At 38.6% G+C, this 288,358-nt stretch overlaps 4 protein-coding genes and 1 long non-coding RNA gene across 9 annotated transcripts in view; 4 read left to right on the forward strand and 1 right to left on the reverse strand.

Moving 5' to 3' along the window:
- The first annotated feature begins 902 nt into the window (after positions 1–902).
- LOC308056915 lies at positions 903–5,635 on the forward strand. The gene is made up of 2 exons (XR_013925022.1): positions 903–1,014; positions 1,987–5,635. It is a non-coding gene; the product is annotated as an uncharacterized lncRNA (long non-coding RNA).
- Positions 5,636–18,867: 13,232 nt separating this feature from the next.
- On the forward strand, positions 18,868–123,727 carry RNF180 (ring finger protein 180). 3 transcript variants are annotated; one of them, XM_080372844.1, is made up of 7 exons: positions 18,868–25,144; positions 25,680–25,811; positions 28,109–28,204; positions 31,989–32,915; positions 72,209–72,434; positions 76,579–76,704; positions 95,618–123,727. In XM_080372844.1, exons 2-7 carry the CDS (start codon positions 25,710–25,712, stop codon positions 95,818–95,820), a joined length of 1,680 nt encoding a protein of 559 aa, XP_080228970.1. In that variant the 5' UTR covers positions 18,868–25,144; positions 25,680–25,709; the 3' UTR covers positions 95,821–123,727. The 3 variants fall into 3 exon arrangements, with proteins under 3 accessions (XP_080228970.1, XP_080228971.1, XP_080228972.1); XM_080372845.1 differs by having other exon boundaries at positions 18,868–25,811; positions 95,621–123,727; XM_080372846.1 differs by lacking the exon at positions 76,579–76,704 and having other exon boundaries at positions 18,868–25,811.
- Positions 123,728–129,304: 5,577 nt separating this feature from the next.
- Positions 129,305–182,990, forward strand: RGS7BP (regulator of G protein signaling 7 binding protein). The gene is made up of 6 exons (XM_080372860.1): positions 129,305–138,213; positions 140,885–141,051; positions 166,846–166,976; positions 176,816–176,963; positions 177,667–177,737; positions 181,977–182,990. Exons 1-6 carry the CDS (start codon positions 138,055–138,057, stop codon positions 182,066–182,068), a joined length of 768 nt encoding a protein of 255 aa, XP_080228986.1. The 5' UTR covers positions 129,305–138,054; the 3' UTR covers positions 182,069–182,990.
- An 18,734-nt stretch (positions 182,991–201,724) lies between these two features.
- Positions 201,725–212,073, reverse strand: SREK1IP1 (SREK1 interacting protein 1; the record flags this gene model as incomplete). 3 transcript variants are annotated; one of them, XM_080372861.1, is made up of 6 exons in its annotated part: positions 201,725–202,803; positions 204,318–204,396; positions 204,791–204,844; positions 207,105–207,245; positions 208,867–208,914; positions 211,917–212,073. In XM_080372861.1, 6 exons carry the CDS (start codon positions 212,071–212,073, stop codon positions 202,614–202,616), a joined length of 669 nt encoding a protein of 222 aa, XP_080228987.1. In that variant the 3' UTR covers positions 201,725–202,613. The 3 variants fall into 3 exon arrangements, with proteins under 3 accessions (XP_080228987.1, XP_080228989.1, XP_080228988.1); XM_080372863.1 differs by lacking the exon at positions 211,917–212,073 and adding an exon at positions 211,665–211,802; XM_080372862.1 differs by lacking the exon at positions 204,791–204,844.
- The window catches only part of CWC27 (CWC27 spliceosome associated cyclophilin), a 127,967-nt gene continuing 51,590 nt past the window's right edge, over positions 211,982–288,358 (forward strand). The window contains exons 1-10 of the mRNA XM_080372848.1: positions 211,982–212,113; positions 213,004–213,100; positions 214,632–214,744; positions 216,164–216,307; positions 217,004–217,102; positions 217,254–217,357; positions 218,497–218,566; positions 221,819–221,898; positions 222,844–222,877; positions 226,794–226,969. Of these exons, the coding sequence (XP_080228974.1) occupies positions 212,072–212,113; positions 213,004–213,100; positions 214,632–214,744; positions 216,164–216,307; positions 217,004–217,102; positions 217,254–217,357; positions 218,497–218,566; positions 221,819–221,898; positions 222,844–222,877; positions 226,794–226,969 (959 nt within the window). The 5' untranslated portion in view covers positions 211,982–212,071. The remainder of the gene's footprint in view (positions 212,114–213,003; positions 213,101–214,631; positions 214,745–216,163; positions 216,308–217,003; positions 217,103–217,253; positions 217,358–218,496; positions 218,567–221,818; positions 221,899–222,843; positions 222,878–226,793; positions 226,970–288,358) is intronic.

Here is a 288,358-nt window from a genome sequence, read left to right on the forward strand (position 1 = left end):
CTGAAAATGATGCAGTATTCTAAAATTTCCTTTTACCTTGTGCTTTGATCTAAAATGGCATCCTAAAGCATTGCCAATCCATACATTAAAAAGTTACTTGAATCATTGAATACTTGAAACAAGGCACATTGAATGCTGTTGTTCCCAATATTGACTTTGTTGAATCCTGACACTTACCTCCCCACAATTAGTCTGAGTAATTATTCTATAGTTCGCAATAATCAAGCCCATTAATTTTGTTTCTAATCTAGGCACAAGAGGGCTGTTTCCCAGCAGACATATTTTTAATAGAACTGAAAATTAATTTCAGTAAATTATGGAAGTGTCCTGGTTTCAGGTGGCATAGAGTTAATTTTCTTCTTAGTAGCTGGTGCAGCGCTGTATCTTGGATTTGGTGTGAGAGCAACGTTGGCAACCCACTGATGTTCTTAGGTGTTGATAAGTAAAGTTTATATTAAGTCAAGGACTTTTTAGTTTCTCAGGCCTGGCCAGCAAGAGGGCTGGAGGGGCACAAGACACTGGGAGGGGACACAGCCAGGACAGGTGACCTGAACCAGCCGAAGAGGTATTCTGTACCATGGGACATCATGCTCAGTATATATACCGGGGGGGGGGGCGGTTGGCCGGGGCTGCTGATCGCTCCCTGGGGACCGGCTGGTGTCAGCCAGCTGAAGGTGAGCAGTTGTACTGTGCGTCACTTGCTTTCTCCCTTCCCTTTGGATATTATTCCTCTGCCCCTCTCCCTCCTTTTCATTATAACTGTTATTGTCATTATTATTGTTAGGGGTTTTTGTTTTATTTTATTTCAATTATTGAACTGTTCTTATCTCAACCCTTGTGTTTTGCATTCCTTTCTGATTCTCTTCCCCATCCCTCTGGGTAAGGCAGGAGCGAGCAAGCGGCTGCGTGGGGCTTAATTACTGGCTGGAGTTGAAAAATGACAGGAAGGATGTGAAGATACCAAAGTAATCGCAAGCTGGTTTGGGTCAGTTTAATTCCTGGATTGTTATTCAGGTCAGTCCACTTTGTCTGTTTCTCATCTCCATTCACTCTCCTCTGATTCCAGTAAAAACTGAGAGAAACCAATAGCTAAATAACTCAGCACAGTCCACACCTTTCTTAGAGCTCATTACAGCTAGAGAGCAACAACTGCTTGCAAAATGCTGGCGGCAGTGGTAGGTCAGCCTGCCTTTCCCACTCACTCCCAGGAACGTAATTCAGAAACATCTTCAGAATCATTAAGAACAAACATTCTGCAAAAACATCCAGAGAGTCTTACCTTGTTACTTGCTCAGAACATACTGATCACAATGAGATTCTGTATGTCCCAGGCACTACCTGGGAATTAATTACTTATTACATGGGTTGGTTTTTATGAGTTGGGCTTTTTTGAATTATTTGTTTACTTAATTTCCATAGTTAGTGGTGATTTTTTTGTTAAAACAATAAGCATTTCAGCATGAAGAAAAATTATATTCCAGTAATGAAATAAATTTCCCTGTTAAAGACTTAACCAACACCTCATCAGTACTTGATTCGTAGCAATCACGAAACCAGCCACCACCATTGCTCAAAATTATTTCCTCCGTAACATCTCGCAGCTCTAGCCAGCTCACCCTTATTTCTGTATTATACTTCTCCTAAATTCCTCAGGCTTTCCCCCCAGTTAAACACCAGTCTCGCCCATTCCCAGAGAGCGCTTTGCGGCGGGGCAGTTACTCGCCGTGCCCCGCGGCCCCCCCCCCTCCCCCCCCGCCGCCCGTGCCCCGCCGAGGCGCACTGCCCGTGGGAGGCGCGCCCCCTGCCGGTCCTGCCAGCCCCTGCTCCCGCCGCAGCCCGCCCCCGCCAGGCGCGGCAATCCATGCCGCTCCCTCGTCCCACCCGCTCGGGCCCGCCGCCTGGCAGCGCGGTCAGCGCCTCTCCTTCCCCCACACCCCCGAGCACACTCACACCTCTCTTCATAGCGAGCTGCTCTGCTCTTCATAGGTGCTGCCCGCGTTTCTGCTGAGCTCAGACAATGAAGCGTGAGGGATGTAACAGAAAGAGGAGCTACCTGGTGAACAAATACAAGAAGAAAAGCCACGCCAGATTAAAAAAAAAAACAACACTGAAAGGAAATAAGAAAACGGTACATAAAAATCGGAACACAAGAATAATACTACCTTGACAAGATAAGAGATACAAAGATTGCAAAGGGGACAAAGAAAAACCTGAAGTGTACTGAGGGAGCTGGTGGAGGAGCTCGCCAAGCCGCTCTCCATCATTTGTCAACAGTCCTGGCAAACTGGAGAGGTCCCAGAAGATGGAGGTCAGCCAGTGTGATGCCCATCTACAAGAAGGGCGGGAAGGAGGATCCCAGGAACTACAGGACTGTCAGCCTGACCTCGGTGCTGCTGGGGAAGGTTATGGAGCAGATCTTCCTCCTGAGTGCTGTCACATGGCACCTGCAGGACAGCTGGAGATTTGTGAAAGGCAGGTCCTCTGACCAACCTGATCTCCTTCTATGGCAAGGTGACCCACCTAGTGGATGAGGGAAAAGCTGCAGATGTTGTCTACCTGGATCTTAGTAAAGCCTTTGACACTGTCTCCCACAACATTCTCCTGGGGAAACTGGCTGCTCATGGCTTGGATGGGTGTGCTCTACGCTGGGTAAAAAGCTGACTGGATGGTGAGCCCAAAGAGTGGTAGTAAGGGTGTTCCCCAGGGCTCAGTACTGGGGCCAGTTCTGTTTAATATCTTTATTGATGATCTGCATTAGAGGATCAAGTGCACCCTCAGTAAGTTTGCAGATGACACCAAGCTGGGCAGGAGCGCTGATCTGCGGGAGGGCAGGAGGCTCTGCAGAGGGGTCTGGACATGCCGGACCGGTGGGCCGAGGCCAGCTGGATGAGGTTCAAGAAGGCTCCGTGCCGGGTCCTGCAGCTGGGTCACACCAGCCCCACACAGCGCTACAGGCTGGGGCAGAGCGGCTGGAAAGGGCCTGGTGGGAAAGGGCCTGGGGGTGCTGGTCGGCAGCCGGCTGGGCATGAGCCAGCAGGGTGCCCAGGTGGCCAAGGAGGCCAGCAGCACCCTGGCTGGTGTCAGAAGCAGTGTGGCCAGCAGGGCTGGGGCAGTGGTTGTGCCCCTGTACTGGGCACTGGTGAGGCCGCACCTCAAATACTCTGTTCAGCTTTGGGCCCCTCACTGCAGGAGGGACGTAGAGGGGCTGCAGTGTGTCCAGGGAAGGGCAAGGGGCTGGGGAAGGGTCTGGAGCACAGGTCTTATGAGAAGCAGCTGATGGAACTGGGGTTGTGTAGCCTGGAGGAGACTCAGGAGGGATCTTACTGCCCTCTACAACTACCTGAAAAGAGGCTGTAGGCAGGTGGGGTGGGTCTCTTCTCCCAGGTAACTAGCGATAGGATGAGAGAAAATGCCCTCAGGTTATGTCAGGGGAGGTTTAGACTGGATATTAGGAAAAAACTTTTTCACTGAAAGGGTGTTGAAGCATTGGAACAGGCTACCCAGGGAGTTGGTGGAATCGCCATCCCTGGAGGTATTTAAAAAACACATATATGCAGTGCTTAGTGATATGGTTAAGTGATGGACTTGGCAGTCCTGGGTTAATGGTTGGACTTGATGATCTCAAGGGTCTTTTCCAAGCTAAATAATTCTATGATTCTATGAAAATATTTTAAAACTATTACTACAGGAAAAAAAAGAAAAACCAAACACCAAAAAAACCCAACCACAAACCCATAAAGGCTAAGCAGGTATCAAAAGTGTATTAAAATACCCAGTTAGGAGAGACATGGGAAATACAAAAGCCCAGGGTCAGATACTTGGAGCTGGATTCTGTGGCTACCTCAAGCATGCACTTTCTACAATGCAGTGTGAAAAAATTAAGTATCCTGTGTAGTGCAGAATTGTAACTGTGCAGGACCATTAGTTTAGAACAGGGCTGCACTGATCCTGATCGCTGACAACTGAACCTCTTGGAAGATTATGGACAGCTGAAAATACAATTTGCCTGAGATTTCCACTTTATTTAAAAACTGCTGCATTAAAAAGATGCCAAAGCACACATCTAATTTCACAGACTTGAAGATGTGTGGGCATGGTTATGGGCACAAGTCTTCTAATGACATCTAGTTGTTCCTTCCCTCAGATGCAGAAACAGCACCTTTAACTCTCTTGGTCAGTGATGTAGCACTTCAATGCCACACCACAGGTGGATTGCTTCAGGAGATGCTTGTGTCTCAGGATCATTCAGAAGCATCCAGAGCAGTGACAGATGTGCTGCCTACACACAGTGACGCATCAGGAACAGAAAACCAAAGGGCAAGTGCCTAGGAGCGAGAACTCCAGTCCACAAATCTCTCCAGCTGTTATCCTGGAGATTTCCAAGCACTAGCCTAACTAGGCTCTCACTGCCTGATGCTCTCACTCAGCCTGACTCATGCAATACTCCAGGTGGGGAATGGGATCCTTTGACCCATCTCCTAGCTTCTTCCTGGCATGTTGCCTGGTTGTGAGAATATGCAGAGCACAGAGGACTTTGTGACATTATTTAGATCCTTTTAGCCATCTATTTAGATGCTTTAAAGACTTATTTTTCCCAACGTTTTAGATGAATCCATGTTTTCAATGTAATAGGAAAACATTTTCTTTCTCATTTTTATTAATGCAGAATTACACTTTCAAGAATTCAGCTTTAAAGGACAGTAAAATATTACTACTACCTGCATCTCTACAGTCCCATGAACTGGACAGGGACTGCTGTAGCAAACTAAATTTGCTTGCAAAGTACTAACAGCTCTTATCACTTCACCTTACCTTACAATAGTTAATAAGAATTAAATGTTTTTGTGGAAGTATAGAAGGATTTTACTACTCATTATCAAAATTAAAGAACAGCTTCTTAAAATCCTTATTATTTACATTGTTTATTCATTTAAAAATATTTTGCTGTGCTACACTTAGCGTGAGAAACCACAAGCTCCCTTGTAATTTCTAACACTGTCAATACAGGAATCAACAAATACTGTTTCTCATATGTTAATATTAGTATTAATATTAACAATATAGCCAAATGTGGGGGAAAAGTGCATCAAAACAAAAACCTGAAACGTACACAATCACAGAACTTAGATTCTTGCAGCGGAGAAAAAGAGGTGCTGTAACAAATACTTAGCGCATTCTGAAACAGCAGTGTCATGGAAAAGGACAAAGCATTGGCTGAAGACTGCCATTTAATATAAATTTATTACATGCCAACTGTATATTGCATTGTCACTGTTATACAGTACCATTATTCAAGAGTTCCAGTCACAGATCCAGTCTCTGTCATGCTCATCCTTGAAGATACACACACACACAAATTGCTACATCTTCCCTGAGGATTTTCAATTTCAGTAGTGTGAGTGGACCATCTGGATGTGGGAAGTGAGCGTTCCATGTACTATTATGTTATAAAGACTGTACAGGTCACATTGATTGTAAAGATTGTAAAGATTACGTTGTGAAGATTTTGTGTTTCATGTTATTTTTGCTATGTCATGACTGACTGGACATCTACTGTGACAAAAGAAACTCTTCTATCATTTTTAGTATAGTTAAAATAACATAACTCAACAGCAAATTTATTAAGAGGGAAAAACTATGGGAAAAATTGAAAGTAAGAAAATCTCCTTTTAATTACCTGGCTAACTTCCAATCTTTTATGTGTGAATAAACAAGTCTTTCTTTAAGCTTGATAATTTTAATAAACTCAAGTTTAATAAACTCAAGTTTTATGTGTATCTGGTATTTATGAACTCAAATATTTCTGGAGGAATTGAATCTAGTATCATAGAAACATAGAATAGTTTGGGTTGGAAGGGACCTGTAAAGGCCACTGAGTCCAATCCCTCTGCAGTGAGCAGGGACATGTTCAACAAGATCAGGTTGCTCAGAGCCCCGTCCAACCTGACCTGCAGTGTTTCCAGGGATGGGGCATTTACTACCTCTTGGGGCAACCTGTGCCTGTGCCTCACCACTCTCATCCTAACAAAATCTCTTCCTTCTGTCTGGTCTGAATCTACACACTTTCAGTTTACAACAATTAGCCCTTGACCTGTCCCAACAGGCCCTACTAAAAAGTTTGTCCCCGTCTTTCTTACAAGCTCCCTTTAAGCACTGAAAGTCTACAATAAGGTCTCCCTGAAACCTTCTCTTCTCCATGCTGAACTACCCCAAACTCTCCCAGCCTTTCTTCACAGGAGAGGTGTTCCATCCCCCTGATCATTTTTATGGCTTTCCTCTGGTCCTGCTCCAGCAGGTCCTTGTCCATGAGCTGTGCTGAGGACTCCGGAGCTGGACACAGTACTCCTTGTGGAGTGTCACCAGAGTGGAGTAGAAGGGTAGAATCACCTCCCTCAACCTGCTGGCCATGCTTCTTTTGATCCAGAGCAGGGTATGTTTGGCCTTCTGGGCTGCAAGCACACATTGCTGGCTCACATCCAGCTTTTCATCTACCAGTACCCCTAAGTCCTTCTCCTCAGAGCTGCTCTCAATCCCTTCATCCCTCAGACTGTATTGATACCAGAAGTTGCCCTGACCCAGGTGCAGGACCTTGCACTTGGCATTGCTAAACCTCCTGAAGGTTCACATAAGATTACTGCTTGAGCTTGTCCAAGTCCCTGTGGATGGCATCCTGTCCCTCAGGTGTTTCAACCACACCACTGAGCTTGGTGTCATCTACAGACTTGCTGAGTGTGCACTCAATCCCACTGTCTATGTCATTAATGAAGATATTAAACAGTACTGGTCCCAATACAGACCCCTGAGGGACACCACTTGTCACAGATCTCCACCTGGACATTGAGGAACTGACCATTACCCTTTGAATGTGACCATTCAACCAATTCCTCATCCACCAAACCGTCCATGCATCACATACCACCAAATATCAAGTACCTCTCCAGTTTAGAGAGAAGGATGTTGTGGGGAACCATGCCGACAGCCTTACAGAAGCCCAGTAGACAACATCCATAGCTCTTCTCTTGTCCACTGAGGTAGTCACTCCACCGCAGAAGGCCACTAGCTTGGTCAGGCAGGACTTGCCCTTGGTGAAGCTATGCTGGCTGTCTCAAATCACCTCCCTGTCCTCTGTGTGCCTCAGCATAGCTTCTAGGAGGATCTGTTCCATGATCTTCCCAGGCACAGAGGTGAGTCTGACAGGCTGGTAGTTCCCAGGGTTCTCCTTTCTAGGCTTTTTGAAAATGGGTTCAATGTTTCTCTTTTTCCAGTCACTGGGGACTTCATCTGACTGCCATGACTTTTCAGATGTCATGGACGGTGGCTTGGCAACTACATCAGCCAATTCCCTCAGGACTCTTGGCTGCACTTCATCAGGTCTCATAGGCTTATGTTTGTTCATGTTCCTCAGGTGGTCATGAACCTGATCTTCTCTTACAGTGCGAGGGACTTTGCTCCCCCATTCCTTGCCTTGCAGTCAATCCACTTGAGAGGTGAGGGAAGAGACAATGTCAGTGAAGACTAAGGCAAAAGTGTTGCTGAGTACCTCAGCCTTCTCCTCATCTGCTGTTACTAGGTGCGCTAACACTTGTTTCCCTGATGATTTTTTTTTCCCCGTGGTATAATTCAGTAAGGTTTTTGGCTGGTTATTGTGAGAAGACAAATCTTTTGTAGAAATACATATTTGTCATAAACAAGACTTTGAGTTAAATCTTTTTTACAGTAGAAAATCCAAATATAAAATCCAAGACTACTTTTTTAAATAATGAGCATGTCTGTGTAATTAAGGCTTGAGAAATACAGTAATTCGTTATGGAAGCTAGAGTGGCTGCATATGCCACAGGGTGTACCTTTTTGTACCAACTTTCATCTCTCTATAGGTGTTTCTATATTTCAAAATTCAAAAAATTGTTGTTTGTTCCCATACAAAACACATACAAAAACATTTTGTATGCCAGGATGTAAGAATATGTCTTGCTACATTTAGAGATTGCAGGAATTGTTTCCTTTTTTCTTTCCCCTCCCCCTTCTCCCTTTCCTTTGCCCTCTCCTGTTCCTTCTTTTCCTTTTCTTCCTCCTTTCCATTTTTTAAACTTTTTTTTTTTATGGTAATCATGATAATTAGGTCAAGTTTCATACAGGATGAAGGCTTCCTGAAATTCAGTCTGCTATACCTTTTCTACCACATATCTTTTAAAGATTCTGCTGAACGGTGTCAAATATTCATCACCTGATCAGCTTGCTATAAATCCTGACTTTTTTCCATATTTGGAAAGTCTTGTGTTTAAACCATTATGACTGACTACTATACATTTTGGGCTCATTCAACAGTACCCGTGTCCCGAGAGACTGCCAGGAAAGCACATTTATCACAGTGTGGAACCTAAATGATGTATATGAACAGTCAACTCTACCGAGTTAATGAAAGCTGTTCAACATCAGGATGCTGAGTACATTTTAAGTCTGGGTTTGGCAAAGCAACCCGCAGTCAGGGGAGAGAAGGCAGATGGAAATAAAACTTAACTGCAGGCAACTGTTATCTTACAGAACAGTGTGCTGCATGATCACATTCTCATTATCTTGTGTGGAATGATTTTTACCTGCAGATTTTTTTTCCCCACTATTAACAGCAATCATTTTTTCAGTTCCTTGTTACTCATTGGAAATTTTGACATTAGGATGGTGCCCTGTGCCACATCCAGCTCCCACCGGTGGCCCCATTACAGTACCTGGTTCAGCCAGGACAGCAGGGGCTCAAGGATCTCTGAGCAGTCCCAGAAAAGGCCTTTGCAGACCTCAAGCTGGAAGACCCAGCCATGTAAGTCCTGGGCACTAGCCTCACAAAACACTGCTCATCGTGGTGGCCAGCAACCAATGGATCTGAGGGGTACTGAACAACCACATCAAAAAAATTGTCCTCTGACCACACAGAGTAAATGACGGTGTTGACAGCCTGCCTGCAAAGGGGGGGACCCTGGTTTCCTCTTTGCCCACCACACAACGCATCCCAGGCAGCACTGGTGGAGACAGGGGTCAGGTAAGTGACATCATCTTGGGCATTGCAGCAGATGGGGCAGCTCCACTCTGTCTGCACAGTCATGTTTACTTGTTGCAGCAGGCTGGGGAGAGCTGAGGACAAGGAGCTGCTCTGCCTCACTGGCACCACAGCAGCAGGTGTCACATGCTGCAAAATGGAGACAGGTCACTGTCATTCCCTGCCCTGGGGAGGGAAAGGAAGGGAGGGGAGGAGAGGAAGAAATGTCTAGGTCCCTAAGGACACCCTCCTGGCCCACTGCGGCTCAGGTATTTCCCAGGTACTTCCCACCTAGACAGGGTCAGGCTCAGTCTGTGAGGCCAGAACCTTCCCAAGCCCTATTGCCCACCTCATGGCCATGCCAGGAGGATTCTTCTCCAGACAGCTCACCTCTGTTGCTGCAAGCATGCCTTGTGGTGCCTGACTGCCTGAACCAGGCAGGGCTGGAGACAACGCGGGTGATGGCTCCAGGGACAGGCACCAAGAACTGCTGATGGCAGCCCCCAAATCAGGACCCACTACCAGCAGAGGTCTTGCTTGACCCTCCAGACATTGCAGGCAAGCTCAGCAGGAGTCCAGGCAAGAGCCAGGCTGGGGGCCACTGCAATGCCACTTTCCACTCCCCTCACCTTGTGTCTTCTGCTTGCCATTGGTGTTTCACATCAGTCACCAAGGCCTCAGCTGTGTTCTCCCAGAGTCCCATCAGGCTGCTCTGGCCATGGTGCTCATCTCTGGCAAAGCTGAGTCAGAAGGCTGTTTAACTCTAAAAGGTCTTACTAACCTGAACACCTCCACAGTAACTATTTCCAGGAAGTGGTATATCCCACAACATGTAAAAGATGGCTTGGTTTTTTACCCATTGCCCCCAGAACATGTCAGGTCTTATGAAAATGAAAGGGTTTAAAAGATTTCTGTTCACACCCAGTGAGTTAAATGGAGAGTCAGTGGAAGGCAAGCTTTGGTGTGATCAACAAAAAGGCACTAACCCCTCACTCAGCAGGGCACTAGTAAAGACACCAGGAGAAAACCCAGTGTGAAAGAACCACCTTCAAAAGCACTCTTTTCAAGCAGTGCACCTTGCACCTGCTCCCTGTTCAGAACTTCACCTATAGTTGGCTGTGCATTTTAATCAGCTTGGATGTTCTAGGTTATACTGATCTAAGCGGATAAAAGTTTCCAAAGGGATAAAACTTCTTGGTAAGTCTCAGGCCAATCACTTGCATATAATCAGATGAAGCATGTGTAGGAATGAAGATGCTTTAATATCTGGTTGCTTTTATCCCTTCAGGCCCTGCCTAGGGCTATACTGTACAGGAATACAGGACACAATGGCCAAGACCATCACAACATTTTTACATCAATTAGAGAGACGCAGAGAATTTTAAGGTACCTTAATTACAGTGAGGTATTTCCTCGTAATGTGTAAGGATAAGACAAGTCCCACAAACTAGTACAGGAAATCTTAAAATAACTATTCCACAGTTTTTTTTCAGTTTTCAAAAAGTGAAGTATAAAGTGGGCTTTCTTGAAAGAATACTCTTTGTATTAAGGAAAATCTAAAATGCTAGGCTGATGTCTAGCTTCTGCACTACCTACCTAGTAAGATCCTACAGAACTGCTGGGACGTCAATACCTGAGTCAATACAACATGATGTTACCATATATTTCAATTCATGCATAAGGCTAGACAACAAACACTATAAGGTACATGTGGGCAGATGAAAAATGCATTAATTCCCATATGCCTTGAACTCAGAAACTAGCCACTCTTTGTCCTGAACATGTTTGACTGAAAGCAGAAGGTGTCTCGATATGACATAGCTGAAGCAGGGCGGATGAGAAGAAGCCATCAATAACTTTACTGCTTAACTGCTGTTAGGAAAGCTCAAAAGCAAAGGCACAGTTTGCACCGAAATTCCCTTGATATGGTAGAAGCATAAACGTCACTTTCAGAGATGTGCAGAGTCATTTTGTGTATCATCCAGATACAGGAGCTGATGCCCAAAATGTTTTCTTTTACTTTCCTTTCCTACTCATCTTCCTTGAAAATTGAAATACTTGGGCACATAAGAACAGCTATTAAAGTGCCTGTAGTTTATAATGTCCACATTATGAACTACAGAATTGTCTAAATGTTTAAGCCTAGTGTCTCGCTCAGAAACTGTGGGCACATAACTTTGTCCTTAATTCTGCTGTGGCTTAAGCCTGAAGTGGGGATGTGACTAAACCATGTCAAAGGTCATAAAAGCGACCACTCTGATAGTTTGCATCATCTACCTAAAGGGAGTGCAGAGTCATGATTACATGGGTGTACATTCTTACTCACCAGCTCTGGCAGCATCCTGCTCCGTGCTGGAACAGAGAATCACTGTTTAAAGAATCTCACTCTTCACTGATGCTGCAAGGCACATAGCTGCGCTGAATCACTTCACTAAAGCAGGGAGTTTCCTTTCGGCCCATCAGTACTTATTTTTGGCAACCAAAATGGTCACTTTAATAGGTCCCTTTGTTGGGATAAACCAAAGTTCATATCTAAGGATTATAGAAGGGTTTCCATGGCAAAAGGAGTGAGGTAACACTCAATTTATATAGCATATGGTAACAGATAAATAACTAAAGTGAAAACATTGCTTACTGTAGCGTCTTACTACATTACACGTTTTAGATGACTATATGATAAAGAGAATTTTGGATCTCTGTGAGATCAGGCAGGAGAATTTATAGGCATAATATTTCAGTAATAGCAAAAATATTAGGCATAATCCCACATAAGTGTAGGAGGTTCTTTAGACTACAAGAGAGTATTTACATACAGTATCATGTTAGAAAAATAAAGATTCAAAGTCCTCTGCTTTTGTTATGCCATCTAACTGCAAACACCAAGCACAGCATAGTATTTGTCAGACATAAAAGTGATCACTCTGATAGTTTGCATCATCAGTGCTCAACTCAGAAACTGTGAATATAAAAAATTGACATATTTTTCCAAAATGTAAAGCCAGAAAATACCTCAAAATTATTTATGTCTTCAACTGAAATGGGTATCTGAATGAGGATACCATCCTCTGAGTGCAAAACAAGTAAGTTTCACATAATTGAACATTTGGTCATGTAACTTAAACTGGAACATGTACATAAACAAGCTAACTCCAAATTAATTTAAAGATTAATTTATTCCCCATTGATTTATTACATACCAAGTTTTATAGTTTATAAATTCCACCAATGTAATAGGCTAAAAAGAGTACAGAATGTCATTAACAGAAGATAAAAAATAATACAACTGCAAAATCTCTGTAAATCATTATTTAAGCAAATATATATTCACTTAAACAGGTCTTATAAAATTATTATTTTGACTTGTTCTCAAGAAGAATGAGATAACCTAGGGTGTCTTCTAAAATGAAAAATAGATTACATTGCTTTCTTCAACAGTCAGACAACTTGTTTATTCTACTTCTTATGTATTTAATATTTGGAGTATACAAGGTTACATATATCAGGGATACATACATTTATGTAAAAGAAGAACAATACTTAAAAGCTAAACTGATTTAATGATCCTGTACACTAAAAACAATTTTCAGTTTAACAGGATAATTTATTTGTATCTCAGCCTGAGAACAAGCCTGTTACATGTAGGCATTAGCACTAATGAGTGAAAGAAACTTTCACTGCTTTCTATCAACCTACTGAAAAAATGAAATTGGTAATTCTAGAAGGGGAATTAATTTCAGGCTACTATCATAAACTATGTAACAGTGGAATTAAAAAAAATGCAAAGATTTAATTTAGACAATGGTAAAACAGCAGATGATGCTGGAGTCATATGAAAGCTAAAACTTCACCAAATAGAAAGTACTATGCAGAGCTGTTCAGAATGTTTGAATGACAGCATCACTGGAAAAAAACCAATCTCCTTTATATCCCTTCTGAAGGATATAAAATATATTTTTGTGCTTCTTGGGAAATTGTATTTTATATACATATTAAGCACTGACAAAGCAGTGCCTCTCCTGGGACAGGAAAATCAAAACTAAGCACAGACACACTCAGTTACAAGGTAGCAAATTACGAAGGGTAATCTCCTTTTCCCTGAAAAGCGTAAGATTTAAAAAAGCAACAAAAAACCCAACCAAACCAAAAAACCCAAACTAAACAAACAACAACAAAAAAAAAACCAAAAACAAACAGCTGGGAGTCTAGTAAGACAGGACTGGAACAAGCCTTCCAAAGCATCAAGTCCCACCAGCAGCTGCTGTAGGCTTCATATCATACAGCTGTACTTCATTTTCAAGTAGGTTGGTGGTTTTGTCCAATACTTTTCTTACGAAGCTTTTCCAGTAATCCCCCTGGTGGAACAGCTACAACTTTTCCATTTCCACCCTAAATTTCTTAATGGCCAATTCATACCTACTTTTTTTTTTTTTTTTTAATGCATCTTCTAGGGTATGTAAGACTGTCATAATCTTTTATTTCCTCACTGATGAACTACCAAGGAAACAGTTCCACAGTATTTGTTTTGCTGAACCGAGTAAGCAAAGCTTTTTCTGTTTTCCCATAAGGCAGGCTCTATCCATTTTGATCATCTTAGCATTACTTCTTTGTGCTTACTCTAGCCCAAATATATTTATTGAAAAATGGATTATTACAACTATCTGTATTATTTCAAATAAAGACTTGCTAGAGCATGTACTGGAAATATACCCATAGTCCAGGTCACAATTTGCCTTTCCAGAGTTACATCGCACTGTCAAAGCACAGACATCCTGTGACCAATTAGTATACTCCAACATGTATCTTTATTGCTTCCATTTGATGAGTCCTTGACTGACAGTAGATAATCCTGTCAGCAGCCTCCAAGTACATACCCCTACACATTATTCACCTGAACCTTATTAATTTTCCATATCTCTAATAGCCAAGGTTGTAAAGTTCTTTCTTAATACTCTGCAAATTCTATTCACCTTTGATTTAAACAGTTTTTATTCCTGCTCTATATTCTAAGAAGTAATGCTATTTGCTGATGAGTATTTTTTAACTCCTTTCAGTTTTTTCTATTCCTTTAAGTGTTCATGTATTTATAAAATCCTTCTTTAAGTAACTATTCATTGATGTCTGGCATTATTTCTGGAAGTCTTTTCCTTCCTCAGATGTAAATTCTTGGTATTTCACATAAATCTAACTTCTATTTCAGATATCCTCCACATTCAAATTGTTGCACAGTTCAGGCTGCCTGAGTTATGATTGCAATTTCTTTAGCTTATCTAAGCTCACCCTTCAAGTCAAGCACTTTACTCGAAGACATACTTTTGTCTTTCCATTTGAGCTAAACTGAATCAACTTAGTCAAAAGCCCTGATCAAAATTTACAGTGACTGGCTTAACTGTAATGTTATTCTTAGTTACCCAAACTAAATATAAAATAGTACAAAACCCTCGCCAAAACGTTGTTGATATATTTTTACAGTCTGCTTAGTGTAAAACACTTAAGCTGGTCCTTGAAGGTCCCTGAAATCCCTTTTTCCATGTAAGTTCTAAAATTCTTTGGGCACATGTTCTCTTCCATCCCTTATAGTCCCACAGATCATAAATTCTTTGAAGCTGTGGCACCATCAAGAAAAAGAAAACATGTTTTTATCTTTATCTGGGTAACCAGTATGTTCTCCCAAGTTATGGGAAATGTGGGATGGATAAGCAAGTTATAGAGGGAAGTGACCTTTGGTCTCTTTTCTTTATGAACACTTTCACTTCTGGGAACTAGTTCTCAAGAGGTGATAAACATAACACATCTAGTAAACTTCACTGCCCTTACTCATTTGCAGCACATGACTTCTTCATGGCATTTTCTTTTATCCTACTTCAAAACAGAAGGAATGCTTGATTAGCAGGATTCTGAAGCGCAGAGAGGATCCCTGTATTTAACACAGTTCTGGATTCCATTTCAAGGAACAGCAACCACAAACTAAGAAAACACCATTAAGAATTACCTTATTAGATCTAGTCCTAAGTGACTTAAAGTTCCTAGCTCTAACTCAGCCTATGACCATACAAAGGAATTTTAGATTGATCTGATTGTTTTTAAGAAACAAGCAAAAGGAAAGCAAATGATTCATTCATTGACGTATATTATGTATAGGCTTTAGACTTCTTATACGAGTATGACGGGTTTTAAAAATCAGATTTGGGACCTTAACTGCAAATATAAACCATAACGTTCAAAGATAAAGGAGAAGAAATGTCTTTTTCTTACAATTTCCATTGTAATAGGAAAAGCTCTTCAATGGTAAGTTAAATTTAAAATCAGGGTGTATTTTTGAAAGGGCAATAAAATGCAAGAAGATGCTCATCTCCACATAGTGAAATGTTATGCTTTATGGCTACTGTAATGTTTTGTGTTACCAAAGTTTTTCCATTAATGAATCCCATAGTGAAGGGTGAAACAAGTCAGTGTTGCTCAGTAGGCTTCTCCTGATACAATCCTGTTCAAGTATGCAAGCCACTTACAAAAACCAAACCAAACCAAACCAAACAACATATTATGGCAACAATAAATGTCCTCCTGTGCTTGATACCAAGTCCCAAAAGTTCTACCCAACAGCTTTCATGTCTTCATTAATTTCTCTTCATGCTCCCTCTCTCACCATATTCTAAAATATTTTCCTCCAGCACAGATGATCAAATAGATATGCAGGTCTCAGAGATGACCCCAGCTGACGGGAACAGCCTAATGGGTCAAGGATAAGGGATTACGTAATTAGTGCACTATTGAATATCTGGAGAACATGTAAATTCTTCTATTGGAGAAGATGTATTTGGGGAAAGAATGGAACTCTACAGGAGTAAAAGTCAGGTCATCTATTGTCCTAGGCAGCTAAGGATTATTTCTTCCAGCTTCATCAACACTATTGGCAAGGAAAACAACATGTCCCTGCTGTGGCAACTGGAATGCACCACCACGTATTAGAAGTGTTCATAGAGCACCTGTGAACTGGATATACTATCCGTGTGCCATGGATGTGAACACAGTATGTGCCACTGTCTAGGCACAAATCACTACACCATTGCAGTATTTCACAGCCTGCAATATAATCTTCCTGCTACACCATCCTTGTGTCAGAACAGCAAGTAAAAAAAACCTCTGGATTGTGTTTTACTGTGTGTCAGTTTGGCACTGATCCTTGGACTGCTCACTATAGACTCAAGGGGCTATCCCAGTAAAAACCACTTCATATAATAAAATTCTGCCTTGGAATTAACTTCTGCACCAGGGTGTCATGTATCCTAAAGCCACAGCACAAGCAATACCCATTAACCCTCTTAGTGATCACTTTACTCACTCTTAACCCACTCCCCATCCAGTGACACTCTCTGTAAATCAATAAATACAGATAACCACACAGCTGAACGGCACATTCTCCTTGCTTAACAAAACCAAATATGCTGAACAAAATTCTCAAAATAGGATCAAGGTTTTATTTTTCTCATTCTGTTTGCTCTTACTGTGACATGAGCCATATGGTGAGTTTCATTTTTTATTTCTAGTGCCATCTTCACTGCTATTACTCCTTAACCATGGAATGCCATTAAATTAGAATAGTCCAACCCTACATCTTACTTAAGCAGAAGCAAATGAGATGACAAAATTTTAACAGAGTGGAAGATCTCTCCCCTAATAGTTTCAATATTCTTTTATGTCAGAAGGTGAAGCCTTAAATTAGCAGCTAGTAATTTTAACCTGTATTTGATTTCCTTCATTCATCTCCCTATTTCTCTTGTTTCCATACGCCTTTACCAATTAAGTCTGCTAGAAAATGACTTATAACCTGCGGCGAATGAAGAGACGGGACGCAGCTTGATGCAAGCAAATGTCGATTTATTGTACAGAAGCACGAGGTTTTATACACTTTCAGAAGCTGCGCGTTTGAAACAGATTGGTTCTTGAAGCTAAGCCTTGCATACTAGGCAATCCCTGATTGGTGGTTAACTACCAGCAATTAACTGCAAGGTGTTATCTTTCCTTGGCGCCACCCGTCTCCCACTCCCCTGTGCTCCGCAAACATGCCTCATCATGTTAATTGTTGTCTAGACAAGCTCGAGCACACTCCCCTCAGCTAACTGATTGCCATGCATGGTCCTAGTTTGCAGCCCGCTCCTGCAATAACCTGCAACTCTATGACTGATAAATAGTGCTTTTTTCTAAGTAGTCCTGTAAGTTTAAATTTGAGCATGTTGTACCATGCTACAAATTATTTCAAAATAAGTTTGTCTCTTCTACAGATAATTACTGTACACCCATGGCAGAGCAAAACAGAATTTAATTATTGTGAGCATCGTACTTGTGAACTTCTTTACGCAGATCTTCTTTACAGGGTCTACATTAAGCACGAAAAAGTGGCAATTACCACAACATCTCACCAAACATAATAATCACTAAAAAGACCCTAACAAACCTCTCTCAAAAATAAAACCAACATCTTTCCTAACCATGGAGTGGGAAAATGGCAGGACAGAAAAATGGTTCGTCATAGCCTAGGGTAATTTGTTGGGGGTTTATTGTGTTTGTTGTTTTTTTTTTAAACCATCATATCCAATTACTGTTTAAGCAAAACCAAGTATAAAGTAATTTAGCTAGCTGTAACTACTGAAAAATGTAAGCCTTTCTGAATGAATAATTCTGCTGTTACAAGGCAGTCTGTTAGAATAGTAATGGGGTAGCAAAGATTAGCAAAAAAAAAAAAAAAAAAAAAACCAAAAAACCAACCAGGTAAATGAGAGCAATGGGGGAAAAGAAAAAAGAAGTGGTCGTAGTGCACTTCTCCATCCGTGAGAGCCCAAATCTTACGGTGACTCCAACATCATTCAAAATAGCTACCTGGTAACAAAACTTTTTGTTCACCTACAGGAAATGTACATTGAAATGCAAGAAAAATCACAGGAATTAGATACTATAAATGCAGGAGAAACAGTGAAATGGAGGTTTCAGTGTTTCAAACCATGACCACAGGCCAACAAGTGGGCAGACTCCAAATTTTTTTTTCCCCAGCGATTTTCCAGCCTTTCTTACCTTCACACTGTCCCAATACTCCGAACCCTTCCTGTGTTTGAAGCGGAGCAGTTACTATCAGCAGATTGTCAGCTATAAGCACGTTAGCTCCCGATCGGGTCAGGCTGTTACCAGGACAGGCGGCAGCGCAGCGGAGGCGGCAGCGCAGCGGAGGCGGCAGCGCAGCCCACCAGCTCACCGCGCTCCCTTCCCCACCGCGGTCCAGGCGGCACCAGCAAGGCCCCGCCGCGCCCCCCGCTCCCTTGCCAGCCTCCGAGCGCACGCCTGCCTCTCCTCCCGTGCAGCAGCTGCCCACACAGGTCCCCAGGTTTACTTAACCCCCCTCCCCACCTCATTCAGAGCTTCCTCTCTGTTCCTCCAGCCTGCTAAAACAGGGGCTACTGACGGCAGCGCGGCCAGTATGTGACTGCTTGCTTGCTGCGCTCGGTCCCTCTGACGTCGCTGGCCCCGCTCCGTGCACGCTCTCTGGGCCTGGGCTTGCTCCTCGGGCCTGGAGGAAGTTATTTTGTGTCCCGATTTCTACGGCAAAGCGTTCATTCCGTTCCCCCTAACTCCCTGCCGCGCCTCCCCACCCCTGTCGCAGGCCGCCGCCGGGGCTGACCCCACCCCGGCTCCGGCTCTGCCAGTCAGGAGACGGGAGGACGTGCCACCCCCGGGCCTCGGCACGGCGCGGCTGGCGCGGCCGCTGCCCTCCCGCCCGGCGGCAGCAGGGCTGGCCCCGCAGCCGGCGATGGGCCCGGCCTTCCGCGGGGACGCGGCGCGCAGCGGCGGCCTGCGAGGACCGGCCTGCCCGGGGAGGACTTCTGCGGCCGGCCCGGCGCCGCGCTAGCGGAGCGCTTTCCGCCGCCGTTTGTCTCCCGTCTCTTCCCGTTCGCAGGAGCAGCTGCTGCTGCTGCGCAACCCCTTCCCCACCCGACCGCTCGCCCCAGTGGCGTCGCCGCCTCCTCTCAGCCTCGCGCGGCGCGGCCCGGTAAGCTGAGCGGGGCCGGCGCCGGGGGCGGGGGGGCGGAGGGAGCCGCCGCCGCCTGTTGGGCCGAGCGGCGTCCCGGGCTGGGGCTCGCCGGGCAGCGGGGGCGTTGGGGCCGTCGGGGGCGCGGGGCGAGCGCCGTGAGGTGCGGACACCTGCGCGGGGCTGGGTGGGCGGCGGGGCTGCCCGTCCCGGGGCGAGCCGGGCGCCTGCCTGAGGGGGCGCCGGAGCGCGGCAGCGACAGCCCCGACTTCTCCTCAGAGTTAACTTAGCGGTGCCGCCGCCGGCTGTCAGCAACCGCAACGCCCGGGAGCCCAGCGGCGTGCGGAGCTTCCCGCGCCGCTCGGGGGGCGGCTGCCGGGCCCGCCGCGGCCCTCCCGCCCAGCCGGGGGGCGGTTCGTGCCCGGCCGCCGAACGGGCTCGCAGCCGCGCCGCTGCCCCGCGGCGGGGCCTGGCGGGCGTAGGGGCTGTCCGGGCCGCCCTTTGCCGCCAGGAGCGAGTGTTACGCTGGGAGGCGGCACGGTGTTCCTGCTCCTTTCGTCTTTTGTGCAACAGCTGGTGTTCGTACGTGCAGCAGCGTGGCCGGTAGTGGTCTGCGGGGTCTCATGGAAGAGGCGACACGCCAGTTCGTGGTTTTCCGTTGACCTGCTAGATCTGTTCCCAAAGCGATTTAAGCAGTCCACGTTCTCTTGCTGAAGTCAACAGGTCTACCTGCAGCATGCACTAGGATTTTTTTTAGCAAGTGATACTTTGCCAGTAACATTCTTTCCCATTTTTCTGTTAACTGTCTTTTAATTACATGGGCCACTCTTGCTGTAAGAGAAGGAGTGCCACACCCGGGCCACCCTCTGTCATCAACTAGAGGTCGCCAGTATGGAAGCTGATGACACAACAGTGTGCTGAACTGGTAGAAATGTTGATCATTGAGCAGAAGCCACTACAGGAGGAGATGGCACAGCTCTTCGCTCATCTTACTGCTTTGCTTCTCTGGCAGCCTGGAAGCAGTTCTTTAAACTTTCTTTTCTGTCTTCCCATCTAAGTGCTATGTTATTGAGAAACATGGGTTAAGTATGCTTTTAAAAGTGTCTCTTTTGGATATCAGAAGCTAGCAGCAAGTTTTTTATGTCTACCTGAATGCCTTCCATGATTGTTTTTCGCTGTCCAGCAGTGTCAGTTCCTCCTCCCTTTCTGTGAGCAGGAATTTCTGGTATGGACACTTGTTGGATAGGACAGCTCATCTAGCTTCTCTCTGTTATTCTCCTTCAAAGCTGCCACACATCTAATATTTTTTCAAGACTCTGAGTAACTAATGCCCAGGTTTCTGTGCCCTGATTTCTTGCTGCAACCTAACTATTATGTGGTCTTCATGACTGCTGTGTTTTGAAGGGGTCACAGGTGACTTCTGAACAAAAAGGCATTGAGAACCACTTGTCCTGTTGTACTCATTTTCTTACTTTTATGTATTTGAGGATGAGGAGCAAGCTAGTTGAAAGGAAATTCTAAACCAGCTTTTCAACAGAAATTTAGGGGTTTTTTCACATTGAAAACATGAGAATTTTTTCTTGGGCTTTTACTTCATGTTTTCTAGCAATCTTTTTGAAGAAGAAATGGCCAAAGCTTAATGCATTACACATTTTGGACTGTATAAGAAACTTAGATATAAGTATCAAAGGTGACTTCCTCCTAGTGAGAGATGCCAGAAGGGAAAGCGTCCCATTCAAGGAGTGATGAATAAACAGGAAGCTGATCAGCTCTGTACCATTCCTCTGGCTATGTTTGCTGCTTGATCCTTCACCTGTTTTTTGTTGATTTCTTTGTGAACAATTCCACTAACTTTCTGTGGTGTTGCTCATAGGGTTTCCAGATGGAGTGGTACAAGGAGAAAAAATACAGTTCCTGTTTCCTCTTCCCTTAACATATTGATGAGCATGTATGAATCTGAAGATCTTAAGGATCTCATGCTGAAATTACTTAAAAATTGTTTGCTGCTGGGGAGTTATTTAATCTTCCTGTGTTTTTCCTGCCCTTTTAAATGTAAGAAACAACACTTTCAAATGGATCTAGTGAATTTTGTGTTAGTTTCTACCCTAGCAAGGCATTCTCTGTTCTTCTTTCCCTTGAAAATGTATAGACTGTCTAGACCACTCAGTGATGGTAAAGCTTCATTTTGAGTTCTACATCCAGATTTGAACACTCCTGTGCAAGAACAGCTGACTCATTTGAAAGAGTTCACAAACTAGCAGTGCAGGTGGTGATAAAGAAAGAATGATCTGTGACAAAAAAAAAGGAAATAACTGGATTTATTTAGCTCAAAGACAAGTTTGAAGGGGAGCTAATATATAATAAGTGTTTAGAGTTGTAAAATATTCTTGCACAGAAGAAAAGGAGCCATTTTGTTCTCAGTATTCACAGCAAATAAGGGAAATTGCAAGAAAATTCAGGTCAGATGTTAGGGGAAAAGGTAAAATCATAGAAGATAAGAAGGTAATGAAATAGTTTGGGAAGGCTGTGAAATCTTCATCACATCAAAGGTCTGTAAGAGAATGTTAGACAGTTTTCAAGAAAGGGAACTGGGACTGACTTGGGAAGGAAGTCTTAGGACCCCCTGCTTCTGGCTTTTATGGGACTGAACCACAGGAAAATATGTGAAGGACATAAAACCAATAGTCATGGAGGAGTATAGGCTTTTAAACACTCGGATATGTCTACCTGCTATTTTGAAGGCAAACATGAGCTCACACAAAGCAACTGATCTGAAAGCAGTGCAGCAACAGCATGGCCCAGTGCCAAGCTGGAAAGGCCCACTGAGAGTGATACTATCTAGCTCCTGAGTGCCAAACTGGAATCTTTTATCTTCATGTTGGCATTGTTTGCTGAAAGACAAAGCAAGGTGAGAACAAGATGTCTTCTAATAGTTTCAGGTGCAAAACAAGACAAATAAAAAACTTAGTAAAATATATCCAAACCACTATGGTTAAACTGTGTTCAACTGTAAAAACACTTGAAAATCTTGTGTTTGTATGCTTTTATTTGAGTTCCAGTTGAAGTTATGTGCAAATCAAAATAAAAATTAATGCTTATGTGACAAATCAGAAATATCTCATTTGCTGTTTTCTAGTGTGATACATGTGGAAATGTGTACATCTGTAGTGGGTTTGCATGGCAGAGTTTTGGTAGCAGGGGCGCTATAGGGGTGGCTTCTGTGAGAAGATGCCAGAAGGTTCCCCATGTCCAGTGGGTGGAACCAATGCCAGCCAGCTCCAAGATGGACCCACCACTGGCGAAGGCTAATCCCATCAGTGACAGCAGTAGTGTCTCTGTGATACCATATTAAAGGGGGGGGGGGGCGGAATCTGTGCCAGCAGAAAACAGGAGTGAGACTGTGAGAGCAGCTCTGCAGACCCCCAGGTCAGTGCAGAAGGAGGGCAGGAGGTGCTCCAGGCACCAGAGTGGAGATTCCCCTACAGACCCTGCGGAAGATGACGGTGAGACTGGCTGTCCCCTGCAGCCTGTGGAGGTCTACAGTGGAGCAGATATCCACCTGCAGCCCATGGAGGACCCCATGCTGGAACAGGTGGATGCCCGAAGGAGGCTGTGACCCATGGGAAGCCCAGGGGGGGGACACATGTTGGAACAGCCAGTTCCTGCATGACTGCACCCCATGGGAGGAACCCATGCTGGAGCGGTGTGTGAAGAACTGCAGCCCATGGGAAGGACTCACACTGAAGAAGTTCATGAAGAACTGTCTCCCATGGGAGGGACCCCATCCCATGCTGGAGCAGGGGAAAAGTGTGAGGAGGAAGGAGCAACAGAAATAACATGTGATGAACTGACCATAGCCCCCATTCCCTGTCTCCCCTATGCCGCTTCTGGGGAGAAGGTAGAGAAATCAGGAATTAAGTTAAGCCCGAGAAGAAGGGAGGGGTGGGAGGAAGGTGGTTTTTTTTCTAATCTGGGTGGTAATACTTTAAACTAGTTTTCCCAAGTCAGTCTGTTTTGCCTGTGAAGGTAACTGCTGAGTGATCTCTCCATCCTTATGTCAACCCATGAGCCTTTGTTATATTTTCTCTCCACTGTCCAGCTGAGGAGGGGAGTGTTAGAGTGGTTTTGGTGGGCACCCAGCGTGCAGCTAAGGTCAACCCACTGCAGCATCTGTAGAGTTTCTTCTGTCCTCTATAAGAACTGCAAAAGGCACATACATGCAGAATTTTAATAGATCCACAGGAATTTTCATTTTTAAATTCTGCTAGACCAGAAGGACACTTCAGCCTACTGTAGTAGAGTCTTAAAAAGCATTTGCATATTGAGATTCTTTTTCCATATAGTTCACTATCAGCATTCTTTGTTACACAAAAGACAACCTGTGTTGTGTGGGTTATTATATGTATTATATACCCTATATTAATTTCTCTTACGATTTTTTTTAATTGAAATGTATTTTTTTTTAAAAGAGCTTTTATTTTTCATTTTACGGTGGTAAAACAAGTGCTCGCTTGCTAGGTGCTGTTTAAGTGAGGGGGATGTTTACATCACTTCAGATGCCGGTGATCCTTGAACAGCCTCTGTTTGCATGACTTGTCTTTTAAATATAGCAGGTGCATTTATCCATCAGTCCTTTATCTGTTGGTTCAGAGGACTTTCACCTATTGTTTTATATGCAGCTCTAGTAAGCATCATCAGCCTCAAATGAAGCAGCTGTTCAACAGATTCAAAAACAGCTTTTTCTAAAACAAGTTAGCAAAGGGGAACAGAATGTATGCAGAGACTTAAATATATACCATTTGAATACACAGATACAGCAATAAGGTGTGTGAAATGTGTATCACTATCTGTAGTATGTTTCAAGAATGTATTTTAGTAGATGGGGATAGAGCTGTACTCGCAAGGCACGTCTGAGATAGCCTTATGCAAAAAGTCTGTCAGTCCTTCCTGGATGGTCTTACATTTGAGGTTCTTACTGAGCTGTTGTAAGATTAAATGCCTTCTAGGAGTGTGTTATGAAATTCTAAGCAATAAATTAATTAGAACAGCTTTAATGTGTTTGAGTGATGCAAATTTGTAACTGGTAACCATTTTTTTCAATACCCTGTGAAGTCCAATGCTGTATTTATCACAACAAAGTGATACACACTGCTTTTAAAAATCTTTCAGAGCCTGAATTTACTCTTTTTTAAAGTCATACATAGAGAGGTCCAGCATTTTTACACATTGCAATTTCAAAATGGGTCTTGTACAGAAAGTAGCAGCACTGACATAACAAGGTTAATAAAAACTTGAGAGAGATTCTGCTTAAGTCAGGGTATTTGAATCATCACAGTTTTGTCACGAATAAGACAGGTTTCCAGTGTAAATTCTGCCTTTTCTGTAAATGTCTCTTCCATGATCTTTTGCTTGGCCATCTTAACTTATGTTAAAATACTGTAATGGAATCTTAACAAAAAAACATTTTAATTTATTGTGACATTACAAGAAAAGATTTGATGTTTACCTTAATTTCACTTTCTAAGCTTATTGTGGATTTGCTTATTAAAAGCTGCTTGTGCACTTGAGCTAGGCGTCTAATGTATGCGCATGTTGTTTCTGTTCTTCCTTGTCAAACTGTATTTCAGACTTTTCACATATGTAGAAAATGTGGGAAATCTGCAGTATAGGCTGTCTGAGGACCTCAGAGTTGCTTTAGTTAGTGAAAACTAAATAAAAATTACATTGTTGAAATAACTGCAAAATCAGGTGTTTGTACTGTGGAAGAACAGAAATACTCTTTTAATACTGGTTTTAAGTTTTATGTCCCAGCTTTCCTGTCAGTAAGTGCTGTGCACTTTAGCACTGTGAGTAGGCATAACCCTAGCACAGTGCCTGAATTGAGTGTGTTGATGTAAAAAATTTTCTTATGTATTTTCATGTAGCTAGCACAAGTGGCTAAAACCAGAAGCAGGTAGAAAGAAGTGTTGGAGAACTTTTGGAGAAAGCATGGCAAAAAGGGAAAGCTTTGTAAACATATTCTAGAAGACGAGAGAGACATCAGAACACAGCAAGGCGCAAAGAAAAAAATCTTTGTCTTGTCCTCTGTTGTCTTAATGTAAGTCTCTGTTTTATTAGGATGCTTATTCAGGTCTGTGAAAAGCTCTCTTGCACCAGTAATACTGCTCCTCCCATGCAAAATAATTTAAGAGAGCAAGCCTGCAGGGCCACATTAAGAAAAGAGTCTTTGTCTTTTGTAGTTTTATGTTGCCATTCATTTTTGTTATGTGCATCGTGTGTGTGTGTATGTGTGTATTTAATGTGTCGGATAGCAATGACTTATTTCTGTGGACACATTCTGGGAAAGCTGGAGATTTCTTGTCGTTTGTCCAAACATCAAGGGAGTTAGTTTATTTTTTTATTCGTTTTGGGTTTGTTGTTTTCTAGTTCTGTATGCAACCTGGAAGTAAAAACTGTTTTGCTTTGCTATTTAAAATGTCTAGGTGTCATGCTATACAAGATCAGAGGGTGTTTGTAAATAAAGTATTAGTCTCCTCTGTGGTGAGGTGACTACTGATAGACTTCTCGGCATGAGAGGAAAGTATGTGTGGTTTCAACAGATGACTGAATTGTATGTTTTGTGGTCTTTACACATAGACATACAAAGCTGAAGAATCACAAGCCGAAATGAGTAACCAGGAGGATGATGTTCTATGTTGCTGGAGATGTAGAAAACACATAGCAAATTCTGTTTGCCTTGCTAAGTGTCATGGAAAAGAACCATCTGAAGTAAGTATAGCATCTGGATGGAGTTAGTAACTTTTTCAGTGCCATTGGTTTCAAACAAAGGAGAAACATTAGACTTGCCCTCACTTAGTAATTAATCTCCTGTGGAGATAAGTGCTAAAATTATGGACGATTCCATAAAGAGCAGTGGAAGCAGTAATGCCAGTGAAGCTGAGTAGGCAGTGATCGCCTTTATGTTCTGTGACGTGAAGGCTAGTATTCATGATACATTTGACTACTAGCTTGTGTAGAGTATATAGTGTTACCATTTTTCACATAAAAATGAGTTCTGTTTTTGACAGTTTTAATGCGGTCATTTTTTTTTGTTTGAATACTTCTTAACAGAGGCTCTTTGTTTCTAAGGTGTGTTTTAAAAACTGATACTAATTTCCACTGCAGTCATTAACTGTGTCTCAAATATTCCCACATCAGAAACATTTGCTCTTGATTTTGAAAAGGGATAGTCTGTGCCCAAAGATAGTTCAGAGGATAGCCTGCCCTGAGGGGGGATGCCCTGGCAGGCTAAAATACTGCTTAGTAATTTACATCATCTTTATTAAAATGAAGAGAAAGATAATTTTACAGAATAAAATAACGACAGAGTATTTCTTGCTGGTGTATAATGGCAGTTACTAATCACAAAGAGTTCAAGTCTTTCCAAATATGCCAAGAAGACTATGCTTACATCCTATGACCTTGAATCACAGCAAGAAAGCAAATAGAAGGGAAGGTGTTAATCTTTTTTATTAGTGCACTAGAAATGCAACAACCTTCTTTTTGGCACTGGAAAAGGGTATAACCAATAGAGGTGGAAACAATATAGTTATTTTTAAGATCCTGATATAAGTAGTATTATTGATAAACCCCATTTTAGTCACTCCGCTTACAGAGCTTGAGGTTCTGGAATATTTGTCATGCTTTACACTTGAGGAACTTTTATTTTGTGCATGGTTTCAAGTGGATTTTTAATTATTTTTTGGGGGTGGTGATGGTGGAATTTCAACTACTTTCATGGAAAAAAATGTAGGGAAAAGAAGGAGGTATCTTTGTCCATGCTACCCAGTGGAACTTTTAATTGCTAGTGGAGACCCACCGTCATTGTGCACAAGACTGAAGTAGTGCCTTCTCTAAGTATGTACATAGCAGATTAAAAAGATGTAATTTAATGCTGCTTCCCAAGATACTGAGAGGCAAAGATTCTACTCTGATGAGAAGAGTAATGTTTTCAGTATGTTGGCTTTCTCTGATGAATTTTAGACCTTCAGTCAAAGACATAGCTGATATAGGAGTAAAAGAGAAAAATCTTGCAACAAATCTTGAAACCAAATGTTGAAGTTACAAATGCAGTATAAATACTTTAAATCATAATTATATCTAAGTTGAAGTACAGGTACTCTCCACACATAGGAGGAAGACGATAGCATAGACATGACAAACAGATCTATCTGTCTTGGAGGATTTCTAGGAGTTTCTGTCTTCTGTGTATAGCCCCACTTTAAATTTTCAATAATGAAAGTTTCAATAATGAAGCTTCTATTGCCATGAATTTTGTAACACAGCAGTCAGTGATTTTCCACATTCATAAATTTATCAAATGATTTTAAGACTCTTAACACTCATCAGAGTTTCCGTTATATTTTTAGCCATCTTTATATATTTTCTGACATTCTAAACCATATTAAAAGATTCAATTACACTTGTGTCACTTCTGTGCTAAAAGGTAGTTAGGTAGTTGGTTTTATATTATTATGAGTAGTGAAATGCTACAGTTTTTAAGATTTTGTTGACCAGCTCTTCAGCTGGTCACATCATTGCAGTAAAAACTCAAAAGTTGCTGAGTCCCTGTTTTCTCTGCTAGTTATTCTAATAAGCATTAGGAAATGAATTTACAACTCTTTTGGGATAGTTGTCTAGTACTGACCACAGTCTTCATATAAACTAGAACTTAAAATTTTCCTGTCTTTACTGGAAAATTGTGCCAGCTGATAGTGCTTCTGAAATTGATTTCTGAATATATTTGGAAGATCAGCAATTGCATACTTTCTGTTGTAAAAAACCCAAACCCACCCCCAAACATCTCCACCTCCACAATGGAGTCCTCCAGTATCCTTAGATTCAAAAATAGAGAGTTGTTGACAGCATCTACCTGTTTTTAGCTTAAAGAATGCACCAACATCTTTTGAGTTTTGTCATTTGTTAATAAAGTATTTACTGAATTTGGGAAGGTGACTTCTGGCTATACTGAAATAAAAAAGCTTACATGAATGTTGAAAATCAATACAATAATTTGTTTATAACAGACATCACAACGTTCAGCTGCTGCTCAGGACTCTTGCAACGTATGGCATGTGAACACAGAAACCGTTCCAGAGTGGGTGAAATGTGCCATTGAAAAGGTAAATCTTTTTTTGCTTGCATCTTTTCAAAATGTGGGATAAGTAAAGGGAACAAATTGCAAAAGTGTAGCAGCTTATGATGTGTCCAAACCTTAGCGCAGCACCTGAGGGACCATCAGCACTCAGACTGTCATGGAGAGGAAGGCAAAATGGCAGTTTATTGAAAGACACAGGCACTTATATACTAGTAGCAAAGCCAGCCCTTTGTGGGTGGTTTTCTACTTAGTTCCTACATTTCCGTCACAACATGTGATCTTCCGCATCGCCACATCCCTATGCTGCTACACAAGAGCACTTTTCTGCCAAGGTCCATGTATATTAGAGACCTTGTAACTGAAGGAATTCTTCTCAGTAACTTCTATCATTAGCATTTACAGAGGCTTTTTTCTGTCTTAAGTGGTTTTTTATGTATGCACAACACCTGCAAGTGATAAATACTCTTCATGCTTATGTAGAGATGGATGTATTTGTGATTGTCCAAATAACTGTCATGGACACCTCTGCATATTTTGTCAATGCTTGAAATTATATTTATCTGTGCTCTGGGTTTTGATTTGTCTTAATCATCATATCTTGCAGTAGTAATGCATATGTTGACAATAACAGTAAGAAGCATATTTCTCCAAAAAACTGGATTTGTGGGTTTGTTAAGGGATCTGTTGTTGGAATATGATGTAACGGCTTTCATATTTAAAATGCTATTATGTCATATGAATAGAGAATAGTTACCTTTCTGCAAATTGAAAGGTCTGATGACAAGCCAGCATCACTGCTTTTGAGTTCTAACTGCCCGTTTGAAATTACAAACCATCTCATAACTTCCTTGTTGTACTGATTGTTTCAGTTCAGTATTTTCCTTATTTCAATTTTAGAAGTTAATATTGTTGCATAGATACAGTAAACAGGAACAGTGCTTTTCTTTTGGCCCACAGTTTTTCTCTGATGAGTCTTTGATTTTGAGAGCCAAATACTATCTGCATTCCTTTCTGCTTAGACTTCAGTGTTTGTTTTACTACATTGCAGTTAACTTCTGATTTAAGCAATTCCACCCTGACAATGATACACAAAGAAAAAAATTGTCATGACTGTAAAACTAAGCATTCAAAAATTTAGAAAATTGGTTTTATCTTCATTCGTTGTTCTGCCCTATGTTTTATTTTGTTAAACATTAAGCTTTTTTTAAAAATTAATGATCTCTTTTACTTCAATAGTGCTTGACAGAATAGTGTATCTGTTTCAGAAACAATGATCTTGGGGGATGTGTGTGAAAATTAGGGGTGGCAAGGTATTTCCCCACTTCACAGCACTACCTAATCTTGAATGTCTGATCATAAGCATGCAGTTTGTTACAGTACTTTTTATGTTATGTTATTTCACTAAAATTGGATTATATATTGATACTGGTATTATTCTTTTTACCTTTAGCTGTAAATAGCCAGCCTTCAGCATTTTAAAGCCTAGAGGGACAGGCTGGAGACCTAGGAAATACAAAACCCATGGACTGCTCAGAAAAGTTTTAACGTATTTGCTCAAAATTGCAGAGGGGCAATGCTGCTCTGGTGGCAGAGGCAGCAAATGCAATTCTTTATGAACACATTTAATATCTTAGTGTTAATTTTATCCTGTAATATCCTGGGAACTCTTACCTTATTGACTTCTGACTTCTCTGGAAGGATCCTGTGGATTTATGGATAAATGTGTGGGGTTTTTAAAAATTCTGGCTTATTGCCAGATCCTCCTGGCTCTGAATAATTTTGTGATCATGTGTTATTTTCTCCTGTATGACTCCCGAATCAAAGGCTAAATCATTATTACATAAGCACAAAGTCTATTTGCAGGCTGTAAAAACCCACTGCTTCCCAGCCAGTTCTATTTTGCCATCTGTCCCTGTTCTTTGGGTTTCATGCACACATTAGTGTATAGGTAATCTTCAATAAATATAAATATCTGGCTAGTGCTGCTAGTGAGCTTTATTGACCTGCATTTTCTTTTCTTCATCACTTGTAGCTTCTTTGGCTAACCCTTCCCAGTTTTTCCTCTTTATGCAGTCCATCATTAAATCTGTGTACCCTCAGCTCCTTTTCAGATCTTGCTGATTTTCCCCCTACCACCTCCTCCACTAGTAGGCTGTTCCTTCTTTTACTGAGTCAATGCTTCCACAGTCCATTGCCAAACTTATGCTAAATCGGTCCTGGACTCCCTTATACTGCACCTCATCTCTCAGGCTCTGTGCACACAGGACATAGAGATGTCTTTTTTATTCGCTGCTGTCTCTTGCACTTCCATTTTTGCCAGACTCTTAGCTTTCTCTAACCTTCATGAATCACTCCTCTCCATTTGGAGATCCAGTATTCCATAGCGCCTCAGTGCCAGAAAGACTCACTAAAGGCACTAGAAAGTGCTTTTCCCTGAATTTTAGTGCCTAGCCCATGGCATCTGGGGAGTGGAGTGTGGGAGACTTACTGTACATCTCTGAACCAACTTAATTCTTCATTGGGAATGGCATATATACACATTGGACAGCCTTATAAACTGAGAGGGACTGTGCATGTTCAAGGAATTTTCAGGGATTTGAAAGCCTTTGGGCATATGTAAACCGATTTTTTTCCCCCGGATTATAAAGATGACCTGATTTAAACAGATTCTCATAGGTGCAATGAAAGTCATGTCTTTGATACTTCATGAAATTTTGAGGTTTTAACCCACAAGGCAGGAGGAGTAAGTTACTCAAAGAAGTGTTTCCAGAACTACTTCTAGTATTGCATGTGAAAAATAACCTTTTCTTTTCACACAAGTTTTTGGTTTTTTTTCTTGAAACTGTAAAATTGGTTTTACTGAAACTTTCTGAAGCTTTCAGTCAGATGAGTGTCAGTCACAGAATCATCTTCCCAAAGTACCCTGAAAAGCATTTGCAACTGAAAGCAATGCTTTAGCTAGAAATCTTGGGCGGCTTCTGTATTCACGGCTCAACCCCACATCAGGCTCAAGAGTGAGTAATGTGTGACTGGAGTTGAAAATGTTTCTTGTCTGGGCTTTGATCTTACACACACTTGCATAATTTTAATCCTCAAAAATCTTTCTGCTGACAGATGAATATATTTACTGAAAATACTAATATTTGTGCAAATACATAGGAGTTTATAGATCTTTAATACATAATTTCTTCTGAAAAAGTGCCTTTAGGATTGAAATAAAAGTCACAGAATTACAAATAATGAAAAGAACTGTCTCCGTATAGATAATGAAGGATTTGTCATGGTATCTGCACACAGCTTATGTTGTAATACTACATATACCAAAATACAAGTACAATTTCAAGCTTTCATGGGCTAAGCAAAGTAAAAAGCTGTATTCTCTTGTAAGAAACCTCCTTCCACTTTACTTACTTAGTATGCAGGAAATGTATCAGCACTCAGAACACTCAGCTGAGAAACAGCTTGCCAATTCCAGATTAACATGGTAAATGATTTCACTGCTTTAAACAATCTAATGTTTTCATTAGTATTGCAGCATTATTCTATGGCCAAATTGTAAACATATTTCAAAGCCTCTACATTTTGAAATGTGTGTTCTAGATTTCCTAGAATTAGTTATCACTGCAGCAAGCAGAGTTTTGACCAGAACATTATTTATGGTTTATTTTCTTTCTGCTGTGAAATCTCTTTAATTATGTTTGAAAAACAAAAAGTAAACCCTTTGATTAAAGGAGAAAAGTAACTAGTAATGATTTTTTAATCATTTATTTACAATGAATGCATTGGCTATTTTTTTTTCTTATCAATAGGCACAGTGGACAACTGGAAAACTGCGCTGTCCATTCTGTGAGGCCTGCTTAGGGGGCTTTAACTTTGTTTGCAACACAAGATGTTCGGGTGGACAGTTAGTAAATATATATTTCTGCAAAAGTCAGATTGACTATCAGCCAGATTTCTCTGTTAAACTGGAAAAATCATCAGGAAAACACTTACCTCTTCTCAAAATTCAGTCTGGTTTTAGCAAGGATACCTGCCATGAAGTGGTAACTGCAACTCTGGAAGTAAAAAATCAAAGGCTTTCATACATAGCCAGAAGTAATATTGGTACTGGAAGATTAACAGAAGCACTCTGTCTAGAAGTAAGAGCTCCCAGTTTTGAGATGAAAAGTAAAAAACTTCCTTTAAAGGCATTAAATCAAAAAAGAAATATTTCTGCTTTATATCCTATGGATGATTCATGTGCTGTAAAACCTTTTCACAGAAGATCACATAGTTTGGATTTAAATATCGGAGAGAGACTTGTTTTGCCACCTGTGTTCTATGAAACTTGCAGTATGGGAACTATTTACCATGGCCAAAATGAAAATCTACCTGTTTACACACAAAGTGGCTTGCAGTTAGAGTCCAATAGGAAAGATGGTAATTCTTTTCAGGATCTATGTAGTTCCAGTGCTGACAGACTACAAAAAAGGTTTCAAGTTACTTCCTTTACTGCATTACTACATAAAGAAACAGAAAGTGAGCGTGATTTTGAAGCTACTGGACAGTCTTCTGGGAGTGCCATTGCTGATGGGTCACCTACAAGTGCTGTAGAAGAGGAACAATACATCACATCTGTTGGTCTTGTGCAGCCTTTGAGTATTTCTTTCAACCAAAAGCTGAGTAAGAGCGAAAGAAACAAATTGAAAACCTTGAGAAAGAAACAAAGAAGGCAAGAACGGTGGCTACAGATGCAAGTAGGTGTTTAAAATTACTTTGTGCTACTTTTTAAAAAAAAACTTTGTCTTTTATAAATCATTCTGACTTCTTTTATGCTGTCTTTTAACACTGGTTTAACATGGTACTGTGTCGAGTCATGTATCTTGCAAGCAAGGATTTATGACCTCTTCCTACGTGTAGTTTTTCTAATTCAACCCAGTCAGGTTTTTTCTGTGTAAAGTCAAACCTAGGTGGGTATATATAACTATTTTCTGTTGGCCTTCTTACTGTTTTATGACGTAATAATACATTTGAAATGGGAAAAAATACAGAAAAGTTTAATCAGTGTGATTTAGAAAATGAACCATTCAAATGTTCTAAATGAGAAAGTCCAGCATTTCAAGATTTCCTGACTTTTAAGTAACAGCATTTTGAGTTAACTTTACGGTTAAGAAATATTTATGCTTTAAAAGATGTTTGCTTTTATTATTTATTGTAACACAAATATTTTTGTTTGAGTAAAGAATTGATTGTTGCAATTTAAAATATGGTCTTTAGTAGGTTAATATTTTTTCTACAAATCTGAGAGCAATGTTACATGTTCTTACCAATTACACAGCCATAGTTTCCTTCTTCAAACCGCCTAAAGCAAAACAGAATTAAAGACCATAGTCATGCAATTTTTGTTGGGAGACAAGGGAGAAAGACCAGGAATATATCTTAAAATGAGTAAAACGGGTTTTTTGCTATGAAATTCAGTAGAAAAACTAATGACAGGTGCCTTTAAAAGAAAATTTCTCATCATAAAATTCCTGCTACAAAATACTGTGTGGCCAGCAAGAACAAACATACTAATTCTCATCAGAAAAGGAGTATGTACTCAAGAAATCATTCTTGCTTTGGGTAGGTGTGTCCTTGTGATAATCTTAGAATATTCCATAGATTAACTGTAGTGACATGTAAAGCTCATGTAAACCTTATTTCACAGATACTTATTTTTAATGTGATGCTTTCTATTTTATAGTAGCCAAATCTAATGTAATATTTATGCCTGACTGAGAAACACTAAGGTTATTTGAATGGACTATGTTTACGTTAGATACTAAATTCTTTTCATTGCTTTGCATTTAAGTGCAATATGATATATAGGACCAACAGTTCATGTATGGATCATTTGTTAGTCCTTTGTACCTATATGATTTTAATCCTTGATATTTTCTGCTGTGGTTATACAGTTCCACTCCGGTCAGGCACCCAGTGACTTCAACCTCTTTCTTACATACAATCAAGACAGCCTTTAGAATATAGTACAGATTTGAAGCAGAGCCCTGAATACAGATAGAGATACATACACAGAGGCTGTCATGGTTTAACCCTAGCCGGCAGCCAGGCACCACGCAGCCACTCACTCACTCCCCACTCATCCAGAGGGATGGAGAGGAGAATCAGAAAGACATGTAGAACTCGAGGGTTGAGATAAGAACAATTCAATAGGTAAAGCAAAACCCATGCATGCAAGCAAAGCAAAATAAGGAATTCACTCCCCACTCCCCACGGGCAGGCAGGGGTTCGGCCATCCCCAGGGAAGCCGGGCTCCATCACGCGTGACGGTTACTCGGGAAGACAAACACCATAATGCCAAATGTCCCCCCCTGCCACCTTCTTCCCCCAGTTTATATACTCAGCATGACGTCATATGGTATGGAATGTCCCTTTGGCTAGCTTGGGTCACCTGTCCTGGCTGTGTCCCCTGCCAGTTTCCCGTGCCCCTCCAGCCCTCTGGCCAGCAGGGCCCAAGGAACTGAAAAGTCCTTGATTAAGTAAAAACATCACCCAGCAACAGCTAAAACCATCAGTGTGCCATCAACATTGTTCTCACATCATAGCCAAAACACAGCGCTGCACCAGCTACTAAGAAGAAAGTTAACTCTATCCCAGCCGAAACCAGGACACTCTCTCTATTAAATGTAAGAACCAGCTTGGAAATGTGATGGGTCTAGGACATACGAGACTTTTGAATACAGTGTAAATACATTCGTTCAACTTTGGGAAGTTTCTTCTTTGTTTTGTTTAAAGTAAGATGTAAATTGGCATTGTGATATTTTGTAAAATGCTTCTCTGAAACTGAGAGTAAAAAAGCTTTACAAGATCTGAATTTCGGAGTATTGAATACTTGTTTTCTAGTAAGTCTAAAGATTCTTAGGTGTCTGAGTCCCTAAAGTGCATTTTAAAATTCCAGGCATCATTGTTTCTATGAAATGAAATGATGGTGCAAAATAATAGTATATATGAGCATTTGGACCTAGTACTAAGAAACCGAGAAGGACTGATTGAGGATGTGAGGGTTGGGGGAAGCCTTGGCTGCAGTGACCATGGGATGGTGGAGTTCAGGATCCTGCATGGAGGAAGCAGGGCAGTAAGTAGGATTGCAACCCTGGACTTCAGGAGAACTAACTTTAGCCTCTTCAAGGACCTGCTTGGAGGAATCGCATGGGTTAGGGCTGTAGAAGGAGGATGGGGGTCATCTAAGAGAGCTGGCTAATATTCAAGCATCAGTTCCTCCAAGCTCAAGGCTGGTGTATCCCTATGAGTAAGGAATCAAGCAAAGGGCCAGGAGGCCTGCACGGATAAGCCAGGAGCTTCTGGCAAAGCTCAAACGGAAGAAGGAGGTTTATGGAATGTGGAAAAAGGGACGGGCCACTTGGGATGCATATAGGAGCACTGTCAGAAATTGCAGGGAGGTGACAAGGAAAGCTGAGGTCCCTTTGGAAATAAATCTGGCAAAGGACATCAAGTGCTTCCTTGAGTACATCAGTAAAAAAAGGAAGAGCAGGGAAAATGCAGGCCTGCTGCCGAATGAGGTGGGTGCCCTGGTAATGAAGGACACAGAGGAGATTGAGTTGCTTCAGTCTTCACTGCCAGACTTGCCGCCAGAAATCCCAGACCCTGGAGGCAAGGCAGAAAGTCCAGACAAAGAAAGACTTTCCCTTGGTCAAGGAGGATCAGGTTAGAGATCCTTTAGACAAACTTGACACCCCCAAGTCCATGGGCCCTGATGGGATGCACTGCTGAGTGCTGAGGGAGCTGGCAGATGTTGCTGCTAAGCCACTCTCCATCGTCTTTGGAAGGTCATGGAGGACAGGAGAGGTGCCGGAGGACCAGAGGAAAGCCAGTGTCACTTCAGTCTTCCAAAAGGGCAGGAAGGGGGACCCAGGAAGAAGCTACAGGCCAGTCAGCCTCACCTCTATCCCTGGAAAGGTGATGGAACAGCTACTCCTGGAGAAGAAAAACAGGTTATCAGGTGTAGTCTACACAGGTTCTTCACCAAGGGGAAATCATGCCTGACCAATCTGATAGCCTTCTATGGTGGAATGCCTGGCCGGGTAGATGAGGGGGGAGCAGTGGATGTTGTCTACCTTCAGCAAGGCTTTTGGCACTTTCTCCCATAACATCCTCATAGGTAAGCTGAGGCAGTGTGGTTTGGATGGGTGGACAGAGAGGTGGATGCAGAACTGGCTGAATGGCAGAGCTCAGAGGGTTGTGATCAGCGGTGCAGAGTCTGGCTGGAGGCCTGTAGCTCACGGTGTTCCCCAGGGGTCAGTACTGGGACCAGTCCTGGTCAGCTTACTCATCAGTGACCTGGATGAAGGGACTGAGTGTCCCCTGGGCAGGTTTGCTGATGACACAGAGCTGGGAGCAGGGGCTGATACCCCAGCAGGCTGCGCTGCCATTCAGTGAGACCTGGACAGGCTGGAGAGTTGGGTGAGGAGGAACCTGATGAAGTTCAGCAGAGGCAAGTGTAGGGTCCTGCCCCTGGGGAGGGACAACCCCACGCACCAGCACAGGCTGGGGCTGACCTGCTGGAAGGCAGCTCTGCGGAGAAGGGCCTGGGAGTGCTGGAGCACAGCAAGGTGCCCATGAGCCAGCAGTGTGCCCTGGTGGCCAAGGTGGCCAGTGGGATCCTGAGGGGATCAGGAGGAGCATGGCCAGCAGGTCGAGGGAGGTGATCCTCCCCCTCTGCTCTGCCCTGATGAGGCAGCACCTGGAGTGCTGTGTCCAGTTCTGGGCTCCCCAGTTCAAGAGGGACAGGGAACTACTGGAGAGGGTCCAGGGAGGGCTACAGAGATGCCCTGTATGGTACAGAGATGGAGCATCTCCCTTCTGAGGAAAGGCTGAGGGACCTGGGCCTGCTTCGCCTGGAGAAAACTGAGAGGGGATCTTATCAGTGTCCACAAATATCTGAAGGGTGAGTGTGAAGAGGCTGGGGCCAGGCTCTTTTCAGTGGTGCCCAGTGACAGGACAAGGGGCAATAGGCACAAACCGCAACAGAGGAAGTTCCACCTGACTATAAGGCTGAACTTCTTTACTTGGAGGGTGACCGTGCCCTGGAACAGGCTGCCCAGAGAGGCTGTGGAGTCTCCTTCTCTGGAGACATTCAAAACCCACCTGGATGTGATTTTGTGCGACCCAGTCTAGGTGAACCTGCTTTTGCCTGTGGTTGGACTAGGTGATCTCCAGAGGTCCCTTCCAACCCTGACCGTCCTGTGATTCTGTCATGTGCAGAGTTGTGTTGTCTGCAGTCTCTCAAGGTACTTTACCCATTGTTAGATGTTACTTTCAAGAATAAAATGTTGTATAAATTTTCCAAATTTGTGGTAGCTAAGAAAGAAAAGTATAATTTCAGATCTTTTTTGTTAAACAATTCTTAACCAATTCCTACATTATTTTTAAGTTTCATATAGCAGATGATGTATATATATTAAAACGTTATCTGTCTAATCAGTAAACATAGGGTTAAAAAAAGTAAAAAAAAATAAATTAGTATGGAAAATAAATCTTATCAATCATATAGTTTCAAATAGTAGTTCCGATGGGAAGATATTTTGGTTTTGCATTGATTTCTCTAACTTTGGTGAAAGTCTGTGATTGAGGCATGGAATATTTAAACAGTCTACTTCTCAGACTCTGTGTCAAGCAGTATGTGTGTCTAGTGCAGCCATGTTTGCCATCACTGTGGTATCTTCTTAGGAAAATGTGGATCTAGAAAATCACATACTCTGTACAGTCTGACATGTCGCAGAAGGGGGTGCTCCTCTGCCACACACTCTTTTTTGTGGCTTCTCCCATCTTGTGTGTCAGTCTAGATATCCTCCCCTTTCCTGCAGATTTCACTTGCCATCCTTTTTCTTCAGCATTCTGACAACCCTTCTTGTAAAATTGTGCATTTGCTACAGTGGTATTTAGAATAGGAAGTTGATCTTTGGTACTTTGTAACTGTGATTTCCAGCATACTTAGCACATATGCTTAAGTAATCAGATGATAGAACTTCAGAAAGAAAAAAGCATAAGCCTCTGAGTGAATGGAATGAGAGTTTTGATAAATGACAATGGGAAGTATTTAATATAAGTGTTGTTTTAAGAAGTACTTCTAGCACAGCAGAACCCTGATATGAGGTGAATCTCTTCTAAGCTGTCTCTGTTAAAGGTACTGTGCATCTCATTTTTATATATAATTAAAGCTTTTCTGGAGACAACAGACCTGTTCAGACTTTGGAATTTCTTTGTAAATGCATAGGCTGCTTCACAGAGTTTATTTTGTAATGTGATAACTTTTATCTGTCAAACGTTTTTTTCTGTCTTGCAGTAAGCCAAACCGTGCCCCTAAGTGTGGTGTTGCGGCAGAGTGCCCTCTGTTATTAAGCTGAAGTGTGTAAGCCTTGGATAGTGAATAGGAGCGATTTTGTGAGCTCCTGACCCGCGCTTGCCCCCGAGGGCTGCACTGGTGCAGGCTCTGTGGTGCAGGTGCAGGACTGAGCTAGCCTGCTGACAGTAGAGGGACCCAAGCTTCCTCTGCTATACAAGGGAGAGCTCTGAATGCTGGTGAGCTGGATACTTGCATTTCGTGCGTGTGTGAGTGTGCATGCGGGATTTTTAGGTCTCTGGTATAGTGTAAGGGTATGATAATAACTACTTAAGTCTAGGGATTGCCAGTATTAATAATGGTTCTTGTTCCTGTTGCTATAGCTAAGAAAATGAAGTATTTCTGTTATAAATACCCTTTTGTGTACATCTTGTTATACATTTGCATTGTTTGTTGGTGTCTGAAGCTGATAATAATTTTCTGAAAGATCTTAGAGATACCATTTGTGGCTCCTCCAGTTTTATTTCATTTCTCTTCACAATCATTTTACATAGAGGAAGACTATGTAGCCAGCTTTTAAATTGCAGTATCCTCTTGGAAACGGTCCTGATCCATCAGAAAAAAATATTATTGGTCTTTTTGCTTCATTTTATAACTTGACACATCACCGGTTCTTTTATATCTTTTTTAAAACATGAAAGTTTTGTCTTACAAAGGTGACTAGTGGTCAGTTTCCATGAAGTGAGTTTGCTTTCATGCTCCCAGTATTAATCTGAACTCAGGATGAACAGGTGGGTGAGATACTGCATTGTTTATCCACACTGTCAGATGCTGTTATCTTACCCTGCAGTCTGAAGTTTTCAAGTCCATACTGATGTTCTCTAGCAACTGTCAGTCTATAATGAAGGTGCTAGGCTTCAAAGGTTTTAACTTAAGATCTTAGTTTGCTTAATCTGTGCTTGTCTCTTGTTCATCTATACATTGGTTTATAATTCTTTTTCTTGCACTGGCATATTTGTATTTAAATTGTGAATCCTTCAGGTGTCTCATTATGTGTTTAGGTACTTGGATTTCAGTCACTCTTTCTATGATGGTACTCATAACAATAATTATGCTCAGGCTGTATATAGATTCCTCAGCTGGCTGCTGGAGAGCTAAAACCGTTAGTGTTAGTATCAAAGTAAAGCAGGAAGAGAAGGAAGGGAAATGAAATTGCAGCTGGAGGAGGCAAGCAGTAACTACAAGGTCTCAATTATGAGCTTTGTTAGGGAAGTATGAGGCCATGGAGAAGCTGCTTAAAGTAAGCAGAGAGGAAGAGGGGGCAGTCATAGTCCCATACGCTGAGATTTGTACCAAAAGACTGTGGATTTAATATGAAGTAATAGTTGCAGTCACTGACTAGCTGTGAATCTTCAGAATTAAGCCTGAAGGATGCAATTGTGGGAGAGCATTTTGACTCTGTGCTGCTCATGCTGTATCTGCACCAGCTTTCTCATTGACTTCCTCAAGTGACTCCAAGAGAAATGAAGATCAAATATTAATACAAACCTTGCCAACTTGGGAAAGGTAGAAACTTCTTTCAGTGTTCAAAACCACTCCTCCTCTGGATAAGATCTCAAAATAACATAGCAATTTTTAGAGTCCTATATTTAACTGGTTGCATTTATGTTAAAGTTCAGAGCTAAAGAAGACTGAAGTGCTTCTGTGTTAACATGCAGTTGCAGAGTTCACAGTCCCTGGCCTGATGCGTTAGTGATTTACTTGTTCTGAAACAGTAGTATTGCACTGATAGTGCTATAGCGTCAATGGTTTAAAATCCACGGAGCAGCAAGGGTGCAGGGTGTTACATCTTGTTCATGGGTATCATGGTTTAACCCTGGCTGGTAATGAAGTACCACGCAGCCGCCCGCTCACTCCCCCTCACCCAGAGGGTTGGGGAGGAGAGTTGGAAAGGAATGTAAAACTCAAGGGTTGAGAGAAGAGCAATTTAATAGTTGAAACAGTATAAAAATGAAAGAACAATAATAGCAATGGTGACAATAACAGTTATAATGAAAAGGGGGAGGGAAAGAATAAAATCCAGAGGGAAAGGAAGAAAGGAACACACGGTGCAGCTGCTCACCACCGGCTGACCGATGCTTGGACAGTCCCTGAGCAATGACCTGCCCACCATGGCCAGCCCCCCCTCCCCCCTGGTATATATACCAAGTATGACGCCCCATGGTATGGGATACCCCTTTGGCTAGTTGGGGTCAGCCGACCTGGCTGTGTCCCCTCCCTGTTCCTTGTGCCCCTCCAGCCTTTTCACTAACAGGCCCGAGGAACTGAAAAGTCTCACACCAAAGCCAAAACACAGCACCACACTAGCTCCTAAGAGAGTAATTAACCCCATCTCAGCTGAAACCAGGACAGTAAGCAAAGAGGAAACACAAATTGTGTATATAAAGCCAAGAATTCATTCTTCATCTAACTCAAAACTTAAGACTGTGATTATTGTTAGTCCAGACTTAATTGTTAAAGAAAAAAGAAGGAATAATACTCTCACTGAGGCTGTTACATGCACTCATTTGTTCCTCCTGGTTCCTGCGGTTGTGCCTGTGCTGCGCATCAAGGTCTGCAGGCTGGCAGCAGACCTTGGGGTCTGGTGGTGGTGGGTGTTACTGCGGCTTGCCAACTTCTCTTTCACTGGGAGCAATAGGGTGTTCATGTTGCTGGTTTCTTTTTCTTTACTCCAGAATCCACTTGAGGTTGTTTTTATGTTTGGTAACACACTTTTATACCTTTGCTCTTTCTTCACTGGTCTGCAGCTTTAAGCTCCATCCAAACTACCTTATGTGGTTGCCTTTCATGCGTGTGAGAGACAGTTCCTTCTTTGTTTGTTACCCTTATGAACAATCCTGTCTGGGCCCAAGTCTGCATTTCTTTTAACAGACCCCTAGGAAGTTGCCCATAGCTGCTGCGGTCTCTAGTGCCATCCCAGTGCCCCACCCCATGTGATCCCGTGCCTGAACTCCTCTGCACTGTGTTGTGGGTCTCCAGTTCTGAAGACCTCAGCTATCCTCAGCGGGCCCATATTTCTTTATACTACATCATTATATTAGTTATAAATATCTCATTCTACATGGAATAACTGCTGACAATGGTTGCACCATAGAAAGGTAAAAAAAGTAAGACAAACCAGCCACACACATCTGGTCAGTTAGAGAAATTGCTGTCACAGCTCAATGGAGGAAAACCAAGCGGCAGGCAGGGCAAGGGAAGTTCAGCCAGAGCAAGCGCGGTCAGCGTCAGCCCAGAGGTGTCACGAGTTCCATACACAGCTCGTGGCTGATGCTGGCAGCAGCAGCACTGCATTACAGGGCTACACAGTTAGAAATAAGAAGCAGAATCTTTTTTAACTAGCTGACACAAGGAGGGGAGAAAACTGAGGCATGACAAACTTCTGAGTCAAAGCTTGTCTGTCTTTGCTTCTGCTTTGTTACTACATGGTGACTTTTGTAATTAGGAGATTAATTCTGTCACTGATTATAAACTGGATTAACAAGAAGGTACTAACAATGATGGATTCATATCCAAATGCTTGATGTACCTTTGTTAAATTGCAGTTGTGGTTTCTGTGGAAGTTGTACCTGAGGGAAATAGCACACAGAAGCTACTGGTTTGTGAGGTGCATCTGGAGCTCCTGTTGCAAGCCTTCAAACCCTAGCACTTTAGACTTTAATTACTTTTAGCTGCAGTCTTTTCATGCTGTTTTTTTTGATTACAGCTTTTGAGGGCATTGTCTGACCTGTCTTTTCCTACTGTTTGATATGTCTTTTACACAACTGAGTGTTAATAATAACCAGTGGGATAAACAACCTTGCAAATTTGCCAGGGAAGTTTATCAGAAAGAAATTCTGCTTGCCTTCTGTCATGGATTGTATTGTAAAAGACTTAAAATTTCACACATATATTGGCAAGGAGGGAAAATTACTCAGGGAGCTACTGGATAAATATAACATCAGGATTGTCTCAGTGTATCTGTATATAGTCTCAATTTTTTTATGATCATCTTGAAGCTAGAATATATAGACTAGAATATAGTGGAGCTACACTGCCATAATACAGCTTTACAGAAGGCCAAAATAGTTGGCTCTGGTGTGAATATATTCCTTCATTTAAGTGAAATACAGATGAATTTCAGAATGTACAGATAACTGTAGAATAATCTCAGCAGAGCAGAAGTCCATGAGCTGTTGTGCATTAAGTGCCCGTCTTGCAAATGAGGGGATAATCTGCTATGTCATATATCAGGCCACCTTTAGTGGCTAAGAAGAGGCAGTGGTTTTCACTGATATTTTTTTTTTTGGTGCTTTTCCAGCATCCTAGACACAGAGTCACACAGTCTCCAAATGCAGCCACCTCTACCTGAAATAGTAATGTTGTACTGGTAGTGCTACAACCCTAAGATTCAACAGCCAGGGTAATATGCCATGCCATGGGCAAGATCCTGACCCATCCTGACCCACCCAAGATACAGTTACTGTATCTTGCTGGACAAAAGAAACACAGAAAAGAAACTAAGTCCAGTGAAATAAATTTATATTTTATTGTTGATGATCTGCTAAAAAAAGTGAGGTTTTTTTAAAATAAATAACATTGCTGCTGTTCAAAGCTTATATAGATTGCCATTCCAAGAAAATATTGATGAACAGCTTATAGCTATAGAAATATTGTATACTTTTTTCTTGTATAAACTGAAAGTATTAGAAACTGTTATTTTAGGTTTTCTGGAATCCCACAGACAACTTAGATTGTAACAATTTCTAAGACCTGCTGTCCCTCAGCTAAGAAAAACGATGACCCATTCATGGAGGTATGTTGCAGTGGTGGTCAGTTAGGCGCCTCCCATAATTTCAGCATGGATTCTTATTTCACAGATAGAGTGAAGAGCAGACTAAATTGCAGTTAGATAACATAACTTGTGGCAGATAAAAATCAAAGTTCAACAATGGTTTGAACAAGAATATAAGAGTAGTTTCATATTTATGAGATTTGCTGTGTGTTACCAGAAGGACCGCATCAAATGCACAGTAAGTAGGGAGTTTAAGATGAGAATTTACATATGAAAAGAATGGGTTGTTATAAATCTTGTAGAATCTTGTGCTCCAGGCCTGCAGTCCTTCACTTCTAGAAATTGTTATTGACTCAGTGACTAAGAATTTGAGTAAGTTTTATATTTCTAATTGGTTTTCATGATACTAAACTCTCTGAATACATATAAACTGAGTTAAATTAAATGCTGCTTGCATGGAGATTTAAGTAGAGTGTAAGGCATGTTTCTTCAAATTAAAAAATAATTTTTCTCAGGAGAACAGAAATTCCTAACATCTGGGAGAATTTAAGCTCCCAATCTTTTTTTTTAAAGAAATATTTATTCATGCTTGTAAGTGGTCAATGTATCTATGAATGTTTCTCATCCATGAGCCCTCTTAAATTTTACAGTATCCAAATTCAATGATTATTTTTTTCCTTCATGTTTTTATTTGGGAGAAAATAATGCTATCTGAAAAGACTTAATTTTTTTTTTTTTTACATTTCTTCAAATACTTTAGGTAAAACTTCAGGCAGTCGCTGAGAAGTAGAAGTCACTGTATGCATCAAAAAGATATATACATAGATTTCATACAAACTTACTGTTTCTGAAGTTGGTAAGCAAACAGTGATTCTAGAAGGAAATGGCAAAATTAAAGTAGCGAATTAGTGAAATGAATTATATCTACTCAAAATGCTGAGGAGATGCTGTATGGTAACTGCATTTCAGAATTAAAAGTAAAGAAAGATAACATCTACTGTTACAGCTGAGGAAGCTGTCAGTCTTTTGGGCACGGGAACATCTCTTTCACATCCAAAGTACAAGCTTATACCAATAAGTTAAATAAAACAGAAGTTTCCTATGTTATGATCTAACACCCTTATGGCTGTAAAGCGGTGACAACATAGATTTTTTAAAACTACCTATCGCCAAGTTTTTATTTGGTACAGCGCTTTTTCTGATATCATGTGCTTCCTTAATGCATTCTATCAACACCTAAATTAAAGTTATTACATATCAGAAGGGAAAAGTTTCCTTTATAGATGACTTAGCTAAAAAGGTGTTTCATGTTGAATACAGTCTAGGATTATGGGGGATGGAAGGTATGGCATTTTTTTTTTTCTTTTCTGATTTTCTTTCAAGAGTGTATCTGCTTTTTATGAAGATGTTACATTTATGAAGGTGTTAGTTCCCATTGTTAGTAATTTGCAATCAAGTTCCTAATTAAAATTATTTTACCTTTCATTTGAGCATTAGGAGATTTGATGTGTTATTTCTAAAGACTGGAAATTGGAGTATGAACAAAAAAACATTTGGACATAGTGAATATGAAGAAAAGAAACATTCTGATTCATTAATAATCTCACATTTTTGAAAATGCCATCAGTCAGAAATAAACATATTCATCTTCACTAAGTAATGCTTCCTTCTCCTAGTCTTTATAAAAGAAGTCCAACAGTTTGACAAAAGGGTAATAAAATCTTAATCTTTTGTAGGTCAAAAAGTTGAAAAATTTTAAGTGATCTTGTTTCATATTTTGTAATCTCATTTTCTTCTATGTACAGAGTGAGGAGAGCTTGCACTACTTTCACTAAAGAATTTCTTATGATTAGTAAAAGTATGTAGAATCAAACACGTATTTGACATTATGGACACTTACTCAAAGAAATAAATTATTCTATGCTTTTCCCAACTTTTAATGGCATTATCTATTTAATTTATATTTTGTTCAGTAGTTTTTAAAGACTCTTTCAAGTATTGGTTTGTGATTTAGACTTTTTGCTGAAGTGCACTGCTAATAGAGATTCTGAAGCTAATTGCAAATAATTAACTAGCAACTTGAGAACTAAAATGGGATCTTAGGTAAGGGAGACTGGGGAAGCAACTGGTAGAGAAAGATGATTCTCTAATTCTTCCATAAGTGCAAAAATTTTAATTCATAGTTTGGTAAAAGCTGTATAGAAAATGAAGAAATGTCTTAACAAAAATAATGGGGTAAGAAAAAACAATTCCATGGACTTTTTAAAAAAGTAAAATTAGAAGATACAAATACATTTAATTTGGAATATCTCAGTTCCATTTGCAGGTTAAAATTAGTATGTCAGGAAGAGGAGAGCTAGAATTATGGTGCAACTGTGAAATGCACTTTACTGGAGTAACAAAATTCTAACTCCTACTGTGTGCCTACTCCACTACTATCCTTGTCTTACTAGTTTTCATGCAAAGCAATCCACAAGTTAAGAAAAGAAGTCATAGAAAGCTATTTAATTCATAAGAAACAGAGCAAAAATCATTCATTAAAACATGAAATAGGGCTTGACTGCAGACATGGTAGGAAGAAGCGTTAAGTGGTGAACAAAACAGTGCAATGTGGAGTATTACATGTGGTGAGCTCCCTGAATTGGAAAGAGTAGATTATTTTGAGCATTCTGTTTTCCAATTGAATATAACAGAAGGTTTGTTACCAAAAAAAAAAAAAAAAAAAAAAAAAAGGCATGTATGATTAGAACAAAACATTACATCTGAGATTCTGGAAAAAGTTAGAAACCAGGTGCCAGTTATCCATATGGGAAAAAACTTCCATTCTTGCCTTTTTGTGAGTTTCCTCAAAATGTTTTAACCTTTTTATTAATTTCAGCCACAATTTATGGTGTGGTAACTTTTATCTTCAGGTAATTGCTCATATTTAGGAAATTTTAGGAAGGTAGGTAAATATAGCAGACTCTTAAGTGCTCTAATGTGGGAAATGTTGTACGTGAACTTTGCAAAAGGGAAAAAAATACCAGTTATAAAACAAAAATCTGTGGAAACCAAGACCCACGGCAGTAGACCTGCCAGCAGTGGCAAATCCAGAAGCAGCATGTCCTAGAAAGGACCTGCTGTTCTTTAGTCAGATTAGTTTGCTTATATTCCTCAATTCTGATGCATACCATATAACTTAGCATAACAGGTAAGATCACAGAGACTTAATATTATTCTTTACAGAAGTATATAGTATTAAGTATATTCTTCCCTGTTAGCAGCAGAGTTGGTAGGTTTTCTATAGTTTAGAGAATTACTTGTTTATTTTATTGACAACATTGGAAAAATAGGATTCAAAAATAGCAAACCAGAAAATGCAGCATTTCAGGTGTATGGTTTTTATTAATTGCATTTTTTCCGGGTGTTGAGTGGGTTTGGTGCTCAATTTCATTTGCTACAAAACAGGTAAGGTTGTATGAAAAGATAGGTAAAGAGATTGTTTGAAGATTAGATACAGGCAGACCTGGTAGTTGCTCTTGATTGCATAATGGCACAGCTGTATTGTCAAGTAGTAGTCCCCTGAGGTGGGTCCAAAATCCAGACTGAAATGAGAATGTTAACTATGTTACAGTAAAGAGGACTACTGGTTTTGATACACTAGCAAACTGAATTTTGGTTTTATGCATTAGAAAAAATGCTGAACAGAAATAGATTTCTTCTGGATGATCAAATCTCTTCTACAGGGGACTACAAAACTGAAAAGCAGAACACTGTAGTTGCTGTGGCAATATGTTGTTTCCCTCTGCAGCACAGCACAACAGACCAATCTGGTTTCTAAAAGTAAGCTGTTTTAGGAGGATATAAATAATGCATTAGAATTTCTACTGGATGAATCTTTCTGGATTGAAATCTGTTAATCTGTGGAATGTATCTGTATTTAGAATGGTATTAACCACTGTGTGGATGTCTGTCATTTGGATTTCTTTTGTTCTAATAGTATCCTAGTTCCCTTTAGCTTAAGCATGTATGTAGCATTAACTAGTCCACTGAAACTATTTTTATAAAAATGTGTGAGCAGTACTTAATTTTAGAAACAAATGCTGAAAAATACAGTATGTGACCCACTGCAGTAGGGACAGAATGTGCTGAGGATCTCCTGGGATTAACTTGATCCATTATTAGTAAAATATAATCTCACTTTTTAATGGAGAGCTGTGGTAGGAGGTGGTTGCTCAGCCAGAGTGCTGAGATGGGCTCGTAGTTCATACGTCCTCTGGATAACTTCTGTAAAACCTGTCTCAGGCAATAGCAGTGGAAGATCTTGCTGAATTTTATTTCTTATCAGCATGTTATATGAATTCTCTGTTTCACTTATCTATACCACTATTTCATCACCTTCGTCACCTACAAAGATATACTTTTCTCTGGCTTCTAACACAGATTTTGTTCTGCTTTTTAAATTGCAACAAATCCAGTGATCTGGTTAGATGAGATTTAAAGCATCTGGTTATCTGTCCTAAGTTTCTCTGCCTAATCTTCTCCCTGTGCTTTTGGTGGCAGTTTGTCTTTTTGCCCTTCCAAGTGCTACACATATGGTACCATATCAAAAGACTTTGGACCACTGCAGTTGCTTTTTTGAAGTCTCAGGTGCATTTTCTTACCATCTTTTCTTCAGTTTATTTGCTCTTTAAGACAAGGTTTTTTTCCTACTTGTCTTCTGTCAGCCTTCTGTCATTTCGAATATGGGTGTGCCTGTTTTGTGCGAACAGACATGCTGTATTTTTCCATGCAGTATGCTTTTTATCATCATTTAGAGCAGGTAGAGTTCAATTGTTTAAGTAATTCTTCATGAAAAACAGAAAGTGGGATTTTGGGCACTATGGAAGAAAGTAGTTCTTACAGCTCAAAGTGGATACTGTAAGAAATGTCAGTATTTCCTTTGCCATATAGATGATGTATAGAACATGCAAGACTCCTCAGATAGTAAACTGTGGCCCAAACGTAACTCACACGTCACCTTCTGCGCTCCTTTGTGCCCCAAATACTAGTTTGTAAGGGGTCCTTTGTGTTTGGAGAGGGAAGACCTGGCACATGTCGAGCTAGCTGGAAGTTCCCTAACAAACTGTGAATCTTGAGTCCAAAAGTGAGACCACATAGTCTAAGAAATTAAGGGGAAATACACAAATTTTTCTTCAGCTCTCTCTTGTCATGCTCCTGCCATATTGGATAGGCCTGCCAAGTGGTGGTGGAAGAACAAAAGGTAGTGGAGCTGGAGTACAAATGCATGTTTGTTCCCTGCTTCTACTGTGCTTTCTTCTGAAGCTGGACTATAAAGAAGGAAGGGGAGTGGGGTGAAGTGGAGCAGGGTCTCCGGAGGCTATGACTTCATATGTGTACAGAAGTGAAATCTAAAAAGTAGAAAATGGAGACAAAGAATGGTGCCTATCAAGTTGCACTTATATTTGGATGTTGAAGAAAGAGGCCAGAAACTTGTGAGGGGATGTGGAACACAGAGTGGAGAATGTCTTTTGGCTTTATGTGTCTACTTTTAAGAAAAGGTAAGTTAAGACATACTAGTAAAAAGCAAATTGTAGCTATTTCCATGGTTTATCCAACAACATCCTCTGCATTTTCCTATGATCTTAGGAATTTCCCTAAGGAACCACCCCTAGTTTAGCGTAGAGCAATAATGCTGACCTTCTTTGAGTTTATGAAATTTTTGTGTTTAGTGTCAAATTTATGCAGAAAACCCCAGTGTCAAAATTTTGTTTCATCAAAAAATTGTACTGAAATACAAACTTCTTATCAATGCCAATACCTGACCTTTCCTGATTTAGAGCCTGTTGGTGCAAGATGCATCTTCTAAGGGACATTCTTCTGGAAACTCACTAGGAGTTTAAGGTTCCTGCTACTTTACAGGATGTTCCTTTTGACAAGGTAACCAAGCTAGATTTTTGGCATAAGACAGAACAAAAGGTATGAAACTTGTACTACCCTGAATCACGTGCCCTCCTGCAAGATTCCTACTAGTTGACTTTGTTTAAGCTGTCTGAAGAATGCTGGCCTGTTAGAACGGTGGACTGGCAGTGGATTTGTGACTGAGCAAGAGCTTTCCAGGAATCAGTTTTACTTTTGCAGAGCATGAGCAGCAAGGAAGGTACGTGACTCACATGTCAATGAGACACTATTGCAGCATAGTTTTATGAACAACTTTCTAGGCAATTTGCATAGTTCTTTGTTCAAAATACCTACATAGTCAGAACCACATGGCAGCGCAAAAATATGCCACTATCTAATTATCTTTTTAGTTTAAATGATGGTGTGAACAGGCAATGTAGGCAGTGGTTTCATGTTACAGCGGTTGAAAAGGAATTCCCATACAATTCTGGTAACAGCTGTCTACTTCTCTCATCTCATCTGACTCCACAGTGTCCCGATTCAGAGAGGGGAAAAAAGGCAAAACTGAAATATTTTTGTATTGACTTTTCTGCCACATCAGCTCATGGGTTCAGTAGGTTGTTGAAGCCAGCGTAGGAGTGTATTTGAGAACTGTGTTGTGGGAGGTAAAGAGATGTTAGCTGATCACCTGAGCTATAACATGAAAGCATGGCGTTATACTTATGATTTTTGCTAACTATTCATTTGTTTCATATTCTAACAATCCTGCTAGAAAATGCAGTGTTAAAAGAGTTTTGGTTGTTTGCAGTCATACTGTTTCCTATCAGCAAATCATCTTTACTTGATGGATGTTTCTTACAATGGCTATAACAGTGTAATTATTCTCAGTGGAAATGTGTGAGACATTACCCAGAACTGATTTGTTATGAATAAAATTAGGTTGAGGGCTAGTGCATTATCACATTGTATTGATATCCTGACTCTATAATGTTAATATATAAAGTGATCCGTCTATTATCTTCATAAATTTTTAAGATGGACTTTTATATCTGCTTTGGAGCATTTGTAGCCTTACATATTTAACATATTTAATAATCCATACTTGAATAATGAATTATAAACTAGCATGTGTACTGATACATTGCTTTGCAGTACACTCGGGGAGCTTGCATTTTGGCTTGTCAGCATTTTTATACTGCTATAGAAATTAATGGGTTTAGGTTTGGGGTTTTTTTTTAGGACTGCTTTTTGAGCAACAGAATCTGAAACATTATTCAAAAAATTAAGAACTCCAAAAGTAAATGTTTTCCTATGTGATATATGAAAACTTAAAATACTTGGGGAGGAGCAGTACCATGGAAGCTGTTGCAGATGGAGTCATGCACTCAGTGGTAAGACAGAGGCAATAACATACTGTATTGATACAAAACAGTGAGTTAACAAAATTCAATGGTGAATGCAACAGTGGTTTAACAAGTTTTGATGGCAAGGTACACTTGATTATTTACTACATAGAAGACAAGGTCAAACAAACTGTCAACACAGACCCTCCCATTCAGTCGTGAGGTTCAGAAAGGACTCCCTTTCTAAACTGCTACTCAGAGAGGAGTCTAGGTGCAGCTGGATCCAGTCCTAGTCCCAGAGTTGGTCAATGGTTTATGTCTAAAGGATTACACATGCACAATTAATCCTTTATATCACTTAACTAAGATTTCAAAGTTCAGCTTGCTATTAATCACTTACAGAGGATCTGTTGCAGCAAGGACTCTGTCAGCCTCCAAGAGTAACCTTGAGAGGGGAGATCCTGGCATGCAGCCCGCTGCAGTGCAGAGCTCAGCGGGCTCTGGGCTTTTGACTTATGGACGTATTTGCATACTTGCAAGACATCTGGGTCACTGTTCCAGACAGCCTGTGGGAAAATTACTTGGGGGGTAGGGGGGCTGGGAGGTTGGAATTAGAGAAAACTGGGACCTAGTAGAAGCATGGTATTACAGAAATGTTTTTAGGGTAAAATGCAGCTATGGCTTTCAGGATGTCTGGCACGGACGGAGTCTCCCTGGCCAGGGCTCCCTAACCACACACCCTGCCGTCTGAGCACCTGCTGGTGGGAGTAACGGAGGCTGGAGCGGAGCGGAGACCCCGCGGCCAGGCTCTGCTGTGCTCCCTGCGGGAACGGGAACTCGATGGCACCACACAGCTGATACGTGCATAGCGGTTGTCACACCAAGAATACATGAGAAGATGTCCACTGCTGAGCCGACCGTTTTTATTTTCTTAGATGTAATTATTACATTTATTTTTTTAAAATTATTAAATTTAAATTATTTAATTATTAAAATTAAATAATTTCCTTAGATGAAACATTCTCATTGCAACACCAATGCACACCTCCATCCCAAAGTCACCCGCCTCTGGGGCACTGCCACACCTCACTGGGCAGGCGACACCAGCCCGTAACAGAAGTGTGTGTGACTGGAGTCACTCAAGCTCCACCTAAATGCAAAGAAAACGGACTGGCCCTGAACTGGAATAAGTCCAAAGGGGGGGCAGCTTGTTATCTAAACTCACGAATTATCACATGCTGTTTTAGTGTTTAACTATGTGTTAAACGAATGTGTGCACAAAGTTTAGGTCAAGCTGACTCTCTAAAGTTGTTGAAAGTGAAGAAGGAAGGGACTTTTAATCAAGGGAGTCAGCCTTGGGAAGGACGGGAAACAAACAATGGATGGTGAAAAGAACACTGTTATCTCAGTTATGCAGAAAGAAGCTTTCAAGTGAGGAAAGCTCTGGCCACAAAAGGAGACAAGCTGATAGGTGTTGCAACCCCCCCACATCAACAGAAAATTAGTTGAAAATAGGACAGAGGTAATTGTGGCAGTGGGAGATTGCGACCTCTGACTCAAATAGCCCCCCGAGAGAGGGCAAAACCCCATCTGGGGAGCACGCGTAGTTAGCAGAAAGCTTCCGTAGTGCTGTATGAGGATGCGCGCTGATCTGCATTAGAAGCGAGACACTTGTAGCCAGTCCTGTGTATGGTCAATGAATGTGCAACGTACTGTGAAGTACAAAAAGTGGATAAATGAGGGGAGAAGTTAGGGAAGACTCCATCGTAACTCCTGGGATCAGTCGATGGGCTGAACCTGTCCCGCATAGGGACACCTGTTGGGTAAGAACTTGATTCTGTGACTAACCCATGCTAGCTGTTACTAAGTGTGTTGTTTTAAGCTCATTTTACAGTCAGTGTATTATCACTGGCAATCTTTGAACTTGATTCTGTCACAAACTTGTACTTTGTATAATAGAAGTCTTCAGCTGAAGTTCGTTTTGTATAAAAATCTTCAGAGGTTTGAGTAGTTGTTGCAAGGGACTTGACTCAGTGATGCTGTCTGTGGCGGTCCCTGTGTATGTTAGTGGAATCACCCTGCGATACAGTGGGCTGTCCAAACACAGATAGACAAACTAGTCAGACACAAATGTTGCATCTTGGGGAACTGGCAGGCTGATCAAATATAAAGGATTCAAAGAAATCTGCCTTTTTAATGTGACACAGCCCTTGGCTACCATGTTGCCATCTGTCCCCCAAAGCCCAGAGTACTCTGGACAGAGCCATCACACCCCACTGGTGGTTCTGGCTCAGGCAGGGGGCAGAGGGCGCACACCACCACAGAAGCATATATTGCTTCTTCTTTAATTAAGGTCAGCCTCAGTAACTATGCAGTACCATTTGTGTGTGGGAATTTGCAAGATATATTAATAGAAATATTTGTTTAATTCTGAATGGGCAAATCTGAGACCCCAGTTCCAGCTGTCTGTTCCGTTTCTGTAATAAAAAGTAATTAATAGCACTCATTTTACAGAACAATTCCTAGGCACTAAGAACAGCCTGCCCATCTAGTTATTGACAGCCTTCTTTCCACAAGGCACTGAGCACATTCTTGGGTTAAAAAACGTGCATGGTAACAAACAAGAAAATTACAGGACAAACTATATGTCTGGTGATTGCAGTGTTTCCTAAGAAAGTAACATATCAAATTCTGTGGGGTACATTTTAATTCCCACCCAGTAATGTGAAAACAATGAATAGGAGCATCCTACCTAACAAGTGTGCCTGGGTGACCTGCATGCTGATAATAATGGGTAACTGAAGTCTGAAGATGTACCTTGAGGTCAAACTTAGTCCTCAGTTTGTTCTAGAAAAGACAGGTTCTCACTCTCATGTTTGGCTCCTTACTTCTGTGCTAAATGTAGCCTGAGTGGACATGGCAATACATCATAGACATAGTTACAATTAACTACTGTCTACAAGTATTTTAAAAATTAATCTGAAAATACAGAAGTTACTGTATTTTTATACTTTGATAGCAGAAAAAATGTCCACCCATGTTTTAGAAAACTTCAGTCAGTGGCATTTTAATTTTATTTCCGTAGAAAAATTTTAATGCCATAATGGAATTTCTGAAAATGAAAATATGCTCTGGAAAAGAGAATGTGTTCTAGGAATCATAGAATCATAGAATGCTTTGGATTGGAAGGAACCTTAAAGATCATCTATTTCTAACCACCCCCCTGCCATGGGCAGGGACACCTTCCACAAGACCAGGTTGCTCCAAGCCCCGTCCAACCTGGTCTTGAACACTTCCAGGGATGGGGCATCCACAGCTGCTCTGGGCAGCCTGTTCCAGTGCCTCACCACCCTCACAGTAAAGAATTTCTTCCTAATACCTAATCTAAATCTACCTTCTTTTGGTTTAAAACCAGCACCCCTTGTCCTGTCACTACATGCCATTGGAAAAAGTCCCTCTCCAGCTTTCCTGGAGGCCCCCTTTAGGTACTGGAGGGCTGCTATAAGGTCTCCTTGGAGCCTTCTCTTCTCCAGGCTGAACAACTCCAACTCTCTCAGCCTGTGGTCATAGGAGGAGGGCTCCAGCCCTCTGATCATCTTTGCAGCCCTCCCCTGGACTTGCTACAACAGGTCCCTGTCCTTATGTTGGGGGCCCCAGAGCTGAGTGCAGTACTCAAGGTGGGCTGGCCATAGAAGGAGAGCAAGATGGATGGAGATAGTGACGGTTTAATAGGAAAAGTAAAAGCTGTGTGTGCAAGCAAAGCAAAAAGAGGAATTTATTCATTCCTTCCTGTCAGCAAGCAGATGTCCAGCCACCTGCTGGGAAGCAGGGCCTCAGCACACAATGGTTGCTTGCACAGAGAAATGTCATAACCACAAATGTCCCACCTGCCTCCTCTGCTCCCTGAGTATTTTTTGCTGAGTGTGACACCCTGTGGTATGGGTCAGCTGTCTTAGCTATATCCACTCCTCACTTCAAGGCTACCCCCAGCCTACTTGCAGCGGCAGGGAGAAAGGCAGCATTGGCGCTGTGCAAGCACTGCTCAGCAATAGCTAGAACACTCTGTGTTACCAGCACTGTTTTGGCCATAAATACAAAGAACAGCCACATACCGACTGCTATGAAGAAATTCTCTTTTCTCTCACTGGTAGGGTTTTTTGTACACACTTTTTTGCTTTTCTGTGCATTTTCTTCCCAGCAGCATCTCCAGTTCCCTGCTGAGTCTGTTTCATTGCCATTTCATACCCCTATATCCACTGAATGATCCGTGGTTAAGTGACTCAATTTGACAGTGATTGGACTTCAGAGCTAAAACTGCACTCAGGCTTAAGAAGCGCAGAGTTCGCATGACTGAGTTTTTCTTTCAGGTTGTCTTCACCAGTTAGATTTTATTACTTTTGAAGGTTTATCTGCAGAATGAGGGCTAGGAACTTCTTTTTAGTAACAAAATGTTGGGTGCTAGTGGATTTGAATTTGTCGTGTGCACTCTTAAGTATTTGTGCTGGTTGTACCCTTCACAAAAGCTTTATGTTGGATCTTCTGCTTGAGGGCTTTATCTTGCATCCTTTAAGACCCAAAATAAAGTCCTAGCTTCTCATTGAATGCACTGTGAAAGCCATAAAATTAAAAGTAGGTAGCATAACAAGTTTTGTTCTTTTTAAGATAGGCATGTCTTTGAACAATATAAAAGTGAGAGTTGTTCCTCTAAACGTGCCCTGCTTTTGCTTGAAGAACTGACTTAACACGATCACAGTTTATCAGCTATAAATTGACATTAAGAAGGCAATCAACCCAGCACAATTAAACTAAATGGCATTGGCTCACTTTGTGTGCTTCACTTTATTTGGTCTTTTGTCTTTGGCTGTTATGTTTCCTCATTAGAAAAGACTTTTTCTGTTCTGCTAAACAAGGACAGGGCGTGCTGCCCACATTAAGGAAATTAAAATTAGTAGCTAAGATCAGAAAGTTTCCAAGACCTTACTTGAGAGTCCTGAATTATGTGTGATGCTCTTGTGCAAGATCTGTCCTCTGCTGAAGTCTAGTAAGATTGTTTTGATAGTTTCTCCTTTTTCCCTACTGTTGTACCAGACGAAAAGTAGGAATTAGTGTCTTTTCTTACTATCAGTACAGATAAATAAAAATAAAACCATTTTTAACTAACATCAATAATAGTGGGCAAATTTATTGAATTTTTCAGAAAGGGGATATTATTCTGGTATCAAACTAAAATACAGTGCTTTGTCATGAAAAAACTTTGCAGTTCCTTTTGCATCATTTAGAGCTGTGAGTCTGGAATAACCCTTTCTGATGTTCCTTTTTTCCTTCTGTATATTTTGATCTGTTCTTCACATAAAAACATTGTAAGCTGTGTGTCCCAGTTTTGTTTATATTTCTACAGATTTCTGAAGTCTTTTATACTTTCTTAGTGTCAGTCTTGCAAGGACTTTGAGGCTGCCGGCAGTGAAATTTTTGAGATGCCTCGTCTACTGGTGATGAATTGTTTTGTGTGTTGGCTACCATAGTCAGATCTGAGTATTCATTTTTTTCATATAACCAAGTCATACAACAGGTTAAATGGGTGAAGTATAGGACAGTGTATTCACTTCTGTAAATCCAGGTATCCTGAGACTTTTAATGAAAGTATATAGCGGTTTTGCTGCATGAGCAGTTAAGCTTTTAGATAAGGTATACCAGGGCTAAGATAAATTCAAAAGCTTGAGATCCATTTTAGATACAGAGAACATGATCATGTTTAAGGGTTTTTTTTCTGGACTACTCTCTTAAAAATTTTAACCCTCAAACAAGAATCTTGAATGTATTTAAGGATCACAAATAATATTTCTATGGTAACATTGCTTTTGTTGACAGATAAATAACTGCTAAGACTAACTCTGTGCCTCTGCTTATATATAAAATTAATAGCTACATCCTGTGCATTTATAAATACAATTTTTTTGTGTAGTGTTCTAAATGAATGCCTTCTATAGTGCTGTAATAAACTCCTACTAGCCTGCTTAGTCATCTAATGCTGCAGAACAAAATCCTAGACCTATCCAGGTGACTTTAATGGGATTTTGGTTTCACCCTGTTGTTTACCAAAGTGCCAAAAGTACTGTGGCTTTAAAATGCAGTTATAATTACAGAAGATTTTGTGTATTTTATAAATTTATACTTGCTGTTTGATGGAGTTAAATCACTTTCTTTCCTGTAGTCTTATCCTGTATTGTATTTCAGGTTTTCAATAACAGAAGTTAGTTCTGTCTTATTAACTTATTTCCTTCATATCCTCTTGAGTCTTGAAAGACAGGGCCCAGCAAGCTTTTGGAATTAGTGAGTAATCCCAGTGGACATTGTCTCTGCTCCTTAACTATGAGAATGTTCATATGTAACATGGCTTTGAATTGGATCTTTCCTGTAAGAGGTTATCCTAACATCTGAGTATGATTTTTTTGACTGACCCAAAAAAGTACTGTTTGAGTGAAACAGTATATTCCCAGGAAATTCAGTGACAAAAAAAACCCAGCAATGTGAAGCTTATCCATTACTCCCAATATCCTTTTTTTTTCCTTAGTCTTTGTGTGGCTGCTGGTTCTGTTGACTAGTGAATTCACCAGATACTTGCTAATTGGTTAATTGAATATCAAAATTATTTGCTTTAATTCTCTGTCTCTGTGTGCTCACTGTCACAGCCAGGAGTATGTGCATTGTTTTCAAATTCTATTTATTACTATTACTTTGTATCAGCTGTATTTTTTGGAGTGCTAAATTATGTTTGAGCATTTCCTTCTTATTTTTTTTAGCAGTTTCAGCAGCTGTGGTTCACAATTTGTCATCTTCTCTATTCTTAATTAGAAAATTGTGTTCCATGTATGTTCTAGTTGACCATAATTTTCTGTAACTCTTGGGGAGGTCTGTAAGTGAAATGGGATCCACTGAACACCCTCATAAGGGAGATTTGAGAAGACTGACCTAATCAATCTGACTGATAGCTTCAGCAAAAGCTGATGAAGATATCTGTGGCAACTTAATTAGCTATAGAGATTGTCATTCTTTTAGGACTGAATTTCTCCATTGAGTTTTTTCTAACCTTTTCATAGGGGATCTTTCATTACTCACTGTCATTTACCAAAGTATTTTTGTTCTTTTGTAGGGAAGCTTTATCATTTTAATTATTTGTGCATGTAAGCAAAATGAGAAGGAAGAAACTTGGTTGAAACTCTATTTGGAGATGAACATAGATTGAATGTAAAATTACCAATAAATTGGAATTCTTAAATTATACAGAATGTGTTGGAGTAGCTTCAGTTTCTGAAGATGATACAATATAAGATACTGTAGTAAAGTTTCGCTTACAGTGCAATCAATTCACAAGGTTTGAAGCACATTTTCTTCTTACAAAGACATTATTTTATCAAAATAATAATTTGTAAGTGAAAATGAGAACACAGAACAGAATTTCTGTACAGATCCCTTCCGTAATGAAATATATTCCTGGTTTATATTTTGCTAACGGTAGAAAGATAAATTCCAAGTTAGTGTGCAGTATGAATGTAAGTGTTAAAAGAAAGACACAAAGTACACCTGAATGAAACATCTTCTATGGTAGCAGAATAAAACTTAGTGCTAGGCACATTTTCCCAAAATTAAACATTTGTTTCTGCTGTCCTATACAGCTAATTAGAATGTGGATTAATTCCATTAAGCGTAAGAAGATCAATTCAGCTTCATCCTTCCACCAAAAAAATAATCTTTTTTTGTTGAGCATTGCAACAGTAGTGCTCCATGATGGCTTTTCCCCAGAAGATTCCCCTAAAAAAAGAGAGACGTGGGAGCCTATCTTGAGGAAGGACCCTTGGTCCATACCCTGTGAGTCACAGGAAATGGATTATGTTGTCGACAAGCTTGTAGCCGTGGATCTTGTCACAAGTGAAACTGTAATGTTACAAGCAATGGATCATGGTTTAGTAACTGGCAGTGAGGCTTCTTCTGGAAGTCTGTTGTCCGAGATATTCTAAGCAAGAAGTCTAATTCTACCTCCTGAATACTGCCTGTATCAGAGCACCCTGAAATGCTGATCTGAAGGCAGGTTTTGTTGCTTCCTTATCCAGCTCATTCTTTACAAAACTTTTTCTGCCACTTCTGTCATCTATAGGGTTATATATCCTTTACACAAAGACAATAGAAATTTGGAATTAAATTCCTGTGCAGATGTAGTCAAATGCTTGTTTCCTTTGCTAATAAAATTTCATCAGCAGCGTAAGTAGAAAATAAAATCTTCTATCACCACTGTTCTTCTGATTTTTTAATCCAGAAGTTTAGTGTCATAGCAGCATGTTGTTTAAACAGAAACTTATGGCATAATAATTAGCAAATAGCATGTGTATCATAAATAAAACTGTGTATAACAACTTCATGCCAGCTAAATAGGTGCCACATACCATGCCTAGCCATGCTGATACAAGAGAAGGGGACAGCTGGTAGGGCTTATCAAAAGATCTTGTCATCTGTCTGCTTCTTACAATTCACAAAACTTAAATTTGTGGACCATCTAGACCAGGGGTCCTCAAACTTGCATAAAGTAACATCTGAATATTGTAATACCTGTTCAAGGAATACAGTTTGCTCTGTATAAAAGGAAATATTTATAGGAGTGTATAATGAAATTACTAATTATTACAGAAATATGCATACGTGCATACAAGATTTTTCACTTATACTGAGAAATAAAAAATAAATAAAAATTTCTGCTGTGTTTATCAGATAGAAAAGACTTGGGTAACAGCAGCTTAAATCAAGTATCTGGAAAGAATTTATTTAGGTATCAGTATAGTGAAAGCTGACCCTGCTGAAGCCATTCAGCACTTTCAGACTGAGACATCTAATGGTTAAATTTGAGGTAAACAACCTTTTGCACAGTTTGGATGACTTTGGGTATGTGAATAAAATACCAAGGAAATAATGTAGTGCTTATTGGTGATAGCTGCCATCACAAAACTGTAAGTTATGATAAAATTTCTGGTAAAACATCAGAAGGAATAAAAGCTGAGGAGAGATTGATTATCAAATTGAGCATCTAGATGTTATTTGTCAGAAAAGCAATATATGAAACAGTTGGATTGCATTTTGTTTCTGCAGATCTGTCTGGATTGGTTTTTTGTTAAACAGTGTAGGATCAAATTTGAGTATCACTCTCCAGTGTGAGAGTGAAGAAGGGACTTTTTTTTTTTATTGCTACATTAAGACATCTGAAACATGTTTGTATTTTGGTGGTTTATTGTTTTAATTTTGCATTAGAATGTCTATCTACTCCAAGTGGATTACAAACGGCAATTTTTACTGAGTCAGGGTACCTATGTAACCAAAATGGAAATCTTGCATCTGTTGTTGATGCAAGATCTTAACCTTATGTAGATGTCTTAACCTGATGTAGAGTCTTAACCTTAAATCATTTTTTCTTTTCAGTGTCATTTACAAAATAGATAAAATTTCCAGAAAATCAATACAAGTTCTGTAGGAAAGCAAACAGATTTGGATTTCTTGCAGATTTGTAGTAATGGAAAATCTACCATAATTTTCCTGATTTTTTGAAGTAAAAGCTTATATTTATGTATTTCAGTGATTTGGTTGTTTTCATTTTAAGAAAAAATTGTATGATTTTTTCAAGTCATCCTGGAACTGCATAAGAATTGATTTCAAAGATTTGATTCTGCTGAAGTTAGTTATTCAGTAGTGATTTTACTAGGTATAAAAAATCAAGTAATAGTGATAAAATCTGAATACCTTTCCCCTAAGTTTCTCAGATACATTCTTTTCTGAAACTCTTTACTTGTCTTTATTTTCCTTCAGTGTAAGTGAATGCTGTACTTTAAACACTGTTTAGAGATGAAGTCTATTTATTTAATCAATAATTAAACTGAGTTTAAAAAACTCCACCAAGATGCTTTAAATAGGTGGCCTGATTGTTCTGAGCAAGGTGATCACCCAGTCACTCCGTCCAGGTAAGGAAACTTTTGAAAACTGTGACGATCATTTAATTGTCTAAATATAGTTTTAGGTTCCTAATTTTAGGCCAACTTATTTGCCAACTTATTTCAAAGCAATACATGTGACATGGGGACGTGGGAGGTGGGACATAGAGATGAGGGTTCTCCAGGGATTCCCAGGGGTTCCTCAAGATGGGACGGTCCCCAGGGGACCCTTCTTTTACTGTAATATTTCACAAATTGTGCCTCAATTGTGGAAACAGAGGGTAGGTACTTGCAGATTCATAATTCTAGGGTGTCCTGCTTGTGTCTTTGGGGTGAGAGAGAGCCATGTCCCAGCCCGATGAGAAGGACACTGTGGGCACCCGGGCCAGACGGAAGGTGGTCACGTTCCACCAGAACCCAGCTGAAGGATCAGGGCTGGGCATACCTCAGTGTGCATCCAGGTGAATACAAACAGAGGCACAGTTAATTTATCTGGGTTAAATTCCTCTTTTGAGTCATATTGTGGTGGTTCTTACTTAAATTCTCTTCTGAGTAATGAAAGGCAAGAGCTTTCTCACTTTGCCCTAGCCTGTGTTGGAAATCTGTGTTCCTGTATTAATAAAATTTTATTGGCCATGTAGCCACCACAATTAATGTCTGAAAGGAGGGTCATGCTTATGTAATACTGCTAAGGAATTTGTGTGACATTCATGTAAAGACATTTTTGAAAAAGCCTGTGGTGAGAGTTCAGTTCAGCAAACCCATTTTTTCTGTCCATAACAGTTGTAAGTCTTCTACAACGATATCTAGCAGCCATAAAATCTCTGTAACTCTGATTGTGTAGATCCTTGGATAACTGTTAGCAGACGAATCTGTGCAGTTGATGTAGACTGTATGAGCAGAGAGAACTGTAACTTGGAGCTGGCAAATCCCAGAAACAGTGAGGCTTTTGTAGGAAACTTAAAATTGTAGGTTGACGTTGTTATTGATAGAGCTGTTTCCCAGAAGATGAGATGCATTGAGTTATAAAGAGTTTGTAAGTGCTGTTCAGAACAGGAGCATACGTCCAACTCTGAGCAGCACTCTTCACGTGTCACCTACTATGCTTCCTGCTGTAGACTGATGGGGAAGAGACTTACTTTAATGGTAGGAGTAGGTGTTCTGCACAAAAGGTCCTTTTGTGTGCTGTTAACTCAGATTGTGTCATGCATCACTGTAATTTGCTTTAGATTTGTGCTGAATGACAAGAAGAATTTCAGATGTGTTGTTTGATATACTATGACTATATTTATGCAAAGCTGCCAAAATATAGCAGCACTGTTCCAGACATTCTTTTACAGACACTTTGTTAGGAGTATTTTCCCTAACAGAGTAATATGATACACATTCATGCAAAGCCTAGAAGTAGAATGGAAAAATGAATGCATACAAATTGCCTGTCACTTCAGTGCTGTAATTGCCTTTGTTAAAACTAAAAGCTATGCTATTTATACAGGTATAACAGAAATAATTTATTGATTCTCAGCTCTTTATGTATGTGAATTGACAGGATTGTTGTCTTTTTACCATGGTTGCACTGGAGAGAAGTTGTGCTCTTGTACTAGACAGGTGGATTCTTCACACGCAGGTAGCAACTGCTTTGATCAAACTAACAGAAGGAAATACTCATGCTTGCAACTTGTTTACTGCTTCAGTACTATAATTTAACCTTGCAGTCCAAGTATGTGTGTAAGCCTCAGCAGTATGTTTAGCACATGTTACTACCAGTTCTACATTGTTTCAGTTTCCAAAATGCAAAGGAGATCTGTAATAGCAACAATACTCTCCTTTTTTTTCCCTACAACTTCCGTGAGAAAAAAGTTGTTAAAAAAGATGTTTTCTCTGCATGGAGTTCACACCAGAACCAACCTTTTTTCGGCACTGCATCAAGGTTCTAGGCAATTCATAGAAGTTTCTGCAGGCCTCTGTGAGTGAATTTTCATCTTTCTTTGAAATACTCGGTACAATAAAGATACATAATAATTAATATTTGCTTTATTGTTAGGTGTAGTGACACTAATAGCTTTGCCTGGATGCTGTACTCGGCATATTTATTTTTGGTGTGAAGCTTCATTTGCTATAATGCTTTCATCATTGTTCTAAGTGCCTGAATAAATAATGTGTGTATTTTAATGCAAGCACAAAATGCAAAATCAGAAAAATGAAGATAAGCTTGTAACATGGCACTTATTTCTTATATACTAGTTTAGGGGTGGGTATAAATATCAAAGCATTAAGATAATTGTGGTTCAAGTACTTTGAGTAATATTCTAGTGGCTTGTCTCTGAATTCATGTTGATAATTAAATTATTTTAATAGGAATAATATTTTATGATAAATCAGTTAAGTAGTTGCCATGATCTTCAAAAGATCTTCATAAAAGCTGCTTTTATAGATGTTCCTTAAACAATAAATATGGTTCTCCTAAGACAAATTTCCAAGAGGGTAATAATAGCTAGCGCTGCCAGATTAGATGTATATTCCAAAAGCTTAAAGGCTCAACTACTCCACAGAAGGAGATGCAGATATCAATCAAACTGCATAACAAAAAATGCTTCAATAATTTCAAATCCATTATAACAAGAAACTGAAATATATTATACAAGATGCTTGGAAAGAAAGGGGATATGTGCATAATACCTATGTACAACACCTAACACAAGGGATATTCAGTTCTGTGCAGCCTGTTTCAATCTGATTAAAGCAGTATGAATCCTTAATACAGTAAAAAAGTTTTTATTCTATGTCTGTGAAGTGTGTACAGAAATAAAAAAAGATACTGGATCATTTTTTTCTCCTTTATCTGTTTCTCTGACTTTTGTTTTACACTTCTTCCACAAAATAATTCTTTATCATCTAACATAGGTAAGATTAAAGATCTGCTGAAGTAAAAATATGTCATTGAGACAAATTGGTTAACTTGCCATCTATCAAAGCATGTTAGAAATTTATTTTTCTTAAGGTACTCTAGTTATGTCCTCAAATTGTCCTTTTACTTAGAAGAGATTATATTAAGAATGCATTTATTAATATTAAATACGTTAACAGGCTACTGAGGTTATTAAGTTCTGTAAGTCTCAATGAATCTCTAACTAGAAGTTTTAAAAATGCTCTAAATAATGTTCATTAATCAATTTGGTAATTAATGAAGTGTGTAAAAAGGATATGCTTCCTGGATTAAATAAATTTACTCTGTAAAACTTTAAAATCATGGTTTTTATTGTTTCTTTGTAATAGTTTTAGGCCTGTGAAAGTCAGATGTTTCCGGATTGTCGTGATATTTTCTGAATATGACTGCTCTCCATAGGAGAAAAGTGGAGGCTGAACCTACTCAGACTCTTTTGAAGTGCCCATGTATGAGAGTGGGCTTTATTTTCCACAGAGTGCTGAGTTAATCCAGTCATTTCAGTGCTGGTACTGTCTCATAGGTGACTTCTGCCTGCAGCTGGGCTGTAATAGTTACACGCTGATAAAACTTTGCACTCAGTGTCGTACACCTACTCCACTAACAGGCCATAAGATTAGATACTTTGGAAAAAAATAGTCTGCATATATGTAGTCTTTAAGTGGTGGAGAGTTTATCACATTGATAATCCATTTAAATTGTTGTTCTCGCTTCATATTTGTGGCTTATCCAGTTTGAAGTGTTAATTGCATCTATAAGATGTCACATCTTATTCCTTTTTGTGGTAGATTTTAAAGAATCAAGTTGACAGAATTTCTTTGCCTTCTGTTGTAGGATGTATTTTAGGCTTTTATATGTTTTTGTAGTACCCTCTCTGCTTTGAAATGTCGATTTTAAATTGCAGATGTTCAAACTTGGGTATGTTATTTTAGAAGAGATCTCGGTAACAACCTGTACAGAACTTCAGGACAGCCTTTAAAAGCAGTCTTATGTAGGCAGCAAGAGAAGAAATTCCTCCTGGGCAAGCACAAGCTATGTTCTTCCAGTGTTTTTCTATGTCCACATTTACCCTGTGGTTGTGAAGGTGTCCTGGCCTTCAATACTTGAAGAATTTTTTGGCCTGACAAGGCTCCAAAGAACTAGCAGTTTTTTCATGTCCCTGCATCTTCCATTGATAAGGCCTTTGCTCTACTAATGATGTGAATGGCCTCATCAGAGGGGCAACATCACATAGGTTAAATGAAATGCATAGTTCCTTGGCTCTGGGCACTTGACACAGTCATAAGGAATCGTTCCCAGTGCAGCTAATCCAGACGGTGTTGTTAAGCTCTGAACCAAGGCCCTGAGGTGTCCATGTGTATCGATTGCTTAGCTCCTAGTTCCCAGTTATCCCAGGTGTTTCTATCTGGGACCAAAAAAACTGTGTCCTTTCCTATCTCCTTATTTATGCTTCAACAGTATCTTCAAGAGCTAACATTTCCAGGCCAGCATATGACAAGACTTACTTATATTAGAGTGTGCACGACACAGCGTCTTTTAACTTGAGAAACGTAATGAACCAATAGCAGTTTTCAAAGATTTGTTGACTACCTGCAGATTTGTTGGCTGTGCCTAGCCTTGTCAGCACCTTCGATCCTTCCAGGGAACTGTGTCTTATTGCACCTGAACAAAACAAAACAGTACTAGTGCTGGCTCCCACATCAGGGTTCATAACTAATAAGCATCATTTGCTCTCTGTGAGCACCTCAACTTCAGGCTATTGGCTTATTGTTTTAATCTCTAGTATCTTTTCTGTACGCTATCTAATTTTTCTGCATGCATTTTAGTTTGTGGGTAACAGGCTTGGAACTTCTAATAACTCCCTGGTGATTAGTGCAAAGGCAGTCACCTAGTCAAGTCCAAACAGCACTTCACAGGTTTATCATAGCTGAGTAGGTTGGCAATAGTACAAAGTCACAGTAGGAAAGTATAAGAAATTGTAATGAATCTAAAAAATGCATGAAAATAAATTCAGCTAACCAGACAAATTGTGATAACTTGCATTCATTAAGTGCTGAGATACTAAAATAATAGACTGGATATTTATCTTAGGCAGGGGTACGGTAAGCTCATGGAGTACTAACCTGGCTCTGTTTGTGGCATGCGTAATGTTTGAATACAGCAAACGTTAAAAACCTGATAATTTTCTCAACTATGGCCTATGCATAATAATTCAGTAAACTTTAACTAGGTAAGAAATTTAACTTGCCTGTGTTGTTCACTATGAGATCATTCAGGAGTAAGAAGAGATTGTAGTAATGCTGTAGTAGCCTTCATTACCTAAAGACAGAAACTGCTGGAGATTGATAAAGTTAGTATGTGTACATATATTTGATTAAACAAATAAAGCATATTTGATTAGGCAACCTGCTAAAGTGTAGAAAAACAACGTTTGGAGGGTCAAAAAGTATTTTCAGGTCTAAAAAGCAATAGCCCTCATGAATATACATCACCTCAGAACAACCTTTGATAGCTCAAATAGAGAGAGAAAGGGCATTAAAGTGTTATGGAGTGTATCTTCTCTGAGAAGCAGGATAGATGATTTATTTTCACTGGAACATGGCAGAGGCTAATGAGGTTAGAGTGCAAATATCTGTTGAGAATATTCTGATTTTCATTTTCATTGTTTATTCTGTTTATTTATGGTTGTCTCTTTAGAGCCCCATATACGTAAAGCGTAGGTGTCCTACAAGTAGTTGTCTTAGAAGCCTTGGTCTAAAAAGCACTCAATGACACAAGATGAACAACTCCACTGCTTAAAGATTCTTCCAAATAATACAGAATTAAAAAAAAAATAGAGTTAGCTTTAAACAAAACTTTATAGAAGAAGAATGAACAAAATGTCCTTCAGCTGTTTTCCTTTGAGCAATTCACCCAACCCAAATGCAGCAGAAGGGGTATGAATGTAGGATGTGGCAGCAGGTAGCTCCAGAGAGCTGCTGAGGCAGCTTTGCCCTGCTTAGAAGTGTTTGGCTTGCCTTTGGATTCTTCTGAGATGTTGTATGGGGAGAAATACAGAGTGCAAGGAATTCAGACTGAATTGTTGATTTGTACAGATATTGAAACCATGAGCATTGGCACCTCTGCCCTGTTATGATGTGTATGTTTCGAACCTAGGTTTGCTAGACACCTGAAAAGATGCCCTTTTGCATTCATCATATCAGTCAACCAAAACTGAATGCTCAAAGTCATATAAACCCCAGCAGACTGCATGGCCTGATTTGGAAGAACTTCTGCCAGTTTAAAGATTTTTGGTAGGGTTTTTGCTACGTTTTAAAATTGGACTTGAATTTGTTTTCTGAGTTTGCTTTTGCAACTCCATAAAAAGTCACCAATTTAGTCTGTAGAAATTAAGCTAAATAAGTTCTGATCAAAGCAACAAAGCATTTGCAGACTTTCCCATAGCAATGGCATTCATTTCAGTGTCTCTACTCGACCTAGCTATCAATTTTTATGAAATTTTCAGGAAGACAGTGTACCTGAGGTCACAAGCCATGTGTCAGGTTTGGTTATAACTGACTAACAGGTTCAAAAGCTGTTGTGGGACAACCTTACAGATGGATAGTCATGGCACTCCCATAAGCTGCATTTCTGTTGGAAGTCAGGCTAAACCCAATGGTTATTTTTTTCAAGCAGCAACCAAGAAGTATTTCTTTGGTTTTGCTTCATTTCTGTACAAAACAGGATGTATGTTCATTCTTTCCAAACTTTTCAGCCCTGGGGTGTATGATTCTGATTATAATAGTGTAACTGGAGGCTTAAAGTCTGTTTTAGAGCTGTAAATCATTGCAGATTTATTTGTGTACAGCTTACGAATAGCATGGAACAGATTACTGAGAAGCAGCTTCCAAGAGAACAAAGGAGAATATGCATACTGCACTCTTTCAAAGTGTGAGGTGTGCGAATGCGCAGCAAATCAGGTCTTCCTCCTGGTTTGTAAGGTGAATATGTGGCTTCTTGAGCCTCCCACACCAGTGGTCCCCTTTTGATGTACTGTATGAGGTATTGTTCGTGTAAGGGAACAGCAAAGGAGTTGCCTCTGCAAAGACACTACAGGTTTATCCATCTTTACATTAAGCATAAGGACGGAAAGAAATTTTTTTCATCTCCTAACCAGTTTATGTAACACCTAACAGATTATGTATTGTGATCACCACATATGTCAGATTCTTATAGTAAGGAATTGCTGAAAAAGGGTTTTATTGCCCAGTGGAACATGTAGTCACAGTTACGTTACAAGTGCAGTCTGGAATGGGATCCCCACAGTTTTATGGCAAAGATTAATAACCTTTCTCATTTTAAGAGAACTTTTGGATATATTTGGTGGGCCTCACACTAATAATGCATCTGTCTTGTTTCCCCCGTCTGTTCCACAGGGCTTTCCATCATTCTTACACAATTTTTTGCACCAGCTTGTGCTGTTTAATTTCACAGTGCGCATCACTACTCAGGCATCTCACACCACTAGGTGTTTCTCTGGTCCTCCATACTGCACAGCACTGTGCTACTTGGCATATCCCATCCCAGACTATACAGGTTCTTTCTCATTCTTAGTACCACAATGCTGCAAAGCACTCACCTGAAAATGTCATGTCCATGGTGAATGGCTTATCCCTGACTCTGCTCTCACACTGATTTTGTTTAGGTGGGAAAAAGAGAGTCCATGGCATGCTTCTATTTTAACTCTTGGTTAGCAGAAGAATGTAGCCCTATAAGGCATTTAGATTCTTCTGCTGCTGTCACTTAAGGGCAATTTATTGGCACAATTATTATGCACTACTAGTAAGTCACTACTAATTAACTTGGAGTTGAGTTTGCATTGACAAAGCATCAACAGGTATCTTTTGGCTTTCCTTCTGTTTAAAAAGTGAAATATATTAAAAATTTTCTCTAATGAACTTCAAAGCCTTTACAAAAAATCCACCTTTGATCATTGATCTTTTCTGAGGTAATATTTCTATAAATACAGTTTTATGTATTTTTTCCAAATTTTATTTCAGGCAGTTATCTCTGCAAGATAATAATATGAACTATAGAACTGATTTTTTTCTTGATCATCATTCCCTTTAACTGTGGAAATTTTTGAGCTTACAAAGCATTCTGAATTGGTCAGTTTAAAATGAAGGGTTTTGCAAAGTTGTTTTTTTCTTTGCAGTTTGGCATCTTGGGGCAAATATTATATGTGCTTTATTTAGTTTTGTAACTGTTCTGATCATACTCCCAGATTTTACTCTGAGCCTCCTTTTTACTGGTAGCATACATATGGAATCTTTTCTTGTTAGTGTCTACATCCACTAGTGATAGGTCTTTCACATGATTACAGGTAAATCTTGCATTAAATATCGTATTATTCATTGGTGCATGTGTTCTTTCTGAATATGGGACTGAATCAGACACTTTCATGTAGTCCAGCCAAACTGTGTTAGACTCCTTGTTAGTTAACATTCTTTATAGGCTTTTCAAGGCAAAATTGGTCCTCTATTCCTTTCTTCTTTCTTTTTTTTTTTTTTTAACATCCTTCTTGCCAGTGAAATATGAGAGGTTGCCATCAGCTGATACAGTCAGTATTAGCAGTTCCCAAATCACTTGGGAAGATGGAAACTTTTGTCACTCTTACCATTCTTTCTTTTCTTAGGAGCAATAGTTTTGTTTTCAAGATTTTCCATAGTATTTGGCAGCCTTACTCCCATCACTGTCCTTGATGTCTACATGGCCTTTCTCAATTTCGTCTGTACTATAATTCTGGAAAAACAACTTGTAAAGCTCTCAAAACACTGAAGCTCTGGTTCTAGTTGGAACATACAGGCACTGCTTAGTTGCAAACAAAAAACAGTGCCTGTTTAAATTATTTTGCGTTAGCTTCTTGTGTAAAGAAGTTGCTCTGATTTTAGCTTTGCAGTACTAAATTCTGCTGTGCATCTAAATATGTCTTTTGAGAAGGGGAGCAAAACTGTAGAAAAAACAGCTTTGTTTTTACTGGAGTAAACTCCAGTACTGGAGTTTAGTTTGCACATCAGAATAGTTTTGATCTTCTTTCTAATTGCAAATGGCTCTGAGATTCTCCTCTCTGTGCATCTTACCTTGATTACAAACCTATGTCAAAACCAGCTATTACCCTTGAATCCTCAGCCATTTTGCCTCCAGCTCCCTTATTTACTTAATCATTGGCTGTTGTTTAACTTGCAGCCAACAAGACAGCCAGCTCGTCTATACACACTCCATCTTTCCTTTCTGATCAGTGCTTACCAAAACCAGTCAGCAAAAGCTTGCTTCCCCACCCCAGCCCACCTTTTGGGTTTGTGCTAGCTTTTAATTACAATTTTTCCCTTTCTTAGCATCATTTAGTTTGGAAAAGACCTTTAAGATCACTGAGCCAGGCAGTTAACCTAACAGTGCCAAGTCCATGTGACTGGGTTGGAGTGGGTTCTTACTGTCGCAGTATATTAGTGTTTTCTAATTTCTGCTGAAGTAACCTCTGTCATGTGTTAAGCTCGGACTGCCTTCCTCACCTTCTGTGCCAAATTACTTCCCACTTTCTGTCAAAGAAACGATACTATGAGGCTTCCTTCATTCTAAAATCACCTAGCTGTAATCAACTCTCAATTAACCTTTTGCCATCCTGTGGTGGTGCAGGTTGTCTGTGCTGTAAGTGTGGAGACAGTCTGGGTTAAACAGTGTTATTGATTAGTTGTAATACAGCGCTGCTCTAACACTTTCCTACAGTGTGGAGCTATAAGTAATAGTCCCAGTTGTTACTGTCTGGGACTAGCTTCTATAGATACTACAGAAGCTAGAAGCTAGTTCCAGCCAGACCTACACTGGCTGCTTGTCAGTACAGCCCAGTTGCCTCTGCAGTAAATTCCAGTACACACTGAAGTTTTCTGGGCCTGTTTCAAGTCTGGCACAGGGAAAATCAAGGTGGAGTAATAAGTGCTGAGGTAAGTGCTACAAGGGCCACACAGGTATGGACGCTTAGGGTTGCACGAGAGCTTGCAATTGGACATGGCGCTAAACCCAAACTATCTCCATGCATTTGTATCACAGCAGGCCAGAATTTGCAAACCCTTCTTGGCACCTGGCATTCTGGAAAGTGCGATGGATGCAAAGGCTGATCCACATTGGCAGGATGAGTCCTTATCCAGAACTCCTAAATTCTGGGTAAATGCTTCTGTTCTGTAATTTTAAATGCATTCCACAGTACCTAATCTGTTAGGGCTTATTCATAGTGTTCGATATCCCAGGTAGAAAAGGACTAACTACAATGAGAAACAACAGAAATTCAAACCAATAAGCCAATGTAATAATCTCTGAAACGGATCTAGGGAATCCCATCTCTACAGCAGGCACAAAATAATTGCCATTAATATTTGGTGTACCGATACCAGGCGGTGGTTGTCTGCCATAGCCCGTGAGTGTCAAAAGTGGCCTGTGTAACATACAACTAGTGGTGTGTAAGTTGGATGCTAGTCAAGCAGCTACTCTAGCACGAAGTAGTATTTATTGGGTAGAAATGCATCAATAGGTGCACTTAATGTCAATGACACATGTCTGGAAGGGCTGCAGGACTAGTGTTGCAGGGCTTGCAAAGAGGCAGGTGCGGAGCAGTGATTGATCAAGGGGCATGAGGGTATTATGGATATTGGATCCTACAAGAAGTCACCGGTATTACAAGGCAGTGTAGAATTGAGATACTTAAACGGAGATCATTAGGCAAGGATTGTGAGTTCAGAACAAGGGCCATGAGAGAAGCGTTTTGACACTCCATAGTGTCTGAGACCCTCCTCTGTCTTGGTTCTTTCCTGCCAGGTCTCTTGGATATTGGGCTGTGTTGGGTTCTGTTAACTGTGAAACAGAGAGGATAGACGAGCTATAGAAAAGTCAATGTGTTTTCTGGGGCTCCAAAAAAATACCTTTTAAGCCAAAACCTTTGGATGCCATTAGTATGAGTTCTTCAGATTACATGGAAAAGTTTAGTCATCCTACAAGAGCAAAGCAGGAACCTGGCAGTATACACATGTTGTTACACTCCTATGGCATGTACACCATTTGGGAAGTCCAGCTGTGTCCCCCTACAAATATGTCAATGCAAGGAAATTTGGAGCATATGTGCTGGTGAAAACAAGCAGTTACCAGAGTTGTTAGGGGTTCCTAGACTTTCTACTCTAAGGTTTAGATTCTGCATTGTAGTAATAAGGTTGTGGCTTGTTTCAACTGTGAGTCATTATTCTTGATCAAACATGCCCTCCACAAATTACCTTTCAAGGGCAGAACATTCCACAGATTATTTTTAGAGATTTTTGTTTTGTTCTGCCTTTCTTAGCAAAGTAAGCAGGTGTTTTGGTAATAAAGTTACAAATAAATTTGTTAAAGTTCATTTTAAAAGAAGAAATCGGATGATAGTACAGTTTTACTTACCCTTTTTGGTTTTGTTATTTCTTTCTTTTACTGTCTCATACAATTTTTGTTCTCCTTTCCCACAGAGTGCTTGTTCTGACATTGCTGTCTTATCAGGATGTTTCATCGTCTCTTTAAAAGTAACCTGTATTAAAAATTAAGAATATCACCAGTGTTTACCAACTTCTTAAGCTTTATTTAAAGTCACCTTCCTGCCAACTAGCTTATCCAAAATAGTTATGAGCTAGCCTGTAAAAATACCTTTTCTGTTTCTTTTTCTTCTTACAGACTGCAAGTGATACCCTACATACAGACGATGAGCATGAACTCGGAGGAGATAAAGAAAGCTATCTCTGTGCGGTGTGCTTGGATGTTTATTTCAACCCTTACATGTGCTATCCATGCCACCACATCTTTTGTGAACCTTGCTTAAGGATGCTTGCCAAAGACAATCCAGCCAGCACTCCATGTCCGCTGTGTCGCACTACAATTGCCAGAGTCTTTTTCCAGACAGGTATAGAAATGAAAGTTTTTGCAATATAGAACAGTTTTCGTAGATTTCCTTCCCGTATTTCTGGCCTGAATACATAGATAGTTAAAGTATGGTAAAACTTTACTAACCAAATATAGTCATAAAAAGAAGAAAGAAGTTGTAATATGCAATGGGCCACATCCCAAATGCATGTAGAGCAAAATTCCATGATGTTAATCCACTGTGAGGTTTTCTTTGCTTTTAATTCTGCCTAGGACTATTCCATGCAGGCTTTCTCTAGGGGCAAGAATCTTGTTACAGATGTGTATTTTAAGACTTGCTGATTTTTGAAGTGAGGTTCTCATATTTTGCATTTCTTTGTTTTCCTCTTGCTAAATAATCACAAACTCCAAACATAATAAACATTTTGTCAAAATTCCTGCCAGAAAAGCATTCTTAAAATTACTAACAATGACACACAAATAAATGCTCTTTTCTTGGTTTTATGGCTTTAGTTTAGCTACAAGTGAAAATAAAGGCTGGCGGAACTATAGAATCCTCCTAACTAATCTTGTTTTTAACTTCTCCTTTCCTGGCCTCTTACGCCTTCATCTCTGATGTTCCTGACATAGCAGTAGGAAAACTTGGTGAGCAAGGGGTGTTTGATGTCAGAATGAGTACTGGGATAGAAGGAGGGTAAGTAGTGCTCTAGATGGGATACTTGGAACAGCATGAATTAAACTTTTATGCCTGGAGCTGAAAAAGGCAAATTTAAGCACCGTGAATAAAATTTCAGTATGATACCTGGAGTGAGGCCATTTAGAGCACTTAAAACTGTGCATAGACAGGTCACAAAGTAATGGAAATGACTCAGCCATGAAGGAGTGTTTTGTTTGTTTTTGCACGCTGCAGAGACCTTGCAGTGATCCTCTTTAAACTGGGCAAGTGCTGTGATGATGACAGGTTGGTATTGCAGATTAAAGTATGATTTCAAATTGACGAGCAGAGCTGCCCAGCTTCTATTTTTGGTTGTGCACAGACTCTTCCTCTGCACGGACACAACTTGGTACAATTTGATCACAAACCAGTTCAAGGAACTGACTGGGCTAATAAGAACTCATTTAGGTGGGAAGGAGACATTTTTCAAACAAACTAATTGTCCCAGAATGGTTCATTGGGGAGCTGCTGGTTTCCAGGGCAGGGACTGACTATGTCAGCAAGTCAGCAGAGAAAATGGATGGCAAGCTGCAGCCTGAGCTCTCAGCATCCTGCCTGGCTGGTGTATAGGGGTTTCAAGCTGTTCTCATTTAATTTGCTTCATGTTTAATGCTTCTTGGATTTGATGTACCAGATGAAGTGTGTTTCAACAATAGAGAATTACTTACAGTTGTTTTAGGGCTATTTAAATCTTAAAAAAGCTATTTAACAGATTCGCTGCAGCAAAATAGTACTGGGAGAGCACAAAGAATATAGAAGCCTGCTAAAAAGTATTTGCAAAACTTTTCAAGGCATTTGAAGTACTGCCATTTAAGTGAAATGTCACAAGGATTATTTGCAACCTTTGAGTACTTCATATACAATGTGTAAAAATACCTGATGGGAGGGAATGAAGAGGGAGCCAAATTCTTCTCAGTGGTGCCCACGGGCCCGACAAGAGGCAGTGGGCACAAACTGTAACACATGAAATTCCATCTGAACACAAGAAAACACTTCTTCCTGTGAGGGTGGTCAAACAACTTGCTCAGAGAGGCTATGGAATCTCCATCTGTGGAAACACTGAAAACCCAGCCAGACACGCTCCTCGGCAACCTGCTGTAACTGACCCTGCTTGGGCAGTGTGGGTTGGACTAGCTGATCTCAAGGCATCCCTTTCAACCTAACCCATTCTGTGAAAATACTAAAAAGCTATGTAGTTTTGAGGAAAGGCATTTGTCTTGCTGAAGTGTTAATACAGTGTCATAAGTGTGTAAATAGAGAGTCTGCTGTAAACAGAGAGCTGTAACAGTGGGTGAGATTTATTTAGTATTAACAACTTCAGATAAGAGAAATCTATACGGCCTTACAGGAGATATCTGTATATTGCTATGTATGCTTAGCTTAGCAATGTATTTGAAAAGAGGTACACTAATTTTACTTTGTTTTATTATACATACATTAAGAAAAATATTTTGTAATTTCCCAGTGCATAACATACTAAGCAGCTTCTAAATCAACACATTAAGGAAGATGAGTGGTGCCAAACCACTGTAAAGGGTAGTAAGTGTTTTTTTTTTACTTATTTATTAAGCCTTTTAAAAGTTATGTTGAAGTATGCTGCTATACTTTTTGTATAGCAGCCAAACAAACAAACAAAGCAAAGTCGCTAGCATTCTTTACATATTTCTCTAATGCTGAAACTGGGATGTCTTATTTCCCTCACTAATTTATTTTGGATACTTCATGCAGCTTTCCTTTTGTATAACTGCATTTTATTCTACAAGGACATGTCAAAAAGAAAACATTTATTGGTATATTCAGAAGTTCACGTTCAGCTTGTACAGTTTTGCACCTGAACATAACTGCAACAGAAGGATGCATGTAACATGTCAAAAAAAAGCTGAAGGCTAACAGGTCAGTTATCCACCAATTGTGAAGAAAAAATTGTGCTTAACCGAGAACTACACAAAGCTGGATGCAATCCACGAGGATACTTCCTCTGGCCTGTTGCCTTCACCAAGTCAGCTTTTTTCACTGATTCTCTTGAGACTTGAGTTCCAGTCCAGATAGGTTGCTCATGTGGTGTCCACCATGCATTCCCATCTTTCTCAAAGATTTTCTTAAAAGCCCTTCTTTGATCAGGATAAAGTCACATCTGGTCAGATGACAGGGTGCCCAGGATACATCTACAACAACAGCTTTTGATCTGATTGCAGCAGCCCACTTCAAGTAACTCTGTCTTTCAAATGCCTCTCATATATGCTCAGTAGCATATAAAGCACTTACATAAAAATTAAAAACCACTAGTGAAAAATACACAGCTTGTTCCTTTTACATTTAGGAAAGAAAATGGCCTCTTTCTCCTCAGTAACAGAGGTTTATGGGTGCAGTAGCACTCTTCTCACATAATGAGATAGAAGGATTTGGAGATTTCTGTACTCTGCATGCATTCTGTAGCCTCGTCCCACTTCCATTCTGACATGGTGAAATACAGAAAAATTTTTAGAATAAGACCAGCATATTCTTTTTTGCTTGAAATCTGCTGATGCCTCCCTCTTATATAGAAAAAAGCTACTGCAACCAAAGGGCATTCGGAATTTTTTCTTCTTCCTGGAGCCTGCTCACAAAAAGCTGAGCTTTCTCAAATTTGCCAGAGAAGAAGATTTGATCCTTTCATAAAATATCAATTATTGAAAAGTATGTACAATTGCAATGAACCAGGTAAAGCAATAATACATAAGCCTTTTCATAAGATCTGTGAAGGGCCTTTTCTTTCTTTTATGGTAAGAAGGAATTATGGTAGCAGCTGCTATTATTAGCATTTATCTGGAGCCATGGTGGTTTGAAGGGTCAAAATGGGGGGTTTTGTAATTTTTCTGTTAGCAGCAGAACACTTCTGTGGTAAGAAAATATGGTTATTATTAAATTTATTTCCATTTCTGTATTGCTATGGATAGGTTATTTTTGGCAGGTTCAAGTTGTAGTCCACGTAGCTGTTTCACCAAATTATATCCCAAGAAGCTAATGATTTCTTGAGATTAATAAAATACGTCAACCCTTGAAATCTGTCAGTAGTCATTCTACAAATGTGTTCTTAATTCCTGCTAATCCACCACATTTTAAAAAATATAAAAAATAATTTTTAGACTCCACCTCTCCTTGCATTACTATTACTAAGTAATAGTGTTAAAAACCAGTATCAACTGAGCAAACATAGCCTGCTTTATTATATACTTAATTTTGCTAGAATTTGACATCATCTTTCCTTAATGCTTTTTTTCAGAGGAACAGAATCATAACAGGATGTGTAAGACTTGTTCTTGCTATATCTGGAAATGCTTGGGTTTGTGTGATTTTAAAACAATTTAAAAGATGTTATAATCAGAAAATGGATTACACAGTAGATAAGGCATGTTTATTTTGTAGTAAAAATGTATCCAAATTATTGCTGTATTTACAGCATTGATGTATACATTCTTTCCCACTGTAGATCTGAACAACTCTACTAAATCTTTTTTCCCTATGGAATATTTGAAGTTAAAAGAAAATTTTCAAAAATCAAATTCTGCAAAATGGCCTTTACCAAGCTGCAAGAAAGCCTTCAGAGTTTTTGAAGGTAAGTTTTTTCATTTTTTCCTAAACTTCACTCAGTCTTGAGTATCACATTTGAACATAAACCTCTAGCTCTAACACATGCAGTAGAAAATCAGAGATGGATATTGAAGTAGAGCTGAGTTAAATTCTCCTGGGTGACTCATATAAAGACTATCTCTGTGTATACCTTTTTATTTATTCTTAAATCTTTAATTTTGTGCACACTATCAGGATAATTGTATGTAGCTTCCAGTTTGGAAAAAATTGTGTCTGCATAGTGGAATAAAGAAAATTACTGGAAAATGTTTAAGTTGGATCACTGAAATGTAGGATTCACTGTTTACCCATGTTTCCCTGTTTTCAGTCTAGTGACCTTCCTTCACCAGGTTTCATCAATGTTTACCTACATACTTACTTTCTGTAGTGCTGAGTCTTGCTAGCAGATATATTTTTTCTGTTTCTAAGAACAAAATAGATTCTAAAAGTATATGGAAAAAATAAAACAGAACATCTTTTTTATATTCCTTTTGTGAGTCTACACAGACCTTTCTACAAGTAAAAGTTGATAAATTCTGGTACTCCACTTCTAAAACTGTGTCATGCAAAGTCATGATTTGACACTGAAATGCTCCTACCTATGAAAAATTAGCAACTTGAGATGTTTGAGGTATTAATTAATTAATTGATTAGTTAATTAATATTGATCATCTTTGGTATTATTCAGAGGGGAAGCTGTTGGCAGGAAAAACAATGAGTATTTCTTTTCTCTATCGGCCACTAATGTAGTGTTATTGATGCAGAGCTTATTGGTCTGCTGTAATACATTACTGTATGTATATGACATAGTTCATACATGTTCCATAGTGTCATATGAATTGTGTCTTTTGTAAGTATGAAAAGCTACCACACTGAGCTTTGTACAAACATAAATAATTAAAAATAAAAGGAAGATCTGGAGAGGTCATACAGCTTCAGTATCGTGCTGCCTGAAAACTGGGCATGTCATTCCACAAATGTAGTTCAGAATGCTGGATTTACATGTCTCCAAAGGATAGCCTAAAAGTCCCACACCATGTGGGAGCACGATTTGATCTAATTAATAGGTGACCAAACCACATAGCTGTCTGAAACTTTGTCTTTGCCTTCTTAAATACAAGTGTCACTGCCCTGTCTCTCTCTTCTGAATTTTTATTTGACTAAAAGCTCCTGCACGGTTTGTGTCAGTTCAAAATGCAAGTGTATAGTATTTTCTTCCTGGATGGTATTTTTGGGCTTACATCTAAGTTTTGCTTGGCAACATCTAAAGTTCCATATTTGATTTTCCTAGCTTTGTTTATGTTCCATGCCTCAGGAGGCTCCCAGGGACTTCACAGGTGTAGAAGACTGAGCATACTGGCAGCAACAGCCTTCTTACACTATAATAGATGCCTTCACAAATGCAGAACAATATCGCTGAGAGTGTACAGGAAAAGATGGTACTTAGATTAATTTTTGTTTAATTAGGAAGATAACAGCCTAATAACATTTTAGAATTGCAGGAAGCAAAGTGCAAAGATTAGGAAGAACAGAGTAAATACATGAGTAGAGTGAATGGAGTGAAAAAGGATATGATTACAGTGCTTAGAAAGCAATGAAAACATGCAGCTTTGAACATGAGAATAACTGGCCCTTTGCAAGACAATACTGCATTGTCAAGGAAGAAATTCTGTGGCCCTGTTAGAAATGTATATGCTTCGTTGTCTAGTTCATGTCCAGCAGATTCAGTGATCACTGAGAGTCTAGTAGCTCTTTTCAAACTTCATATGATTCCAGTTTTCCATATGACAAAACTTCTTGCACAATATTAATACTCTGGACATAAAAACATTGAATTTTCAACAGTAAACTACTCATTAGAGATGCTAGGTCTGATTTTATCAGACCTCAGAATTAGATTGGGATGCAAGGAGAGAAAGATGGCTGTTGAAAAGCCTAGATTATGTAGTTGATTTATAAGTTTGAACTAATGTAGACTTTCTGAATGTTGTAGGACTGCTGGATAAAATGAAACATTTTCTCTTTTTCCTTTTTTGCCTGAAGTGATTCACTGAGCCAGATTTGGTAATTAATATCTGAGTTTTCTTTCATATGAGATATTCATGAGGAATGTAAAACTATCTTCTCACTAAAAACAATGCCAAACTTTTGTAGCTTTTGAGGTTTTGTACAAAAAGTAAGAGACTGCAGCACTGTAGCACTTTTATGCTTCAGGGCAGATGCAAGTTGCTCCAGAATAGCTTGTCCTTATAATGCACTGCATTTTCTTCCAATTATAATTATTAACATAATTCCCATTTGTTTCATAAATATTGCATATGGCATTGCTTTCTATATGGTATGCTCTATTTGGTCAAGGATAGGTTAATGGCAAAATGCTACTCAAGAATGAAAGCCGATCTTCTCTTACCATTCAGATTTGTAATATATATGAAAGTTAAGAAGCTAGGTTTAAATATTCCTCTAAAATGAGAAATGAGCTAAACAAAGATATTACTTTTGTTACTGTTTTCAGTGTTGGTAACTTTTAAAAAATGTAATTGCACAATAGAAATAGCATCTCAAATAATGATTTCCCTAAATAGACTTAAAAATAATTAAATAGTGTAGTTTGAGTAGGACAGTTAAATAGCAAATGTGCTCAATTGGATCCCGTTACCATATATTTATAGTTTAATAACTTTGTAAGTGTAGCCTTTGCATGCCATTAAATGGGAGTTGCATTCTTTAACCGCAGTCACAAAAAGTTCACAAATTAAGGGTAAGTCTCCAAAAGTAATTTGAGACCAAAAATGTGGACTAAAAGAAGTGATAAAGATAATTTAAATTGAAAATAACGATACTTAATTTGAGTGACTATGGTGTAGTCAAATGCAGGAATTATAAAAAAACAGAGACATTTAGTGCACTGGTCCTAAAAGGATTATTTGAAAAGCGTTTGCATAAATCTGAGACAGAAATACATTGAAGAGACCAGATAGAGTAATCAAGATAGTGATGGTAATGTAAAAGGGTGCTGACTGACTGCTTATAGAGAAAGGTTGTAGCTACACCTGAAGATAAGTACATAGCTGGGCATTCAGAATGGAGGGGAGGGGGGTGATGAAACCTCTGAGTTACAGCCCTTGGTGACCATTTCAAGATATAATTATTACCAGGCTAATAGGAAATCCTTCCAACTGTTTTTATGCTAACTTTATTATTTAAAATATGATGAGTAAATTGGAAGTGGAAAAGCCTATTTAGAAATAGAGTAATTCTTTTTATCTGTTTTTTTTTTTAAAAAAGCTTAATCTAGAAAACATTCCCCCAGTGCTGCATCCAGTGAAATCTGTGCTGGTTCTTTACTGATCTCATCTGTTTAGTGACTTAATAAAAAGCTATTGACTTCTGCATCAGTCAAGGATTACAAGAAACTGTTTTCAATGCCTGCTAATATTAGTGGCCATTCCCACCACCTCAGTAGGTCACATCTGCCATGTCCTTTTAGGTAATCATTCTCTAGAGAAAAGGGTGTGCAATCTCCTACCTATTTTTTAAAAAAAGAAATGTTATGAAAGCTTTTAGTAATATCTGTTGATACATTTTTGTATCTCTGTCTTTGAAATCAGGGTACAACACTTTAAAATCTGCTTTCCTGATTCCATATTCTTGTTACCATGATTTCAGTTAGATAGGCAAAGGAAGGAAGTTAGTAGCTGTCAAAATTTACAATGAAAAATTACCTCAATTAGGTTTTAATATCATACTTTTCTGTTTAGAAAAGAAGAAAAAAACTAATACTGTTTTTCAAGTTTCTGATGTGGTGATCTGCTGAGAAGAGAAACAAGATAGGTGTTAACTGAAAACAGAAGGTGCAGCAATGATATTAGCTAGAAAGAGTAATAAGTCTCTCAGAATAATCTTTATATTGAGCTATTTTTTCCAAGTCTTATTATTCCATCCTTCCTCATTGCAATTCCCCCCCCCCCCCCCCTTCCCCCAGTTAATTTCCTTACTTCCTTATTTCTTTGTTTTAAGTTGTTTGTTCCTTTGTCGTACTACTCATGACTGCAGTAGTGGAACCATGCAATGCTGCTTCACCAAAAGGCTTTCCTTTTTAAGCCAGGATCCATCTGATTCTTCAGTATTGCTTGTGGAATCACAAAAAGCTAATTTGCACACATACATTTCTCTTAAGATGCATTTACAGTCTATAGTCTTCACAGTAAGTGAATTTCTGCCTCAAGGAGACACACGCTACTGGGAGGTGTTGTCTTTGAGCATCTGTTATGCCTATAGTACACTAAGACGGAAAACACAGAATCCAAGCACTGCTGGTTGAGTTTGTCTTAGGTCAGCTGGACTGATGGCAACTTTTTCATTTTACTGATTTGTCAGAACTTGGACTCTAACATTTGCACCCATTTTCTTTACCCCTAAGTCCTTACATCACTGATAAGAAACACAAGACTGGTTTCTTGGTTCCAAGGTCCCACTTGGGTCCCATGGCGAGTAGCCTTCAAGCCTTCATTTTTCCACCTCACCAAGCAGAAGTGAATCTGAAAGATAAACAAAATAATATAGAAGGGGAACTTCAAGGTACAAAGGTCAGTGCCACAGATGTGTCTTAAGCTTCAGCATGCTAGCCCTGCCACTTTCTGTCCCTGCTGTTTTGCCAACAGTGTTAGTACAAAGCATTGTGTAGGTATCAATAGCCGCCTTTATCTTTTAATCTGTTTTGCAGAGGCTGTTCTTTAGAGACTTCTTCAGAGCCACAGTCCCATTGGAAAAGATATTTCATAGCATTTTCCCAGTCCTAAAAACTGCATGCAGAGCTAGCCTGTGTAGGGGAGTGATATACCTCTCAGAAATCATGGCCACTCAGTTGTTTCTATTGGTTCATCAGTGCATTGAAGGGAATTAAATTCTAGATAATCTGTATGTGTCATCAGGATTGCTTGTTTCCATTTAACCATGATACTATAAGAGTGCTGTACTAGGAATATTGATAGCTATAATTATGCAACACCAAGGATTGTGATAGAATAGCCACGGTCAACAAGCACATTGAAGCTTTTCCCTGTGTATTTCTTGATATGTCCTTGAATGAATGTTAGATTGGCATCTTTACTTCTGCTTGGTGAGCAAAGTGTTCACACTGGCCAGTAAGACAAACCAAAATCATTTTAGACCTCTAAGGCAACCATGGTCCCACAGCTTCACTGGAGGGACACAAATGAACTTGTAGGGCAGTTAGAGGTATTGCATCTTTCACCCTGCAGACTGCAAATTCCAAAAGTCTTTTAAGAATGTTTTTTTCTGAAGATGCTTGAAAAACAGCTGTGTTAAGGATAAGAGGGAACATCCTCTCATCCATTAATAGCTGTTTGAAAGATACAAACAAAGGATGGAAATAAATAATTCATTTTTTCTCACCGGAGGGACATTAGCAGTCTGGTCCATATGGGTATATGGTACAGTTTGTACTATCCAGCATATTTGTCACAGAAATGTAGGTGATAACATTTGCTTACAGTACTGAAATATTGGGGATAATAAAAATGAAAGCAAAGAGCAAGCAGTGACAGAAGACTGTCATGGTGCTGAGTGATCCTCAGCAATGTTTAAATCATTTTCCTTTCATCACAGAAGGAGGTAGTAAACTGGAAGGGTGCAAAGAAGATAAATAAGAACATCAGTTTTAAATTACTTCCTGATGAGGAATGTGTAAACAGACTAGGACGCTTCAGCCAAAACAGGAAATGACTAAAGAAGGAGGATGATAGAGGTAATTAAAATCATAGGAGGCATGGCAGAAGTGAATGGGCTGCTGTTATTCACTGTCTCATAATGTCCTGCTAAAGGACATTAAATAAAATTATAATTACCCCAGAGCATGGTTTCAAATAATGGCAGATTTTTGGAAGAAAAATGGAGTAAAATGTATTTAACTCAAAGATAACACATTTGCCTGTAGAGATCCATGAACTGCAAGTCCTGGGACCTGAGAGAGAATACCACGAAAATACTGCAATATGCTTGCCCTCTTCTTAAGTTCTTTCCTTGCCATTCATGAATTCCTCATCGTTTGGCTTTGTCAGTGGAGGAATGATATGGTAGGAAGAAGACCTTCAGCCTACTCTTAGTATCCCTGTTCTTATGAGATATCCTACAATTTGATGACAATCAAATAAGATTGCATAAATATTTATTATTTGACCTCTATAAAGACAATGGAGAACAATATGTAATCCAAGTTAAACCAGCCTAGGTAAACTTTGAATTAGTAGCTTTTTGAAGTGGTTCATCACAGAATCTGTTTAAAGCATAATATATCTCTTGGTCTTAAATTTTGTGTTTTCTGTAAGATCCTGCTGAAACTAGCTCAGGTTATGACAGGTCTCTGTGAACAAGTGGAAGCAAAAATGCCTTCCATCTTCATCACTGGCAGGAATTAGCATGTATCTTCCTGTGCATTTTGGTGAAAGTCGGGAATGATCCTTGCCAGCTACGCCAAACAGAATAGCAGAAAGATTGTGGCCACTGAGTAATGACCAATAAAATTGGTTATATTCCTAATTGGCTGTGAACTGATTATGTTTAGTAAAGACTATGTCAGACATGCTTCCCCAGCACACTCCCCCAGTCCTCTTGGCACTGAAATGCACTGCATAGGAGAGCAGTTTGTACTGAAGTAGCCCACTAAGAGTCTCAACTCAGCTGTTGTAAACATATCTTGCCTTGAAAGTTAAGTTTGCCTGGTATTAAATCTTTTGGTTTGATGCCTCATAGAAATCCCATTTACTGTAAGAAAACAAAGAATTTTTGGCTGGGAATAGATTGTAGAGATACCAGTTGGCTTCATCACTATCAATGAGTTAATAGAGAAGAAAGTAGGATGAACATGTACATTGTCTCTGCTACCTAACATGCCTGTGATTTCTGTTTTGTACATCTGTACCAGTGACACAGATAGATCCACAGCATTCCAAAATCTGGACATGAGCATGGGTTGAGTTTGATCCTAGATCACTTACTGGGTAGAAAACTCCTAAGATTTCTGAAGGAATGTGTACTTGCATAGCATAATTATAAAAAGTGAGGCAACATTTTTGGGGCAAGGCAAAGTTTTGGAGACCCCTAAAAGTGAAAACAAAACTTGAAATTTTAATTTGGTGAAGGACAAAAGAATCATGAGAGAACTTAAGGTGACATGTAAGAATAATAAGAAAGAAAAGGTGATTGTAGTTTTCAGAGCCAGATTAAGCGTACCTTCTCAAAGAAGCAAGAGATGAGCAAACAGCAGACTAAGGTGAGGAGACTTTAGATTAATATCTTAGCTGAATAGATAAAGATGGATGTTTGAAATGGTGTCAGAAAAAGTCAGAGATAACCATTACAGTTTTAATGAAGGATTAAAGGAGTTTTTTAACAGTTCATAAATATATTTTTTAGATTTTAAATAGCTTACTTCTTGAGAACTCTTCAAGTAACTTTCCTTGGTGCGTTTTTTTTTTTTAACATATATGAGTGCTTTTCAGCAGCTTCCAAAAAACTGTTTAAGTATTGTCAGCACCAGAAAACTTTCTGTTCAGAAAAACTGTGCCAGCTTTCTCAAGATGTGTTCTTGTGCTTTGTGTTTTTCATTCTCTGGAGGATTTAATATATATTTTGTTTGCTGAGATGGGAAGTAGGAATTTTGGGGGTTGACATTAGCTAAAGCTGAGTATGAATTTGTTCAAAGACAGTAGTATGTGTCCAAGATAGGTCATTCACCCGTTTTTCTGGAGCAATTAAGGGAGGCATGTTGTCAGACAGCTAGATCTGCAAATAAACTTAAATGCTTTGTGTAGATATACACAGCCTTGTCTTACAGAGGGGTGTGGTGAGGCACTGGCATGCCTACCCCGTGTATTCCCTCTGACCTTTGCTGTCAGACTGACCCTGTCTTAAGACAAGTAAAGCCAATTCATTAATTTATTTTAAAGAAAGTATTTGTATTACTGTTCTTACAGTGTTCCAGTAAAGTAGGCTTAAAACATCAAAGTTTTAAGCACTGAAAGAACTGTGGACAGCAACGTGTATCAAAACTTCGCAAAGTTTTTGTTAAATGACTTTAACAAAATGTAGCAATTGTGCAAGTCAAGAAATAAGCATCTAAAGACAATTAAGCAGTATGCCAAGTAGCATTCACACTAGAGACAAGCATCAGTATGAAATCCTTTCTAATGTTATTTTATACTTACTCACTCATCTGGAGCTACCTTTAAGCCTATCTGTGAATATCAATAGCATATTTTATGTATTTTATACAGTAGCAGTCCTAACAAACGGAGCCTAAAGGGTTGTAAGTAATTAGAGAGGAGTTCTGGGGAAGAATGAACCTAGAGGGAGGTGATGCCATTATAGTAATATGACATAAAAGGTTAAAGGCTGTTATGATGATAATTTAGCAAGGGTTGCTGACAGCTGAAATATAGTATGTGATCAGCTGGGGAGATGACAAATGTAAAGAAAACATAAACTTGTAACATGATTTTTAGAAATGTTCAGTGATAAAAAGTAGGAACAACAGAAGAGAGTGCTGATAATGAATAGAGTTCAAGACCATGGTGAGTAAAAGATTTAGTAAAGAGAGAGTGGAAGAGAAATAGAAAATATATTAAAAATTAATAAGAAAGTTCATAGAGTCAGAATATTCTGCATACTTTTAAATTTATTTTTTTTATATAGGTTATTGGTGCATATACCATGGAAAGTTAAATACATCATGTTGCTGTTTGAAATTCCCTGCTTTTCATTGTCTGCACTGTCATGGCAAGGAGAGAAGCTGTCCACAAGTTAAATTCACTGTTAAGATAGAGTTTTTCTACATGCAAATGTGAACAAAACTGATTACAAATCCCTACTTCAAGACAAATGTGTGAAAATTACCATAACTATATGTCATCAATATACATGTAGAAAACCTACCTTTAAAATTAAAAGAAGACATTTAATGGTTTTGAATGTGTGCAGACTGTGAATTTAGATCCACGACATGCTCTCATAGGGAGACCATGCAGCTTCATTTCTTGCTGTCAGTCATCAACACTATATGGACTGCAGTCAGAACAGGTGTGGTGAAGGGGAGGGTGGTTAAAGAAGCCAATTTTCTTTCAAATATTCATTTGATAGTCAATATAACTCATTGAAATTCAAATAAATTTCATTTATTCACAGAGCTAGTTTGCACCCTGAAAAAGAAGGACGTGAATTCCAATTACTATATATTATTTTTATTTCATGACCACTAATTGAATTTTGAAATAAAGTGGTTTGAAAGTATGAGAGTAGATTTTGCTATAAATATTTTTTAAAAACTGTTGTATGATGTCCTGCCTGTTTGGTACTTAGTGTGTTATGGTTTAGGGAAAGAAAGAAAAAGCAAAGAAATAATTCACTCAGTTACTTTAAAAAAAAATCTGCTTGCAGACTGGCTATCAAAATTCCTTCACAGCTTCCACACTCAAATGACTTTTATATTGTGAAATGTGAGATTAATTACTCCTGTTCTAGTATGCATCCCAGCACTTAAACTAGCCAATTAGCTTCTTTTTATGAGTATTGATATTTATAGAACAATAACATATGTTTGGACAGAGTATGTTTCCTAAGTTCATTCTGCCCTCCCATGGTCCTCTTGCTTCTTGATTCATTTATTTCCAGGGAAATAAACAGCCCAAAATCAAACCCACAAGTTGTTCTAGTTTTGCTTTGAATTTATGAGAGAGGCTGGGCACAGTAGTTTTTAAATATTTCTCATAAAGTCGGTAAATAGATTTCATATTTAATAAATAAGCAACAATGCTAGCTATGCAAAATAATGTACAATGTGTATGTGTGCATTGATTTATGGATTTTGACATTCATTTTTAAATCTTTCTCTTGTTTCTCTTTCAGTAACATGATTCTTTGATATATTAGCTAGCTTTATGGTTTGTGTTTTAATCAGTAAAAGCTGAATTATTAGCCTACAAAATAGCAAGAGGTAACTGCTTTCACACATTTTTATTTGGTTATTTACTTAATATTCAGAATGTTATTGTTAATTTATGGTAGCAGCACTATATTTATGTTTCAGAATTCAAACAAATGGTGGGAACATGCAAAAAACTTCAGTTAGAAGTAGTTCTTCCTGAAATACAATGAGCTGTATTTTCATGGAAAAAAATCTCATTTCCTGTACAGACTAAAACCGTCAGATCTTTTTGTCAACTGTAAATATTTGTAATTTTGAATGAATAAAATTCACAGTATTTCACAGAGGAAAAAGGCTTGAATGAGAAATTGTCTCCTTTCTGTCCTGAAGGCCTTAAAGGTGATAATTGCAGTGATTAACAATAAATTGTCCAAAGAAATGCTGAATTCAAGTACAGCTTTTATGTACTGATGTGTAGTATATAACCTTAAATCTTGGGTTTATTTTGATTACATACCTCTGTGGAAAAAGTCAGAGAATCCTACAGAAAAGAGGAATAGATGATCATATTTAGAATCTTGAAAAAAATATGGAAAGTTAGAGCAATATGAAATAAATATTTGTCAAAACTGTAACTGCTGCAAGAACTTCTATGGATTATTTTGGGTTGGGTTTTTTTTTTTTTTCTTTTAATTGCTAAGTGATTTCTGGTTCATTTGTGTATTTTCACTTCCCAGATCCATGTAGGATTTATTAGTTTTTAAGAGAGTAGAGATGATTCTTAGAAATAAGTGCCAATAGTTATGTTGATACTGATGGGTGAGAAGCAGCGTTTGCCTGGTAGTTGATTCTGTAGGGCTGCGGCTTTTATAAGGTTTTTGCTTCAACAGATGAAATAAATGTATGCCAGTTAGTGGCACTGCCACGTTTTGGGATTTCTGCATAGTTTAGTCTGTAGCGTGATGTTCTTTTTCTTATGTCAAATGCCTTATGGAAGTCACAAAACAAAAAGTAATTTGTAACGGGAGTGAACAGTGGTTCCTAACCACTGTTATAAAAAGGAGTGCCCCTTATGCAATCAAATCCTATATGAAAGTCTTCAGGACATGGCTTTTTCAGATTTTCACAGTAATCAGTTGCTTTTCTAGACCCTTTGCAAACAACATTCTTCGGCATCTTGAGAAGCAATTACTGTGTGTCCCCTGCTAAATTGCCTGCATGCTGCTAATTTGTTCAGGTGCAGAAGAACTGTATTGTATGCACAGTGAGTTCAATAAATAGCACTTTATACACATGCAAATAACTGCTTAAACAGAATTTACCTCTTGGGACTGTCGCAGATTTCAACATTTAAACCAAAAGCCCTGCAGAAGTCCTACAGCTAGCAAGACAGTCATCACAGTGAATATAAAAATGGTTTCAGATAAGGATTACGTCCGGTCTCAATACATTTTACATCCAGGTTTTCTAAAGCCTAACTGCTAGCAGAAAGTAGGACTTGGATTTTGGGGATAGAAAAGGAATGCAGAGATGTTTAGACCATCATGTAAATTTAGTCACACATGGGTATAAGGTGCTGACAGCTCATGAGAGCCCACAGATGAAATCAGAAGGGCAAAAGCAGAGAAGTGTTCAAAGAGAGCAGAGAGGAAATGAGGGGAAGGTAGGAGTAGGATAGCGAGGGAGGTTTGGGAAGATGATTGGACTTGACAGCGAGAAAGGCCTTGAAAGGTGGTGGAAGAAGTTTTAACGTAGGAAAGCTGGAGATTCTGGTGTGCATCCTGGGACAAGAGGAGTTTGGAATTTGAGGGCTCTCTCTAGAAAAGAAAGAGATTTTGACTTCTGATAAAATCAGTGTGTGGAGCTGTAATATCTGAGATGGGAGGATAGGGAGGTTTAAGCTTTTCATGCAGGAGGAGGAGAAAAGATAAAACTTTGGATCTGACAGGATATTAGTTGGGTTGAATGGCCTTGCTTTGGGAATTTGAGTTTGCCAGAGAGATTGAGACTGAGTTAGAGCTTGGGTGGGACACAAGATCTGAAGTCAATAGTATGTGCTGGCAGGCATTCACACAGGGTAAGTGCCTCATAAACTTCTCTAGTACTATATGCTTTTTGCTTTGTTGGAAATACAGGTCTCATAGCTCATTTTAAATAGCAAATCTTGCAATCTAGCTATTATATTAGCATAACTAGAATGTGATGTGCATGTTGTGCATATGGGAGAAGGCTGGTGTTTATGCAAGAAGTTTGGGATCATACCTTGTTTGTGAAAGCAGTGTAGAAACACTCTATCCTTGAAAAAAGTACAGAATGCTGGGAAATTCTGGCCCATTTCTCCACACTATCATCGGGTCTGCAGATGACAAGAAATTGGAGGACCAGTTGGTAGATTCAGTGGTGGGGCTGCTATTCAGAGAGACCAAGACAGGCTGGAGAAATGGGCTGAAACACTAAAGCAGGTGCTCCAGCAGATTAAGTCCCTTACTAATCATACTAAATTATTCAATTCACTGATGATAGTAAATAAGGACTCAATATCTAACAGTTCTCTTGGTCAGTGACCTCAAGGAGGGAACAGAATGCACTCATATGAGGTCTGCAGAGGGCAATAAATTGGTGGACAAGTTGATAGACTTAGCAGCAGGGCTGCTGTTCAGAGAGACCTAACAAACTGCAGAAATGTGCTGAAAATAACCTTGTGAAATTCAACAAGGACAAATGCTGAGTCTTGCACCTGGGAAGGAAGAGCCCCTGGCAGTGAGACAGGTTGGGCACTGAAAGCCTGGGGAGCAGCTCTCTGTAAAGGACCTGGGGGTCCTGATGGAGAGCAAGCTGCTTATGAGCTGGCAGTGTGCCCTGGCAGCAAAGAAGGCCAACAGCATCCTGGGCTTTATGAACAGGAGCGTGATGTATGAACAGCAATAAATGAGGGAAGTTTGTCTCCCCTGCTACTCAGCAGACCACATCTGAAATAACTGCAGTTTTGCCCCACCTCAATACAGGAAAGAAGGCAGTAAATCGGAGCAGGTTTAGCAGAGGGACATTAGGATGGTCAGGCAACTGGAGCACTTGACCTGTGAGGAGAGGCTGAGGGAACTGGCTTGTTCAATCTGGGGGAGGGTAGGCTTTGGAGAGGATCACCAGGCAGCCTTTACCATACCTATAAGGAGACCACCAAGAGGACAGACCAGCTGTTCACAGTGGTGCGTGGCAGGAGGATGAGCAATAACAGGCATGAGAGGTTCAGACTGCAAGTAAGAAAAACACTTTCACTGTGAGGACAGTCAAGTGGTGGAGCAGTTGCCCACAGAGGCTGTGCAATCTCCATAATACATAATATTCACTATGATGAGCTGTAAATTAGCTATTGTCACTTAAGGAAAGAGATGTGGGCAATACTTTGATTAGATTTCTGAAAACATTCAATGCACAGCCATCACCAGAAGGTAAGCAGGAATGATTAGGATCATAATAAAATGGAAAACGTTACGTCATTATCTAGATTTATGGTGATCCCATATCTCCAGTTTTGCATATAATTTTAGATGACATCATCACAAAGAAGGGTAAGTCAGGATGAAGCATAATGTGGAAGGGAAGATCAGAAGTATGGAAGCTTTTCCATACAAAGGGAATTTACAAGTTTTTTGTTTGTAAAGGATATAACAGAAGACAGATACAAGAGGTCTGTAAAATTATGAATGTCATAAAGATGTTTTAGGAAAGATTGTTTGCCGTATCTCAGAGGTATTCTTGCATTAGCAGTTATATCAGCCACAATAGATAGAGCACAACAATTGGTGCTAAGGGTCAGGTGTCCACATTTGCATTTTAGGGAATGGAGCAACTTACTTCCAATAACAGGGCTGAGTGCCAGTTTGTGGTTCAGGCATATTACTGGAACACATCAGATTCTTGGAGCTCATCTTCTGGTTTAGTTTCGCCTGAAAGGAAATTGATTTATTTGCTTTAGAACAGCTCCACGGGGGACACGAAGAGCAGTAAGTGGAGGCCATATGAGATCTGGTTCAAAAGTACGCAGAGACACATATAAGGAAAGAAAATCCTATCAGTGCTGTTTTAATGCATTGTTCTGATTACAGCTTCCATAGCATTGGGGTCCTAAGCTACTGGTTGCTGCAGGGGCATATATAGGAAGATGTCAGTCTGCACTTGCCTTTTTTCTTACACGCTTTCAGTAGCTTTATCTGCTGCAGCTCATAATCAGAAGAGGCTGAATCAAAATGACCTTGGTACATCTGATTACCTAAGAACACTTGTTCTTAGGTAAGCTAATTTTACAAGAGCACTTCTAATGTACACGGTTATTATAGCTAGCATATTATTCATTTGGGCACATTTTTAGAGTACAGATTTTTCATCTTCTGTCTTATATTATTTAGTCATAGCAAAATGAGGTCAGTCGATTTGTAAAATGGGAAGAATATTTAGAATTGTTTGTAGTCTTATTTTCAGCATTGCCAGTACCTGAACAAAAGGTTGCAAAACTTCAGCAGGGACATGTGCAACAGATGTGCTTATTGATGCTCTAGCAAAAATTCTTTTTGATTTGCGCACTTTGGTGGGTGTAAAAGTGCAATTTGCACACAACTTTATATTGGTTTTCTAGTAAAGGGTTTCCAGTAACAGTTTGCCGGACTCTGGTGGCACTGTGCACGCATATTCAAGTGATTTGAGTGGAAGTTCTTGTTCAGAGTATAGCAAAACAGGCATGCACAAAACAGTTGAATAAAATACATGTTGTAACAAATACATGCCCGTGTAGAAATTTTGTAAGTACTGTATTGATCAAATAAGATAGGATTTCTTTTGAAAAATTGAGTGAATAGATTAGAAGTGATTTGAAGCTCCCTCATCTTTTCTGTTTCATAATTCAAACCCCTACTCCATGTTGCTGTACAGTTTTTGAGGAACTCTATAGGTCTTAGTATTTATCTGCAGGTGGCTAGAATCAGATGCAGAGACATGGCTTATTTCCATTCTAGCTGGAGAGACAGACATCTGAAGGTATTTTTCATGGCAGAATTTAAGACAATGCTCACAGTATGGGTCACAGAGTGTGTAGCAACCTTTGTGCACGTTCATACAGAGTTTCTAAATCCAATTCTTGGTTTCAGTACTATACGCAAGTTTCTTTGGTAATATACTTCAGGGAAAAAGTTCTTTTTCTTCATTAGCGTCTGTCAAGTCATAGAATTCAGTTTACATAATAGTTGTACTATTGACATTTTCAGCTGAAGCTTATTTTATTTACAAATGATGAAAAAGAGACTACTTCAGCAACGGAATTGAAATCTATTCCACATAACTGGCTGTCAACTTTCAATAGCTTTACTCGCACTCAGGGAAGCCATAGGGATTACACATGGTGTATAATAACCAGTTCGTAATTGTATACATATCTTTATATACATAATATATAATACAGCACCAACAATTTTTCTGTGGTTTTCTGTAGCAAGAGCAGTCAGAGAATAGCCAGTTTTCCATACTGAAACTGCTCATTTTGAATGTAGAATGATTACATTACAAAGTCCAACCTGTGATAAACTCCATGCATGTTTGCTTAAGGTGCATTGCTCAGACTTACAAAACAAGACTATTACTTGTCCAAATCCTCTAGAAGGTGAGGGCTACCATTCCAAAACTAATGTAGCTACATTTTTGCATAATTCCCTGATGATCCATGTTGATCCAAAACCAGCTTCTAGCATTTTGTGTTATTTTTACTTTAGGTACAGAAATAAATAAAAAGAAAGCACAGATAGCGGTCTTGACCGAGACCCTCCAGAGAGGGTAATGTACACTAAAATTCATGTGTAAAAGGCAAAATGAATGATACAGCATTACTGATAAAATTTAATGACATTTGCTAATTGCATTTGCAAATTACATTTTAAAAGCAACATAAAACTATATTGCTATTTGACAATAATGTTTAGAAAGTGTTAGAAAAGAAATTAAGAAAAATACAGGTTTGAAATTGAGGTAAGTTGTTAAATGAGCATTTTTCAAGCAAGTTACATCTTGGCAGAAAGACATTTAAAGAAGACGAACATTTTTCAGAATTCTGTTACTGATGTTGTTTTCCAGTAATCAAAGATAATATTTTAAATTAATGCCATTTTAAATTAACACAATCTAAAGCATAACATAAAGAACAAGGAGGTCTATATCATGCTTTAAACAGATCTTCAGCATCTTTAAGCAGATATTTAGCTCATGCACTTGCATAAAATTTTGCGGTATTATAACAAAACTTTAAAAGTAAATACTTGGAATTTTTTACCTATTTTTTCCCCTGCAGTCAGTGTAGTATATTTAGCCTGGGGCAAATCTTATCCCACTTGGAGTCACTGAAAATATTTATAAAACCTCATCACTCTTTTGACCAGATTAAGATTTCATAGTCTCCAAAATAAGATAAATTGTTAGAGAGATCCTGATGTATACAGATATAGCAACTTAGTATTTATACATGACAAACTGATCCAAATTGTCATGAAAAAATAAAAAAGAAAAAAGAAAAAAAAGAAAAAGAAATGCAAAGATATCATGATGTCTAACCATGAGTGATTCTCCAAAAGAAGAATTTCTGTGTCTCAGTAGTCTAGTCAAATTTCTAAATAAAGCATTCATTAACTGAATACAGGAGAACCCGTTTGCCTGTGTAATTGAGAGTCAAAAAGTCTCTGATTAACTGTTTTGAAAAGGATACCAAAAAGAGAGAATACTTTCATTTGGAAGGCATGGAAACAATTGTGCTATAAAAGTTCTGAGCAAAACAGTAATTCAGGAAAAACAAAGAAATAGTCAATAGCCACCACTGAAAAGGAAAAATATTGTAATTCCAGAAAAGTCCTGTATTAGGATACTTTCAAAAAACACATTTCTCAATTATCTTTAATAAAGTCTGAAAATGCTAAAATTACAATTACTGGCATGTGAACACCAGTTATACACAATTATTTATATTAGTCGCAACCAGAAGACTGAGAAGCTTCAAGGAGTCTTAATCAAGCTGGACTAGAAGGCAGCACCGTAGTAGATTAAAACTGAGGAGTGCCCACTGAGACACACTGGTGTGTGGTCGTGCTCACTGAAGGGGACACGTCCTATCCACCTTGAGACTCCAACAGCCATGGTGTCAGTGCAGGAGAGAAGAGTCTGGGCAGCTCAGCGAAGACCTGTTTTCCAAAATCAAGGAATGCATCATAAAGATTGAGAGTTACCTGAAAATGGAACAAAAATCCAGACCAGTACTACTGCATTCCCTTCTTGTCCTTTATCAGCATAGGACAGGACTCCAGCCTTTGCGGCGCAGCTTCTGGCCTCTTCCCTGCGCCACAACCTGCTGTCTAACGCAGCTGCACAGACACTTCTCTAATCTCACGTGTGCAAGAACTATGCTCTGATAGTCCTTCTCTTACTGTTATCGATTTGTTAATAAGTTAAGATTGATTGATTATATTAGATTGATTGATTGATTTTATAAAATCATTTAATAGAATTAAAATATAGAGGAATAAGAAAATTTTTATGGAAAATTTACAGCTATATAGTAGAAGTAGTTATGAGATCTTTTGTACGTCCTGTACCAAGGCTAGAAGAAGGGCCTGGAACTATTGTGAAAACTTAGGTAATAACTTTAGGGTTGAAAGGTTCCTTTGTACTTAACCAGTCTTCTGTATGTAGAGGTGTATTGAAATGTCAGAGTATGAGATTAATGGGAACTGGGGAGAGTCGACTGGAACAGCTTGTAGGTGCCTGCCAAGAAACCGTGAACTTTAGTAAAAGGTAATTCCGGCAGGGGGAGATTGCGACCACCGACTCATATACCACCTACCCAAATCGTACCCTAGACCCATTTCTAGACCTTTCTAAGCTTTACTGCGCAGAATCGGATATAGGAGGAGAGTATGTAAATGATTTACGGGAAATGTTATGATTATGCATGAATAACTAATGAATATGTATGAAGAAGTTCTATATATGGAATCTGAGTTTGGGACCTGGTGTGCGTTGATCGTGAGAGGACTCGCTCACGCACCCGGCCGTCAATAAAGAAGTGTCTGCTTATCTACATCACATTGGTGTCGATAAGTTCTTCATTCCGAGATTTCGGTAACATTACTACGTGGAGAAGTCAGGGGGGAATGAAGAGGAAAGACCTTTTGGCAGGACCCCACACTCAGGCCATTCTTGGAGTTGCAGTATTTCTACTTCCACTCAAAAGGCTGTGTTTGTATCTGCCTGTATATTTTAAAGGTACTGCCAACATACAAACAGTAATTAAAAAAATTAATTTTAACCTGATATATATCATATACTAAATACTAATACATAATACTAAAGAAAGTAGGATTTATTTAGAAGAGTGTTTTTAAAAAAAAATCAAATACTAGAAACAGGAGTTCAAATGTATTTGAGCTGTTGAACTATGTGTGTACACATATGGGTGTGTCTCGATTGCTGAAGAATTCAGATAAGTAGACCTGAGGAATCCAGAGATTAACTACACAAGAGATTAACTACAGTATAATATACATATTATATATCTGTATATATACAGAGCCTTTCACTTCTAGATCACTGAATCAAATTCAGTAAAAGAAGGCATGAGAAGTGTCCATAGGTCTGGATAACTAGGCAGTTAGTGTTACTTTACTATAGTAGAGTGTGCCAAATCCAAACAAACAAATGTATTATTTTCCAGACATGGAATACAGAGTTACTTTTTAAATTTTTAAAAATCAAATCCACAGAGAGGTGCTTGTCCCACAAAGTGAGGAAACCTGTAGTGAGGTGTGAGATTTCCTGCTTCCATTTGTCATGTAAATAACTTGGGGAAGAAGAGTTAATTTTTTTCTTTTTTTTTTCCACTCAGTTTGGTTGCATTTATAAAGGTTTTTATCCCTCATCTGTTTTTCAGCAGGTTTTCAAAGACACTCCAATACTGTAACAAGGAGGCATTTCCCACATGCTGCTCACAGAATGGACTACATGGACTTTGAGGATGATAGCCGTGGATGGCGTTTTGATATGGACATGGTGATAATCTACATTTATTCTGTCAACTGGGTAATAGGATTTATTGTGTTCTGCTTTCTTTGTTATTTCTTTTTCCCTTTTTAGTCTGTAGTAACCACAGTTAAGGAAAACAGCAGTCACGAGCTACAATAATGTGAATAGAAAAAACTGAATAAGGCAAAATGTTTGTTTGATACTGCATTTTTATCATTCAGAATTGTAATAGACTTCATCCAGAATGCTGTGAGGCTATCTGATACTTTTGCTATGTATGACAAAGTACCTGGGTTTGGTTCCACATACAATGTGAATCCAGATTATACTTCATTCAGTGGGAGTTTTGCCTTGGTTTTGGTGGGAACAGGATTTACCCCTAATGTATGAAATAGTTACTCTGTAGAAATATGGAATCGTACTTGTTCTTAGGGGAGTTCTATGTACTACAACAGAATATGATCCATAGAGTCATTGTGGGGTTTGGCTCTTATGTTAACACACTTCACTCACTTATTGGCGCTTTAATTCCTCATACATAAAAGCAGTAAAGATGCTTCCCATTTATAGTCAGATCTTTTGGGAACAGGAGATTGGAAGCAGTGCAGTGCTGCACAATGCATTATATAGACATTTGCGAGAGCTATTTCAGTGGTATAATCCAAATCCTGGAAAATTTTGACAATTGATCGACCTGTCAGCATTCTACTTTGGAGATGTGCTGTATTCAGTGCCTGAAATTTTGACCCTATTAACCAAAAAGAGAAATACTGCAGTGTGCTGACAGTTGATATTTTCAGCAAATGGCAATCATAAAGAATCAACTAACAACCCCAAGTTCTGCACATTAAAGGGACTATTTTTGTACGGATTCCCAGACTAGCACCATACCTTTTTTTACCCATCCAGATGAGTCTGTCTGGATCCAGCAAGACACCTAATGAAAGGCAAGCAGCGGGCCTGCTGCCTCTGGTGCCACGAGACACTAAGCCCACTAAATACTGGAGAAAGAAGCATTCTTCAGTGTAAGAAATCAGTATCTTTATTAAATTGCTGTAACAATTTGAGGATACTCTCAAGTGTGGGCTCACCAGGACTATGTCTCCAGGGACCTCACGTGTTGATTTGCACCTTTCATGTGAAACAATCCTAAAGCACTTTATAGTTATTCTGTATATAGATTGCTGAGTAAATAGCAAACTGCAGCCAGTTCAGCAATCACTCCATACTTGCTGCTTTACACAGTATTTTCAAATGAAAGTGAAAAAGCATCTATTATGTTATAAAACAGTATTAGAAACTATTGTGAGAATCAGGTGCTGAAGAATGGTACAAAGTAGTTCAGGCGCTTATTTTTCAGGAAGGTATAAGGAAGTTTTTATTTCTAAGGGCATGAACCTGCCAAGTACACTGTGGTTTCATCTAGAAAAGCATTTGAGTGTATGTATGTAGTCCCTCTGGTATCAGGATTTGTGTGGGAGACCTGTGGTTTTTCAGTAGGTGGTGTACTCCCCTGTTCTAGCAGAGAACAAGGAGAAATGTGTTGTGGAAGGTACCATCTGCCAAATGTGATGAAATAGAAGGAATTCAGGAGTTTTATTAAGCATGTGCTTACACTTATTTACTGAAGCTGAGCCAGCATGGTCAGTCTTTTGTAGGCTATAAAGAGATCAGCACCAGAAACTTTCACTTAATCTGAAAAACAGCAGTATATTGGCTACTAATATTTAGTTTTCTTACAGGCTGCATAAAATTATCTGTTTGAGAATATATGTGCAAAATTAAAATGTACAAGTCTAGCTACACTAATTGGACTAAGTAACTTTTGCCATCTTTTTTAATATATACAAATCTAAGAAGGTATAATAATTGAAATTCACCATCACCACATTTTCATGGTTGTGACAGAAATACATTTTCTGTAATTACAGTACACCTAGTTACTTTGTCTCTACCTAAAAGTGATTGCCTCTATTACTGGTGGCATTAGGTATAATGTTTTAAAAGCTTTAACACTGTAGTAAAGCACTTGGTGAATTTCCCTCTTTATTAGGAGTTTTAGGTCATAGGCTCATTGCTACATGCAAATGTGTAGGTTTGTGTCCTCAAATATTATCCATTATTCAAAACATTTTTCACATCTATGTGAGGACTGGGATTCTAACTGCAATTTTTGTCTTTCTCTCTAATCTTATTAATTTACTGCTCCGTCTCAGCAAAGAAAGGGACTGATGCACTTGTTAAGCCAGAATTGCTTCTACCTTTTGATCTCAGAAAATACTAAAATAAAAAGATGTCATGAAAAATTACTTTAACTTAGCTGACATAGTCTGAAGTTCCAGTAATAATGTAATTTAAAATTATTTAACCAGGATATCTGATAAAGCAATATCCTTGAGTAAATATTCCAAAATATATGGAAACATAAGAAATGTAGTATAGGTACTAACTAATAATATAAGAAAAAATTACTTACATAATTTTTAATAGCATGTTACCATGGTTTTATTCTGAAAAAGACAAAAAAGGAGAGTAAAAAAATCCGATGTAATATTGGCCCTTTTTGTACATTTACAGCAAGAATTGATGACTGAGGATGGCTGCATTTTCCTAAATTTAGTAGAAGTGACAATTTTGTACGGCATTTCTAACTATGTAACTGCGTTTTATCAAGGCCTAAACAATAAACTGTTTCTTGGGCTATATTGTTTAATTTTGTATTGGTTGTTATTAATTCCAGGGGACAATTAGTTTTAAAAGATTATAAATGTACATAATGAAGACTGTTGCAGCTCTGAGAGACATCCTTCATAGGGAAACACTTTAAAGGCATAGAGTGGAGGTATTTTTTTTCCTTTATTGCTTTTTTTGAGATACATACTTTTGTAAAAATACAGTAACAATTCAAATGCCCAAATTTGGTTTTCCTTCAATCCTGTCTGTAAAATACAGTTGATATATGTGGGAGCAAGAGCAGGTTCTTTATAAGCAATTCTGTGGTTAAATTGATCCTGTTCTGCAAGCTTGTCTTTCTTATCTACAATAGTATTAAAATGTTTGCAATAAAGTTCGAGTTGTTTGTAATATTTTACAGTCATTTCACTAGATTTTGCTTGGTGGAATTAAATTTTAATATTTTTTTCAATCAGTGTCTTGTTTATTATCCTATCTATTCTGTTTCTGCTTGGGGTACAGCTAGGGTCTGTTGACTTTTTTACTATTGTGATTAACTCTTTTCATACTAGCAGCCTTTTATTTGTTTCAGTACTTGCCAGGAAATGGTCAGCTTTTATCAGAAGTCTTGGGGCAAGGTCGGGATCTTAACACATTCTGATAATGAAGTGCTGGTGCTGGTGCCGTTCGTCAGTACCGATTAACTGTTGAAGGCAACAGAAGCCCAGGAAAAGGCTAAGCTCGGCTGTGACAGGCAAAGGGGTTTTGTGCACACTCAGAACTTTCTTGCCTAGCAGTGGGTATGTTTGTAGCTCTCCTACGTGCCCAAGGCCCAGTCATCTTGCTTCTCTCACACAATTAAAAAAAAAAATAAATCCCAAGCAGTAGCTGCACAGGGAGTAGCTGCTGTGAAGCACAGTGGATTGTTTCACAGCTGTGTACCTGACCACGGAAACTGAGATCTAAGTTAAGCTTTTACCAGTACCCTGCATACACACCTGAAATATTTGCTGTATGTTAACAACAGCATTAGCACAGTTACTGATATTGGATGGAAAAGGATGGTGAAGAAGCTAGGTTTCTTTTGTCATTTTTAGAGAAAAGAAGTGCTGATAACATGAACTTCTAGGAGGAAGGTAGCTATTGTAGCTATCATGTGACAAGTAATTGTCTTGATGGTGTGTAGTGTGGCTTTTGTGGATATATTTTAATCATCTGTTGTCCTTGGCAATCCTGACCACTTCATAACAGAGGATGCCCAGTCCCTTCTGGGGAATTCCAGGTCTGTACAATGGGAGTCACAGGCAGATGGAAAAGGTGAAGGTAGGACACTGGGAGCATTCTGCTGGTGTTTAGACCCACACCCAGGAGGATGCTAGGAGAAAGGAGGCAAGATACTCTGTGGATTGCTCTGGGCTAGATGTGGAGCAACCTTAGAGATACCCTTTATTTATCAAAAAGTGCTAAGACAGTAATAGCAGACAGTGAGGTGGATTTAAAACTGAATAGCTAAGCTCAGAGGGTTTTAATCAGTGGCAGAGAGTCTGCCTGGAGGCAAGTCACTAGTGATGTACCCCAGGGGTCAAAAATGGGTCCTGTCATGTACATCATCTCCATTAAAGATGTGGATGATGGAGCAGAGGATACTCTCAGCAACTTGCCGAAGACAAAACTGGAAAGAGTGGCTGATACATCAGAGGCTCATGTTGCCATCCAATGGGACCTGGACAGGCTCTAGAAATGGATGCCCCAGTATGTGCTGCAAGTCACCCAGCTGGAAAGCAGGACTGTAGAAAAGAACCTGGTGGGCACCAAGCTGAATATGAGCCAGCAGTGCACCCTTGCTTTAAGACAGCTACTGGTATTCTGGGATGCATTAGGCAGAGTGGGACCAGCAGGTCAAGGGAGATGTTCCTTCCAGTCTACTCAGCACTGTTGAGGCAGCACCTGGAGTGCTATGTCCAGTTCTGGACTCCTCTGTACAACAAAGATGCAGAGCTACTAAAGAAAGTCCAGCAAAGGGCCACCAAGATGATTAAACGACTGGAGTATCTCTCTTATGAGTGATTCTGTGCAGTCATCACAGAAGACTTAACCAGGCTGGAAACAGAAAAAGTGGATCCTTCAGTAATGGGCAAATAAATCAGAAAATTCCAAGTAGAACATCATGGTTTCCTTTAATAACACAAGGCAGTACATTGCCTCAGTTTGGCCTTCCTTCTAAAGGCACCTGATGCAGAACTGAAAATCACCTTTCTCCAAAACAGGTTCTTCAGGATTTCTCATGCTGGGAGCCAAAGCCTGATAAACCTTAAATACACCTCTTTATGGTGGATTTCAGCAGTGATCCAGATCCCAGCACAATCAACTGGAGCCGTCATTGTAAATACCTAGTTTCTCATACATATCTGCAACTGGATTTTTGTCTTACAGTCTTTTTCCATTGCTGTAGAACATATTCTGATCAAATTTCTGAAATTAGTTTTCAGAATTTCTTGTGGCACAAGCACGTTCAAATTTCATATTTACTTACACTTGATTACCCTATGATGGAAAGTGAACTAAACCTCCAGTGTCTTAGAAATGTTAGGATTTCTTTGTTGCTGTGATGTAACCCTGAAAAATACATACTGTCAAAATTAACTTAATAAAATAACTTAGTTAAAAATAAGTCAAGTTAAAAATAACTTAATAATAATCTATTTCATTTTCCATCAAACATTTTCTTCAGCTGAAATATTTCTACATTTCCAGTAAAGCATTAAAATGTAATCCTATTTGAAAGTACTTTCCAGTCTTATGCTGTGGAAGTTTAACCATAAAATGTAGTGTGTAATTTAGGACATATCACTGTTTGGTTGACTACATTTTTACAGAGTGATTTCTTCTTTTTTAAAAAAATAATGTTCCTGAAAGAAGACTGAAGGTATGTGTAATTCCATGTTGTAATTCCATTACTTTATTACAGACAGATCTGGAGAAAATGTGCTGAATAAACTGACAAATCTGATCTGAGGAATGCTTGTGGGCAAGTCAGCAGATTGACACTCTAAAACAAAAAGCACTAGGTCTTGTTTCGCAAGGAAAGGCTCTCAGCAGTACAGAGTTACGTAGGAGACCAGATGGCTTTCCTTGCCCTCTGAATGCAGGGCACTCCACATATTCAGATACACAGTCTCCATGGGCATTTCAGGATCAGATTTTGTCCTCTAATGCACAAGTGTCCCGTGCAACTCCTTGGAAGTTACCCAGGGCATCTGATGGCAGACATTGATTTTCCTTTTCTTCTTCACTAAAACATTCCCAAATATTGCCAGTTTTCTTAAGGTCTTTTGCTTGACCTGTGACTGCTGAACTCTACCCAAAGCAGACAAGATGATGTGCTATTATTTTTCATCACTTTTTGCCCTTTGGGGCTGCTCTTCCATTTCAATCAGTTGATGTGCTGAGGCTTGACATACACCCCACCCCACCCTACCCCCGAAATTCTGAATCAGTGACCTAATTTATTTTGTAGCCTTTAATGAAAATTGTGGCAAACCTACACGGAAGGAAAATCTATACCCTGCCAGAGAAGTGCACAGAACACTTTGTAGCATTAAATATAAACAAAACACCAAGATCACTTCAAAGTGACTTCAAGGTCCCTGTATAGAAGTTCTCTATAAAGTATTCCAGGAGATAGAGCATGGTCGGTTCTTGGAAGGAACCAGCCATGAAGGTGTAAAGTAGCAGAAGAGCAAAAGACAGCAAAGCTGCCACCGCCAGGGAGGTAGTGGATAGCTGCACTGGGTAGCAGTGACAAGTACTGGATCCCTTTCAGCCTGGCCTAGAAAGAGGAAGGTTGGTGTTAAAACAGCACAAAGCTGGTCTACTGCCCACTGCCTAGAAAACAGCTGACTATTCCCTCAGCTTCATTTGAGGCTGATAGGAAATAAGAACAAGAACAGAAGAGTACGTTATGAACCTATTTCTTCATTATATCTGTGAAAATGAAAGCCCTGGAGGTCCTGGCTCAGCCTGCCTGGACCTGGTTTCCTAAGGGCTCTCAGAGGCATAAGACCTTCACACATTCATCCTTGGGTGGGAAAGCATGCTCCTTCATTCAGGATTGCTCACGAGAAATAAAAAATGTTACTACTGAAAAAGACCCTACAGGATTGTTTGAAATTTCAAATATACCTGTTAGCACTTCCTTTAATATTGTAGCAGCAGTCAGTATCCCATATGAATTTAACTAAGTAGTTTTTGAGTTTGAAAAATGTTCTAGACTTCAGTACTACAGCATATCCTAACTAGATACGCCTCTGGCACCCATCAACAATGCTGCCTTCTCCCAACCACATTTTTTAATGTCCATTCTACTTTATTGATTTGGAAAGACTCTTTCAGCTTCATGCCCCTGACATCTCAATACTACTTTACAGGGTGAAATAAAACTGTTCCCATGATTTCTAGATTGATGTTATACAAATGATACATAAACTATGATAGTGTATTATTGGTGGCTTATTTAAATTTGCAGTTTGGTTTGCAAGATGAGAAAATGCAGTAATTATATTCTGACTTTTCACTAGATATCATTTTAACTTAATAATAATCCATTTCATTTTCCATCAACCAGTTTCAACATTCAGTTGAAATATTTCTACATTTCTGGTAAGGCATTAAAATGTAATCAGGCAATCACTTAAAATATAATCCATATGTAATCTTTTATCCTCAAACAAGATGATGAAGCAGAAAAAGCAAATGCCACCAATAAAAAGATCATGGTAAATCATTTGATACTGATACAAGCATTAAAATTTAATTATTTAAAATCATTTTTACCCTGTCATTTACAAAAAGTATTGTAATGCTAATCATGTAATGTACTCCACTGTTTCTGAGCCAGAGAATGAAATTCAGACTGAGCAGAAGGGATATCTGATGTACATCCACTTATCACCTGAACAAAATAAAGGATGACAGATATTGACAAAAATCTAGATGGCCATCCTGTTCAATGCAAAGTGAAAAATAATACTTTAAAGAATCCTATGTAATCCCAATCTCCCTAAAACAATCCCTGGTTTGGGGGTATTAACTTTATATAATCAGGTTGCTACCCAAGAAATATTGTTTAGACTTACAATCAAAGTGTGAAAATAACAGAAATTCACGAAAGCTTGTCCTTGACCCATGCAGATTATAAATCCTTGGGGATATACATGATTCCAGAATTCACTAGCACTCATAGCATGGCATCTGATGGTGCCTGAAAGACAGCATGTTCCAATTAAAAACATATGAGGTAAGAACATGTTTCTCTTGCAGATGGTTCTAGCTAGCTAATGTATGCATTTCAGCTGTCAGAAGTTAAACTAGTTCTAAAATAATTTGAATTAGACTTCAGGGGAGTAAGAATATGTTAATTTTCTTATCAAGAAGAGAATGTTTGCACAAAGTTAATGTTACAGGCAATTTATAGCCCTATCTGGTTTCATTTAAAGAACTGGACCCCACTTTTTTATCTTTTTAAAGACATCTGAAATAAATGAGCATAGAAGTCAATAATTGGCTGTGTGGTCACAGATTTTTCCAATGCACATAGTGCATTTTTATATGAACAGCAATTGCATGACCTACAATTTGTCTGATAGTTTTGTATTATACTCATCTGGGAGTTAAGGCTCCCAAACTCATTTTTATTTGTCATCTAGACTGTGACTTAAATTCTAAAGTACAAAAAATGACATAATGGCATTAGATTACCAAGATGTACTGGTATTTTTCTGTAATTCTGCTTAAGACAGGAATACAGTATAATGATAACAACAGCATAACTTGAGATGGCCCTCTCTTTTCGTATCTATAATTCATAACGTGCCTTATTTTCAGGGTGATTTACAGGTCAAATTCTCATTATTTTTAATCTCTAAAAACAAGTTCTTCAGAACTTCCATTTTCCATGCAGAGTCTAGTAGCAACAATGCTCAATGTGCAAAGCACTGAGAGCTTGTCAAGTGAAAGGGATTTTTACAAGCACAAGATGATATTTAAATGCAAGTATTACAGTGTTAATCCAACAGGTTAACACGTATTTTAACAACAGTAACTAAATTATCATTACTATCATAATTTAAATCAAAGGACAGCCACATTATGCATACGTGGCTTGTGTAGATATGAACTAAATTCTTTACTGACTTAAAAAAAAAAAAAAAAAAGCTGGTTTAGCGTTTAGCATGTACTGCTTTACAGAAGTTTAAATTAAAAGTTTTTCAGGATTTGTCTTGACCCCTTGGTCAGGAGATTTCTGAAAGATTCCCACTAGCCTCCACATACTGCTTAGCTAAGTACCCTCAGCAGGAAAAGGAGAAAATATCTAAACCTTTAAATAGTGCAGATTGCAGATTGCTTCAGGGAACAAAATATAAATCACAATGTGATTTATTAAACATTTTAATGGAGTTTTTACTCACAAGAACATGTCTAAGCTTTTTAACAAGAAGTTAAGCAAGCCAGCAGTTATTGCACAAACCTAAGAGTAAGGAAGACTTCCCATTGTCAGCATCACCAGCTGTGTGATCATAGCAGTCAGACAACTTCTGTTGTACAAAAGAGTGCTCATAAAAACTGTTGAGCTGTCTTTTTGAAAAGCACTCTAAGTGTAATTCAGCATTACATTAGAAAAGCAGTGCAATTGTGATATATGGTGAATATTAAAATTTTTTTAAAAATGAAATTACTCACTTTTTAGTCATTAATAATGGGTGGATTTCAAAAGCAGGGTAACAAATTATTTAAAATATAATGAATGGTATCGTATTTTATAAAAATCTTCAAATGCAACACTGTAATTCATTTATGTTTCTTCCTGAAAAATAAAGCAGTGAGTCCAACCACTGCACAGTAACCAAATCATGGTGTACCTAAAATCAAGGATTTGAAGGAAAAAAGGACAAGCTGTAGTAAAGAGAACCTTCCAAACAGGTAAGGATGAAGTCCTGATTCAGCAGTGAAAGTTGTCCATCAGCCTCTAGTTTTTAACCTACTGTTATGGGCAAATCCAGTCTCTCACTAGTCCTTTTGCTGTGCCGCTGCAACAGCCATACTGCAGCTGAAATTGCTGTGCTCTACTCCGCTTTTAGTGCAGGAATCCTCACATGGACCAGAGCCAGCAGAGCTGGCTGTGTGCAGTACGGCTTGGCACTAGGAAATCATACAGATGGCAGGGACCATGGTCAAATGACACTGCACACTGCCCTTGCACTGCCAGAACAGGCTCTAGGGGACTGTTCAAAAAGTGGAAATTAAGTGGCTGCAGCTCTCCAAATAAATCAGGCCTATATTCTCCCAAGGTCCTGGACACCTGACTCCCCTTAGAATAGCAGCTTCTGTTATGTGTAATGATCTGTGTGCTTGTCACTGATCATGGTAATATTTTTCTACAGTGTCGTGGCCAAGAGCATTTCTTGGAAAAGGGTTTAAATTTACCCTCCTAGAACCAACACTTCCCTTGTCCACAGCAAACGCCCCAAGTACTAGGTGATTGTGTAGGCATGTGAGGCGGGGGCAGCAGCAATGTACTGTCCAGAAAGATACTGGATTATGGTTGGACTCAATGATCTTAAAGGTCTTTTCCAACCTAAATGATTCTATGAGTCTATCTGAATTTAAATACCTTATTAAGTGCAGAAGATGGAGTTTCTATGTTCCTGTTTCACAGAAATGTAATCTTCTAAGTTACATGCTTTAGTTGGGGGTATATGGGAGAAGGGGAAAAGAGGGAAATGTAAGTCTCAGATATGCCTTTCATGTTTTAGGGGCTGATTCCCCCAGTCACCATATGACTATGGTGAATCCCGTTCTGCATCTGATCTTCTCTCTTCTAGATAGAGGGAATTCTGTCAAAGTCCTATTTCGAATTTCAGTTCCCTTGGTAAATGCCTGGCTTGAAGATTTGAGTATGTTGATACTTTGAACCCTTTTTAATCATGATTCTTCATTAATCCAGCTCCTAGAAAACAACTTTTCTAGTACAAACTTTTTTTGTTTGTACTTTCAAAAAAAACAGCCACCAACATCCCAATGTTCTAAAAGCAGCAACAGCGTGATGAGACTTCTTTCAGTACCTTTCTGGGAGGTCCCATAAAAATTAAATAAAACTTAAATTCTGCTAGAACCGCTTTCTATTTAAAACTTCTTAATAATTAATTAATAAAATAGTAGATTTGAATGTGCTTACTGGTTTTTTTTATATGTTGTTATATATAGGGGAAAGTATAATTACTAAGTGTATTAAAAACACAGTATATCAAAATAAAAACCCGATTAAAACTCTGGAGATACTTCTCTTTTAGATTTTAAATAGTCATAAAAAAAAATATTGTGGTGATCAGTGGACTGAAAGCAGCCCTGCAGAGAAGGACTTGTGGATACTGGTGGATAAAAAGCTGGATGTGAGCCAGCAATGTGTGCTCACAGCCCAAAAAAGCCAAGTGTATCTAAGGGTGCATCAAAAGAAGCACGGCCAGCGGGTCAAGGGAGGTGGTTCTACCCCCCTACTCCACCCTGGTGAGACCGCACCTGGAGTGTTGTCTGTGTCCAGCTCTGCAGTCCTCAGCACAGCAAAGACACAGACCTGTTGGAGCAAGTCCAGAGGAGGGCCATGAAGATGATCAGAGGGCTGGAGCACCTCTCCTATGAGGAAAGGCTGAGAGAGCTGGTGTTGTTCAGCCTGGAGAAGGCTCCAGGGAGACTTTATAGCAGCCTTCCAGTACTTAAAAGTGGGCCTACAGGAAAGATTGGGAGAGACTCTTTATCAGGGAATGTAGTGGGATAGGACAAGGAGTAACAGTTTTAAACTGAAAGAGGATAGGCTTACATTAGATACTAGGAAGAAAATCTACTGTGAAGGTGGTGAGACACTGGGAGAGGTTGCCCAGAGAAGCTGCAGATGCCCCATCCCTGGAGGTGTTCATAGCAGGTGATAGGATGAAAGGAAATGGCCTCAAGTAGTTCCAGGAGAGGTTTAGGTTGGATATCAGGAAATATTAGGGAAAATGTCTTCACTTAAAGGGTTATTGAGAACTGGAACAGGCTGCCCAGGAAAGTGGTTGAGTCACCATGCATGGAGGTATTTGAAAGACATGTAGATGGGGCACTTAGGGACATGGTTTGGTGGTGGACCTGGTTTTCTTAGGTTTGCAGTTGGACTCCATGATCTTAAAGCTCTATTCCTTAATTCTCTGATTCTTGCCTTTTCAGATCGGAACTGATGATTCTTTCCCCTTAACTGCTGGTGTTTTGGGGACTTGCCTGTGGTACTGAAGCCCAGCCCATGGGAAGAGGTCATGCAGAGCGGCTGTGTTTCTGGCTGCACCCTGAAGAGCTGCCACCCACATGCACTGAAAAGTGGATTCTGAGATGGGCTGTGTCCTTGGGAGGAAGCCTGTGCCTGTGGGATGCTCAGCCATGGGGTGAGAGGTGTAGGGAAAGTCTGGACTGCTTTCATGGGGCAGTGTTTATCTCCAGTCAAGTGAAACAGTGCTGTTGGAACTCTCTGCCTTGTTTACACTGTGCATCTTGGTGCTCTGCCTCATCGTCATCTTGCAATGTTCTGGCTGAGGCACAGACATGACATGGAAGGAGTTGATTGTCCTCACTTATGCATACCTTCTCTCCCCAAAGCTAAAGGGGAACAGACAAGATCTTTGGGGTTATGTTGTTTTATTGGACTCACATCGGACATATTAGAGGAGCTGTAGAGAGGGAATGCCAGAGTCCAAAAGTGGGAGGAGGTGCCTGGGGCTTGGTCAGTGTCATCCGGAAGGGGAGAAGTAAGAAGCAAAAAGGGTGACCATCGTGCTCTGTTCTCAAGTAGACTTGTCTTCAGTGAAGGCTGTCTGGCATAACGAGCTGATTTGTGTGCATTTGCCCTTTGTTGTGCATTGCTGTGTGCATGCCTGGGCACTTGTGGCTAACTTCCCCTGTCCCAGTGGCACACTTGTTGGCAATCTTGCTGTGTTATCAGGACATTTCTAATGGTGTGATGCTGTTACTCACTGGCATTTCTTCCCTTTTTGGGGAGGAATGTAAAGACAAGAGAAAAAAGTTTAAGGGCAGGTGAAATACATCCCTCAAGTGTTTTTAGAGTGCCACTTAAAGCAATGATCTTGTGTTTGAGACACAATGGAGTGACATACCTGATCTATCTGGCAGGGCAAGCTCGTGGCTAAAGATGAGCTGGAACTACATCTTGTTCAAAGTCCAGAGCCCTTCTAGTTCTAGACAGACTTTGCTAGATGCCCCTGCCCTCCTAGATGATCCCCAGAGCATGAGAAAGGTCTGCTCTTGAGTCTGCTTATCCCTTCTGTGGTGGTGTGTCCTCCTGAAGAGCTTGTGGTGTGCGAGCACATATCGGCATGGAATGGCTGAGCTAGTGGAGAGGCAAAGCTGTTTTCTCTGGACTCCCTTTGCTTAGCTTTGGACCAAGGCAAGGCAGCAGGCCTTGCTGTCCTGCAATATGTCACTCCAGTGAGGTGTTCTTAAGTTCTTAGAAGCCCCATTGGAAGGGGGAGATGCTTAAGGGCTGGTTGTTTCAAAGCAGAGGAGAGGTGGGCAGGCTGCCTTACCTTTCCCAGGCAGCAGTTTGCCAGCCCCAGCTTCACTGTTTTGTTGCCTCCAAGTCTACTTCTGGTTCCCATTGTGTACATGGGAGCCCTTTTTTTGTAGATGTCCAGTTCCACCAGGGGGAAGGCAGCGGGACCTGGCATCTGTAGGAGAGGCAGGGAGCTTGCTGGGTACAAAAGGTAAGTGTTGATTCTCGCTGAGTGTCCAGGCGGGCTGTGCTAGTTGAGCTGGCTGGCCGTAGGAGTGGTGTGAGAGGCATGGAGCCATTGGAAGAAGGGCAACTTCTGTTCCTCTGCAAAGAGGCCAATTTTTGGAGAGGGAGGCGGGAGATTCCCATTAGTGCCAATGAACTTCACCCCACCAAAGCTGTTAGTTTTGGAAAGCAAGGGACCGCAGGTGTCGACAGAGCCTCCCCTCTTCTGCTGTTAACAACAGGAGAGTCAGGAGACTTATGAGTTTTTGGGTTTTGCTGCTAGCGCAGGGAAGTGTGCATTAACAGCAGCTGCAGCAGGTGCTGGAAACCTTCTGCCCTGAGGAGAGCAGCTGAGCTTCAGCTGCTGACATGAGAGAGCAGAGCAGCATAGCTCACCTTGGAGAGGTCTTCAGCAAAGCCATTGTGCTTAATCTTCCCTTTCATGGAGTAACATGGGCTGGCATGGGTGAAGGCTGTGCTAGGTCCCATCAGCCTAGGCAGGGTGTAAGGTGTCCCACCATTACTTACAAACACAACCAAGGATAAGGTTACAGAGATCCTGAAACAGGTACTATTACACCTACAGGTCCACATAGCAGTGGATGCCCTGCCCCTCCCAGCCCGGGCAGTGGGTTATAGTGCAGTGAGCCCTTTGTGACCTCCCTCTGTGACACTCCACAATGTGATACTTAGCTAGCGTGGCCATGCCCTGCAGTGTCTGATGAGACAGTGACTGGACAGGGCAGGAGCATGGAGCACAGTCCTGTGTCTTTCAGTGTGGTGGTGAGGGACAGCAAGAGACAGATTAAGAAGAACCTGAGCACAGTCGATGTCTTTCACTGATGCCCCTGGCAGCCCCACAGCACTGAGGTGTTGCCATTAAGCTGCCCTCACCTCCTCCTCATGCTTTCCCCTACTTTACAGGATGAGAGAGAGAGCCCCCAGCCACCCCGAGGTGATATGAGAAGAGGGGGCTCCCCAGGAGAGCAGCTCTTTACCAGAGCCCTGTGAAGTGGCAACAGACCAGTCACAGCAGACCAGTGACTGATGAGCACCCCCAGGGCTGGGCAGGGTTGGGGCCAGCAAGCAAGTGGCTCGATGCTGGGATCCCGCTTCCTCAGCACGCTGGCAGCAGGGGTCCTGTGGGCAGGGGGCATAGCAGTGCTCAAATGCCAGGGCTGCAAGCCAGTCCCAGCACAGCCGCCCTCCTTAGCCATGCGGACTGTAAAGCTCTTTTCACCATTTGGGAAGTTTGTTGGCAAAGATGCTGTGTCCTACTGACTCTTCAATGTTGCCCCTCCATGTAGGTGAGACACTGCCAGAGGAGAATCCAGAGCATCCAGAGCTCCAACCAAGATGGGATTCTAAGAGCACCTGGTTGCTTTCTTCACTCGACAGCAGTGACATGACTTGATGAGTCCATGACCAGGAGCTCCTGCCTTGCTGGGACTCTTGTCCATGGCATCAGCAGGAGGTTTGTGTGAGCAAGGGGACCCAGAATCAGTAGGGCTGCCACGGACTCACTGTCCTTGGGAAGAGGGTTCCTGTTGTCCTTGAGAAGGGACTATCCAAGGGTGGGAATCCAGTGTCCCAGCAACAGTTAATGCCCTCCTGGCCACCAGCAAGCCCTGGTTCTTTGTAGGACAAACACACAGTGCACATTATCGAACCTTCCTTTCTCACCCTGGGGACCCTCTGTTCTCATCCTCTGCCCTGCAGAGACTGCAGTCTCTGCTTCCAGCTTTTCTGCGGTCCCTGCTGCCAGCACTGCCAGGCATCTCTTGCCAGAGCTGCTCATACTGCCATCGCGGCTCTTGGCATGACATGTCTCTCCTCCCTTCCTTCCTCTCATAGGTGTTTGGAGAGCATCCAGCATTCTCAGAGGACAGACATCATCCTTGTGGCCACTGAGGCCTTGACAGCACACAACATGTATGACAGGCAAATGGCCATAATGGCCATGGCCACAAGAGACCTTGCCTCCTGGCTGACGGATGTAGGTGCACTGTGGCTGGATTGCCCTGCCCGTGAGCCCTGCCAGGCGTTGTTCCTCCTTCTCTCCCTAACACAGCTGTTTTGGGAACCTGAAGCCATTTCAAGGCAGCAGAGATGCGTGGGAAGGGCAGCAGTTTCAGTGGCTGCTGGGGAAATGGCTGTACTCCAGTGGCAGCACCATACTCACCTGTGTCCCCTCCAGGTGCCAAAGATCATGGCATACATCACAAAAATGTGAAGTGCATCCACACAGAGCCAGCCAGGTACAGCCTGGACTCACTCCTTCTCCTGCTGACTGACCATCACCTCAGGGAAGTGTGCAGGAGCTTGTTGAATACCTCTCCAGCCTGGGACAAGTACTGGCCCTGACATCCCTGAGAGCTTCTTCCCTGTGAGGGGAGGGGCCCAGAGGCTCTCTGGCTGCCAGGCCCATGAAAAAACTGCAGGGAATCCATGCGGACCATGGCCCTCCATCCCCATCCCACTGGGCTCCCCAGCCCCAGTGGATCGGTCAGGCCTGCAGCAGCCAAAGCTGGCCAAGCCAGAGCCCTGCCACCACGGTCCTCCCTGCCCCATGGGGAACACCACCTCGGCCCCCTCCTGCCTCCTCAGGCAGGGTCCCCGGGCATCCCAAGTGATAAGGGCAGGAAGGGCCAGGGCTGCCCACAGCCTGGTTCTGTCGAGGCTGGTCCTGGCATGACACAGTGGCTGCAGCTTCCCTGATGAAAAAGCAGTCTGTATCTGCAGTGCTGTAATGCTCTCACTGATGTTCAGACGCCTTGTCACTTTGCAGGATGATGGGCAGAGCATGGTCAATTTAATGCAGGTCCGGGTGGTTTTTCACCACTTCACAACAAATGAAACTGTGTTTCATACAGGCAGAACAAATGCAGGTCCTGCTGCCAGACATCATGCAAACCCTACAGTATGCCACCACTGACACCAAGTTGAAGGGCCTGGCTGTCTTCAGGAATGTGTTGCGGGTTCTGAAGAGGCATGAGGCCAGCCCCATCGCTCTGAAACTCTCTGAAGAGCCCCTGCATCTCTTTGATGCTGTAGGGATGCTATGGGAGCCTTTGCCCCACCAATGGGCACTGGGTAAGGACAGCTGCCACTGGGCCCAGTCCTCCAGCAGGGCTGCTCCCCTCCTCGCTCCTCTTGTGTGGCCCATTGGAGGCCTGAGGCCATTCAGCCATGGCTGCAGGTGTGGCCTACAGCTCCAGCACCCAGAGCTGACCCTGGAGCACCTCCCTTCCCATCAGCCACACTAATGACCCTGCTCACCATTGGGCAGGGAGCAGCTTTTTGCTGAAGTCCTCCCATCCTCCTTCCCACCAGAACTCCAGCCAGGTGCAGCAGCTCTCCATAATCCTCTGTAGAGATGTGATCAGTGTGGTGGTGAGGGACAGCAGGAGACAGATTAAGAAGAACATGCAGAAGAGTCTGATCCCGTTGTTCTTCCATATGAATGACCAGATCGAGAGCATGAGCAGTGGTGTGGGGAAGGGTGTGCTGACACCACAGAGGGGGCCTGAGCATCAGGGGTGAGGGCTGCTGGCAGTCAGACTGTTGGAATATATGTCACCTTGGAGGCCTCATGGCCTGAGTCACTGGGGACAGGGCAGATCTTCCCTCCTTCCCTGCACTGGGCCTACCACTGCCTTCTACCCATCCCCCATTCAGCCCTCCTCCAGTGCAGCCTGTAGGAAAGGTACCTGCAGACCCAGCACAAGCAGGGCTGGAGAACCTGGCACAGACATTCCCCAGGTCTGCCCTGCCTGGTCCAGCAGGAATTGGCAGCAGCCTGTGGTCACCACACACACAAGTACCTACAGGCTTCCTAGCTGTCCCAGCAGGTGCCAGAGGACAGGGCTTGGAGCTCCAAACCCTGTACCCCAGGGCTGTGCCCAAAAGACCTCCATGCTTTGGGCCAGTGCATGTCCCAGCTCCCAGAGAGCAGGACAGCCCCAGGAATGAAGCCCTGCTCACCCCAGGTGCTCCTGCATTGGGCCAGTGAACTTGGTCTGCAGAGAGGGGTGCAGCACTTGCAAGGGGTGGAAAGCCAGCTTGTTCCCCAGCCCGGGGCAGGGAGGGTGGTGGGAAGGGGTATCAGCCAGAGTGGGACTGGCCCTGCACCCTGGAATCAAAGCTCTGTCTGCCCAGAGCCTGGGCATGAAGGAGACAGGGCAGCCGCAGCTGGAGAGCCAAGTGCCCTCCTGGGTTATTCCTGTGGGGAGGTGCTGCTGGTGCCCATCCTGCTCCGGTAGCTCTGGAACTCCAGCCATTGCCGCCTACAGCAGCAGGCCTACACCTCCTTTGCCCTTCAGTCTGCTCCCCACCCCTGGCAGCGGCTCAGCAGCTCTTGAGAATCTCTGTTCTGTTGGATCTCCTCACACAAGGCTGGGAACAAGGCAGGAAGGTTGGAAGTAGTTGCTCTTTAAGATCCCTTCCAACCCAAACCATTCTATGATCTATGACCTCTTGAAATAAACATTTTCCCTTTCTATGTCAATTTATACCAGCTGTCTAAGCATCCTCCTGTCATCATCACTGTAACCTACATAAGCATTATTACGATCATACTGGTTATTTTTATATTGGAAACCAGTAGATTTCTCATTTATTTTTATATTGCTAAATATATTTCTTACATAATATTATAAACAAATTTATTCATGCTACCACTTTCAAGTAGTGGACTTCAAAATTAATCAAAATTTTCTCCAAGAATAGGAGAAAATTGTTTAATAAAACCACCAGAATAAGTCAATTACTAACTATCTGAACATTTGTTCTCTAGTTTTAAAAAACCTTAAAAAAAAAAAAATAATACGTTTCCTTTGTCAGATAATGGATGAACGCAAAAAATGTTCAGGCTATATTTCGAATAAATGTTTATAACAATGAAACTGTTCAACTTTAAGGGAAAGAAGAAACAAAGTAACACAATATAATTATGCTGAGTGTTCATTAAGAAATTGGTGTTTGACATTACCAGTTTATAGAAGATGCAGTTTTTAGGTTCTGTATTAGCCTTGATGCTGTTTATCACATTCTGCCAGAGTCAGAGTTGCTGCAGTCCTTGCTGAGAGCCATAGGGAGCATGTGCAAAACCTCCTCTCACCATTCCAAGTTCTTATGAGTGTTCGTCTTCTGGGAAGCGTGACAAATCCTTCCTTCTATAGCAGGCACTGCATTTACTGGTATTTTTTACTGTGTTTTCTTTGCAGGCTCGTGGCAAATTCAAAATATGTTATAATAAAGTAATACAAAAAAAGAATAAAAAATAATTGCATTAACTATTTTTCATTTAACTTAAATATTGATCTGTTTGTATGGTACCTCTGGTATATTTAACAAACACTTTAAACCTCAGGTTTTTATTATAACCTATAATTTAGATAAGTAATACAAACTTCATGGGTGACACAAGACCATGATTGTGGAATTACTGTTTGTTCAGGGTTTTGTAGGATGAACTATTCATTACCAGATCTCTACTTTTGATCTCACACAGATGAGTTGAAGCTAAAAGTTAAGCTTCAACCTAACTGCTGCTGCTTTTTGCTAGATATTTCTGACATGCTGGTTACACACAGTGCTGTTTTAAGACTTTGGCCCTCAAATCCATAGCTTGAAAGAAGACCGTAACAGTAGTCCTATACCTCCTATCTGTTCCTTCAGAAATACCTTTAACACACCGTGCAGCAAGTGCACTAGAGCTCTACGTATGGGTCAAGTCTAATGCATAGGGTGCACACAAGCACCTAGTGCCCAGGAACTTTCAAAAAACTCCTTCTGATCCACAGACTGAGAACAGTACGTATATGTATTGTGCAAAGTGCATATGATGATCAATTATTCTAACAGAAAAAAGTCATCAGGGAGTTTGAATAGTATGACAAGGAGAGAGGGATAATCATGAAAAACTAATTTAATTTTAATTTTCAGTGTGAGGAAAAAGAGCTTAAATACAATGCATTGATAAGGAGGGAGCCAGTATGGGATTCAGAGAGGGCGAATAACTTGGCTTGACCTGTATGCATGTATCAGGAAGTCCATTAGAGATCCTCAGCCCACTGTTCTGGTTTAAAGTAATGTGGGGGCTGTATTAGCTGTGGACAGGCTGTGAATAGAATGACTCTTTCCTGCACCCAACATGCCAGCTGCAGCAGGATCAATTGGGAAAGATAAGGAAGACATCAATTAGGCCACTTTTATTATCCATCAAAGGGTGCTTGTTCTAGGAGTAGGTTCAACAGAAAAAAGGTTACATTTTTTTCATCGGCTTTTCAAAGACAGAAAAAATAGGTATAAAGCAATTCACACAGCTGTACAGAGATCAAGAGGCATAGCCAGTGAACCTAAGGGAGGATAGTTAAAGAAAAAGATTTAGAAGAAAAATGAGGAGCTTCTGTTTCTCACTGAACTTCTAGACATCTACTTTCATCAGAAATTAGATCATCATTGCATTATCTCAAGCTCTCCATTGTGAAATGCTAATAGTATTTCTAGGTTTTGTTCTGTGGCTTTGACCTGATTTCCTTCATACTTTCTCAAAACAAAACGATCTACTCCCAGCAGAATTTTTGAAGCCTTTACAGATATAGGGTTATAAATTGCTTTGGCAAAATTACAAATAGAACATCTTAGCTAATGTGGATGCTTTGAGACAGACTTTTTTCTGGGTTTTGGCACCACTCATAGAAGCTTGTGATCCTTTGTCTGGCTTATCTAATTTAGATCTATGAAAATGGTTTCAACTGTCTTCACTTTTCACACCGTTCTTTAGAATCAAAAGTCCATGTGTAACAGGTGCTTATCCCAGAATGTCAGCGTCCTGGTTTCAGATAGGACAGGGTTGACTTTCTTCCCAGTAGCTGGTAGTGCTGTGTTTTAGATTTAGGATGACAATAATGTTGTTAACACGCTTATGTTACTGCTGATCGGTGCTTTCACAGAGTAAAGGCCTTTTCTCTTCTCACACCGCCTGCCACCAAGTGGGCACAAGAAGTTGGGAGGGCACACAGCTGGGACTGCTGACCCCAACTGACCAAAGGGGTATTCCATACCATATGACGTCATGCTCAGCATATAAACTGGGGAGGAAAGCTGACAGGGGGCTGCTGCTCAGGAACTGCCTAGGCTTCAGTCAGCAGGTGATGAGCAATTGCACTATGCATCCATTTTTTTGTATATTCTAAATTTTTTTACCATTATTATAATTATTCATATTTTCCCTTCATTTTCTGTCCTGTTAAACTGTCTTTATCTCAACCCATGAATTTTAGGGTTTTTTCCCCAGTTCTCTCACCCATCCCATTGCAGTGGGTGTAGGGTGAGTGAGTGGCTGTGTGGTGTTTAGCTGCTTGCCATGTTAAACCACAACAGTCTGATAGACTTCCCTATCCTATTTTGGAACATATTAAAAGATATTTGGTATTGCATCTACTACTGACTTCTCTGTCCCTCTTTACAGTCAGTTTAAAAACTGTACACCATATTCTGCATTTCCTCTCTATGAAGCAATGAATTTTCTTAGAAAGAGCCATCAAATCAAGTTCACAAGGTGAGACATATGATACAAATAAAATACGAGTCGTTTATTCACAGTCTTTTGGGTATGGGAAACATTGAACAAGATGCAAGATAGCCAGCATTAGAACATGCCATGAACTGTTCATTTAAGTGCAAGAACATGGATGGCAAACAATAATGCTTCATTTCTTGAGTGTTTTGTATGTCTTTGACTAAAGGAGAACTGCTTTCTGAACTACTAAAAGGATTTGTACTCACTGTCTTAAACTGCCTGTAAGTAAATTCCATTTGGGGGGTTTTTGCTTCTGCATTTCAAATTTGGGACAGGGCCATAGCTTACTGGTAGAAGAATGTATTTCAGCCTGGAAGTTTCATGGATTGATGGCAAGAGTCTCTTCGAAGAGTAGGCCTTTAAGTTAGTATTGTAGTCATCTAAAAAAAATTCCTTAGCTCAGTATCTGTCCCTTCTCATAAGTAAATAGTGTTCTGAATGAAACAGCTTTATCCAAGCATCACTGAGAAGAACCTAAACCACCTTAAAGGGCTGTATTCATGGCTGTAAAGAATAAAATCTTAGGTGGGACTTTTCAGACCTGCCCAACTAATTCAATATTTAAAATACATATATCCCACCTTAATCTCAGTTATATAAGAGCTGAAGGGGGTCTTCCAGTAGCAATATGGTCTTAGCTGCTTTTAAAGCCTTCTTTGTCATATTGAAGTTATTTTAAATTAATTGCAACTTCTGTAACTATGGAAAAGCCAGTACAACAAAATTTCTGTCACTGGTGCCTAGAGGAAATAGAGTGATGCAATCTTCACTCTCTCCAGACGTTTATGGATGTATACGAGACGTTTATGAAAGGCTAAGCAAGAAAAGAAGATTGATGGTGACAGTGTCAGGATGTATCTATAGACCTAAATACTGAAAAAATAATTTGTGAGGGTAAAATGGGGACTTTATCAGAAAGGCTTTTGTCCCTTGAAAGCCTCATACACTAAATCCAAAGCCTCTGAGTGTTAAATACACTTCCCTAAAAGGGGACTAGAATTTTAAAACAGGATTTAACATCCTTAGGAGTCTTTCTACCTCCTCCATTTCCATGTCCTTTCAGAAACCCATCTCTACATGCCTGCAGGAGTGATCATCCCAAAAGGATCAACTGTGAATAATCTGTGAAGCAGCTTGTATTTGACAAATCATTACCATATTCATAAAGTAGCAGCTCTGTGGACTTACAGGGCTGGGTACCCAGAAGCTGCCACAGATCTTTCCTGCCTTTTCTGAGCTGCACTCTGATAATGTTCCCATAGACTAATGTCCTAATATTTAGTATTTTGTGTATTATATAGCTTTATTTGCATTATTCAAAGTCCCAGTAAACTGGATGACTAAAAGATGACCACAAAAAAAAAAGTCTCTGAGAGAAATAAATGGTCACATTCTCATATATGACAGTTCTGTAAATGTACACATTTAAATGCTTATTTCAAAATTACTTTGAACTGTAAGGCTGCAAAAGCATTAGTAATAAAACTATTGAATTTTTGGTTTAGTATGAATTTTTTATTCATTGGAAAAGTGAGTTGAAATTGCTTGGAGCTACCTTCTTAAATAACTTCCAGATTGAACATGTAGATTTTGCATGCAAATAAGACTGAGAGATTGTGGCTACAAATAGCTATATTTAATTTGAATATGCAAAAATAGTATTTGCATGTGTGAACTTTACTAGAAGGCGAGTAAGAGAGTTTAAAAAACAGGCTTGATATCTGTGTCTACTAATCTTCTGCAGGATGGCAGGAATATTTATCAAACAAAAGACATATAGGAATATCAGGAAATTAAGAAATTTGAAAACTAATGGAGGAAAAAAGGAAAAAAATATAATTATAATCCAGTATACCCATAATTCAGCAATCAATCAGATTGTACTTTATGAAAATAAAGCTTCACAAGCATGAAAAATAACAATAAACATATCACAACTTACATTAGCCAAATATTTGTCAATGGCAAGTTGGTAGATCTTGCTTTACTTCAGATACAGTCCTTGGTTTTTTACTGAGTGTCTTACAATTCCATGCCCTGGTTCTGCATCTGGATGAAGTTCAAATTCTATTCCTGCTACCTGAGGAAATCTAGAAGTTAAGAAGACAAATACTGGAGAGAAAAAAGGAATAAATAAATTCAGATCAACCAGACTCAGAGCACAGAAGACATATTCTTAAAATAACAAAATTAGTAAGATCACACTTGCACCAAATATCCTATCATTATAAGAGTATATAAAGGAGCAGCTGTTACTTTTCTTGCCAATAGTCCAGCACTGATCACCTATGTTAAGGCATTACCAAATGAAAGGTATCAAAGTTTTTATCCTATTTTTTATATTTGCATAATCCAGTAAAAATATTTAAAATGTTTGTTGTAGGGAAGTAATCATTATACTTTGTACTAATATGAGGTTTGTGATACCTTTATCAGCATTAAGTGAGACATTTCAAGTGTCTAAGACAACTACTATTTTCATATATGGGTAGAACAGATGGGATGATCGCTTTACAGACTTTCCATCAAGAGCTGGATCTGTAAAACTCCTTTTAAAAAATGTCCAATAGTTGTCTTCATGTAATTCTGACTACTAGCACTGGATCTGCAGCAGGGATGACAGCAAAAAGATGATCCATAGTGAAATCTTCTGCTTGGTATATTCAATTTAAACAAAGGGTATATACAAAATCATAACAGACAATAATGAAAATTCCTGTAGGATTTTTCTTCCATAAACATTTGGCTAAATAATATATTTCTGTGCTGATAGATTTAAGGTTAGGTGTGGTTTAAGGTTATGCTAAATAAGAAAGAACATGTGTTAAAAATCTGTTGAAATAACAATGATGTAGGAGTCAACGCTGCAAAGATGTATACACATGCTTAACTTCATGTGCACTAAACACTTTAAGAAAATTAAGCAAACATCTTGATTTAATGACTTCTATAGTTAGAGGTGTGTTGTGGGTTTTTTTTAAAATGTTGCACACAAGGGTAGATGGAGAAGCCAAATCTCAATCATAATCCCTTCCATCATAAAAAAATGACAAAGCCAACTTATAACCAAAGCCATCTGGGCACTAGGTGAAAAAGTGATTTAAAACCAAAAAGACTAAACCAAACCAAAATAGTATACAGACAGTAATTATTAGCAAGGGAGAAACAGAAAATGAAGACAGCAACGCAACCAAAATTGATTGTATATGAAGACTTGTAGAAGCTTTCATTTTTTAAATAGTTCGGTAGCATTTCGATTTAAAGCATACTTGGCAAAACCAATTCCTCTGCAGATTTAATAAGATCAGGGGTTTATATGTGGGAAATGTGTTCTCAAATTGCTTCTTATTTGATTGAGGAGTGGAAATAATTGCAAAAATATGTTGCTGTCAAGACCATAACCGGAATTTCACCCAAGCTATTTTGTCTCATTATAGTGCTGCTGTAGGAAGTATCATTCTTCACTCTTACCGTATTTGCTCTACAAACACAATATGCTTGATTCCTGCCTTGGATACCATATACTTTAAAAGACAAACAAATAAAAAACCAATCAATCCACAAATACTGCATAAAAAATCACATATTTTAAGTAATGGGAATCACCAATACAATCTAACCTATAAATACCAATTTTTAAATTATTTCTCATAAGACTATGTGGTCATATATGCACCAGTACAAAACTTTAAAAGACATCTCTGGAGTTTATCTAAGCAGGGAGCATTCCAGTCTAGCATTTCTTCTTACTATATCTGATATAAATGATTTGCAGATAATGATAATGGACAGCAGAAGTGATCAAGATCTGCTGTAAAATGATAAACCCAAGACATTCCCGCAAGAGTAATACAGTTCTATCCATCATTGTCCTTAGGAAGAAAGCTTGACTGGACTGCCAGAGGTGACTGAACTATGGAACTCCATTCTTATGCAGGGAATCAGTTCTCATTTTCAAAGGATATCTGTGTTTTACTTGTGAGCTTTGAAAAGTTGAAATTATCTTCTTTTGGGTTTTTTTTTGTGTTGCCTTTGCCAAGGGGGAGGTAAAAAGATTCAAATGATTGTACTAAGTTCTATAAGAAAACTGAGAAGAATTTAGTCAGAACTTGAGAATACATGATAACAGCTGATAACTATGTACGTCAGATTAATAGGTAGTAGCTTTTTGCTTAAATCCATTCTTAGAACCATCACTACCCACCATGCATTTCCTAAGCAATTTTTCTAACTATTCTCCCAGTCAAATGTTCAAAACAAAACCAACTGTGGTCAGCATCAGAAATGTCTTTGCAGTTTAAAGACAGTTAAAATCAGGGATTACAATCAACTTCACAGTCAACCTAACTTTCAACATAGTTTTACTGTAATGTGTGCTAGTATTTAGAATCTCTTGTGAATACCAGTGATCTAATTAAAATTGTCTTGTAATCTCCAGAGTCCCCTCAGGAGCTGAGAATATAGCAGATGCTGTGCTACTACAACATGGCAAAGGCTGCTTTATAGGAATGTACCTGTGGTTGACTATAAATGGTATTAGTGCTGCATTTCAGAGAAAACAGCTTTTAAAACTTAAATATTGTTGTGGTTTAACCCCAACCGGCTTCCGGGCATCACACAGCTGCTCGCTTACTGCCCCCTCACCCAGAGGGATAGGGAGGAGAATCGGAAAGGAATGTAAAACTCGAGATTTGAGATAACAATTTAATACATGAAACGAAAGCCGCGCACGCAAGCAAAGCAAAACAAGGAATTCATTCACCACTTCCCACGGGCAGGCAGGTGTTTCAGCCATTCCCAGGAAAGCCAGGCTCCATCGCACGTAATGGTTACTCAGGAAGGCAAACATCATAATGGTGGATGTCCCCACCTTCCTTCTTCTTCTCCCAGTTTATATACTCAGCATGACGTCATAAGGTATGGAATGTCACTTTGGCTAGCTTGGGTCACCTGTCCTGGCGTGTCCCCTCCCAGTTTCCCGTGCCCCTCCAGCCCTCTGGCCGGCAGGGCCCAAGGAACTGAAAAGTTCTTGATTAAGTAAAAACATCACCCAGCAACAACTAAAACCATCAGTGTGCCATCAACATTGTTCTCACACCAAATCCAAAACACAGCGCTGCACCAGCTACTAAGAAGAAAATTAACTCTATCCCAGCTGAAACCAGGACAAATATTTTGTCAGAAATATTTTATTCACGGTAGGAATACACCACACAACTCAACAGCAACAATCACTTAAGGGATTTAAGTATAAAAATCTAGGGATTAGGGTGTTACAGCTGTATTACTAATAAATATCTGTAATAAAGGAAGGTTCTTATCGATGGTGATCTTTCAATTAGAAAATCCCAACATCCATAAAACAGAATGTTATTGATTGCTGCATTCTTTCACTCTGTCATTGCTTCTGCCTGTTGAATGAGCAGCTATGTCAAGGATAAATTAATTCATATTAATCTATATACCATTCATATAATTCATATGAGACATAATTCACATACTTTTATAAACTGATTTTCTCAAGAATTCAGGAAGTAACACACAGAGGGATGTCAAGGGTACTGTCTTCTACTATGAGCTTTCCTATGTTCTGCAGATACAGTAATATTTTAGGATCAAACTGGATAAACAACAAGATTTCTAAATGCCATTTTCATAGGTGATCTTAAAACTAATTTTGATAAGGTGATGTATTTTAATAGTAATCAACTCATGGATGCACTAGAGTAACCTTCCATTAAAAATTTAACTGAAATAATTGGAAAAAAAAAAATAGGCCACATTCCTCTGTGGTCTAAGTTTACTGAAGCCAGTCGAGTTGTGTTGGGAAGAAATACGGATCTCATTTCAAGATAGAAGGGCAAGTTCACAAACTCCTGTTAAAAATAAACTGTATTTATAAAAGCAGGAAAATCCCATGGCCACAATGTAAACACCATATAGTTAATTGCATCTAGAATAATACAGAATAGAGAGCGCTTACAGCTTCCCACCCCCTAAATTCACACTCAGATACAGAGTCAGGATGCAGGCATGGTAAAGTTCTAAATCCAGGAATATGGAGATGCTTTCTGGCCCAATATTAGTGATATGGCCATAGAAAACTATTGTTTTTTTAAATAAATTTTAACCTAATTCTTATTAGCTGTTTATTTTTTAAATAACTAATTAAGAAAATCACACCCACCTGAAGGTTCTGAGTATACATACTGATCACTGATTTTATACATAAATGTTTTTCTGAATTTCCCAGAACATCAATTCTTTGAAAATTATACTGAAAGAATTAACCAAAGTTTATTTTTTTTAAAGAAAATTATAAATTCAGATTTTTTCCATAATGTGTGTTCCATTAATCTTTTTCATTTCATAATCAGTCACGGCCAACTAGTATCAGATGTACTCCATGTATATGCTGTACAAGTCTGACACTTCATTTGTGTCATAAACTGTGAGAAGTTCTGCTCCTTCTGTTTTAAGTTTTACAGATGTTTCATTAGCTGCTTTGATATAACCTGTATAGTTTAAGTTAATTTGTTTCTAGTAGCAGAGATATCTAGCCTGTTAATCCAGTTTTTATACTATTCCATTTAACTACTTTATTTTTATTGTGCTGTGACCTAATGGTTCCAAAATAAATCTGTCATATACATTGCAGAGGAAACCTGGAAAACTGCATTTGTTGTACATACTCATCCACAATATCCAACACCAAAATAAAACGCATGGTTTCCTAAACATAAGTTCAGAACATACTTGTTAAAAATTAATACAAATAATTAAATTTTAGCCAAGTGCCACTTTTTCTTATCATTCCCCATAAGCTAGAGATTGAAGAAATATAAACTTCAGCTTGTCCTTAAAATAGACTCGATAGGGGGACTTAGACTGTCTTCCCCTTATTTTAAAAAAAGCTGGATCAATTCAATTTATTTTTGCAGCTATGCTAGATACACAATTGTGAAGACATTTCTGTTCACCTTTCAATTCACAAGTTATATAAATTGAAACAGTCCTAAATCATTCTTATAGGAGCATTATATTATAAAGGCTCAAGGAAAAGTTTGCATTTAATGCCCAGCCAGATAGTTGAGGTAAAAAAAAATCTCTCATCTTAGTACGGTATTATTTTCTGTATTGAACATGAAATAATATGGAGGGGAAAAAAAACCCAACACTATCAGTAGCCTACAAAAAAACATTAAATAGTACAACAGTAGGCATAAGAAATACTGGCCACAGTATTCTCAGATCTGTGTATGTTACAGAATCCTACATAAAGGCAGCACTAAGTGGGCTTTTGGTACAAATCCTGGATCTGCTACTGGTGTAGTCCCTGAAAATGTCCCTCTTCAATGAATTATCCTAGCAGGTTCTGGATGCTAAGCTGCTTCTGCAGAGGATTTAATTGCTAAGGGCAAAATCCCAATTAAACTGGAAATAGTACTAGCATGAGTAGAAGTACTATTTAATAATATGGATATGATGTTAGTGTGTACACAGGCACATTTTTTGGATACAATTATGGTACGTTTCTTTGAAAAATATCATCTTTTCATGTTTCATGTTGTACACATTCTTGTTTTGGATTATATGTAAAACAACAGCAGGAAACGAAATTTCATTATAAGGAATTAGATTTACTTCCTAAAAATTAACTAGCCTCTGAGCTTTGCAAAAGAGTAACCAGAAATAGTAAGGACTGAAAAAAGACTAGCTGACGTCATCCTTCCACCCAACTAAATCCACAGATACATTAGGAAATGCAGAGCAAAACAAAACAAAAAATCCATAATGACAAAGAATCATCTATTTGACATATTTTTGTTTTCCCTTTTTGGCCCATAAGAAGCTTAGCAACCCTAAAGGACCTTTGCCTTATTTATACAGGCAGTTGCCAAACAAACTAGCTTGTGTTGCATTATTTCTGGGTTACCGCACTGTTGTTTTTGGTAGCCAGTTTTGTTGTCTACTAGTTCTGAAACTATTTGTCACAATCTCATTTTGGAGTCTGAATACCTGCTGCCCCCAAAAAAAGCAAAGTCTGTCTCAACTAAGAGTCAATTACTCTGTTTATTAAACATTATTTCCTTAAAAAGCACACTTTGGATGGTTTTCCTGTGAATTTTCAAAGCAGATTTAGGCCAAACTGAGAATCTCACATAGCACTAAATGGTCTTCGATTTACCTGCAGTAATGGTCCTAAAGTTGCTACAAGAAGCACTTAAGAGTAGAGATGAGCCATTTTCTTTCTCAAAGAAGTTACTGCTGATTGGTGAGTTTATATTATGGCCTCATACTTGTGGGATACAATTTTCCTTTTACTTCTGCAGTCTTAGAGGCAAATTGTGTCTCTTCTCTCATTCCTGAAGAAGGCTGTCCACTTGTAGGAGGAGTTTTAGGGAAGAGTCTGCAAAAGTAAATGCCCTACAGCCTATGTATCCTATGAGGCTGGGCTCTGCAGAGCACAGACATACTGTAGTACACTTCTAACAGGGAATGGTACAGCCACAAAGATGCTGCATTTACACAAATTACATGCTTGTCCTGCTGCGACAAGGTCTATGCTGAGGATTGCAGAGCACTGCTTCAGACATTGGATCAAAACAATGTCTTTTTACTCATCACATCAAGAATTCAGGCTGTGTTGACAATGCAAAGACCACAGGCTGCATTAAGGTAAGAACACGCTGCAGATGAAAACACACAACTGGGAATAAACCAACAAAATACAGGTATTACGAAATTCAACTTACCTTAGATTCATTTACCAAAGACTGCAAGTGGGCAGCACATTTAGAATAGGAATCATGTATTTTCCTTTTTTGCTACACATAAAGGTGATGGATTTAAGCAGTCTCCACTAAAAATACTAAGTGGATTCAGGGAATCGAACTTTTTATATCTGTTGCAAGTCTACAAGGAAAAAACAAAATAAAACCAGCCCCACTTGAAACACTTTTGTGGCTGTTCATTCATACTTGTATCTTCCTTTTCATTGCTGAATTAGTGAAGTTTTCATTTGGCATTTCCTCAAAATAACTGAAAATATTTACAAATAAACCAGATGAACAATGCTTAGAACACTCCATTATTTTTCAAATGTCAATAGCAGGTGGTGTGTCAGTAGAACAGGAGCAAAAAATAGAGAAAGTCTACAGGAAAATGTGGACTTGCCCTTTTTAAGCATCCTACTGACTTGCGTTTTCTCACTTTGACCTTCACTCCTAAATAGCTGCTTTCTTAACATTTTCCATTTCACTTTATTTCATCATTCATAAGCATTTTCTGTTGCTGCTTAGTTTTTTCCACTGTTTCTTCATGTCAGTATGTATTTCTCCTTTTCTTGTCCTTTGTTTCTTCCCCACTTCTTTATTACCCTTCTCTTTAAAAGCTGTACAAATTTCTGGAATATTCACTACCACTGATACTGCTGTCATTAAATCACTTTGCCAGTGCTCTGTTGGGAAAAGGATTTCCAGTAACAGAATGTTAAGAAATGTTGCTTCCAGCAGTACTGAACTTGGAAAGTGGAAAAGATGCTGAAGTAAATAGTAGCAAATACACTGGAAGAAAGCATCTGTCTCATGAATTGAGAAATAAACTTCCATGAAGTGAGAAACCCTTTCATAAGACTGGGGAAGGTTGCAAAAGCAGAAGTTTTTACCTCCTATAGGAATATTTATAAGTTATTATTTCTTATGAAGCTGACAATATTTTTTTAATCCCAAAAAGTCTAAGAACAACAGAGTTGAAAAGGACCTTGAGGAGTCTATAATCCAATTTCTCTCCCAATCCCAAGGGGTGATTAACAACATGTGCGTAATTTCTGGCAGATTGTCTACACTTCTCTTAAAAACCTTCAGTTAAAGTCTTCTGTGGAAAACTAATCCAGTCCTTCACTATCCTTAACATTAATAAGAATTTTCAATCTAACCTGAATCCTTCTGCTGAAATTTATTATATATTTCTGTGATGCCAGAAAAAAAAAACACATTACTCCTTTCCTTATGCTGTAGCAGGTTTTGTACTTGAGAACTGCTGTTTTCCCTCAGTCATCTACTTCCAATACTTCCAGTCTCTATGGAGTTCACGTTTTCTAGCCCATCTTACAGTTTTTTCTCCCTTTCTGTTCTCTCTGAGTGCCCTACATCTTGCTTGAAGTGCAAGGCACCAGACTGGATAGGTCTTTACCAACTGGTAAAGCCAAGACTGAGTAAATACTAGGTAGAATTACTTCACATATCTTCCTATCTGTAATGCTAATTCTGCCTCCTGTGTGATAGCGGTTTTCTTACTAATAGCTTCACCTTCATATCAACAAAAATGCCTGGCTGCTGTTCTGCAGGGTTTTACCTACACCAATCTTACCTTTGTATGCTGGAAAACAAAGTGCAGTATCTTACACATTCCCTTACACAATTTCATAACATTTTATCAGAAGGTATCTTTGATTTGTCAGGATCACAATGAATTCTCATCGGTCTAAGTTCCAGCAGCTATCCTTTTCACATTCATGTCATTTGATTTAATAAACATATTCCCAGTACTGTCATCTGAGGGATACGGGAAACACTGAACAGAGCTGGATTCTCAGCAGGCCTCTGCTGAACCACACTCATGTTAACCTCATGTTAAGAGTCACCCATTGATCACACCTTGAGCTGTTCAAACAATTTTGTCCTCCCTTAGCTTTGGCATTCCACAGGGAGAAGGGGAAGAAACAGTATATAAGCAGATATTAATCCATCATATAGATAGATAGATAGATATAGATATAGATATAGATAGATAGATAGATATAGATATATATTTTAGATATATGTATCTGTAGCATGTATTCCAAACAATTTCTCCAGTCTGCTGTGGTCATTTGTGATTAACAAAGGCAGGTTTAGGGATCTGGCCCTGTAAGGCTACTGTATATTGTAGTCTGTGTCTGTATATGAATTTTTATGTAATTTTAAAGTTCATTTATATAATAAATCTTCCCCTCATTATGCGTTTTAGTTTAAGCAGGGTAAGTTTTTGATTTTGCTTATATTAGGAGATCTGACACACTAACTTCCAAACTATAGTTCCAACTGTCATTTAGAAGAACAGAACACAAACCTATTCTTTGAACACACAGAGAAAACAGATGGGAATGAGGACAACAGAGAAATAAGTGAGAAACAGAATAAGAAAAATAAGGACAAACTATAGAGTAGAAGGATAATATGAGACTAGAAAAACAAACAGAAGATGAAAACAGGCCAATTTAAAAACTGTATGGCATAAAGCATGAAAGAATTAAAGCAAAGAAACAACAGGACAAGGTTAAAAAGAAAGAAAAAAGAAAAGGCACGAACAAAAATGCAAATCCATGAAACAACACTGAAACCAAGCACTTATTTCTTTGCCTTTATACAGTAATTCAGTCCTATATTTTTAGGATAGTAGTCATACATTCTGTCACATTAAGAAGAGGGGTTTCCTGAAACCCTTTATATTTGATCAGCCTGTCAGTTCCCCAAGATGCAACATTTGTGTCTGACTAGTTTGTCTATCTGTGTTTGGACAGCCCACTGTATCGCAGGGTGATTCCACTAACATACACAGGGACCGCCACAGACAGCATCACTGAGTCAAGTCCCTTGCAACAACTACTCAAACCTCTGAAGATTTTTATACAAAACGAACTTCAGCTGAAGACTTCTATTATACAAAGTACGAGTTTGTGACAGAATCAAGTTCAAAGATTGCCAGTGATAATACACTGACTGTAAAATGAGCTTAAAACAACACACTTAGTAACAGCTAGCATGGGTTAGTCACAGAATCAAGTTCTTACCCAACAGGTGTGCCTATGCGGGACAAGACAGGTTCAGCCCATCGACTGATCCCAGGAGTTACGATGGAGTCTTCCCTAACTTCTCCCCTCATTTATCCACTTTTTGTACTTCACAGTACGTTGCACATTCATTGACCATACACAGGACTGGCTACAAGTGTCTCGCTTCTAAGGCAGATCAGCGCGCATCCTCATACAGCACTACGGAAGCTTTCTGCTAACTACGCCTGCTCCCCAAATGGGGTTTTGCCCTCTCTCGGGGGGCTATTTGAGTCAGAGGTCGCAATCTCCCACTGCCACAATTACCTCTGTCCTATTTTCAACTAATTTTCTGTTGATGTGGGGGGGTTGCAACACCTATCAGCTTGTCTCCTTTTGTGGCCAGAGCTTTCCTCACTTGAAAGCTTCTTTCTGCATAACTGAGATAACAGTGTTCTTTTCACCATCCATTGTTTGTTTCCCGTCCTTCCCAAGGCTGACTCCCTTGATTAAAAGTCCCTTCCTTCTTCACTTTCAACAACTTTAGAGAGTCAGCTTGACCTAAACTTTGTGCACACATTCGTTTAACACATAGTTAAACACTAAAACAGCATGTGATAATTCGTGAGTTTAGATAACAAGTCACACACACACACACACACACACACACACACACACACACACCCGCTTTGGACTTATTCCAGTTCAGGGCCAGTCCGTTTTCTTTGCATTTAGGTGGAGCTTGAGTGACTCCAGTCACACACACTTCTGTTACGGGCTGGTGTCGCCTGCCCAGTGAGGTGTGGCAGTGCCCCAAAGGCAGGTGACTTTGGGATGGAGGTGTGCGTTGGTGTTGCAATGAGAATGTTTCATCTAAGGAAATTATTTAATTTTAATAATTAAATAATTTAAATTTAATAATTTTTAAAAATTAAATGTAATAATTACATCTAAGAAAATAAAAACGGTCGGCTCAGCAGTGGACATCTTCTCATGTATTCTTGGTGTGACAACCGCTATGCACGTATCAGCTGTGTGGTGCCATCGAGTTCCCGTTCCCGCAGGGAGCACAGCAGAGCCTGGCCGCGGGGTCTCCGCTCCGCTCCAGCCTCCGTTACTCCCACCAGCAGGTGCTCAGACGGCAGGGTGTGTGGTTAGGGAGCCCTGGCCAGGGAGACTCCGTCCGTGCCAGCCATCCTGAAAGCCATAGCTGCATTTTACCCTAAAAACATTTCTGTAATACCATGCTTCTACTAGGTCCCAGTTTTCTCTAATTCCAACCTCCCAGCCCCCCTACCCCCCAAGTAATTTTCCCACACATTCTCAAATCTTTAGATCTTTACTGGCAGCACAACAGCTTCAGTGGGATTGTAAAAACATATTTCAAGACAAGGATATGCTATATCTTTCCAAATCTCTGCAAGTACTCCCACATGCTGTGTCCTTTTCTCAATCTAAGTAAGATACATTAAAACTGAGCTGCTTTGGTGTTTGATTTGGGGGTTTTGCCTTTGAAATACATTGTCAGAAACATTGGTCCCGCTGAATATGTCTCCATAAACCCTCCCCCTTCAGGATTCATAATCATGTTTAAATATTTTTTTACTCTTATAAAACTGTTTATTTCGCTATCATCCAAAGCCCAAGTCAGAATTATTAGAAAAGGCTCTTATCTCCATCACCTGCAAAGCAGAAAGGAAGAGGAAGAATTAGAGGAGATGGAGGGTGCCAGCCAGAGCCTTCATCCATGTGTTTTGCAAGTTCCAAGCAATGCAGCTGCCACCACAAGGAGAAGGCCACTTCTCTTACCCATAAATCTCTCCATCACCTCAATAAGCAAGCAACAAGGTAAAACTGCAAGCCTGCAGCAGCAAACCAGCACAACCACACCACAATAAGTATTACCAAACTTCCTGCACAGGTAAAGAGAGAAAATTAAAGCAATCTTCAACTTACTATAGTTTGCAGAATTGTGCATATAATAAAACAACAAAACTGAAAATCCCAGACAGCATCTTCTGAGAAGCCACCATTCTACCATTCTAAAATACTGGGGTGAGAGGATCTTTCATTTGCTTCCATGTGGATAAACATGCTTTTTTTTTTTTGGTTGATTTTTATATTCTTTTTCTCATATTCTTAAATTCCCTAGTTCTAGTTTTCCTTAAAACTCTCCCTGCTTTCAGTGAATGTCCCTGGAATAACATCAGGCAGTACCATCATTCTTAAACCTTTTCTAGATTTTTTTTTTTAAATGTAATATTTGAAGGTCAGGAAAGCAAAAAAAGGAAGGTCTTCATTATTATCCTTGTATGTCACACACGCATAGCCAGATTCTCAGAAGTGCCCAGCATTCATCAAGAACAATTACAGGTTTGGGTTTCTTTGTTTTCAGTTGAAAATTATACCCATGAAATGAAACAAAAATGTGAATTTAGCAGACTGATGGGCTTGGTTAAAGCAGGTTGATTGCTGATTAAGGACAAGTACAACAAAGGCACTTGGCAGTATGTTAAGAATGGCTTGGCTTCAGTGCAGCTACTCAGAGGGGCAAGGCTAAAAAGCTTCTAAGGCAGAACAAGAGCTCAGGTTTCCCTGCTGAAATCACTGATCATTTGATTCAACCCACAGTGCATTTTCACATAAAAATGAACTGTGCTGCACTTACCATGTACCAAAAGTACATTAAGTCATTGTGGTGAGCTGTAATGACACTTTCATGGAAACCACATAATTTTCCATGTGATTTAAGCTTTCATTAAAGAAAATATGAAATTGTGGTTATTAAAATAATCTTCTAAATGTGAAAATGTATTGAACCTGCAGGGTAACAGTCAGGATGATGGCTCTTAAGGGGATGTGAACCATTTCTGTCCCTTTCCATAAAACATTAATTCCAAAGTGAAGTAATGATAATTTCAAAAATCAATGTTGTATCTCTTCTGACCATTTAACATAAATGTGCAACAACAGAATAACTGAAATTGAACTCAAAGTTTGCTTTGTAGGACTACAGTATCTCTTTCAAGCATGCAGTTAGTGAATAGTTATCAGGACAGGAATGAGTCGAGATAAGAAGTAGCCAGTACAAAGGCCAAATTCAGGTGGCAAACAGAGGAGGTTTTGGAGTACTGCTGCCTCCAATAAATTTAGTAATTTTGAGTTGTATTTTCATCTTCTTAATAACACAGAATTTTATCAAGATGACTAAGCCTGAATGTCCAGTTTGATTTAGTTTCCAGATTTTCATTAATTTATTAGCTCTGAAAGTTATATTTGGATTACTCCTTGTGATAATCAGTGAAGCAGTGAAGTTTTACTATCCCTGACCTGCTTCTGAAATCTGAAAAGAATTGTCCTTCTTTAAATGTTACCAAGCTTTTGCTTTTTAAAATCTCAGAAGAGAATAGCAAAAATATTACAAAAATAGTATTTCTTTAAAAAATGTACACATGCATCCTACTAGCAAGATTCCTCTCATTGGTATGGTTTATGTACTTGCTATTTCATTTCTGAGCGCCTGAGCCATGTGACTAGAAGATAGTATAGACACAGTGGCAAACCATTTCTCATGCTGAATAAACAAGAAATTTTGTATAGAACTTTTATTTCTAGTAACCACATGGGTCTACAGAACAACCATGGACATGATTATGACTACAATTTTTGCTATCTATTCCACTTCTATAAATCATATGACTTTTTAAAACATTCCTGAAGATGTATTGGAGGGTCTTTGTATTGGGCCAGGCATTTTTGCTGTAGGACTAAAGGGAATGAAGATTATTTGGGTTTGGTATTTATGCATTATTCTCAGATCCTCAAAAGACTATACTTGGGGGTTTTTTAATTAAGTATACGTTCTCTGAATACACAGGTGATTGCAATTTATGCTTTTAATAAAAAGCCACAAACCCCACATATTCCTTCTATGCATTCATCGAGCAGTTTCCAACCCACTATATGCCAAACATTGCATTTTTGAAGCAGCAAAGCACTGGTAACATCTATAGGCATTGATTTCTTAAACATCCATGTCTTACAGCTCCTCACAAATCCATGTTTTTTCTTTTCCATAGGTCTTCCTATTCTACTTTAATAATACCAATGTTTTACTTTAAGAGTTTAATCTTCACCATGCCATAAATAATGTACAGATTTATTATATTTAAGACTTTCTTTTAATATTTTACTACCCAGTCATTTACAAAATTTGTCATGGGATTTTTGATTCATAAGGAATTTAAATGATATCATAAAACTTAGCTTGTAATTGTTAGCTCCATTTTTGTGCTTTATGACCTCAAAGATAATTTTCTTGGTTTTTTTACAGACATTTACAGGAAGATTTATCAGTGGTCTTTTTTATCTTCCATTCATTGTGGGGTTTGCATTTATGCAAGATTCTCTATCGTAAAAAGATAACATTAAGGCAAATTTAGATTTATTTATTGCAACCATTCTGTATTCTACTCACTACACTAAAGCTAAAGGCAAATTATTCCATTGATACCTTCATAATGAGAAACTAATGTTAGCCTTGTTCTTTTCAGAAATAATACTTAATTTCTGCACTTCGAAGTTTTGTTATGTTAATGTTTATTTTTTTGAAGTAGGCATTTGTTTTTTTCTCATAATAACAGAAGTGCTGATTACATTAGCATTATTTTAGTAGTATTATGTTTTTAAAAAATAATTCTTTATAAATTATTAAATAAATTTTATTTTAATAAATTCACCACTCAGAGGTGAAAGCAAAAAATATCTGTTGTATGGGCTATTTTCTTAGATCTCTTTGTCATTAAATCCTATAATGTGCTGGGCAAATCTGCCTAAATATGAAACAGTTATCTAGCTACCTGAGTGTTCCCACAGATATTTCCATATAAAATCATGTTGAAATTACACATTTAAATACATATTGTACACAAAATAGAGAAGGTGAGAACATATCCTGGATTATCTGATATAGAATTTATTTCATTCTCTGATTTAAGGAATACAATAGTTTTCAAGTGCCTAAAATCTCACAGTAATAATCTCTAGTACCCTCAGTACATGACTTAAGTGTTATAAAACTGTCTTTTGCAACACTGACAGAGAAGACCGGCAAAACAGACTAAACCATTTTGACATTTTTGCTAGCTTAAGCATGTTGTTTCATGCATTCATAACCAGGAGCAACATGCCTATACCGGGCTGACCTGCAGACAGACTCACTAATCACTGTCTTTTTTAAAAACTTTCAGTGACTACAAGGGAAATAAGCCTCTTCCTCGGCATCTCCACTGCTAATACAATGCATGGACATTGGTTTTCTTAGTAAACTTGGAAATTGTTGAGACTGACACAAGAGAACTTAGGAAAATATTACTTTTCTTTACAATCTCATCAAATATATTGCTAGTCTGTGTTGAACTGTGGCTATACATTTCACAGGACAGAGATGTCTTTGCTTTGAGGAGTATCTACATAAATTATCTTTAGACATTTCACAAAAAAGATTCAATTACTGTATTTGGAGTCAAAAACATTGTATTGACTTTTAAAGAGACTATAATATTTTTCTATATATTGGTGTTAGACTAGTAGACACTAAAAATATACTAATGTACAATCTTTGCTACAAAATGATTTGGCTTGCTAAGCCCTGAACAGAGCACAGGCAGAGGAGAAGGGATGCAGGGATCTGGCACTGCTGGACTATCTCTGAAGGTAGGAGGGTCAACACCTTGGATACATAAAAGACTTATTTAAGGAGCCAGGCCAGAATAGTATCTCCTGTGGTACTCCTTTCCCAATATCCCAGCCTGCAGGAAATAGTTACTAAAAAGAAATGCCCACTGAAGCTGATATTCTCAAACGCGTTATTACACCGCTGTTTATGAGGGTTAAACAGTCTTACTCCACAGTAAACCTGGTACAAAAATGGAGCACTTTACCTCCAGACACTGATCTGACCCTGCCTTTCCAGGGAATAAATTTGTGCTCTGTTTAAAACATACTATATTTACTTAGAAAGGCAGTTCACTTCCTTTCAAAAAATATTTTAAAGAAATCTGAAAAAGTCTCTGTTGTTATTCTTAAGTATTTGTTTTCAATCTAGCTTTAAAACTTGCATTTTCTTTTTCTGTCCTAATGAAATCATGCAGAATTACTTTATTTCTTCAGTGCCTGTGTCATGATTTCCTGTTCTTTCTCTCTACCTCTTTCTACAGAAATGGCCTTTTTCACCTTCTCTATTCCTTTGTCTCTTTTCCACTTTATTTTTTTCCTCCAAAGACATCTCCTCACATTTCTCAGCTAACCAGCATCTCTTTCATAACTTATCTAGTCCATTACATTCTACTTTCTCTTGGAAAATATTACCAGATGCCAATGACCAGAGAAATAAATGGATTAGACAATGATTACAACAAAACAGAACAAGAGAAACTCCCAAGCAAAAAGTTATCTCAATTCAATTTTTAGGATAACAATATAGGCTTGGTATAGCAAAAACTACATATTTATTTTTATTTAATTATGAGCTGTGGAGTTGCCAAAGAATTTGACTATGTAATGGGTCAAGTGTTCTCTGAATTTGTTTCCAGGTCACCTACCTATGGTCTTGAGAGGATGCTGCGGGAGGGAGCAACAAGCCCCTGCTTGTTGCAATCCATTAAACATTAGGAGACGAAGCTAGCATAAGGCCATTTGTGACAGGAATCCTAGTTTGAACAAGAGGACAGAATCATGCCTGTCTTTGCAGGAAAGTGTTGCAACATATATACCCTCTGTTTTCTCAAGAGAGCATTTTGTTTCCTGGTCTTTTACACTGTCAAACTGACTCTTACTGCTCCCGCAGCCGACCCTGTGACAGCATTTGGTGGCTTAGCTTGGAGCTTTTCTCCCCAGCCCCAGAACTGGGACACCTATAAAAATTATTGCATCTTACATGTCCCAGACTGACTTGTTCCCTGTCACTCCTGCTTCTCCAAGATAACCCCGGGATGCCATCACATTCCATGATGATTTCAGAGATCAGCTGGAAGAATTCAGAAAACATGCAGTCTTATATATTACTGGTATCACCAGAAAGAATCACCAGATCCACTTCTAAATGTGGACATATTGAAGAAACAAATACTCAAAGCAAACACAGGGTAGGTCACTGGGACTTCAAAACCGTTCCAGATGTTGGCTGAAGGGCAAAACTCAGCTGTGACTCAGCTTTATACAGGGCAGACATATCCACAGGAACTAAGCTCTAACATTTCTTAAAAGTCACCGAGACTTCTGTCATTGACTTCAAGGGACCAGAAATTCAGCCAAGACAGGTAATGTACAAGCAAACATGCTGCACTCTATGGCAGATTTATTATTATTGTTGTTGGGTTTTAGAATCAGTGTCATTTTATTGTTGCTATAAGACTAGAAATACACTGAAATAAGACTAAAACATACGGCTAAAGTGATACATAACCAACGACTGAAACAGTAGCATTAATGTGGCATAGTACTGTGTTTTAATTTCCCTTTACAAATATATATTTTGTTCTATGTAGGTGTGGGGACATGTGTTCATTTTGCTTATTGCCAGTATTAAAAATATTTTCCTTGTCATGAGGCTATGGTTTGTCTGTATATAGAAGCAATATGATGCCCTGGCTCAAAGCTTGTGTTCATGCAGCACCAAATTCAAGGATTCATTTCCTATGAGTAATAAAATTAAGTCTGAAACAAAACAAACAAAAAAAAAAAAAACACAAAAAAACCCAAACCCAACCAACCAACCAAAGTGGTGCCCTTAAAATAGCACTTGCAAACTCCAAGTTCTTGCTGCTCTGGATGCTGAAGATCTAGTATGTTTACAACAGTAGCATCATAATTACAAGGTCATTTTAGTTTTACCTAAAGTGATGGCAGTGCTTGGAAGCGCTGCAAATCCATCAACATGCATCAGTAGCTTCCATTTCTGGGAAAACGGCAAGAAATGTCTAAAAAAAGTTTCAAAGTAGACTAATAGGCAATGTCTGGACTCAAGTAGATACCAGGTGTCTGTGTTACAGTGATGCTCAGCCCAGCCTGAAAAGAAGCTCTCAACCTGCCAGAGTGCCATCGCTGGCATATTCCGAGCTCCTCAGGAAGACTGCGTTTCTGTGTGTGGCGCGTTTGCATCCTTTTGGTATCAAGAACATTACTGAAACATAAAAAATCCCTTTTATTTAATGTCCTGAGGAACTAAAATTGTACCAGAAGTGAGCTGAACAGCCATTAGCTACCCGGCTACGGAGAGGTGCAGGACCAGCCCTGGAGCTGGAGCTGGCCCGGGCCACAGGTTGCCCCAGGGCAGCGCGGTCCCCTCGGTCCCCGGCGAAAGCGGCTGGGACACGGGGCCGGCACAGCCCCGCAGCCGTCTGCTGGAGGGGCTGGTGCCAGGGCCGGGGGCGACTGCGAGCATCAGCCTGGTGAACTGCAAGCGCACCGGCGAGCACAGCGGGAACAACTTCTCCAACGGATTATTATTTAATCTTTTCTATAAGGCACAAGTACGATCTACAGCGTAGCTGCACCTCACTCCCCAAACATTTTTCTCTAGGACGTTTTCTAGCGGCAGAAAACAAGTCTGAGCAGCGAGCCAAGCCTTTGCTAAGGACAAAAATATCTCCTTGGTAGGCGCGTCGAAGATTAGTGCCGACAACTTCGGCAGAGGCGGGACGGGCGATGCGCGGCCGCCCGCAGGCACGCTGCCCCGCCGCCTCCCGCAGCGCCGCCGGCCGCCCGCAGGGAAGGCGCTGCCGGGCCCCTCCCCGGGCCGCGCACCGGCAGGGCGCTTCGCCCCGGCCCCGGCCCGCCTCCCGCGGCGCCCGGGGAGCGAGGCCCCGCCGCCGGCGGCTCGGGGGGCGCGGCGAGACCCGGGGGGCGGCTGCCGCCCGCGCTCCCGCCCCGCGGGGGCGGCGCGCTGTTGACAGCGTCAGGCCGCCGGGCCCCACCGGCCCGCGGAGCCGCTGCCGGCGGGCGCCGAGGCGGGAGCGCGGAGTGGCGGGGCGGGCTGGGCTCCCCCGCCGGCAGCATCGGGCGGGTTCCGGCGGCCGGGGGGAGGCAGCCCCGCTCCGCCGGGCACGGCCGCGCTCGGCCCCCCCCGCGCCGGCTGCTGGAAGGAGGGCGGCAGAGCATGCCACCGGCGGGGCGGTTCCGCGGGGACTGACATGCTGCTGAAGGAGGGAAGGCGCCAGCCCCTCCGCCTCTCCCTGCGGTAGCGGAGGCGATGCCGCAGGGCGCTCCCGGGGCTCTCCCGCAGGCGCCAGGCTATCGCCCGCAGCAACCGCGCTCGCTGCCGTGAGCGGCGCCGTGCGGCCGGGCCGAGGCGAGCGGCGCGGGCCCGCACCCCTCCCCGGGGCGGCGGCGGCGGCGGGGGAAGGCGCTGCCCGCGCCCGCGGGTCCCCGCGGCGGGCGGCTCCGCGCGGCGGATGCGTGTGCATGAGCTCTGCACCGAGCGGGCGCAGGAAGCGCCCCCGCTCCGCCGCCTCCATCTTCCAGGGCAGCAAGACCTCGCCGCACGGCCGCGACAGCGAACGGCGGGGCAGCGGCTCCGACAGCGCCTACCAGACCCAGAGAGCCCTGGACGACTGCAAGATGGTGGGTACCACCGGGGGCTTGCCTTGATTCTCATCGTTCCCCAGCGCTCCCGTGGCTGGCGGCGGTGCCGCTCCTCCCGCCAGCTTGCCTATTCTCGTCACGTGCAGCTGCACTATTTTTAAAACTGCGGTCCCCGTCGTGGGGTGCTGCCCTGTCGCCTCACTCGTGGCCGTTCGAACGCGGGAGAGGGGAGGAGGGAAGGGAGGACGAGCCCCGCGGGGAGCCGGGCGGGTGGACGCTGCGGGACGGCCAGGACGGGAACCGGAGCCGGGCGCCTTGTCCTGCTGTTCCCGGAGCCATCGCCCCAGTACGCGCCACCTTCGTGGTGCTGCCAAGCAGCTGGAGTTGCTTTTTTATAAATCCGGCCAAACCTCCCCCCAGATTTGGTGCTCGCTGGAGCCTAAATAGGTAAATAGTTGCTTCCGCAAGGTCGCTGCACTCGCTGCTTGCTGTCTTATGCAGCGACCACGCTCTGGCTCTAAAACCCTTCTAAAACAGGACTCGCAATTTGCGGCCCTGAAATTCTGTCCCTGGCGTACGTGGTACCTGCTTCCAGTTGCCCCAGAGCAGCTGGTTGCAGTTGTAAAACTGTCAAGCACCTGCATCCATATTATTTTTGGACTGTCACGTTGTGGTGTGACATTTTCCTCCATTCGTGTTAAAAATGTTTGGATCCTGACACTTTCTTCCAAACCAGCGCCATATACCACCTGTCCAGCTCCTTGAGCTACAATCAGCTGGACATTGGGCCCCAGAATTGCTTCTCTAACCAGTGACAAAAAGTAGAAAACAAATGAAGTTGCAGCTACTTTACTTGCAAAATCTGGATCCTGCTAAAGCTCTGTCCAGTAGCATTGGAAATGTACCTGCTACAAAAGCTGCCTCGGTGGCTCCATAAATACGCCCAACAAGTGGGTCCTGCTGGGGCCTGCCTTTTTTCTCACTGCTGACAGCATCATACAGCTAGTTAAACAAGTGCTAGGTTTGTAGAATCCACTGAATAGAAATAAAATATGGTTTACAGATGGGTTGTTAAGGTGCAGTAAGAGCTGGGAGATAAAACCAGTGATGGGGTTTTTTTCTTGTTCTTTGTCCTGATGCTGCAACATCAGTGGTTTTGTTTTCCATGGCAATGCTGAGGTGGCTGAATGTGTCTGGTTCAGACAAGGGTTGTCAAGTGAGAACTGGCAAAATGTGTCTGGCACAACCAGTTACCAGCTGCAGGATGGAACGCTTTTTGCTTACTGCAGTATAATTATGCTCTGACACAACATAGTACTATTTTTTATTTCTCTCCATTGCTTTCATGCATTCTCTTAAGCTGCAGAGTAAGAGAGTTGAAGCCAGGTTTAGCAAATACTGTGCCTAGAGCTTTGTTTGGGGTGTGCTTTTGGTTTTGTTTGAGGTTTGGGGGTGGGAGGGTACAGGTGTACTGGATGCACTGGGGTTGTTTTGCTGCTCCAGAAGCAGAGAAACCTATTGGCTACTCGTTACAGTGAAATTTAAGCGTGACCAAAAATGGGTCCAAATACTAGTTCTCAGTTATATAGAGTAATTACAGTGGGATCCATGAAGAGTCAGAATGTAATACTGCAGGAGAAGCAACTCATTTGTTTTCTGAGTTTGAGTATTTGAGGTCTTGACTTTAAAATTTGGTAGATCTGCTAGAAGCCAGGTTTTAGCATGCTTGCATATTGGGATATGTTGAACTCCCAATGGTAATGGTGGCTGCAGAATTAGTTAGTCTTGTCTGGTTTTTTGTAGTTTGGAAATTAAGGTAAAATTAGCAAAACACACATAAATAAATATCCTGTTCTATTGCTCCCAGCCTTCCATCCCCTCCACCATGTGGAGCAAATGGTCTGATATGCTTTCTTTCAAAAGACAGCAAATGCTTCATTTGCTTAAAATACAATCCCACATATGTGGTCAGTGGCATTACACAATAATGAACTTTCCATCACAGTAAAAGTTACCCATTTATCCAATAGCATCCATGTGTATCTGCTGAATATTAGATTTCTGTAAAGGCTGAAGTGTTTATTTACTTCTTTGTCTGTTTTTCCCACCCATGCATTGGAAAAAGTGCTTTCTAGAATCCTAACTGGAAAGTGCCTATCTGCCTATTGCCTTCTCAGAGAGTAACTTCGTATCTGGGTTATTGCAATTAACTCTGCAATCTGGGTTAGAGGCCAGTGACAGAACAGAAATTGTTACAAAATAAATTAGCAAAATCGCCAATGTAAAAGCAAATGCTACATTCCAATGGCTAATTGTGCTGTTAATCAGGAAGCAGGAGGAGCAAAGGCAATAATTTCTGGAGATATTTTTGTCTTTTGTGATAGCAAAAAATAAACTTATGCTACTAGTAAAACAGCTGGGGGTTTGTCTGCGTAATATTTAAGACTAATAACTTGAACACTTTCAGAGATTAAAAGCAGAAACACTACTTTCCTGCAAAGGAACATTTCTAGCTCACAGAAGAGGCAGCTGCCGAGGAGGCCCTAGTCATTTCTTAAATCTTGGTCTCTTGATCCTGTATGCCATGAAATTGAGAGCAGCAGGAACAAGCCCCTAGATAGGACGTATTTTTTTATTTTTTGAAAAAACTTCATTGTTTTCACTAGTGTAGTTAAATGTCTCATGTAAGTAAATCCTCTTTGTTTTTCAGCTTGTCCAGGAATTCAATACCCAGGTGGCTCTGTATCGGGAGCTGGTCATTTCCATTGGGGATGTCTCAGCCACCTGTCCATCTCTGCATGCAGAAATGCACAAAACTCGGACTCGAGGATGTGAGATGGCCTATCAGGCTCATCAAAAGCTAGCAGCAATTTCTGGGTAGGAGTCTACTTATATTTAATTAAAGCTGTACTCATATGCACATCTTTGCTAAATACTACAATTTGGGAACTTACAGCAAAAGCATTAACTTGTGTTTCTGTTTTAGGCATAGAGACATATGACCATAAATTCTTATAGAATGCTCATATCCTTATGATAGTGCAATTTTGGGTCAAATTCTGGTCCTTTTACCAAGATGGTATCCTACTGATTTCAGTGGGTGCTTCTGTGTAAGACAAACAGGATTTTACTCTGTATCGAGTGAGAAGCCTTGCCTTTCGAGTGTGAAATAGCAATGGCTTTCAGCCCAGTCCTTTGTTGGATATACCTGTTTGAATAGTTAGAGACAACTAGCTCAACTAGAGACTTAACAAAATCAGGCAAAAATATAATTCGGTGAAAATTATTTGAGGGAGAGGAATACAAATACTATTGTGAAAACTTGTGTTTACAGTCTGCTTGTATTTAAATCCTTATTTGTATTAAAATAAGGACTGAAGCTTTGCCAGCATATAATATTTTCATGTATTGTTTGATATGGCATCATATACATTCCTTTCCAGGGTGATAGAATGTATCATCACATACTTGAGACTATACCTGAGGAAAAGATAAACGAGCATAAGTGGCTGCGTCTTACAAAATGGGAATTCATGCTGCTTACACAAAGCCTAATTATTTGTACATTCTTCACAGTATGGTGGTCGGGGCATTTGTGTTAACACATGTGCCTCCTGAGTTGTGCCTCTCTGACTATACTTTGTTAGAACTTTCTGCACCTGCCTCATCCACCATATATTTTTTTGCAGCTCTGCCTAAACCCTGTTGAAATTTCTTTCATCACTTCAAAGTATATGAGAAATCTGTCATAGGTTTCGTATGTAAGGGAAGACGGCAGTAACAAACTAAACATAAGAAAACACTAGTTGGTCATTTTAGAAGAACTGTCAATGTTTTGAGATGTGATTTTGTGCAAAGATTCTTAAGTTGATATTGTGACTTCAGATTGGTTCCTCAAACAAAATATGTGCTTTTAAGTTACTAAAGTCTCTGAGAATTAAAAACAAACAAACAAACAAACAAACCAACCAAAAGATACAGTTCTGTTTAACCAGTGCACTAAAAATGTGGAAGAAAACAGTAGTGAAATTGATCTTGTGCACTTTCAGACTCAAAAGGGAGACTAATACAAACCAAAATAATATATCTGAATAGCAGAACCTAAGTTGTATTTTCTCTTTTTTTTCTTTACCATAAAGAAAAACATCGGTACATGCTCATTTAGAAGTGTGGAGTTTTTTTAAGTAATCGTTTCACAATTGGGAGCCTGTCATATACACAGAGATGTCCTGAAGGTTGTGCAGTTGCTGTGAGATTGACATTTAGCTAATCTAAAACTGTTTAAAATAACTGTGATAATGATGTGATATCCGTAACAACTGGTAGGTGTTAGAAACCCTCTGGAAATTACTTATTTGGTTTGACAGACATTTTACAAGATGTGCTTCACATCCCCACCCTCCTACAGCTGAGGAAAGCCGTATGAGCCAACTTAACTTGGTTGGTGTATCTGTGAGAAAAGATGGGAGATGAAGGTGCAGAAAGGATTCATGGTAGAAAAGAAATAGAAGGAGAGGAGTAATAAATGGTCTAAGAGGTTCAGTCTTTTATTTCAGCACGAAGAGTGATGTGCCCATGGCATAGGATGTGGAATGGGAATCTAATTTGGTAGGAAGAAAAAGTGTCAGGAAGAAAAATACTTAAGGACAGGAATGTATTAATTCATCCTCAGTATTAAATAGGCAGGAGGGTAGTGTATTTGCTCAGAAACCACTGGTAGTCAGCATATGGGACAAAGGCTCATTTAGTTCACAGCTTTAATTCAAAACGCTTAGCACTACACTGTGTGAACTTCTGGGTAACACAACCAATTCTGTCTTCCAAGGCTTGTTAAAGAAAGCCTGTTGCTTTCCCACCCAGAGAGAATGATAGCAATTAGCTAATTATGTTACTAGACTGTAAAATTTCATTACATATCAGCATTCTATTAGTTAAGCTCATCAGTAATGTTCAGTTAGTCTCTAAGTGACCTGAGCTGTTTTCCTTTCAAGAAGTTGGCATCACTATCTAGGATAGCATTAAGTTCATTAATCTTGTTTGTGCTGGTATCTTCCTTGGAAAATTAGCAGACAGCTTAATTTTATGCTTATTAGGATTTGAGGCTCTTAAATACATTCCTGATTCAGGCAGTTGCAAGGCACTTGTTCCTGTTCCTAACTCACCTGTTCTACAAGACTAGGGAAGGTAACAAAGAGGAAAAGTGCAAAGACTTGGAAGGAAAGAAACAGGATTCACTAGAACTGAGAAAGGCAGTTCTGGAAGAAAATCTCAGAAATGTGGGAGCGGAAAGAAATGCTGGGAGGAAGATAGGGCATTAGGAACTAAACACAAGATAGAAGTCATGAGGAGGAAAAAACTTTGATCACGGGCATATCAGTTCTGGAATTTTGGACGGACATCAGGGTAGAACAGTGGTATAACATGAACAAGAAGATAAGACTGCAGACCTAGCTGTAGAAAAAGTATACACTGATATGCCAAGAAAAGGAAGGGGAATGGAGGAAGTGGAAGCCACTACATTTTTTTAAAAACAGAGAAAGAAAGGAAAACAAAGGATATGATGAAAAAGATAAGGAAGTAACAAGGAAACAAAATCTTACAAAATCTGCACTGGATTAGACCATATCACCCCATCTAGCTCAAATCTGACAAGTGCTGGTAGCAGAGATTTCATAAAAAGTCATATAAAAACCAGGCCACACATAGAATGATGCCTTCCCCAGTATACTTGCCACAGCACAGCAATCAGTAATTTAGGGGTTTCCTGATCCAAGGCTGCATCTGAAAAATTAAATCTGACAAAAACGAGTTTTCACAGATTTCAGGATTTGTCTAAATATGAAGGCCTTCTACTCAGAAAATGCTGAGGATTAATAATGACATCTTTACACTGTGGTGTGTTTAAAAGTGTTGCAAATTAATTTACGAAAAAAAGATTATTGAGAAAGGAAACTTCACATTCAACCTCCAGCTTAATAGGGCCTCATAGCTATTACATCCTCTTCTTAACTTGCTCTCTTATGATTTTTCCTTTTAGAAATAGATGACATTTTATCAAAGAGCAGATGCATGCCTGAATTTACCAACACTATCATGGCTTTCAGGGACTAAAGATTAGAAATAAAAATAATTTAAATTGAAATACACTAGTTCTAGCTGACAATCTTTTAGGAATGCAAGTCAAAATAAACTCTTCTTTCAGTGTTGATTTTCTCAGGACTTCAGGTCAATTCCTGCTCACCACACTGATACTAAAAATTCTTAGTGATTTTTAATTAACTGTCATCTGACAAAAGTGTGTAAGGATTGGTCCTTTTATTACATTTTCTGCTGTATTAATGTATCAGAAATATCTCAAATTAATTACATTGTGGGCTCTTGCAGTCTCAGATGTCATAGTTGAAACTGGAGAAAGTAAAGGAGCAAGAAAATGAGTCAGCATTATTTTTTCTGAAGGAAAAGAAAGGAAAAGTACTTGTAACAATAGGAAGATGGGTGGAAGAAGTGTGAATCTGTTTTGGAAGGGGGTCTTCTTTATGGGATGATAAAAAGTAGTGGTATTTTAGAAGTCATCAAATAGAGAGCCAGCTTTATTGGTGAAGTATGAGTCTGGGATGTAAACAGTAAGATGACTCAGAACTGTATTTTAAGATACAGGTCTGCACAACTGTGTACACACTTCTGTAAACGTCCCTTTCATATTCTCGAGCACTTGATATGCTTACATAATGCAAGTACTTCTGTGTGCACTTGGCACACTGAAACTAGAACTGGCAGTATCTCTGTGACAGTCTGATATGTATGTTGACAGTGGCATTTTTTTTCCATAAAATGAAACTGTGTGAGGAGCTCAGGGGTGCATGGCAATGTACATCTGGGTGAACATAGCTTTGAAAGTGGTTGTCCTCTCTTCTTCAGACTGGTGTTGCAAAGTCCAGAATCTAAGGTGAAATAAATCCCTACACCAGTACAGGCTGGTGGCCAACCACCTGGAAAGCAGCCTTGCAGAGAAGGACCTGGGGGTTCTGGTGAACAACAGGTCGAACATGAGCCAGCACACTGCCTCTGTAGCAAAGAGGGCCAACAGCATCCTATGCTACGTTAGGAGGAGTTGCCAGCAGGTTGAGGGAGTTGATCCTTCCTGATCCTCAGCACTGCTGAGGCCATATCTGGAGTACTGTGTCCATTTGTGGGCTCCCTGGTAGAAAAGAGAAAGGGACATACTGGAGTGGGTCTAGTCAATGGCCATGAAGGTGATTAAGAGCATGCCACATCTAGCATAGAAGGAGATGCTAACAGACCTAGGATTGGTTTAGCATGAAGAGAAGGCTTGGAAGGGGATCTTATCCATGTGTGTAAAAATACCTGATGGGATAGTGTAAAGAGGACATAGCCAGACTCTTAATCAGTGGTATCCAGTGAAAGGACAGCAGGCACAAACTGAAATTTAGAAAATTTGATTTAAACATTTTTAAAACCCTCTTTTTTTACTGCACAGTTGGTAGAGGTGCCCTGAGAGGCTGTGAAGTCTCCATCCTTGGAGATACTCAGAACTGAATTGGATGTGGTCTTCAGTCGTCAGCTGCAGACGACGTCACTGCTTTGAATAGCACTATGTTAGTTCTGGATGTCCCTTCTGGCCTGTAGCAAAAGTCACTGCTGTAAATCTTCTCATTAGGAAAATTCCAAGACAAAGTTACCTTATTTGGCATTGAGATCCATATGTTACTTTTATAAAACAGTGGTTAATGTGACTTCCCCTGAGTTCAGGAAAAGTTAAAGAAGTAGACCTAAAAAATCATGTCCTGATTGTATTTCTGTCTTTATTGCAGTACAGAAAAATGTTACCGTAGTGTTGCTTTAAAGTACCTAGGTTTAGGTAATCTCTACTTTTCCTTTGCAACTACAGTAGACCTCTGATGTTTTCAACAAGCAATAGAGGGTGATTTTTCAAACCTAATTAATATTAGATAAATTCCTAAGGTTTTCTTTTGACTTTCTATTGACAGCCAGTTATGGCCAAATTCTTATTAAACTGTCTGAATTCTGCCCAAATTATGACACTTTAAAATTATTATCTGCTTTCTAAAGTAAACAAGCAAACAAAAAAGACTGCTCCAAAATATTTTATAAATTAAGAGAAAAGGAGACTTCAGGCTTATAACTTAATGAAAGCTGCATTAAAACAGACATAACAGAAACCATTTCAACTGTTTAGCTTCAAATGTTAAATAAAGCACTGCTGGCAGGCAGTATGGTTGAGCAGAAAAAGCTTAGCAACACTTAGCTCAACAGGGAAGAATATTTATAATCCTGAATCAAAAACAAGGTTATGCCAGCAGACAGAGCAACAAGCTAGAGCTCTGCCTAAGCTATATACCGGTCAAGCAGCACGTGTGGAAATCTCTGCCCTCCCTATATGCCTTTACAATAACTGCCATTGTACTCTAAACATACATGTCAGAGTGGGGAGAGTGAGTACTAATGTTGTTCCCTGGAGTTCTGAATTACAGGCACTGCCCCTGTATCCTACCTCGGTTACAGTTAGCATTGTGTCAACAGCCAGATGAAAGTTAAGAGCAAGGTAAGTGCTTCACAGTGGTTGTACCATGATAACAGTATGTGGCCTGATGAGAATGTAATTAAATATTAAAAATAATGTGAAGACATGTAAGAAAACAAAGAAAGTGGTTGATATTCAGTGCAGGAATCAATAATGTTATACATGGTAATACCAATAACATAACAACGCCTGAATTCATATGGGGCTATTTGCCAAAATACTGCAGATACTTTAAAGAGTAAGACCTTAAAAATCCTATAAAGTACAAAATGTGGAGATTCTCTGCTTCTAAAAACTGTTGGAAATATAAAACGTCCTGTTTGCACTCACACGTATATACTAAGATCATCTCAGTAAGTTGTTCCAGTCTGGCAGGCCAGGTCCCACAGTTCTTATAGTCATTGAATAGTACCTTACTCAGCAAGTTGTCCCAGTGACTTAACTGGGACTGTCCAAAATGAAAAGAGTCAGGGAAATTTTTATCTCCCTTCAGAGAAGAGCTTTCAGGATCTGGAGCAAGTTCATTACTGAGCACTGTTATTGTACAAAATGTCATTTTCTCTCAACCTTTACATTCAGCTTCTGTAAACATTTACTGTGACTTTCTTAAATGGTTACAAATTTCTTGTGATTTTGAGCATACCACTTTCTAGGGGCAAATTCTTACTGTGCTAGTTCTACTTTGTCTGGAATATCTTCTGATATGTTCTGATTTCTAAGTCATGAAGTGACTCCAGACCTACTACTGTGTATCAGGGACTGCACCTATTCCAGTGGACTCAAATCACATTTTTGACTAATGGGAGTTGCTCTTCATGGGAATGTTTTGGGAAGTAAGCTCAGTTACAGGTATTTAGTGAACATACTCTTCATGGGCAAATTAGTGCACAATAGTGCACAGAGTATACCATAGCTTACTCCTTTCTCAAGAGAATAAGGTGCACATACAAGTATTCTCACTGGATTCCTTTGCAAAAATTTCTTTAATTACACAAGCCATGTGCATCTAAGATGGTGGAAAGGGATACTGAAAAGCTAAGACCATTTTCTACGGAACTGAGCTAAGGTGGGTTCTGTTGTTGAGAATAAAATTTACTCACTTTAAGTTGCAGGTTGAAAAATAATTTTAGTCAGATACTTCCAAGTTTTAATAGGCAAATCCAGAAAGCAAATAATGGAGGAGAAAACAAGGTTACTTACTAAAGCTAAAGTTCTCAAAATAGCTAACCTCTATAGACTCACTTTTCCTTTGTACCTTTGTCTTTGGAACTGTGCTTTAATAGGTAGTTGGGACTTAGAAGATACAAAGTATTAGTATCTCCCTTTATAGATGTGTCTTTCATAACTGAAGGCTGGATTTAGTAAAGGACAAATACACCTAAAAGTGAGTTTAGTATTTACTTCTCTATGTCCAAAACAGCGATTCTGTAAATCCTGGAAGTTCTACATCTGCAGTTACACAGTGTAATTTAGTTTTGACAAAGTGGAAGAATTTAGCACCTTGCTTAACAGTAAACCTAATCAGCAGGCAGAAGTGAGGCATTCTTACTTGTCCAAGCTCTGATGAGCTTGATCTCAGAGGTGCTGTCAGAGCATCCTCAGAGCCTGATGCACACTGACAGTTTTGGACTCCTCACAAAACACAGTGGCACCTGCCACTTTCTTTTATAACAAAGCTGAAGGTGAGCCAACTTAATTTCTAGACCAGTTATACCTACCTCCCAGAAAAATGCCCAGACTACAGTCTGGGGAAAGTGGAAGCTAGAAGTAGTACAGATATCATCTTTGTCAGTCACTTATTTGCCCCTTTCCTTCACCGCACGCTCCACCGGCAAATGCACAGCACTTTCCAGTGCACCACTGCCACTGCCAAGACACTGAAGGACGGCACATGCTGGGTAAGCCAGACAGGTAAGCCTGCCACTTGTGTGAGGGGTCCTCTACAGAATAGAAGCTGTGTCCCAGCCTGGCAGCCAGGGACTCTGCCCCATGCTCAGGGGTCACCACAAATAGTGATATTCTCCCTGACAGGCACAGAACAACGTAGCTTTTCCTCTGTGACATGACCTTAAGCTGTGAGGTAACTGCGGGAAAGGAAGGGGCACGCTGCCATCATCTGACCCAGCAGGCAGAGGATTGTGCACAAGGGAGGGAAATGATGTAGGGGTCTGCACTGTTCTTGCGTTTCAAGCACTGCCAGTGCAGGTAAACACTGAGGACTGACTGTTAAGGAACTTCCTTCGTGGTAAGGAGATCTTGTATCATAGTCCTTGCTCCCATAATTTTTTTTTCTGTGTTTTAAGCAGATAAAACACATAAAGGTGCAGGGGAGCAGGGATTCAGAACTCAACATACATGCTGAGTATTCTTCAGCATTCTGCATCCTCAACCTGGTGAACTGTAAATTCATCTACACAGTACCGTGGTCTAGGTTTGGAGTAGGCTGCAGGTTTAGGGTGGTTTGGCTTCCATTTTGACATGCCTTCTGCATTCAGCACTCCATTCTGGGTCCCCAACTCCAGCTTGGAAGAGGATACTGAAAAGGTGTCGGTGTATTTTCAGTCCTGCACTGGAGTGCCCTTCTCTGCTGTGCACAAGCAGCATTCCACTAGAGCTAGATTCCAGGCAGTTTGTTTCTCTAAATCTAACTCAGCAGTAATGGAGTACTCCAGTCATAAGTTACCCTGTTTATCTGTAGCAATGGTTGAAATAATCACTCTATTTTACACTCCTATTTTGATGGTACAAACCTTTTACATCAGAAATTGAAGTGAAGAAGAACAACACAGGAACCAGGGAGATTTGGGAACTGAATAACATGGGCAAGGTCACTTTAGAAATGCTGCAGAATCAGAGCTGACCATTTTCAGACAATTCAGTGTTTCTGTAAGCATTCTCCTAACTTCGTGCCCTGTTTTGTCCTTCCTTCAGAATATCTGCTATCACTGTTGGACATAAAAAGCTTTTGAGATGTCTTCTGTAAAAACAATTTTCTCAGGGAGTAATCAGCCAGAGGATCCAGCTGTTAGGTATATCTATAGAAGCAGGAACTGTGGGGATTTTGAGAAGCCTACAGAATTTAAGTGTTGACTTTTTTAACAGTCACTGTTACCTTCGCTTCACTCCAGATTTTCTCATACCCTCGTCTCCCTTGTCATCCCTTCAGTGGTTTTTTTTCTTGTCTTATTTTTGTCATAGCCCATCTCCAAACAGTAATGAAATTAATATCACGTTTGCTTTGTCACATTAACTATTTAGAAACTTTGGAGGGCAGAGAACTGAATGTACTTACAACAAGCCCTTTGGAATCCACTTACCATTACATATGTGGCATTACTGTAATAAACATGATTAACAAGAAGAATTAATGTTTTGAATATTTTTTTGTTTTGGGAAAAATCTTGAAAATCTTTTGTTCAGCTTCTGGCTGATGTTTTAGATGATTCACGTATTAAATAGGTGTACCAGTGGTTATTATCTCAAAAAAATACTGTGTATTATTTAATGTTTTTACAACATATTTCAGTCTTTCAAGGAAAGGCATAATATTCAAATCATAGAATCACTTAGGTTGGAAAAGACCTTTGAGATTAAGTCCAACGATTAACTGTTAATTTGTCCTGTCACTAGTGATCTGGGAGAAGAGACCTACCCCCACCTGCCTAGAACCTCCTTTCAGATAGCTGTAGAGAGCAGTAAGATCCCTCCTGAGTCTCCTCCAGACTAAACAACTTCAGCCGCTCTTCTAAAGACTTGCTCTCCAGACCCTTCACCAGCCTCATTGCCCTTCTCTAGACACAGTCTGGCACCTTTATGTCCCTCCTGCAGTGAGAGGCCCAAAACTGAACACAGTATTCAAGGTGCAGCCCCACCAGTGCCCAGTACAGGTGGACAACCACTGCCCCAGCCCTGCTGGCCACGCTGTTTCTGACACCAGCCAGGGTGCTGCTGGCCTCCTTGGCCACCTGGGCACCCTGCTGGCTCATGCCCAGCCGGCTGCCGACCAGCACCCCCAGGCCCTTTCCCACCAGGCCCTTTCCAGCCGCTCTGCCCCAGCCTGTAGCGCTGTGTGGGGCTGGTGTGACCCAGCTGCAGGACCCCACACTTCTGCTTGTTGAACCTCATACAACTGGTCTTGGCCCCTCAGTCCAGCCTGCCCAGACCCCTCTGCAGAGCCTCCTGCCCTCAAGCAGATCAGTGCTCCCCCCAACTTGGTGTCGTCTGCAAACTCAGTAAGGGTGCACTCAATCCCCTCGTCCAGATCATTGATAAGGATACCGAACTGGCCCCACTACTGAACCCTGGGCAACACCACTTGGGACCAGCTGCCAGCTGGATGTAACTCCATTCACCATCACTCTTTGGGCTCAGCCAGCCAGCCAGCTTTTAACCTAGTGCAGAGTACACTCGTCCAAGCCATGAGCAGCCAGTTTCTGCAGGAGAATGCTGTGGGAGACAGTGTCAAAGGCTTTACTGAAGTCCAGCTAAACAACTTCCACAGCCTTTCCCTCATTCACTAAAAGGGTCATCTTGTCATAGAGGGACATCAGGTTGGTCAAGCAGGACATGACTTGCCTTTCATAAACCTGTATTGACTGGGCCTGATCCCCTGGTTGTCCTGCCTGTGCCATGTGGTTGGCTCAGGATGATCTGCTGCATAACCTTCTGCAGCACCAAGGCTGACAGGCCTGTAGTTCCCCAGATCCTCCTTCTTGTAGATGGGCATCACACTGGCTGACCTCCATCTTCTGGGACCTCTCCAGTTTGCCAGGACTGTTGACAAATGATGGAGAGCGGCTTGGCAAGCTCCTCAGTACCCTCAAGTGGATCCCATCCAGCCTGATAGACTTGTGCACATCTAAGCGGAGCAGCGGGTCACTGACTTTCCTCCTGGACTGTAAGGACTTCATTCTGCTCCTCCTCATCCCTGTCTTCCAGCTCAGGGGGCTGAGTACCCAGAGGGTAACTTGTCTTGGTATTAAAGACTGAGGCAAAGAGAACATGAAGTACCTCAGCCTTTTCCTTGCCCTTTGTGGCAATGTTCCCCACCATTTCTAGTAAAGGGTGGGGATTATCCTTGGCCGTCCTTTTGTTTCTAATGTAATTGTAAAAACATTTTGTGTTATCTTTTATGGTAGTGGCCACCCTGAGCTCCAGCTGGGCTTTCACCTCTCTAATCTTTGCCCTGCATAACCTCACGACATCCTTATAGTCCTCCAAAGTAGCGTGCCCCTTCTTCCAAAGGTGCTAAACTCTCCTTTTTCCCTGAGTTCTAGCCAAAGCTCTGTTCAGCCAGGCTGGTCTTCTCCCCCACCAGCTCGTCTTTCAGCACATGGGAACAGCCTGCTCCTGCACCTTTAAGAGTTCCTTCCTGAAGAAGCCTTGGCCCTTCAGAATGATCCTCCAAGGGACTCTGTCAACCAGGCTCTTAAAGACCCAAAGTTGGCCCTCCAGAAGCCCAAGGTAACTGTTCTGCTGACTCCCCTCCTTACTCCAAGAACCAAAAACTCTTCCATCTCATGATCACTATGCTGAAGATGTCCTCTGACCACCACATCACCCACCAGTCCTTCCCTGTGTGCAAACAGCAGGCGCAGCAGGACATCTCCCCTGGCTGGCTCACCTACCAGCTGTGTTCAGACATCTTCCACATATTCCAGGAACCTCTTAGACTGTTTCCACTGTGCTGTATTTCCAGCAGACATCAGTAGGTTGAAGTCCCCCACGAGGACAGGGGCTAACAATCCTGAGACTTCTCCCAGCTGCTTGTAGAATGTTTCATCTGCCTCTTCATCGTGGTTAGGTGGTCTTAACAGACTCTCACCAGGATATCCACCTTCTTCGCCCCTGCCCCCACTTCTTACCCAGACAATTTTATTATTGCTATAGTATTTCCTAAATAAAACATGTAAGATTACATTTTTATCATACTGTTTTCCTAAATTCTTTCTTCAAAAAATTAAAAAAATATTTCAAATGCCAATTTGCTGGAATTGTAGGCCCTAACACAACAGCACACAGTAACGCCTGTATGTGTCTTGGCATGTCACAAGTACAATCAGTTAATAAGCACTTCCTGAGCAAAAACCTGAGTGATACTAACTTATATCTGTAAACATAGGTTTAAAATGGGATTTAGAACTAAATTTTAAGAGGTATATAAAAGACTTACAAGTGCTGCTAATTATGAGTCTTCCGTGTCATGCTAATGATCCTATACCCAGAAAAATCAGGGGTACCAGAGAACCTGGTTCAAAATCATTATTAGACCAATCCAAATTATTTTTTTCATTTCAGTATTTCTGAAAGAAAATTTCTTTCTTGGCAAAATTTTGCAAAAAATACAGATCCAATTAAAAGTTGCAGTTGCGCCGATCTATAACCAAGACAGTCAAGAAGAGCACCTTTATGCCCCTCCTTTAAGCCCACTGCTTTGAGATCTGTATCACCAGCATATTTCAGTAATTTTCTTCTCTAGATTTTTACTGAAACATAGCTGATGTCAAAGCTGAGAATTTAGCCATGAGTTTTAAGTGCTTCTTTCCTGATAAATCTCTTAAATACTATTTCATTAAGAAATCCCAGATGGCTGCAATTTTTAGTGTTAGAGACTCTGTTTACCTTGGTTCTGTATAACTTGGGTTATATTGTTTTCAGAAAATTACTTCTGATTCTCACTGAATCTTACAAATCCAGACTATGTTAGCAGTATGTTCATATATCTTACAAGAAGTGAGAACATGAGATAATGAAGTTGTGTGTTAGAAAAAGACTTCAGCATGGGCTCTTAGAATTCCACATATACTAGGTTTTTGCTTGTGATTTCTTAACTCCCTTTTTATGTTTTGGACTGAATTGTTATTCCTGTTAATGGAAATATTTTTACCAATTCTTAATAGTTCTCAACATTCTGAAACACTTTTCTCTAATTCAAAAAAACTGTTGTGATTCTGTGCCCCTCACTGAAATCAGCCACTGCAGTTGCTAAGTTAATTGTGCCAGGACCATGCAATAAAGTGCATGTGCTTCTCACAACCCATGTTCTGTTGCGCCCTGCCAAGTGTTAGACTTCCTGCGGAGTCATCTAAGAAAAGACTTTGTATTTATCATAAACTTTGGTGCATGGAGGTTTGCTCTAGTAAGATGTTGAGTACCAAACAAAAAAGGAGAGCTGCTCTCAGCATCAGCATCAGTAACTTGCAAGATCAGTCTCCAGCCAAAGCAGATCTCAGATTTTTCAGGTTTACACAGGGAAAATTCCAAGCAAATCCAAATTTATTATAAGGTGTGTAAAATCTGTTCTGATTTTTCTAGTTGCTTTATAGTTCTGTTCTGTAACAATTAAATATTTGAAACCATACCTGGGCATTAAGGTCTCAGTCTCATCAGAACAAAGCATTAAATTAAGCATTCCTTAATCAGGAATCCTTCCAGTACTATTAATAATATTATGCATAATTTCACATTTAAAATTTAACATATACTGAAGTGCTGGTTGTTATTGAATACTGTTTCCTTTTCGCTGGATACATTTGCAGATCTACATTTAGATTTCCTACATAATCAATTTGTATTCAATGTAGTTCTTCATTGTCTCTCTTACATTTCATTTTTTACCTTGCTGTTCTTGTCTTTCATATGAATATTTTCTGCATTAACATTTCTTGCCAGCAGATTTGGCATAAGAGTTCAAATACTGTCATATGATATTAAATTATGTGCTCAAAGTTGTTGAAGAAACTGCTTTCCCATTGCAGAAGAAAACAAGTTTGCATTTATTGGGTGAACAAAGAGATGCTGACTCTTTGTATCTCCCTCATGGCAAAACAGATCATTGCAAATGTACTGTTGGTAACCTCCTCAGCATGGCAAATGGTTAAGTGGCAAAATCCTTAAAAGTGCCTTGTTTATATAGCAGCCTCCAATTATTTCTGTGAGTTCTGGAGCTGTTACTGTGGTAAAGCAGAGCTGTCCACCCATATGCATTTACATCCCCTTGCAAAAAAAAATCCAAAAAAACAAGAAACTGATGCTTTGGGATAGTACGACAGCTCTAACCATAGCCCTGTACATAGACTGAGCAATGTGAGGCTGTGTGCTGAGGAACCAGTCTCCTGCAGGCTGAATAACACCAGGACCCTAAAGTCATGGAAGTTTCAAAGGCTGGGCATTTGATTTAGCTGCAGACCTGCTTGAAGTAGTGTGTGTACAGCCTTGATATTCATTTTACATCATTCAAGATATGGAAATGAGTAGTATGTCTGTACAGCTGCTAATACAGCATATTGGATGCCCAAGGAAGACTTCATGGAGGCATACTTGTTTCCCAAGCAGAAATAGGCATTTCAAAGAGGAAAAAACAGTAACACCAGTTTGCAAAGTCAAGTGGAGACTACAGCAAGATTCAAAAACCTGAAGTGAAAAAAATGCAGAGTTCTTTATGCTAAAGTACTGCTTCCTGAACACATTTTATCAACAGATGGTTTTAAAAATTTCTTTCTCCATATATAAATTTAAATTCAGGAAGCTAATCTATATCTTTTTTCTCTTTCCCTTTTTTTTTTTTTTTTTTTTTTTGACACATTCAAGTTTTCTCACAGTCTCTCAGCTGTGATTTTTAACTTGACTACTCATACAGATTTGGTTTGTGAAATATCTGGTAGGGCTGTGTGAAATACTTCTACTAACACTGTTCCACAATTTCTTTTTCACTTGGAATACCATTATATGGAGGTATGTGGATATTTGTGTTCAAAAAGATAAAAACATACACCAGCGCGTAAGAATGACCTATTCAAAGCACTCCTGGAAGCATGTGATACATTCAGAATCCCAAATGCTAACTTATTCTGAGCAACCTAGTAATGATCTGCCTGGGGGATTGCTTTCCTTCCAGTTTAGAATTGTAGCAGTCACATTGTTTGACTAGCAAAAAACAAAGAAAAGGTATGAGAATGCATGGATCTTTTCAGTAATTGTTAATGCAATATAGCTCTCATCCAAATCCCAGTGAAGCTTACAGAACATTTTTCCTTTAGTTTCAATCAGTAGTCCTTAGACCAAAGTGTTCTGTCATGTTTTTGAGGAAATGCAAATACATTGTTCCTTACTGCTTCTCATTTTACCATCTCTTCACATCTGCTCTGTTTTTCTCATTTTGAAACACAGAAAACCAGAAATCTTAAGTTACAAATAACAAGTATCCAGATCACACAAATGCTTTATGGAATGCCCTTTGAAAAAAAAAATATATTAAAATTTGTATTTTAAGTAGGTACTAGAGACAGAAAGAAATTAAAAAGAGAAGTATAAATGAAAGCACTGATCTGGTTTAGTGTCCTGTGTATGGTCAACAGCAGATGGCATCACTTGCCTGCAGCAGAATTCCTTTTAAATCCAGTATGTTAGTATGTTGTGACCTAGATCCTACAGCACCAAATACCCAAAGCATTTCATTCATTTTCAAGCCTTTCTGGGAAGTCTGACCCTACTTGTCCACACAGATCAGAACAAGTATCATAGATCACCCCACAAGATAGTTGTTTTGATAGTTACCAAAACATTCTCTTCCCAACTGTTCACCGGAGGAACTACACAGGAGTACGGGTTTTGCAGACTTTTGAAGGAGAGTTTATAAATCGTTTATTAATAAGTAGTAAGTGATTAAGGGACATTTTAAAGAACTTAGAAACTTAACTAAAAGGGGAAATCCATAGGCAGCATGAGTTTCAGCTGTCTGCCGTCAAGTTCTAAGAGGCAGTATGGAGGTATAATGGGCTTGAGCCTGGTGGTTATCTGTGCTGTCACTACTGTTTATCAGAGAAATTCATTTGAGAACAACTTGCTGATGCTGACAAGGCAGGATTCTGAATAGTAATTTCTTTGGGAAACTTGAAATTTTTCACATATACCACTAATCTGACTCTTTCTTGGTTAACAGACCTTTTCTGAAAGGTCTGTGTTGCAGTTTGGGTTTATTTTTTGCTTAGTATCATACAATTTGAGGAAGTGAGGAAGTGAGATCTTTTGTCCAGCTGAAGCTAGAGCTAAGCAAGGCTGACTTGAGCACTCACCCAAAGATTCCTTTCATCTAACTGGACACCACCTCATCTCAACAGGGCGCCCGATAATGTGCAGGGAGAAAGATTCTGTTCAGCTCATTTTTGGCTAGTGCAGAAGTCTTATGGATTTCCCTAAAGTAAAGGCCAGGGACAGCCAACTGAACGAAAGAAAGATGAAAAGGAGGCTTAGAGTTAGCTTCTGCACAGGTTTGGTGGTTAAGCCCTGCGTTTAGGGTTTTTTTTAAATCTTAAAATAACTCAAAAGCATAATTGAAGTTACACAATTTTGCTTGGAATTCTGAGTGCTTAGAAGTATCTTGTCGGGATATGAAGCTTAGCTAGTGTGGTAGTTTAGCCTTGGCCAACAGCCAAACTCCCACCCAACTGCTTGCTCACTCACTCCTCAGCAGGGTATGGGGAGAAAACAGGAAGAACAGGAATGAGAACGCCGGGTAGAGAGGGATAAAGACAGGGACATTGCTTACTGACTATCCTTGCAGGCAAAGCAGCCTTGGCTTGGGGAAGATTAATCTTATTTATTGCCAATTAAAATAAAAATAATTACTGATATGGGTAAAGGGAAGCAAAAAGGTAAACATTAAAACAACACCTTTTCTGTCCCCTTTCCGGTGCTCAACTTCACTCCAGCGGCTCCCCCCACCTAAGCAGTGCAGGAAGGGGGGGGGGGCAGGGGCTGGGGGGGGAGGTTTGCGTGTTATGGTCACCCCCATAAGGGTTTGCCTCTCCTTCCTCCTCACACTTTTGCTCTGCTGTAGTGTGGGCTTCTCCACAGGCTGCAGTCCTGTCAGGGAAATCTGCTCCAGTATAGGCTCTCCACAGGTGGCAGTTCCTTCAGGAATATCCATCTGCTCTGATGTGTTCCTCCCTGCAGGCTGCAGGGAAGATCTGCTCTGCCATGGAGAACACCCTCCTCCTTTCTCTGACCCTGTTTCTCACTCTTTGTTCCCTCTTCCCCTTCCCCTGTGGCGATTTCTGCCGGTTTTTAAAATAAGTTTTCAAAGAGGTGCCATACACATGGCTGATGGACTCAGCTGTGTCCTGCTGTGGGTCTGCTACGGAGCTGGCTGGAACCGTCTGGAACCAGCTGAAACCAGCTGGAACTGGCTGGAACCAGCCATGTCCAGCACAGGGCAGCCCCTGACCTCCTGCCACAGCTGGCACCCTGCCGCTGCCACCTACACCCAACACACTGTCTTGCCTAAAGTGGAGCGAGTTTAAATACAATTTCTTAATATTAGTGCTATTTTACTCAAGCCCAGGAAGCTTTACCAAGTGATTGTAATCAGTTTTGTTCTCTACTTGAATCGTTTGGATAGTCCTCTGGTAATTTATTTCTTGCCCATGGCTGAGTTCAGCCAGCCAGTAAAATTGACTTCTGAGGGAACAAGTCTAGAAAATTCTGGTCTTTGATTCTAATAATTTCAAGAAATACCTGCAAATACTGAATACACTTCTAAGTACATGCATAGCTTTTAAAAACAGTGTGTGATAGTTGTTCCCCTGATAACATAAACTCAGGGGTGTGGAAGAATCACAGTATTTATTAATTAGTAATTAAAAATCCTTTTTAAAAGTAAGGTTACTTCATCTGTAGTCATTGTCTCATGTAGTGAGCTTTCAAAAGAATTCTGGGAATTCAACATAAAAAAAATAATAGAAGACTTCAGTAATATAAGTGATGCTGTATTTTTTCCTTTCCATATTGAAAATTACTGTAATTTGCAGGTTTATCAAGTAACTTCTGTGTAAGTCAGTGAGATTTTCTTGTGTAGATAAGAAAAGTGTATTTCCTACTGTTGTGGCTCAATTGTTCTAGCATGGAAATATCTAAGTTGCCATCAACTTGGCAGTTAGAAATTTCTAAAATGTAAGTCACTGCCCTGTGCTTTTATTCCGCTTGTATTATCATATACCCAGATTGGCTCTATCAGCCTTGTCAGAGTAATTGGAGATTTACACTGGTCTAACTAAACAAAATCTGATTACATGTCTTCTGTTACTGAAAGTACTGTTGTAACGGCTTCAAAACAGCAATCTGTTTTAACAGAAACAACCTTGCAACCATTTATGGGTCTACTAGAAGGAACTATCCCTGCTTTTCCTCTGGCTGGACTGGGATGTGATATAGCAGTTGTATCACGGTATTGCAGCACATTAGTAGAGAACAAAAAAGAAAACCCACGTGAAGTGAAACTGGCAGCAGCTTGTTTGAAAGACATATTTAAAAAAAAAAAAAAAGATCTCAGCACATTAGAGGAATACAAATAAGAATGTTTTCTCAAGATCAGTTTAGAAGAAAATATTGTTGGATGACTTTTCTACTTACTTTCCAAATGTATCGGCAAGTCTTTTGTTACCTTTAAAGATGAATGGTTAAGTGAATAAAGGTAAGCGATGTGTTTAAGATCAAAAGCAGAGGCAGGTTTGGTAGGCTATTGCACCTAAGCTATAATCAGAGTGGCCTCTTGCCTTCAGTGTCTATAAGGGGATTAAGTGTCTATCTCTGCAGTATTTGTCACATTTTCATTCTAGCAGAAGAACCATAATGTCTGAGGTAGGTCTTGTTTCCAGATCATCTTTGTAGTTGCTATATATTTCTAAACTGCAGTGTGCCTGATACTAGATTAAAAGACGATCAGCAGCATAGTATTTGTGGACAGTGATTTTCCACAGTTTATCAAGCCAATTTACATTCCTTTTTGTGGGAAGTACATATATGGGGCGTAAGGCAGAATCTGATGAACTCATTTTCACTTTGGATTTGCCAAACCTTTATTTTCCTGTAGCTATGTCTAGGCAGTTCTTTCAGCTCATAACATTTTAGAACTATTGATATTGTTCATAAAAATCATACTTTTCATTAGTTAAGCATAGAATTTGTCAAAAAAAAAATGTTACAAAATGGTGTATCAAACCCTTCATATAAACTAGCTACTTTTTTAGCCAGAGCTAATAACGTCAGTATGTATTTTTAAATATTGTTGATAGTAAAAGTAAAATGCAGCTCTGTTGTAAATGTGTGACTAACATTTTTAAGTTAAATTCAGAATTAGACTATAATCTTTGTTCAGTTTTAGTAGTCTTTAAGTTTCACTAATTCCAGTGAATACTGGATACCTGTGGGAATTCAGGAAAACCTGAAGGTGTTTTTCGGTTGTAACCAACATTTTGGCAGTACAATAAAGTAATGTCAACTATATTGGAAAAAAATTTAAAAATTGAATGGATTTTTCACTCTACCTTTTCATGTTAGGGAGGGGCATTTAAATCTTGGGGTTTGTGTATTTTAAAATTACTCTCCAAAGAGCTGCATTCACCTTTCTTATATACTCTATATACACTCTATATCCTGGGTACTATATGGTTGGTATAAGAGCTCCCTCTCTAGGTTTTATTTTAAATATCAGCTTAGGAAAATACAAAGGAAAGTAAAATCCACCCCTTGTCAGTGCTTCATAAACATATTCAGTTGTACGTGACCTGATTTTAAAAAGCAGGTTTTTATGGAAAAAAACCCATAACCATTCAATTTTATGAATGGTTAAAGTACGAAAATGTAATGTTTTAGATTTAAGTTGTATTTACAAAAATTCATACTTTTACTTTTCATAGCAGCCTGGTAAACTGCATAACTTAAGCTACTGTTATATAAAGGAATAAACCAGAATTTTCTCTTTTGTAACTACTTTTAATACATGTCGATATCAGAGCTCTGAAACTGTAGAAGTGTGGCTCACAGTAGCACGAGTTTCTTATCAACTGAGTAGTGTTGGTGTCTTTGAATAAGGACTTCTACCCTTTATGACGCCCTGGTGGTATAGTGTCCATGTGACAACTACAGAAATTCCTAGTAAGGGAGGGACATGATATTTGAAAGTATTTAATATACAACCATCAGCATAATTTAGCAAAGACAGAAAGAAGGAAGATCAGAGCCAAATGATCTGCTAGTTTTCCCTAGGCATCAGCAAGTGTTTCTTGGTCAAGTAAGTAATAATACAGACCTCATGATAGGAAATGCCATTGTTAGTGTTAATAAGCTAACCATCTGACTTTCTTTCATACAGTTCTCTGTATGATGTAACACATTCTCATAGTTCTATTTGAAAATCAAAGACTAATTTTTTCTAGTGAAGATCAGGCAGGAGAGACATGTGACAGTTATTATGCAATATGCCAGCTTGTATGGACCTATAAATTTTACCCTACATGCAGAATACTTGCATAAGCACATGTACACCCATATCACCATTCCCCCTTCCTCATGTATAGGAACACATGTGTCTTGCCACTTCACTGGCAAATCAAGAGGCTTGCTCAGAGGCGTAGAATTCCATAAATTCTATCTTTCATCCCTTCCTATATGAGCCATTCATTGCATTCATTTTGTGAAAGGCAGCAATGCTCCCCTGTCAGATGAAGTATCCCCAAGAAGCCACAAACTGCATATCCAGATCCTCTAAGGTTTACCAGTACTTCTTTATCTTACCTAAGTGGATAGAAAGAAGCAAGAAAATTTCTGCTCCATAATGGATGCAGGAAGCGAGTTCAGTTTATTTTCACAGCCTTGTGGCAGCTGTGCTCAGAAGCCAGAGATGAGGAGCTGGACTTTGGCTCATGGGCCAGTACTCAGTGCTGTGCTAGCTCCCATGTGGCCAGCTGCACATAAGCTATTAGCTCTGTTGAGAACATGATTTAGCACAGTAGTTGTATGAGATTGTGTTATGTGAGATTCTCTTTAATATCTAAGTTGTTTTCATAAAGAAATCAGCTGGACTGACTAAAACAGAGGTAGCTGACTTTGGGGGGTAATAATACAAGTTTGCATTAACTTTTTTTTTTTTTTGGTAAATAAATACAAATTGGGTATAAGCTATTTAATAAGAAACATACCATAATCAGCATTCTAGTCCCACTAGTCCCCTGTTCAGCATTGCTCGTGGCATGAGACTGAACGTATTGAAGTAAAAAATTACCTAGTGGAGGGGAATTGTTGACACTTGTAAGGGAAATTTTAAGACCACTACACAGAATGTACTTCAGGGATTATAGAAGAAGTCTTTATGTTCATTATCATCAGAGCATGTGTCTTTCAGAAATGAAAACGAGGCCTGTATGCATGCATAGAAGAACATTGTTCAGCTGCAAGCTAACGGAATTCTTGTGGTCATTACTGTAATTAAGCACTAATTAAACAGTTTGAGACAATCAGTGAGGGTAGTAGCCTGGAAATAATTCTTATTGTATAAACTGTGGATAATTAAAAATATTTTGCTTGGATATCACTGCTGTTACCCTGAATTTGCATACAAGAGAAGAATTTTGCTTGCAGTTCAATTACAGATGCTCCATATTCTTGAAAAAACAAGAATGGGTGGGAAAATACATCTATCATATGCTGCGATGGAGAGACGGGGCTGCTTGATGCAAGCAAATGTCCATTTATTGTACACAATCACGAGTTTATATATGTTTTCAGAAGCTGCGCGCTTTAAACAGATTGGTTCTTTAAGCTAGGCATTACATACTAGGCAATCCCCGATTGGCGGTTAACTACAAACAAAGGACACTTTAAGTAAGTGTTTACAGTCATCAATTAACAGCGAGGTGTTACCTCTCCTTGGCACCATCCATCCCCCACTCCCCTATCCTCTCTCGGCATGACTCACCCTGTTAATTGTTACCTATTCACACTCTGCGTCCTCCCAGGGTTCCTGACCTACGAGCTCAAGCACATTCCCCTCAGCTAACTGATTGCCACCCATGGTCCTGATTTCCAGGCCCCCTCCTGCAATCATAGACATTTCTAGTTCTTATTCTCATGATATTCATTAATATAGCCTACAAGAAAAATAAATCAGATTTACAGCAGCAAAAAAAACTCAATTAAAATACCTATTACTGTGCTTTCCAATTACTTTTCCAGCTCATTTGTGAATAGGAAGTCACTGATAAATTTTAATTGGCTTATAAGCCAATCATCTTGTGTATAATATCTGCTTTCTTAGTCTGCACAATTAAAAATGTGGTCAATAAGACCAAAGACATTTTAAAGAAAGGTTTTCACCATTTTTGCTTCTTAGAAATCAGATAGCTGTATGAGGACAATACCACTTTCTTGCAGCTGTGTGCAGACCCTCAGTGTTTTTGCCAGTGACAGCCAGAAGGGAAGAAGTAGATTCAACATCGTAAACAAAGTTCATGTAATGGCCATGACTTCTAAAAAATCAAAGTATTTCTAACACTTGAAACGATGCAGAGAAAAATAGGACAACCATAATCCAGTGTTATCTGATTGTGATACAAGGAAATTATATTTCCATGATACATGTCCTTTTAGTGATAGACTTGTGGTTAGAGAATCCTAGCTTTCAGAGGAGTTTCACAGATTCAGCTTTACTTGCATAGAAGAGTGGAGTAGATCTGTATCTCCCTGTCAGAAAGAGGTCTCATCACTGAGCAGAAAAAGGTTATCATTACCATCTGTGGTGGCTTTATTTCCACTTAGTGTGTGAACATTGATGGGGCAATGCCCTGCAGGTGGAATAGGCAAATCAGTGACTCATTTATCCATTGCTAGTAGTTCATCTGCAGGACAGAGGAAATCCTGCTCAGAAAGAAAAGTTTAGGCAGCTAGGAAATATGCAGAAACTGAGTGTGCTTGGTTGTATATTGGTGGGACCTCAAGACTTGGGTATTACATGAAATAAACAGTGAGTCTGAAGAGCTATATTTTGGGCCTGGGTGCTAAATGTGGAAAGTGGAAATGGAAAGAAAGAAAAAAAAAAAAAAAAAAGAAAAAAGAAAAAAAAAATGGAAAGAAAGAAAAATTTAAAAAATGGAATTCTGCACTTCTAAATCTTTTAGTAATCCTTCTGTTGGTAAGGATAAAGATGACTGTTATGTGTGCTCATTGGGAAATAAGCTGCAACAGTAAGTGATGCAGACAATGGGGGGAAATTAAAGCTGTTACCTCCATCTACTGCTTTAATTCCATGGTGCTGAGCTTGAGAACAGTGTTAAATGCACATGTAAGAATACATGACACTAAAAAATATTAAAAAATCTTACCTGTAAGCTAAAAGGTAGGACAAATCAGGATAGTAAAAGCCACCAAGAGGCCATGTATTATTTAAATATGTATTGCATGGTTCTTAGATTTAGCTACCAGAGAAATAAAACTGGGTATATAAGACCAAAAGTTCAGAAAGTTAAAATACTATTCCAGAGGAAGAAAACCTTATATACTGTACTTTTGCTGTAATTGGCTAGTTGCTTGTTTATGCTGTGTTTGGTCAGATGTATTCTGTAAGGTTACATTAATTCCTGAAACTGCCTTTTACATCAGAATCCTGTTCTGCTCTAGATTCATCCAGTTTTGTAGTAACTCTTTTACCAAAAATGTTGAAATCATTAGGAGCAGTACATGCAAAACAAAGGACTAGATCTGGCCTTGAAAATGCTGGTACAATTTAGAAATAACAGTCTGCTTCTGAAAAATTGCTCCTGATTTATACTAAACCAAATTTATATCTAAGCAGTATGTGTTTCATCTGCTTTGGTTAACACCAATATGATTACATTAAAGCCCCTTCTTGCCATCTGCCAATTTGAAAATAAATGCTATTAAATTTATGGTTATTGTTTATGCAGAGAGAACAGTCCATTTCTAATCAGCAAAGTGATGACAGATTGAGTTCATACAGCAAATAGGTAGGTTACAAATGAAAGAAACAGCACACGCAACTGCAGAGAAAGTTAAGATTTAACTCTTGTGAAACCAGGACTAGATACTGTGTATCAATGCAAGATAAAAAGTACTACATACTTGATGCAAGGTAAAAAAGTGTAAAACATTGTAATAAATAGAGCTTCTAAGTGTCTTGAGGAATTTGCAGGTAAGTACAGTCTTTAAAAAATGAAGTTCAGTTTATCCCAAAGCCATTTTGTTTGCATGTATGTGTGTTATAATGCTGTGTGTCTTCTAAGCATAATTTTCAGCATTTGAGAACTATAATTCTTTATTTTGTTACACTACTGCTTGTGCACTCACTAAAAAAATATGTATGTTATTCCTATCCTTTGAAAAGAATGTGAGATTTCAGCACGAATCCATTTCTAGGAAACATGTGTTTTCATACGCAGCACAGGACTTGATTCTGAATAAACAAAATCTGTCAGGTATCTTAATTTTTCAGGAAAGTTATTCAGGGTCTTAAGGTTATTAAATGTTTTCAGAGTCGGAATCACTGAGGATAGGAATAAATACTATAGGAAGCATCTGAAAAGACATCCTTGAGTGTGATTGCTGTTTGTTCTGCCACCATAGCTTTATTCTGTATTTATGACAAGATGCAGGAAATGGCATATCATGCATGGTATAATTTGTCAACAAAAAGAGACTTCACTTTAAAAGTAGAGATGTAGATGTGGCTTAAGAGAAGTGCACATATTATAGTCTGGCCAAAAGAAATAAAGCTGCTGGGGTGGGCAGGTGTATGGTATTGCTCCTGAAGTAACACGGACCACAGCAATTGTAATTTGTACTCCAGTCAGTTTTGTAATGAATTAGCAGGTGGGACCAATCTTCCTTCGTTCCTTCTGATGTAAGTCTAGCATGATTTCTTTTCAATCTTCAGCCTTTTCCAACCTTGTCTTTTTTTTTTTTCTCCTTTTTTGACTTCATTTTTTCCTTGTTTAAACATTCTTGATTGTACATCTTACCACTACAGTGGTTCTTAGCAGGTCTCATTGGCATGTACAAACACCAGTAGTCCTCCTTCATGTGCTGTGGAAGTGCTAGGGTTGCTTTTGCCTTTTAGGAAGGTTCTTCCCAATTCTGTGAAACCTTCATGGTCACATTTAGGTTCTGATGCCACCTGGGGGGACTCCTGTCCTTGAGGACCCTTGAGAGCCTTGGAAAACCACAGTTTCTTACTCACTGGGGGTAGATTATGGCAAGTCCTTGCATCAAATGTTCCTTAAGATTGCTCCTTTCTCCTACTCACTGAGTCACACGCATCATGGCCTACCTTATACCGAACCTATTTTCTTACCCCGGGATATGACTAAGTCTAGTCTTGGTGTCACTGAAATTGGTGGCAGAAGGTGCATGCTTTCTAGGCAATGTGTGGTCTCCTTCATTAGAAATAATGGCGAATCTCAAACAGAGGAATTAAAATGCTTAGCTATTCAGTATTCATTTGAACCGAACTTCAGTAGGACTGTATCAACACAAACTGATAGGATTTTCCTTAAAATTGAGTCTTTAAGCTTTGTTCTTAACAAAAGACCTGGAGTTAACATTTTGAGTGGACCCTGGATCTAGATGCAAATAATCACCTCTTACCTTAGGTCAGAAAGAACCTATTTTACTGGTTAAAGTAGACATTGTCTGCTGTAGGTCTCAAAGCCTTTGGCCTAGACTAGTGTTAAGGAATTATTTGACCATAGCAGCCCAATCTAGTGTTGCTGCACATAATTTGTCAGATAAATTGCTTTTGTTCCTGTGTGGAAATCCACAAGTCTACTTCTACTTCATATGCAGGAGGGTCTTTTGAAGCATCAGTTTAACCATAGGAAGGTCAATCACTGTAAAGAACGTTAGCAATCTTTTTATGGTGAAAGCTTCATTTATATTATTCATAGGCTAGAAATCTGAAAACATGCTGAAAATGTTTTTTCATTTCTTAGCAGTAATATTCAGAAGTACCATTAGATTCAGCTTATTTAGAAAAGCAGGTTCCTCTAGTTACAAAATATAGTTTTGAGGGTTATCTTACCATTTAACACCACTATGTAGCAAACCAATAACAAGAATGTCTGAGCATGTAATGGCTGAAATCCTAAATCTTCAGTCTTACCATATGCTTCCCTATTGACAGTACCTTTGGAAGGAGCATTGAAAACCTAATTCTCAGGTAAGACTGGGTAAATCCTTGGTTAGCACTTACAGAAACAGTTAAGTTTATGAAAAACATACTTCCAGTCCTATTCTTAACTACTTTTTTTTCTCCTTTACTGCAGCCCAGAAGATGGTGAAATTCATCCTGAAATCTGTAGACTATACATCCAGTTGCAGTGTTGCTTAGAAATGTACACAACAGAAATGCTGAAGTCCATATGTCTGCTAGGATCACTGCAGTTTCATCGGAAAGGTATTGAATTGCACAAATATACAGACACTCGTTTTAAAAGATTACAGTCTTTGGGGCAGGCACTGGTATTCATGAAAGACAAAGCACTGTGCTGGTTTTGGCTGCAATAGATTTACTTTTCTTCATAGTAGCTAGTATGGGGCTATGTTTTGTGTTTGTGCTGAAAACAGTGCTGATAATATGGAGATGTTTCTGTCACTGCTGATCAGTGCTTACACAGAGCCAGGGCCTTTTCTGCTTCTCCCACCACCCCACCAGCGAGCAGGCTGGGGGTGCACAAGAAGCCGGGAGGGGACACAGCCAGGACAGCTGACCCCAACTGACCACAGGGCTGTTCCATACCATATGATCTCATGCTCAGCATTTAAAGCTGGGAGAAGAAGGAAGGGAGGGACTTGGGAGTGATGGCATTTTTCTTCCCAAATAACTGTTACAGGTGATGGAGCCCGGCTTTCCTGGAGGTGGGTGAACCCCTGCCTGCCCATGGGGAGTGGTGAATGAATTCCTTACTTTGCTTGCCTACGCAGCTTTTACTTTACTTGTTAAACTGTCTTTATCTCAACCCATGAGTTTTCCTACTTTTACCCTTCTGATTCTCTCCCTCATCCCAACCGGGGGGAAGTGACCAAGGAGCTGTGTGGGGCTTAGTTGCCAGCCACAATTAAACCACAGCAAGCACCAAACTGTAAAATGAACTATACCACTGAAGCTTTTCAGCTACTGAAGAAAAGCCGTATTTCTGTTTCATTATCATCATTCTTACAGAGGTATATCATATCAGGTACTATCACTAATGTCCTGACAGTTTAGAAGTCTGAGATTTTTTTTAAAAGCGTGGTCCCAAACGTTTTAGTTGTCATTAGTCAGATTGGTGGGCAAACTATCTTAGTCATTTTATTAGAGGCATTTGTTGGGTATGATATTTGAGGGAAGGTGTTTTGTGGAGCAATATGGTATGGGTTTAGTACTAAATTGATCCCTTACTGCCCAGCAATGCCAGCTTATAGCATAAGACAGATAAATACAGCTAAAATCAGCCCACCTTTCTAAAACTAGATGCTAGATGCAGAACTAATATCTACCTCATAGAGTATTTTTACACACAAAGGAGATGTCCTTGCTTTAGTGAAAATGCATCTTTCTAATGATTATATATATGATTAGCCACCTACTGAAAGGAAGATGTAGAAATGCAGATAATTTACTAAATAGGGGCATTGTAACCTCTGTTACTCAGTGGTGGCATACACTGATTGGGACTATATCTGTGCTGATTCTAACTACTTTTTCCCCAGATAGTATCTCAGCAGAATATACTAGTTAAAGACAAGACAAAGTTCTGTAGTGAACTGTGATGATGATTTTGTAATGAACCTTACGTACTTCCTGTCATGTTGAAAGATCCCATAATGTTTTTTTCACATCTAGCTATAGGATACAGCTAAAGCCACTGGTATTTTTGATATGAAGTTAAGAACTGGAGCTTTTTAACTGCTCAACTGAGCTTCTCAGTGATTTTCTCATGTTGGAAAGAAATCTATAAAATAGGAAGAGACAGAAGTAACAGAGACATTGTATAACAACATCCCAATAGCTGCTAAAATTAATCATAATTTTTTATTGTGCTACATTTCCTAGCATTGGCTACAGTTGTCAAACCACTATCTGTAATTGCAGAAAAGAAAGTAGCCTGAAGTGACCTGAGTAACCCTGATATGTCTTCTTTCTCCTTTTTACCTCTGTATGGAGACTACATTAATAACTTAAACTAAACACCAACTAGATGTCTAAACTTGAATAAGATGAATTACAGCATTACACTATGGGCCAGCTTAGTTCCTATCTGGCAGTACTTTTGATATACACTGGTTCATCATCTTACCATAGAAGAAGTCATAGTAGCTGTTCTGCCATTGCTAAATAGAGTAATTTTTGGCCTATATCCATATAGAGACTTGGCTCCAAGTTTTTCTGACATTCTTTGAAAAAAAATCGTAATAGGCAAAAATTCTATAATCACAGAGATTCAAATATTTTTAATTTTGGAACTGAACCAATAGAACATTGCTCTTGTATATTAAATACTTGGTATTTACAACACCTAGAAGTATTGTAAAAGCATCATGCAACAAGGGAAATTCCAGTTATGTGTTAAATATTTTTTCACATTGAAGGTAGTCATATACTAGAATAGGCACCCAAAGAGGCTGTGTAATCTCCATCCTTGGAGATACTGGTAATACTAAGAGCCTTGAGCAATCTGATGCAAGTTGGCCATGCTATCACTAGGGTATTAGACTAAGTGACCTTGAAACATAGTTATTCTGTGTTCTGCCAAAACATATTATTTTCCAAGGAGTAGAATGAACCCATACCTTTCTTTAATTCCTTTACTTAGGGCAAATGGAACTGCAGTGTAGGCAAAATGCAGAAATTTATCTCTAGGAATGAAAGGAATGATAATTTCACCATTATAAAATATATTGTGTTGCTGTTCATATATAGCTTTTTTATTTTTTCACCTGTCTAGTTTTTCACCAAGTGACCATATTAAAAAAATATTCTTTTCCTTGTGTATGAAGAGTACTACCCTTAGAAAATTTGCTTAATTCATAAATTATTGTGTATGATGTTCTTCCTGTGTCTTAAAGCTCATTTTTTAAGGTATTTTCCATTTGGATGTAATATTTTCCATTTTCTAATCCTCTTACCTGTTGGGTAAGTGGTTTGTTAGTTTTTTAAATCTTCCATGAGATTTCACCTATTTATGTTTTCACTTGGGAGCCAGCAGAGATTCAGGTAGAATGACATGCAGGCTGTTCTCAGCAACTTGCAGCTAATTGGTAGTAACGTGGATACTGGTATCTTGACCAGACGTATTGAACCATACTATAGAACTGATAAAGTTAAGGCAGTGGACTGATGCTGATGCTCTTTTCCCAAGAGAAACTCAGCCAGTGCTCCCTGAAATGCTACACGATGATCTGAAGGGCTGAGCTTTGAATATTTTCACTTTCACATCACTGATCTTCTCATATTTTCTTATCTTTCTGTTCTACTGAACAAACATTCCTATATATACTCTATAGTATATATCAAGCTTCCTGTACAGAAAGGCCTTGCACATTTACAGTGGTTTAGATTAATTTACTGCTGTCATACAACCTCTGCTAGAAAAGTCTGATAGTTTTATTTCTTTGAGATATAACAGTCATAGCGGGGCCAAAAGCCATTAATATTTCCAGCTGTGTTATGCAGTAAGTAAACAGAGGTAAGTGCTCTCTAATAAATTTTTTCTAAGACACATACACCACAAAAACCCAATGCTGAAAATATGTTATGATTGCAAAGTTCAACATTCAGAAAGTTTGCAGAGGACACAGTGAAATGTGCTCAAGTAGCTTTAATTCAAGCTTTTTGTAGTTACCATGACTTTTGTTACCTGATTATGTATTTTATTACTTTTTCCACAATCCCAAGAGTCTAGCTAACTAACTTGGCTAACTAATTTGGCAACATTTACTTGTGCATACATCTTTCTTTTATCCTAATTGTTCAGTGTCATGTATTTATTGCACACAGTTCTGTGCTAAAGGCAAAATCCTTCTCTTCCTCAGACCTTTCTCAGTAACTCATACACTGATGGGAATGTCTTCAGAACAGCCTTGAGTAGTGAGGTAGCAGCAATTTTTCCCATTGTAAGGAAGGAACAAAGAGAGATTAGGATTGCTAATTTAGAATCTGAGATTGCAGTGCACTTTATGCAGTGCTGTGTGTTCATAGAATAATTTTTCAGTAGCTTCATGTGCAGCTGAGCACAAAGAGTCTCTGGGTTGAGCAACCAGACAATTAGAAATACTTTGTCAATAACTATTTTGAGGTTCTGAGTTTAAACAACTTGAATAGGATCCCATGAAAACTTTGGGTACATATAGAGTCCATTTTTCAGAGTAGCACTCTGAGAAACTCTCCTGTCTCTTCCTGCAGTCCCTAATATGATGGTTTTAAGGATCTTGCTGTCCCTTTTGACATAGCAAATACCTGTTGGAGATAACTACAGCAAAGACCTATTGAGGGGTGGGGAGTGGCAGATACGGGAAATGGTAGCTCATGTCCCAGCTCTTCCAGGCAAACTTCTGAAACTTCTCACTGCATTTGTTCACCTAGTTTTCTTCTGCATCATTATCACACTCTGGCAGAACTTCACTAGATAGAATCATCTTAGACTTTGTCAAGCAACAGATGGGCCTGCAGCTTCTTTCATAATTTTGGTTTTGCTTTTATTTTTTCCCCTGCATCATTTGAATTACATAGCTTTGTGCCTTGGGGAGCACTGTCAAACACAGTTCTTAAACCTAGTAATACTTACTAAAATTTGAATTAAGAGTTTCATGGAAAGTAAGATACTCCAAAGGAGCTTAGGTACCCCTCTGAAGTGTTTACAAAATTCAGCTCCAATTCCTTTAAATGTTATATGTCTACTTTATTGCCATTGCATGTTCCCAACATTGACTATTCTTTGGATTAAATAATCAAAGTGTGGCTTAGCTAGCAAAGTCTTAGAGGAAGTAGTTGGCATAATTTCTGTCCATGGAAGCTGCTGAATGTGATTATGCTTTTTCCAGATTAATACAGAGGTTGTCAAGGTCCCACACTGAGAAAACTTAGAACTACCTCAGAGTTCTTAAGTACACTTCAGCATACATTGCTGTATTCAGCCACAAATATTTTGGGGTCAAAGGTTTTCACTGATACCTTATAAAGAACTTCATTGCATTTTTAGTATGTAAACATAACAGATAAAAGTGCTTTGCGGATTCGTGTTTCCACAATAATGACATATTCCTTTCATTGTTAGAAACTGTAAAATATTATTATTATAATTGGATCATTATAGCATGTCACTGTGAAAGTGTACATTATGGAAATCTAATGTCTATAAATGTTTATATAGAAACTATTAATTTCTTAGGATGCTCTACAGATACAATTGACTTGTTTGGTTATATCAATACATATATTAGAAGATGTCTTAAAAAACCGTAAACTGGAGATTGAATTCATTCTATTAGCTAGCTATGCACAAGGCACTCGTTGTAGTAGTTAAGGGAATAAGCCCATATAACAAATCAAAGGCAAGAGGGGACAGTTAAAATTAGCTGGAGGTGTTTTCCAGAGCTGAAAACATGCTGTAAAATTAGTTAAAGCTACCTTGTCAGAGAAGAACAAGGTTTGAAACTGGTTGTCATTTAGGCTGAGTTTGAACAAAATAAGTCACTGCTCATCTGTAGTTATAAGAATATCATTATTATGGTCCAGAATCAGTTCAACCTGTTATATTGTTTGTAACTTGCTGGAAAAAAAAACGTACACACATGGAGAGGTAATTCCTGCTGCCAGTTATTTCCACATAGCTCCAGTCATTTTAGTAGAATTTGAATATCTATGGGAAAAAATGAGTCCAGGATACATTAGATTCCCAGAATGTTACAGTTTCTTGGCCTCAGAGTGTTTTTTTTTTTTTTCCTGTGTGTTTTTTCTTAATGTTTATACTTTAATAATTTCTCAGAACAAGATGCAAAATACTTTAACACTTATAACCTATATATTGTTTATTCTTACCGTAAGCCTATTTGGAAGCCTTGAAGAAAAAATTACAGTTCCGTCACTGTAATTGTGATGTGTGGTCCCCATGTGACTTAAATAAATGTAGCCGAGGGCAGAATCATACCAGCTGAATACTTAAGTAAGAAAGGGAAGAATTGAGTCTTATGGGAAAATCATTAGGCTTTTGTGATGTAAATTCAGACTGAACTCATTCCTGCATTGTTGGCACATCAGAATGATAACAAATCACAGATAACTGTGTATCATGTGCCATATGAGAGGTTCAGAGCATAACTGCTGTTTTTCCAATATGTTTTGCAATAACAACATGTATTTCCCTAAAATAGTGTGTAAGAGCCTGTGATAGCTTATATTGGAGATTACAAAAATAGACCCTACGCTTAGTAAAGGGATTTTTGTTTTATTTGACTTTGTTTAAATTACATGCTATTCAGAATTTTGAAGCAGAAAGGCAGGGTTGTTTAATGGATGTACTACAATCTCAATTCTATTTAAAGACTGGAAGATATGTGTAATCACTTACACATATTACACAAGAGGGATAAGGTATGGGAGAGAAGAGAAGCACACAGGTGTGGAGAAACAAGCATTGAAAAAATCCGGAGAACCACCCATTGTCATGTGGACACCGTGAAGAGGCCAAACTAAATAGAACAAAAAACAGGCATGGAAGGAGGAAAACAATTTCTATCACAGAGTTGTTGCTCCTGTTGCATTTTCCTTAATAATATTTCCAGTGAGACAGTCTATGAGTTCTGAAGGTCCCAAGCATAAGTCAGGAATGTTGATCAGGCTGTTAGCCGTATTTGCCACATCTCTTTTTTACTTTCTGCACAATTCTTTCCTACTCCCCTTCTTATGTTCTCCTTTTCATTTACCTTAGCTGTGATCTATAGCTTGTGCATTTATCCTTAATGGCCAATTGCCAATCAGAATTGTTAGAATTCTGATGCAAATGCTGCCTTCTTTTTGAGAGAGGGCTTCTCTCAGCTTTGTTAAATTCTGTTACTCCCCTCAAAGATGTTTTCAGTTCATCTGCAGTGAAATCTGACTAGCTCTGAGGCACCTATAATAGATGTTTTTTTCATTGTGTAAGTTTCTCTGCGAAGTAGGTGATTACTAAAAGTAGGCGCATAAGGTAGCACAACTGAAGCAAACACAGAGGTCACCACAGAAACAGTAAGGAGCACAACAGGTGAGACACATAAAGCGTAGTGGTCACAGATGATGTATGTAACCTTACTGAACTGACAATTTTCTGCCCTTATATTTATCCTCACTCAAGCTTGATCTTCAGCATTATTTAATTAAATTAATTTCATACCAAAGGCATTTTCTGCTCCTTTAAATAAAAATTATATGATGAATTTATAGCATATAGCATAGGCTAGAAGACAGTACTCTGTCTAGTCAACTGGCAAGAACAGCAAGTGTATGTGGATACTTCGGACAACACTGCATGCATGATCAAACTCCAACTGAAATTAATGAAAGTCTGTTGAGTAAGTTGAAAGTAAATTTTATGGTTCATATCCCTACTTTAAGAATGTGTAATACAAAAGCTACCCTTACTGCCACTACAAGGATGAGAAGATCAAAAAGCTTGTTTCCCTACATGCTATACCATGTAGAAATGTTAAGTCTGAGTCATATACATTATTCAGGCAAAGCCTTTATGACTACGTGATTCTTTAACAGTTTTCGAGTGATTGAGCAGATGCTCTGAAATTCAAGAAAGCCTTCATGAATTGTTCATATACAACAGAATTACTGGTAAAGAACTCTTTTCAGTTGAAATCTGCACCATTCATTCTGCTAAATGTGCAAGACCTTGCCTTTGTGCTAACAAAAAGAACATTAAGCCTCAGTGCTTCTGCTTTCAAGTTGCAAAAAAGAACCTTTACTGTTATTTCATCTAGCATTTTTATTGTTTCCATTGAAACACCTTTCACATCCCTGAAGGATGCATCTATAGACAGGGTTGTTCTTGACAGCATGTCACCGAAGGTCAGGTCAGAGTTCCAACATAACAGTTCAAAATAATGGGAGAATTAACTAATACCTAGTCCAGCAGTAACACCTTCAGATATTAGTTGCAAATTAGATCGTTTCCCTGGGGCAACCTCTTTTACAAAGAAGTGGTCTTTGAGATATATTGGTAACAGTATGTGTGTTGTGCGCTTTTTGTAATGGAAGAAGTAATAAATAATGAAACTTACAGAAATTAACAAAATTGAACAATATGAGCTGCCTTCAAATAACAGCATAAGCTGCAGTTAAGAACTAGAAAAATTAAAAAGTTATACCTACAAGGTGATACTGAGTAAAACATATAATCTAGAAATTAGGTTTAGGCTGCTGTTCCACAAGCAATTGAGTTAGCATAATAGCTTGTTACCACCAGAAAGATCTCGACCCTTCCTCTCTGTCTCCCCTTCCTTATCACGCCTTCACTTCTTTCCCCCTTCCACTGATTCTGGCCATGGGATCCTCATCCTCCTGTGGCTCTTGCTCTCACACATGTAGGGTGCTTTGCTGACCTGACTTAAATCAATGCAACATCAGAAAACGTCACATTTTACTTTTCCTTTTTATTGGCCTAATCTTCTACCATTTGATGAGTTAAAGTGGCTCACAGAGATCTGGCAAAGCAGAAGTTAGCAGTGGGTGCCAAAGTAAGCAGCAGAGAAGGGATGCTGAACATCATTCTTTTATAGATGACAAACTTGTTATGTCAGGTCATGCAACCTCTTGGGATCATAGATGACTTAGCTGGGGGCAAAGCAAGGAAAAGGGCTTCCTACTGGCTCAAAGAGTAATGAAAACATTAAGAAAGTTATCTTCTGTAGTGTAAGTAATGTCTAGTTTGGCATTCAGACAAGTAGCTAAGAATATGGGTTTTTTTTCAGCAAAAGAATAATTTACCAGAATACAATAGCTAGAGAATGTGCCCAAAAGGAGTTTCTTAAGATCCAGGGATTTTAAGATCTAGTTTAAAAAAAAAAAACAACAGGGTTACAAGCCTGATAGTGGGGATACTTTTATGTGTTGTGGAAAAGTAATATAGCATTGTTGGCAGCCTTGGTCTCTAGTGTCCCAGAAAAATGGGCTAAGTGACCACTACTGTATTAGCTGTTCTTTGTCTTTCTGTTCTTTTGTCAAACCTTATAGGAACTACTCAGGTTCATCCCAATGTGAAAATTTTTCAAATTGCAAAAATTGTCAGATGGAAAAACATTTTGCTACTCAACTCTTCATACCACTGGCTTAAACATTGACTTTTTTTCTCCGTTTTTGGAAAGTTTTGTTTCTTTCTGAGATTTTTCACTCCATTTCATAAGTCAGAAAGGGAAAAAAATTAACTTCTCAATAACGCATCTGGGATGCGCTCCAGTTTGAATTTTCTCATTTAAATTTATTTGGTGCCAGGACTGTACTTGTCACTACAGAAAAGGAATACTGTCAGACAGTCCACAGGAGGTTTGCAAGGACACCAAAAAATCCCACCAACACTTAACTCTTGCATGCTCTACTGTCATGGTCCACATCCTTTATTCCATTCTCTCCCTGACAAAAGCCCTGGCAAATCTGTGAAGACCCCATTCAAGTCTGACACTGCACTTCATTTTCATATAGTGAGCATGAATTAAGCAAGTGTAAGCATGAAAATTCAGAATATAATGCATATTGGGTTGTGAGTAGTGGCAGCTATGTAGCACTTTTAAAATCACCAAGTAAAGAACTGCACGTTTTCGTGTTTTCCCTTAGTATTGCTGTAGTACTAGGAGGCATGGGTCGCAATGTTGTTCAGCATCAGAGTTTTTGAAGTTGCTTTCAGAATGTATGCTGTAGTTTATTTGCTTCCTTTGTTCTGGTTTGCCCTCTCTGACTCTTATTTTCATGTCACGTGTAAGCCACTGGAGTTTAACTGAAACCCTTCATAATACTCACTATGTAAAATTCTAAGGTCCACACATGCCTGTGTGGGAGTTCACTTAGTTTTGTTTGGTAAGAGTAACATATAGCAGCACTCTGATTAGCAGATTGGTGTGGTCTGCTGTCTTTCTGAACAGTTCTTATTCAGAGTTTGCATTCGTCAGTCTCTTCATTTATACTGTGCAAGATCAAGATCAAAACATCAGTGATAGAATCTAAGTATAATTTTAATTGATAAATAATGGGAATGTATGTTTTGTTTAAATATTTTAAAGGAAAAGATCCTTGTGCTCCACCCAAGATCCTAGATACTAAAGTGGAGGAGAGTTCCGAAGTACCTATTTTAGAAGACACATCATCATCACCAACAGATATTCAACAGCATTTATGGCAGGTTTCCACAGATATTGAAAACACTGAAAGGTATGTGTAGCACTTCATCCCTAAATAAAACAAGCTTCTGTCTCGGGTTTATTTGGTCTTTTCCAATTAGACAGCCAGTGTTGCTACTATAAAAGGTATTAGTAAACTAAATATCCTGTTAATGTTTCTGTTACATTTAACCTATCTGAGAACCACTTCTAAAAGAAGGACAGAGAGAAGTGTCATTCTTAATTAGGCTAATTACCAGAGGGTAATTGTCAAAAACAAAGGGTGGAAAATTATGTTGCAGCGGGCCACATTCTCTAGAAGAGGCAGCTTTTGTCTCACATTGAGTGGTTTCTGATTTTGTTCCTGAAATCTGCGGGCTTCCGGTTCTGGATTCATAAATTGAAAGCATAGAATATAGTTCATTTCACTTGTTTCTGCCTGTAGTTACAAATGTGGAAGCCTTAGGAGGGGAGGGGAACATCATCCACAGGTTTCTGAAGGTGGACTTCTCTTACCCTCTCAACTGTGCAGTTGAAAGACTCCTTTATTAAGTTGAAAGTTCTCCCTTACTAAATCTACTGCCCTTTATTTTGGTATGCATCATCTGATACATGTATGTAAACCAAATACTTGCCCAATAGATCTTGTATTTATTCCACCATTATTTCAGCACCTAAAGCTATACTGTGACCCATTCCCCATTCAGTCTTCAACTGCTGTTCTATTGTATCTCTTTCAACTTTTGCTTCCACAGAGATATGAGGGAAATGAAAAACCTTTTAAGTAAACTCAGGGAGACTATGCCTTTACCACTGAAAAATCAAGGTAGGTTTTGTATTTTCTTCATGTAAGGAAAATTAAGATAATTAAGGGGTTTTCCTTCCATTCTGAAAAATCTAGAGGGTTTTTTTATGGAAGTTACAAAAAGGAAAATATAAGTGAAATCTCTTCCCTAGTGATTCATTAGACAGAATTTAGTATCTGAACTTTGGCCTCTCAAGTTTCACATGAGGTATTCTGGACTTTTATAGATATAATGTCTATAGATAAAATAATAGACTTTTCCTGGTGACATGAAGGCAGCAGCACAACTAATTCCCTGTGTCAGGATGCTTGCTTTTTCAAAGGAAAAGAAGGTGTAAATTGCACAGTCTATGATAGGGATCCTACTGAGTGATGGGGTTTGCTTTGCCCCTACAAGGCTTGTAGCTTCTGTGACATGACACTGACTCTATGCAGAGAAGATATGTGTCTTGAGTTTGCTAACAGCCTGCTTTTCCTGGCCAGTAGCCAGCTATAAGGCATCTCATACAAATGCACAGAGGGGTAGTATCGCCATCCTATGCATGTATTTAGCAATAGGCCTTCATTTTGTGGCCCAGTGACATTAAATATTCTACATGTACAGGGACTCTCTTTTCTTCATGTAAACAGCATTAAAACAGTATTTCCTTTTTGATTTTTTTCTTGATAATGTGTATTTCTTAAATGCTCTCTAGTCTTTGCACAGTGGCAGCTAAGTATGGCTGATATGTCCTAGATCTTGCCCCAAGTAACTAAGTAGTCTAGCATTCATCATAATATGGTAAGAGATTAAGACAGAATGGATTAATTCATTACACAATTAACAGTTTATGGAAGGATGGCTTGATGGAAAACTATGAAAGGAGAAAGGGGATTGCTTATGGTACATGATACAGATGTGCCGTTGCAGAGACTGGAAAAATGCCATAAAGTCTGTGCCTAGCCTAGAAGGAAGGAGCATGATGTGGTGAAATAAGGAACAAAAAGACAAATTTGGAAGATATAAAGCATATAGATACTTGAATTCAGAACATAGATGTATTCAGTATCTATGTGTGCAGAATTTTTCTTTGCTGTCTGGTGTCTATGCTGCCCTTCAGCATTGGCCAGAAAATCACTGATCACCTGTGCACCAGAATGGGAAATATGTCAGCCAGAGTTTAAAAGCTCTGAGACATGCCCCAGGATCAGGTAATCATAAATGGTGTTTTGCAGCTCCAACAGACTCCAACTGTGATCATAGTTTATAGATGACCTCTGAGAATGGATGTTTCAGGAATGGACAGTCATAATCATCATTCATACAGCACTTCAGATTTTCAGAATGTTCCAAGACCTTTAATTAATTAAAGCTAAATAACATTATATAGAACAAACAAACATCATTATAGGTAATTAATATGATCTGGACTGTAATTTTGACATGTATTTGAATTACAGGCACTGTTTAAGAGAATGATTATGAGGTGAATGAATGCCATTGAATAAGCTGATCTTTACAAGACCTGATCCTGCTTTCAGCAAATGAATGACTGTTTTGCTGTTGATTTCAGGAATAGCTGGAACAGAGTTAATATTGCAAGTCCACAAAAGCTTTACATAATGTTACTGACTGCTCACAGACCTGATTTTTGTATGGAATTCTCTTAAGTGACAGCAGGAGTTACTATGCTAGGAAATTTAGTTGGTGTGGTTTGTAAGCTTGAGTCACAGTGTTAAATGGTCTCTTATGTATGTTCTTATAGTTAAGTATTTGTATTACAGTAGTGTTTAGAACTACAATCAAAACTAGGCCTCTGATGTAACCAGAATAGGAACATAATGAGGCATAGCTCCTGGCCTGAAACCATGCCTGAAGATGGCTCAAATTCAAAGTGAATTCTAAAGATTTTGCAAGGTAGCTTGCTGATAGTACCTGAGGTAACATAAGTATAGACACTAATATACATGTTTTGTAGGGATTTTAAAAGTTTTTATATGAAATGCAGAAGGCTAACCAGAAACAGGATGAGCATATTGTGCTAACTTTCCCAGACAAATGCTTTTTCTCTTGATGTTCCAAGATGTTCCAGTGTTGCAGTTTTAAATGGAAAATCTCCCTAATGTGCACAGACAGCCACCCAATAACATCTGGGTGTCTTTTGGTTTGATTTTTTAATGTTTAAATTAAGCCAGAATTTAACCTTAGGATCACTATTCCCAAACTTGTGTATCTACAAGTTCTCAAGCTACTTATGTTTAGGTTTTCTTTGGGACCCTAACATTATTCATCCATGCAAGAATATTGTGGCTTAGGTGTCCCAGTACTGGAGGTGTAATTTCATTTAGATTTCATCATGAAACTGGTATTCTTCCTGCCAAAATTTCTATGACCTTATCATGGAGATCCTGATAATTAGCATTGTAAGACTCTTATATACAAAATTCAGGTTATTATTTGCTCTAGGAGAAGGCTGAGGTAGTCAATGACTTTTTTGCCTCGCTCGTCACCTGCAAGTGCTCCAGCCATACCACCCAAGTTGCAGAAGGCAAAGACAGGGACTGGGTAATGAAGAACCACACACTGCAGGAGAAGATTAGGTTCGAGACCATCTGAGGAACGTGAAGGTGCACAAGTCCATGAGACCTGATAAGATGCATCCACTGGTCCTGAGGGAACTGGCAAGTGAAGTGGCTACGCCACTATCCATCATATCTGAGAAGCTGTGGAAGTCCATTGAAGTTCCCACAGATTGGAAAAGTGGACACATTAACCCCCATTTTTAAAAAGCGAAATAAGGAAGCCTCGGGAAACTACAAGCCAGTCAGTCTCATTTCATGCCTAGGAAGAGCATGGAACAGATCTTCCTGGCAACTATGCTGAGGCACATGGGAAATAAGGAGGTAATTGGTGACAGCCAACATGGCATCACTAAGGGCAAGATGTGTCTAACAAATTTGGTGGCCTTCTATGACAGGGTTACAGCATTGATGGATGAGGGAAAAGTGACGGACATCATCTACCTGGACTTGTGCAAAGCTATCTCGCATAACATCCTTGTCTCTAAACCAGAGAGACATGGTTGGGCAGACCACTCACTCAATAAGGAATTGGCTGGATGGTCACACTCAAAGAGTTGTGGTCAATGGCTCAATGTCCCAAGTGTTGACTGGTGATGAGTGCTGTTCCTCAGGGATCCTTGCTGGGACTAGTACTGTTCAGTATCTTTGTCAGTGACATGTGCAGTGGGATTGAGTGCACCCCCCAAAAGTTTGCCAACACCACCAAGCTGTGCAGTGTGGTCAACATGCTGGAGGGAAGGGATGCCATCCAGAGGGACCTTGAAGGGCTTGAGAGGTGGGCCCAAGTGAACCTCATGAAGTTCAACAAAGCCAAGTGCAAGGTCTTGCGCCTGGATTGGGGCAAATCCCAGAAACAATACAGGCTGGGTGGAGAATGGACTGAGAGCCACCCTGAGGAGAAGGATCATGTTGGGCGCTGTTGGTGGACAAAATACTCAACATGACCTGACAATGTGCACTTGCAGCCCAGAAAGCCAACTCTATCCTAGGCTGCATCAAAAGAAGCGTGGCTTTGATCACAATCAAGGGAGGTGATTCTCCCCTCTACTCCACTCTGGTGAGACCCCACCTGGAGTACTGCATCCAGTTCTGGAGCCCCCAACAAAAAAAGGACATGAACCTGTTGGAGCTAGTCCAGAGGAGGGCTGCAAAGTTGATCAGGGGGCTGCAGCACCTCTCCTGTGAAGAAAAGCTGAGACAGCTGGGATTGTTCAGCCTGGAGAAGAGAAGGCTCCAGGGAGACCTTATAGCAGCCTTCCAGTACCTAAAGGGGGCCTACAGGAAAGCTGGAGAGGGACTTTTTCCAATGGCATGTAGTGACAGGACAAGGGGTGCTGGTTTTAAACCAAAAGGGGGTAGATTTAGATTAGATAGAAGGAAGAAATTCTTTACTGTGATGGTGATAAGACACTGGAAGAGCTTGCCCAGAGAAGTGGATGCCCTCTCCCTGGAAGTATTCAAGGCCACATTGGATGTGGCTCTGAGCAACCTGGTCTACTGGAAGGTGTCCCTGCCCATGGAAGGGGGGTTGGAACTAGATCTTTAAGGTCCCTTTCAACCCACACCGTTCCATGATTCTCTGCATAGAACAATGGGATCTATTATTTAATCAAGCAGGTGCTTTTAGGACACATAAATTATATAAACTGTTTTGTATGCATACATGCTTGTATTAAAATGTGGGTTTTTTCATCACAGATGATAGCAGCCTCCTAAACTTGACACCGTATCCATTGGTAAGAAGACGGAAGCGAAGATTCTTTGGACTGTGTTGTCTTGTCTCAAGTTAGAAGATTAATCACAGAAGCACCAAGAAAATCATAACTTTGATTAAATCACTATTATTTGACCACTGAAAAGATGAACGTTGCTATTCTTGATTATAAAGTACATTTTCTACACTAGCCTATTCCTTTTTCTCTTCTGCTCCATCCCCCTTTTCAGAATAAGGGTTTTAATAGTTTAAAGTTGCGGTGGTCAAAAACCAGCTGTGGAATAGATCTAGCATAACTAAGAATGTTTTTAAAACTTTTTAAAGTATGTTTTGCATGCTTACTTTTAACCACTTGGAGAAAAGACACATGAATTATGGTTAATTGATAATTTTGAAGTTTTTTTTATTGTTTGAACTGCAGCTAAAAGTTCGTGCATAGTACAGTACTCTTACTAGTATCATAGTAAATAACTTGGATCATATTCTAACAGTCTTTAAGCATAGAAAACTATTTAACAGCAAAAGTATTAAAGTTCTAAAACATTTAAACAATATTGTAACAGAATTTGCACAAAATCTCCAGTTGCTTTTTGTGCTCTCATTCATATTTAGTCTTCCACTATATCTCAATTTAAAAGCTTCATAGAAAAATATCTTAATTTATGATACACAAACCATATATGAAAATACTTAGAACTTGTAAATACAGAGGAATCATAATATCTACATACTGTACAATGCATAGAAGCAACAGATTTCCTTTTAAGCAGATAGTATCTCTACAAGCTTTTTGGAAAAATAAAGAATTTATTAAAAGAAGGTGTATTAAAATAAACAATGTAAACCACAACACCAACCCATTTTGTTTCCAGTACAATTCAAAGCATGCTGTCTGCATATCACTAAGTATTAACTCTTATAGGGCATGCCAGAATTATCTGAGACTGTAAGATATTAAAAGTTTTACATTGTTAATAAAGTTTTTTATTTAAATTAAATGTCTTGTTTCTAGTTGTATTGCTGGAATATGTCTCTTTTTTTCTGATTTTTTTTTCTGAATAGTACGCAAGGTTTTGGTAATTTTTCCATTTCAAGGAGCTTGTTTAAAAAGATAAAAAATCAGGATGAATATATAAATGCTAAAATGGCAGCTAGTAGCAGCAGTAGATACGAATGAGTCAGACTCATGTTACTGATAATTTCAGGATGATAGGCAAGACACCAGAACTAAACTCGTGCTAGACTGCAACACTATGAAATCCATAACCATCTGTAACTGCTGTAGAGAGCAGGTCACCATACCCTTGTAGTCAGTAATAAATGAGGAAGGTGACGAGCCCTTCTGCCATTCCACCATGATGCAGCACGTCAACAGGAACCAAATTCCCGTTTACTGCATAAGGGTTTAGTGGTGGGTGAAGGGGTGCTGTCGCATTGTCACAGAAAACACCCATACAGTTAAATTCTCTGTGGCTTTTTGATAGAATATTGGCATGCTCCCCAAAGCAGTTTGTTAGAGACTGCTATTCACTGAACTGTATCTGGCACCTACAAAGTTTGAGCTGGCCGATTTTTCTGCCAGTTTTTCTCCCAGAATGCTGTTTCCTGAGAAAGGATGGAAACACCCGCATTGTCAGAAATATTAGTGTACTCTATAGCAAGGAATAAAAATTCAGATCTAATTCCCAGGAAGGGAAAGCAGGATTTTTTCTTGAAGAGCCATACCATTCCTGGTTTAGACATTTATGTAACCGAGTGTCCAGCATTTCTCTGGAAGGGTATTTTTCTTTTCACTCAGATAAAGCAGTGTTGTGGTTTTTTTCAGGTTGGACTGATCTGATCACATTTCATACCTCAGTCTCCCAGACAAAAAATACATTTTTGAATAATCAGGCCCCCAATAAATACTTCAAATGTAATGAGGACCAATAAATCTAAAATGCCTTCATTGAAACTGTGTTTCCATAAGCGAAATTAATTCCATCTAAGGAATGCATGACTGAATGTGGATAACTGGCTAGCTGAAAAGGGTCACATAGCCATAGTCCAGCTGGCTGGACAAAAATGCACATCGCTCTCAGCTTACCTGAAGTAAAGCAAAATACACTGTCTTTGGCTGTTTTTGTTACACAATAACAGGAAGATTTCGGTGGGAAAAGAATGTTGCAGGTGGGAACAGAAAACTACAGAAGAGAAACTAGGGGCGGACTTGGTATTTAGGCAACTAACCAATAATGAGCTTAACTTTTGTAATATGTATGAGCTAATTATAAGAAGGCATAAAAGGTGACTGTAAGAGACAATAAACGAAGTCTGCTGATCACTCATATTGAGTGACTGTGTCTTCCCTCCGTCGCGACAACTGAATTCTTTAATTAGCACAGAAAAAGGTAAACTGCAATGCGTTTTAAGATTTCAGGTCACACAGTATTCTTCAGCATACATAGCATTTAATGTGGGGACATCCCTACACACTCACAAAGCTCTGTGCTTGTGAGCATGAATGCATTTTAAGAAGAATGGAACCAAAATCCACAGCAGGACTTTTTTTCAAAGTTAATTCTTTGACATTTTCCCCACATCCCCCATGAACAATGTCCTCCTTAATCAAATCCTAGTTTTCTGTAATAAGTAGTTAAAGAATGTCCAAAAGATGGCAGCACCGACATGTTTTCAGTAGAAGTCTACAACAGACTTGCTCTACGAGTCCACTACGTTTTGCAATTGTTAAAACTTTGGAAAAAAAACTCCTGATGTCTAATGGCTATTAAAAAATATTGTCTGGGGAGATTATCTGTAATTAGAGTTAACCAATTAATTCTGGTTCAGCGTAAGTTAAAAAGACAGACTGGTACTGTTTTATTAATGCTGTAGACATGAGTGCCAATAAAACAGTGCATGGATGCAAGGCTGAATATGCAGTGATGCTATGAGAGAGAAAGGGAGAAAGAAAATTTCACACAAGCAAACTGTAATTCTTCTAAAATCTTATTATATTGGTACACACACAGAAATTACTGTATCAGGTCAATGTGATGTCTTTTTTGAACAGCTGCTTTCAAAAGAAGAAGGACAGATTAAGTAGTAAGCATGTCCAGTGCAGTACCTGCCCACATCATCAGGCAGAAGTTAACATGCCAAGTTACGTGACAGCTCCTATCTCTGTATTTTTACCACATCTATTGGAATGCAATATATGTGAGACAAATGTATACATGTCAATAAATATGCAAGGTTTTTACATCAGTCGTATCTCAGCACAATGAGTTCCACAACTTCAGCATATTCTGTGATGGAAACGGATTTACCTATGTTCTCGTTAACGTCCTTTTTGATTGCAGTGTTTTAAAATGTACCGTCATATGTACATCCTTGTACCTTTTGTTATTCTGGAAACTTTAGTTGTGTCTCTCCTTCCTGAACCAAAGACTACTAAAATTTCAGTCTTTACTCATTTTGAAACCTTGCCATACTTCTAATGAAATTTGCAGCTTCTCTCAAACCCCTTGCATTTATGATACCTTTTACTAGTCCTAATGGACACATGCTGTAATTCCCAGGCTTTATGGCCACTTAAGGAATATTCATGATCAAAGGTGAATGAAATGTCCTCCAGTTATCTTTTAATAGATAGTGGCCATGAACCAAGGCCTGATAAGTATCTGAACTGAAGAGGTGTTAAGGGATAGATTGGCTTAGTTAGGAATGCAGAGGATTATCTTCCCCTAGAATTCAAACAGAAACAAAAGAACCTTTTTAAGCCCCAGAACGTTGTGTAGGTTCATGAAAGATAAATGCCGATGATATTACTACCTTTTAGTTTAATGGAACAGTGAAATGTGGGATAGAAGTTAAAAAGTTAACACATCAAAATGGTATACAAATCACTTAGAGATGAATTAGAACCATTCTTTTATTTCTGTATTTTCAAGTATTACAAAATAAGACAAGCTGACATTGATAAATGCCTGAATGCATGGAAGCAAACAGTTTAGGGAAAATACCAAGGAAAACAGTACTTGCTTTCTAAATCCTTAATGGGGTTTGAACATTTTAGTTAAAAATGTTATAGGTTAAAGGCACCAAAACTCTTTTGCAGGGTGAGAAACATGAAGCAAAATTTCTGTACCCACCAAATACGTTAGGTTCCCCCAACTCTTTTTTCATAAACTTTGTTCAGCTCTAGCTTTTCAGAACAAACCCAAATTCTTTATAACCACCATTTGTTTCTGGTACCTTTCTTCTTTTCATGCATATTTAATGTCACAAAAAATACCTGTTTAAAAAGTTGGTTATATATGTACAGTGTAAAGTTGTCAGAGCAGAAGCAAAATACAAGTATATAGAAATAGAGAGTAAATCCATATTGCAGGGTGCCTGTTAACTTACCCAGTATGCAAAAGTTGGCATGCAAAATCTGCATGTTAACTTATGCAATAAATAAAAGATTGTTTCTGTGACTTATTAACTATTCATCCCATAGCAGGCATACTTGGGATGGGATACAACGTAAAGACATTATTTTTTCAATATAAGGTAAATACATAACTATAAATTAAAGGACTTTCAAGAGTCTGAAGAGCTGTATAGACTGTGGTAAGGCTAAAACTGCTGTAGGAGATGTTTATTACATAGCCCAAAATTTATTTCCTTTGAAGCAGATATAAAGACTCTACAGATGTGAAGACAGAAAATCAGTGGGAGTATGGTAAACTAAATGAAAATGAAGAGACAAGAGAAATACTTAAAAAACACAACAACAAACTTAATGGAGCTTTTTGTTGAGCACTGTGGTGGGCTGACCTTGTCTGGATGCCAGGTGCTGACCAAGCTGCTCTATCTCTCCCCTTATCAACTGGACAGGGGAAGAAAAAATGACAAAAGGCCCATTGGCTGGGATAAGGACAGGGAGATAACAATTCAATTACATCATGGGCAAAACAGACTCCACTCAGGGAAATTAATTTGATTTATTGCAAATTAACATCAGTGTAGGATAACAGGGAATAAGGAATAAGAAACAAGAAATATAAAACCACCTTCCTCCACCTTCTTCCCAGGCTCAACTTTACTCCAAGTTTCTCTACCTACTCCACCTGTGTGGTGCAGGGGGGTCGGGAATGGGGGTTATGATCAGTTCATCACACTTTGTCACTGCCGCTCCTTCCTCTTCACACTCTTCCCCTGCTCCAGCTTGGAGTCCCTCCCATGGGAGACAGTCTGCCATGAACTTCACCAACATGAGTCCTTCCCATGGGGCTGCAGTTCTTCATTAACTTCTCCAGCGTGGGTCCCTTCCACACAGCACAGCCCTTCAGGAACAGACTGCTCCAGTGTGGGTCCCCTGTTCCCTGCTGCAGGTTCTGCTAGAAAACCTGCTGCAGTGTTGGCCCCTCTCCATGAGATCACAGGTCCTGCCAGGAGCCTGCTGTAATGCGGGCTGCCTGCGGGGTCACAGCCTCCTTCAGGGCACATCCACCTGCTCTAGCATGGGGTACTTCATGGCCTGCAGGTGGATATCAGCTCCACTGTGGACCTCCCTGGTCTGCAGGGGCACAGCCTGCCTCACCATGGCCTTTGCCACAGGCTGCAGGGAAATCTGTACACCTGGAGCACTTCTTCCCCCTCCTTCTTCACTGACCTGGGTGTCTGCAGAGTTGTTGCTCTCATGTAGTTGCACTTCTCTCTCCAGCTGCAGTTGCAAAGTAGTTTTTACCCTTTCTTAAACTTGACATCACAGAGTCACTACCACTGTTGTTGATGGGCTCAGCCTTGGCCAGCAGTGGGTCCATCTTGGAGTCAGTTTGTATCGGCTGTGTACAGTACGGGGGCAGCTCCTGGCATCTTCTCACAGAAGCTACCTTCTAACCCTCCTGCTACCAAAACCTTGCCACATAAATGCAGTACAAGCACCCACATCATGGTTGTTTAAACCCTGGGAGTAATGTGTAAATATGCAAGCAAAGAAAATTCAACCTATGTTGTGCAATGACACTATGTTGTGCACTAGTTTCTTCACACATGAACAAGCATCATGATCATAAAAGGGTCAGGGCTTTGAATTTAGTGAGAATATAATGGAGAAGAGGGCAACAGCAGAAAAAAAAAGAGAAAAAGCTGTGAGGCCTTGATGAGATCCAAATAATTTTCATACTTTAAAGAAATAATGCTTCTACTTTCTCACTTTGCCAGAAACAAGCATTAGTCACCAAGAGGTAAATACTTTGATTTAGAAGTACCTAATGATGTTCTTCAAGGAAATTCTAAATACAACATATTTTTCATGCAAGGTATCTCTAGAAGTAGAACTATACTAGCTTTTGTATCAGTATTCTATAAATGCAGGTACAATTGAGTCTAAATTTATTTACATGTAATTTATGAGGGGGACATATATTCCAGAAACACTTCACAGAATTATTCATGACTGGAAGCATAAAATGTATAGATGCTTTTGAAACAGTACACAAAGTCTGTGTCAAGTGCATATTGGCTTAATAAAGCCCTAAGTAAATTTCAAAGTCTTGATAGGGTTTACATTGTAACTAGAACCAGTGTCAGGTAAATGTCACAGCATTAATTGGTATTAGTAGTTCACAGAATCATGGAATCATTGGTTTGGAAGGGACTTACAGATCATCTACTTCCAACCTCACTGCCATGGGCAGGAACACCTTCCACAAACATTTCATGAAAAACATTGTGCTAGTATAGAAGTGCCTATACATGGGCTCTTCAAATACGAAGCGTCGTGGAATCCCAGCTACAGACTGGGGAATAGCAAAGAGGAGAAGAAGCAGTTGAGGAACGTTGGACAAACTCTTCTGTTAACAGCCTAGGGTTACTCAGATGGCTTGAGAGAACAGTAGCATTCTTCAATTCTCAATGATAAAACAGTTTTATCACCAAAGTGATTTCAACTGATTTACTATAGTTGATAGAGCAAAAGCAGCTGATACGGAATCACTGACAGTTCTGTGCATGTCTATTTAAAATCCAATTCAGTTAATGGAAATAAACCATTGACTTCAAGGGCAGGTGAGTTGAAGCCTTTAAGAAAGCTAAGAACAAGCGACTGTTTTCAAAAGGAGTCAGTGAAACCTTAATTTGTCTCCTTTTTAAAAGCAATTAACCTGACTGTTCTTCCACAGGACTAAAGACAAAAATAGATGCGTTTCTCACAGCACTGAATATTGCAGTGCCTAACTTAAGACCTTTGGCTCCCAAAGTAGAAATTGGAATCCTAGAAATAGGTCCTTAGGTGCCCTAGAAAATATGCTGAGCTTCAAAGCCTGAAGGCAGCATGAAACAAGAACTGAGCGACTTAATCATATCACTCATAGTCACAGACAGAAGCAGAACATAAGACACATGGAAACTGATTTAATACTGCAGATTCAGGTGCCTGATCAGAGACCATTTTCAGAATTAAAGTTTTGGTCTGTGGCACCTAAATTTGCCTAAGACTCACTAAATTTTATTTTGGGTCTGCTCTGGACACCAAAGAATGGAGCAACTATTTTATGCTCTGATTTGGGACTCTTAGTCACTTCTAAATTAGAAATAATTTGCAAAGGAACTTTAAGCAGTGCTCAGCTCTGCCATTTGGTACCTGATTATCCATATCCCAGATGAGGTTGATAAGAGTATTACAAAAAATCCCTCCAGGAAGTGGCCTTTTAACCTGTATTGAGCTTAAGAATGGGGAAATGTAACTTCAACAGATTCTAAATCTTTGTCAAGTCCTAAGCAAGAATGTAGTATTAGCTTTTCCTGGTCATGACAGTGCGGCAGCACACTGAATTTTACTGAAGTATTTGATTACTTGACCAGGAGAAACAGCTTAACCCTTTAATATTGCAGGGATCCTGACCATTAGAAGGTAGAATATGCTGTTGATGTGTAAATTCATTACAAAAAGAATACCACCCAAATGTAACAGCTCGGTTTACCTGCATTAAAAAATAAAACATAATTTTGCCCTCTCTCTAAAGTTCTAAAGTTCTAAAGCCCTCAGTTCTAAAGCTTCTGAACTGAATAGAAGGAATATTCAAATTGGCATCACTCAATGATTTTTCAGGGTGGCTGTGAAACACAAACACTGCTCCCTTTCAGAGATGGAAAGAGGGATTAGCTAAAGGTTGGAACTAGGTGTTTGTAGACCGTCATCACCTAATCTTCCCTCCCATTCCAAGTGGCTTTTTCTAGCTGAGTCCTGAAAACCTCCCAAGATGGAAAATACCACAGCCTCCGTGGACAAACTGTCCTAGTACTGCTATACTTCCCTAGTGAACTATCAAATATGAAGGATTTCTAATGTGTCATCTCTCAAGAACAACATGTAATGTTAAATTTGCTATATTATTTCTCAATACTTTTAGCCTCATCAGTGTTTATGCACATGAATTCTCTTCTTTCAGTGCAAGTGCACGGTAATAGGTAGCCACAATATGAACATCACCCCCATACTTGTTAGTAAATTATACTATAATCCTTATTGCTCATTTCCCATGTTTCATTTCTGTGTTACAATTTAAGCATTGCTGTGATTGAAGGAAGGTCTTTCCATTTGACTGTCATACAGCTTCCACAAGAAGACAACAGGGTTTTAGAGATTTCAGAGGTATTTCTGTGTACAGTTCCTACCAACTCGACGGTTTTTGGTAATTTCTAAGGAAGATTATCATCTGATTTCCTATAGATGAAACATTTTAACCCCTTCTATTAAAAAAGACTTCAGGAATCATGTCTGCTGATGACTTGTTAAAAATTTCTGTTCCTAGTGGAATCACAACATTTGATGTACATGCTGGTTGGTGTGGCAAAGAGCAGCCTTCTGCCATTTGAGTATTTCTGTGTTCCAAACCCCCAGGATTTTTATCATTCTCTATAAAGATTGTCTGTTCTAGCATTCTTTTCTTCTAATCAAGACAACCTTATTCCAGATACAGAATTCAGCTAGATATTTTGGTTTTAAAAAGGAACACACCAAAGACATGTAGTATACTGCATCATCCTTAGTATCTGGGATCAGATCTTACCTTGCATAGAATAGAAACAGTTCAAGTGTGATACTCTTCTTTTATCTAGCCCAGATCACATCACTATTCCACCATTTTTACACTTTCCTTGGATCACAGAAGGAATGAGAACAGATATATTATGAACCAACCTCACTGCCACCCTGATACGTACTTTTAGACTGACACGGAATAGTGTTTTGTGTGAACCTGAAAAAGCTTTAAAATAAAAACTATTACAAATGCATTTTTGTGGAAGAGAAATACCCAAATAATAGTAGTGCAAATTATGACGAACAGTGAGTAGCAGAAACAATTGGTGAAATACTTTGTTTCAGCAATCACATTGCAGAACTCTCAGTAACACCAGATTTCTATAGAACAAGCAAATGGACAAAATCTTGTATACCGTCAGGATCTGAACCTGTCTTTGGATACCTGAGGGACATTCATTGCACTGAGAATCACCATGCCGCTCAGGCACAGCCAAGAGGAGGTTTGGCACCAGAACAGCAACCAGTTGCTCCACCGGCTTCCTTATAAAGAAGGACAGCACCCCCTAATCAACTATGACACTAATATAAGTAACTTATGACAAGGAACTACTGGAGAGGGTCCAGCGGAGGGCTACAAAGATGGTGAGGGGGCTGGAGCATCTCCCTTCTGAGGAAAGGCTGAGGGACCTGGGCCTGCTTAGCCTGGGCAAGGCTGAGAGAGGATCTTATCAATGTCTACAAATATCTGAAGGATGAGAGTCAAGAGGATGGGGCCAGGTGCTTGTTAATGGTGCCCAGTAACAGGACAAGGGGACACGGGCACAAACCACAACAGAGGAAGTTCCACCGTAATATAAGGCAAAAATTCTTTACTTTGAGGGTGACCGTGCCCTGGAACAGGCTGCCCAGAGTGTCCTGGAACAGGAGTGGAGTGTCCTGGAACAGGCAGTGGAGTCTCCTTCTCTGGAGACATTCAAAACCCACCTGGATGTGGGTTTTGAACCTGTGCAACCAGTTCTAGGTGAACCTGCTTTAGGTGATCTCCAGAGGTCCTTTCCAACCCTGACCACCCCGTGACTCTGTGTGTGATTGCACCCTACAATAAAGCATAGGATCCTATAGCAAAGAAGCAGAATGCACAGATGCCCGATACAGAACAAGCTTTCCCCCAGTCACAGCTTCCACGCGAATAAACCCGCCTCAGGATGAAGAGTAACCGAAGACCCAGCCGCACTTTCAGCGGGAAACACACCGAAATGGCCTCAGCACCAGCACCGCCCCTGTCTCGGTGGCGGCCCGCGGGGAGGCGGGAAGAGCTGGCGGGAGGGGCGGGCTGCAGCCGGCGGGGTCGGCGCTGCTGCCGCGGACCCTTGCCTCCCTCTCGGTGCCCGCCCGTTGCCGCTGCTTTTCCCTCCCTGCATCGGGTGTGCGTAAGCCTTTCACAACAGGGATGAGGCTGTAACAGACTTGGTGCGATTAGAGAAATGCAACAGGGACAGCTTTCCGTAGCCATTGAATTTAGGGGCCTTGGCGGGCTTGTGTGTTGCAAGACACGCAGAGGCTGGAAACAGCATGAACGCTGGCAAGCTCACTGCAGGCTGCAGAAGGCTGGGAGCTAGGACATGCTGTTAGTATATACCTATACGTTCTGCAGGCCATACTCTAGAGCCAGGTTGTTCAGCCACAGCCTGTACAGGGAGATTACCTCTGCAACTTACCTAAGTGCTTATTTGCAAGGTAGAGTCACAGTGTTGCCTCCGGCCTAGCCGGGGGGAGGCCTCTTCACTGAAGCAGTTCACATAGGGCTGCTGGGGACTGCAGCACCATTGTATTGCTGCTGTTTGGGCTTTTTCTGTTTAGATTTAAAAACACCAGTGTAGCATATCCAGAACTAGGTGTGGTGTTGTGCACCCAACCGCACCTGTTGTTGCCCTTCAAGCCACCCACAGGGTGCCGAAAAACAACTGCTTGTGGTCACAGATCTCAGATGTGGAAACCGTATGAGCTACTAGGAAGAAAATGAACTCTATCCCAGGCAAAACCAGTACATCATGCCATCGTAAGGAAACTTTTAAATTACAATTTCAAATTACACTTGTAGCTTGATTTAATGTTAAAATCTCGTCAGAAAATGGGAAAACTACAGTAACCAACTTGATGTTAAAATCTGTGTCAGAAAATGGGAAAAATACAGTAACCAACTTTTATCCCATTTCAGGAATAAAAGTGCAGTGATGCGCTGATTTCTCTTTTTAAAATGCCTACTGGTCTTATAAAGGTGACATTCCTTGTTACCTATGTAAGAGGTATCCTACCTATCGTCCAACTTCATGGACACAAAGCAAGAGAAGCTAAGGAGACATCTGTTTCTGCTCCCGCTCAGTCCTGAGCTGCTTCAGTCACTGAAGAGATTTGTACCGTTATTTTGGGAAGTTTGTGGTCCTCTTTAAGTTCCAAGACCTTGAAGGTACTGAATGACAGGTAGCAAAACATATCCTTTACTAGCAGAACCTTCCTTTTCTGCATCAAAAAGAGCTGAGCCAGGCTAAATGCAGGTGGACAGGAGATACTTTCTAGGGATCACAGTGTGGCAAAGGTTGAAACACTGACTTTAAACTGCTCGACAGCTGAGTTCTTTTATATTAAATCTAGAAATCTTTTGCTTGAGATTCTATTTCCTTGTAGTATTTTTAAAATCTTAGTTACTGCTTTAGTCGTATCTCAAGTAAGAGGTATGCCTTTACTCCTTGGTTGGTGGTTGTATCCTCTAATGTGTTGGGGTTTTTTTTCCAATTTAACCTGCTCCCAGCATATGCATAATCTGCTGTCCAGATCTAGTTTCACGTTTCCAGTCTTAGGACATTTTTTGGTTTTGTGTCTGAACTCATTTAGCTTTGAACTATCTGTCTCCTCCTCACTATTACTTGAGACTTCACTTTATTTCCTATTATCTGCAAACGTCTGTGGTGTGATATTTTTATTTCTTCCATTCTTTTTAAATGTATTTAAGTACCAGTAGTAATGGGACTTGAGTCCAAAAGACCACCTGGTTCTCTTTGGCCAGTCTGTTGCTGTCTCATGCAACTGCATCTTCATTTGACCCATTTTATGTACCAAGCTCCATCTTTCCGAAGTTGTATTTCTTGCTCTTCTGTAACTGCAGTTCTTTGATGTATAGAAAGTTTCTGCTGATTTCCAGCCTAAATCTGCTCCTGGACAATCAATATAAATTTGTTGCACTTATATTATCTTCTAAGTGCTCCCTTTTCTTCTATTTACATCTTATCCTCTAATATTTAGTGAGGTCTATACCCTTATAAACTTGCATTTTGTTAATTGAAAAGTCAAGTTTTTCTAGTTTCCTGTTAGAGTGAAAATGCTTTCTTCCTCAAAGACTGCATAAATACCAATTTTCTTCTGGTTTTGAGTTCCCTTAGTAACAGTTTACTGAAACAGATTTAATACAATGCCCTTATAAAATTTAAGAGGGAAAAAAATCAGTATATGAAGGCTCTGTTTAGGAATAGAAAAGAACTGTTTAAAGCATCCAGCACAGAACAAACCCATCCTTTAATAATGTGAAGTGTGTGATTTTTTTCCCGCTCTTATTAGGAGCAGCTTATTTGTTTATATCTATTAAACAAAAAGTACTCTACACATATGTTCATTTCACAATGGAAGATAAACATGTAGTCTCTACTTTTTCTTCCTTTAGTTTGCTTAGCTCCTGTATTCCCTGCATTAACTTAGAAAATTACTTTTTAGACATCTGGGAAAATTTAAAGAAACAATTTGTACTGTCAGCATTGAAAAGAGGCTCTTAAATCTTTCCTGTGCTGCAACTTAGAAGAAATGTAATAAAGCTTCTAAAGCTGGGATTGGGTGGGAGAGTTGGGGAGAAAGTTGCTGATCCCAGGAGCAGCTCTTCTGGCTGCTTTTTTCCAGATTCAAACTATTAAATCTCTTTCAGTCAGGAGAAGATTAACAGCAGAAACAGCAATTGCACGTGGAACAGATCTGGCAGACGTTCTACAAGAAATCATTGAGATTCAGAACACTTCAAAGATTTGGAAAGGATTGGCAAAGCAAATTTGTATAATTTAAATGTAACAGAAATGGTTTCTTTAAGAAAATCAATCTTAAAAAATTGCTGTCTTTCAAAGGATTAAGAGTCTGCTTTTTCTCCTTTAAAAGAAACATTCAAGTTCTCATTGGTACAAATCCACAAAAAGACTTTTTTTGTTAGACACTAATCCTTCACCCTTCTTCCAGTACCTCACATTCCTAGCCCCTGGCACAAGCAACCTAGTATCTTAGAAAGAAAACTTCACCCTCCTCATCCTCCCTATTTCTTTTATTCTGAAGTTGGCCTTAATACCCCAGGAATTTCTTTAATTTCAATACCTCACAACAAAGCTGATCTGAACAGGAAGAACGTCAAAGGGAAACTTAAGCATCCTGTTGCAATGGTTTGGCAAGTTAGCCTTTCTGTCGCAAACCATCATGTACCAGTTACCTAAACACAAAAATAAAATTATTGAGTCAAGCGTCATATTAAGAAAGTTTTTAAGGCAAATGCCTAGATACTTCTGAGGTCTGTTAAATGCCTACAAGCATCTGGATTTCTTACATTTTGTTTTAAAAGCTTTCTGTTACATATTCTCTAAAGCCTATTTGAGACAGCTTACTATTATTGTCCATTGTTAGAGGCCTCCTGTTGTCTTCAATGATAGTTTCCCCTGTGATGTTTCACTTAATTCTTAGAAGTTTGTAAAAAGCAGTGTAAATACAAGTGTAAATATCCCCAGACTCCTTCTATAAGCCCAAGCCAAGTGTTTAACCCATTTCTTTCTAAATGTTACGTGAAAAACTGAAGCCTGCGCAATGGATTTCATGTACTATGGAGTCCCATATACCCACGTTTCTTACATATACAGAAAAGGAAGACTTTGTCTTGATGCACTAGTTTTTACAAGTTGGGTGTGTGTGTGTGTGTCATATTTCTGACTCCCTTTTTTCTTTATTTAATATTTCATAATTAATGTTTTTTAATGTAAAATTAAAAACATTAATTTATTTGGATCAAGTAACTACTTTTGAGCTTAATCTCTTTTCTTAACAAGTAGAATTAACACCCAAATCACACAAAACTCATGCTTTTCAGACTAGTACAGGTCAACTGTTTTGGAATAGATGCTTTCCCTGCAAATGGAAGAAAAGAGAGATAAGAGCATAAAGAAAGAGAAACAGAGGCATGTAACAGCTGTAAAGTATTCCTTGGTGTTGCCCTTTGGAATGCATACAGTCCAGGATCAGTAAAGGCATAACTGACTCTTCATGAACTGACTCTAAACTTTCCTGAAAACTAGAGGACCAAAATTTTGTTCACTTAAAACAGTTGTTTCTACCACAAATTAATTTCCATTAAGTTTTAAGTCTGAAAAGTTGTTCACATTTGGTTTGGCAGAAGAAACAGCTAGTTTTTATGGACTTTTCTTAACTTTCCCTAGGAAGAAAAAATTACTTACAATAGAGGAAAATAACTAATCGGTAGGAATTTAAAATAAACACCACAAACATGGAGCAGAGCTTAAACTAGTATTTCTGTTGTATTTAAAACAGTCTTGAAACCCCCTTCTCCTCAGATCTGGGCTGGATACGAAATACTGTAATGATCAAATTTTTTGAAATAGATTTACATATAAAAATTAGTTGCTGAAGTTGATCAGCTGTTCTTGTTTGCATTGTCTTGGGACCATCTGTCTTCAGTTTTAAATTACTGTAGTGGGGTTGTCCCCCAAAATAAGCTGTAGTTTTGTTTTCTTTAATTAAGTATAGGAGTTCTTATAGATAAACACTGTAATTTGTACACTGTATTTTCAGAGTATCACCTCATACTGTTCTGGCAGTTTGGAATAGAGGATCCATAAAGGTGGCTTGTAACTGCTAAGCTTTAAGGTGCACTGGGATGAAAGGATGCTAAGGCAATATTCATATACTGTTATTATACAGAATGCCTCTTACAGCTCAACTTAATTCTTTGTTGAAATTCCCCGATGGTCAAAATTCTGCCAGGATGTTTTATGAACTATTACACTAAATTAAAGCCTCAGGAGTATTTATATACAATACAGATAAAAAAGGTTTAATAATTCTTCTTTGCATTATGCTTTCTCAGTGGGACAAATATTTAGCTTACACAGAAAACAGTAAATAATAGTCACATTTTGAATCCTATGCTAGAGTTTAAATTAATTCTACTGAATAGCCTGTTTCTATTATAGACTTTTGTCCTTTATTGCTGTTATTTAAACTATAGCATTTTAGGACAATATCTGCATTTCTAAACAAGTATTTCCCTCTGATCTTCCTTCTCAAACCATTTATCAATTTTTTAAACATAAAAATATATCCTTGACAGGAAAAGATTTTCCTGTACTGGATAATAATTGGTTTAGACTGCTTCTGTCTTTTAATTTATGAAATAAATAAATAATAAATAATTTATAAATAAAATGTACTTGCATTTATCTAATCCTTTTGGTTTCTTCATTCTTGTACCTCTTCTGCAATTGCTTATTTTCTGCTGCCACCACCTCATCCCATATTCTTCTTTAACCCATAAATTAATCTTCATGATGGCTATACTAGAATTTCTTGTGAACAGTTTCAGTGTTCTGGCATTTTTATTACAGAAGCATTTTAAGCATATTTTTCTTTCTATCCTTGTTCTTACGTATTGTGATTTGCAGCTTAGAATCTCCATTAATGCCTTTCTTGGTACTACTGGCTCGAGGCAGAGGAATTGTGGTAAGAGGCACCAAGTGTGTGCTTTGCCTAAAATAGTCTCTGATGTAATTCTGACAAGTTAAGACAGGTGAGTCCCCAAGACATGCGGAACTACTTTCTAACAGCTTCACTGCTGTCTCTGCTGTGGAGACTACAGGGCACTGCTGAATAATCAGTTGAGTTAAAACATTTGTGATATTTGACATTGTGTTTGGCATGCATAACAGATTGTGCCCTTTTTTAACTGGGGAGAGAAGATGAGAGACGATGTGAGGAACTGCAAAGGCTGCAAAGGCAGCTCAGAAGTTCCTAGAACTGGCTATTGCATGAAAGCGGTAACAAGCACCATGTCAGATTCACTACTCATGATACTCCTTGGAGTGACCTACAGCTGTACCTTGCTTTGTTGTCAACTGTAAAAGCAATGAGTAAATACAGAGTTCAATATGCATTGATTATCTCTGCAGCTTTGATCTCCTTAAAGTTCAAACCTGTAAGGTTACTCAATCTGTTCAAAGTTCATAGTTAGCCACTGCAATTGCCTTGTTGCAATTCTTAGCTATGTTACGAATCTTCACTACAATTTATTGATGAAAGAAAGACAAAACCCTTCAGCTGTAGAGCTGTATAATACTACTGTATCACTCAGTAGTTATTTTTCTTTTAGTTTTAGTTCTACTTTTTGTGTACCTATGGCTAACACTTTTGTTTGCTCCTCATTTTACACTCCCTTGAAGACTGCACAAAACCCAATATAGATCTTTGAAGAGATCTCAGAATACAAAATAAGTACCTCACTAACCTGCAGAAAATATTAAAAACTCCTAGAAACAGCTGACACTACCAAAGCCATAATCTAAAATACGTAAACTTAACAAGTGATGGTGTAGTATTAACACAAATTTTGATGGTAAGAGAGCATGTAATGGTAAAGCTGAAAACTAGTATTAAATTGTTGAATGATCAGCGATGTATACGTCACTTTTCTTACGCTGCAAACTGATGCTAGTAGCAATAGCTACTATATAATACTTCAGAAGTTTAAGAGATCATGAAGATAGCAAGTATATTCACATTGATCAAATGCCTGCAAAGATCTTGAAAACTACTAAGCAAGGAAGAGTAACTTTAGCAAAGCCTAAAGAGAAAAAAATACCGCATTGTTGTTCAACCTCCCTGCCAATCTGGTATGTACTCAAATCAAGTTAAAACATGTTATACAAAATTACTTGATTGTGCTGAAAATAACTTTCCATTACTCTAGGTACATAAAGAAGTATATATACTCTGCATCATGGAAGAGAATAAAGGGTGTCTCACATACTGCAGAGAATGGTGAAACTGATTTTTGTGCTGTGAATGTGTATTTTCTTTAGGTATTTGTAAAACAATAGCGATTCAGCTCTGATTCAGTGATTCCAGCCTTTGGTGCATTTTATAGCACAGGCTGTTCCCCAGCTAGTAGGTGAATTGCGGATGTGCACATTTTTCTTCTGCTATCTGGAGAGAAGACTGACGGAAACAACACGTGTCTACTTTGTTTTCTAGTGCCTGTTGATAGAGGTTGGTTTGCATTTCAGAGCCTATGTAAGACATATGGAGGTTGCTGACTCTTACTTACTCTATCCATTTGGCATGCCCTTACTTTCATTTCTTTTCTTCATTCCACCCCATATACTACTCATATGCATTATTTTTGTCTTTCTGAAAATAGGCATTTCATTCTGTGACTGAAATAAGTTGAAAGGGAACGACAGTCCTTGTTTGTATTAGCATCACCTTCATAGCGTAAGATCTTTGGTGGTTTTGAGTAGCAGGCATAAAATTAGTATCTTGGGCCTCTACAACAGCAGCAGTAGTTACGTCAGGTGTTGACCTTCAAAGTGTGATTCATGAAAAGTGAAGGCACTTTGGTCCAAGCTCAGACTCAAATGATAAAATAACATTTATTACAACACATCAGACTCACTAAAATTATGGCTAAATCAAATATGAAAACCAGTATTTATTTTTGTATAACCTTTAAAGATTAGCAAATATTAACTTGGCAGAGAACAGTTCATTGCAGCACCTCCTTGACGTATCAGTTAATAGACTGAAACGTTGAGCAGTTCTGAGGAAAAGTGTATTCACTTTGATGTATATCTTTGTAAATAAAATTGTAAAAAGAAAAAAAGAGCTCCCAAGAACTAAAACAAAACTTAAACCCAGAAAATAAGCTGACACATAGTATTCTGTTACATAAATGCCTGAATTGAGAGAATAGTGGTATTTAAATTGTTCAGATCAGATAATTCTTTTTCCAATGTGAAAATCTATGTATACTAGTAATAAGTGGCAAAATACGAACACTGAAATTCATGCCTTACACTCTTGTACAAAATACTATCACAACTACCAAAAATAACTGCTGTAATACTACATGGAAGGTAGGTGATCTTTTGATATCAGCAAGTAGCCATTTTAGATTCTAGTTCTATTTGAAACAATACAAAAGTATAAGGAACACTACTAAAATATATACCAGCTGCTTTTCTGAAATTTATTCCTCTAACCATTTTCTAATTTGTCATTATAGTTTGATGGATAAACTATACTTATGCATAGAGGTACACTAACTTTATTAAAGGTTGTTTACTTTTCAGCCATTCTGGTATAGAAAGCCCAGTAAAATTTCCATTCTGTTTCTGGCTTCAGTTGAAGCTTTCAAAACTTAAGAAACAAGTGAAGTACAAACTCTTAATTCCCCAGAGCTGGCATCATGGGATCACAGGGAGATCATGGGACAATTACACAGGAGTTCTGCATTCCCCTAACTTCAGTAACTTTTCCAACCTCCTTAAGTAAGGATTATTTTAGGGGGAAAAAACCCACAATGAGTTGTGTCTTAAGCTGTGGCTTGATTAAATATTTCCTTTGGCAACAGTACTGGCTTAGAGTAGCCCACAACTCCCCTGTTGCTCTCTACAGAATGACCGGCTTAGAAAATTAACCTAGTAAAAATAAGCTCTAAATAAATAAATGAGCTCTAAATAAATAAGAAGTGTGCTCCACAGCAACACTAAAGATACTAGAGTGAACAGGGTGGCAGAATCTGTTAAATTAGTACTTATGAAAGAAATGGTCCTTATACTACACACAGGTATTAGCTAAATGAGTCCAGTCTCCTCTTCAGTTATATTATCCAAGCCCATCCCAGAAATCATGATATAAGAAATGAAAAATTAGACTAGACCTAAGCCAGTAAGAAGAGCAGATGCAAGCACTTCACCATCCTCTACTGTGAGGCCTCACATTATTTCTCTTTGCTCTGTGGCTTCCATGAGTATTTTGATCTTCAGTGCTCGCCAGCACAGCACCTGCAGCATGAGTTACCCAATAATAAGGGTGCTGGTCTGAGACATAGAAGTTTGAAAGACAAGAGTTAGATCTAGGTATCTCACTTTCAGGCCAAATGCAATAGCCATTAAAATACCACAAACCATTTTGTACTGACTCAATGCTCTAACCCATTGTAGAAAACACAGACAATGGCTATTAATCATTAAGAAAGCTTAGGTGTTGCTCTTCCTCATATTCAGACTCCCATGAGACTCACTGCAGCTGTATGCCACGCTGCTCAGGTGGAAGCAGTTCTGTGTCTAGACCAAACCAAAACCACAGGCATGAAGAGCATTTGCAAGCTGTAAATGTAGGCACTTTGAAGTTTAGATATTTCTGGGGTAGAATTATGCACCTAAAATCTGCTCAACTCAAATGTATCAGTCTGTCTTGAACCTGTACCCTACCACCGTACAAGATACAAACTGGATACACCATAATCCAGTTACAGAATTTTGACATACTTAACATTAATCCCAATGGCAAATAGTAAGTTTTGCTACTTCAATATCATTGCTTACATTCCACAAGAGTTTGGTTGGTTTGTTTTTTAACTTTTCAATAGGAATTTTATTAGAATGAATAGAGGCTTCATGATTCTTGTGAATTGTCAAGCCTCTGAATTTCGTGGTTTGGTTCATGTAGGCATTAATCACCACATACTGTATTAACATGGTTCTTAGAACTTAGTAAGCAATCTTGCTGGACAGTCTTCTGGTCTTAGGAAGCGGCACTTTATATCCACATCAAAGATAAAATGACCATAACTGTAAAAGAAAAAAACCTAGGCAGAAAGGACTTTGAAAATTTAATAGCTTTTGTTGGTTTTCAGCTTGCTAACAGTGATCCTGCCAAAAGAATGTATAATCATGTTTTACAGTCATGACTAATTCAATTTTAAAGATAATCTCAAAGGAGCAATCTCCTAGCTTCTCATTGCTCATTCTTCCCTCCTCCAGACCCAAACGTTATTACATATATTAATCAGTAAGTGTAAATATGAAAGTAAAAAATTTTATGCAAAACATGAATTTATTTAAAGGGTAACATAACAGAAAATCTCTCTTGAATTTCCAAATTTGACTTAACCATTCTGACATAAAGCATATTTAAGTGCAAATCTTCCTACACAAAGACTTGCAGACAGAAATTTACCATGTTCTAGTGTAAAGGATTCCAAACACAACCAATTACAACTGAACTAAGAATGAAGAACAAGTTAAACTTGCACGATTCAGTATGAATAAACTTGAAACAAAGAGTAGATCTTTTTCCCAAATGATCTGTTTAAGAATTTGAAGCACTGATATTTGCAAATAGATTTCTTAAAAATATATATCCCATTTCAGAACAAAAGCATTGCAAAGCATAAATAAATTTCATTGGAAAGAAAAAATAACGTTCTCTGAAGAAGTGAATGCAATAGGCCAGCACCTCAGTCACTACTAGAACTGTCTGAACTATCAGAAGATGAACTTTTTTCCTTTCGTCTCTTCTTTTTCTCCTTTTTATGATGTTTTCCTTTCTTAGATTTATTCTTTTTTTCCTTTTCACTTTCTTTTTTGTGTGATTTTTGGTTATTTGACTTTGGCCTGTCCTCTTCAGCTGCACTCGATGAGGAAGATCTAGTTTAAAAAAAAATAATACAGATTGTTACATAATTAAAGAAGGAAAATACCATAATGTTTTGGTCTGAATTTCAGTATTTACATGATATCACAAATCAAATTTAGTGTAGAATTGTACAGTAGCATTCACTGAAAAGCTTATGATATCTCAGTCTGCATGCTCACCTGCATGACAACCCTTCTACTTAGACTACAGTGCCACAGAAGGAGTACGTTTATACTACAGATTAATTAACAATGGCATACATAGGCAAGTGGTGTTTTTCAACCTTTAATGAGAAAAAGACTAAGAGTACAGACCAACAGAAAACTGTCCACAGCGTGACAGTAAGACAGAGCTTCTGTTTTTCAAAATATCACATGATCAATAACAATGCTACAGTAATGCCTTCAGACAAATCTTGATGCATTTCTCTAATACAAAAATCCAAGAGAGGGAGATATGACAAATTTGGATGCTATTGAATCTGGTAAAATTGGTCTCTAACCAGCAGTGATGAGAGATTACATACATAGAAGAATTACGATGACAACAAAAGTCATGATTGTTATACTTGAGGGCAGTTTTGCACTATTGCTACATGATTAACTATTAATTACTTGCATGTAATGTCTACAGCTTGCAGGTTGACTCCTTTCTACTGTCTTCATAAGTGTAAGTTAGAGCTACACTATGTAAATAAGGAAGGGGGAAAATGCCAATAAAACCAGGGATAAATCCTGCTTCTTTATTTCTGAATTATTTATTCTTTATTTTCTGAATTATTTCTGAATATTTCTTATTGTGGCCTCCAAATACATTGTAAGTTTCCTAGCTCTCAGTGCAGTTCCTGGGATATTGTCTCATCAACAGTTCTAGTGACTAACGAGTCTATATTCTCATCTAAGTTAGTCAGTCAGCAGGCTGACTCAGATTCACAATAAATTTGGGTATCATGACATTTTGCTTTGAAACTGGAGTAACACTTTTTTTTAGGCTTCTACAACAACAGGAACATTAAAACTCAACACATGCTAAGTAAAGCTACAGAAGTTTTCCTTTTGATAGTTACATGTTCCTCAGACTCTGTGTGTGTGTGTGTGTGTGTGTGTGTGTGTGTGTGTGTGTGTGCAGGGAATCTTAATGTGTCTCTGAATGGCAGGGAGGCTCCATGTTAGCTAAGCTGGGAACCAAACCCAAATAATCCTCCTTACTCCTTGTTGTTTTCCCTCCACATCTTGCCTAGTGTTGGATAGTCAAAGGGAGCATTGCTTTCTCACAGCTGCAGCTCCAGCTTGCTAGAGCCTTCTAGACTTCCACAGTGCTAACTCCACAGCAGAAATCCTGTGGCTTTACCATTACTCAAGGAACAAACAAGTTCTCATTGGAAAACAGGAAGCTTTTCAAACCACAGATGTACTTGTAAATAAAGCTGCATCAAAAGAAGCCTATGTTTTCTGAGAAACAACCCAAACATCAGAAATATTTCTAAAGTTCTGTTTTGAAATGAAAATAGGTATGTGATAGTTACCTTTTCCTTGGTCTCTTTAATTTTGTTTTTTCTTTGCTTTTTCTTTTTTGTTTCCTTTTCTCTTCCTCCTCATTTAAACCTATAGATAAAAAGTTACAGTTTAGAAACACTTATCTGAATTAAAATCAGCATTAAAAGAGTGTCTTCAATAGCAACATAAAGTTAATAAAAAATTCTTGTTAAAAGTTTCTTTCCTTCCTCCAAATTCTGGTCTAGTACAATTATTTCAGAAACACTTTGCAGAGTAGCAAGACTTTTTATACTATTTTCATTCTAATGACTTTGATCTAAGCACTGTGAATGAAGGAAGGCCCATAAGATACAGCAAAAAGTTGTGACTTTTCCTACATGTTTATATCAGCTTTACATTCTCATATCCATTCTTCTGTATTTTAAAAGCCCAAGTCTGAAAACAGGTCATGTAACTGGAATGTACAAAAAACCCAGCCCAAAACCAATTCCTTCAGGCTTACCTGAATTACTTTCACACATACTCATCTGATGCTCCACAAATATCCATGCTCTAACTAAGATAAATTTGAGTTAATTGTCAATACACTGTCTACAAAAATCGGCAGGAGTCACCCCTCATCTAGTCATGTTTGTTTCCTGCCCTAACACGTATAGTATCTTCATCTTTCACTTACAAAAAAATATTTTTAGCACACTGGATGGAATTTCTGACCTTCAACTTTTCTATACTTATAGAAAGTTTATATATATACTTATAGAAAAGTGTATATATATATATATATATATATATATATATGAACTATATATATACTTATATAGTTCAAGAAGTATTTTTGAATTTTCTGAAATGTAAATCCACTACATAAATACACATGACAATGTCAGCTAACAGGAAGATACTGACTTTACAATTTATCCTTAAAACAGATAGCTATTTTTAAGCATTTCATCTTATTTCTATCATATGAATAACTTTCCAAAGAGTCTGCATGCTAGTGCAGTTATTCATTTGCTAACACACACAGAAATTACTGGCCTGTATGTAAAAGAATTCAGTAACAGTTACAAAAAGCAAAATACTTTGGAGCAATTAAAAACCATGAACAAGAATGTGTGAACATTTAAGAAAACAGTGCAAAAATCTAAGTGCAAACAGTGCAAAATTATTGAGAAGATGAGGCCACTTGAAAATGGCAAAATCCTGCCTGTATTATTGACAGTTAAAGATAGGTATCTCTTTACAGTATGCATAGCAGCCACAGTGTGAAAAAGAACAGATAATGAACAGGGATATTACAAGTTCAAGTAAACAGCTGTTCTTCCTGCAGATGTTAACCTTCAATCAGTTTAGAGCCAAAAAAACCCTTACATTCAAAAGTACAAAGTAAGTGGGAACAAGCTTTTCCCAAAGAGATTTATTCCGAGAAAGGACTGTCTTAGTACCAGTTCAGCACTTCTGACAAGCAGACTATCCACTTCTTTTGAAGTGTTCCAGCAAATGACAGGGTTCTATCTATCACTCCTCCTTCCTAAATAGCACCTTTAGTAGTAACTGAATGGCAAGTCTGGAATGTGAGAGCAGCAGAACAAAAAGACATTTCAAATGGGAGACAGGAAGAATGCTCATTTAAAACATGTTGTGGTGGAACAACCTCCCCTTCTTACTTAAGTTAATACCCTCTTTGGAGTCCAAATTCAAATGAATTCAAGTATCTGCTAAATAGCCATCTATTCTCTCTCTGACAAACAGCTGGTACTCAGACCTTCCAAACAGAGCATATTACTTCTCCAAATATGAATGTTTAAATTCAATTCATTACCTGTTTCAGTCAAAATACTACTTAGAAACTGGAGAGAAATTCAGCTGTCTTATTTGTCATTAGTTTTAAGAGTTACGATCAACTTTAAGACATTTAACTTACATGCCATTATCAAAAGATCAACTCAAAGCATCCATGTAATTTTCTCCTAAGCAGCAGCTTAGTAGAAGTCTTATAATCTTTTGTATTTAGGAGCCCTTTTTGAGATGTTCCAAGCGGGTACATGATTAATTTCCTATGAAAGAATTAATAATAATAAAAAAGATGCGGGTGTATCAAATCTCTAAAGTCTGAAGACGTGAAGTAAAAGACCTACTGACGTGTGGAATTAGACTCTATAACTCGAAAGTTATAAAGTAGGTATGTTTATTGCGCGCAGATGCACGGGGGATCGCTCCTCCACAAGCGTGCATGCCCGAAGTGACAAACCATCTCACATTTATACAATAAAATGAATATTCAATTAACGCTCATACATATTAGTTACCTAAACCCGCTTACTCTCGCTTCGTATGTTAATTAGCTTTTCAGTCCTTTGCCTGGAATGTGGTGGTCTTGCAGGTTTGTAGGTGATTCATGTTCTTGTGACCATCTGATCTTCTCCAGCAAGGAGACTTAGCACTCCCTCCCTTTAGATAGCATTGGAATATCTCTCATCCTTTTCTCATTCTTTTTTAAATAGCCCCTTTGTTAGAGGAAGAAAGGCAGGCGTCTCCTCAAAACTGTAGGCGTCTCCTCAAGGCTGTGTGTCTATGTGACCAGACACTGCACCCATGACCAGTCACCATACCCACGTTCCTGAGCAGACATATACAATCACAGTCGATGTCCATTGTCCCCATTTCACACTATTTCTCCATATCACTACTTTTAAAGTTCAGGCTAAAAGAACTAATAATAGTTACCAAAAAGGAAAAAATGAGAGTTCCAGTACTTCGGAAGACCATTATCCCATTTACTCTAAGAAAAAAAAACAAACAAAAAACCACCTTACTCTTTTTATCACGCATGGCTTGCAGTCTCTGTAGTTCCTCTTCCTCACTGTCTTCACTGCTAGTGCTGCTAACATCTAAAACAATATCTCTTTGAGGATCTACTCGGAGGAAGTTTCGACATTCAAATGTCAGATGACCAGCTGAACAAAACAAATATTCGGAAGAAAAATTACAATTTACCAAAAAGTTATCAGAAACTAAAGAACATCCATCCTAGTATTACTCAGTTTTGATAAGTAAAAAAAGGCTAGGCTGCAATCTGTGAACAAGGAGGGAGGAGGCTTACTCTGAAAAAGCCTCAAAAAAATTTTTAACAGGTCATGTAATGTTATTCCATTTAATGGTGCTTTATGACCTCTTTCTTAGTTCTGTTAATTTAAAAGATTTTGTCCAACCTTTGCCTTCTATTTTTTTAATGGTCTCAGATCCTTCCTAAAGAAATTACCTAACAGCATTAAGTGAAATACTTAAAAAACTACAGCAAGTGTTTTATATTGCTTTTTGTCTCCCTCTAGTGAAACAGAATAATCCTATTTGCTTATGAAACATAATCTTTAACAACCAGTATTTAATACCGACTAAGCTACTACTTCACTAGTATTTTTAGTTTTCTAAATTACATTTCAATAATCATAACCAGAGTTGGAAATCTTGTGCTAAATAACCTATTGGAATAATAAAGAGAAATAAAACAAACCGAAGAAAATGGTTTGAGAGACACTAAGCTGAAGACACATGAATTCAAGTAGCAATTGAAATAAACTCATCCTCTTTACATCAAAATTCATATCATTATCAAAATCTGGAAGACAGCTTTTAGGAACTTAAATACAGGTTGGTGATTTGACAAGTTTCCTTTTCTTCCAGAAAGCTTCTGATCCTTACTTCACGTAGTAATGAAGCACTAAATCTATACTGATATCCATGCTTCTTTGGAAGAACAGATACACAAAAGCAATTCACTGCCAAAATTTGTTGGGGACAAAGTCCACAGCAAAAGAAGAAAGCAAGCTTTTTTCCCCCTTCACCCAACAAAATGCTCATTAAACAAAATAGATTAAATCAGTCTGTTAAAAAAGTTCCACACAATCCACTGCAGAACAGTGTCCATTCCTTCACTGTTCTAAAAATAAGTTAGCAATTAACAAATAAAAATCTTCATCAAGACCTGTCTCCATTCATCAGGAGACTAGCCACACACATGCTCATCTGATCTGAGGATGATGCAAAAGCCTGAGCTAAATGCTAAGTACGTAACTTGTAAGTAACAAAATTAACTGTTTCTTGAAATACAGAAGCCAAAAAGACGTGTGTTTTCTTAGCGTAGAAGATCATACAGATTTAAAATTATTTTTCCTTTTAAAACAGACTGGACTTGAGCTGAAATGCCCAAGTTCGCAGTGAGACTCAAAAGAAGTACAAATGATAATCTCAGTAGGTATCAAAGACCATGCTTTCAATTTAAAGTTTCTCAAGTAATTGCATTGCAAATTTAGTATATATGACTGCAATAGCATATGTTAGCATATGTTTCTTTTTTTTTCTGAGAAACTCAAGGGTTTTCAAAAGCAGCGATAGGTGTGAAGAGCCAGAGAATGAGTAGGAAATAGGAAATAAATAAATAAGTAAAATATGGTAATTTAAACTGACAATGTCTGGACAACAAGGGAGAACACTATTTTATTCCCACTGCCAAAGGCAGTTCCAACATCACAAATTGAAGAAAACATTTTAACTTCATATCGCTTACTACAGACTTACGGTAGCCACACTTCTTGCATCCTGCTCTGATGTTATCCTTATTTCCACCTGAGAAAGAAAATTTCATTCATTAGGTTGCTACACTGAACTCTGAAGTTTCTTTTAAACCTGGCTTGATACTATTAATACACAGACAGGACTCATCACTCCTCAAAGTACACTAATATATCTCCTGAAAAAACTTAAAGAACAGCAAAACAGTGCATTTCTAAGGTCACTTTTCTGTGCAGTAATCTATCAGAACAAATTTGGCTAGTATAAACTGATATGAATTATTGAGTTTCACATAGCTTATTGCTAAATCCTCAAATGATTTATTATGACCTTTCTGTTATAATTTTAATAGTTATTCCACTTCTCTGAAAGATTATGCATTTGCTTAGTTACAGTATGAACAGTATTACCAAATAGCTATCTGACATTCCAGTGATTCGTAACTGTGCAGTACAACTTGTACCACAAATGCATGGATGTTGACAGACATTCACTGGAAACTCTGAAGTAATTTATATTTTAATTACAAGAGCTGTCTTAAAAAGGCAAATAAATTAAAAAAAAAAGCTCAACAGTCACTCCTGGAAAGTGACAAAAGACAGACAGAAGCAATTAAAAATAGAAAAAGCTAAACAAATTGTTAAATGATTCTGAATCCAGGCAATATGGCACCAAATACAAAGAGTTAGTGAGTGCAAGAAAGCAAGTGTAGACTAAAGCAAACAGAGTAACAGAAAAGTCCATAGGTGCTATGCATGAAGGAGGACCAGAACAGCGCAAATTTTAGGTATAGAAAGTGTTTGATTTTCCCATCTGAGCCCACAGTTAAGATAAATAGACATAGCAGGACATGACTTGGAAGAAAAGAAACCACACAGGCCTGCCCCCCCACCTCCCACCCCAACAGATCAGTCTTAAGTTTAATCATCTGAGCTTATTCGTAACAAAAATCAGAATCGCATTTCCAAAATGAAAGGGTGCCCTTCTATCTTCCAACTGAAAAGAGTACGAAAAACCCCAATGACTGAAACAGTTACATAGAGTTTTCTGAGGAACTATGTCTTTATCTAAATAAATAATTAAGCAAACATAACGAGAAATCTATGACAGAGAATCAGAACGGGGGTACATCAGCTGCAGGAATTTAAACTTTGATTTACTGGGACAAGTACAGTCTTCAGAAAATTCCACTCCAAACAACAGAGAAACCTTCAAACCCCAGACTGAAAAAATAACTTAGAAACTTGGACAACTTTGGTGTACGCCCCAAAGAGTACTGGAAGGCTAAGCAACAAAGATACAGACATTCCATTATGACAGTTTTCTGCAGATCCCAGAACCTTAGTATTACATATCTCCTTCGAGGTCTATAAACTCGGCAGTGTTTAGGTGTCTGTTTTATGACTATTATTTTGAGGGAAACCTACCAGAGCTGAGGTAGGAAACATGGAAGAAAATTTTAAGAAGAACAAAAATATACCTGTATCTTTCAATGCCATGTCAAAAAAATACTCAAAACAGCATCTGCTTGTCCACTACACCTCAGAACTAGAAAGCAAGATCACCTAAGCTACCAACTTTGTCTCACCTTTCTGAAATACTCAGTAAACTTCAGTCCTACTGAGTAACTGACCTGTAGGTAAAGAAAGATTTGGTATTCCATGCAAGGGAGGTCAGTACAGTCATGCACACACAACAAAATCTCCTTTAATATGTGCAGGTGCCATTTTTCAGGATTTCCAATAGCAACACCCAGCAGATGACAAGAATATTGTCATCACATACTCCCAGCAAGCTCCTGAGACAGAATTTTTATTATTAACTTTGGTTTTAAATAATAGTGTTAGCAGCACGGTTTTAGACTAGATGAAGTTTTACATTATTAGAAGCAAAGAAATTACTATAAGATTCCTTCTCTCACTCCCTTCTTCCCAGCTGTTAAATTCTCAAGAAGGTTAACAACTGACACAGCAGCAACCATCACTAAGCCCCGCATTCACTCAGTGGAGCACCAGGCTGCAAAAAAAGCTTTGGAAACCTTTTAACACAAACACAAAATGTCTTCCTCTAGAACCCCTTCTAGAATGGGAGCAAGCTTATTAAGATCTTAAGAGAAGGTTATGAAAGCTCAGGCTTGTTCAGCCGTTCTCCAAGCAAACATTGCTCGCGTCGCAGCATAAAGAAAAAAGTGACAGAGCAGTAGCTGCGTGTTTGGCTAACACAGACCCGAACACCTCGGAAACTGCAAGCATGTCTACCCGCCCAGCCTCGCCACCGTTCTCAACGGGTCCATTTAAGTAACAACGCAACAGAACACAAACGTTAATCCAGCACAACAGGCGAGGAGGAAAAAACAAGGCTGACACCACCCCCCTTTGGATCTACCTTTGAAGAAGGCACCTTACACCAACAGACAATAGGAAGGCGGCACTCGGTCACCGCTCAACCAGAACGCTGGGGAGAAGCCCCGCAGGCCTAAACGGAAGCGACAGCAAGGCTGCGCTCACCGGCGGCTGGCCTGACATTGCCCACCGCCACCCCACCGCCTCCGTCCCTCCCTCCCGCAGCCCCACGCCAGCCGGTTTGGAAACGCCGGTGTGCGGCGCGGGAGCGCTCCCGCGGGGGCAGCCCCGGCGGCCTTAGGGAGAGGCGCCCCCCCCCCCCGGCCTCACCCTTTGCGGCGCGCCCTCCCCGCAGAATTTTCCATCAACCCGCCGCTTCTTTCCCCTTCCCCACACGCGGGCCCTGGGGGCAGCGGGCTGCTGCTCCTTCCCTCCCAGCTAACCCGGCTGGGAGCCCCTTACCCGGCAGAGCCATGGCGCCCGCCGCCACCGTCCTTGCCGGCCCAGCCCAGGCCTGCAGGGGCGCCTCTCCCCACCAGAAGGCTTTTCCCGGCGCACCCTCGGACCGTGCAATTTAGTGAGAGGACGGGGGGCGGTTCCCTACCGCGGGGGAGCCACGGGGAGGAACTGCGGGTGTTTATAGAAGCCTCCAGGCCCTCCTCAAAGCAGTTCGTTCGTCACTGACTCCCGCGGAGACTCCGACCGGGAACTTACCCCTTCGTCCTCCCTCCTGGCTTGAGCAGCCGCCCCCACACCCTCCCGGGCTACATAAAGGCGCACAAGATGGCGGGGGGGTCGGGGTGGTAGGAAGCGTTAGGGGCGAAGCGTGGTCGAACATCGGCGCCTGCCGGGACGCTCCTTTCCTGACCATGAGCAACATTTACATCCAGGAGCCCCCCACCAACGGCAAGGTGAGGCTCGGCAGGGGCCACAGCCGGCCGGGCTAGCCTAGGCTGTCGGCTGCCGGGGAGCGGTAACTGCGCCGTGGGTGAGGGGGCTGCGCGCGGTGCGTGGGCACGGAGCTGCCGCTGCGGGTGGGCGCGTCCCTCGGGGCGGGGGGAGGAGGCCGCTCCGTGGGGCTTTTTAGGGGGGGCGTCCTGCCTCGGGAGCGCGGCTGAGGAGGCTGTGGGGGCCCGCGGGATAGGGGAGCGCGCTCCGGAGGGGGTGGGGGTGTCCGCGCTGCGGTTGCGTTGAACGGGGGATGTGTAGAAGTTGTATGTTGCGGGGGTGGAGGGGACGGGCGAGGGGTGCGTGCGGGACGTGGGCGGTGGTCGTTCCCGTGTCGTGGTGCCGAGGCGATGCAGCGCATAACGTCGAGCACCCGCGTCGAAGCACGAGGTGCGCCGCGTGGGTACGGTAGCACGGAGCAGGCCTTGGAGCGATTCATTTCGTGCCCTCTGTTCCTGGGTCTGTCGTAGGTTTTTAATTTTCTTACGATTTGCCGCTGAATTTATTACTTTTAAGTGAGGTATATGCCTTTGGAGATTTATGGCTTAATTGCCCCCCCGCCCCCCCCCCCCCCCCATGTCGCTTCACTGTGGAAGTGATAAAGGATATCTAAGTGTCATGTCAGGTACCAGGTCATTGGCGTTATTATACTTACCGACTCAAAACGTGTATGAAGTTCTAGCAGTACTATCTAGAGCTAATGGTAGCTACCTGGCACATTTGAATGTCTGCTACTGTTGCTAATATAATAAATTCAGGAGAGGGTTTTTTTTTTTTAATTCCACGAGATAGTCTTTGATTGGTGATGACGTTATGATAAAACTAATGTTGTGTATGTCTATATTTTGTATAGGTTTTGCTGAGAACAACAGCAGGCGATATAGATATTGAATTATGGTCAAAAGAAGCACCAAAAGCATGTCGAAATTTCATCCAACTTTGTATGGAAGGTAATGATTGAACAGGATAGGAGTTCCTGAAATTATTTTGTATGCCATCTTTGTGCCTTTTTTGTAAAATACAGGCCATAATCATGTTTTAACTTTAATATGTTAATGTGTTTATTTGTATTTAGAAAATATTAACACTCAAAGTGTTTTTAAGGAACACTGTGGAAAAAATGTAAAAATTTTAGATGGTATTCTCAGATGTAGCATATGATGTAATTTTACTGAAAAGTTGTATGTCAGAGGCTTGGGAAGGCTTATTTTCAGCAAGTCTCTATGAAGTATAACTACTTCTTTAATGAAATGGTAATGATTCAATATTGGACATCCTCCAAAATTCTCATTTCTGTTTTACATATACTACCTTTTCATTTTTTTCAGTGTTTCATTTGGTGTAGTTTTTTGTTGATGGAAGCTCTGTAACACTCTTCACTGAAGCAGTGGGTACCAGAATGAGAAGCTCCCTATTGGGAAAACTGTAACAAGAAATGTGGAGGACCTGGTGCCTTTATGTATTTTCTAGGTGCTGTTACTCCATTTATGCATTTATAGAGCAGCTAAGAGTTCTTTTAGCCCTCCTCTGTTCAGTGAAAATGGCAGCCTAGCATTTGTGCTTCCAGCACAGATCTAGCCTGTTCTGTGTTCTTACACCTAATGTGGAGATGTGGAGATTTTTTTTTGCAATGGTATATCAATTTTTTAGCCCTTGGTAACACCTAAGAATTCGGTTATCCTCAGTGATGAAGAACTAGGCTTTATTTCCTTTCTGAATTTGTCTGACTGCTGTGTAGGATCCTATGTTTTGTGTAATAAATTTGAGTATTTCTCGTGTGAGTATCCTGGCGTGTAACCATCCATGAACATATCTAGCTATGCTGCAACATTGTCATGCAGCATGCTGCAGATTAATTTTTAGTTATTTATTTTTTAAAAAAAGTCAACTGGAAATACATGTCAAGTTAAGTTTTACTTTTTTAATGATCTCATAACCCTTGTCTGATAGATGAAAGAAAATAACTTAAGGAACAAAATGTACCATGTATTTAATTCTGTGAATATTAGCAGTTTGGGTACAGTGTAGGTAGTGAAGGGGGTAATGCCTGTGCTGCATGTGGGTGAGTAAAAGTGCTAATTATTTGGTGTATGGCTATGGCTAATGATAAGTGTGAGATGCTGGCTGGGAAAGAGTATAGTCGGTTTAGCTTTCCTTTTAATTGATGCACGTTGGTAGCATCATTCCTTTGATAAAACTTAAAAGCTGAAAAGAAAACAATTCATTAGGATCATCTTGTTGATGTGGTGTCTTTTGCAACAGACGTGTAACACCATGGGTTTCTTTTCATAAATGCCATCAGCAATACTTTGTAGCTAAGTCAAAGGGAGCAAGACAGTGGAAGAGGAGGGAGGTCAGTGGAAGTAGCACAGTACTTGCTTTTTGGAACTTCAGTCTCTGGACATCTCTGCATAATGTATATGAAAGCTTGATTTTGAGACCACTTATGTGTATTTAATTTTTTTTTTTTTTTTTTACTAGAGTATTACAACAACACGATATTTCACAGAGTAGTACCTGGCTTTATAGTGCAGGGAGGTGATCCCACTGGTACTGGGTCAGGTGGAGAGTCAATCTATGGAGCACCCTTCAAGGTACATGTCTGTATATCTTATGTATTAGTTTTTGGTCATTCTCTATCGGTTGTTCTTTCTACTGTGTTAGGTTGTTAGGAAAAAAAAAAACCCATATATTAGTAAATGCAACATTTTACATGTTTCACATGTAAATTGCTTTCACATGTTGCTTCAGTATTCCTGAATATGCCTTTTTGAATTGAGAGTTTTTAAATCTAGCTGTTCTGATATTACAATAAATGCATAATCTTACTTGCATGAACTTCACAAGGAAAAATAGGGGAGGGGAAGAGTGAAGAGTAGGTATTGATACGTGGCAAACTCAGATACAATGTGCTTAAACAATGTACACTTCTGTATCTCATTGACCAAAGGTTCCTGAATGTTGTGTATGTGTTCATTGGTATGATTGATATCAGCACGGCTTATCTCTAACCAGGAGACTCAAGTCCTGAGTAAAATTACACAGCACACTAGCAGTGTTCTGTTCTGCCTGATAGTTTTAGTTCATGTGGGGCAGGCACATTTAACTGGTTACTGAAGCTGCATAGCCTGTCTCTGGGCCTTCCATCTCCCTGCTGCTAGGGTAGACTCAAACATATACCATGAATGTGAAGTTTGTTGGAAAGGTTGGGTGCTAAAGCAGAGAATAAACAAATATTGCCAATGCTGTAGTAGCATTGCTGCTTAAAATTAGTGGTATCTTAATATCGCAGTGTTTAGAATTGTGGTGATACTGCCATGGTATTAATATATTACTCATCACTTTCATCTTGCTTTGAAAGCAGTCCTGTTCTGGACTTGCGGTCTTATGGTCCAGAAAATGTTCTTCCTATGGAGTTTTGCAGTACTGTACTATTATAACTTGTTACTGAACTTCCAGTTATTTTACATGAATTATAAATTCTCAGCTAAATACACTGGTTAATGGTAGTTTTACAAGAAATGTATGAAATGCCGTTACTTATAGAAATGCTTTGGATTTTTTTCATATTGCAGGGATAAAAAATTCCAACAAAAATAATAACAAGTGATTATTAGGCAATAATTGGAAAAAGAAAGTTAACAAGACAGAACTTAGAGTTTTTGTTAAATCATGTGTCTTTCTGTTATTGACGTACTAGTTTCTAGTTTTTTTCTTTTGGTGCTTGTTGGCTGTATGTTTATGGTTTCTTTTGAGAGGAGATTGTTTGCATTATTATGGGCACTGAGATGAGAAAACTGACTAAAAATCTTTTCTGCTGAAACTAGAAGCTTTTAAATATAATTGTGGCATTAAGTTTCAAAATACTTTGGTTTTATTACTGTCTGAATTTAAAAGAAAATTAACAGCATATTTTCTGCATGTGCATATTGATGTAAATAAGCCATAGGTAAAGAAGTGGAAGAAATAGTTACATACTTAAATCATGTTCTTTTAACTTCTGTCTTTGCCAGGATGAGTTCCACTCACGATTGCGATTTAATCGAAGAGGACTTGTTGCTATGGCAAATGCTGGTCCCCATGATAATGGGAGTCAATTTTTCTTTACATTGGGTCGTGCTGATGAACTTAATAGCAAGCACACAATCTTTGGAAAGGTCTGCTACACGGACTAGAGTCCCAGTCCAAGTTTGACAGAAACTACTATAAAATTCTCTGTTCAAAGGCTGTTTCAATGTTCTTTGCTGATATGTACATTTGAAATTTATTTCACTGCTTTCTGAGTAATCTCTGTTCTCTTTGTTTTCTACCTATTGTTCGCATGATTATCTATTTTGCTGTTGTTGTTCTTCTAAATTAGATTTTTGTGCTTCCTTTGAATAATATTTCCAATATTACGGCTCTGTTTTATTAATCAATTCATCTAATACTAGTGCCATTTTAGAAAATTCTGTTCAGAAAATCTAGTTACCCGAGAAGAATCAGGAAAATGAAAAACATAGGATGAGTTTACCTTCTCATGATTTACTGAAAAGAGGATAAACCAACTATTTTTTTTTTTATTTCAGTGTCTTTTTATTTTCCTGTTTCACAGCTTTGTAAAAAATTTTACACCTTCCCGTGCATATGCTCTCAAACATGCAGGTTTAGGTACCTGTATTCCTTCAAATTTTGCTGTTAAATTTAAAAACCCAAACCTTTGCACCTTGTACCTGCTGTCTTACATACTTACAGTATTTTCTATATAATTTGTATTTTCAAAATTCTTTGCAACGTAATTGTCTTGCATTTTGCAGAATAATTAACAAAAAATACAAGCAAGGACTTTGAAACCTTCTTTATAAATTTGACAGGTTACAGGGGATACAATATATAACATGTTGCGCTTGGCTGAAGTAGAAGTTGACAAGGAAGAGAGACCACTCAGTCCACACAAAATAAGAAGTAGTGAGGTGGGTATGTTCCAGGTTTGAAATTATAGAAGTATTTTGGTTTTGTATGAAAACTTGCCATGTCTTTTTAAATTTCATTTTAAAATATTGAATCATTTAATTATAACAAAATACTTAATAAAAGTGTGTCTAAAATACTACTGTTTTATAGGTTTTGTTTAATCCTTTTGATGACATTGTTCCAAGACCAAATAGAAAGCTGAAGAAGGACAAACCAGAAGAAGAAACTAGAAAGTCCAAAGTAAAAGGCACAAAGTAAATATATGCAGCTTAAGTGCTGGTTAATTTTCTTTCATCTTTAATTTGCAGCTTTGTAATTTTCAGTTTTTGCTTTGGAAAGGCAAGGCTTTACCAAAATGCATAGAGGAATGTTCTCTCACTTGTCAGACAGGGAGGTGGGTTTTGCCTAGATCATAGAAATCTAGTTACTCTGATTGAAGTCCTTACTGTGCATCGTCAGAGCTGTAACTGTTTTATGATGATAGTTTGTTGCAAAGGAGAAGTAAAAGGTAGTTTAAGCCTTTCCACATAGGCAAGAATGTGCAATCATTCTCTTGTGACTGAAATGACACTGAAGTTAATACCTAATAATAACTGGGTTGAGGTGTTTCAGCTTACTATCAGCTACCAAATCTCTCCTGCTAAAATACTTAGCAAAAGACAGGTATGTAAAAAATATTTTTTAATATATTATATAATTATTTATTTTATATATACATATAATTATTTATATATATACGAGAAACAAAAATAAATAAATAAATAAAAAAGTTTTGACATGGGAAATCTCAGTTTCCGTGAATTAAATTTGGTAGCCATAAACATGCAATGAAAATTAATAGGAAATGTGAAGTGTGTATGCTGTCAGTTCTGCTAGATAGAAATATGACATGACTGACTAGTTCCAGCATAGTGGAGTAATAAATCTTGGAGGGGGGGGGAATCATTATTTCTTTTAATTACATCCTGTGAATGTGTGTGCTATTGATGTCTTTCTGAATAGACATATCTTGAAAATTTTGTGTTTGGTAGTTGAATGCTGCTCTGTTGGGGGAAAAAAAACCCTGAAAAAACGCAACTGATCTATTTTCAGAGCTGTCAGCATTTAAGAGTGTAAAAGTTAGTCAAGGCAGAATTTCTGAAATTCCATATTATCGTTTTCTAAGTGATGCTTAGCTATCCTGATTGGCTTGTTTCAGAAAGAGAATAGAACACTTTTCTCTAAATATTCATGGTTTATTGCAAAACAAGTTGTTTGAAATTGGTACATTTAGCAGGACAGAAAGTTTTTTGAAGAATTGCATACAATATGAAAGTAATATGTTTAAAGTCTTTTGAATGTTAATAAGAAAGTGTTTAAAGTTTTACTAGAACATGTGTTTTCTTACTTAAAGAAATTTTAACCTGCTTTCCTTTGGGGAGGAAGCTGAAGAAGAAGAGGAGGAAGTCAGTAGAGTTAGTCAGGTACTTAACAAATCATCCCCATTTTTCTTTTCAACTTAATTACCTTTTTTGCATGTTTGTGAAAACTAATGTTCTTAATCTTGTTCTTGGGTCTGAGTTTTGAATAATAAAGCTAGAAAGTACTTCAGTTTTAATGGTTCTGCTATTTTAAAGTTGAAAAAACAGAGGTTTTTAACTTCTCTAACTTTGACAGTGCCTTCAGTACTTGGTGATCTTTTTATATTTCCATAAACATAGTTTCATACTTCATAGTGTAGATCTATGTCTGCTGTTTAAAACTCATGGAGGTGATAGGTACTTTATTCTTCTTTATCACACTCTTATTATGGAGGTTTGATGGTAAAATACTTCAGGTTTGAAGTAAATCAATTTGTTCATTGAACATTGCATGTTCAGTTCATTCTTAGATTCATTTTCTAATGTATATCCATTCTGTGTGCAAAATTAAGTGGGTTATTGTGGGGAAAATAGTGCATTAGCATAATTAAATATTGCATTATTGTGAATTGTCCACATGCACAGAACTAGGGTTGCATAGACAGTCTTCGATCTAACATTTCCTTACCTTAATTTGCCACTTAAAATAAGGTTAGTTTAAAAATTTTTTTAATAAGTTGTCCTTCTGATTTTTACTGCTGACCAAATTATTTCTATAGAACCCTAGGCTTTCTGACTTACTTGTACAGTTTGGGTACCTACCTGCTTCAGTTAGTGATCGGACTACATGGTATCAAGTCCTATACCACATAAGTGAAAAAATGGTCCTCAGGATTTAGGTCAAATATGAAAGACAACACTGAAAAATGATAGACTATCTGACAGTGAGATGGTATCAGTCAGGATAATAGTAGAGGTTTATCATAATAGTAGTTTTGTTTTTCTTTCTTGTTTCAACTTCCTAGTTGGACTAACTATGTTTGTTTACCTTAACATGCTCGTCTGTAGTTCTGTTCCCGGTATACATCTGGTTTTTAATATTGCATTTAGCTCTGTTGCTTTGTTCTTCCATTTCACACCACATACTTGCTTGTCAGCTTGAAATGATCTAAGTAGAACACCACTTTCATGAAAAGCCCAGTTGCAGTGTTGTCATGCTGTCTTCAACTCAGTCTTGAAATCTCATCCTCTTATTTGTCCTGACTAAATTCTGGACTAGCTGTGGCTGGTAAAATATCCAAATAAACCCTTCATGAAGAATTTCTATTCATTCTCTACAAGAGAATGATTCCCCCCCCCCCCCCTAAACCTCATTGCTTGTTTCTAGTAGGTATAGATCAGTATCTGTGTAGTTTTGTACATAATCTGAATCTTAAGTTACAGTATGTGAACATACAGTACTCTTCAGTAAGAAATATTGAAGGTCAAAGTTATTAATGGGTTTCTTTGACATCTACAAATTCAGAGTCCTGAACTTTTTTTTGGGTTGCTGGATGCAGTAAGTCTTGATTGTTTCAATGTAAGAAGGGTGTACTTTTAAGGACTGAGATTGAGAGGGAAGTCTGCAAATAACTGAGGAATCCTGTAACAGATCTGGGGAAAGGGAGCATTTTCTATGAACTTTTAGTGCAGTGAGGCTGAGGCTAAAATTACCTAAGGAGTAAATGAAAACAGCATGTATTGGGATGAAAATTTTACAGTATTGAATGGTTTCATGTTTATATGTGAAAACTAAGATTTCTTGTCTTAGTCACATCATATTAGCCAAGTGAGCATGGAATTTAAGAATGCCTCCCTAAGTCTTTTCTTGGTCTTCCCCATTAGGATCAGTTTTTCACTCTGGACTTGTTCTGCCTGCACTACACTTAGTCTAAGTAAGCAAATACATTTTGGCTTTGCTGCAATGCATTGCCATACTGTTGTCCCTGAGATTAGGGAATTTTGTGTCCAGGAGTGGCAAGAGTGGAATGGTTGCATGAGGGAGGGCAAGTGAGGAGGCAGGAGGGATTCCAGCACAGGCAGCGTGCTCCCCAACAGGAGGGGCACAATCCCACAGGGTCTGGATACAGCAGGCAGAGTTGGTTGCTGATAACAGGGTGCATCAACAATCCTGAACACAGCAAGCAATTACCAAGACCACACTCTGCATCCAGAGCGTCCAGTCAGGAGCAGCCGGAGACAGGATAGGAGACAGGGCTGGAGACAAGTCAGGGTCTAACAGGCCTATGCAGAAGATAAGGGTTAGACACAAGTACACCTCTGACGTAGCTCAGGCAGTGAGTGGCTTCTCAGGCCTGAGCTGAAATGTGCTCATGGGCAGAGGAGCTCCATGTAAAACTCCTCAAGGTCTTTAAGGTTATTAGTGCACTCAGGGGTGTGGCAGTGGGGCCACCACTGGTTGTTGATTATTGTTTAAACTAAAGCTTTCAGTGTCCAAACTGCTCATTTAATTGTACTTGTTTGGAGCAGTTTACAAAGGTGGTAAGTACTTGTCTTATGTTTCATCTAGCTCCTGAACACACACAAATTACTTCAAGGAAGCTATTTTTCATGTTGCTGAATGTGTTCATCTCTTTTTCTCTACATAATAAAAAATTGAAAGTTGTGTTTAAGTGAATAAGATTTTATTTTCCACACAACTGCTGTCTTCCTGAAAGAATGTAAAATGCAGAAAAATGGGGACATTCAGGTCACAATATAGGTTATTTCTGTAACAGATTTCAAGTCTGATTCCAGTCTGAAATGTAAGGTGTACTTTTTGGATTAGCATGGTGAATGCTTTCTTACTGTAGTCTTTCTGCCTGAAGATCTTGTGTGTTGTTAGATTTGATTTGCTTGCTTCAGTAGGAGATTCTTGTATGATGTATTGCAGGCTGATGTACTGTACGTTGTTGTTTTTTTTTTTTAATTTTTTTTTCCCACCTAGGAGTCCAGTGTTCTATCAGTTGCTGAGTACTGCTTTGCAGATGGTAGTTCTTTGAGTTTGTCATATGCCATTATTGGAAAGTCAGGTTCTTACCTCCTCCTTCACTCATGTATATATGTGCTAGGCTGTATCTTTATGATGTGTAATGATTGTGATGATTGCAAAGATACTTTTTTTAATCCGTGGGGTCAGTTTGATGCTCCTTTATCAGGAACACTTTCTCTGTTCTGCTATTAAAAGTGTTTATGCTTACTGGTTAGGCTAAAGCTAACAAGAAACAACTTACCTTTTTCTTACCGTTACCATTTTTCACCTTCTGTTTTCTCAAACACTGAAATTTACAAATTTACAATACCTTTTTTCTTTTCTGTTTTTTTTTTTTTTAACAGAGCATGAAGGGAAAAAGTAAAAGTAGTCATGATCTGCTGAAGGATGATCCACATCTAAGCTCAGTTCCTGCTGTCAAAAGGTTAATATGTGATTTCCAATTTCCAGAACCGGTTTACTTTCCAGATATTAGGCTTGATTAGCATCCTTTATGCTCATTGTTACTCCTCAAGAAATTAAGAATGGCAGTGCTGGATTGGACCAGATGTTCCTCTGTCCTAATGTCACCAATATTGGCTGTCAGTGGATGCCCAACAAAGAATAGAAGCAAGGCAAGCATGATGTTTACCTGAGTAGTCTCCCACCCTCCATCTACTTTCAGCTCAGGCGACTGATCAAGAGTTTGATGTGGTTCATCTATTTAGTTATCCTTAATAACCATCAAAATACCTATTCAGTCTCTTATAACATTGTTTACATGCACATGCTCCTGTCTGCTGCACAAAGAAGTATCTCTCCTTTTTGTTCTGATCCTGGCTGCTACTGGCATCATTTGGTAAATTCTAACAGTTATGCTGGAAGAGACAGTGAGCAGTTAGTCCCTTTATACCTCCCTTTATCACAATCCTTTCCTAGGCCATCTTTTCTAGCCTAAACTTTTAAAGCCTGCTCAACTTCTCTTCACAGAGAAGTTGTTCTGTTCCTGTGGTTATTCTTGTTGCTCTTGCCAAGCCAGGTGCTGTTCTAAAACATCTTTTCTTTTCTAAACCTAAACAGCTTATTAAAAATTAGGTGAATCATACATCTGTATGTTTGCATAAAGATTGTCTGTGTTTTCTTCTCTGTCTCTTTTTAATACTTATTAACTTCTGATTTGCTTGGAAGGGACTCTTAAAAGGCATCTAGTCCAACCCCCCTGCAGTGAGCAGGGACATCTTCAACTAGAACAGGTCACTCAGAGCCCCGTCCAAACTGACCTTGAATGTTTCCAGGGATGGGGCATCTGCCATCTCTCTGGGCAACCTTTTAAACAGTATTTTAAGTCTCTGGGACTTCAAAGTAGTTAAGATTATTTTTCTTCTTTTAGTGAAGAAGCAAGTGAAGAAAAGGATTTGAGTGAGGTAAGTAACTTTTATTTACACATAAGTCTTTGTTTCTTACCATGTGTGAATGTGAATTAAATTTTCTTAGGGGAACAAATGCTACTTTAGGGGTTTTTGAAAACTAACTCAAGTCAGATTTCCAGCAAAAGGCTGGAGGCCTTTCAGAGCTCTAAGGTTTGGCCATTGTGATCATTTGCAGCATATACTACCTACTGTATTTTATAAAAGCTGCTTACCAGATATTTCAGTCAGCAGATTAGGTATATGGGAGGTTATGTACCACAGAGTGACAAACCATTAATAAAAGCCCTGAAATTGCTTCTTACAAAAAAAAAAAAAAAAGTTGAAGTTAAGTTTGTTACGAATAATGAAATAACTCCAATATCTTGAGAGGAAATCTCTTCTGTGAGTGAAAGTCCTATTAGATTTCTTCAAGGAAACAAAACCTCAGTGCATGTTTATCACTTAAGTTGTATTTATGAAGATTCTCACCTCTGAAAGACAGGAAATCTGAATAACCAAGCAGTAACATTCAACCAAACATGGAGGGTGTTCTGATTACAGGGAGACTGTCGTACATGGTACAGATTAAGATTGCTAGCTGAAGTGTGTCATTTCTGCCTCCAGCTGCATGTCGTGCAGATGCCCTTTTGAGATGCAGTTGTATAGGATGTTGGCAAAGATGTAACATTTGATTGGGAATGTAATCTCCCATTCCCCAGCCTGAATCCTGAGAAGTGCTGTTTTCCATATCTATCCACCATGTACAGGCAATGTGCACACTGTGGAAGTGAAGGAAAGACACAGTTCTTGTGCCTAAAAAACCCAACTGTCTGCTGCCATGTTGTTTCCTGTTTTTTTTCCACAAAGTATAGGATGAGTTCAGGTTCTTGGACACTTTGTAATTCCTGCTGTGCAGCAGCATTTAAATGTTAGAAGGGTTCTGAGAATGGTATTTAGTTAATAATTCTTCAGATGGTCTAATAGTCCTTTAAGTGAACTGGATTCAGGGAATATAGAAAAGGAACATGTTAGGTGTATTTATTTAACTTTTTATTTTTCGGCCTGATTAATCTGAATGCTGTTATAATGCTGTCATGAAGCAGGAAATGGGAAGGTTTTTGGTTTTTTTCTTCAGATGCTGTCCTTAAATTTCATTTCATTGAAAGATCTTAGGTATACTCTAGCATTTCAGATAGTTATCTGAGCCTTCTAAAGTGGTACTAGTATTGTATCATCTTTCTTAGATTTATTTCAGTTAACACATCACAGGATCACCTCCGTATTTACACGGCTGCAACACATTGGTAGTTTTATAGCCATCCTGTGAGCAAATAATTCTTCCAGATCTCCATACCTCCCCCAAATAACAAGTCCCTAGCGTGTAAGAGAAACTCCTGTTATTATTCCCTAAGTGCCTGACCTTACTGTTCATGCTATTAAATATCATCCTGTTTCTCTTACTGCAGTCCTCAAGGTGATGCATTTCATGCTTTGAGAGTTGGATCCTTTGCATTAACAGTACTTCATTGCTATTTGTTAAACCTCTTTTTGTGCCTAGGTCATTAATTAAAACATTATTTGAAATATGTTCACAAGACTGAAAATTTTCTTCTCTCCAGTGATTTTCTTCCATTTACCCTTTCTGCATAAGTTATTTTCCTCTCCCTGTTTTTCAGTGAGTTACTGAACAGTGAGTTTCATTAGTTCTATGGATAGATAAATCTTGATATCTACCCCCGATTAAAAAATCTTCTCAAAGGACTAAATCATAGTACATATAGTAGCCACTAGTCATTCTGACACAAAATCTGTCATTACGTTTATATTTCCAGAGCAAAGAGAAGAACAGGGCAACTCTACCCAGCTAACAGCAGCAGCAAAAACTAGTACTAGGCAGTTTTGCATTTCTGTGTCACTAGGAGAACACCATCTTCCAACTGAACAGCATTTTACCTCCTGAGTTTCCATGTAGCCCATTCTGGGTGGAAATGTGCTAAATTTATTAGCTGGTAATGAGACTTCAGGAAAATGCAAGCCTAAAAGATACAAGATCAGATGGAGTTAAATGAGACAGAAGGGGGACTGAAGGAGGACTCTGGGCAGGAGAAAAGAGTACAGTTGCAGGAGGGACAGGGTTGAGGAGAAAGGTTTTATCCTATTTTGTTAGTGTTTTTCTGGAAAAGAACTGGTGAAATCCTGTGCAGAGTGAGGGGAATAGAAGGCTCAGGAAGTAGGGAATTCAGCTGAGTTGGACAAGTTGCACCATTTTGTCTTTCCCATTTTAAAATAACCATTCAAGTAACCCCCTTCCGCTTACTCAATTTCTGAAATTTTTAATTAGCTTACTACTCAGCAGTTGTAATTTGTCTAGAGCTGTCCATTTTTATTCCAGGAGTTCCCTTTCCAACTCCTTGCGTTTCAGTGAAATGCTCTAACCTAAGCCTTAGCCAAATCTCCACCAGGTGTCTGTCTTTATGCTTAGTTGTTAAACACCTGGAACACAATCCTGTCTTCTTCCTTTTCTGGATTCTGTCCCCTGCCATTGAGGTCTGATGTCATCCCATCTGCCTGATAATTTACAAATCCCTCAGAAAGTTTCTTTATCTTCTCTGTCACACAGTAACTTTCTTGGAAATTAAGGGAAATGCTGATTGTGTTCTACTTTTTTTTCCTCTATTTAAAAAGAATGGACGAAGCCCCCGAAACAACCTTTTAGTTATTTCACTGACAAAATATTCAGCTGTTTTACTGTGCTGATGTTCACAGATTTCATTTTTTAGTCCTGGTCAGTCTTCTCTTGTCGAATAAGTCTAAAATTTAAGCATGGTAGTCAGAAGATTCATAACAGTGTCTTAGATACAACATCTGAAATCCAGCTCTTGATTTTTCTGTTCTATTCACAAAATTGTGCCTCTTGCTACTTTAATTTTTCTCCCCTCTCCATGTTTATGGACAAGGTCTTCATACTACTCTTCCTTCTGTCAGTGACACCCAGGACATGCACATTGTCTTCAGTGTTCTTCTGCAAGTACTGACGTGCTGACAGTCTCCTGGATGCACTGCAGTCCTCTGGAATACCAGTTCTAAGTCTGTCCTTTCCCTCTGTGTGGTTAAAATTGCAATCATGAAGCATCTTAGGCTTTTTCTTTAGCTAATCAGCATAACTCCAAAATAAACATTAAAAGATGTGCCTAGTCTTTGAGCTGGGAACCTTGCACTGAGATTCATCCAGGCTTCCTTATTCAAGGAAGGAAGTAGTCGGACTTGGATCCCTTGGTCTGGTCAGTCTGCTTCTTCATTACTGAAAGGAGTGATTTACTTATCTCTCAAAATGTCTTAGAACCAAGTTGGTTTATTCCCTTTTGCCTTTGCTAGGCCTGGAAGCATAATACCTCAGTACCAAGTCAGGATGATTGATTCGGCAGATCTTCACAGCCACTTTTAATGTGGTTGGTATTTGTAAATTCCCTCGCAGTGCCTGATGGGCAAGTCTTTTCCATCCATCATCACTGTAGGGTAGCCCTGTAACAGGAAGTTCTTAGTAAGTTTTGTTTCAGTGGAAAGTAAAGGAAATGTTTAATGTATTGCCTTGATCAAATTTTCAATTCGTGAGCAATGACCAGACTAATACCACATCGATATGAGGTCTTCTGCAGACCTGTAAGGGTTTACAGTCCAGAACAGACTGTTTTAGTTTAAGCCATACAAAAAAGATGTAATTTGTGTAGGAAAAAAATATTTAATTACCATATTTCTATTTCCCCCCCCCCCTGAAGCAAATGAGGTATTTGTTTGAGAAGTTTGCTTGAAATGAAGTATTTTCTTTTCTTTTTTTTTTTTTTTTTTGTAAGGTACTATCTTTGAAAGAAAAACTTTCCATATTCAATGTTCTGTAATAAAAAAAGAATGTTACCATTTTAAATCAATACAGGAGGAAGAAGACCATGATGAAGATGCTGATAGTGTAGAAGGCGAAGCTGCTAGCGATGAGAGATTCCAAATGAAAGAACGCATTGCCAAGAAGTTGAAAATTGATACAAGTGAAAATGCTAAACAGCAACTTCAAGAGGAAGAAACTAAGTCAGAAAAGAAAACAACTAGTCGCAGGTATTGTGCCTTCCACCCCCCCACCCCCTCCTTCAGCTTGTTTACAGTTAGATTTTCTGCTCAGTTCCAGTTTTGCGTTAACTACATTGATAGATTAGTATTGCATGCAAATTATTCCCCCCAGCTCACCTCCAACTGTGGAAAACAAAACCGCCTTTTGCTTTCTCATTTCTTAGTTTCGTTAGGCACTTTGAGCCAAACAGTTAAGTCACATTTTGTTAACACTGAGCACTTACTGATACCTTAGGGGAGTTTTGTTTTTCCCTGGGAGTTATAAATGAGGAGTCTTTATATGTGTTTGTCAAGCTTTACTTTTTCTTTCTATTTTGTAGAGTTGTTGGTTTGTTGTAGGGTTGTAAGGTTGAGGTTTGTGTCGTCTTTATCTCATAACACGTGGTGGTCAGCCAGTGTTGAGACTTACAGGAAGTAAAGGCTTCCTTGTCCAACATTGATATTTACAGAAAGCAAAGGCTTCCTCATCATCCATTAAAGTCTGGTTTAACACAGTAGTCATTCTTGAAGTGTACCAGTTTTCCAATGCTGCAATTCGTACCTCAGTTTTTAAATCTCATCTAGAGCTGTTCTTAGAGTTGGAGTATGTCTGTGTTTATTAGCGTAGCACTGTATTCAAATTACTGAATTACATATTCAACTCTTTACAGACATAAAAGCCTGGGTTCTAGTTGTCCATTGGGATGGATAATGTGGATCACCAAATGTGGTTACTAGTCCTAAAATTGAGATTGATGCATAATTCCAGTGGTAAATTACATGAATTATTATCTTGGGTCAATTGAAATGGCTATATGTTGGTATGTGGGATGAGTACACAAAGTAGTTTTCTGTCTCAAATCTTGCAGAAACGTGCTGAAGCAGTTTCCTGACTGTAGAACGAAGTAATTGTTGGTTTTCAGTACTCTGCCTTCAGTGATTGAATAATCCTGTACCTTAGTAACATTTGTGATAGTACCCATAATATTGCCTAATACAGAATAAGTACAAGTTTCTCAGAGTCAGTGAACTGTTTTTGAGCATGGAGATTGGACAAATACAGCTATCAAACACCAATCTGTATCAGATAGCGGAGGCAAGGATTCCAACATTTAAAAGTTCTCCAAGAAAACTCTTTCTGAAAACGTACCTTCAATTACATGGCAACCAAATAACATCTTCGGGACAGCAAAAGGCATTGCACTCTGTACATACTTAGCTGCCTGCCTACCCGTCCACCAATCTGTTTAACTGTCTGTTGGGTTTTACAGGGATGGCTCCTGGAAACAACTTTGTCTAAGGTATAATAACAAGTTTGTAATGTGAAGGGAATATGTATGTTTTAAACCTACAGCATATGCTTAGGAGTGAGATACTCTGTGCCCAAACTTGTGTGACATTTTATGACATTTTCAGACGTTTATGTAGGCATTTAAGTTGCTGGTTCTGCGTGTGGGTGGTCAGTGTCCTGTGGTTGTATTTACTTCACTTTTTCAGGGCAGTAACAGTAGTACTATAGCCAAATGGGTTATCTTAACTCAGAAGAGGGTTTTATTGGATGCTGTTTTAGCATTTGCGAGCCGTAGCCTTGGGAGATATTGCCTAGTACCACAAGTAACATCACTTTCTAGACTTAATGTTTTTGAAATAATTGTCTGGCATCTTCTGGCATGAAAATCTAGGATATGGTATTGTTTATTATAAATAAGGTGTTATTAACTTTGAGATCTTATGAGATAAATTAAGATAAATATTAGCAAGTTTCATTTTCTGGAATAGTGACTTTTTTATAAGTGTATGGGAGGTGATTGTTAGTATTCTCCTTCACCACCCACTGTAGTCCAAGTGGATAGAGATGTGGGTCATGCAAATATCAAACAAAAAGTTGGATCCACCGTACATAGCTTGAAGGGTAATTCTACTAACTTATTGGAGGGCCAAGAAACATGCTATCTATCAGAATTCTTCATCTCATCAGATATTTAAATGTGCTAACAGAATAATTGAACATCTAAAAATATTTTTTCAGAGTACAGTCTTTTAACGTGCATGACGACTTCTACAAATCCGTGTTCATTTGTATCGGTCCTGTTTCTTTTAATACAAATCCATTTGTGAAGTGAGAACTCTCCATATCTGTTGCAGAGAAACAATATGGAAACAATACCCACCTTCTCAATTTATGGTACTGAGATCCAATACCACTTCTAAAGGCAGTTGTACTTGGAGTACACAAATGGTAAAGTTCATTTTAGTCATTTCATTATGCATTTGAACCTTTTGTGTAGGTTTTAAAAAAATAGAGACACTTTCCAATTTTGTATGAGATAGGAAACCTGGGGAAAAATAATTTCCCACTCATTCTGGCAAGTTGTTAGAGAAATCCCACACGTCTGTTGTTTTTAATTAGAAAGCTTAAACCTAAACTTCAAAGTATAGAACAGCTGTTTACATGAAGAAATGTATACAGATAAAAGAAGTGTTTGCCAACATGGCAAGAGTGATCAAATTTATCAGCATTACATCGAGTTTGTAAAATGGCAGTGGCTTGTGATGATCATCAATGCTCAGAGTAAACAGTCTTCTAGGTTGGCAGTTAAAGGTATCGTTTTAAATTTTGTTTTCATCCTGTAGGTGGGGCTCGGGTGCTACACATGTCTGGTTAGCAGCTTTTTTCCACGACTGCTTATTTGCAAGACATGCAGTGTGCGAGTACAGCTGGCTGCACAGTTTTTCATTGTACAGCCAACAGTTTCAGTTGCATCCGTATAATACATGTGCTATTAAATAGCAATATGAAATAGGTTTCTAGAATAGCTAAACTACTGATGAAGAAAAGCTGACTTTTTGAGTGGTTAGTATCACTTGAATTTTGTATTTCCTGTTGTATGTTTTTTTTCCTAATAATCGTATGAATTGCAGTTGAACTATGTAATCACATTTCTTTTGGCTTGTAAGCAATCATTGACTATCATAAGGAGATGACTAGTAACAGCAGTAGTTAGTATCAATGATTGTTGTAATTAATATTATCTATATTGCCACTCCTTTGCATTCCTAGTTTTTTTAGTATGCACCTTGCATGTCATAGGTAAAATAAACAATCTTGTGAAGCTTTAGACACCTTACGTGATATATAAGAAATTTCTCCTTTGGGGATGAAATGGGTAATCTTAACACTTTTTAAGGTGTGATTCCTCTGATTTCTTTTTCTCCATTTGTTAGAAAACAGATTGAAATAACTAGTTTGCTTGCATATGTCTGCACCTGGTCAAGTGACTTGCATCCCCACTATAATTTTGTCATCTAGGTGCAATAGTAATAAAATCAGTTAATAATGCTAAGCAGACATGCTCAAGTTCATACTAAGTCCACTTCAGACCATGCAGTAAAAAATTGCATATAGGTAAGACACCATAATACTTCCTTAGCATCTGAATAAACTTTGACACACTGAGTACGCAAGATTGCTTTCTTGAAGTGCTGTCATAGTACTGTGTAGAACAGCCAAAGGTAAATTTTATATGTAATCTCATGGAAGCCTTTTAAAAGACCTTTAAATCAAGATTTCTTATCGTAAATCTGCAATTGTTACAAAAGATGAATTGGGTATTTTTTGTTCGTAAGTTAATAATACATGGTAGAATATTTTGTTCTAAATGTATTTATTGTGCACTTGTTACCTTGTGCTTATAATGCAGTCATTATAATGAAAAGAAAAATAATTTAGAGACTCACAAGTCTGCTGTCTATAATCTTCATTGCAAGGTGGCTGATGTCATTGCAAGACTGCTGTCTGTAATCTTTGAAACACTGTGGAAATCCTCTGACTGGAGGATGTTGCAGATCTTATGCCTGTTTTCAGAAAAGGCAGTCATCATAGGGATTATCTGTTTAGCCTTACTTTTGGTCCTTGAGCAAATAATTGGGTGGGTTCTTTTGGAAGCTGTTTCTGGGCACGTGAAGGAGAAAAGGTGATTAGAAATAGTCAGCATGGATTTAGGAAAGGCAAGAGGAGGGGAAGAGCAGTGGTTATCATCTGGTTTGAGCATGAGGCTAGAGTAGATGAGTTTCTGAGGTTCCTTCCAACCGGAAGGCTTCTGTAATCTCTTTTTTAAAAATTTTTTTTAAAACCATTATCTGCCCCCGCCCACCACCTTAGACTCCACTGAGGTCTGGAATTACAAGCCAAAACAAGTCCAGCAGCATTTTAGCTGTTTTTTTTAATTGTTTTTATCACAGACATACATTTATTTAGTTATTTTATTTAATGCTTCTACTTATTTAAATGTAATCCAATATCTCATCTTGTGTTCAGGAAGCTACCTTTATACTTTTTTCTGAGTGTTGTCTGTAAGTAGTGGCAATGTGATGCGAATACCATCTACTTAGAGCTACTTATTCACTTTGGAATTCAAAATTACCCATTTCTGTATAGAACTGAGATACTCTTTCTTCACAATAATTTACTATTTCCAATTTATTAACAATATTTTTAAACCTGCTAGCATTTTCTTAAACCAGATAATAACTGTTGCTATCAGGCCTTATCCAACATTACAGTTTGTCTCCTTGCTTTTCAGTTTACCACCAAGAAGTATAAATTGTGCGTTAATAAGACTGGCTTTTGAATTCTTGAATACAAACTCTTTGCAACTGACTTCAGGCTTCGCTATACCTGAACAACTGTTGCTGCTTTCATATAGCAAATTTAGGTATTCTGTTAATAGTTTTAAGCCAAATGAGAGCATTAGATACACAGTTCATCTCATGTCATAATTTATTGCCAGTTACCCCAGTATGGAGCTCACTCTTTGGCTACAACTGAACAGGAAAGGCATTGAAATACAACGTGTAGGTATCAAGGGAGTGTAGTTTAGTCCTGTTGTGATTTAGCCCCAGCTGGTATTTAAGTACCATGTAACCACTCGATCATTCTTCCCTCACCTGGAGCAATAGAAAGGAGAATCAGAAAGGAATGTAAAACATGACGGTTGAGATAAGAACAATTTAATAATTGAGATAAAATAAAACAAAAAAGCCCAATAATAATGTTATAATGAAAGGAAGGAAGAAGGGGGAGAAATGAAATCCAAAGGGAGGGAACAAAAAAAAGCAAGTGACGTACAATACAACTGCTTACCACCTGCTGACCAAACCCCAAGCAGTCCCCAAGGAACGATCAGCAGGCCCCAGCCAACCCCCCTCCCAGTTTATATACTGAGCATAATGTCTCATCATGATGTCTCATGGTATGGAATATCCCTTTGCTAGTTCAGGTCAACTGTTCTAGCTGTGTCCCCTCCTAAATTATTATGTCCCTCCAGCCTTCTTGCTGGCAAGGCCTGAGAAACTATAAAGTCCTTGACTTGGTGTAAACATCACCCAGCAACACCTAAGAACATCAGTGTGTTATCAACGTTCTCACACCAAAATGGCCCTGCACCAGCTACCAAAGAAGATAACTATCCCAGCCAAAACTAGGACAAATCCACATGTAGCCAGTGAGTGTAATCTGTTCCAGTATTTAGATACCTTACCCCTAACAGCACCTCATCCAGTTTTACATTATAATTTGTCTGGCTTTAACTTGGAACAAATTTTTTGCTGTGCCTTTTTCTGAAGTTCACTGCAGTATGTTTTATTTCCTGTTGCTGCTTAAATTCTAATTGAGTCCTTTCTGTCTTTTCGATAAACTGTATTTATTGAGTTCTTTCTGTCTTTTACAGTAAGACATTTTTTCCAGCCATTCAGTCACTTTATGGCTTTTTTTTGTTGCTTCTATAATTTTTCAACATTGGTTAAAAAGCTTTGACCAGTAACTTATTATTAGCTTCACTAGTGCTATATACAGATAGCAACAACTTTTTTTCTTACTTCCAGCTCCCTGTTTATTCATACAGTGCCCACATCAATCCTTTTTACCAGTATTCCACTGAGATTGCTTATGTTGCTAGGGCTTTCTGGATTATTTTCAGTCATCACTCTTCAAGAACTAGTTTAACATTTTGTACAGTTGTTCTGTTTTACTTCCTAGATTTTGGCAAGTTGTCTTCATCTTCTGTTCTACTTAGCAAGGCTAGGTTGCCCAGTATCCTGATAGGAGAATTTGCTACTGTGACAGTTTTTGTGATTCACTAGTAGCAGACTTAGCACTGAGTTCCCTGGAGTGAATAGAACCGTTTCCAGCCAGTGGTTAATGTCTCATTGGCAACTATTTTAAGCAATACCTCTATAACCTAATTCTTAGTTAATGAAGACGTTCTTCTGGCCTGTTTGGTGATGCTGGTTTATTTTTTAAGGACTTTCTTACTGGAAAGTACCGGGAAGCAAGTTTTCCTGATTTCATACAATAAGAGACATTATTTGGGTTGACTCTAAAATTAGCCAAGTTAGCAACTGGTCAGGAACTCATGTTGAATTCTGCTAAGAAACTCTCTGAGAGCGTTGTGTAAGAATCAATAATGCTACTCTGAAACCTCATTGGTTTTGACTACTCTGCTTTTTCTGTGGGAAGGTGTAATTGTATTACTGTATTCGAGCCTGAAGTACTTTTTTTGTGTGTGTAATCCACTGCTTTTTTTGTAAAAAAAGACATTGCTAGTAAAATTGATGTAAAATAATTTAACTGTTGAGCACATGTAAATTGATTAGTTTTCATTTTTGGATGTGTGATTAAACTAATAGCTTTAGCTGCAGCTTGTTATAGTACACACAAACCTATTGCCCTTTTGTCGTGATCTCTTAACTTTGGATCCCAATGTCTTTGTGGAAGTCCATAAAGTGCCAGGTATTAGATTAATGGGAAACATCTGTTAAGTGTTAAAAGAATAAAACAAGAAAAAAATGCCAAAACTGTCAAGTTGAACCAAACAGATGAAAATCTGCCACTAGATATATTGTACTACTACAGAAGATTGTTGCATGAGATTGGCTTGAAATCTGTAGTCTCTCTTCTTGTCTCTTTTCGTATTGGGGTACCTTCAGATCTTTGTTACAATGCTACCTACATTTTGAATTTAATTTTTGTAGAATTTTAAAATTCTTAAGTGTTTAGAAGTATTAAGAGTAATGCTTCTATTTCATCTGACAGTGGAAGCTTAATTGTAAATATTTGTATTTTGTTCAGAATCATTCATTCTATACTCCAAAAAAGACATGTTCACTGTGTAGTTATCATGCTTCATTTGTATGTGTATCCTTTTAAAACTAGGATCAACCTTGAGTTATAAACCAGCAAATGAGCTTACGTTGTTTCATTTTAAGGTCATTAAAGTGGGCAGGTTGTGCTTCAGCCTAAAATAAGCATTGAAAGCTATTTTAAACAATGTAATAGATAAAATTGTTCTATTCCATTTTATGGAATAGAACAATTACTGAGTGGTGATGTTAAATTAAACTTTTTTTCTGTCTGCACTCTGCTAGATACAGGAGTGTATTCAAAGTACATTGTCTTGATTTGAAAACAAATTAAAGATGATTACATAACACATGACAAAGATATCTGTGTAATATAATTCTCTAAAACGTTGGCTACAGAGTTACAGCACTTTTCATTTGACTTCGTTGTGCTGTGTATAGCATGTATTTTGGATAGGGTGGTAACTAGAGATCTGTAATCTTTAATCCAGGAGTGGGGGAGGAAGTAATTGTATGACCAAAGAAATCCCATCTTTCTCAATACTTCTAACTGGTTCTTCAGTGCTTCCTTGTATTAACTCTGTGCTGTGCTTTGCAAAACTATGCTAAACATAAAATTTCTACTGCATAGTCTCCAGCATTCGTCACCCTGCCCTCTGATTTTTAGGTATAGTGTAATCAGCATAATGTTTTGGAGCTTTTGCAGGGTACTTAGCTAGAGTTTACAGTCAGCATCCCGAGAGGTTCGTCTGTTAGACTACTATATGTTGTGTATTAAAATACAGTTTAATATATAAAATATTTTAATATATAGTATTAGAGTCAAAGCTAGATACTGGGAGGCCACCTATAGATTCTTGACCTTGTAGCTCTTGTGGCTTGCAAGAGACTGAGAAGCGTAATGGGATAATCCTCCACACTGAAATTTTTGCAATTAGATGTCAAAGGACTTACCTGTTTTCTTCTGTGATCTCAACTCCTTTTATGCAGTTTTGTCCCATAGTATGCTGACAAAAAGGTCTGAAGTTGTCTGGAAAACATAGCTTATGAACTTCCCAAGTGAGTTACTGTGCTCTTCAGAACTGCCGCACAGCTCTTCTCAAATAGGATGCAGAACCTATTTCATAATCCATAAAATCCTAACCAATATTTCTGGAAAAGTGCAAAAACTCATATAATGCTTAATTTCAAGGGAGCAGGTAAGCAGCAAATCTTTCCTGCTAGTCCTGTTTCAGTACAAAGTATCAAAATGTTACTCTTAAATCCTAATCGTTAGTGGCTTTTTTACACTAAACATGCCTAGGACTGTTCTAAGTGTTACGCCAGTGTTTGTTCAATAGTTAACAGATTCAGATTTCTATTTCTGTTCTTACACTCTCATCTTGAAATATCATTTGAAAAGCATTTGGAGAAGCAGTAGCTCTCTGATGGAAAGTACTAGGTACCTTCTATATTATGCAGGTAGTAACTACCTAGATGTTTTCAGCATATGAGAGGACTAGAGGAGCAGCCCAAACAAAGCGGTGAAGAGTTTGGAGTATTAGTTGTGAGCAAGGAATTAAGTTTTTCAGTTAACTATGAATTGTCTTTACAGCATAAGAATAAAGCAGCTGTTACATATCAAGATCAATGCATTTTCCTGTTTTTACTCCATAAGTGTAGGCATGTCTACATACAGTCCTTGTACACACATCCAGCAAAAACTTAGCTCAATGAGCTCAAACTTAGCATTGTGACTTGCTTTAAGTGGGGCCCTACCTTTGAAGAATTTAGGGATTATGTCAAAAATTAAGTAGACAAAATAATGGTCCATTAAATATTATTATACAGCATAATACCTAGTTGACACTGTAAGTGCATTGTACTGCTTCTGATTTACACATGCCTCCTGTGGTTTGCAGGTGGAACGCTCTGGAATCCTAAACGCTTTTAGGTCTGTGTATACCTAAGAGAACATGTCTGTTGTGGTTTATTACCCCAGCTATGGTAAGGAGATGTGTGTGATCTGGAGCTACCTGTTAGGAAAAATAAAACTTTTTTTTTTTTTTTTAACCTGTGGTGTTGAGAAAAATCAGACACAAATTGGTAAGAATTCATTGTCCAGGTATCGAAAAACAGCAGGAACAGTATTGATGTAAGCTAAGTCAATGTGACTTTCATGAAGAAATCTGAAATAGGAACTTATTTTGATATAGTCTGTTAAATTGGTGTCCCAACTCTGAACATTCTGTGATTCTGTAAAAGAATGAATTCTTTTGAATCACAGTTTGGTTGAGTGTGTATTTGATTAATGTAGTACCTGTTTTAAGCTTCTGCCTTTTGAAAAATACAAACATATACATTTCCACATCTTTGTAATTTAGAAACAGAACTTTTTTTGGCATGTTTGTGAAGGTGTCTTTATAAAATGGATCCCCAGAAAAATTATGTTAGATATTTTCATGATGCCTTGCTTGATCTTGACTATGGCTAAACTAGAAAATGACCCAAAAATTCACTTTAGGTATAAGAGGGGAAAAAAAAAAGGAAGAAAGATTTAGTCCTGTATGTTTCCAGAGTGTCTGAAAGAAGGGGCGTGGTTTCAGAATCTCCTGTTTTGGTATTGTTATCCTGACTTTGTAATGATCCCATACACAGACTCACCCACAGGCCATATGATATCTTAAGGTCATACCTACCTGCATGTCAGATGTTTGTTTTGATAGACTTCCACATTAATTTGTATGTGTTCTGTATGCTTTGAGTGACATATCACGGCACATAAATCTGATATGGATTTGAAACCAAAGTGCTAATTTATAAATTGCCATTTATCTACAGTCATATGGAAATTGCTCACTTCTGCAAAGGTTTACATGACTCAATGATTCCAGTGAAACTATTAATGTAAGTGAAAATTCATCCATTAAATAAGCCTGAGAACCACTGAAATTCCTTTGGATTGGAATTTGATGATCATTGTATGGTATGAAGAATAAAGGAGAGGAAGGAGTATTTTGGCTAAAATGACAAAGAAAGGTCTTACTCTTACCCACTGTAAAACAGATCCATTATACAATCCCAGTAAATTGTGTTTTAAAAAATCAGCTACAAAACTAGGGCCAGCAGTAAGCTTGTCAAAAGACAAGAGACTTTGAAGCAAGTTTTAATGCTGTAGAGAGTGTGCATGACCTACCCACAGCACACTGCATAAAAGATACAGACATCACTCTTGGAAGGAAATGAGAACAGCATCTTGCTGGGACTAGAACCCTGAAAGATACTCACTTTTGTTTTAATCCTTATATGTTTTACTAAGTCATTTGGTTATTAGGATTTTTTCTCATCTCAAGTAATATCATAGTACTAATACTTTTATGGTACACTTAATTAATATTTTCTTTTGATTTATACTTCTTAGTGCATGAGGGATCACTCTAGTCTGACTACTTTTCTTTAAGGAAAACAATAATATTTGATTTAGCTAAGTGTAATGTTTTGAATATATCCATTCTTTAAAATAGTTAATCAGTTACTTTTTGACTGACAAGGTTCTCTGGTTCTCTTTCTAATTACCTCAGAAAATGGAAAGAATTATCTTCTTTTCCTTTGGTAAAAATGAATTCCGAAGTTAACCATAAGTTTAACAAGTTAGAGTGTTCCTTTTCATTTGCATTTTTATATTTTGTTCAAGAATGTCAATATTTCAGACACATGTAACTGACATACAAGAAAGATTACTTCAGAATTGGTTTTAGAAATACTTCATTTTTCTGAATAAGAACATTTACTTAGTGTTAAGGATTGCAGGATTCTTTTTTTTTTAATAATGTAAATTTTTCTGTATTCTTTACCTTAATAACATTCATTGTAAAGAGAAAATAATCCTAGACATACTCTTTATGGAGTTTTTGATTGGCAGTAACTTAAAAGCAGACTATACTATATTAAACACAAACCTAGATTGTTTGGGCACAAAACCTAGAATCCCAGCAATGAGATTTTTCTTGGCTAAGCATCAAAGCATTTTAATAGGTATAGTGTTAGCCAGGGACAAAGAGGAGATTGTTACTGTGGTATATTTCATCCTGCTGCTACTTGGCAAGAGTCACTGTATTTTTAGGTGAAGCTAGTGTGTGCATTTGTCTAGTCACCTGGAAAAAAGGATGCGTAGATGACCCGTGAAAATGCAGTTAGCATGATGAAAGGTGAGAATGTGTAATCCTTATTATACAGTGAATTGTTAGCAGTATGTTGTGGGTAAGATATAATTTCAAAGAGCTGGAGTGTTCTCAGTTGTTTAGCTGCACATGTGGGGTTTTGTTGTTGTTTTTTTTTTTTTTTTAAATTTCTTTTGGTAACATAACAAGATGGATTTAACAGTGGTATAGCTGCATACTTTTTAATTGCTAAATGTTCATGCTCCATTTCCTTTCTTTGTTTCAACAGAGTTGAGTAGCATGGGAAGAGACATTTTTGAGGTTTTTGTTTCTATTAAAGAATAATTTTTTTGTCAGTACAACAGTACATCTTAAAGTGATAGGGCAGTGAAGGATGACTACAGCATGTTCAAACATTTTCTTTATTCATTGCATCTGTTGTTTGTCTCTAGACGGTCAGTTCATGGTATAATTCAATATTTTTATTATCTTACATGACTTACTACAGAGCCAAAAAGGTAATAGGTATTTTTAATATAGTGTGGAACGAGTCAAGTTGGTCATGAGACTCTGGTTTTGGAATCTTTATAATTAGTAATGTTTTATGAATAAAAATAAGTAAAATTCAATTCATGCCTAAGAAGTTGTTAAGTTTTTGATAGTATTTAATAGTAGTAGTTGGTAGTTTGGTAATACAGAACAAAATAAATTGCAAACTTTGTGAGCAGAGCATATTTTATTAGGAAATCTTTCAGATAGTAAAGAAAACTGCTACTAATTTAATTACTACTTTTTTTTTTTTTTTTTTTTTGCCTCCAAGATTGTAGCTACTACATTGTCTTAGGCTGCATTTCATATTACTCTCCATCCTGTTTCATAACACTTAACATCCAAATGTTTTTACTACAGGTCTTCACTGAGTTGTCTGCAAGTCCCCCTATCTGCTTTGCTTTGCAAGTGGGATAATAGGTTTTCTGTCATGTTTTTTGTGAAGAATCTTAACAAATTGTTGCCTTTCTAAGCCCATTTTCTCTTCAGCCTGAAGTATTCGGTTTCTAATCAAAACATAATCAGCATTGGAAAGTTAGATACCTTAGTGATGAGCTTGAAGTAAATTCCTGTATAAATTCAGCAGTGGGATTCAAGCTTTCTTTCTTCTTCCTCTTTGGTCAATAGGGAAGCTCAGCTTTCTTTGAGAGCTATGCAGTATAGGGTAATGAAATTTTTATTTTGCATCTTTTATCTTTGTTGTTTTAGGTTTGGGGTTGGTTTTGTTGTTATTGGTTTGGGTTTTTTTTAAAGCAAACATCCACTTTCCTGTGTTATTCTGCAGGTATATAGTCAATACTTCCAAAGCAAGCCACTGTGTAGGACCTTTTCCAGGACATTTCCTTTACTGCTGTATACATATAGCAATATCATTTTCTGATTCTTTGCCACTAGCAGAATTTTAATCAAGCAAATTTGTAGTCCTATCCTTACTGTTGTTAGGCTTCTACTCTGTTTTTATTGCACTGCTACTGAGTATCACTTATATTCTTATTTCCTTTGAAAGTTTTTGGTTTTCTTTGCTATTCCTCACAGCAGTTTACATTATTTGCAGGAGGTGTGATTGCTGCTGGAAGACTGTTATTAAATGAAAGTTGAATTCCGCTGCAGAATGTTTACTCTTACTAAAAGATTTTTGCATAGTAAAATGGTAATACATCATTTTTTTTAAGTAACTTTGAAGTGACTTACATTAAGTGATTTACATTAAATGGTGTCATTAAGTACAATAATAATTTACTTGTATAAAAATGTTTAATTTTTAGTAAAGACATTTGTATCTAGATAATATAGCTTTTTAGTTTTATATTTTTCTCATATTCTGAATGTGGGCAAAGAATATTGAAGAAATTTTGAAGAATTTTTTTTGTTAGTGTGCTCATATTTGAATCTGCTTTCTTTGAGAGTGGTAAAGAAAATAATTTGAGAGGAACTTCACTAATGATGATGGTTGTTTCATCTGCTTCTTGTATTTTAAGGGGGTATTTTTGACGTTTTTCACAGATACATTTATAGTGATCATAGTTTGTCAGCTGCATTGCTGCCTGCATACTTCTGGTGGATGTTGTATGTATCTTAGAGATGTGATTTCAGGAATGCTGTTTTAGATTAAGGGATTCTTTGTAAATTTTTCCTTGGTGTTTCTAGCAATCCAATTCAGAGTTCTGTTGAAGGCATTTCTTATTCTAGCTTCATAGACAACTTGATATTAATATTTAAAAGTAAAAAAGCAGTGGTATTTTCTAGAACTGAAGAACAGAATATGCTACAATGACCCTCACTTTTCTGAGGTAATGATTGGCAAAATATGCTTTTTTACTCTTAGAAATCTGCTCTCTATGGATAATATTTCTGGGGAAAAGGCGGGAGGGGCGAAATAAGAACAAACCAAACCCCAGGCATTGCACTGTTCTTTTGGTCTTAATCTTTAACACTGTCAAGTATTCCTGAATGGATGATTGTGGACCATATTTATAGGTTGGCATTCTGCGGTGAACTTTACAAATCCAGTCTTGCAAAAGTCTTTCAGTTGTTCTTTCTGATTTCTTGCATGACAACAGTACTGTTCTCTCACATTTGTGAACCCCCAGAATAACAGGCCATAGTTGTGGCTTAAGTTGAAATTATATAGCAGATTCTGTAGAAGTTAAAGCAATGTCTGTAATCTGTTTCTCCCATAAACGTTTTGTTGTAAATGGTAGTAGTTGCAATTTTAGTCTGTTTTATTGATACTTTATTAGTGGTTGATGAATTTTCACAAACATATTGTTAAATATTTATGTGCTGCTGCTGCAAAATCTCTCGCAAAGAAATTCAAGTTATTTAGTTTTGGTTGATTGGTTTTTCTTCAGTTGGGTTTTTTGGAAATTGAGTGTGATTATATTGCATGGTGTTTTGCTTTCCATATGAACAATTTAAACCTTTATGTAAGTAGCTAAGAAACAGTAATACTATTAATAATATTCTTCAGTTTTAATCATGTTACCATTTGTTAAACTTCATGGTTTCAAATTCATTTTGCATATAAATGACAACTCTCTGGTTGCATACTCTCCTAGTTAACAGGGACAGTTATGCTAAAGTATATGTAATCTTAAGATTACACATACTCCACTTAAGCAGTGAAGCATTTCACTTGCAAAGCATGTGTAACTAAATATTTTTTTTATTAGTTGATCAACTGTGGTTTTAACATCGGCATGCAGGCAGTGATGATATGTATTGGTTTCTGCCTCTTTATGCTGATCTCTTGAATTTTATATTGAATGATGCTAGTGTAAATAGTATCAGATCTCAACTACCACACTGTACGTGCAGTTTATGGTCATAGAGACAATAAAAATGATGATGTCCTTTTGAAAGTGTGTCTGTATTGTACTGAAAGGCAGCTTTCGTGAGAATGTTGATAGGACAGCAGGTATGACTAATATTCTGCTGTAGTCTTGTAAAGTGATATTTTTACATTTATGAATTACATGCTCATAAACACACTTTAGTGCCCTGTGTGCTTGTGAGTGTAATCTGAATTCATCATAAATAGTTATGCAAAATATTTTCATAATAATTAGTTGACAATTTTAAGATTTTTATGTGTGTGTGAATGTATCTTTACTGCTACATTTTAGTATGGAATTTGTAATTTGTTTTTTTTCCCCTCCATTTTCTTTCTGTGAGATTACTTGCTTGAAATGAGTGATAAATTGGATAATTTCTTGCAGCTCAAATTTTTGTCTCTCTGAGAATACAGTTTATTTGAGAATAAGGAAGTAAAACATGGCACTTACAAACTAGACCCTCCAACCTTTTGCTGCAATTGTTGTGATTTCTGTAATTAAAACTTCTGCTACTTCACTGAGTCTGAAGTCAGTAAAACTGACTAAACATGGTAATAAGTATCACAGTAAATTTTAGGAATTATGTTTTGAGGACTGAGCTTTTGAGGCTTGTTGCTGGGCAGACTTTTTATTGGTCAAGAGTCAAGAATATGTACAGACTGAAATACTCCCTCTTTGATCAGAATACTTTGCACATAATGAAGGCAAAGTATGTAAATAAGATGAATTAATTTTGAGCAAAACCACTGTGGTGTTTTAATCAAGAACTGTAGCTTTAGTGAATTTCAGTACATGTGTTCCATAAAAAGTGTACACAAACTGATTTCTGTTTGTTATGATCACTTGACTTTAAAGTTAAATTTAAGCATGGAGAGCACAGTAGGATTTCGTAATAATTATAGGTATGAAAAACTATTTTGGATGTTTTATGAAATAATTTTTGGTGCTTCATGAAAATCATCATCACAAGCACTTGCTTTATTTCTGAAAAAAGATCTAAGATGTGTTAATCAAGATTCTGAGTAGAGTTTGTGTCTGCATGAGTAAAGAGAACCCAACTTGAATCCTTATAAGGGTATATCTGCTTCTAATGAGAAAGAGCTGTTTATCTAATGAAAATGGAAAACATCCAAAAAGCCTGGACTTTGAAAGGGAAGGCAGAAAAGACTGCTCTGATGATTTAATCCAGTGTTTTACCTAGTAAAGCACATAAGACTCTTAAATTCTTTTATCTCACTTACGTTCTGGTGGAAAAAATCCCATTTTAATGTAGAGATTTATGCCCTACTGAAAGAAAGGGGCATAAATACAGGTACCCCATGAAAATTTTCTTTAAGTGCCTTTCTTGTTAATTTAATAAAAATGCTGCTTCTTTTTGGTCTGCCTGTTGGCTCCTCTTAGAACCATTAGACCCTTTTTCACTTACGTGTTAGCCTTCTGTTAGCATATTCATCTTCATTTGCAAATTGTGACCAAATCACTCTTGAATTTTGTTTGATAAATTAAGTAGATGGAGCATTAACCTTCATTTTGTGGCATTTTACTGTTTTCCCAGTCTTTGTGGTATGTAAACTTGGCCAAAAGTTCTTACCTTTTCTTCCTTCACACAAGGTAGTCTGACATTCTTTTTTTTATGTCCAAACGTAGTAGAAATAAAGTAATATTTTCATGGTTCTAAGTTAATCTTTCTGTTATTTTTGCTTAAGAAAAGTTTATCAATGTCAAGCTTATAATTATCTGGTTTGTATTTTCTCTTTGTAAATAGTGATTTAACATTATGGTTTCACCCTCTTCTTTCTCCCACTACTGGTCTGGAATTTTCCTCCTGTGTTATTCACAACCAGTGTTCCCCATGGCTCAGAAATCTTTTAAAGGGTCTTTTAAAAAATCTTGGATGCAAATCCTGTGGCCCTTTTGCTCTTTTTGTACTGCTTAATTTTTAGTAGGTCTTCCTACAGAAAGAGCTATTGAATCCTTTTTTCTTTTTTTTCCCCCTTACATTGTTAACCCTTTTCCATTTTTTAGGAGTCAATCCCTAACATAAAAAGCAAATCTAGAAATGTAATTTTCTTCTATATGTGCTCAAAGATGTGTGACTGTATAACTTCAGCTGTGTCCGTTGTCATAAAAAATGGACAATAGTTATTTAATTATAATTTTTTTTATTTAAAAGTATTTTTACCTTGTTAAAATAAAACATAAGGGCTAAGTTAAAGAAAAAAATATTTGCTACCATTAGTACCAACGTTTGGTGCTGGTTTTTTTATTCAGGCATTTGGCAGCAAATCGCAACCAAGCAGGTTCACACTTTTCGCTGTACAGCTGTTTATTCTTTGTATTTCTCTGGATGTTGAATATAAAGTTGAAGCTGCTGATAAAATCAAAGTATCAAGGCCAAATATCATACGTTTAGGACACCTTTTAAAATACAACTGCGATTAGAAACTAATGTTTCTTTTGTACTCTGTTAAAAGTTGAACTAGGTGTCTCTATGAAAGAACACATGACAGAAAACCAGTTTGAATTCATGTAGTTCCTACTTGATTTGCTGGAAAATACCATGAAAAATTATTTTTGTTCCAAGCTACCTTTACTAGTAACTAGAACAGGTATTTCCATCTTCTATACAGGATGGCATTTTGTAGTGACTGCCTTTATTACCAAGAAAGTGTTAAAGGGCTGGACTAATGCTGCAGGATGGGTGTCCAGTCAGCTTGTTACTCTCAGGGACATTAGGATATTAGGGCATCTTGCATGAGGGAAGAGCCCTGATAAAACAGATAGTACTATTAATTGCCGTGGGAATAGTGACATAAAATACACAATTTCATGGAGCTAGCTCTAGCCTATGAGTTTTCATTTGTCTCTTTACCATTAGCTTCTTTCCCTGTGGTATGTTTTCTAGTTCTCTCAGGTCCTGGAGCTCAATTAGTGGCACTGCCTCTTCCCTTTCCAGTAAATTAGGGGAATTGCTTTAGGGTGTCAGAGAGAAGGATCATAAAAGTGGACAGAAGAGAATGATGTAGGATGCTGCATTATTCTCATCAGCCCATTTCCAGGTAAGGGACATTATGAAAAAAGAAATACTGTTGCAAGAGCAGGTGAGAAGGCAGTCTGAGTTTCAGTGGATTTTGTGCAGTGCTACAGCAGTGTGGCTTAACTCTCTGCAAAGGGAACTTGGTTTTAGAAGTTGTATAAACCATTTACTGCAGTGTGGAATCGAAGTTAGTAAGTCCTGCCCAGCCTACTGGTGACATGTGGAGACATGCTGTATTTTCTTGCACAAGTTCTTAGAGCGATGGAGTTGACCATTTTGGACCATATGGTGCTGTGTTGGGTCAGCACAGCTTATTGAGTCTGTTTCTGCAACATCTAGGCTGCACCCAACCCAGCTTCTGGAAAATTTCTGGTTATTTCTGCATACTGCATGTAACCCTCCAGAATGTGGAGGCTTTATTGGAATATAATGAGCCAAAGCGGGATTTATGTATTTACTGGGAGGGATGGGAACAGGGACAAAACTATTAGAAGCCCTCCCAAAATACTGGGGAATGTAATATCAACGTATGGAAGTGTCTCATTGAGAGCCATCCTTGGTCCAGTATATCTGATACCAAGTTAGACTGGTAGATCATTTTGGACCGTAGTTTATAACCATGAAGTTAGCTGTCTTTGTACCAAGTTTATGTGCTTGGAACACAAGGGAAGGATGACAGACCCGACCTGGGAAAGAATCATATATTGTTAAAGTTTGTGTCTGCTTTTTTGTCTCATTAAAGCAATTTTTGCCCTTTTCAGACTTCATCTGTCTCTAGAGATGATTGTTACAGGTGATGCTTGTCAGCCTGCTGTCTTCACACATGTATGGCTAGATGCTTTGTGATCTGTGGCTGGATTCATAGGGTTCTTCAAGTCAGCAGAGGCTGATTGTGGGTAAGACTAGTAGGTCATGCCATGCCCCCAGCTCACTCGGTGTTGAGTGTCCGTATGGTCTTATGTTGCATCTTTGTGATACATAGGGGTGGATTTTTGGTATGTCTCTTCCTAAGCCCAGACACAGAGAGTATGTATCTGCGGCTTGCTGTTATTGTGACTTTGAGCGAGATCCCAAAACACTATCTAGCCCTCTTTGTTGAACTGCTTGTACTACTTGGTGTTATAACTGATTTATTCCAAGTTGTTATCCATCCATTGACTGCTATGAGGTCTTCTAATAATAGGTAGTTTATGGAACTCGATACTATTATTAGTCTGTTCAGTTAAATGTGTGATAATGGTGTATTTGTAGTCAACAATTAACCTGAGGGGTTGTTGATGATCCAGAAAATCTGGTAACTGCTACCTAGGCATTTTATATGGTACTATTCTTTTTTTGTGAATAGTAATGGATAAATAAAACAACCATCAACCTCACAAAAGTTAGTTTAATATATACTCATTCACTAAAAAGACGATGGAGGTTAAAGCATGAAACAGTAATGATCTGGATGGGCCAGTTTGATAGTGGAATACATTATCAGGTAAGCAGACCTTTGATGCTTTCCTACACATTCTGCCTCAAATTGTAACAGAAAAGACAGACCCAGGAAAATTTTATTCATGATAGATCATACGGTAACTAGCATTAGGAAAGGACTATAGATAGGATTACAGATTTAGTTCTGAGCTATTTCTAGAAATTATTTGGACCATACTGAGGAACTGAAGTTGAGCAAATGCTATACTCCAAAGTGGGATCAGAATATTTTGTTCATACTCATTGCTTGGCTACGTTGCAGCTACTTGGTTTCTTGTGTCCTTTTTAGAGAGATGCAGTTCTTATCATCACTTTGATTAGTTCTCATTTTGACTCACAGTGTACTTGAAAATTTATGATCCTCTCAGTAAAAGGGTTAATGTACATTGTTTGACAGCTTCCCAAGTTGGAGAACAGCAAAGCATACTGTAGTCACAGTTGGATAATTTAACAGCAAAATCACTTTTTAATGAGAAGTATATCAGCAGTACAGACCTTTTGAAGTTCTTCCTAAGTTTGGCTGATAAGCAGCCATACTGAGCTCATTTGATGAAAAAGCACCATTTGCTGGACAAACTTCATACTTAAGACTGGAAGTCACAGTTACATCATTCTTTGGTTAATTGGCTGCACCTGTCACTTGTTAACAGCTCTAATCCAGTAGTCTCTGAACCACATGTTGAAAGGTCAGCAGGACCAGGAAAGAGCCTGGTGCACTGGGAAGCATTGTTAGGTATAATCTTAGTTTAGCAGCCTGTTGTGCTTGTTAAATTCAAATTGCCACTTTTCAGCTCACTACATGAGCTTCTCAAAATGAGAATGTTGTGAATGACTTGATAGTAAAGTACATGGTTCTTTTCCTTCAAGGCAATGCTTAATTAACTTAAGAATACAAGATTTTTTTTACAGAATGTATTTTCGGGGGTTTGTCTTTTGTAATGAAAAATACTTTCTTTGTTCTCCTTGAAGTAGAGTGTAATTATATAATACAAATATAAAACTTACATGTAGCCAGGGAAAATACATCTGGATATCTTTATATACAAAAACGCACACTTATGAATTTGTTAGTATTTAGATGTCCCTTCCATGTCATTGAGGTTTGGGTCCTTAGCTGTCTCAGGTGCTTGTCATTGGGCTGCCTTTTATCACATAGTCTTATTCAGGGAACTGAATTTTCAGTATAGTTACTATCTTATTGTAGATGAGTAGTTGTTTTGGTGTTCCTCGCTCTTTGTATACTTAAGCTATCTGTGCTTTTTCAGCTAGTTAAATAGTTTGAGTTCTTCAGTATATCTTGAAAATACCTGCCTTCTACATATATTCATGTTGTATATGAATTTTGAAAGTACATCTGAGTATGTTGGGCACTAGAATTTGAGATAACTTGTATGCTTTGCAATTTTTGTACATTTTCTAATGAGTAAGCTGCTGAACTTGTTCAGACAACTTGAATAAGAGAATTCCCTTATTCTACACTATGTGCAGAATACTGGTGCATTATCCCCCTTTACTTCAGAGGAGTAATTCTCATACTATTGAATTTAAAATTTAGAAATGTTCTAAGTTTACAATTTCATAACAGTTTGTGTTTTAGTATTTTGCTGTTTATTCTATTGTAAATTTTAGACAACTACAAGTACACAGAAGGTGTGATAAACCAGGATTTCAGTATTAATGGTTGTTGCCAAGAGATTGACAAGAGGCATATTGCATTACTTGACTCTCTCGTAACTTTCTGTATCAAATAAGAATGTTATTGCTAAAAATTATGATATACAATGGTGTGAGTTGGAAGGGACCATTAAAGGTCATAGGGTCCAGCCCGCCTGCAATGAACAGGGACATCTTCAACTCGATCAGGTTGCTCAGAGCCCTGTCCAACCTGACCTTGAATGTTGCCAGGGACGGGGCATCTACCACCTCTCTGGGCAACCTGTTCCAGGGTCTCACCACCCTCATCATAAAAAATGTCTTCCTTTATATCTAGTCTAAATCTACCTGCTTGCAGTTTAAAATCAATTACCCCCTGTTATATGGCCAACAGGCCCTACTAAAAAGTCTGCCCCCACCTTTCTTATAAGCCCCCTTAAGTACTGAAAGTCCACAGTGAGGTCCCCCCAGAGCCTTCTCTTCATCAAGCTGAACAACTCCAAGTCTGTTAGCCTTTTCCCATAGGAGAGGTGCTCCACACCTTTGATCATTTTTGTGGCCCTCCTCTGGACCCACTCCAACATGTCCATGTCTTTCCTGTGCTTTAGGCTTCAGAGCTGGACACAGCACTCCAGGTGGCATCTCACCAGAGCAGAGTAGAATCACCTCCCTCGACCTGCTGGCCATGCTTCTTTTGATGCAGCCCAGGATATAGTTGGCTTTCTGGGCTGCAGGCACACATTGCTGACTCTCACTGAACTTTTCATCTACTGGTGCCCCCAAGTCCTTCTCCACAGGGCTGCTCTCAATCCTTTCATCCCCCAGCCTGTGTTGATACCAAGGGTTGCCCCAACTCAGGTGCAGGACCTTGCACTTGGCCTTGTAGAACCTCTTGAGGTTCACATAAGCTCAATTCTTGAGTTTGTCTGGGTCCCTCTGGATGGCATCTCATCCCTCAGGTGTGTCAGCAACACTACTGAGCTTGGCATTGTCTGCAAACTTGCTGAGGGTGCACTTGATCCCGCTGTCTGTGTCTTTGTTGAAGATACTAAACTGTATGGATCCCAGTACAGACCCCTGAGGGACACCACTTGTCACCAGTCCCCATCTGGAATTTTAGCCAGTGACCATTACCCTGTGGATGTAACCAGCCAGCCAATTCCTTATCCACTGAATAGTCCATCCATCAAATTCATATCCCTCCAATTCAGAGGGAAAGATGTTGCAGGGGACCATGTCAAAGGCCTTACAGAAGCCCAGATAGATGTCATCCAAGCTCTTCCCTTGTCTGCTGATGTAGTCACTCCACCACAGAAGGCCACTAGCTTGGTCAGGCAGGACTTGCCCTTGGTGAAGCCATGCTGGCTGTCTCAAATCACCTCCCTGTCCTCTGTGTGCCTCAGCATAGCTTCTAGGAGGATCTGTTCCATGATCTTCCCGTGCACAGAGGTCAGTAGTTCCCAGGGTCCTCCTTTCTAGGTTTTTAAAAACGGGTGTGATGTTTTCCTTTTTCCAGTCACCGGGGACTTCACGTGACTGCTGTGACTTTTCAAATATCGTGGAGAGTGGCTTGGTAACTACATCAGCCAGTTCCCTCAGGACTCTGGGCTGCACCTCGTCAGGTCCCATAGACCTATGTATGTTGAGGTTCCTCAGGTGGTCATGAACCTGATATTCTCTTACAGTGGAGGGGACTTGGCTCCTGTGTTGCAGTCAATCCACTCTGAGTGTTGGGGTGAAGAGAGGTTGCCAGTCAAGACTGAGGCAAAAAAGTTGTTGTGTGTCTCAGCCTTCTCATCTCTTGTTATGAGTTTGCTGGTCGTATTCATTGGATGTGGGGGTACGCTTTCTTTGACCTTCTGTTCCTGGCTGACATACCTGTGGAAGCCCTTACTATTCTTTGCATCCCTTGCCAAGCTCAGGTCCAGCCATGCCTTGGTCTTCCTGACCTCATTGCTATATAACCGCCTAATGTCCTTGTAGTCTTCCCGGGATAACTGTCTCTGCTTCCACTGCCGATGCATTTGCTTCTTGCTCTTTAGTTTGACTAGCAGGCCTCAACTCATCCATGCTGGTCTGTTGCCTTCATTTCCTGATTTCTTATACCTGTGGATCGAGAGCTTCTGCACTCTATGGAAAGCATCCTTAAAGATCTATCAGCTCTGTTTTGCCAGCGCTTGTCTCTGAGGGAAGTTTCCTATTGACTAACTCTTCAAAAGCTTGAAGTTTGCTTTCCTGAAATTCAGGATCTTAACTTTACTATTTGTTTGTCCCATATCCCTCAGGACTGCAAACTCCATCAGTGCGTGATCACTGCAGCCCAGGCTGCCTTCAGTCAACATGACCAGTTAGCTCACTTGTGTTGGTGACCAGCAGGTCCAGTAACACATCCGCTCTGGTAGGCCTGTCTGATGCCTTTGCTCAAGAAGTTATCCTCAACGCATTCCAGGCGTCTCCTGGATTGCCTACAGCGTAATAGTGTAATAGACATTAATAGGTATTGGGATGTGATGTCTAGGTCACTTCAAAGTCTGATGACTCCTGTTTAGATTATCATTCCCCTTTTTCTTCTGTTTTTGAGTATATTGCATTAATAGCTTCAGCTGGCGTGGTTTGGAATTCACAGAAATTTTTGAAATTCCAGTGTATGACACCACTTATGCTTTAATATAGATGGGCTATGGTTGATAATGGTGATGATTATTATTAATATTAAGTAATATATATAAGTTAGTGGTCTTCGAATACTGTGTATTGTCCAGTTCCCTTAAAAATTTAATACAGTGCTGTTAGGCCACCAATTAAACAGGCCTATCTGGATAAACAGGTGAATCTCTAGCTTGTTTTTAGAGCATAAGACATGTTTTGTCTTTTCTGTATGACCTTTGCAGAATTTGAAATGTTTCCTTAAGCTTTTCAATATGAATTTTAGTCATTTTTGTTCAAATTTTTGAAGCTTTATGGAATAAGATTAGCTGCCACATTCTGTGACTATAAATAATATTAAAACTGTACCCTGATCTGACAAAAATGGTCCCCATTTTCTTTTAATATATATAAGTGGTCCAAATGAAGATGCTTCAAATGAAGATGTCACCTGTGAAGTTGAAATGACCATTTTTCTCAGAAAACAAGAGGGGAAGGATGGGTGGGAATGAGAAGGGATGAGGGATGTTGATGGAAATAGGCAAGGAAGGGAAGAGTCAGAAGAGTATGGTAAACAAGCTAGGAAGGTTGAAGACATTAAAAGGATATGAGAACCAGGTCAGTGAGCAGCACATGAGAATGGCAGGTTTAGAACGTGGTGGGCAGGGGCTTGTGAGAATGGGAAGGGAAAATCAAGTGACTGGCAGGTTAGAATGAGAATCGATAGATAATAGATAATCTGACTGAAGGCAGGATGAGTTTATTCTTATTCTTTCTTACATGCACCGTTCTGAATTGAGTCTCATGACTCCATGGGACTCGGGAATCATGTTTCTTCAGAGAAGGGTGTAGTTTGAAGGGTTTCCACGATGAAATTAACACTTGAATATTAATCGTGGGATTATAACATCTAATCTGGAAGTGGTTTGTTGTATAAGGAGTAGATAATATTTTTGAATGCATGTACATTAAATGCTATCCTAGTACCAGTGTTTGTGATTCATTATTTTGGAAAAAAATCAGCAAGAAATAGCAGTGACATTAAATATTGCATGTCATTATTACAGAAATCACAGTATGGTAATATTCTCTTTAAAAGTATATGCATATTGTAATTCACTATGCAAGGGATAGATGATAGTGAATCAATCATTTATTAATGCTTTTGTTGTGGTAGATAATAAGGTCTATGCTTATTTTTGTGGATATTTTTGCCCACTTTAAGATGATGTCCTCAAACAAGTTAAGTTGTTGTTGTTGTTTCAGTGACTAGAACACAAAATGGAAAAAAATACTTTTATTGTGAATGGAGGTCAGCAGTTGCTGTTCACCTCCAGGAAAAGAAGATGGACTTAATAGGTTCAGATTACTCTGAATTGCAATTTTTTTCCCCTTTTTTTTTCATAATTTTTAATGCATATTTGTGAAACACTCAAACTGACAGCTTCTTCAAGACTTACTTAGGGATATTAATTACAATTTTCTTTGGAGTATTCTGATGGTTTATTTTACAATGAAGACATGGTCCAGGTCTCAGATTGTTTCATATATTCTTAATGTGCTAATCTTTTTTCTTACAATTCAACGTTGAGCAGTTTACTTTTCACTTACAGTGGCCTAAAACAAAGAACAACTAAACTATTTCTTAGGTATATTCAGGTTACTAGCTGTTTTGATTACAAGATACAGTATCTGAAACTAGCCATTTTGTTAAATTGCCCAAAGAAAAACAGATTGTAAGATTTAAAACAAAGAAATCAATTCAGCCCTCATGCAAATTCGGATTTTGATCAGGGTCATAATATGTTTGAAGTTAAAGTAAGCTTTCATCAACAAAGTATGTTTTTCTCATTTGCAAAAATCAGTGCTTAAATGAAAAATAAATCTTTGGCTATTTAAAATAGCTCTTTTTTATGTCATAGCTTCTCTTGCGTTTCATGCTGAGGTTAATATCTTTATGTTAAGTACTTTTAATGGAAAATGGCATTGAATTAAACAATGCAATAATCTTCAATTGCTGTAGAAGTGTAGAAATTGAATTTAAACCAAATTATTGTTTTTAAAAAGAAGTGCATGATCCCCTGGAAATAATATTTTTAATTGAAGCTGTTGGGAATTTTAATTCCACCCCAGCCAATAAAAAAAAAAAAAAGTTGTAGTTGGTGGAATTTTACCAGTATTTGAAATCGACATAGAGACACTAACTTACACCCTTCCTGTATAACTGAATTCAAACCTCTTTGGAAAAAAAGACTTATGCCTACCAAGAAAAGAGTATTTATTCTGCTTTATGTATGAATCAAAATCCAATTATACTTTTAAAGGATTATTATTACTGATGTACGGAATGAAACTCTATAACTCGAAAGTTATAAAGTAGGTATGTTTATTGCGCGCAGATGCACGGGGGATCGCTCCTCCACAAGCGTGCATGCCCGAAGTGACGAACAATCTCACATTTATACAATAAAACAAATGAATATTCAATTAATGCCTATGCATATTAGTTACCTAAACCCGCTTACTCTTGCTTCGCTTCGTATGTTAATTAGCGTATCAGTCCTTTGCCTGGAATGTGGTGGTCTTGCAGGTTTGTAGGTGATTCATGTTCTTGTGACCATCCAATCTTCTCCAGCAAGGGGACTTAGCGCTCCCTCCCTCTAGATAGCATTGGAATATCTCTCATCCTTTTCTCATTCTTTTTTAAATAGCCCCTTTGTTAGAGGAAGCAGGGTAGGTGTCTCCTCAAAGCTGTGTGGCTATGTGACCAGACACCACACCCATGACCAGTCGCCATACCCACATTCCTGGGCAGACATATACAATCACAATCGATGTCCATTGTCCCCATTTCACACTATTTCTCCCCATCATTAAATCTGTTATAATCTTCTTATTTTTGTTTGGCAGTTCTTCAACAAAGATGATCAAAATAATATGTTCAACCTTAAGCTGAGATTATTTTTTAGTCATGTAATATATTTCTCTCAAGATCAGTTTTATGGGCTGTCCCTCAAATTTTGTCTAATTTGTATGATGAAAATTTTCTTTGCAAAATTTCCAGAAGCCAGTCAAAAAAGGAACCGTTACTGTTACATAAATCATTTAACTTGTTCAAAGACAAAGAATAGTTCTATTTTGCATCTGCAAAACTATCTGCAGTCGGTCCCTTTATGTGTTATAGGAAAACTTTAAAGTTGTAGCTGTAGCCATTTTCTGATGGATTTTTGAAGGATTAAGCAGCTGTTTCCATAGCCATATAATCAATAAGGCTGTAGAATATTGGTGGGGGGAAAATGCATTCATGGGTGTCTGTTTTCATTCAAGCACTTCCTCCTCACATTCTCTGCCCAGGATCTTTTAGGTTCACTGTGGTTTTTTTCATTGACTGCTGAAATGGTAGTCGCAGCCTGTTGGCAGAAAAGGATGGTTTTGAATGGTGGGTATTGTTCTGTTAATGTTAGAGGCCTCTAGCTAGGGGATCAGCAAGAATGCCTGTTGAGATAAAGTGACAATGTTGTCTGGAGTTCATGGGAATAACTTGTTGATAAACTGTGACACTACAAAAAGCCCTAAGGGCTGAGGGTGGGAAAAGTTCTATGAAACTTCATATATTGCTCAGCAGAATTATTATTTACATGCTAATTCATCCATCAGTACCTATTAGGAAGTATGAATTCTAGGCGCATCTTGCACAATAAACCTTACTTATTTGTACTTATATTGTATATAAACTTATTTGTTTATAAAATAATTCTTGAAACAATTACAAATTATGAGATTGTATTTCTCTCACCTTTCATGTTGTTTTTTTGATGCCAGACTGTTTAAGGCATCATTTTACCCTTACAGGGCAAGGGGTTATGCAATGTTTATTAAGTATATTTCCAGTACTCTTACTCAAACTTGTATGCCAAAAGGCTAAATAGTAAGTTTCTCTCTCATACCTCTGAAGAGTAACTCTTACATTAAGACTAACTGTAGATAAGGATTGGTGCCATCATTATTCCATCAGGTTCTGCTAGAATACTCCAAAAAATACTCAGTTTAATTTAAATACATTTATAACAAGTATTTGTGATTAATATGCTGTTATAAAAATACATGCTTCTACATACCTCTGGAATGAAACTTTTCTGTGATTCTTGAAACATTTTAGGAAGTACTGCAGATTGGAATTCTCAGAGACTGTTATTTCATCCCTACAGTAATGTATGCTTTAAAAAATTTTGTAACAGTTGTTGAAACTGTTAACTTAGAATCATGGAATCATTTAGGTTGGGAAAGACCCTTAAGGTCATAGAGTCCAACCATAAACCTAACATTGCCCAAGTCCACCACTAACCCATGTTCCTAAATACCACATATACACATCTTGTCTGTAAATACAATGGTGCACAACCAGTATGAGGTAAAAATCCAAACACTTACGAACTAAGATTTACTGTAACTCTTAAAGATTTATGTCTAGGATTCATATGTATTTAGAGAAGAAAATACAGCATGTCTCTTATTTCCCTTTTTTTTTCTGTCTTGAGTGATGTTTCTTACATTAAATCATCATGTTGTAATTATTGTTCATTGATTTCTATCATCATAAAATTTAAGCATTTATTGTACTGAAACTGGTGAAGTATAGATGTTCCCTTTGACTGGACTGTTTTTCAATAGTGAAATTGTCACATGAAAGGAGTAACAGAATTAATCTCTTACACTTTTTAAATTCTTACTATGGTTGTACAGTCAATTTTATAGCTATGTATTTGATTACATTTGTGAAACCTCATCAGCTCTGTGAGGCTATCCCTTGCTTTGAGATCCAAATAATGCATACTGTAATCTAAATAAGTGGAATGAAAATGACCTTTTTAGAGTACTTGCAGAGAATATTTTAGAGCTTCCATTGTTGCAAATATACTGGGTTTCTGGATAACTTAGAGTCTACTGGAATCTTTTAGTCTTGAAGTGTGTGGGTTGCATACCTTTATTTTATTAAATACTAAAAATTGTTCAGACTTGTACCTGAAGGTTAAGTCATTCTGAAGTCTTCTGCGTAAGGGTCTAGCTAAACAGGTGAGTATGAAACAGAGTATAAATACATAGGGATCTGTAATTCTTGTGTGGTTACTCTTGCTCTAGTAAAAATGGGTTTCAGTTCCTTGAAACTTAATTGAGCCTTGCCATGAAATTTTTTTTTATATATTTTCAAAAAAATAAAGTGTGTCCACATGGGGGAATATACATTGTTGTAATAGTAGTGGTTAGCTGTAGGCTAAGCTCCTGTTCTGTTCATAATCTTCTAACTCCCTTTTTGTAACCAGGCAGAAAGAAGCTCTAATACAGTGTTTCTTTAATTTTTAAGACTAATCTGAAGGCAGTACTGAGTAAAATACTTTCTGCTATTCTGTCTTTTGTATGATCAAAATGACTTCACCCATTCCTTCTTTGCCCAAAGAGTGAAGGAGGTCTGTTCTGTGGCCCAAAACACTATTTGAGGTGCGTCCTCACCAGGGCCAAGTACAAAGGAACAGTCACTTCCCTAGTTCTGCTGGCCACACTATTTCTGATACAAGCCAGGATGTCTTTGGCCTTCTTGGCCACCTGGGCACGCTGCTGGCTCATGTTCAGCCAGCTGCTGACCGACACTTTCATGTCCTTTCTGCCAGGCAGCTTTCCAGCCACTGTGCCCCGGGGGTTGCCCTGGGATTGTGACACAAGTGCAGGACCCGGCACTTCTGCTTGTTGAACCTCATACAATTGGCCTCAGCCCATCGGTCCAGCCTGTCCAGATCCTTCTGCAGAGCCTCCTGCCCTCCCACAGATCAACACCCCCCCCCCTACTTGGTGTCATCTGCAAACTTACTGTGAGTGCATTCAGTCCACCAACACTTCGGTCACAGTCTAGAGCACATGTCTTACAAGGAGCAGCTGAGGGAACTGAGGTTGTTTAGCCTGGAGAAAAGGAAGCTCAGGGGAAACTTTATTGCTCTCTACAACTACCTGAAAGAAGGTTGTAGCGAGGTGGGTGTCAGTCTTTTCTCCCAAATAACAAGTGATAGAATGAGAGCAAATGGCCTCAAGTTATGCCAGGGGAGGTTTAGATTGCATATTTGGAAAAATTTCTTCACGGAAAAGGTTGTCAAGCATTGGAAGAGGCTGCCCAGGGAAGCAGTTGAGTCACCATCCCTGGAGGTATTTAAAAGATACATAGCTGTGGCACACAGGGCCGTGGTTTAGTTGTGGACTTAGTAGTGTTAGGTTAGTGGTTCTCTTAAAGGTCCTTTCCAACCTAAATGATTCTATGATCTGCCAAGATCAAAAACTGCAGTAATGGGAACTCTGACCTGTTTTCCTCATCTGTAGGTTCTTGCATTGCCAGAGGATGAGACATAGAGTTCTGAGAACCTTTGCATACTATCTGAGATTCTTTCTATGAAGCATCCTTTGCAAGGGCAGAGTCAATCCATCTTAAGGTTTGCAACCTCAACAATACATATTGTCCACACCTATGAAAATTTTTGCCATACGCAGGCTCCGTTCCCCTCTAGCACAAAAGATCCGGTGTCATACCATGGAATCCTTAATTGGTTATTCTGATACAAGAGATTTGGTACTATGATTTCCAAGCTTTTTTTCTCCCTTTTCTAGGTATGCTCCATTGCACTTTCTTTTCATGTTTTGTTTTAGTCATGGTTATATTAGTTTACTGTTTGAAGCCTTATAGTTGCCAAGGAAAGAAAAAACACATGCTCAAAATGGGTACTTAAATGGAGTTATTGAGGACTATTGTTTTTGGAAATACGTGTTAAGGAGCTCTCAAAAGAAGTAAAATTTTTAGCTTCTGGCATTCATATTTCACAGTATAACAGTGCATTTAGTATCTTAAGGTCTCTTCCTATAGTCTGTCTTTTTTCTACTCGTAAATCTGCCAAGAGATACATTTTGTGACAACATTGATGTAAAGAGTATAAAGTTCTTATTCTTGCTTTCTTAGCGATCTATAATGAAAGGAAGTAGGTTTTGCATTGACCCGAGAGGTTATTTATATTTATTGAAAGAGTAAGGAGAGGATTCTTTAAAAAAATAGATTACTTTTTCACCATTAAAATAAAGATGTAAAATACATGCAAGTTTAAGTTAATTTCCTAATAGCATGAATTTATATTAAGTATTGATCACATATCTTTCTTATCTCCAAGTCTTGCAGTTGTATGCTAAAGGGTCTGTTCCCTCAGTGTAGATACACAGAAGCAGAACAGGTAACAAATCTGGCAAATGCCATAAATAACTTACTGATGATAAGTATTTAAAGAATGATGTAAAAACCTAAACACTAGAGGGGTGACTGGATTACTTAGTGAAAATGAAAAGTTTATTTGGCAATTCCAAATAATAATGAACAGGTCTGCAGTTTTGAAGGCGAGGTTAATTTACTAGTCTCTTTTTAATGATGACTTTTCACTATACCCCCAGCTCCTGCTTACGCATTTTTACCATTTACTGTGCACACCTTTCCAGGCCTCGTCAGAATCTGACTTATTTCACTTCCCTGTAAGAAAATTAACTGAGCAAAAGCCATAAACTGTATGCTTTTGTAAAGGGAGTGAGGCTGCCTAAACTGGATGTTGTGGTAGAGGAAGGAAGAGCAGATTAGAAAGGCAGTAGTGCAATACCTTCTGTTTTCAGTGTCAGCAAGAGCAGATTAGGAAGGAACAGTAGGCAATACCTTCTGTTTTGTGTCAGCAGCCTATTAAATTGTCTGAGCTGTTCATGAGACCTTCATCTATGCATACTGGTAAATCTCAGTTTCAGTAGTATTTCATTATGTTGCTTTCCAGTTGTCAAATTGTATTAAAGCATATCTTGTATTTTCCTATTTTGTGAACTTTACCTTTCCAGTAAATCTTTGTTATAGTTACAGGTACAGTTGTTAATTAACTGTGAATGAGAAATGTGAACTGTTGTGAGTCTATGGTAGAAAATATTTTTTGAAAAAATATGAAATAGCGTGATTTCTGTAGAATTGGTACTATTGGAACACTGACTCTGGAATAGAAGAGGGATGACAGACAAGTTATTTTGATACAGGAAGCCCATTTTAAGATCAGACATTTAGTTTTCTCATCCTTCTGCGTCTGCCACTCCAGCAGTATTCGATTGTAATGGTATGTCTTGGGAAAGACAAGAGACCACAGGTTCTCAATAGAAAGAAAGAGTGTGTGGGAATAATATCCTTCAGTTCTTTAAAAGTTATTTCCTTATTGTGTTAGAAATTGAGGGACATACTGGTAAGAACCTGAGAGGCCTTATATTCTCCCATAGCATGTTGCCAATAACAAAGTTTTCAACTTCAATATAACAAAAGAGTGCATCAGTGAAGCTTACATGGTCAATGTTTTGCCACTACTTCCATTAGTACCATTATTTCAATAGTGAGGAGGATAGCCTGATGCAGAACAGCAAGTGTCTTTCCAGTGTTTCCTTGGGAACTTACTTTACTTGATGAATCTGACATACTGAATTCAAAGGCATCATCAGATGCTTTCTCTCCTTCAGATGTATTTTCTGGGACTTAAATGGTATTGTTTCTGCTCATTTTGTTGGGTTCAGGTGGAAGGAAAATGAATTAAGGAAGAAGAAAGCTTTTAGAATTGTCTCCCTCTCTCCTTGAAAAAAATTTAACAGGAAGCTGGAGAAATTTCTAAGTGAAGTTATGTTTTCTTTTCTGTGGCATACTTACTGCTCTAGCGGTCTGCCACTATGAGATCTTACTATCCTTTTTTTCATATCTGTATAGTTCATTGCTCTCTCCCAGTTTTTTTCTTTCCTATTTAATTTCTCTGCCTGATTTTATTTTGACCTTACGTTGAGTGTTGTCATGAATTTGGTTTTTTTCCTGTCTGTCTTCTGTTTCTTCCTGTTTCTCTCCAGCTGGTGATAAGTTCTATTATCCACTGCCTAGGCTGACAAAGATTTTAAACATGTGCTACCACAAATTCTAAATATTTTCATTGTTTTCATTTTAAAGCTTTATTTTTTTACAGCAGGACAACTTAAAACCTGATTTATTTCATATTGATTTCTTGAAAAATATGTCAAAATGGAATTTATGTGCACCCAATACTCTTTTTCAGGCTTTAAGCGCTTCTAACTAAATAAAACAGGAAAAAAATTCCATAATGCAAAATGAACCATATTATGCCCTTCAACTCACCCTCCACAGAAGAGTCTAGGGTTACCTTAACTATTTGCTGACCCATCAATAAAAGTACATTTTTGTTATGGCTGTCGTAAGAGTTATGGATTCCATGATTTTAATGTTTTTGAAAAAATGTCTATGACTTCTGACACTGTGGGTTTTTTTAATGTGTGTAGGAGGTTGTGATGGTAAACAGTTTGAACCATTTTCAGTGAGAGCTTTCAGAGCTGCCAAGTTAAGCTTTGAGCTCCATGGGAAGCAAGTGAAGAACAGGAGCTCAGCAGCAGTTCGGCAGTGACACAGAGAATTAGGCATGCAAACTCTCAGTGAGAATTTCTAATTCTTCCAGAGGTTTTTAGGCTTCCACTTCCTCAGGAGGGTGGATTTTTATTTTTTTCATATTGTTACTTGGAAAGGTCAATAACTATATAGCAGTTCCTGTTTGAGATCACACTGTAGTTCTCAGAGTGAACTCCACTCTTGGTTTCTGAGGGGTTTTTGCCTTATTTGGTGGAGTCAAGTACGTGAACTTCTTGGTATAAGAAACTATGGCTTACAACACTTCGCACTGCATTTCTGTAACCTTTTATGTCAGCTCATGCTCTCAGTTTTTGAAAAATATCTAAGAAAGAGCTCTTACATATGGTTGTTGATTATAAACACTGAATCAATTTCAACAAATGCTGTTTTCTGTTTTGATTTGAAAATATGATAAATTGAAATAGCAAAAACACTGAGTTTGTGGGTTTTGTGGTTCCTGAATTTGGCTGGGACTAAGGTTTGGAAATAACTTCAGGGACATAAATTAAAACTGCATTGGATTAAATAATGGTTTATAGAAATGTAATCTGTTTTTACCTTAAATGCCTCTGTCTTTTTCCACTCGTCTATCTACATGTGCCAGTGCTTTATAATTTGATATTAACAGATTATCATATGAAGAGTGGGTTTCAAAAGCACACAAAAATAATATGCAGCTAAGTTTTGTATTACAGGTTGGTCTTGAAGAGAGATATTTACATGCATGTATGAAAGCTTATGTTCAATGTCATTTGCTGTGATAACCTGTGGCACTTTGTAATCTCTCTCAAATGGTCTGATCTTATGATTGAAAAGAGATACAAAACCTGTTATGCTTAATCAGGAAGTATTTTAACCCATGCATGCTTTCTCTTAATGAAGGGGCCTGTTTCATTTTTTTTGTCAAGTAAACTGAGTTTTTCAACTGTGTTGCGCAGCGCAGTCAGGAAGTTTAGGCTAGGCAAGCTTCTACTTGATAAATAGACCCAGTATCCTTGAGGCACCATGTCCATTCAGATAAGACCACAGTTTTCAAATTTTGAGAGTCCATCTTTTTTGTTCAACGTATGAAATGACTGGGATTTTTTTCAATTTTCTATCAGTACAGCATATATAGATAACATATGGAACTGTATTGTTAGTGTCAAAAAATGTGGTATCTTCAGATACTAGCAACTTGTTATGAAGGGGCATGAATTAATATTTTTGTTCTTAGTTTTTGAAGGCCAGAAAGCACTATTAGATTATGTAATCTGACTTCTTCCATACCACTTATTCACTTTCACAGTTACCTAATACTGAGACTTGGTTATTTCATGTTTTAGTCATTAAGCAATTATTGTTAGTAAATCGGCATATAACAATTGTGCGTATAACACAACTAGAAGGTTCTAGTAAGAGATATATCACCAGTAGTCAAATAAGTAGTGTATTAGAGAAAGTATTAAGATTTGCCCATATTAGTGGGCAATCTGAAGCAAGAAGGTGAACTCCCAAAATTTCTTGTCAGCTGAATCTGTGGATAAAGTCCGTTGTGATGCCCAGTTAGACGTTTTGAGTCTTTTATCTCGGGATTTTTTTTTTAACTGCCTGAGAAGAGTGATGTAGCCCCTCTGATACTTTATCCCCATTATTTTTCAATTACTTATTCTATTAAGGAAAGAAAATAACTTCAGCAAATTGTATAAAATGGGGTAAAAGTCTTTCTTCTCCTTTTTTTGTATAGTGTCATGTATGATTATCATTACTGTCTTAATTCAGATTTGCTACTGTTGTGACTATGTTAGAACTGTAAATGTTAGCATTTCGCCGTAGACTGTGAAGTATGTGCAGAGAAGGTAGGGCCATTTGTTCGTTAAAGAGCAATAAAAAATGATCAAATGTTATATTCTTAAGATAGTGAAGTTTGTGCTTATGCTTTTGTCACGTGGGAAGTGATTTTTAATAAATATAGGCTTACTGCCAGGCAATTCTTGGGTAAACAAAGGCCTATTCTATTACGTGTAGAGAGGAGTGTTTAGGAATCTAGGAAGAGAGGTATAAAAGGGACCTTTGAGGGCACTCAGAACAAGCCCCTGCTGTCACAGGTACAGAATTATACAGTCCCTTTCAGGAATTTATCAAGATTTATTCTAAAAGAGAGTGTGCTGGTTTTTTCCTTAATTTAGATAGGTACTACCACATACATATATTTTCACTGTTACATTTGGGTGTTTTTCTTTTTGTCATGTCAGAGATTTACCTGGACATGATTTTTGATTTTCTGGAAAATAGTTAAGACTACTCTCAGCACCTAGTTATTTATATATAATTAGGCTTTTTCAGAGTTTTTAATATAGAAATGTGACAGCTGGCTACGTTTTGTTTCCCTAATGTGCTTACAAAGCTGTCTTCTTTTTTGCTGCTTCTCATCACTTCTTTACTGTACATCCTTTTCTAAATACATCCTTTACTACCATGCTCCCTAGACATCTACAGTTTTCTTCAGAGTAGCTGAAGGAATAGATTACGGTTTTATTCCATCCTTGTCATTATATCCTTCATTTATATGACTGACATCTATGAACTAGATTAGTGATATAAGAACAAAAGAAGAAAAATAAAAGCAGACATATTTTCTTCTCAATTTGCTGCTTAAGTTTTGGAGATTATCTTCATTCTTTTGTTTTACAAATACAATGACTGTTTTGTTTTCATGAAGTCCAGCAATCCTCTTTGAGTCAGAGTGTGATTAGACACAGCAATATTTCTGCTATCGAATACATCAGATTTGTGCAAAGGAGCACAGAAGGAGTTTTATCTGTTCATTGAAAAGATTCTGTCTTTTTAAAAGTCTACCATGCATTGATAAAATGTGTAGATCAGGACTGAGGTCTAGCCATTTAGTTTAAGAAAATGAAAATTACTCACAGTCATTGTTATAAAGCCAAATATTTTTCACATATCCTTCATAGATTACACAGACTCTGGAAGAGACCGCGAAGAGAGTATTTCCTTGTTGGTCTGCATGATTCTGCCATTAACTCAAGTAGCCAGGGGGTATATTAAATTAGCCCAAACACTCGAGCTCAAGTATTCTATAACAGCTTTGGAAAGTACAGCAGATCCAAAGGATTTTCACTGTATTTTCTTTCCAGCTCTTTGTAGGTAACTATCAAAAATTACAGCATTAGAGTAGACCATTCTGTCTCTGTGTGTAAGTGAGTAAACGGTGCCTGATTCTGTCACCTTCATACTAATGATTTTTCAAAGAGAATAGTATGCAGTGAAGACTTTGGTCAGAAATCTATGGTTTGCACATTTCATTTTTATACAAAAGTCTGTGTTCTGGTCTATGACTCTTAGTTAACTTTGGACAGTATAGATTTTTGAATGCTTGGCAAGGAAGTATGTTTATTTTTGCTAACAGTGTGGAAATGTGAAACTTTCCTTTTCCCCATCATGTAAACTGGAAATAGAAAAAAGTGGCATAGATTTTTGGAACTATTAGATCATCTAGTCTGACCTTGTGTATACCATGATTTGTCCCACTTACCCTTATTGTAAGCCCAGTAATCTGTGTTTTTTGAAGGCAGAATTTGTGTTCAGTTACAGAATATGTTTTTGGGAAGTGGTTATTTTGACATGAAGATAAGAAAATATGGAGAATGTACTGCTGCTTCTAGTGACCGGGAGTACCTCCTGTGAAACATTTGTGCCCAGTTTGGTACTGGCAAATATGTCTTTTTGCTTTTCTCTGCTAAATGTTAGGTCCTTCTCAATTCTCAGTGTTGTTTCCTCTGATTTCGTTTGTAGACTTATGTTGTATTTCTTCTCAACATTTTTTTAATTTCTTTTTTTTCGCCTTGGAAAGACAGAATAGGCAGTCTTGCACTCTTTATACAAGGTATTTTCTTCAGTAGCTGAGCAATTTTTTGGCTCACTTCTGTGCTACCTATGAAATCGCACTTGTCAGAAAAGACCTATTTTCTATAAACTTATTAAATATTTGAAACTTTCCTACTTACTATTTACAGAATATCTTTGCTTTTTCCCCTCTCCTTTTTCCTTGTATTTAGTAGTTTGTTGGTACCAAGCTAACTGGCCGATAAACCCCCTTGGTAATCCTAAATTCACTTTGCAAAGATTAGCATGATATTCTTAGTCTTCTAATATTCACATGATGAATTGAAAGATGAGGAGACAGTCTTGCAACTAAGCCTTTTAGATATTTAAATAAAGTTGACAGATTAATATGTATTTATTGTTCAAGTAGATGGAATTGTAACAACTTCCTTTATAACTGGTGGCCAGAACAATACGGCAGCATTTTTGCATGGTATGATAACGCAATTTCTGGTTTTGCCAAAGAGAAAAAAGTACTTATTTTTGTGTTCATCTCTCTCATTGTTATACATAGTGTTTTCTAATTCTAGTTGCTACCTTCACTTTGACAGTGAACCTGGCTGGATTTTCTGTCAGTATCGTCCTTTTTCTGTGTTGCAGAATTGTAATTTTGGGCCAACTAAATAGCTGTCTTCAAGGGCTTTCAATTACAATCACAATTTCTTTGAATTCTAGTGTTCTAGGTTGTTTTTTTTTTTAAAAATAATTTTAAAAGCCTACTATAATTTTCATCGCTATAGGAGAATAGCTCAAATGTCACACTGTTTTCATATGGTTGTGAGCTAGTTTGCTCTTTTTTGTGTGGGTTTTTTTTATTATTTTGGTTTTTAATGTGTCATCTTTAAGCAGTTGCTTAAAATTCAATAACCAACTAACCTTCACATCTCGTAGTGAAGGCCAAAACGCTTTGTGTTGGATGCAGTATCAATGATGTCAAAAGGTCGTATGATACTCCTTAAAATTTGCTTTCATTTGAACTACTACAAATTTCCTAATACAATTTCTGCTTTTTTTCACTTAATGTCTTCTAAACAGGTAATTTTAAAGTATTGTGCTTTTTTTTGTTTGTGTTTTTGCTTGGTTTTTTGGTTTTCTTTTCAAGGCAACACCTATAAATATTCTTTTTTAGGATGTTCATTTTTTTATTAGCTGTCAAACTGGTCTGCAGGCCTGAAGATTTCTTCAGCTCCAAAAGTATTTTAAACTAATTTCTCCTTCCTAACCTTCTTTTACTCTGTACTATCTTTATTAACTAGAATTCTGATTGCTAATTTCTACCCAGAGTTTTCAACACTTCAACCGTGTGTATTGACCCGGTAGGTTTCAGTAATGTCAATTATATCAGTTAGCCAATTATACCAATTATTGTCATCTCACTAAGTACTTGGAATGTACGATCACTCATACTAGAAATAAGGGCATTATAGTAAATTCATGTAATCTAAAGGCAGAAGGGATATATTAGGTCATCTAGTCTGTCATCTCATCAGCAGGGGATTATACTCTTTCATACTTTCTAAAATTATGTTGAGGACAAAATGTTCCAAGTTATGATACTTCCATCACTTCTCTTAATTACTCCACAGCCAAATATGTTTTCCCCAGCAAAATTCCTCTCTTTGTTGTGTTTACTACTAGATTATTAAGTAACTTTCCTTTAAGGTACTAGCAATTGTCTTGATCAAGCAGAACTTCCACCAGTATGGTTGCGTATTTGTTATATTTGTGCCCCTGTTCTTCTTTTAGATTGGTGTGCCCTTTCGTAAAATCCAGCTTATATGTATTCTTCTAACAGGAATATTTTGTGCAATTTGGTAGCTTTTTCTAGTGTTACGAAGAGTGCTTCTGTAAGTGAGTTCATGTGTCTTAACCACTATTTTCCACTAGAATGTCAAACTGTATTAATTCCATTGCATCTCTCACTGTTGATATAATTCTTCTTAATGTACTGACTTTTTATAGCAACATGTAATCATACTGCTGGAGAGAAGGAAGAGGGTCATGTACCTATCAGAAATACCATTTCATTAAAATATTGGGGTTTTAATGTGGTGTGGTTTATTTAATCTCCACATGTGTTTGGATAAACTTTGTTTCGTGTATTCATCTTTGGAATGTTTTTTCCTCTGCCTGTTCCCTGCAGTCAGATCATAATTTCTTCATATAGTTATTGATCCAAATTGTTTTTATGTATTTAAAATATCTAAACAATTACAATTGTTATTGTTAAAAATTATTGTGGATTAATCATGAATGGTTCAGTGCAAATCCTTGGCATCATGTAGTGAGAAGTTACGTAGTTGGTCATTATCTATTTCTCTCCTTTGGTACTAGGTATCAAATCTGTTTAAAGTTGGCAGTTTCTGTGCATGTTTTATTGCTACCTTATATCACGGCAGCAGGTAAATATTGCAACAGTACAGCTGTAGTAATCTGAGTTCTGAAAATGGGGAGGAGGTTCACAAAATTGTTTAAATATTCAGTGAGCTTAGATAGAAGTAGATAATGACTATTTGCATTTTTAAAGAATTATTTTAGTAGTTGTTTCTGTGTGTAGTGTATAGTGCTTGCCTTTTGGTGGAGATGTAGAATGTGCAAACATTTCACTGGAAGTTAAAAATGCTGACTCATTGAATTCAAGATGCTAGGCTCTGGGTTATGGAGTGAGATGCTTGTTAAGACTGTGAAACAGGAGACAGACAAAACAGTGTCCATGACTTAGAACTTCTTAGGAAATACATAAACATGTGGCACAGAATGGAGACAAGAGAAGGAGTTTGGAGGTGTCTCAAGGAAATGAAGTTATAGGGAAAGGATGCATTTTAATGAAAACTCACTGTGTGTGCTGGAAATGTCTTTTATATGCCCCCCAAGCAGATGAAAGGGTGCTTTTTTCTTTTCATGAATTGAGACCAAAACATAACATCACTACTCCACTGGAGACTCCTGTGGGACAGGTGTGGTCAGAAGAAGACTGCTAATGCTGTCTGAAGGGAGGGAGCCTGAGTGAGCAATGCTTTGAGACAGTTAACATTTACTATTCCGTAACAAGTTTTCGCACACATTTCCAGACCATTTTTTATGAAGCTTACTTAAACAGTGGCCATAATATTTTTTTATTTTCCTTTTTTATTTAAAAAAGAAACAAAACAAATCAGTCAGATTTTTGGGTTTGCTGTGTTTTAGGTTATTGACTTGAAGATCTTTGTATATAATTCATGCCTATCTGTATTAAAAGATAACATGAAAAATGTAAGTGATACTGAGTTAATCTATCATTTTTCCGTGAAAAGGAAATGGACAACCCAGAAGTTACTAATTACAAGTAGTTTGATCACCAAGAGAGGCAAAGGCACATTTGCTCTGTGACCAGGAAAATAAGTATTTCAGAATTGCAGATAGGTTGTTGAGCACAGTGAAGTATATGTCTCTAATGTAACAGTATTTTACATATATTATTTTGTGTGACAGTATGATGGCAGTTGAATGTTATATCTTTAATTCTGTGGTCATTAGGTGTGTGTTACCTATTTTTCAAAATTAATATAAATACTTACACAAAAGGTAAGCTACTTTGATCAAATACAAGACAGGTATGTCTTGAATATAAAGAGTCTTGAAGTACTTGCATTAAGTTTAGTTGGTTAAATTGCAGTGTTCTCATAAGCCTATTAATGTTATAGGAAGAGAAAATCACAAAATATTCAGAGGTACAAATAAAATAAACTTTTGTCATTAGCTCAAACTATTTCGAATGTATAAGATTTTTTTTTTTTCTATGGGAGAATGAAAGACTTGTCAAACAATACATTAAAAAGGCTGACACCAGCCTTTTATCCTTCTTCCTTCTTGTCCTTCTTAAGAAAAGTGGTAGCTGTCAGTAAATTCTATACTTTTGGGTTTAGAGAAAGGGATAGGCATACCTTTTTGACAATTTTCTTCTGATTTTTCTTTCCATATACTTAAAATTCATATTAATACATGCGTGAAGCACATAAAAAATACAGAAGAAGCCAGACTTACTGCAGAACTTGCTATCCTGAGAACAAAACTTAGAGATTTCATTGAGAAGATCATTCCTATAAACCCCAACCAGCTGAACAGAACAACATGGAATTTTATTTTCATGTCAAAATGCTTTTAAGTTATTGTTTCTCAGGCCATAAAATCGGATTGTTCAGTTCTAAATGATTTAACATTCCTAGCCCATTCATGCAATGTTAAAAATGTCAGAGCAGCATGAATTTCCATTTCAGTGTGATACTAGAGAAGAAATACTTCTGAATTTGAGATTGATTTTTTTAATTTTTTTTTTTTTTTTGGGGGGAGGGGGGTGTCAGGATTAAAACAATCACCTTTACATCCAGCAGATGAGCATTCCTTTGATCCCAGCACTTGACAAGTTACTGATTTGTACAATAGTGGTGCAGCTTCATAGCTGACCACTAATTCATTTTTTTTAAGTTCTCAATGTATCTTTTTTGGGACTTCAAAATGTAGCAAACAACAGAACAGCAGATGTATTGTTTTGTTGTTTCTATGCTTAAAAATATTAAATATATAAAAGCAATTTATTCAGTTTAAGTTTTAATTTCTGAGTTCAGGAACAGAGAAGACACCAAGCAGTAAAAATTGCCTGCAAGTGGTGCCATAGCATGAATTATTCATGAAAAAATATGTAATACCTGCTACCAAATGTAAATAAAAATATAACCAAAAGCAAACCAAACCCCACCCAACAAAGCCCTGAAACATAAGTCAAAATGCATGTGCAGCAATATTCTCAAAATACTTTGTGGACTCGTTTCCATGCATGTTTAAAACTCAGACTATTCAGTGAGAAAGTACTATTTAATGAATTAGGACTACATTTTCCCTCTGCCCAACACCTAATATGTAAACATTTGCAAGTGTTAAGTATATGAGAGAGTGTATATACTGTCTTCTCCTGTTCTTCTGGCTACTAGCCTGTCTGACTGGATGTCAAGCTAACCACCCTTGCAACTGATAGTTTCACAAACAAAATGATTACTGAATTTCTCAACTTAGCAAGTGTCTCCACCTCTAACTCTCTTAGGGGCTCAGAAAAATATTCTGAAGGAAATCAGTAAGTATTTTAAGGTTAAAGGGAGTGAGTCTTTTAGCAATGGTACTGCAGATGTGCACCATCTCAATGCTTAATGCACTTGGAGGTGGCTTAAAAATAATCAGTATGATAATCAGCTGTGCAGTTTTTGTCAAAATTACTTTTTTTCTTTCCTCGAATATAATAGTTTTATAGGACTCCTAAAACCGCTCCTTGCCTGCATAAACTAGTTTGTTTTGCACTTGCATGGAAAGTAAGATTGCCAGTTATCCCAGTAGTAGTTTCATAAGTCCTAACACCATGAGCTATATTTGGTTAATGTTCCAGCATAAAGGTTTATTAAGTATGAGTTCGGCACTGCACTGAATGTACTCCCATCATATCTTTCTTTTGTGATGTGTATTTGAAGTACAGGTTTGGGTTTTTTTATCCATTTACAATGACAGTTCTATAGAAATAAGTCTTTATTTGTGTTCATATATGAAGGCATTTGGCAATTAGATACTGGAGAGAAAAGTTACTTTTTGTATGTGTATATATATGGATGAAAAATGCTATCTGGTGGTTGATCATGCTTATTTTTAACAATAAAACTGTGAATTGCTATTCTTTGTTTGTTGCCACTGGATGGTGTTACCTGTATGGAAGATGGTGTAATGATAATGATTTTTAAAATAATATTTAAATATTTTTGCTGATCTTAAAGTTCTCAGCAAAGTTGCTGTTTTAAAATAAAAGGTAATTTATTTTCTGTTACTTCTCATAGTCTTGATGATTATTGACAGTGAGGGTATTGATGCTACTATATGTAACTGGATTTAGGTAATTTCAGACTGGATTTTGTGTTAGTGTGGAAAGCATATAATCTTAGCTAGTGTACTTCCAAGCTATGGGCAAACAGAAAAGTGGGGATTGGGGATATAGATACAGCATACAAATACTGAGCACCAAATCATAGGATTGTCTTTAGAAAATAATGTAGTTCCTCTTGTTTACTGTTTTGATAAGTTGGATTAGAGAAAGACATTGGGGAAAAGTAAAGAGGACAGAAGGTGGCTATAGACTGACATCTGTTTTCCCGTGGTGTCAGTCAGGGGGTTGTGGGTATTTTGGCTGAGGATGAGTAAACAGGAGGCTTTTGAGAAAGAAATGTTAGTCCCTGTTCTGGATTTTATCACGGAATTTCAACCCAGACAAAAGAGGCAATAAAAGAGAAAGTAAAGTAATATTTAGGAGAGGAGCTGACAAGTATTGATGTACAGACCTAGATACAGCTATTATGGAAACCTTGTGCGAAAGGGTTTAACAATAATTTTACACCGTAGTAGTTACATGGAAGGCATTGCCTGAATTCATTTTACTTGTCTGTAGTAAACCCACATTTTCGTATTTCTGGTGCAGATATAGTCTGATAGGAGTCAAAACACAGCAGTTGTATAGGATTGATATCTTGTTGTACAAATGTAATCAACAGTGAACATGTGCTGTTGCCATATTCCATTTATAAGTACTGAAAAACTGCCAGGGCAGCATTTTGAGCCAGTAGTTTGTATTACCTATACCCAAGGCAGTCCCTATGTATTTCTGTAATACCAGCTACCTCGTACTTAGGAAGAAAAGCACTAAGAACTGCCATTATTTTCTCATTTCATATGTTGTCCTTTTTAATGCAAAGGAAAACAAGATTTCAATCATCATTTAGTGTAAACTTCATTTTGCAATTATTTTCTTTCTCTCAAATCTAATTTCTGTATATCTCTGTAACTTCAAGGCATCAGTCCTCTCCAGAAGCAGTAAATTCCATTACTTTAAAAAGACAGTTTTTTAATTAGAGTTCTGTTTTAAGGAAGCATCTCTGAAACTTAGGTTTTAAAACAGTATTTTCATATTCAAATATACCCACTCATCTTTGTTTTCCTAAATGCTCTAGACTGTGCTTCTAGAGAACTATGAACCTAGGCCCTATTTCTGCAGCAGATGATATAGTCTAGTGAACCTGAAGGTAGTAGCACTTTACCATATGGTATTAGAGGTGTGAGATGCAGTTGATACTTATGCTTCCTTCCAAATGCATTCATTCTCTAGTTTGTTTTTTTGATAGATCTGATACTTAAATCAGTAGGATTTATATGACATCTGTTCCTGGTTTAGCTCTCACTGGCTTCCTTTGCTTGCTAGAGACAAGCTTACCACCTAAATTTTTAAGGCAATGTTATCTGTTAGTATTGAATCCTTTATCTAGAAGATGCTAAATATTGTAAACTGCAAGAAAATGCAGAAGTAATCAGACTGCTTTGTTTTCTAGTTCTGCATAGTTTATAAAATGTAGCTAAGAAGTAATAAATATCACTCAATAAAAACTATTTATTAATTTTGCCTTAGCTTCTTAAAGAGTTTTACTGCTTTCTCCAGAATGTTAAAGAAATTACTTTCATTTGTCATAGGGTTCTGGCACATCTGCTTAGTGTCAGGGGTGGGTAGAAAGGGCAGATGTGAAGCCTGGCGAGAGAAAGGCATGGCTGTACTTCAGTGGGGCTCACTACTGACCCTGCTATTTTCACTGTTCCACATACCTTAAACTAGTTGTGGGAAAAATTGTTCTTAATGAATTAACCCTTCTCTTTAACCTTTAAATTTTTTTTGGTAAAGGCATTAATAAAAGTATGAGCAATACGGCTTTTCACTATCTCATACACCAATCATAAATGAATGGATTGTCTTTTTTCTTTTGTTTTTATACCACACCACAAATCATGCAATAATTTGTAAATTTAAGATTGCACCATTCCTTGTAATAAGTACTAATCTATCAAGAAAGATAAGGCAAATATACAAAACACAGTATTTGGCAATAGTTTGCGTAGGGGTGAATTGTTAGAAGGAAAAAGTAGGTAGCGGAGCAGTCTGAAAAGAAAAACAACTGATAGGCAGGAAGCACTGTTGCAAGAGTAATTACTGGGAAACTAATGAGCCAGAAGTCAAACACATTAATACTTGACTGGGATGAATAACCAAGCACTTTTTAATCTAAAATAAATGCTAGAACTAGGTCAACTCGATATTTAATTTTTTCATGTCTTTTTTTAGGGTCTTAAATGGTCTTGTTGATGTTTTTCTTATCTAGTAACATAGTGAGGCAGAAGAGTTGGGCAGATTCTTGCAGTTGCACTGATACAGAAGGCTGTTAAGATGATCAGTGTTACTCTTATAGGAATGCAGAATAGGTTTTCTGCGTCCAAGCTACACAAAGCTGATGTACCTACAGAAAGAGTGTGTGAAAGTAGCTGGCTAGGAGCCAGCCCAGTGCAGGGTTCATTATCAAGAAAAAATACATGTTTGAGGAAAGCAAGCCAGTGAAATAACTTGTGAATAAACTTTAAAAACGAAAAAACACCAAAACCCAAGAGCAGGTGGAAGCCGCCTACATAAGATGGATTTATGCAGCTGTGGGACATAAACATGTCAATACAGTAACTTCCATATAAGTGTGCTGTTCAATTTTTATTTTTTTCACAATGTTGTGAATTCACAAAATGTTGTGAATATGCAATTAATAGTTTCATGTTTTTATGGTTTTGGGAATACTTTGATCACGACCAAAATCCAATAAACTGTTGTTGGTTTTTAAGGGCTTGTATTATACACAGTTTAAAAAAAATATTTGCCAAGTTTTAACTTGGAGATTTCCCATTAGTGCTTTCTATTATCACTTTACTATATCACTTGCAGTATTGGCTGTTATGCAAATCCCTTGTTGAGCAAGATTCAGTAGTAGCGAAATTCTTTGGAAAGTAATGAGTTACAAGAAAGTTTCTGCATGTACTGCTTACTTGGTGATTAAAATTTTGTTTAACAGAGTTTGGGTTTACTAATTGTGAAATTTTCTGTAATATAAATATGTCAGTAATAGAAATCATTATTCATCTTCCCTTTCTGTGTTTTGTTCTGGTAAGACATACTTTAAACAAAATGTGCTATGGTTTGATATGACCATTTGGTCATTTCTGAGAACAGAGATACAAATGAGATTATTCTTTTATACAGGGCACTTTAAAAATATGTATAATATTTTACTGGTGAAACAATTATGGGCCTGTAGTCTGTTTGTTAATACATTACTTCAGAATAACATGAACACTAACTGTTTTCCTCATCCAAATTATATGAAGCATAAACACCAGCCTTGTCTTGGAAGTTAGAATTTTAAGGATGTTGTGGCACAAATAGTAAACTGATTTATCAGTGTGTTTTAGAAGGCATTTATACAGAATATTAATCAGCTTCTTGCAGAGCACTAAATTTAGAGGTATGTAATACTGTTTTGTTAGTGGTTTCTTCTTCTAATGGCCATAACCACCCAAAACTCTGGATTGTGAAACTTCTCTTTTTTTCACTAGAAACATTAATTGCTGTATAATGTCATGAAAATAGCTGTCTAGGTTTTCTTTACAAGCTGCATTATTATTTTTTTTTTCCTTCTTTGGAAAGTACAGTACCTACTAACGGATAGGGAAACCTCAAAAGGAGCCAGTTATCCATTTGAATGTTTTAAGTTTTACTAATCTGTCTAAAAATCTTTTTGTAAGGTACCTGTGAATCTTTTGGTATCTCTTGGATTTCATTCAGTTTAGAAATACAACTGACTATAGCCTTAACCAAGCATGTTCTTGTATGGCTTGGCTTACCAAAAGTGTAACTGATACTGAATTGATATGGTGCAACTACAAGATTACTCACCTCAAGTAGCTATAATTGACAATTTAATTTTAAGCTAGTATGCTTTATTTTGTATTTGTGATTGCCAGAGTGTATATACAGTTATAACTGGTCAGCGGACAGAAGGTAACTACAAAAGCTTTTGTTATCTAGTCATGTCTGAGGGTGTAAAATGGCATGTTACTAATGGGGGTTTTAAAAGAACATGAACAGAACAGATTCAGGATGCTTAAAGGAAGGGGAAATCAGAATATTTGAACTGGATATCAGAAATATTTTCCAAATTACGAAACATAAGGAATTTGTTGTTTCAGATATTTGAACCAAGAGTACCAAAAAGGAGTATGTCTTGTAGAAATGAGGAAGTAGATAAACAGAATAACATAGTAGATCTTCTGCATTTTCTTCCTCCAGTTTTAAAAATTGTTTGCTAATAAATTTGAAGTATCCCTTTTTAGCCATTCCAAAAATCAGTTTAATGTTTGTCATGTCATTCTTCACAGTGAAATTTCAGCCAAGACTGATATGACCAGAATATTAGTTCCACAAAAATTTTTAAAGGGAACTACAACTATCGCCACAATGCTGGCTTTAATTAGGTTTGTTTCCCTTGTCTTCTGTGGGTTTCATGTTACTGCTTAGTTCTTCCCATCGACTATCTGTATTTTTAACTATTTTTCCCAGATGTGTTTTCTTGCAATTTTCAAGACAGAGTTCTTTCTGCCCATATTTTAATTTTTGTAAGTCTGTTAATGCATTTCTGTTTTCTTACTGGAGATAACAGTTATTTAGTGTCTGCAGATTTTATTAATGTGCTGTTTACTGTCTGATTCATGACTTAGCCGAGTCAGTTCACCCCTCACAAATAGTTAGTGAAGAAACACAGTGATGAGCAATACCAACAAATTCAAAACACAGATGACCGCTTGAAAAGTAAGATTTGTGGTATTAAAAGCATGGCAGACTGTATAAAAACCAAAAGAGCAAAATCACGTATTTCTGAAGTAGTCTGGCCACATGGAATAAGCTTATCTCACGTGTGTTGCATCAGTATAACTCCAATTCAGTCATAATGTGAAATGAAACACTTTTTACATGAATAGTATTTAGTCTGAGCATAAATGTAATTCGATTTGTAGAAGTGCAATGCATCTGTATTAGCAGACACACAATGATTTTAACAAAAAAAAAAAAAATTCTGCTAGCAGATGGTGTCCAACAAAGACCACTATTGTTTCAGTGTGAGATGCTTCAAATATTCTGGGCATTTAGCCCAGACAGAGCCATTTTTCCTATAGTATGTGACCAGGCAATAACAAAAAGAATGAAAATAGAGGTGTCAGTCCATATAAAAATATTTTTATAACTTAATATATCTAACAAGTCAGTGGCAATTATTAAACCAAGTTAAATTAACAAAACTGATAAGATTGTTCTTTTTACATTTTCATGTCTCTCCAAACAGTTATTTGGCATTCTGCCTTCCAGGAAAAATGAGTTTGGAAAGTTAAGCTACCTGCTGATACTGTTTAAATGCCCACAGATAACATAACTCAAGCTGCATTGTGCCTGAAAGTGAGTGTTAGAGCAGTCAACAGGAACAATAAAAATCTGTTCAAACAGAAAATCCACAAATCCCAAGGATTTGGAGCCTCCCTATGGATTTTCCGCAAATTTTGCTGTTTTCAGCAGAATCTAAGTTTTTATTATAAAGGTGAATGGCAAAGCTGAAAAGAAAATTGAGTTAGTAAAGTATGTGCTGAATCCCCTGCTCTCCTTTTGCAGCCTCCTAACTGGGGCCGTCTGCCACATATGTTTTGAGTTTTTCTTTTTATAAAAAAAAAAGCAACAACAAACTCCCACTTTGAATATCATCTAATACTTGCTAACTTCAAGAATAAACTTCAATTACTCTCAGTAGTCTATTAACTCTGAAGTATTTCTTAAATCCGTGAATTCATTTTCTTCAAGTCAGATGAATGTCATCCCTCAGTTTAGTCTTACCCACTTTCTTTGTCCGCATGTAACTCTTCAGAATGTGAACTCTGGAGCATACAGCTGTATCCTTCTGTTTATAGCTGATATATTTTCTAAGAAGAATGAGATTAAGTGTTCCTGAGAAAATGCAAGGATATTACTGATACACATTTAGGTTAAAATGTTGATACAGGTAGCTTGAATGAGGGGTGACTGTTGATTTTAGTTTACAACCATCAAAGTATTTTTGGTTTTAAAAAGTAAATCAGATTAACTCTCTCAACTGTTGTGAGAATTCAGTTTATGGTATCTTAAGAGCCACGAGAGAGTTTTATATAAAGCATTTCAACTGGCATTCCTTATTTGAGACTATTTAGTGATAATCATTAGTAGTTCAGTGAAAACAGGAATAGGACTTTACTGATGAATCAACAAATGAAAACCAGATCTCAAATTGCTTATAGTGATAAAAGGGAAGTACCCAATACTCTAGTTAGTAGGTATGGATTTTTAAGTAGAAAAACCTAAATTACTGAATGTATATTGCTTTTTTAATGTTACTATGCATGCACTTCATGATAGAAAGGAGGAATCATATTAAAAACGCCTTTTTTTTCTCTTCCTAAATGTAACGGAGAAGTAGTGATGAAGACTAGGGTACCCATTCTCAGTGTTCTAATGATGTTTGTTATTCTAGCAGTGAATTACGGGTGCAAAGTTAAAACTAAAACAGAATATGCATTCTGGTAAAAAAAGCATTGGCAAAATTTAACATTCTATATTGTTGCAGTAGCAATACTTCTTGCTTGGGATCTCCTTAACTTTTTCTTTATAGTATTTTTTTCTTCATTGATCTTGACTGCCAATAGAAGTTCTTTGCCAGTTAATTTTAGTAAGAAAAGGAAAACTTATAAAAAGGAAAGGGCATCCTTTGGTTTCTAAGCGTAGTTATCATCATTATTTCAACTGTCTCTCTGACTTAGGTGCTGAGTTTTATTGATCTACTGGTAGACTTTTACATTTTTAGCTGATTAAATAAATGTAAATTCAAAGCAACTTAGAAATAATTTATAGTTTGCTGAGAGTTTTTTTGTATGGAGAGACTCCTATCAACTCTGTGAATTTCTCACAAAACGAAGTTCACCCTTAACATTATGTATTTAAATAAAAACACTGTTGAAAGCATTGTTTGTGATGCTGTGTGCCTATTTTGTTCCACAGGTAGGGATGCAGTGGGCCCAGTTAGTAACTTTTTTTGCTTAATCCAAATGAGCACTGTCTTTAGCAGGTCATTAGTGCTACAGCTGAGCTGATTTTCTTGTCTGTTTAATGGAACTCACCTATACTAAGAATAATTTGTTTTTATAGAATCTAAAATGTTAAAATGATGATGCTATATGAGCAGTATTATGTAGGATGTTGATAATTCATGAGGTATACTATGTAGTATATAAGCAATAGTAAAGCAGTTGCATTATTCAGATTTTTAAAACAAATTACTATATTTACGCATGATAAAAATATTATTTTAATTATATAATCATTTTTTGTATTTGGCCAATAGGTCTTGCCTACAGCACTGATCAAATTAATGTCAGTGGTAGCACTGTTACAGGGACTGTTCTTGCGATACTAAATGTAGAAGTACTGTCTGTGTCAACTTAAATATAAAATTTAGACAGTTGTTTTATAATAAATTAGATCTGCAAGGACAAAAAATTAATTGACTGAAACCTAAAAAGATGAAAATTGCAGGATACTTATTGATTAAAGCTGTTGGGTTAAAATGGATGTCAGCTTGCACCTGTCTTATAAATGCTCAAATATAAGCTTATAACTTAACTTGCATGCTTACAGCTAATTGTTCAGAAGTGTTTCAACCTCAGCATTTTAAGTGTGTAATACATGAACAATAGTCTTGCTGAATTTTTTTTAGCATTTTATTTCAATTTGAGATACAGGAAATAAATTAAACTGTACTTTGAATAACACAGTGGAATTATTTACATGTAAAGTGAAGTACAAAAGTGCAGTATTTCAGACCGTACTTACAAGAGAAATAATTGGTTAATTATGCCAATATGTTATCTCTGTGTTGTGACTACTAGAACAAAAAATAATGTTAAGCATGATAAAATAGATTTGATACAAATAATATTAATTATTAGTCAATTCCCTGCTTTGCTTTTAAAATCAAAATAAATGTTTTCAATTACAACTGGAGTGAGATGATCATCTGAAGTGAACATCATGATTCAGGTCCAGTTTGAGATCTGCTGCAAAAATAAAACATCTTTGGTATTTGGTTTGAATTTTTGAGACTTTCTTAGCCCAATTTAAAAATACCTTTTATTCAGTCTAATGAGGTCTCAAAATGTTTTTTCTGACTCACCTGCAGTCCATGCTTAATTGATGTACAGATATGTGATAATAATGTAAGAGGCATTTTGGGGCCATTCTGTCTTCACATGAGAAGGGAATGGATAAAGGGAAGAGATTAGAGATGGAGCTGCTTTGTAAGAATGTGAAATCCATCGGGGGTAAGGAGCAGATGAACTTAAATATTCTTCTGTAAAATAACCTAGAGCTCAGATAGTGGTTCTGTAACTCTGAGTTAATCAACCTTACTTTTTGTTCCTCACAGACTTAACAGATTTTAATAGTTGTTGAATTCCTTTTAAAATCTTACTGGGAAGCTACTATGTTGGTGATTCTTGTGGCTGATTTTATAGTTGAAATACAAAAATGAGATGCACAGAATGTACTAGGCACACTGAAATACATGATGATACTGTGAGAAGCTGGGGGAGTTTTTCTGGTTGTGCATACATTAGTGTAATTCTATAGTCTTCAGGCATTTGCTGGATAACTCTGCATCAGCTGTGGTGTAACGGTCATGTGTTGACTGTTTGGTATGGAAGAAGTTCACACAGGTCCTAAATACTGAGTCGGGCTTTGATTATATTTCAAAATCCATCTAATGATTATTAAACTCCTTCCTTATTTAACCATTCATGCATTACTTAAGAATTAGAAACTTTTTTTTACCTTTACATATCTCAGTTATTGCTTTCAAAGTTATATCGAACTTTTCCGGTTACATGAAAAAGAGAATGATCTCTCCTAAAGCTGTGAAAAAGCCTACTTTTCCTCCATTCAAAACCAGAAAACAACAGATCACTTTCTCTGAGGAATACTTTTACATAAGAGTTACTTCACCAAAAACCAAGCAAAAAAACCCAAATATATTTTTTGTACCTTTAGACGTGGACCTCTCCAGTATGGAAAATATCACTGTACACTTATGTGCTGCTAAATCAAAGTAATAAATGTCAGGTTTTTAGAAGTCATAATTGATTTAAGAATAACCTATGCTGGATTAGATCAAAGATGCATTTAGCCAAATATCCTGTCTCTTGACAGTGGCCAGAAGCAGGTCAGTTCTAAGATACTATGGGGGAACTTTTTCTGTTGCCAACAATTGCGATTTTAGGGTTTATTTAGTCAGAAGGTTCATTTGGCCTGTTGTGTTTAATATTCTTCGGTGTATTTTTCTTCCGTGAATAGATGTAGCTGCTTTAACCTGTTTGTGCTTTTGGTCTGTATGACGTCTTGTGACAGTACATTCCTCAATTTGATTGTAGCCAGTGTGGACAATATTTCCTCTTGTTTATTTTAAATCTGCTGCCTGCAGTTTCATTTTATACCAGCAAGTCCTTGTCATATGAAAAATAGTGAATAACACCCGTAGCTTACATTCTGTTGAAGACATTTCTGTCCTGTATTTGTTTAGATATCATTTTCAGGTTCATTCAAATCTCTAATTACATTATAATTTACCTTCCATATGAAATGTCCATATCCAGCATCTCTCATCACATCCTGTCTCTAATGTCTGGATTCTGAATCAAGAACAAACTTGGGAAGTGGTGCGACATGAGGGATTTCTTCTTTCAGTGGACAGCCAGAGGGACTTCATGGCCCATTCTCACTGAAATCCCAACTAAAAGTGATCTGCTCTATCTGTCAGCATATTTAGATACAGGGGATCATAAAAATAAGGCACAGGGTTCTTAAAAGTTTCTCTTAACCATCCTTGTGTTCTGATACAGAAGTAGTTGTAGACTGAGCTATGGTGCTTGACTGGTGCGTGAGCCACAGTTTTTCCAGAGAGAGACAATTCTCTAAATACTACTTGGCTGATTGTGAATGCATTGTACAGTGCATCTCTGAGGATCAGTTCCCTGAAGTGCTGTGTTTACTGCGTGCCTGTGTTTTCTGCCTTTTAACAGAAAATGAGAAACAAGGAGCAGGATGCTGCTGCCAGAGCATCTCATCCAGCCCCTACCTAGCACTCTTCTGTCTTCAGGAGCCCCTCACACTTAGACAAGAAGTATGCTGTAAGACAGAGAAATTGTTCCGACAGTGGAAATTCTGGCTTTTGACTTTCCCAGAAAGTCCTGCACCTTCACTCTGTCGCATCATGTACATGTGGTCCCTTCATGTGACAAGAGCGCTTGGGAAAGGCAGTGCTCCAGCTCAGTTTTTTTTTCTTCCTGCCAGAAAAATTCTTTCCAGTCTGCTCTCTCTTGTCTGGATCAGAGGAGCCCCTAGAAGAGGGGCAGCCAGGAAGGATCTTCAGGCTGAATGAATCACCCTGTTGGATCTTTTGAGGCTCAGATAATACTATTGGAAAGAGGATGGTTTTTTTAGCTTTGAGTGAGGCTCAGTGATTGCTTCTAGACTTGAAACATTCTGCAAATCAGTCTTTAAACTGATACTAAGTTGATGACATTTTTATGTATAGAAAAGCAGTTGTATGTAAAGTTGAGTTTTAGAAGATTAAGTTATTTTATTTCTCTTCAGAGATCTGCTCATTTTCAGTCTTAGTAAAAAAAAGAGAATCTACTTGCTTGTGGAGTGTTACAATAGGTAGGTTGAGTAGAATGTTTAGCTGATCTTTCAGACAATTTGGCATTGATCCTGCAAACACCTCAGCACATGCTTAACTTCAAGCCTTTTTTTACATGATTAGAACTGTTAACCACTGTGTACTCAGGGTTCTCAGTTGTAGTTTGCAGTAGCAGAATATTTGAATAGGATTTGTTTATATAAAATACGCATTATATAGAGACTGCAGAGCAGACTCACTTGGGAATAATGTTGCCATTTCGTAATAGGGAAGAATGTTAAAATCTAGAAATGTCTAAGCCAGCTAACTGTGAAACATTGTTGGCAAGATTGTCTTTTTTGAATCTGGCTTTTCAATATAATTACAAATCAAGTAAAGTTGAATGTTTGTTTTATTTAAGGCTGCTCCTGTGACTGAATTTACTATTTTGTATAGACAGGTGCTGTGGCAGGTCAGAAAAGGATTCTGTATGTCTGTGGTGACTATATTTTACAGTGTCTGATAGGTTTTTATGGAAGTAATTTGGTGATCTCATCAACAACAAGTCTATTGTTTCATTACTATCAGATTCAGTGTGTTTGTGATTAAATGAGCAGAATGGAGAACATGAAGGGAGTGCTGTTCACTTTGCAATCATTCCCATCTGTTATAAATTTTTATCAGATGTTGGGAAACAGCAGGCAAAACTCAGAGCAAGTGTTTTACCCAGTTTCCAAGAAACAGTGATATGTAATTGGCGTATGTTGTGCTCTTAGTTCAATCTGTCTATTTAGATATTTGATATCCTATGGTATACTGGTATTAATAGAGTATCTAGAAAGCTATTTTCATCATTCCTCATGTTATTTTCTTTTGAAGGCTCTGATGCGGATATAAATATTTTGGTACTTGGTAATTGTGAGCATTCATGGCACTTACCATAAAATGGAGAGTCAGAGTGAGATTTGGAGAGGAAAACCTCTGTTAGGCATATGCTGCTGTCGTAAGCGTCTTTGCCTCTGTTGACGATGTATTGGCCAGTACAGTTTGCCTCAGAGAAGTGGGAGAGGAATCCATCAGCAATACACATCAGCTGATTTATAATTAGATGGTGCCAAGGAATGAAGTCTTACATTCCTGAAATTCATTTTTAGCATTAGTTGTTCTAAGTAGATGTTCCTGGTTTTCATGTAAATGTCTGAGATACTTTTAATAATGGGAAGGCTCTTACTCCAAAGAAATCGTCTGTGAAAGAATTGTGGTCTTATCTGAAGAGTGAAAAATATTTTATCTTTTTTTCCTAAATTCCTGAGATTTTACAGTCTCCTTGACTCAGATATTAGAAGTCTGTAGCATTTGTGGGTTTCGTGGTTTTTTTTCATGTTTCCTTTGTTTAATTTTCTTTCTGAAGTGAGTAATTCCATCTTCATGTCAGGGGCGATTTTTCATGGTGGGAATAATCTTTGTTATCCTTTCTGGAGTTTCCTGTATTACTGTGTTGGCCATTTTGACATGGGTTATCCAGATTCATTTATAGTATTCTAAACTGAACAGTATTGGCTGTCTCTGATAGTGCCACTAAAATACTTCTTGTATTATTCTGCTTAATAACTGTACCTTTTATGTTACTCTTTTCCACAACTATGTATTAGTAGAGGTCTTCACTGAGCTGTCAGTAGTGAAGTTCAGAGGCTTTTCATGAATTAATTTTGAACTCATTTTGTTACTTTAGAGCTGTGTAAGGTGTATGAGGATTTCCCTCTGTAGTCTCCTTCAATTTTGGAAGACAGGTCAATCAGAATTTCTGAGAACCTGACTGTGGCCATTTGTTCTATTCTCCATTCCTGAGTTACAAGCATGAGAAATCACTGAATTTTGACTGGGCTTTACTGAGCACCTGATTTTGGATCTTCTGGAAATGTCACCATCAAGTACCTCACTCAGTTTTTTAAGAGTATTTAATTTGAACTATTAATTTTGCCATATCAAAAGTTTATTGCTTATTCTTTTCTCAGTTTGGCTATTTTTTTTACCATGTGCTTTGTTTTTAATCCATTTCTCACCATTTGCTTTCTCTCTTTTTTTTTTTTTTTAGAGACTCATTTGTGAAGGCTGTTTGAATATTTAGAGCTGTTCACCTTACCCATTACTCAGTTCATCCACACTTTCACCAACACATTGGCATGAAACTACTAGTTCATTGAGATAGCACAGAGACTTACTGTACAAGCTTATGTTCATTGTATTAGTTACTTAACTCACCAGAAGCTGCCATGAGGTTTACTGTTTTTCCTTGGTCATCCCTTTTGTTCTAAAGATACAGTGTTTGTTAGTCATCTGATACAACATTGTTTTTAAGGTGAGTTAATGGAACAGCCATTCCCGACATCCTTCCAGAGGATGTACTCCAGAGTTTTATCACACTTTAATATGTTGGTATTTCTTCTCCTGACACCTCTGTCTCTGATCTTGTCTCATCTTTATGTCCAAGTCAGGTCAGATACTTAAGAGTTTTCTCCCTAGCACCTTCTTTTGAGAAAGCTGACACGAATCAGTCATTTATCTTATCGGCAGTGGTTTTGTTTTCCTTTATTGTTCCCTTTAATCCCATGTGACCTAGTGACCTCTTCCTTCTCTTATGTTTTCTTGTTTTAATTAATTCAGTCATTTTAGCATTAATACCTTCAGATGTTTCCTCTTTAAAACTCATCATAGCCCCTTTTATACATCTTTTAACATGTGACCTGCTACAATCTGTTCTGACAGCCCTGGCTTTAGATTTACAGATACAAAATCATTTGGTTTGAGTAACCTCTTAAACTTTGTCCTTCAGTCACGCTTAAATTCCTTGTGTTTCTGGTCTCCTTTTTTGTGAGGTTTGCATTGCATCTAATATTTTTTTGTTTCACAGGAAGCATCTGTGTTACTTTTAAAGCATTTACTACTTTCATCTAAAACATTAGAACTTGTCTGACTTGCCTGGTGAAACCACCCTTGTAAGTTTTCATATTGACTTACAGATTTGGGTTGCTTCCTCTAAAATGGTAGAACAATATGATATAATGTTCTAGATTTGAAAGTAAGAATAATTAAAGAAAACAATTAGTGGCTAATAGAAAAAATGTGTTGAATTGGTTTACTAAAACAGATTCTGCAAAAGTAGCCTGTCTCTAGGTATTTCCTGAGAAAAAGTAAGCTTTTTTTCTAGGCTAAATATATATGATAAAACATGATTCTGGACTAAGCTGGAGGAAATGGTTAAAATGAAAGCGAGAGGAATATAGGTCAAGAACTGTAAGATAGGTAAGAAGTTGGTTAAAGGAGAATATAAATGATGTTGAAAGAGCAGCTATTGTTTTGGGTCAAATTTATTAGAATAGTTTTTATTTCAGGTTTTCGGTAATACTTTAAATATTAAAACAAACAAAACAAAACCCCCAAAGTTTGTTAAAATAATCTTGTAAATAGTACAGAGTTGGAAAGTAATGTAATGAGATGGGATTAATTTGGGTAGGAATATCCTAATGGAAAATTGGATGATCTCAAAGCTTGAATAATAGAAATAGGGTGAAGCTTAACAGTCATAGGATCATGCACGAATTTACCCTGCAAGCTGTCATCCAGAAGTGACAGAGGAGGGAAACCTCTTAATTGCAACAGCTGTGAATGACCAGTGTGGTGTGTAATTACAAAAAAAGAATAAAGGCAAGTGCATTTCTGTGAAGCATTAACTAAGCATTTAGAATCCAGATACATATGCTATTGACCTGGATGAGAGATGCTGGCAATCTCCTCCAGTTTTTCTGTTTATTTGTTTTAGTTTAATGGTGTTGCTGTCTTACATTAGCCACAGTTAGGTTCTTCTCTTACATTGTGAAAATTTAGGTTCTCCTGTCTGTTCCAGAACCTGCTTTGAACATAGATGTGCAGAGAATGCATAAAATCAGCTTTAAGTTAAAACTGTGATATATGCTTCTATATGTGCTCTAATGCATACATCTGCAGTTTCTGGCAGTGTGACTGGTGGCTGAACAATGTAAGCAAAGAAAGTTTGTAGGGAAAGCTAATACCTTTTATTAAGCAAACTGGAAGAAAAATAAACTAGCTGAAGAAGAGCTCATGTGCACTGAAACCTGTGGGGTTTTTTTCCCCTCTCCATCTGTCTTAGTTGCCATAATGGAATAGATCACTTCCCCCGTTATATCTTTCTTCTTCTTGCACAAGTTTATACTTCATGCTCTGCCTGTGGGCACTGCTGTTTTGCTAAGCTTCTCCCAACAGAGTAAAATGGTAATGTTCTTCATCAGTTTCAGCAAGTGAGAATTCATTGGTTAGTGCTGTGATGGCATAAATGACATACAGTGTCATTTATAATCCAATATGCCTAATTACATTAAAATAGAGTGCCAGTTATCTGATGCTTTAATTATGTGATCTGCTTATTCATACTCAGGTTTATGGAAATGGAAAGACAATAGTCTTTGATCATGCCAGTCCTATTAGATTGCAGCACTGAAGTCTTTCAGTAGTCCTAGATAAAATGTATAAATATTGGTAGTTTGTCCATAAATTCTTTCAGTGCAGGAGTTTAAACAAAGACTTACAGTACTAATTTCAAACTGTAGTTTACCAATTACTGTTAGAATCAAAACCAGCATTAAATGTTAGCATTAGTGTTAGCACATGTGTTCACACAGGGCCCAGCAGCTATATATTAAAATACAGGTTTCCAGTGTCAAGACCTGCTGAATATGTCTCCCACCATTTTTGTATCATCATCTTACTTGAGATATGACTGTGGTGTAGCATTTGTAGAAGTCAGACAGACATATATCTGATTTCTACAGCAAAACAAGGCTGGCAAAAAGACACAGTGTGTTTTCCAAACCTACAGGGTTTTTTCCTCATTTTTACAGCTGTAAAATTTTTGCAGTGTCAGAGATGAACAATAATGTAATCCAGACAAAAATAAGATCCCTGAACCCTAGAAAGGTCTTATTTTTACATAGAAATGGGGGAATTTACTATCCATTCCAAGAACTGTATGTTCTGCAGGTACCCCAAGGGGCAGAAGGGGGAATACCAGAAAAGGCTTCAAATCTGACATTTTAGAGCAGACATTTCTCTTGATTCTTCCACACATTCTGCACATCAGGTAGTTGTACAAGTCTGACATTTTATATTGTTTCATTTTATTGTTAGTGGTCTATTTAGAAATACTACTTGTATTTTAACTTAGAATTGGAATTTTCAAACAACGCATTATGCATTTTTTTAGTATCTAGCAGAAACTGAAAGCTGTCATCTGAACAGGGGTTCTTCCTCATTGTTCCTGATATTAAGGTGTCCACTTGTCTGTTCTACAATGACCTTACCATATAAATCATGGGTGCTATTGATATCATAGGCATTGAAAATTATCATTAGTAAATTTAAGAAAGAGAACATGGAATGTGCTTTTTACCTTAATACCTTTGGGAAAAGAAATGCAACTGCGTTGAATCCAGGACTTCCTTCCAGGCTATTAGCTTACATTATGAAGGGATACAGTTGTACTACAGCTCGATTTTTACTTGGTTTATCTAAACTAAACTAGAATAATCTATTCTGCCATGAAATTAACATGACCAGTGTTAAAGTATATTAAAGTACTTCAGTATTAATTGTATTTTATTAAGGTGTTAAAGGATGCTGCTCATGTAAAAATTAAACTTATGTGACAATCTTGACATGCTTTTATTATAGATAACATTTTAAAAATGTGAAGTAAACTGAATAAGAGTATTTTTTTTCTTGTTCTGATATGTATACTTTGAACAACACTCACTAAATAATGTTACTATTTACGGATACCAGTTAGTAATTTTCCTCTGATGATACTGAATGAGAAGACAGCAAAAGCAAATGAAAGGAAATGGCCTTCAAAAGCAATAAAACCAACGTAATTATAACACCATAAAAAGAGGAAGGGAAATAACATGCTATGCCTTCAAAAATAATAATTTAATGTAATACTTTTTATTACAGAAGACAGCACTTCCCTGAATAAATTCTTGTTTCAACTACAGCATATCTTTTAGAAAAACACACAGTCCAATGATGCAGAATACATCATAACCTTTCAGTTGTTCAGTCACTGAACAGTTTCTCCATTATAAATTCACATTTACCTGAGTGAATCCTCTGACTGTGAGGCTCTCTGTATAGTTTTGGCACCATCTGAGTACCTAAGTTTTGAAAGAATGTGGCCTTGTTTAATATTGTGTATGCAGGGTCAGTGATGACTGTGTGCTAGGATAGCCTCAAGCAGGTTGGCCCTAGGGGCTTAGGTGCCGTTTAGAGGGGGAAAGGTGAATACTCTTGAATTGTAGTGAGGTTTAGACTGGAGTTGGAATACATTTGGAAATGTATAGAAGGCAAAGTTTTCAGGCATTTTGTGATGGGAATGGTATCAAGTGAAATTCAGCATCTACTGAGCTTTGTCATCACTGGATGGGGAATATCTAAATTACAGTTTCAAATATATGCACCCACCTTTTCCCTAAATCACAGCTGAATAAGGTCCTGTGCTTCTCTAGGTCTTATTTGTGTCTGTGTATCGTATATATTTTATTAGTTACAGATTTTATATGCTTAAATAAATACAGCCAGTTATGGTTTATATATACATGTGCATGAGCCTGCAAGTACAAAGAGACATATATATATATATATGTATGTATATGTATGTATGTATATGTATATGTGTATATATATATATATGTATGTATATAGAAGAAGATAGGTAGGTTTGTGTTTGTGCATAGCAAGTATAATTATATGGTCACTTATACCAAAATCACAAGTAGTGTTTATTTCTGTAATCAGTTCTCTTTTCCTCTGCCAAAGTGAAGACAAATACAGAACTTCTCCTTTTTGAATTAAGAAGTTACTTTGTAAATGCAGAAGAACCCTTATTACTTGCAGCAAGACACCTTCAGTACATGGCACTTGGAAAAAAGGTTTATTTAACTTAGAATATTTGGCTAAATTTCCAATTTATTTTATTCCTTATTAACTAAGTATTAATTCCTGATTTAAAATGCTAAAGAAAACCAAAATAGATTTATTAGAAAGCTGGAGCGTGGAATATGCGATGTTGTAAAGATAACTGCAAAACCCCCTACTATTAAGAGAAAAGTGTATTGAAATATAAAGCTTTAACACCAGTACAGATAAAAGCTGAGAGATGGAAGATCTGTATAGTAAACAAGCACTGTAAGTGGGTTTTGCAGGGCTAATGTACTGAAACTCTATACCACAGCATACCACCTTGAGTTTTTGGATCTATGCTTGCTCACAGCTCATCAGCTATGGGTGCAGCATAGGAAGTCTGTCCTTGTTCACTTGTGGGTTAGATCCTTAGTGACAGAACCGGGCTAAGAGTTATGTTATTAACCTTTAGTCTTGTGTTCAACCCACTACTTCCCACTGCATTTGGTCAGGATGGAATCCTGATCTGCCAAAATCTTCTTTCTTTCAAATTCAGTAGGAGGATTAAGGTCAGGCAGTCTCCAGCAGATTGTGTGTGGAGTCTGTCCAGCCGTAGGGATGTCTCTAGGCTTCTAGGATATTATAACATTATATGACTTGTGACATTAATCTCTGAAATGTTTTTAGACTTGGAGTCAAGAAACTTTTGAAGATTATGTATTGAAATAATCAATGAAAAAAATCTTTTAACCTTGGGTTCATAGAAAATAGAGGAAGATTTTTCAGACCAATACTTCTGTGTGTCTGAGGCCTGCTTCACCATGAAGTACATAAAACTGCAAGTAAATAGCGAAGGTACTTCTGCTGTATTGGAGTTAAGGGTTCGCAGTCATTA

Source organism: Falco punctatus (genome assembly GCF_963210335.1).
Source record: "Falco punctatus genome assembly, chromosome: Z".
Lineage (NCBI taxonomy): Eukaryota > Metazoa > Chordata > Aves > Falconiformes > Falconidae > Falco > Falco punctatus.

Coding starts and splice junctions, on each gene's coding strand:
- RNF180 (XM_080372844.1), top strand. CDS start 25,710: ATGAGTAACCAGGAGGATGATGTTCTATGTTGCTGGAGATGTAGAAAA. Junction 25,812..28,108: donor ATGGAAAAGAACCATCTGAA/GTAAGTATAGCA, acceptor TGTTTATAACAG/ACATCACAACGTTCAGCTGC. Junction 76,705..95,617: donor AGCCTTCAGAGTTTTTGAAG/GTAAGTTTTTTC, acceptor TCTGTTTTTCAG/CAGGTTTTCAAAGACACTCC.
- RGS7BP (XM_080372860.1), top strand. CDS start 138,055: ATGAGCTCTGCACCGAGCGGGCGCAGGAAGCGCCCCCGCTCCGCCGCC. Junction 138,214..140,884: donor CCCTGGACGACTGCAAGATG/GTGGGTACCACC, acceptor TTTGTTTTTCAG/CTTGTCCAGGAATTCAATAC. Junction 141,052..166,845: donor AAGCTAGCAGCAATTTCTGG/GTAGGAGTCTAC, acceptor CCTTTACTGCAG/CCCAGAAGATGGTGAAATTC.